The 288,358-nt window shown below is 32.3% G+C and overlaps 1 protein-coding gene and 1 long non-coding RNA gene across 3 annotated transcripts; both read right to left on the bottom strand.

Annotated features, from left to right (window-relative positions):
* Positions 1–19,600: 19,600 nt before the first annotated feature.
* LOC126735611 (uncharacterized) lies at positions 19,601–26,097 on the bottom strand. The gene is made up of 3 exons (XR_007660474.1): positions 26,083–26,097; positions 25,572–25,782; positions 19,601–20,036 (listed from the first exon to the last, which is right to left on the bottom strand). It is a non-coding gene; the product is annotated as an uncharacterized LOC126735611 (long non-coding RNA).
* Positions 26,098–89,840: 63,743 nt separating this feature from the next.
* LOC126735609 (runt-related transcription factor 3) lies at positions 89,841–253,537 on the bottom strand. Of its 2 annotated transcripts, none has more exons than XM_050439670.1 (5): positions 252,837–253,537; positions 175,282–175,395; positions 109,103–109,222; positions 90,639–90,848; positions 89,841–90,578 (listed from the first exon to the last, which is right to left on the bottom strand). In XM_050439670.1, exons 1-5 carry the CDS (start codon positions 253,228–253,230, stop codon positions 89,941–89,943), a joined length of 1,476 nt encoding a protein of 491 aa, XP_050295627.1. In that variant the 5' UTR covers positions 253,231–253,537; the 3' UTR covers positions 89,841–89,940. The 2 variants fall into 2 exon arrangements, with proteins under 2 accessions (XP_050295627.1, XP_050295628.1); XM_050439671.1 differs by having other exon boundaries at positions 109,103–109,207; positions 252,837–253,531.
* Between the last annotated feature and the right edge of the window lie 34,821 nt (positions 253,538–288,358).

Here is a 288,358-nt window from a genome sequence, read left to right as displayed (position 1 = left end):
TTTAAGGGTATCATTGCACGAGGGTAGTAAAGCAGGTGGCGTTTATAAATACATATTTAGTAAGGTTTACCCACACCACTCTCGTGGGCTAGCTGGAGGCAATTTTAAACCCCGGATACCCCTATTTTGCCAGGAGCCATCCTTAACTTAATCAAATAATTTAATAATAAATAGCAACCATTAAAAATTTTTTTTTTCTGTAATAACTTAGGTTTCCGTAGTTTTGCTGGAAATCGAGATAAATTTTATCCTTAAAAACTATTTCCGGCTTCAGAACGCTTATTATTTTTTCATTTAATTTTTTCTTTGTTCAATGGGTTTCATCTTACTATTATTTTTTTGGTTTAAAAAAGTATCGACTCTAGCCTAATAGCCTTACCAGAGTGTAAAGCTATTTGCTTAGATTTCCTTACATATTATTCTTGTACATAAAGATCAGAGCGTTGATTCAATAATAGTTCTATTATTCAGTCAACGGTCAGAGGGTCTATTTTGTTTTAAGTGTATGCCATTATCGATTTTTCTTATAACTTGTATAAGAACTTATTTTTATTACAACTTTATAGTAACTTATTTTACCATCTCATAATATTTATATTAAGTTAAATTTTTTAAATTGGATTTTTTTATTGGCAACAATCAAAATAAAACGTGATTATAGAGCCGTAGGCGATTGTGATATCAAATTCTCTTGAATAGGCTTTAGGCGTGGTTGGGTTGAGATGAGTTGGGATTAGGGTAGTTCTGGGTTTAAAAAATACAAGCCCCTTACACTTTTAAATTTTACGTATCAAATGCCGGATAGTTATTATTTTTAATATATTTTTTAAAATATATATACTTAAAAAACAATTAGTGCGTGTTAAAATAAAAAAAAATTTATATTATCATATTGTTAGAGCGGAAAATGGTACAGTGCACCGCATTAACTCAGAGATGGATATTCATTCAATTAAAAATTGACGTGATTAACAGGTACATTTAAAAATTAAAATTGGTCATTTGGTTTACTGTACTTTTATATAAGTATATGGCTACATATATTATTTATAATTTCATGCGTGTTTACGCTTTTTGTTTATAACGATAAAATGGTAGAATTTGTATTTTTTTTTTCATTTTGTTTTTATAATTGTTTCTTTGGTAAAAACTTGTCTTAGGTATTAAAAATGGGAATGAGAGCGACTCATTCATCATTCATCTGTGGTTCTTAACCTCTAACCATTTACTTTTTTTATGTTAAATAATTTTTATTTGTATATTATTTTTATATATTAATTTTTTATTTTTTATTAATTTTTCTCTTTTTGGTATAAAAAGGTATATTATAGTGTCTGTTATAGTGAGGTGTTATATATTTTATAGGTAAATGAGAATTGCACATTTAAACGTAAGATCATTGCATACAGGGTTCAATGAATTTAGATTCCTAATAGAACATCAAAATGTAGACATTATCTTTTTATCTAAAACATGGCTCTCCAATACCGATAACTCATTGTTGTTTCAAATTCCGGGATACCAATTTTTTAAGAAGAATCGTCAGGGTAGAGGCGGGGGCGTGGCGGCTTATGTAAGAGACAAGTATAAAGTTAATATTGTTTCATTTGACTTTAATATTAATGCTCAATTGGAACTTCTTTTCTTAAAAATAAAAATCAAAAATAAAAATTATGCTTTTGGTGGTTTTTATAAGCCCCCTACTCTTAACTTTAATAGCCTAATTTCTGATTTTGATAATATATTTTCTTTTATATACCCATGTGTTGACGAAGTTTTCTGTTTAGGAGATTTTAATATTAATCTTTTAAATTTTAATAATCCCCTTACATCATTATTTGAAAATTATAATCTCACTCAAATAACTGAAGACCCAACCAGAGTCTCAGCTACTTGCAGCACTCTTCTTGATGCAATATTTGTGTCTAATGTGTCTCTGATACATAATAAAGAGGTCATTTGCGCAGACAACGTCTCAGATCACAACTTGGTTTTCTGTGAACTAAATTTAAACAGGGTACCCATAGTTCCTAAACTAATTGAGTACAGGTGCTTTAAAAATTTTAATAACCAACTTTTTTTACAGGATTTATATTTCCTACCATGGGATAGCATTTTATATCAAAATAATATCGATAGTAAGCTAGTAATTTTTAATAATTTAATTCAAACACTTTTTAATAAACATGCTCCTTTTAAAAAAGCAAGAATTACTAAACCTAAAGCTCCTTGGCTAACATCTGAGGTACTTCTTTTCCAAAAACAACGCAATGAGGCATTAAGGAAATTCAAGGCAACAAGGGATATACAAGATTGGGAGAATTATAAATTTCTGAGAAATCATACTCTGGCTACAATTAGAAGAGAAAAAAAGAAGCACCTTAATCTGTTGAGTAACGAAAAAAATAAACGTCAGCTTTGGTCGTCATTAAAAAAGTTTAACATTTGTAGAGATAAAAATAATACCAATATTCCGGAACACCTGTCTGATCCAAATCAAATTAACATCTTTTTTTCTCAATTTCTTCAAAATTCTGCAAATTGTGATGAACAAGTTCAGTGTTATAATAATGGTGTATTTGATAATAGCCTGCATTTCACACTTAATCTTGCAACTGTTGAAGATGTAAGTAGAATTTTAAATAGTATTAAGTCTAATGCGACTGGTGTGGATCAGATTTCACCAAAAATGTTAAGGTATTGTAGCCCCTTTATTGATAAGTACATATGCCACATAATAAATTGTTGTATAGAAGCTCACTATTTCCCCGACCAATGGAAAATTTCGATTGGTAAACCCTTATCAAAAGTTGCTAGCCCAGAAAATTATAACGACTTGCGCGTTATAAGTATACTTCCAGTACTTTCAAAAATATTTGAAAAGATACTTTACCATCAGATGGTTTGTTATTTTATTGATAATGACATTATTCCGGCTACGCAATGTGGCTTTAGGGAGAACTTTGGTACCTCTGTAGCTCTACTAAACGTACTGAATGATATAATGGACGCTATTGATAAGCAACAGATTGCTGTTCTGGTGCTTTTAGATTTCTCTAAGGCGTTCGACACAATAAATCATGCCCTTTTACTAGCTAAGCTTAAATATTATGGCTTTTCAATGGAGTCTATACAGTTAATTGAGTCTTATTTGAATAATGGATTTCAGACAATATTTACAAATAATTCTTATTCTAATCAGGCTCACATTTTGTCTGGAGTGCCCCAGGGTTCTGACCTCTGCTTTTCCTTGTATATACAGCAGACATTCTTAAGTCCTTAAAAGTTTGTAAGGTGCAAGCGTTTGCTGATGATACGCAGATATATACAACTTTCAAACCTGATAATCTTAAAGAAGCGGAGATTGGTATAAACAATGACTTAAATATAATAAATCAATTATCTAAAAAACATAATTTAAAATTAAATTCCTCAAAGTCTTGTTTTATGGTTTTTGGAAATACAAATAAAAATACAAATATTAAAAGTGTAATAAATGTTCATGTGGAGGGCTCTAAGCTTTCGGTTGTTGAAACTGCCAAAAATTTAGGCATTGTGATGGACAGTAAGTTGAGATTCAGGGAGCATGTTAAAAAAATTGTTCAAAAATCGTTTGCAGCTTTAAAACTCTTATATAGTAATAGAAATATTCTTAATCTAAGTCTTAAACGCAGCCTATGTGAGGCCATGGTGCTCTCTAATTTTAACTACTGTGATTATGTTTATGGTTCTTGCTTAGATAATGATTGTAAAATGCGCATACAAAAAATTCAAAATGCCTGTATCAGATTGGTTTATGGCTTACGTAAATATAATCATATTTCGCAATATTATAAAACAATTAACTGGCTTAAAATGGACAATCGTAGAATTCTTAATTTTTCCACTTTTTTGATAAAAATCATTAGCAGCCCAAAGGCACCTGCGACTATAAGGAATAGATTGTTGTTTAGCAATGTACATGGGGTAAATGTTAGAGCTAGAAATAAGTTAACCATGCCGGTCCATAGGAGTGCTATGTTTCAGAGATCGTTTTCTTACAATGCTGTTCAGTGCTACAATAAAATACCTATAGAATTTGTTGACCTTCGTGCAGATAAATTTAGGAGGAAATATAAAATTTTTCTTATGAATATTCAAAACAATTCTCTTACTATTTAATATGTATCAAATTTGCTGTTTTTTATAGAAGAAAATTTTTTTGTGTTATATTATAATTGGGAATATTTCTTTAGCTATAACATATTGTTATAATGTTACTTCAAATATACCCTGATCTGGTTCAGTGGAGTAGCTATATAAAGCTAGACTGCGCCAGGTTCAGGTACTTTGTTTTTTTTTTCAACAAGTTTGTAATGAATTTGAATAATAAAAGACATTTATTATTATTATTATTATTATTATTATTATTATTATATTAGTAAAACGAATATTGAACACTAAGAAATTTACTTCCTTTATTTTACGTGTAAACCAGAATTTATCATTAACTTAATAACTGCCGACATTATCCTAGACCCTATAAAATTTTGTCAATTATGGCACCACTGTTAAATATTGACAAGCTATATTGGAGATTTATCGCCATGCATGTTTTGAAGAAGATGTTATTTAGGAAAAATATAATTCTTTTTAGACGAAATATGATTTATCCAAATTTTTTTGTTGTTTTAAAATGTTCTATAGACGTACCTTTTTACTGAACAAAAATTTCTTCCACAAATGCATCTAAAATTTCTTAAGTACCAAAATAGTTTTACATTATCTCAAAAACTAAACCTACAAATTGTAATATAAATAGGTTACTTAAAACCTAAAAAACAGCTACTTTTAGGGTTTAAGATATAAATTTTAAGTTTTATGTAACACCCTGTAAGAACTTACAGGGACAGATCAGATCTTACAGTGTGTTACATATAACGGCATCATCATCCAAAATGACATTAATATATATAGCTACTCCTTTGGGAGTAGCTTTCTAGCGCTACTCTTTTCCTAAGTCCGCGTCGAAAATGAATGCTCTCCAGTCCGATTCAGATCCAATCAGATCTCTCGAGTCTGATTTAGTCATTCTGTTTTACCACTTAACTGTGGTGCATGAGAAATTGTAAAATCTATAATAAGGGAATATTATTACTACAATAATTATTAAAATGTAAATTAGCATATCCACCTTTATTGTCACAACGTATTTTAGACACCTTAACATTATGTAGGGCCTCAGCCTCGCTTATAAAATCTTTTAGATACTCAGATGCCTCATTCTTATATCTAAGCAAATACACTTAACAAAAATGAGTAAAATCATCTAATACAGTTAGCACATAACGCTTACCGTTCTAAGTATTTGGTTCTGTAGGTCCATATCTATCAGTATGTAATATCTCCAGAGATCTTCTAGGTCTGTATCTAATTATAGGAAAAGGATTTCTTGTTTGCTTATCCTGCAATCACACTTTACAGACATTATCTAGTTCATACTCACTTTTCTTTAAGTCTATGCCAATTCATAAGTCAAACAATTTATTAAGGTTGCTAACACCCAAATGTTGAAAGTTTCTGTGCCACTCATTTATTTTGTTTTCACTTTGGTTCAAATTCACCACCCTTACTCCAGTCTCTCTCTTGTCAAAATGTCTATATTATTTTTCTTAATTATTACCTTTGCTTTAGTACAAAGAACTTCCCCATCTTTATCTTGAATTGCATTTACAGACAAGAGATTGTTCCTTAGGTCTGGTACAAGCAACACATAATTTAAAGTGCAGGTACTCTCTTTCACTATGCCTGTACCCTTAGTCATCATGTGCTCTCCTACTTGTGTGCTTAAGTTGGACCTCTGTTGACCTCTTCTAAAAATGCTTCCTCATCATTGACCATGTGAGATGTACACCCCAGAGTCCACAATAAAATGTTTACTGCTACTCTCATTTCCAGTATCAGCCAAAAATGCAACTTTTTTATTATGTGATGTATCTTTGTCCCTAAAATAACAATCTCTTTCTAAGCGATAAGTTTTCTTACAAATCCTACATTGCCCAATATTTTTCTTTCCTTTTGACCTAAAATAGCTTAAATTTTTACCTTGAAACTCTCCTCCAGTTTTATTACTATATAAACTGTCACATTATCTGGCAAAATGTCATGGTAAGCCACATTTAAAACATTTTATATTGGATGTAGGCATTTTAGCTTGCATTCCCTTTCGATACATCACTTATCCTTTTTCAAAGCTTTCAAAAGCAACTTGCATCTGAGCAGCCTTATTATTTTTATTCCTGGCCTCCTCGGTTAACTATCTGGCTGTTAACTTCTCTAAAGTTCTCTCTTCGGCACTGGCTGATTCCCATGATGTTAAGAAATACCTATATTCCTGAGGCAATGTTGACAACATTTTTGAAATAACCATGTTTTCATCGATCTTTTGATCCAATGATTTTAGTTTGTGTGCTAAGCTTTTAATTGTACTAATATTAACTCATATCTGACCTTTTTACGTATGAGAAGCTGTAAAACTGCTGGAGCAAAGAACATATCTGATCTGCACTATTTGTTTCAAATAGATTCTTAATTTTATCAAACATATCTTTAGACATTTTACAGTCCATAATGTGTGTAATGTACTTTTTGTCTATTATTGAAATTATTAATTTCTGAGCTCCAGCATTCTTTTTATTCCACTCCCTTTTCTTATCATCTTGAGTTTCATATGTTATCAGCTTTCATAATATGTAAAATCCTTTTTAACAATTTTATAAAGATCATATGCTTTAAATGTTAATAGAATCTAAAACATACAAATTTGGTAGGATTTTTCAATGTGATTTTCTTCTGTTGGAAATGAGTGAGCCATTTTTACAGCTTATCGGCTAAGCTAACACTAACCTGGTTTTCCGATACTGCTTTTAGTTCTTATTTTCTGGAACTTTTTGGTTGCATACAATACAAGCAGCAAGACGTGTTTTACAATCCAATCAATTTATAATCATAATCTTCAAAATTTTAGCACTACATGATGACAAAACAATAGGTCTGTAATTTTCCGGCAATGACGGATCTTTATTAGGCTTTAACAAACACACTATATTAAATTTTTGTCCAAGCAAAAGGAATTTTCTTTTCCCCCATCATAATTTTATTAGATATGTTTAGCAGAATTATTTTAGCTTTAATTGGTAAGTATTTAAACATAAAATATGATATATTATCATCCATACCTGGAGAAAAAGATTTTTTTTTATTTAATGCATTATTTAGTTCATTCATACTAAACAAAGGGATATTTTCATTCTCATTTAGGGGTAAGTTTGCAAAATTTGGTATAATTGATAATTTTAGATCATTGCATATTGCCTGATTAAATCTGTTATGTTTTGAGTTATTATTGAACTTTTTAATTTTTTGCCATACATAGTTTATGTTTAAATTTCGATTAAGGGATTTACAAAATTTTATAACTTTTTCTTTTTTCCTTAGTCTTAATTTTTTTCTAGTAATTGCTATAAGTTTTCGATTGTGGGATGTTCATTGAATTTTTTAATAGCTAGATTCCTATCTTTTATCTATAATGAGCACTCACTGTCCCACCAGGGATTTCCGTTTTTTATAATTTTTCCATACTGCTTTAAAGGTATAACCTGCTCAGCGACAAGGCTTATAGTATTTAAAAGTTCATCATAGCTTAAATTATAATGAAAATCCGATATATTAATCAAAATCTTATCGTGTTAAGCTCCCCAGCTTTTTTAAAATTTTTAATTTTATATAAACTGACAAAATTGTTATCCAATTTATTGCTACATATGTGTTTAAAGGAAAGACATTTAGGAAAATGGTCACTGTTACCACAGTCTTGAATGTAAATCACGAGGCTTTTACAGCCAGGGCTCCACTCACAATTGACAGATCTACAGCACTAGAAACAATACCCAATTGCAGTAAAGTTGGAGAGCCATCATTCATAATAATTAAATCACCATTGTTAAAAATAAAGTCATTAATTAATTTACCAACTTTATTGGGAGATGAGCATCACCCATAATGGGTGATCGTTGCGTGATGCGTTTATATCACCCATAATAATTAAATTTTTTAGATTGAGTGATATAAGTTTATTTAAAATGTCAATGCTCAAATTATTACCAGAGTTACAATAAATATTAATATATTGTATATCACCTATGTCTACATTTATGTATTGAATATTTTCAGATGAAAAAATCTTCAAGGTTTTAAATGCTATATTTCTTTTGACACATGTCTTCACACCCCCATAATCGTCATTTCGATTCTTTTTAACTAGATTGTATCCATCCAAGCTAAAAAATTTATCTGGCTTTAACCAAGTTTCATTAATAAATATTAAGTCTGGATCTTCCCTATAAACAAAATTTATTAAATTGTCGTTGTTAGAAAAAATGCTTCTTATATTCCACTGAATGATTTTAAAATTATTTGGAACTATCATTATTAGTATAAGATCTAATTAATATTAAAATTCCTCTGATTGTGAGTCAGGATCAAGATCCATGTCATAGTTGAAACTGTCAATAAATAAAATGTCTAATGGTTTTTTTATTTCTTTCAGATGTATTTTGAAATGTATTTATAATGCTGTTGATCTCATTGGAATGTAGAAAACTTTTTCGAATATTAAATCTTTACATGGCACTATTGCTAGGCGATTGTAAACTACTATGGGATTTATTTTGCTGCATGTATTGGAGGAAATTTTGTGAATTATCAAGTGAATTATTGTCCTTTTGGGGTCTTGAATTAGGATAAAGTAGATTTCTATTATAAGCTTTTTGGTCATAGACTTTGTGAATAATTATTTCTTTCTTAATGGTGTCACTTTTAAACTGCTGTACACGTCTTTGAGAAGGTTGAATAGAATTTTCTTTAAATTCAGATTGAATTGGGGATTTATTGTTTTTTAACTTAGGAAAGTCATTATGTCGGTAAACAAATTCATCCTGAGGAATATAAGATTTCTTTACCGCATTTCACTTGCATCAAAAAAGGTTAAATTTTCAAGGGTCATAAGATCATATTCTGGAAACTTTTTGTCTGTGGATTTATGGTCATTTTTACAAAATAAACATCGAGTCAAACAAGATATAATTATGTTATGCTTCATCTTGATCCTTTAATTCTGAACAATCAATACAATGTTCTTTACCTTTACAATTGTTTCTAGTACGTCCAAAGCGGGGCAGCGGAAACATTATGTAACTGGAGAAATATATAAAGATACTGGCTTTTCCAGTTTATAGAAATGGATATATTTGGGCAAATCTTAACCCTCAAATGTAAAAAGAACTGTGCCTGTTAGTTCATAAGAGAATTATTTTTGATAACCCTACGATTAAGCCTTTTGGCATCTAAAATTTTAATACTGTCTGTTCTACAAATTTCCAATAATTCTTTATCTTTAATTTCAAGATATGTTTGTCTAACTAATCTCTTGTAAGTAACAAAATTAAAGGGAATAAAGATTTTATAACCCTTATCCAGATCTATTATTTGTAGTAAGTTATTAGCAGCAGAGGCGCTAATAAATTCAACAGATATTCTATTAAGACCTTTATTCTTTATTCTCTTAACATCAGTAAGATTTAAACTAAAGATTTCACGAACTATTTTTATTTTGTTAAATTTACCGATGTTAAAACCCAGCCTTTCCGTTGTTTCAATGTAAACTATAAATGGACCTCTATCACAATTAGCATAAAAAACTAGTTGTTTGGCAAGCTTTTGTAAATTGTTACCATTGTTAGCAGAATGTTCTACGTCTTTATCATAATTATTTATATCAGTGGATGAGCATGTTGAAGCATGGGGGGGCCGCTCCCCCACTGTATCACTCATGTCTGCTCAAAAAGCAAAGGAATGCTATAAACATGCACAGGACAGAAGCCAGAAAAAAAAGGCTAAAATCAAGTCAAGAAAGACAATTTTTTAAGCAAAAAGCAAAAAGAATTCAGGCTCAACTTACTTAGTTATCTCAATTAACAAACACAAAGATTTTTAGCAGGAAGCAGTAACTAGCACAGCCTCTAGAAAAATTTGATGCATTTAGTAGCAAAGTCAAACATCGAATAAAACATAAGGTTAATATTCTTCGAAAACTTAATCTAGGTTAAAGTCAGTAATCAACACTTTTGACAAGACAGTCTACAAGCTAATACATTCACTACAATCGAACGTTGCCAAGATTACGTTAAACTTTAAAATAACCAACCTTAAAATTATTATCTCTAACAATAATCCTGCCAAAATTTAATATCTTTCAGTTTTTTATTAATTATATTATGTAACAGGGTGGAGTTTTTGTAATGCCCCAAAATGGTAGTGTCATTAGCAAAACCTGCACACGATCCATATTTTAGTACACCGGATAGATCTTTTATATAGAGAAGAAATAAAAAAAGAGGGCCCAACACTGCAGTCTGAGGAAGACCAGAATTTATATCCAAGAAGCCAGATATAGAGTTTTGAAAATTTACAGACTGAACTTGACGCAATTGAACCAAATTTTCCTAAAAGTTGAATTTCCTTAATAATCTATTGTAGCATATACGACAAAAAGCTTTAGAGATGTCACAAAATACCATAGACGCATGTTACCTTAACCTATGTTAAAGTTTAAATGTAATTTTTTCAGTACATCAAAAATCGATTGTCCCTTCAAAGAATTTAAAACATTTACTTATATATTTTCTCATAACTTTTATTTTTTTAGCCTTATGATAAAGGTAAATGATAATAATTTTGCCCAACCATGACTGACCTGAAACATTACTATAAACCCCTAGGGTAAGATCCCTCTTTTAACTTAGAATAAACTACCAGTTATCATTGTGTGGTCCTCTTTTTTTTTCGCCACTGATCTGCAGGTATTTATTTCAAAGGCAGGGAAGAAGCTCCAATAAAAATTTAATAATCGACCACATGCGTAAACCGCAAGATTCCCACCCAATAAGACGCAGTTTCAGACCGCAGTCCCGCCCTTTTTAACCACAAACCAACCACAGTCCTAGATAATTCCTGCGACCTCAATTTTCCGACGTTTATAGGCGTCTTAATGCCCTGCGGCTCGACGCGACTGAAGCCTATCGGTTTTGTTACGGCAGCTTGACGAGTCATTACTTTCAAAGATCCATAGCATATTGCCCATATATTTAAAACGAAATATACGTATCTATTATATTATATGTATAACAGCAATGCAAGTGCCAAATGTATGTTGTTTTCCTTAAGAAAGCAACAACATTTCTCAAAAATTGATCATTTAAAAGTTTGTTCTAAATTGTTTTAATAATATAAATAAATTAATGTCATTTTGGTAAATATATCTAAAGCTGACACCGTGGCGCGCTCTGTCTAAGAAAGTGGCAATCGTTTTAAAGATTTTCTAAGAAAAGCGTCTAAGAAACCCGAAAGAAACGTCGGAAGTTTTAAAAAGACGGTGGAAAAGAGGGAAGGGTCAAAAAGGGCGCGCGGCGTCTTAAGAAACTGGGGTTTTGGTAGAGTTTTCCACAATAAGAGGGCGTTACAGTATATAAAACAGGCTATTTTATATTTTAAAAATTTAAAAAAGAATTAGTCTTTATTTTAACCTAATCTCTTAGTAAACCTTAGTATGCAATTATTTAAAACAACAAAAAAGTGGAGTTTATTTCATAATTTGTGGGATGTACTTCAGGAGGTGAAAGGGTATCTCAATTAAATAAAAAAGTTAGACCTAATATTTTTTTCTTTATGATTTATTAAGCAATATAGAAAATAAAACTTAATTTAAATAAAAATTTTTCGTTACTAGTTGCCTTTGTTTAATTCTACTCGTCAGTGGTCAAGTTTTAATAATACACATTTTAATAATACAATACAATACAGGTCAAAATAAGATAAATTAACCCATATGTTTTAATCCGATTCTCAACCGTTTCTGAAATAATCAGTTCTAAAGTTTTTTTGTAATATTTTTTATTTTAAAAGTAACACCAACAAATACTAGTAAAAAAACAAAATTCCACTAATTTAAAATGTTTTCAAAAATATTCCCACCAACTTCAAGGCAAGCTGCAGCACGTTTGTTAAGCGCTCGTGTTGCACGTTTAATTGCTTGGGAATTGTTTTTATTTGAAGCATTCAAAATTTGATTGTCGAGTTCTTCTTCAGTTTCTACTGGTGTTCCGTACACTAGAGCTTTCATCTACCCCCAGAGGCAATAATTCAGTGGATTTAAGTCTGGTGACCTGGATGGCCAAACTTGAGGTCCTCCTCTGCCAATTCAACGATCGCAGGAAAACGATTGTCTAAAAAATTACGCATTCAGCGACTAAAATGAGACGGCGCTCCATCGTGTTGAAAATATATTCGGTGTCGAACAATTAGCGCAACATCATCCAACATGTATATTAATTATGGTCTTCCAAAAAGCGTATAGATTTTCCAGGATATTTATGCTCATCCATTACAAAAGAACCAAAAACAACTGGTCGTTCAGCATTCCACACCACACGTTAACACTGAATCGATGTTGAAAGTTTTGTTCAAACGTGGCATGAGGATTTCCATGTGACCACCGATGTTCAATGTGTCGGTTATTAATTCCATTGCGGGTACAATAAGCTTCATTGCTAAATAAAATGTATTTATGTAGGCCTCGATTTTGTTGGATCTATTCGAAAAATTGAACCCTTAAGCCATGATCACCCGATATCGAACTGGTTAAATATGGAAAGCCTTAAAACCGTTTTTCCTAAGTATATTCCAAACGTTTCAACACCTGGGTTCCCTTCAGCCATATCCAGAACATTTTCTTCATTTTCCAGATTTAGTCCCGCCTCTCGTTCAGAATTAATTCTTATATGGTTGAATGTGTGAGGCATTACATTATGGAAACTTTGGTCTTTTCAAATTGAAACGCTCGGAATCAATCAAACTGACAACCATGTTTGTCAAAACTACCAGTCAGTTAAAATAGGTATTACCAAATAATAACAAAATGATAACTGCAACGTAAGTTAGAAATACACAGAACGTAATTATTTCAAAAATTTACAAAAAAAACTTTAAAGCCGATTATTTCAGAAGCCGTTAAGAATCGGATTAAAATATATAGGTTAATTTATCTTATTTTAACCTTCTGAATATGTTCCCAAAATATTTCCCTTTTCACCCGAAACAAAAATTAATTTCGACCATCAACTTTATTTTTTTAAATAAAAGCACCTTTTTTATTTCATTTTTGAATTTCGACATGTTTGAATTTGACAAACTTTATTTAACAAGAAATGAAATTCAAAATTTTATACCAAATAATCTATTGAATCCAACCGAAATTCATAAATTTATTAATAGTATCAATGCCCTTCCGGATACAGTAAGTAAAGAAGCAATCGATTACTATAAAAATAATTCAGCTTGTAATGAAGTGTAAACATTTCAGCTTCGTGAATATTCTAATTTAAGTAAAACAATCACTTCAATAGAATCCAATGCAGTGGGAATTGATGGTATCTTAATTAAGGACATTAAACTTTGTTCTCGATTTTGCTTAAATTCGTTATTACACATAATTGATGAGTGCATACTTAAGCAAAAATATCTAAATTTATGGAAAAAAGCAATAATTAAATATAGTGCAAAAAACTCTAAAGAATTATGTACCTAAAGAATTGAGACTCATTTAAGACCAGTCAGTAGGGGAGACCGGGTCACAGTGGCCACCCGGGCACAGTGGTCACTCTTAAATAACTTTTGTTCCTTTGGCTTGTATGTTATGCCACCTAGGATGTAGCGTGCAAACTACCATTCCAACAATCTCTCTTCCTTTGATGTTCGTCCTATTTACGATTTTTGTGTTAGTGTCAGTTTTTGTTTTAAAGAGTGCACGTGAAAAGTTAAGGTACGTTTTATTTTTTGCATAAGTTCTTGTCATATTATTTTTTCGTAAAGAAACCCAGTTAATTTTAAGACGGGTACATTAAGGTTAGGTTTGACTAGCAATATTTTTTGGTAGAACATATATTTTAGGTTAGTTTGGGACATAGTGGCCAGGTTGAAAATGGGGCACAGTGGTCACTACTAATTTATGATAATTCGAGTGACCACTGTACCCCAGTTAATGAGGAACTGGGAATGAGCAATAAAACTGTTGCTCGTATCTAGAAAAAATATGGATACAAATGTTTCAAGTATTTAAAAACTCAGGAAATATTTCCTGAAGACCAGTGGCGAAGAATGGAATTTTGTGAAACCATGATGGAAAAGGCAAATAAAAATGAATATTTTTAAAAAAATATTTTGTTTTCTGATTAACCTTCTTTTCCATTACATGGCAAAGATAATCCTTCCATTGTTCGTTATTGGTCTCAGGAAAACGAGCACAGAAGTTTTCAGTTTCGTACCCAGTATCCTAAGAAAATGAATGTTTGGGCAGGTATTTTGGGCGACAATGTTATAGGGAAATTTTTTATTGATGACACTTTAAACGCCCAAAAGTACCTTGAGTTGCTGCAAAACCAAGTTCTTCCTGCCATTCAAATCCTACCTGATGTAGACATGGGATCGGTTTATTTTTAGCAAGATGGCTGTCCTGCTCATAACGCAACTAGGGTAAAAGAATTTTTAACAAATATTTTTCCTAACCGCCTTATTAGTGGGACTGGCGATATTAAATGGCCTCCTAGATCTCCAGATTTGTCTCCAAATGACTTTTATCTGTGGGGTTACCTTAAGCAGACCATTTATAAGCATGAATTTAGTAGGCTAACAAATTTAGAGGAATTGCGAAATAAAATTGTCGAAGGTGCCAACTCCATTTTAGCTGAACCTCTTTTGGAGGTGCGAAATAGCTTTTACGATAGGTTAAGTTTTTGTTTAGCGAAAGAAGGCGGTTTATTAGAGCCTTTTATTTAAAAAAATGATATGTTGAATAGAAGTCCATATTTTGTAGGAGAATGCGTATATAAAGTTAACAAATAGGGGAAGTCTTTATCTCCAAGAAAAATGCATGTGGGACACTTAGGTAAATGTATTATGCATTTCGGCTGTGTAAACAGCCATCATCAGATACAGAACATTACAAAAAACATATACGTTCACCAAATAAACCAAAAAAAAAAAAAAAGTTTTTTTACTTTACAAAAAACATATACGTTCACCAAATAAAGTTTTTTTTTTGGTTTATTTGGTGAACGTATATGTTTTTTGTAATGGTTTGTATCTGATGATGGCTGTTTACACAGCCGAAATGCGTAATACATTTACCTAAGTGTCCCACATGCATTTTTCTTGGAGATAAAGACTTCCCCTATTTGTTATCTTTAAATGATATGTTGTTTAGTTTGTTTATTAGAGTTTTATTTCTGATTTTTTATTATATTTTTATCAGAGTTGATATTTTATTTTTTATTAGAATAACGCTTTAATTTTCATTATGCAAAACACAGCATATTAAATATTTTAAGATTACAATTCTATGCGGGTCTTACACATTGTCATGTCTGTAAAACCCGCATTGGAATAAATATATAGTTATTGTTATATGTAGTTGTTTTACCATAAAAATATTGCAAAAATTACATATCCAGAATTACTTTTGATACTTTCAGATCAAATTGCAAATTAGCTTAAATAAAAATAATGTAAAGCTAAAATAGGTAAATTCTCAACTTGCAACTGCAAACAGTAACAACCTTAATAGGTAGGCCTAGGTACGAGATATATTGTACCTACAATGTGTAAATTTCTATTATAACGGTCTTCATTAAAAAAATTAAATCAAATCAAATATTATATTTCGAATATTTTGTATAAAATAAATTTATAAGAAAAAAGCGCAAAACACCTATCGATACATTTTGGATACATGTATAAATGCGACAAATTACCTAAAAAAAACCATTATTCAGTTAGATTTATGATATTTAAAATTTTTTTTTCTTAAAATTTTATATTTTGCATTCTTTTTTGTATCATAAATTGTTTGGTTTATTACGCCTTAAGTCGCTTTTTGTGAATTTTCCATTATCGTTTTATTTATTTATTTATTCAATGGGTTAATTGCCTCTCTATGTTATAGGCAAATGATCCATTTATAACTTAATCTATGCTAACCTAACCTACAACAAAAATGTCAAAAAGTATAAATATAAAATTTTGTTTTTTCCAACACTGGTAGGACCATTGAATAAGTCAGGATCAGAGGTAGACTGAACTTGACAAATTCTAGGATAATAGAGGATGTTCCAAAAGAGGCAAAAATGAGGAGACGAAATAAAAGAACCGTATTTCAAATGTGAGCACATAAGGGAGCAACATAGCAAATAAATAGATTTTATATTTCGAAAGTCACCAGTCTTTTAAAGAATCTCAACACACAAAGGGCTAAAAACTTCTTCAGAAATATGAGGGATAAGACTCAAGCAATTATTAAGTATACTTCTTAGGTTTCTAATATGAGAAACTGACTCTATAAGATAATTGTTTATGAAATAGGAGTTCAGCATTCCTGCGTTTACTAAAGTAAATTGAGTAGCACTGCATTTCTTGACATTTAAATGTATATAGTATATGTAATATATATAGTAGCATAAAACAATGAGTCTGTCCAAATCTGACTGAAGCTCAAAGCAATCATCTGCGGATTTAACTTAAAAATAAAGTTTTATTTTGCAATAAGAAGGAACAAAATACTTAACAAGATGATATATAATTAAAACATAATTTGAACAACTGAGGCCCCAAGTATGATCCTTAGGGCACACTAGATACAAGTAGAATTTAAAGAGAATACGTCAAAAAACCATGCCTTCAAAGATCTTCGGAATAGTACTTAAACATCTAATAGGCCTGCAATTGGTCACCTAAGAGTAATCTCCTGTTTTATAAATAGGTGATATATAACTAGTCTACCAGTAGCTTGGAAAGGCTCCTAATGTAGAGATTGATAAAATGTAAAGAATAGGAGGCGTGCTAATAAAAAGCTGAACTGTTTGAAAGTATGTGAAATGCTTACCATCAGGACATGGCTCCTTACTTATTTTCAACCGAGAAAGTCTAATGTGTATGTTAGATATAGAAATAGTTATGCTTGTTAAGCCTTCGGTATATTTTAAAAGAGTATTCAGCAAGAAAAGCAACTATTTTTTGTCCAGAAGATTCAGTGACTCTAAAAAAACTTTGAAACGAGTTTACTTTCAGCCTTTTTCAGAGCTTGCAAACTTCCAAAAATTTTTTTGTTAAAAGGTACTGGTAAGCTGATAAGTCACTGTAGCTCTGCCTCTTGATGTTCTTATTTCCTGCTTTTGCTTAAGAAATATAATTAACATATAAATGTGAAGTAACAAGTGCCTTATGTAGTATCCTTATAGTACCTAATGACTGAAGTTCATTGGAAAACCAAATAGAAAAACTTCTTTGATGAGTATTTTTTTAATTATACAAAACGGTCTATGCATAAGTGTACCAGCTCATAAAAAAACATTTAGCATATAATTAAGAAATTTTCTCAAAAATAGATCATACCCAATCTCCCCACCTAAGTATATCACAAGGTATCGCATTTATTTATCGGGAAGTTCAAGTTCAACAGAGAATTTGTTTCATTTAATATATGGTTGACTTGAAACAAGCTGTGTAGAAAATACATATTTTTCAGCACTTCTAAGGTTTCAACATCATTTGGTGGAGCAGGAGCTTTTGTTATCTCAACAGAGGCAAATTCAATTAAATAATTTTTAATATTCTTTTCTAATTATGTTTTACCTTCATGAAACCAATTTTAAAAGAAAAATTTCTAAAAAAAAGAATAAAGTAACAGTCTAATGTTTAATATTTTTTAAAAGCCTATTCAAAAAACTATTAATGAAATGTAAAGTTTTCTTTCTTGTTAAACTAAATTTAGAGTTTTTATTGTTGTTTATGTAATGAAAAAAATATATCAAAGACTCATACAATCAAGTAACATACTTCCAATCATTAAAAATTAGGAAATATTATTTTTACTCTCGTTGCTTTGATTTTCCATAATTTACGATATACAGTGCTTTCATTTCAAAACGATCCACCCTAAATAACTTTCTAAAAAAAAAAAAAAAAACACGTCAAATTAGATATACAGGGGGACGTTTAATTATGCATTTACTGAAGTTCTGTCAATCACCTCCTCACCTCTAGCTAACCTCACTTTAATATGTCAAATGCGAACCCCCTCGTGTGATACATCATAGTAAGGAGCGTAAAAATTCCCTATTTAACGGTACCAAAAAAAATTAAATCGGTAAATGTGTAAGCAAATAGTTAGCGAAAATGTCTAGAAATAATGAATATTTTATTTACGCCTTACTTTGGTATGTCATTTTAAAGCAGGCCTGCTGAAGCTGGATACAGACACCTTAAAGTAAGGATCTTTAAAGGCTGATTTTTTCGACCTTTCCACATTTACTTTTAATCACACAAATACAGTCCACTTTAAATCTCTCACTAAATTGTCTAAATCCACCTTGTGCTTAGCTAAAAAGATAAGTAACAACTTAGCAAAAGAGAAAAAAAGAAAAAGTTCTTTTTTTTACCAGACCAACCACATATTCATAAAATAAACACAGCAATAAAAATAAACATTGTATGTATATACGTCAGGATTTTATGAATATACATAGTATTTACATATAATATATGTTTGCTATGTGGGTAATTTCAGTCCAAAGTCCAATTCTAAAATTCTCCTACAAGTTACCTCTAAAAACTACAACCGACTAGATTTTCTTGAGGACATTTATATCTTCAACGAGCTCATAAAAAATCCCTCTTATTTAAATATACAAGTAAACCTTAATAGACCGTAAGTTTCATTACATAGGATACTCCACAATTAAAAAAAAAATTATTATAAGCATTGGCAAATTTTCTAATTTAAAGGTTTGCTTTTACATCGTTAAAGGATAAAAATTTCCTTATCCGAACGAAAATTCACTGTTGTAGTCTAATATGTGCCACCAATTTAGAACCAAGTCGCACTACCGCACATCATTTACGATAATGACATCTAGACCGATCTGTCGCTACTACCACTCTGATAGGTTCGCATAATATAAATTTTATAGTGAAGTTAACTGTAGGTTAATCTAATTTGACATAGTATTTCCCGCCAATGAAGAAACCACAATAAAATGTACACAAAACACAAAGGAATCAACGTGCAAGGAAGAACTAACGTGCTCCGCTTTTTAAATACTGTTCGTCCTGTTTAGAGTTCTGTATAGTCTTAAGTGTGTCTAAATGTTATGTTTAATCTTAATACTATCAAATGGGTTCCCACTAAGGAAAACTTCTGGGCTTAACTGACAAGTGAGTATATTCCATTCGTTCACCTTTAACTATAATGTTTTTTACGCATATAACACCTCAACTCATTCCAGTTAGCATTGATGATGGCTCATACGCCGAAAGCGTCCTGCTAAGCTTTTAAAAACAAATTGTTCTGAATACATCTAGTTTGATTATATTGTAGAAATTTATTACTTGTTACAATTAGGCTTAGGATTTTTTATTTAAAATTTACTATGTGTTTTACAATAAAACAGATATAAATGTTTGGTCTTTCAACTTTATTTGGTAACTATAATATCCAGCTTAAACATCAGAATAATTCATATTAAAAAAAGGAAATTAAACAGCAACTTCCTCTAGAGCCCTTATTAAAGTCTTGAGGTGGCTGAAGCATACTTCACACGCAGAGTCTTCCTCGTTCGTAAATATTGGCTTGTTGTCAATTTCGATGGCGCGGTCCTCCTCGTTGGTGAAAATTGGTTTGTTGTTAATCTCAATACGGGGATCTTCTTCATTGGTAAAAATTGGTTTGTTGCCAATACCAATTACAGTGTCTTCTTCATTGGTAAAAATTGGTTTGTTGCCAATATCAATTACAGTGTCTTCTTCATTGGTAAAAATTGGCTTGTTTCCGATGAAAATAGGATCCTCTTCATTAGTAAGTATTGGTCGTCTACTGATCTCGACGGCAAGAGCTATAAAATACGAATAAAAAGTTATTTTCTTTATAAATAGTATTTGAAATTAAACACAGAATTTTCTAGGAAAGTCTTGAAAAACAATCTGAATTTTGATTTTTCATGAAATGAGATAAATATATGAAAACCCTTACTCAAAAACAGGCAATTTGGAAAAACAGGAAACGGATTTATGTTTTCTGACAAAGAATAATAATTTATTATAAATCTATATGAGTTATACTAAGCTGAAAAAAGATTTTGAATTATAACCTTTCATATAATGAAATAGAAATTTAAAAAATTAAAGTTAGTGTTTTAAAATATCTCGTTTTTAGAAAAAAAAATTATATGCAAGGTGTTTAGGTTTTAGGTTCTATAGTGCTCTTTATTTTAAAGATGCTAATATCGTAAGCCAAACAAATGTCAAGAATAAAATTAAAAAATTTTGGTTAGTGGTAAAACTGTTTTGTAATTTAGGAAATATACCTAGAAAAGTAACTCAAACTTGCATTTAACATTAGATCAGTTAAAAATGTGACGAACAAAATACCAAAATTTGCACAAATCAATTCTCTTATATACATATCCCCTATATATTTTTATCAACTTTTTTTTTACATGACAGAAGTCTTGTTTTCCTTTTTTTGTCTAACAATACTAAAAACTAATCCATACTAAAAACCACTTTATGAAGGAACAAAAGCTGAAAAATTCACTTTGTTAAAATGCAGACAAAAATTTTTAAATTACGGACACTGCAACAAAGTCATCTCAATCTGCTCGGACAGCAGAGCTAGCTACCCTTAAGGCTATTATAGCTGATAAGGTGAGCTCCGTGAACTGATATTAATGTGTATAAAAGTCCTAGAGGTCTGCAGTCCTTCTTCAACAGGTTTAGCTTTTCTAAGTGGCACTTCATTGAATGTTTAATAAGGAGGCAGACCCTGTTGAATGTGAAAATGTCACAAATAGTCTGTACGAAAACATCTTATCATGATGTAGCTTGGTCCTATTCACCAGGCGATTACTATGCCAAAAGGGATGCGAAAATCAACTAATCACGCATCTTTTACCTGGACATTAACACTTAAAGGGGCGATCTCTACACAATCAATCTTACAAGCAAAAATCAATCACGATCTTTTAAGCAAATACCTTTCTTTCAGAATGGAAAAAATCGAAGCTAGTATTAATTGAAAAAATCCCAAAAAAGATAATAATGATTCTCCAAAATTTTATTCAGTCAATCTTATTGACTGAGTTATCATAAAGAAAGTCTATGAAAAGATACTAAATACACAACTTCTAGATGAAATAAGACAAAAATGACACGGTTTTCACCCTAATTAATATGGGTTTACAAAGAGAAGATCCCCAACATATGCAATGGAGAGGATAATGGAGGCTGCAAGAAGAACGCCATAGGAAGCCATATGCTGTCATGCTGGTGGATGTTAAAAATGCTTTCACTGCACATCATGGGAGATCTAATTATGGCATATAAGTGATTACATGATAATCGTCCTGTAGATCGCCCCCAGGGATTGGTAATAGAGCCGAGCTTGTGGCATGTGTACTATATGACCTAAATAGAAATCTCTATACCAGAAGGTATGAAACTGATATGCTATGGCAATGATCTGGCTATAATTGGAACTAAAGAAAATTACTAAGGCTTAATGGAAAGAGCAGAAGGAATTCTCAGCCTGGTTTCACATTGGATGCAAGAACGTGAATTGAATTTATAATGTTATTTAAAACTCCATGCGTCAACTTGTAGTAAAACCAAAAACTGTAACTGTGTCAAAATTAATATAGTCAATAAGATAAAATATTTGGATATAATTATAATTTAAAATGGAATGAATATGCTGTTTTTTTGACTTCTAAAATTAGAAAAGTATTTTACAAATTTATTCAGCTTAGAGATATATTTAACAGAAAATGTATGCTTATATTGTACAATTCATTAATTGAATCAATATTGAGATACGGGATTGTTGTTTGGGGAGGCTTATATGATGCAAATCAGAAAGTTCTATCAACTTGTCAAAATAGTATTTTAAAAATTTTATCGAAGAAACCTCGTAGATACTCTACGTTGTTCTTGTATGAAGAGTTAAATGTCCTTAACATTAGAAATTTGTATATATTATCTTGTTTGTTGTGATTTCCTTAAATAAATAACAGTTTTTCTCTCGTGTCACATAGTTATTTCACAAGAATGAATTTACAAGAAAATCTTTGCACACCCAAGTTTAGTAATTAATTTTGTTGTAGATTTATTACATGTTTTCTGCCTAAAATATATAACATGCTGCCATTTTCTATTAAAAGGCAGGTTATGAAAGGTGATTCCAAGACTAGAACACCAATAAAATTATTCATTCTGCAAAACAAAACAACATTTGTAAATGTTTTTTGTATTTGAATCTCAACATGTTTTATATATTTGTTCTTTTTAATATTACATTATTTAATGTCCACTTTTTCATTTCACTGTTGGCACCTCTGTCTGGCCAAGTTTGTCCATCTTGCCATGCGCGTCATTTCGTAAACAGAGAGTGAATCGGTGCACACAAATTGATTATCAATTTAGGCTCGATCACTTTCCTCAAAACAAAAAAAATAAGCAGGTATATAGGTATTTATTTTGATTTATTTAGCTTTAAATATTGAGCAAAATATTGTTTATTATTATACTTATTAGTTATAGTTATAATTATAAAGTTTTGAGGTATTATTGTATTGTAATTTATAACTTATATGTAATATATTTTGATTTGAATTTGAATTTGATTTAAAATACGGAGACAATTCTTCTAAGTCGTAGGTAGAAAATCGGGAAAATAAGGTTTAAATTGAAAGGGATAAAAATAAACTATTTTGGATTTCATCTAGATCATGACCTTACAATGACGAAACACGTAAAGGGTGTCTCAAAACTTAGAACTAGGATGTACTATCTTACCTCATATGATCAGCATTTTCCAAAAGACGAGTACTAGCATATGCATGTAAGAACACCGTAATGTATAGAGCACTCATGAAATGGAGCAGCTATGATAGAAATTAATAAAACAGGCTCCAAAGTACTTACAAGCTAAAGAATAATGGATGGAAGAGTTTGTTCTGCATACTGAAGAGCTTTATTGGAGGCCATATTCGTTACAGCGGGCCTAGTACCTAGACATTTCCTTGCAAAGGAAAGAGATTTTTTCGTAAAAAAATAGTTACAGATGAAAGGAGAAAAGTTAAGAGAGAAGTTATTTGAAAAAAAAAGTATAAGTTTGAGGTAGTTTTAGTGGGGATGCTATTCTGCTAAAGTAACCGAGACCCACACTGCCTTTTAGTATGAATCAGCCAAAGCGAGAAACGCGCATCGTTCGTATAAAAAAACGTATTGAGAGAGTGCAGTTCGTATTGAAAGTAGGAATAAACTGCAGAGAACATCATTAGAAAGTGCCTAGTTCTCAAGTGCACTAGGAACTAATATCAACCAAATAGAATTTCTTAGACCATAGCGCCCCAATGATTTATCAAGACAGTCCAGGGCATCAGGGGTCGAAAAAGACCTATATTTGCATTGTTCCATAAAATATAAAAATGGAAATATAGGTCTTCTTATTATTTAAATTGAATTTCTATGCCCAAAAAATTTAAATTGAAATAACATTTTAACTGTCACTATTAGTTAAATACGTTGTTCTTGGTTTTGGGGTTCTTTGTATAATATAAATGTACGTATGATTATTTGAGAAACTGTCTGATTCAAATTTATCAAGAATGTTATGAACTATATGTTATTACTTTTAAGTGCAATAGGGATCATTCGGGAAATACTTATATTGTTTTTATTGAGTTATTTATTAATGGTAAACACTCCTTTGCGGAAGATTACAAGAAAAATAATAATATGATGCATTTCAATTCTCAATTGAAATCTATATATTTTTTTAATTTAGTGATTTTTTAATATAATTATATGTAGTGGTAATTTAAAAATGAAAAAACTTATTGCAGCTTAACTATAGTCGGAAAATAAAACTGATAACATAGACTCTTAGCCATTGTAAGCATTATTTTGATAGACTTATTAAAAAAAGAACAAATTGAAAAAAACAATGTCTTAAAAATAATTGTTATACTTGAATGAACTATATCAATATGAAACATGAAACAGTATGACCATACAGGGCCAGCATATTTCATTCCAGTAAATAATACCAGCAATAAGTAGTACCGTATCATGGTAATAGAGTAAAGTGTAAAGCTTCACCAAATAAAGAGATTAAGCCAAGATTAGCAAACAATAATATTTAATATTTTTTCACAAATATCGTTGAAAAATCATTCACTAATAATTAGAATGAAGAGCACCTTAGTGAGATTCCTATAGCATATTGGATGAAAAAACTAGGAATAAATAATATTTATCTTTATACAGTGAAGTCCATCAAATATATGACTCCGTGGCCAGTTAATAGTAATATTTACAAAACTATTAGCCTAAAGTTTGGTCAGCAGAATCATGTGATTTACTCCGTCGCATTTTTCCAAAAAGTCTATATTTATTTATTTATTTATCAAAAACAAATAGCATGTTAACAGGCCGAAACCCAAAGGAACATACATCGACAATTTACAAAGTGTTTCAGGTGTACTTAACTAATACAAAATTAAAAAATATTACAAGAGCAGAAATACAATAAAGTGTTAAGTTTCTAATTTTGTGTTCTTGTTTATTAGAACAAGGATCTCTGATTCTCTTCTTAAACATAGAAAGAGAGCGGCAAAATAAATCTGCAGAAAAATTTTTGGAAAATTGGAATTATATAAGGAAAGCATACGACTTAACGGCGAATTCCTTGCTACATTAGTTCTATACAAACAGACTGGAAACAAATGAGAATTTCGAAAATTTCGCTAAGGTATATGGAAAGGTATATAGATATATGTATATAGACATCATTCACATGGAAATTCCTCCCAAAAGCTTCACTAGATAATCTGATTAAGAATTGATTTTCTCTTTAAATTTCCACGAAAATTACTTAGTAGCATACAAAAGGCTAAACAGTGACTGCACTGACTGCATGAAAATACATTAATAGTTGCACAAAGTTAAAAACCCCATATTTTAAAGAGAAACTAATCAAATTAAACACTGGCATACTATTAGGCCCCGCAAAGTTCTTAGACTGCAAATTTAAATTTCCAACTAAAAAAAACTTAATTGTATTACAATATGCACTTGAAAGGTACTAAGCAACAATAAATTAATAGTAGTATGTCTTTTCTCACTAGTTGTTTACTCTAAAAATATATATTTTCGAATAGCATATTTTGTCTTTCTTATACTGGTATCATATTATACCTAATAATTTAGGGTGAACTAACTAATTACTTTCAGTAAACTAAATGTCATATTAAGTAGTCACTATACAAATTCCCTTTTGTACTCTTTATTTGCTTTTTTTTTTAAATGTTAAGTGAGTGCCTAGTATAACTGAATAAATAATCATAATAATTAACTAAAGGTATACTTACTTGATGCAACAAAAAGAGCAAATACAACGGTGTATTTCAACATGTTTGTGTAGTGTTTGTTCTTTCGATGACAATGAACAGAAGCAAGTGATATCGATATTGATATTGAACAACCTTTTTATAATGCCCCTAATAAAAATATTCTTACGTCAGTGGTTTTATTATGGGCTCGATAGAAATGACCAGGATTAGGTACTTCCTACCAATATATCTACGATAAAAAAATTAAATACATTATTAAATTTAATCCATAAAAATATGTAATAATAACAATAATATCGGTATGAGAAGCTCGTTTATCGGGGTTAACTAGGAGATCATCGATTATTATCGATTGAAGCAATAAAATATTAAATTGGGGTTAGATTATATTATAGTTAAATATAAAGTGGCAGTTTACGAATTATAATCCTTTTTATGGCATAGCGTAAAATTATGTTTTTTTTTTTAAGTTTAATTAACTTTTATTAGCATAGCTAAACTATTTCATTTAGTTAGTACTAGTATTTACCGTAATTATAAAATATGATCACACACGAGATTAAATAAATATGTTAATCAAAGTTTTTGTAATGCTCTGTTAGGTCACTGGCATCGAATCCGACAAGTTTCTTTTTTTGGTCATACTTTTAAACTCTTGTATACATGACATCACTAAATCCTTTATTTTTTTGCTTATCTGACGTTGTTCGTAGTACTCCAAGCAGTTAACACGTATGATAGGCGATCCATAGTTTTTCGCGTGTTTCAAAGGGTTAAAGTACAGCTTTTGATTAATAATGTATATCAAAAGAAGTCTTTTAAAATTTTGCATCTTTCAAGCTTTAAAATCACGATTGCCATAAATCAGTAAAATTCAATTTTTATTTCTCTAATTTGTATAATAAGTATAACATAAATATAGTGCACGTACGTGATTATTACAGTGTTTACGTTAACGGGTTTTCTATTGTAAACAGTATTTGTCTGAACTAACTTATATTTATTTCATATAGGGGGTGATTTTGAATTTGTGATTAATGTAATAATGACTGGAAGAAGTACTACGGATGACGGTGATCCAGGAAGTAATTGTGCTAAATGTAATTTAGTATTTGATGACATTAAGTCGATAATACAATATACCAGGTGTTCTAAGTATTATCATGGAAAGTGTGTTAATGTTGACATACGCGGTTCTCATTTGAGAAAATCGACATGGAAATGTGAATCGTGTGATCTCTCTGCATTTAGTGATGGTGCATACAAAACAAAGCGCGCTAGGACAAGAAGTCGAACAGATGATATTGTTATTGATTTAGATGATGTAGAAGATGATCTTATGGCCACCTTGCAGCTCTTAGTCAGTAAAACTAACGAGTTAAATCAAAAACGATCTCCTCTTAAACGAAAACCAGAATTTGGAACATGAAATTGCCAGCCTGAAGGAATGTAAGCCGTCAACAGCCCCATCAACTGTGAACTTCAAGTTGTCATATGCTGCAGCAATAGGCACCAAAAATGACAGCAAAGTTTTGGTTGTAAAGCAAAAGTATCCGGAGAAAGACGTAAAGCAAGTGAAGGAGGATTTGAGAAAGAAAGTCAATCCTACTGTTATGGGAGCTGGTTTATCGCTAGGTAAAGCAACTAAAAGTGGCGGCGTTATCATTAAGTGTGGCAATAAGAGCTAACTTTGATTCAGTCGCAGATACAAAACAACATGGGTGACAACTACAGTGTTGAGGTACCAAAACTTTTAGAGCACAGGATTAAGGTGGTAGGGATTAATGAGTCCGAGTACAACTTATCAGATAATGAAATTTCGACCCTAAATAAAGAGTCAAAATAATGTTCCAGAATCTCCAAACCGAAAAAATCAAATTGTGAGAAAAAGTAAAATCGTAAGCAAAAAGTTCAATATGATCTTGGAAGTTGATGCTACCACGTATGCAGTGTTTATTGAAATAAAGTTTGAAAATGAGATTATTACACAGGGGGATGATATTGCTCATAGATTTAATAATTATTTCGTGAATAGTATTGATCTTATTCTTGCAAATATTTCACCAGAAGCAAATGGTCAAACATATTTCATTGAACCGCCTACAGTCCAGAATAGCTTGACGCAATTTAATAAAGTTTCGATGACTAAAATGAAGGAAATACTTAAAAATCTAAAAAACGTTGGTGATGGAGAGAGTGGCATCTCTAAGCAGGTTCTTTGCGATATTGCTTATGTTGTGGGTGATCGTCTTTTGGATATTAATAATACATCCTTAAGTACTGGGGTTTTTCCGCAAGTCTGGAAACTCTCTACTGTTGTTTCTGTTCCAAAAGTACAAAACACTAAATTGTGTAATGAATTTCGGCCAATTAACACCGTACCTATTTATAAGAAGCTCCTTGAAGTATGTGTTTAGGAACAGCTACTCGAACATTGTAATATAAATAAAATAGTTGTACATAACCAATCGGGGTTCCGTAAGAATCATTCATTAATATAGTTGATAATTTTCTCAGGGCCCTTGACTCTGATAATCTAGTACTTGCTGTGTTTTTGAATTTTAAGAGAGCGTTTGAAACCGTGAGTAGAGAAATATTAATTAGGAAATTAGAACGGTTAGGCCTTAAACATAATGTATTGAAGTGGTTTCAATATTATCTAAGTGGTAGAGTTCAGCGAGTCATGTACAAAAATAGTTCATCTAAAAGTGTTAATGTAAAGCATGGTGTGCCGCAGGGAACAGTCTTGGGCTCTTTGCTATTTTTATTGTATGTCAACGATATGGTGGAGGTAGTGCGGGGGTGTAATGTGGTGTTGTTTGCAGACGATACAATGTTATATGTGGTGGGTAAAGACATTCATCAACTGCAACAGGTCATGAACGTTGAACTCACTTATTCATCTGGCTTTGTAGAAATAAACTAAGTTTAAATGCAAGTAAATCCAAGTTTTGTATATTTGGCAAGAGATCTAGATTAAGTTCGATAGACATGGGCAATATACAGATTTCTGTGAATGGGGAAAGTGTTTTGTATGCCAAAGAAATTAAATATTTGGGAAGAAATTAACAATTTTCCATGCTCATGCAGATTATGTAATGAGAAAATTAAAAAAAAAAGTTGGATTTATCACAAGAATCAGAAAAAAATTTTTAATGTACATCAAATTAAAACTTTACAACGCCATTGCTCTTCCTCATTTACAGTTCTGTTCAACATTATTGTTTAACTTGTCACAGTATAGAATTGACCAAACGGAAAGAATTCAAAATAAGGCTATGAGACTGATTCTAAATTGTAATCGCTACACGCCTGTTGTCTCTATGTTGGGTGTCCTAGATATGTTGTCTGTACATCAAAGAATTTTATATAACGTCTATTTATTTATTTTTAAATTTAAACATCAGATGCTCCCCGATTATATTTGTAATAAATTAAGAGTTTTTGAAGATATACATAACTATAATACGAGAAATCGTATAGACTTCATACTGGTCGACAGATGTAACACAACCCAAATGCATAATTCAGTTCTGTACAAAGGTTTAATTCTATTTAACAACTTGCCTGCTAACATAAAAAATTGTATTACTTTGAATTGATCAGAGGGCTCTTGAGAACATTTATTATGAATAAGTAATATTGTGCTTGTTATTTTATTATATTATTTTAATTATGTAGTTTATTAAGTTTTACTATAGTATGCATTGTTTCCGCTCTAATCATCATCTTCATTGTGGGTTTATCTGTTGACTGGGTATTTTTGGGCCAACCGGGATACTGGTTACAGCTTCTTGGAACTACCGAAGAATTTCTAAGTGTTACACGGGGGGAGCAATGTGTCTGGTCAGCAAGGTCAACTGAATTGAACTGAACTTGAATGTAGCTTTTGCTAAATAAAGATATTATTTATTTATTTATTGATGTAAGATGCTAAATTTATCTAGTTAAAAATAATGTAGACCCTTTTACTAGGTCGTAATAAAATGTAGTAACTCAAAAACCAAAAGTAAGCTAACAAGTTATTTACAAGCTCAACAAGCTCACCTAAGCTTCTCCCCTTATGTGCCTGTGTACGGTGTTTATGATGAGGCAATAGTAATTTAAAATATGAGTCTATTAAAATAAAAAGTTTAAGCCGTTACGAAATGTGGCATCAAGCATAAAACTTAAGCGAAGTGAATTTGCCCTCCCTAAGGCGCTGTCATAGAGCGTAAACCCCTTCCTAATCCTGATTAACTCATACGTGTTATGTCGGTATTTCTCTTATCCCCGGCCCAGGTTGTTCTAGGTATATGCGATATATTTTACCCCCCTTTAAGTTTAATTCCTTATATTGATGTTTATGTTTGCTCTTCTAGGATGCTTTTATGCGAAAACTTGACGCTAAGGGATTATATCTCCTAGAGTGTTTCAAATGAGTTAAAGTACTTTTAGAGTAATAACTTAAAACAAGGAACTTAATTTTTTCACTATTTCTTTAAAAAGTTATGTTTATAGATGCTACGATCTATACATCTGTTTTACAGTACTAAATAATAAAGAGTTTTTAATTTGATTAAAAATGGTTTCGAAATTCCGATTTTTAACACTGTAGGGACACACTCTAGGGACGATTAAATAGAACAATAATTCCGGATATATAACCTAAGTTTAGTATTTTACATGGAATAGCCTCTATCGTTAAGTCTTAATAAAAATTTCTATTTTTGATTATTAAAATAACATATAACGTTAGGAAATCACTAAAGTTTTAAGAATTATTTGTTTGATGACGTGATGAGATATTCAGGCGGCCTTAAAAAATGCCAAGGATCTAAATGCCCTGGAATGAAGTTGATCATAGGGAAGATTCTACAGTGGCTTACAAAAGTGTTTAATGTGATCTATGATTCAGACGTCACACAGTGTTTTGTACAATGGACAAAATTCAAAATTTACAGTACAGATTTTTTAAAAGTTTTATAGTGTTACGTTTAGGAAAATATCTATAAAGAACGATAAAAGTATTTTTTATTTTTTTTATTTATACATACACAAGAAAAAAATACGAAAAACAAGAAAAATATTTTTGTTTATATTAAGGCTTTTAGTTTTGAACTATTTTTATATATAATTATAAGTAATTGTTGTTTTAAGGTGATTTTTTTAGTTATTAGTAGAACTATAATCAACATTTTAAAATATAAGTGAAAATTTAATTAGCGGCAGTATGGAAAAAAAATTATAAAAACTCTAAATTTTTTTAAATTATTTTTATCAAAGTATTACAAACAAAACTGTGAAAAATTGTTTTGTAATTTTCTTCTTTTAAACTCTTCAAAATGTTTACAGTCGGAAAGTATATATCGCATTTTCCAGAAACATTCGTTTTTTTTTGTATTTTTTCAAAAACTTTATTAATTGCAAATAGATTTAATTAAATAAATGGTGTTATTATGGTAGCTAGCAAAAAAGGCTTGGCCTGCTTTCACCCAACCTAATAAAAACAATAAAAGTTACTATGTTTTAAAGAAATTATGCCTTAAATATACAACAAAGCCACCCTCTAACCACCTCACCCCCTTTTTTTTGAAGTACCAAGACTACAATATTTATTTAATTACTTTAAAGGCAGGCAGGCACGTATGTCATAAGTATACACATAAGTGCAACCTGAAAGATTTGATAAAATATTATTATTGCATATAATTAAATTTAATACAAGGTGAATTGAAAAAATTTAATACAGAGTGAATTACAATGAATGTAGGGTTATTTATGACATCCGACATGGAATATTAAGGCTAAACTACAGGGTAATTTTTTTTTTTAAATTAGCAATATAAGAAGCAGTTCCAGAACAATCTTTTAAAATTAGTTTCTAGATATACAGATTGTTTCAAAGTGCAGAAACATATTAAAGTTATGTTTTTTTAAATGGAATACCCTGTTTATTATTTGATTTTTAGGTTTTACGCAAAAATTAAAGAAGATTGACGTATCATACATCATATTTTATTAAGCTGTTTTTAAAACAAAAATGGTTTAAAATCAACTTTTTTTGACTTTAAGAGGCTGTAGTCCTGAATTTATTAAACTTAGAAAAAACGGTTTTTAGTTTCCTATATTATCTTTTCAAGACCTTAATAATGATGTATATTAAATTATTTTATTTGCCAAAATAGCTATCAAAAATTGTTGACATCTTAATTTAATAAAATTTAGATCGATAAAAAGGTTTTAGAAAATTAAAACAGCAAAGTGAAAACCGTTTTTTTAAATTAAATAGATTTAGAACTACAGCCTCTTAAAGTAAAAAAAAAGTCGATTTTCAACTGTTTTTGTTTTCATTTGAATTTAAAAACTTGGCAAGTTAAAGGAGAAGAAAATAAGAAAATTTTTGAATGCACAAAAAAACAAACACAACTCGATTTTCGAAATAAAATGGGATTAATTGTCGATAAGCCAAAACCTGGGTATAAATCCATAAATGATGGTAATACTGCCAGAACATTTCTTAATAATTTTGAACTTTTTTCTAAAATTACAGGTATTAATTTAAATCTAATTAAACAGTTTTCAATAATTTTAAGGGTTTTTTCAACAGGTTCAAAAAAATCAAAGCTAACGATTACTCAAACCTGCCAGAGTGCTTTCGATGTTGGTTTCGTGATTTCTAATATGCCTTTTTTTAAACCAAAAGAAAACTTTAATTGTAACATAACGGTCGATGACTTAAATAATTTTTTTCTCAAATATTGCCCCTAACACTGTCGCAAGCATTACTATTTCACAAATTCATACAGTACAGGTTTTATCAAGTCTAAATGCTTCGGGAAATTTATTCTTCTTTTCACTTGTATCTTTTATAGAGGTCAGAGATATAATAACAAATTTAAAAAATAGAGCAAGTCGCAAAATCTTCGGCTTAAATGTTAATCTTATAAAATCAATAAACAATGTGATAATTGGTCCCCTGATCAAACTAATAAAAATTATATACTAGTTTGATTAATTCGATTGAATATATATCTCCAAAATAACACTTTTCCATAAATACTAAAGTCAGCCAAAGTAATACCTATTTTTAAAAAGGGAGACCGTAGCAACCCGGAAAATTATCGGCCGATCTCACTACTACCAATTTTTTCAAAGATTTTGAAAAGTGCATTGCTACGCAGTTAGTAAGGTTTTTGGAGGAAAATTATTTATTCATACCCTGCCAGTTTGATTTTCGAAAAAATAGAAATACAATTATGGTAATCCTGGATCTTGTTGCTCTTGTCATGGATTCTTTTAATAACTGAAATTTTAGCACTGTCTTGTTCTGTTGCAAAATCTTTAGTTAGCTTAACCCATTAACGCCTAGCGTTACCGTATGGTCACAATTATTTACGCTTTCTGTAAATGATGCTGCGGCTCTATTTTTAGGCCGGTTGGAGAGATGGCGCTGTCAGTCTCTTAAAAATAGTTCAACTTAGCGTGTAATTTATTTAGGTGTTTTTGCTATTGCGTAAAAGTGCTATGGAGCCAAACTTTGTGTAAGTATATTGTTCGAGTTTTTTTATGAAACCGTTTCTAACTTTGTTAGCCAGTGAGAAGACATATCAAATAGTGTACTAGTTATTTTTTTGTCGAAATCTGAGTTATGCCATATTAGCTACAGATGTATATATCAGCCTGTTACCGTATGGTAACGCTAGGTGGTTACACTACCGAATTTTTTGTAAATTGTTTTTTTTTTGTTATAGGAGGGGTTTCTCACTTCAAGATGCCCTAGAGATTGCCTATAGTGATAATATAGACGAACTATTTATTGAACCACCCGATCCGGACGTTTTGACAGACGTAGACTCCGGGGATGAAGATGGTAGTGGATTTATTGACAATTTATCTGGCAGACAACTTAGAGGTCAAACCGAAGTAAAACTCCTGGACAACACCATAGTTGGTGGGTGCAGTTCTGATGATTTGTCGCAAAGTCTTGGATCACTTCGTGCTTCACCAAAACATAGGTCTCCTTCGCCATCACAAAACAAAGCACCTTCGATAACACAAATTACTGTTGATGTAGAGGACTTTGACTGGGTCCAAGGAGATTTGCAACCAAATCACCAAATTTTTCCAACATGTGACTTCAAGCCATATCAACATTTAAGTCCCGTGGAATTATTAGAATTGTTTATCCATGATGACATCATACAAATGATGATCGAGGAAACGTCCAGGTATGCTTTATTCAAAAACTGTCCGGACCCTAAAGTATCTGTAGGAGAAATGAAATGATACATTGGCATTTTTATTATTAGTGGGTATATTGATTTACCAGGAAAAAGGTTTTACTGGGACTCAAATAATGACATGAGAAATGAACTGGTTTACATGTCTAGGCGCAGGGACCGGTTTTTGCAAATTTCGCGTTTTATTCACTTCGCTGATAATTGTAAACCAGAGCTGTCTGATAAAGCGTGGAAAATGCGTCCACTAATGGACAAGATCAAGGAAAACTTTTTAGCTTATTTTGAGCCTGAAGAGCATCTATGTTACGACGAATCTATGATTCGATACTTCGGAAAACACAGCGGCAAGCAGTTTATTCGAGGTAAGCCAGTTCGTTTCGGCTATAAAATGTGGTGTATGAATACGGCTTCCGGTTACCTCATCAACTTTGAAATGTATCAGGGAAATAACCCGCGCCGCTCCCCTGAGTATGAATTATTATTCAGTAAAGCATCAGCGCCCATGGTGCAAATGCTAAAAGAAGTAGAAAGAGTAAAAGGTTTCAAACCATATAAACTCTATTTTGATAATTTATTTACAGGCGTAAAGCTCCTTAAATATTTACGAGATAAAGGGTATCAAGGTACTGGAACTGTGCGTGAAAATAGATTACCTAAGGGATGCTCTCTTACAGAAAAAAAGACCTTTGAAAAAAAACCGAAAGGTACTACCGAATCTATCCTTGATAAGGGAAATGGGATTTCATATGTTCGCTGGGCTGATAATGGAGTTGTCACTCTGGCGTCAACATGTTTTGGAGTACAACCAATTAAATCTGTGCGCCGATATTCAAGTGCCGAAAAAAAAGTAGTTCAAGTGCCTCGGCCGTTTGTGATTGGAACTTACAATTCTTATATGGGTGGCGTTGACCTTATGGACGAGAATATATCGAGATACCGCATTGGTATAAGGGGTAAAAAGTGGTGGTGGAGTATATTTACGTGGCTAATGGATGCGTGTGTGCAGAATGCTTGGTAACTCCACAAGAAATCTGGAGGAACTCTTCCGCAATTAGAGTTTAGAAAGGAAATAGCGAAATTTTATTTGAACTCTTTTGGAGTTCTACCAAAAGGTCCTGGTAAAGTTTCCACATCTTCAAGCTTAGTTTCCTTGAACAGGGTATCGGATGATATTCGGTATGATAAAAGGGATCATTTGGTTATTCGAGTTCCCCAAAGCAAACGGCGACGTTGTGCTGGAGAGGGCTGTTCCGCAGTGGGAAGAACAATATGCAAAAAATGCGACGTGGGTGCTTGTATTGACTGTTTTTCTTTATTTCATACAAAGTAGCTTTTCAATGAAAGTAGATTTTAGTCTAAAATAACAGTTTTTGTTTTTTACTTTAAAATAAATGACACTGAATAACTCTTTGTATTTTTTCACAAATTGTTATAACTAGGTAGTTAAAACGCCTAGTGTTACCGTATGGTCACATTTAATTTCGGCTACAGTATTACCAACAAAACTAAAAAATTGCTGTCAATCCTTGTATTGTATCCAAAAAACCTAAAAAATAATCATTTGATAATTCTCTGCCAAAAAAAATTAACCAGGCGTTAATGGATTAATTAAAACTTAGTTAAAAAGTATAGTTTAAGTCTTGATAGTATTAGGTCTCTGGCTTCATATTTGACAGATAAGGGGCAGGTTGTAAGTGTGAATGGCGTGTCATCAGCTCAAAGTAATATTACCATAGGGATTCTCCAAAGCTTAGTTTTGGGCCCTATACTTTTTTTAATGTATATAAATGACTTGCCTTGAATAGAGCGGACGGGTAATTCCATGCGTTTTGCTAATAACACAACTGTAGCATGTGCAGCTTACTCACTGGAGGGTACGGGGCTGGGTATGGATGCTATACAGGGTCAAGTGCAGGAATGGTTTAACAGGAACCGTCTACACTTAAACGCAGAAAAGACAAATAAGGTCTATTTCACCATGAGGCAGTCGGAGATGGCCAGCACTTCAACAGTTACATTTTTAGGAGTCCATCTGGAGCCTCTCCTTCAATAGCCTGCACACATTGACAATGTTGCGGGAAAACTTTGAAGTGTTGTATATGCTCTCCGCTGTCTTTCTACCTGCTCTTCACGTAAGGCTCTAAGAACAGCCTATTTTAGAACCTCATCCTGTTTCAACTACTCTCACGAGATGTGTGAGGCATGCTCCTCGTATAAAGAGATTAGTTGCTCTACAGAGAAAGGCTGTTTGAATCCTGGGTGGACTGAGTTTTAGGCATACTTACCCTACTATCTGTTTATATACTTATCACATATATATATAATCACAATATAGAGTCGCATGGAGAAGTTTACGGCTACAAAACGCGGAATGTGAATAGATAAAGTCCAGTTCAGAGATCTATTAGAATCTTTGATGTGTCGCGGATGCCGCAGTAACTAGTCCGTGCGCCTATGTCGTATTTATTGTCGTATGATATACATGTTTAAATGGCAAAATTTTATATTGTTTATCTATGAAATCATTTTAAATATATGTAAAACCCCATGTTTCATAGTATTTTTTATTTTTCTTTCGAAAATGTCAATTTTTAGAAAGAAAATAATATCACAAGAAAATTATATCAAAAAATTGACCGCGGACAGAAACCCAAGCATCTTACAAAATATTTTAAACACTTCCAGCACTCACAGACGTGTCACCTCTTTTTAGCCAGTCTATTAAACAAAGATAAAATACCTGCGTTTCGGCGATTCCTACTTCAGGCTGTGCAAGTGATTTTGTATCTCTCTCTATCCCACTGATTTTGAAGACTACGGGGCCGTACATAAATATATTTTTGGGCTGTTTTTATATTACATTCGTCGTATTTTTAAAGAGATCTTTAAGGATGGGTCTATCGCCTTTAAAATAGTTGTTGGATGGGTCAATCTCCTTTAATAGTTGGGAGGGGGGTCATGTCAGGGTATTATTATTTCATGAGTTTTGCCGGTTTTGCTTCTTAGACGTTTATGAATGCGGAGAATTTAGAATTTGGCCTGTATACGTTTAATTTTTTTATAGTTCTTACTGTGAGGAAGTGTGTTTTTTTTTATTTGTGTTTGTGGATTTGTTTCGGTATTATACCTAAAGACCTTAAAATGTTTAGACCCTGGGAAAATAGGCAGGAAAATTTGGCAAATGAAGAGGAAAGTGTTCGTGTGGGCTTATGGAGACCGTGGGTGCCCAAGAAAGACAATAACATTTGTGAGGAAAATAATAAGAGTGGTCTGGACAGTGATTTAGACTTACATAGTTCTGATAGTTCATTTTCTAGTGTTGAGGAAGCAAAAAGAAGCAAGGGAAGTAGAAGCTACAAGGAAAAATCAAGCAGTTTCAAAACGTAATTGTTTAAGTACAGACGCCAAACAAATTTATCTAAATGTCAATAACAATTTAAGGAATGATCCTCAGTTTACAAATGATTGTAGTGCTTTGCAAAAAAGGTTTTTAACAGGGGTTCCCTATAGTACAATATGCCTGTAAAAAAAGGGATTAAAGACAGAATAAAAAGGAAATATGCAGGACAATCAAAGGGACACGGATATTGCCAAATTGCTAAGGAAAGGTGTGTATTCGACATACAAAAACAATGAGGTTCTGACCATGAGATGATTAAGGACACCTTATCGGCGAGGAACAAACATTTCTCATTCTCAACCTTGCGGAGATATCTGATAAAAAAACTTGGAATTAAGCTTAAGATGGTTGTAGAGCTGCTGTAATCGAATTGTCAGCTGGTGTATAGAATATTTGAAGAAAATTGGAAAATTTTGGGAGGAAGAAAGATGCATATATTATTTATCCAAAACATGGTATGATACATTTATGATTGATGTATGATTTCCATTCTCTGGGAAAAAGTCGTTTTTGCCATAGTAAGAAAATCATATTTTTATTAATTAAACAAGTTTAAAATTTTGTTTTTTACAGCTTATTGCCCCTGTTTGTCCTTCAGTGACACAATAAAGACTACTTCTTCCACCATTCTCTGGGAAAAAACCCTTTTTGCTACGGTAAGAAAAACACTGTTTTTATTAAGAAAACGAGTCTAAAATTTTGTTTTTTACAGCTTACTGCCCCTGTTTGTCCTTCAATGATATAATAAAGACTGTTTCTTCCTCCATTCTCTGGAAAAAAGTCCCTTTTTTCCAGAGAATGGAGGTACGTGGGTGCATATAGTCAAATTTTATTAATCAAATGTATATATTCTTAAAAAAATGCTTAAAACATTTATTAATTTAATGGAATAATTAAATATCGCTTAGAATATTACTTTATGACTCTTTCCACATAAAATTTTGCGATTTAAACGAGCATGTCATGTGACAATACAAGCAACACCGGCACACGGACTATTCGCAGCACATCAAAGATTCTAATAGATCTCTGAACTGAACTATATATATCAACGCTTGACTAGGTGTCAGAGTGGTATAGGATTTTTGGCTATTAAGTTTTTTAATAAGCTACCTGGTAGAATTATAGAACTACCCTTTTTGCAATTTAAATAAAATTGAGAAATATTTTAATCGAAAACTCATTTTATTCAGTAGATGAATTTTTACATTTTCATTTTTTTTAAACATGGGTCTATATAGTGTATCTGTAGTTAAGGTTTTATTTTTTTTTAATTACATTTTGTAATTATAGTTTTAACGCAGTATTTATGATCACATAATGTATTTTTTATTTTATTGACTTCTGGAAATGTTTTGTATATTGGCACCAATAAATGAATTTGAATTTGAATTTTGAACTATATCTAGTTTTTATATTATTTTATTTATTTTTAATTGGTAGTAAATTACAAAACTTTACCAAAAAATAGTTTTTGCCCTTTTTTTTAATAGATACCGAGCTTGGAATATGATATCATTTCTAAAAGTAAAAACTTTTACAGCAAAAGAAAGTAGTTTAATTTTTTTTTTGTGGTATTAGGAATTTGATAATAAAGGACCACACTTGTGCCAAAAAAAGATTAGTGGTCGGAGTAAAAGTTGAGAAAATGTAAACGTGTAATAAAAAAATCTTTTGAAAATTTTTCGTTTCCTAAGATCTGCAAGCAAGCCATTCTTTAATAAATTATCACGAAAAAATTAAAACGATTTGAATTTCCATTAAAACATTTGCCAACTTAAAAACGGTCTCGATGCATCACGTCACTTGCCAGTGAGTTAATTAAAGTTTTATTGCTAATAATTATTATTATCATAATAATGGAAAAAATCAATGAAAGTACTAGTTTCTCTGAGAAAAGCATTTTAAACAAACACAAGAATATTTCGAACAAAAAAGCGAACAAATGATTTAGATCAGTTGACTTCAAGTCTCTATTATGAAAACAAAAATAATATTGGGCGCGAATCGATTTGAATACTCCAAGAAAAAAGAGTAAATAATACTTTTTATAATTCGAATTAGAAGAAACATTAACGTCAAACAATGGTTCGGTTCTCAAATAAAAAAATAATAATTTCATAACACTATAATAACACCTCACATACATTTTTTCAATTTTTGTTTATATAAAGCGGTTTATCCAAGGCCTTTAAAAATATCTAAAGTAATACCAATTTATAAAAAAGGTACGCCAGGAAATAGAAAAATTATTATAGGTTTGGTAAAAAAACAAAAACAAACAAGGAATTTGATTTTAGGCTGCAAAAGACAAAAATATCTAGCTGTATATTTTTCACTTAATTTTTTTTTTGTAAGGTATGTGTACATAGCTTGTGTTAATAGAATTATTTGACTTTTTTTAAATAATAATAATAATAATAATATTAATAATAATCTTTATTCAAGTATAAGTATTATACATATATAATAAAAAGGCAAGAGTGCATTTGAACATAATTTGTTTAGCTGATTTATACACTTATCCTTAAGGAAAATAAAAATTACCCTTCAGTAAAATAAAAAAAGATCCTAAAGCTAACAAATTCAAGAAGAATATTTATTTTATAATGTATAATAAGACTAGATGATGTGTGGATATAACATTGGATTATTGCCAGAATTAGCTATTAAATTAAGAAGATTGGGGCAAGGACGAGACATAGTTTTTAATATGCTTAGAGAAAGCTAAGATATAGCAGACTTATAGGGCAGAGGGAAGACTATTAAATACTTTAACCAGGTCATATGTAAAAGATCTCTCGAATTTTGCGGATTGATGTCTAGGTATGATGATCCCATTGAATCGCAAATTAATGGTATTAATATCTGTCCTGAATGTGTTTTTTTTAAACAAATATTGAGGAGGCTTTAACTTTATTATTTTATGATATAATACACCTCTATGAATAAACCTACCCGGTGGCCTCCAGTTTATGACTTGCTGGTTGTCTATGGCGAATACCATGAATAAATCTTGAACAATATTTTTAAACTCGTTCTATTTTCTCACAGTACTCTGCAGTTAAACAAGGTCAGAGAGAATCATTAAAACGCATAAAACTTTTTTAGTTTTTTTTGATTAATGAAAAATGTGGAGTTATATAAGGCACGTAGATTCCCTATACATTTTTGAATGGTCATAGAAATATGTTTTTCAAATCTTATTTCATTATCTTAAATAAGCCTCAAACTTTTGCATTCTATTTTCATAGGAACAATCTCATCGCCAATCTTTAAGATAACTCTTTTAGGCAGATGTTTAACGCCAATAGCCCTGCCAAAAAACATCACAAAAGATTTACTTGGTTTCAAAGTGGAGAGCATGGTCTTTAGAAATTTTTTATAGTGTGTTTAGATTTTCAGTTACAGAAAGACAAGCATGCCATCAACGAGGGCAAAAAGTAGTAATATATTTGAGTATCATCTGCATACTTTTGTATTTTGCAGTGTTTTAAAAATTTCGGAAATTTCGAAGTATATAAAATAAAAAGAATTGGTCCTAAAATTGACCCCTGAGGGACACCTGAATTAACGCGAAGATAATATAATTTATTGTAATTAAGCCATCAATCAACTTTTCAGGCTCCACATAGTCTACAATTTGATTCTTCAAGGCTCGTTTAATAACCCTAGACAATATTGGATGAATGAAAATGGGTCTTAAGTCATTAAAACCCTTTACAATATTCGTTTCCAGAATTGGCACAATATCAGCCCGTTTCCATTCAGAAGGAAATACAGAATTTGCTATACAATTATTTATTAGATGACAAATATATTTTAAAATAAAAAGACAGCAAAAAATTAAAAAATTTACATGTATTCCATCAGAACCAACAGCCCTAGTCTTGATTTGGGTTAAATATTTAGACACTTCAGTTTCTGAGAAAATGAAGTTTTAAATAGTTTCTATGAATTTCAGTAGAAATATTACTTGGGCGTATGTTATTTACGAAAAAATTATCAATGTCAATAGGATTAAATATCGTACTAGAAAAACTTTTTTTTTTTTGTTTTGAAAAAATATTGAAATTCTTTAGTGTTTTGCAAATTATTTTACTATTTCCATTATTAAGATGTTGCTCTAAAACGATTTTTTTCTCTCCATGTATAAGCTTAGTAATATAATTTCTAAGTTCTTTATATTCATTGTGTGATGTCTTTATATTCTTGTGTGAGTCTTATTCTTTTTAAATTTAAATCTTGTCTTATCTCGAAGTTTTATCATTCAATCTTACATTCTGCGTTATCCATGGAAATTTGTTTTTCTTTAATTTGAGGGTCTTTATAGTAGCCTATATGTCTATAAGCCAATGAATATTATCATTAAAAAATTTTACTTTGTCAATATCCAAATCGAAAATATTATGCCAGGGGATCGATTTTAAGGAATCATAAAGGCCTCATAGATTAATATTCTTTCAATCTCAATACGTGACTGATTTCACTTCCTCCTTCACAGTTTCCAGGCCGAAAATTGCATAAATCAATTCATGATCAAAAATATTGACGTCTAGCGTATCTGACCGTAAAATGCTCAATTCCTCCGTAATTATTATATGATCTATTAGTTTGGGGGATGTTTGAGTAATTCTCGTCGGTTCATCAGTAACTTGCTTTAGTCCCAAACAGTCAAGTAACTGAATGTACAAACCAACGCCATATTCTGCAGGATCAAATAGGTTAATATGGCTGTTACCCAAAAGAATCAATTGAACAGTTTGTGGGAGCAGATTTAGAAGCATTTTATCGATTTCAGGGATAAACCGCTTTACAGGAAAGTTAGGTGGACGATAGACACATCCTATGATTAAACTTTCACCTTTTAAATGTAATTTAACCCAAAGAAACTCAATACAGTCAGAATATTGCTCAAGCAGCAAATCATGTGACAATGAAGATTTTATATAGAGCCCGACACCTCCTCCATGAAATTCCATCTATGAAAATTATAATTTCCAATTTGAGTAAGTGCACTTAATATATGTGGCTTTAGATTTGTTTCTCCTACCCCAATTACATCATAATCCTTATCTAGAACATGGTCCCTAAATTCGAGGAAATGAGCTGTTAAAAACGCTATGTTTAAATGAGAAACCGTCAATTTTGTTGCATGCATGAAATTTATAAAATAAAAAAAAGAGAAAAAATAAATTTTACAAATAAATAAATTTTCCTTGATGGAAACGATAATTTTCCCTATTTCAAATACTGCTCCACTTACAACATAAAAAGGATATTATCAATTATATGTTTAGTTGTAAAATTTTAGCCCCTTAATTTTTTTTTTCTTTTATTTTTTTAAATTTATATGAAAGTATATCGACTTCTCAAAAAATCAAAAACAATAAAATATGAAGCCTAAAAATTTTAAATCAACTTTTTTAACGCTTTTAGTATTACAGGTGTATCGAAACTTACAGTTTATAATAAAGAAACGTACAATTTAACGTTGATATTCCAAAAGCTTTACTAGATATTGGTTTTAGATATTTTACTTTGAAGATTAATCCACCAGTGTTTTAGACTCAATATTTTGCACTTTTTTATTATTGTGATAAGAAAAACCATCTTTAGTCCAACAAGCATTTCCCATAATTTCACGAACTTTAGAAAATAGATTACGATTCGCGACCGTAAGAAGTTCAGTAATCAAAAACTGTTTTAGTTTCTTTTTCGCAAAAAATATTTAGTCTCGATTCTATCCATGCATAAACGCGACTAGAATCATGCAGTGAGATTCAGACAAGTCGGATTTTTCAATACCGATATTTAATTTGGTCAATATGAAATTTATCACCTCCTTGTATACATCTTCGGTCTGGTTTTCCTTTACGCCATGAATCATAAATGAGAAATTATTTCTGCGTATCTGCATGAAAGTAGATTTATCAAGAAAAAAATTTGTTTGTTTTTGAAGACTTTGTACATCATCCCTAAGAGACTGAAGTTCATCAATAAACATAGTTTTAAAATTTAGAAACTCCTCTTTAAGATTTGTAGTCGTTTTACCATCAGATACTCGGGGCCGACTAGTAGATATTTTGTTTTAGTTTTCAAATTCCGCCATTAACTAGTTTAACATATTGGTCAGTATGTAAATGCGCCCGTTTACTTCTTTGAGGGACTTAGCGATATTTGCTTGTTAAAATGGAAACCTAACTGTCACTAAATCAACTTGGTTCACACTAAATTTAAATCTATAACTATAAAACTTTACTGGAACTTTTTAAATTTTGAATGTTTTGAGGAGGCAATCGCTAACGCGTTTTTCTGCCGTGCAGCGACATCTCAATCCTATTAATGTATATAGAAAATTATCTGTCCTTGCAAATCGTCGGTCTTTGTATTGAAGATATATTTTAAATTCATCTGAGAAGCTGTACTTAATAACGCACAAAATAAACTTGGAAAGGAGAACTCATTACTGTACTTGTTATGCATTAAATGAATTAGAGATTTTCCTTCGTCAGAAGTAGAACATATATTTATTCTTGTTTCATAAAATCTCTTGGCCACCAGAAAATAATAATTCTTCAATCTTATCTTTTAGAAATTTATTCATTTGATAGATATTGATATCTCCTTAACTATAATTTACAGCATTATCCGATTTTTCCACTTCCATGCTTTAGCAATAATTATTTAGTTTATCTACTAAAATAGTATTAATTTGTTTTGAAGTAATAAATTCATATTATTCAAAATCAACCTTCCTAAAAAATATATCTATTAATATGTGATGATCATTATAACAATTCTGCTATGGGGTAAGAAATTTTCTATTCTCTTTTCTAAAAAATATTTTATAGCGAATTGTCAACACTTGAATACATTTTTAAAGATAAAAAAATTTGGTGACACAAATATTTAGCTACTTTAATAATAACTGCGGGTCTAATGGTTTCTGGCAAATAGGCATCTTAATTTTTTTTTCAGCTGAAGTATGTCAGTAGTGGAATTTACATTCTCTGCTACATTAACAATTTAACCACTGTATTGCATACCATACTTCTCTAATTTGCATAAATGTTATTCTAGCTAAAACCACTCTTTCATATAAGGTTGATACGTCTTTTAATTCTTCTAGAACTGGATCAACCATTTTGGAATTTCCAGACCAATACGAAGATCACAATTAGTCACCTTCATTGTATTTTTCTTAAATTTAAGCCCATACTTTATTTCCAAATTGTGACAATTCAATTTTCAGCAAGATAAAAGAAACTACAGTCGCAAGCAGCAATTATATATTATAGTTGTTCCCGCTCTTACAGGTTATTCAAATCTTGTTGGTAGCCTTGTTATTACAACTCTGTTTGGCGGACTTATGTTTTGTTTTCTCTAGTCTAATTGCCTTCCAATTTATTTATCTTCATTCATATTAAAATTTGCTAGTTACTATTGGCTTTCTCTTCTTTAATACTGGAAGGCCATCTTCTGTAATTTATTTTCTTCTGCCTGCTTATACTGCCACACTACCCTTCATAGTTTTCTTTTTACCTGTTTTACTGATACTAGTTATTTTTAAGTCCTAACATAAAATACTATTGCTATTCAACCAAATCGGGCAATTTGTTTATGATGACCAAGTTGTTGCAGGATTTTAAAATAGTAAATATTCTACAAATTATTATTTGTTACATCTCTAAGGCCTTCGGTTGTATTTCTTATGAAATCTTACCCTTAAAGGTACAAAATTATAGACTTAATTGAACTTAGTAAATCTAGGAATAATCGACAGGTAACCAGAGTTTCATAAGGTTATGTTTGTGCCATACATGAGGGCACATTTCTCAAGCAAAAAGCGTTTTAAAGTTAAACGAAGGGTAGTTCAGGTCATAGAAAGTCTCTATTTAAGGGCTGATAAAAATAAGAGTTTTGAAAATCTTAATATAAAAACTCTTATACTGTATGTATATACAAATAAAAATATTGATGAATATTATAGACAAAGTAATTGTCATGACCACCATACTCCGCTTAAAAAAACTATAAAAATGTAAGCTCGGTTCATGGTAAAATGAGAAGTCGATTAGGATTTTATTATGGATTAGTTCGAAACTCTGTCAGCATGAGATGTCGAATTTTAATAAAAATTGCTTTAATAAATGGCCGTTGTCAAAAGTAGTATTAAATAAAAAAAAAATTAAATCATGATAATTAGACAAAGGTTTTTAATAGTCAAGTGTTTATAAACCCAGCAAGATTTTATTGGATACGATTCACCGATGTTTCGCTGAGGGTAATCTGAGACCTCGAACCCCTCAAGCACTTTCTTTAAACCCTCAACATTGTAGGCTCATATTAAACTTTGTCCAAAATACATTGATTGGCTCGATGAGGATTGGAAACTTTTTCGATCAGATTTTATGGAATAATTTCCTTAATAAGGCACACAGACGTGGTTATAAATAAAATTAAAACAATAACTGCGGATGTGTCCTTCATTGGTATTCTATGGTATTCCGTCAGTATACAAGGGGTAATTAGATTTTCTTAAATTTGCTTATGCTTATATCTATATGATATTTTCCAGCTGTTATAATTAAATAAAATAAATATATTTCGGTTGGATTAAAATTGTCGGTTTAATAATATAGCAGCAGTCTTATTCAGATATTGTATCATTTTATTATTTATCATCAGAACTTATGATATTCAATAAAAACGTAAGTCTTTTCTTGGCCTAAAAAGAAGATTAGTGGTTTTATCAGTAAAAAAAGTACACTGTAATTTTTTTATTACTGATGATGGACCATTAACATAACGAAAGATGGAAATAATAATAAAATAAGTAATTAGTTTTATAAAATCGTTTTTTGTCGCTCACAGTTATGTATATTTGCTATGTAATTGTATATTTATATAAAATGATTTGGGTAGCTTTTAATTAACTGTTTGTCGATTGGCTCGTACTTCTTGTATACGAGAATATTCGCTTTTAACATGACTACACATCCGACTCGACTAATTTTCCCCCTGTAAACACCCGTTTGAAAATTAAAGCCAAAAAAGCTTTTTCGGAAACGTCAAAATTGTAGGCTAATAAAAACAAGAGCCGTTCGCAAAGGAACTCGCGGTTTCTTTGAAAGTTCTCGAGGCGTTTGAAGATGTATCGTGTTTCTATTTTCTTGTTTACTGCTTCGTCGGATAGAGGAAAATGAAAAGTTTTGGCTTTTCTGTTAATTCTTGTTTTCATTTAAAAATAAGATTTCTTGATTACATTAGAGAGAAGTGGCATAAATTTAGATGCAGGAATGCATCATCAGGAGGTCAATCATTAGTTTTGTTAAATTGACCCGAATTTATTAAACCTTATGATAGGTGAAATAATTTAATTAATTTAACCCTAATATTTTTTGGATCCCAGAACCGGGTCAAAATTGACCCTTTTTTTGTAAAACTTTTATTTGAAAATTATGGGAATCATAATAAAAGATGTTTCTATATTTTGCTTTACTTTTATTACAAAAATAAACAACTAAAACTTTTTATTCTAAATACATACAGATCGTGTTGTCGTGAGCTACGTATTACCCAAAATAATGGCAACACCGCTTGGTTGCGGCTTGCAGGCGGCGGAATTTTTCGTTTTTATTTTTTGAACCGGGAGTCAGCAGACCTCACTTTGCTGTGTTACTGCACGTTGCATTAATAATTTTTGAGCGTTATTTTCGTGTTTTTTTCACTATGGCTGTTTATACCCCTTCCGAAAGAGTTCAACTTATTAACTGGTTTTATGGAGGCAATTGAGGGCAGTACAATGTAGAGATTTGTTTTCAGTGACATTTGAGAATAGACGGTTTTAAATGTGGTTAGAAATTTTGAGACATCTTTTTGTCTTCAAGATTGTAAAAAATGCCACACAAAACGTCAAGAACCACCTGTTGAAGTGGTTTAGGATATAGAACGGCGGGAAGAAATGGTTTGCAGTACCCTAGAACTTGATTCGACACGGTCCACTAGAAGTGTTGGAGAGGAACTGGGAATGAGCACAAAAACTGTTGCTCGTATCTGGAAAAAATATGGGTCCAAATGTTTCAAGTATTCAAAGACTCAGGAAATATTTCCTGAAGACCAGTGGCGAAGAATGGAATTTTGTGAAACCATGATGGAAAAGGCAAATGAAAACGAATATTTTTTAAAAAATATTTTGTTTTCTGATGAATCTTATTTTCCATTACATGGCAAATACAATCCTTTCATTGTTCTTTATTGATCTTAGGAAAACGAGCACAGAAGTTTTCAGTTTCGTACCCAGTATCCTCAGAAATTGAATGTTTAAGCAGGTATTTTGGGTGACAATGTTATAGGGTCATTTTTTATTGATGGCCCTTTAAACGCCCAAAAGTACCTTGAGTTGCTGCAAAACCAAGTTCTTTCTGCCATTCAAATCGTACCTAATGTAGACCTGGGATCGGTTTATTTTCAGCAAGATGGCTGTTCTGCTCATAACGCGGCTAGGGTAAAAGAATTTTTAACAAATACTTTTCCTAACCGCCTTATTAGTGGGACTGGCGATATTAAATGGCCTCCTGGATCTCCAGATTTGTCTCCAAATGACTTTTATCTGTGGGGTTACCTTAAGCAGACCATTTACAAGCATGAATTTAGAGGAGTTGCGAAATAAAATTGTGGAAGGTGCCAATTCCATTTTACCTGAAACTCTTTTGGAGGTGCGAAATAGCTTTTAAGAGTTGATATTTTATTTTTTATTAGAATAACGCTTTAATTGTCATTATGCAAAACACAGCATAATATTAAACATTTTAAGATTACAATTCTATGCGGGTTTTACACATTGTCATGTCTGTAAAACCCGCATTAGAATAAATATTTTAAAAATGCCTGGATTTTCGCGTAATATTTTGGGACATTTTGTCGCCAAACGACGCAGCTCCCACAAAAGTCAGATGTTTACTAATCCCGTCGTCGGGCCGGCCGGGGCGGTGCTCTGTCGCAGGCACTCGAAAACACGATCTGTATACCCAAAAAACTTACAAAAAAGAATAACAAATTAAATATTTACTTTTATTTTTCTAAAAAATCACATTAGTCCTTATTCTCCACCCTCGTCTTTTAAACAATTTACACTTCTATTATTTATTTGCTTACTTTTATTATTGCTTTTTATATTTTCTAGTTTTATCAAGATATTGTAAATATATTTTAAAAATTATAATATATATTATTGTACTTGTATGTAGCAATATGCTAAATAAATAAACATTATCATTATCATTATCAATAGGAGCATACTTTAAAAATTTTAATTTCTGAGTGTGTGGGACAAACAAATTTTTGAGACTTGTCACATTTTGTGGAATATTTGTTATCATTTCCCCGGCACTAAAAACATCTACTTCTTTTTGCGCCCACCTGGGGAGTGGACTGCTTCTTTTTTACTGGAACTCCCGTAGTTTCAATAGCTTGACATGTAGCTGCGGAAAACCCTCTACCATCCTCATGCATTTTGTCTGCTCGCCGAACAATATTATCATGGGTCAACAAGTTACCTAGTTCTTCTAAAAAAAGTTTCCTTCTTATTTTCAAGTACCCATTAGAACTTTTCCAGTCTGGGTTTTTTGTAATCCAGATGAAAAAGACATTATATGAAGCGACATAAAGCCATTTAAAAAATAAACGTAGAGGCCATCTTCTTGTGCATCTTTTGGAAGAGTACTCACGTACAATTTTATTCAAGCAATCGACGCCACTTTTTATCTTATTATAGGAGGTTAATATATCAGGTTAAGATTTCAAATCCCCAATGCAATGTCATGTTAGTGATGCATTGAAAATAGCAGTACCACAAATTTTTTGGGTTTCGTAACATAGGACACTAAAGTAAGATTTCGTATGAAAAGAAACTGTGAAAAATACGTTGCACTTTCGCGAATATCCAGTAAGCACTTTGGTAGGTCTCTGCGAGTTTTGCGGACCGTCCCCACAATTGTTAGATCCTGAGACAAAAGATCTTCTGCTAAAGCGATATCGGTGAAAAAATTGTCAGTGGTTATATTTCGTCCGCTACGACACCAGTGGCTTGCTAAAAACTCGAGCTCCTTGATTCTTTTCTACTATTCCATTTATTTTTCCTAAATACACTTCAAAATTGGAGCAATAAAAATTTTCAGCATCACAAAGGCCATACTTTTGTGCCATACTTGCCCGGTTTACTTGGTATGTAAACTTTGAATGAGCAACGACCCCGGAAAGTTACCAATTGCTCATCAATAGTTCTAAAAGCTTAAGTATTGAAAGATTTCCCGCAATTCTTAGCAAATATCTCAGTGATCTCACGAATTGGGGCAAGTTTATCCTCCTTTTTTATCTCAGACCTTGTAGATAGATCATGGAAACGAAGGTGACGTAAAATGTCAGTGAACCTATTTCTGGACATAGTAGCCTGATAAATAGGCTGAATGCATTGTTTGTAGCCGACCATAAACTACGTACACTTTCTCTCGATTCTCGAAATCTACCACTAAAAATAAGGATTCCAAGGAAGGCGAGAAATTCTGTAGTGTCTATCTCAATCCATGATTCCATCTTGACTTCATGACTTTCATTACAGGTGTTTATAAAGTCTTTAGCTTCTTTGTTTGTGTATTTTATAATAATATCTAATAAATCATAAGAAAAGAACAGCTTAAAACAGTCAATGATAGAATTTATATCTTTGCTTTTATCTATGAGACCTTTATTTTCTTGAAAAATATTGCATGTTCTGGATTTTCCTGTTTTATCTGCAACAGTATACCAAGTGCGATTATCAACATCGTACGATTGTTTATTGCTCACCGTTTCGTCTTCTAATGGATCAGGTAAATGTATTTGTTCTTTTTCTAACTCTTGAAATGAAAGAGTGCCGTCATGTATCTTATCTGACAAATCACTAAATGCCTGTTCCAAAGGTATTTCAGTTTTGCACTCGTCATCTGAAGAATGCATTAATATTTCGTAGAGTTTATTGTCGGATAAACCCTTATTTTTAGACCACATGGCACTTTAATATTTATTATTGAAAAATAAAATAACCCTCTCACAGTAACGTTCGACTGTAAACTGAAGAACAAAGCAATGAATTGGAAATATACGCAACTTATCTTGTTCAGATCTGTACAAGAGGGAGTTTTAGCCTATTTATCCCAAAACTGGGTTGTCGGTGACCCATCCATCATTTTTTGAAGAAAAAATTCGTTTTTTCTTAAATTTTTACAAAATAAAGCATTGTTATAATAAAATTTGAGAATTCATGGACGCTCACTGAAAAAAAATCAAAGAAGCAAAAGGATTTTTAAGTTTCGGGTCATCGAAGACCCATATTCGGTACGGCGAGGGTTAAGTAAATAAAAATTATATATAAGAGGTATTTTATAAATCATATTGTTGATTATTGTCTAATATTTCTCTAAAAGTCGCAAGTTTAAATCTTATATCTTATATCTAGGATTTTCATTGGGGCTACTAGATATTTCTTACTTATATACCAGAGGTTAATGTTTCATGCATCCCTGATATATAAGTAAGAAACATGATACTATTTATACACTCTTAGTGATGTTTTTATAAGATAAGTCTTTAGTTGAGTTATGGCAGATAATAATTTTTTCATTGCTTTCATGTTCTCTTCTACTATGGAAGTATATCCAGTCACAGATACACTATTGTTTGGCAATCTAATCTGCTATGAGAGGCGTAGTTGTAAATAAAACATGCCTGATTTCATTCATAAAAGATCCAGTGGCGTGTGGAATTTTATATAATAAAATAATATTTGATCATAAAATTCTAAGAATACAAACTTAAATACTAAACCAAACCCTCCGCTTTAATGCTTTAATATTAGTTTTTCAGATACAACCAAATACCATGTGGAGTCATGTAAGAGCTATGTCCTTAGAATATTAAAAGGTCATTAATGTTCTTAGTTTATGTCCAATCGTGAGTGGAATTGTGGTGAAACAGAAAACAAAAGACCAATATAAATTTTCAAAAATTTATATTGTTTTCTTTTTCCTTTTGATTAAATCACATTTTACTTTCACTTACTATCTTTAAAAGTTCTTTATTAATAAAAAATTCTTCGCAATTAGCGAATGAATTAAAATATTTGACTTTACTACCCGAAAATTTTACTACCCCAAAGAGTCTCGTTTGACATCTCCAATCTATTACCAAGTATCCCCCCAGATGATTATGCATCGTTGGTGAGAGATCTACTTGGGAATGTGCCAGTATTCCGCAAATTCATATTGATAGTCTATGTCTTTTAGTTGAGTTAGTTCTACAACAAATTTTTTTCCAGTTTAATGGATCTTTTTACCAACAAAATACGGGCGTCTAATTTAGAACTGAAAATTAAGAAAAGCCCTCTTTTTCATATCTTCTTTATCAAAAAATACGTGGATGATGTTTTTACAATTTGTTAAGGGAATAAAGATGAGTTAAACACTTGTGTAACCTTTCTAAATGCCTTACACCCTTCAATAACGTTTACTTTTGAAATAGAGGAGAATGAGTCATAACCTTTTCTTGATTTTAATTTAAAACGCTTGAAAAATAAAATTAAATTTTCGATATATCGTGAATCCACAAGTACTGACAGCACCATCCCCTATAATTCCAACCAACCCCATAACTATAAACTTGCTTCGTTTCATTCGTATTATTCCAGAGTTTTCTCAGTCCCTCAAGAAAAGACAGACTTCATCTCTGAGTTAAAGGCCATTAAACAAATTGCAAATAACAATACTTTTCTACGGAAACTTATAAATAAAATTTATAACAAACATTTAAATAAATCACTTAACAAAAATTAAAGAAACCTAAAGAAACCAAGTATTACTCACTGCCCTTTTAGGCGATCCGATATCGCTTAAATTAAAAACAATTTTAGCTCTCACCTTATTAATACGAATTTAAAAACCTTAGATACTCTGAAATCCTTAATATTAAACCCAAAGGACAAAGTAGCTTCTGACCAAAAATCGGGTGTTTATCAACTAAACTGCTCCAGTGATAACTGTAGCGTTTCTTATATCGGCCAACCAGATAGAAAATTCTCCACTCGTGTAACGAAATATTGTAAAAAGATCGACAAGGCTAGAAAACGCAATCTTTGCCCTTCAAATATAAAATCTAATTTTGCTAAACACGTACATCTTAATAACCATAACTTTGATCTCCTTTTAGACACCATTTATTAACATTTTTGCCATAAAAGTAATAATCTAGATTTACTAAAAATTTTAGAGATAAATAGAGCTTTACAGAATAATGGTATTACATGTGTCAATGATCAAATAAATCATTCATCTACGCACTTTTCTAATTCATTGAATTTTAATGTTAAAGAGTTAAAAACATTTATAATTTATTTATAAGTATCATTTCCAGTACCGTTTCACCTATAGCCAACATATTAGAATCTAATTTTGCAAATTACAGGTACCATGGTATTTGTGTTCTTATTTACAAAACAATAGTAGTATTATTGACCTATTGTTAATTATGTAGTTTTAAGTTTTTGTAAATTCAAGTTTTGTCCCTTTCTTATGTATTTAAATGTATTTTAACCTTTTGACCTTGTCTGAGGCATTACAATTAATAAGATAAATTGACAGAACCCCCTAATTTGTGTGTGTAATTTTAACACCTTTTGTAATTTAATAACTTAACAATTAGTTTTAATCTATATCTTGTTTAGTTTCCTTCGTTCTTTTATAGTATCTCTTATAATCGATGTCAGAAACATGTTGGATTAATAGTTTTTTAAATAAATTTAGTGGAAGATGATCGAAATACTTTTAGTTACCCATTGATCTATTAATTCCACTACAAGAAGAGGTTACTTCTTTAACTTTAATTTATATTTAGTAGGAAGAACATATAATTATTAAAAACAAAAATAACTTTAAACATCATGTTGCAATCCTCAATTTTTTTGCTATATTTTTTATGGTTGTATAATACTAAATTCCACATTAAATTAGAGTCCAACTCAATTCGTCTTTTGTAATTGAGCTTTAGTCCAAATTTTTTTCGCAGTTTAGATACCCAGCTGATTAATTGGTAGTGCGGATTCATAAAGAAAATTTGGTAAAGCAATGTTGAATGCTCCCTCTATATTTAAAAAATCTATTTTTTTATCCTTCAATGACCTTCTGACGCTGGGCTTGAATAGAATTTCTAGTGAATTCAATTTCAAATATGCCACACATTTGATACACGTTCACTAAAACGAGTAAGTTAGGACGAAGTAAACGAGGAAGTTATTGAGATCATAAAAGAACTCAAAGGCGGACTTACAACACTATTCTCATTGACGTGGTTCATTTTAATGTGTCACTCTTTAGAGCTATTTGAATAATTATTTTTATACTTATGCTATGACCTTAAAAAAATTATTTACTTTAATTGAGAGAAAATTAATAGTTGAAAAAAATTTTGCAAGTCACGCATAACCAGCAAATTGTTAATTAAACAAGTAATACTCAATTAAATAAAGTCCTTATTATGAACTAATTAGTTAAGAAAACCTTATCCGAGAATAATTTATACATTTAAAAACTCTAATAAAGCAGATGTTTAAAATAGACGCGTTCTACGTTAACAAAAGTCTGTCTTACCGATTTCGTATCAAGAATTAGTATTCAGGGGCGCCAAAATAATGTTTAATATATAAGATTACAATTTTCGAACATCTTTTAATACTAGGACACAATGATTCTCTGATCTTCAGTGGCACTGATTCAGTAGCAAACCTGTGGCTGTTCATTTTGGTTCATCACCTTAAGCCATTTTACGACTGTGCTGATGAATTCATTTCCAACGCTTTAGCGTAGAATTTTCTCAAGTTCTAATTTCTAGGATCCCCCATTTTCTTTATATTTAAACGTGTTTAATGTCTTTATGATGATAAGCATGAGATACCATAACTGCTAACCAACGCATTACTGCACTATTCTGATAATACCCCGGTTATAAGTACATCGAATTGATCCTATATTAAAAGTATATTATAAAAGTACCTTTCTTAATTCACTCCTAAAGGGATTAATGAATGGACTCTTGAAGGTTTACCCCAGGTAATGTTTTTTTTTTCAAAATAAAGAGAGCCTTACATAATCATGTGGAATGGAGATCCACAAACGTCTGATAGTCCATCCAGGCTCTATATCATGGTATAATATTTATCGGAAGCTCATATGCAGAACTTTCTAGGTGTGAAAAACAGGGCATTCACAGTCAATTCAGAATCATTAGGGTACGTGCGTAAGACCATAAACCTTGCAGACCTCCAAACGACACTTCTAGCAGAACACTTGACAAACATCATGGACAAGTATACAGCAAACAAACCATCGCAATCTCAAAAAAAATATTGATCTTCATGATTATTAATAAAGTTTTTTTATAAATAAGAAAGGTAGCAGAAAAAAGAACTTACGGATGACCGATTGCCATAGCTAATAAAACCTGTTTTCATTGGCCACTTGTAAGAAAGAGATGACACCTGAGGAAGCGTAAGGTCAGCTTAAGAGTTTTAAAATTGTTGGATGACTCGCTCTACCCAAGGAGTCCCTCTCCTCTAGTGTAACTGACAGCTCTCACCGAGCGTACCGTGCGCCAGTCCCTTTTCGAAAAACGGAAGCAACATTAGGTAGCAGTTGTATTAGTAATAGCTAGACGACAGTTTTTGGTGGCCCAAAAGTCCTTGTCCTCCTCCCTAATCTCCCAAAGCAGGCAACCAGTCCTTTTAATGAAGGAAAACAGACCTTTCCAGTTAAGGTCCTTTAGTTCCTCTCACGGCAGGAAGAAAAAATCAATGGTTTCTCTCCTGATCCTAGCCCATCCTTTGCACAATCCAATAAAATGATTTGCTGTTTCTTCAGCCATGCCACAACTATGGCACAGCAAGCTAAGCAACATGCCTCAGATATGCAGATGTCGTTTAAGTCTATAGTGCTCTCTTAGGACTTCAGTCGTGTCTGCTATAATCCCTCTGTGCCAATACATCAGCCACGGTAACCTAGCTTTAGTTGTATTTGATAGCAGCACTTTAGACAGTGGCAACCGCTGTTCATTTTTCCATGTCCAGGATTTGGGAAATGTGTCTCCTACTTACTTCAAGGGAGAACTCAGGTTTGATCAGTGGAAGAAATCATTTAAGCCCGACGACATATTCCGTTTACTCATTGCCCTCCACTTCGCGGTGTTTCGGAACCCAACACACTCGGATTATTTTTCGCCATCCCTGCACTCTTAGTTCTTATGCTTGGTCCACTCTGGGTGCTTTGATGGCCTTTAAGACATCCTGGCTATCGGAGTAAATGATTATTTTTTATTTCCAGATCCTCTTCAAATTTTCCCCTTCTAGCCACCTCCAGAATGACGACGAACACCTGTGTGGACTATTTTTGGACCGTTTGTGTACCATATTCGCAAATTCTTCTGAGATCGTCCCTTTGTGTAAGGCCATTCTTCTATGCTTGCTATATCGACCTTAAAGAAACCTCTTAGTCGTACAGTGTTTTCTGGCTTCGCATTGAGAGGCAACAGAATTGGCATTTTTTTCTTTACCAGTTCTGTGATGGGTTTATACCCTGCTACCCCGGGTTGATAATGCCATACGGCGCTATCCTTTTATCCTTTATCCTTACTCTGAATCCACAGTAGGAGTGCCGGCAAATAAGGATATTCAGCGCTGCACCTGGTAGGGTTCTTATCGCACCTGTAATGATTAAGTAACTTTCAATGATCCCCTTTCAAAGGTTAATGGTAAATATTTGTTGATTGCCATTATTTTTAATAACTTGTCCACGATTAAAACACTTCCCATAAAGTATGGATTCATTCTTAATTGTTAGATAAATCAGTGTGAATAAATACGTTTTTTGAAAAATTTTGTTAAGGGATTGAGTGCATTTGTTCAATATCGTCCTATAAAGGATAAATTTTATTGCTCATAAACTTTACGAACAATACACATCTCTTAACCACTGAGCGTAACTCTAAACTCCTTGCAGTCCTTATGTCCGAGTTCGAAGCCTTTCTTTAAAGAATCAGAATTTTTAGAGCTTACCTTATGCAAGTAATCGTCTATACAGTGACCGCATAAATTCGATAAAAAATAGAGACATGATTTTTTTGAGAAAACGCTCGAAACCGTCGATTTTTATTTTAAGTTGCGCATTATTTTACATAATTTTTTTTATACAGGGTGGAACAAAAAAAAAGATATGACGCCATCGGTCAATTTTTTAAATGGAATGCTATATTTTTTATTGCATTTATGAAATATAGGCGAAAATTCAAGCAAGTTTTGTATAACATACCTTATCTCAAAACTCAACTGTTTCAGAAATATTTTACTGTTTCAGAAAGTACGTCTATTTACAAATTAATATAAAATGGAGGATAAAATGTTATAAACTGTGAAACCTCTTATTAATGTATCAAGTGTTTAAACTGATCCCCATTTACTTCTTGGCAGAAAGCAAGACGGTTTACAAACTCATGTAAGACACTATCAATTATTTCGGGTGATATACGTCTAATTTCATCATTCATCTAATGCGATTTTTTAAATCTTCAACATTGTTTGGCTTCTCAATATAAACTGTGCTTTTCAGGTACCCCCATAGAAAATAGTCACAGGGATTTAGGTCTGGTGACCTGGCCGGCCACTCTATTAGCCCTCTTCGTCCTATCCATCTTCCTGGGAACACTGTAATTCTAACCCCAAGTAATTACGGATATCCCGAAAGAAATGTGGCGGTGCGCCGTCTTGCTGAAACCACAAATTATCTATCGGGACAGCAGGGTCTTGTTCGTCTGGGTATAGGGCAGCCAAAGCAGGGATAAGATCTTCTTAAAGAAAATTCAAATAGCGTTGCCCTGTTAAGTTTTCTTCGAAAAAGTATGGCCCTATTACCTTATTTTCTACGATATCAGCACAAATATTAATAGATTTACGATACTGTGTATGAGCCTCAGTTGCCCAGTGTGGATTTGACACTGACCAGTACCAACAATTTTGCCGATTTACGACACCGTTTAAACAAAAAGTTGCTTCATCTAAAAACAAAACTCGCAACACAAAAGTTGCTTATTATTGCAAATGTTCATCATTTGCTCGCAAAATTGGTTTCTTCGATCAGGATCGTACTCATTTAATTCGTGTATTAGTCTAATTTTATAAGGGTGGTATTCACTTGCTTTTAAGATGCGTCTTACTGACGTTCCGGCTATATTATTAACAACTGAAATTTGTGAAGTTGCATTGTTTGGATTTTCTTTGACGGAGAGCAGAACGTTTAATTTTGTTTCTTCAGAAATTTTTGGACGACCTGATCTTGGCAAATCCCTAACATGACCTGTATACAAAAATTTATGTGAAATAATGCGCAACTTAAAATAAAAATTGACGGGTCTGAGCGTTTTCTCAAAAAATCAAGTCTCTAATTTTTATCGAATTTATGTGGAACTTTAGGCGATCACTGAAGTTTTATCACCTACATTGACAATATCAATCAATTCCATCCAATGACAATATCAATCAATTTATCAGGAATTGATACCAATAGGCATCAATTCCTGTAGCCTCCTAGTATAGTACAATTTTCAATTTTTCTAATTAGAATATTTACGTGTGAAACCGATAAAAAGTGTGTAAAAAATAGACATTTAAGAATTACTTGGCATATATCGCTCTTGTTTTGGTTCATATCTTATATAAAAATATAGAATTATCATTTTTGGGTTAAATTATTTCATGCATAATATATTTTAACCTAATAGCAGCATATAAAAATTTAATAGTGCCATCCCCTTTGGACTTGCTGTGCTTTGCACCTGCCACCACTAATTAGTAGACTGTAATGACCATAGAAACATGTGACGTTCACTAAATAGGCTCAATATCTAAAGTTTAACTTCGGCGCTAAATAAGGGATTGTTATGTGGTTTATACAGCGCCATAAGGGAATACCATCTCTTTATTTTTGCTTAAGGATTTAGTTTCTACATAGCTTTCCTCATTATCTTATGAAGCCTTATCGATTTTTGTCTTTATAATTAAAAAATATTGTATTTATATTCTATATTAGTGCATTATTATAATTGTTATGTTAATATTTATTTTATCAATATTTCCCGAAGCAATAATAGACTTATTAACAAATATTCATAAAAACATTAATGAATGAGGGGCAAGGTACTACCATGAAATAGCGGTATATAGATTATATAGATAGCATGGATAGTTTTATTAATATAATTAAATAGTAATGAAGATCAGTTGACGTTTATATAAATATGGATTAATTAAGATTACGAGACAGTTTTACCACTAACCAAAACTCATCAAAATATTTTCGGGAGAATAATAAAATTCTTTTGACTTTTAGATTAAGATTAGACTTAGATTAAGATCAAAACTCAAAAGACTTTTAATCATTTCTCCGGAAGATGCTAACATCGTTAGCGAAACACGTGTCGAGAGTAAAATAAAGAGTTTTGGTTAGTGATAAAACTGTCTCGTAACTGAAGTGTCACACTAATGGCTCCAACCATAAGATTATTATAAAATAATACCAAACAATTTAATAATGGTTTTCTTCGGTGAAAATTTCATCCTAAACAAAGGTTCTCACGGGCATGACTCTCAGTCATTGCCGAGTTTATTTGGAAGCTATAGACAAAGTCTATACATACTAAGTTGAAGTATATAGAATTTGCTATAGAAGTCCAAAAGTCGAAAAACACTTCATTCGAAAGTTAAGAAGCTAACTACATTAATCAATAGAACACTGGTTATAACACAACTTGAATCCTGATAGTTATGTTCTAGGCAAGACGGTTTTTTTAACATGATTTTGCGTAACTCGTATATACACAAAATTATCACCAACACGTGATATAATCCTCTTACGTCCAACATGATATATGCGCCACATGATTACATATAAGACTTAGAAACATATCGATTTTCTTTATGAAACCAAACAAAGGTAAAAACAACAAACCACGTTCTCACTTATTATATTTAATTTCTTATGCTACACGTGTTTTGCATCTTTTTACACCACAAAGCCTTATAAAAAATGATAAAACTTTTTACGTAGACTTACACCTACACAGATTACACCACAACTAACAACAAATCAGAAGCTAGGCTAGGTCAACAATACATATCCACCGTAGTAACAACAGTATAGGCACACGTATACTGTTGTTCTAACGGGTTTCATCCTCGAATGTGGGTTTTGTAAGCAATTCATGTAGTAGACTATTTTATTCTTAAATAATATGTTTTGAATTACTGTTTGGATATTTAGAGCCCCCAAGTAAACGTCGCAAAAGAGGATCCATGGAAGCTCTGAGATTTTTTGTTCAGAAATACGTAAACTACCTTTTCTCAAAGTCTGAGAAAATTTCTTCTAAAACGGAAGTTTTTTCTTCCTGTAGTGGTTCCCGAATGGAAGTTAAAATATCATATATCGTAAATAGGTTTTTATCTTAATTTGCACCAATTGAGTCACTATCTTCTACTTGGTGGATAGGCACTGGATCTGCTTTGATCTTGCGTAATCTCAAGCTATTTTGACGATTAGTAATAAATATAGGAATAGGAAGAACCAAGGCTGACAGGCTAGAAAATAACTCTTTCTTTTTTTGATTTTGTTCTCAAAGTCAGAATCACTACTTTAGTGTTATGAGCTATCACATGGGATGATCATTATCCGAGTCTGCTTAAAACGATCATTTGAAGACTCATTTGAGAGCGACATGCATAACAAATATTTTCCTAAAAGCAATTAATAATCTCAAAACCACCTCCTTAATAGTTGCTCTAATGCGGCCTCTATAGATTACATCTGGAGCTACGGTCAAACGCTTTATTTTGATCAGGTATCATATACCAACTTATCTCTAAATTATTAAAAAGATAATTTAGAATAATTAGACTAACAATTTGAGTAAATTTTATACCAATGAGCCCTGATCTAACATAGGTTATAAAAAAATCATGCAGGAAACTAATTGGGCATTTGACAGTCTTAAACTGTAGTAAATAAATATATTCCATAGTATAAGTCATATAAAAATATTGAACAGTTAAATTTACATACTTTAAATTAAATTAATTATCCTAATTAACTAAAGTGAAGTATTCTTTATAGCCTGGTGCTGGCAGTGATATTTATCGATACTTATAATAATTAACTAAATATAATTTAAAAAAAATATATACTAAGCAGTATTTTTACAAGTTTCAACTTGTGGCCTTTAGATATCTTAATAAAACACCATGTCAAAATTTTTAATTCATTGAAAATGGCCAGCTACAACTTCCATTCGAAAATATAAACATTGTATGAAATTCTCGGGCACATTATGTAGCATTTTGAATGTAACTTGCTGGCACTATTCGTTGCTGCAAATTGGTTAAAAAATATCGGTCAATTAATACAACCTCTTCTTTCAATCTACCTTCCCGAAATAGAGCGCTGGGAGATAAGAGCAGAAATTTTCCTAAAAAATATTAAATAAAGCTGGAACAACAGCAGCTTTAAATAACTGTAGATATATTTCACCTAGTAAATTTTCAGGTACAAAATATAACCCAGTTCCGTTAATATAATGCAGTTCCTCTAAATTGAAGCCCTAACATTAATTTTTTTAAATCAAAAGATAACACAAAGTGTCGGTCCCAAAAAATTCTTTTATTAGTCAAAGTGGTGACAAGTGTTTCGCTCCTAAGAGCATCATCAGACCTAAAAAATATTGTAAACAAAACTAAATAAAATCATCGGACATCATCAAAATACATCAGAGATCATCAGAAACTAAAATGAAATACTGGTAATTTAAGATAATTTTAAAAGGAGCTTATTCGTTATAATAATAAAGGTTTGGAACTTACTAGAACATCACAAAAAACATATAGGTTTAACAAATAAAAAATCAAAATCTATCATTATTGGAAATACAAACAACAATAAATAAAAGAATTAAAATGAAAAACATTGTACAATAAGAACATCTATGATTCATAATATAAAATTTAAACTTAGGACGATACAGATTTCTGCATATTAAAAGAATGTACTATAAGAAACTATTGTGTATTAACGTTACGTTAACGGTACATTTAATATTTTGTTAATTACAAATGTTAAAATGTTAAAAGATAAAAGTGTTAAAAACAATAAAGATAAAAGTTATTTTCTAGGCCTAATTGAATTAAAAAAAACTTATAGTTTGCTTATTAACGCATGTGCAGTCAAGGCAGTTTATGGTCCTATTTATTTCGAATAGTTCTCCAAGATTTTACAAGTCCAATTGTAACCCTTTCTCGTAAATATGCAGTGCAAGGTCCAGGATCAAAAATATGGCCAGACTCTAATAGGTGGTTCGCAAAAAGAAAATTGATATTGCTAATAAAAGTATTTTTATTTCGGGTGATAAGTCTCGTTGACTCTGACTTCAATCTTCCTTCCGTATTGGCTGACATAATAGATGCTACATAAGGGGTGGGAACAAGTTAACTTGTAAACTCCAGATCGGTGCGCTATCGGTATTTTATTTTTGGTGTTCACTAAATATCTTGCCAAGTTGTTTTTGTTTCACTACAAATATTAGGTTTAGTGTCGGATTCATTCGACTTGAGACACTGTGCAACACTAGAAGGGACATTGCCAAAGTAAGTAATAAATAGATCGATAAGATCCGAGGATGTTGGGTTCACCGAACAATGGTTTATTATGTTTTTTGAAAAAATGTTTGTTATATAGCTTCTTAATAACATTTATAGGATATCCAATGTTTGGAGCGACTTGTGAGATTATATTATATTCTTTTCTGACATTAATATTGTTTAAACAATCGATGAAAAAAACAATAAAAAGCGGCAAATTTTTGGCTAAAAGGATGGTTGGAGGTAAAGGGTTTTACTGTATCTGTGGCTGTAGGTTTACGATATATTTGAAATTAATAAAATCATAAAATCAACAAAATTTCCTAAATCGTCTTTCAATCCATTAAAAATTGGAAAATTGTCGTCTGCCTAGCGAATCCATGCTTTTATATATTGTTTGAATAAATTATGTGCCAAAATTTATTGTTCTAGTTTTTACATAAATAGTTCGACTAAAAAAGGTGACAAATTTGTGCCCATTATTAATTCAGTTTTTTGTTCGAAAAAATTTTTATCAAATTGAAAAATATTCTGAAGGAGTGAATTGTATTGGCTAAAGAACATAAGACCAAAATAAAATGACTGGGAAAATTAGTATTTGTATAAAGTAATTCTCTGAGTATTAAAATGCCGTCACTTGGATGTATGCCGTATGCTCGGGGACAAGTTAGTAACATCAAAAGAGATAAGACAGGATTGGGATGGTATCTGGATCGGAGACAAATGTTCAGTTAATAGATATTTTAGAAAAAGAATTGTTGAAGTTTAACGTAGAAGTTAAAATCAAAGATAACCAGGAAGAAAGTCTGGAAGCAGGAAAATTCATGTAGGCAACTACTGGATGAAGAGGGTAGTTAGCTTTGTGTATTTTCGATAGGCAGTAAAGAAGAGGAGTGGAGGGATTCATAGGAATGAATTTCCTTTCGGAGATGGAAAAGTAATCAAGAGTCAACAGCTTTTGTTTAAGAGTAAGCTTTAATAGGGCTATAAACTTATTCATAGGGTTGTTAGTTAGGTTGCAAAAATTATTGGAATTTAGGAACTGAGTAACCTTAGATAAATAATTTGGTTTGCTCGTTATAACAATAAAGTTTCCCTTGTCGTCTTTTGTTAAAACTAAAAAATCTTTGGCGACATACATTTAACTTAATGACCTACATGCATTTTCCTTGGAGATAAACACTTCCCCACTTAGAAATCTAAATATAAACATTCTCCTACAAAATCTGAACTTCTTTTTAACTATTAAAACTGTTAAGGTTTACTACGTTGACCGCTAGGCCACACCGTTCATGCGGTAGCTTAAAAGAGGGTTAGATAATGTTATTAAAAATGAGTTTCGGCTTAAAATTGAACACGTCGTTAAAGCAATTTCGCTTTTGTAATCTCTATGTTTTTCTAGAAGATCCGGCTTTTTGCTCTTCTGGCAGTCATGAACTACTGCCACGATAGGAAAAATGATGATCTGTTGACAATAAATGATTGACAAGCGCTGTCTTGGTCTCGACAGTATCGATATCTTTAAACTTATTCACCAGATCTAGATGTTCTGGTACCCTTGATAAAATTTTCCACCCAGACTGTCCCACATAAATTGCAGAACCCTTGACACAATGCAAACTATAAACTTCCAATTTTGAAAGCGGATCTGGCTTTTCCAATGGTATAACCAGATTTCTTTTTAAGGAATTAGAAGTTTTAAAAGCCATTAGAATGTTAAAAGGTTTAAAGAATTTCTCCCCCGGTTGGGAAATATCTCCAAAGTAAGCTAAACATCTAAAATTTTTTATTATTACGTTTCCTTTCTTCCTGATGCACTGATGTGGTATGAAAGTTTGTACATATTGAAAAACTTAAAGTATAGTTTTTTGCATCTTGATAGAGGGAAGTTATTGTTAAAGGGTGCATTAGAGAGAGGTAAATTAAATAATCTATAGATTAGAGAGTTAAAAGCAACAAACTTGTGTTGGCCAGGAGAAAAGGAATTAAATTAGATAATATTATCCATTTCTGCTGGTTTTCTGGACACTGCAAAAGTTATCCTATTATTATACCTAGACAGAAGTAAGCCCAAAAGTGACAAAGTCTTCTTACTTATTAACTTCTTTCTCCATAGTAAAAATTATATTACTGTGAACAGAGTTTTTAAAGACCAAATATCCCGCCAGATCACGTCATTTCCTCTCCAGACTAGAAAAAATAATCGACATCCTTTTGTATATAATTATAAATTTAAAAAATTTACTAATCATTATTTGATTTTCTAAATGGCTCATAAATACTTCGCTTAAGAAAGCTGAAAGGTAAGAGCCCACACCGAGTCCTACTGATTTCTTGCAAAATTCTCCATTAAATTTAAAAAAGTTTTGTTCCAAAACTAGCGATAAGAGCTTTAACTAACGTTTTACATTCTGATGCGGACATGCTAGGAAAGAGATTTTGTACGTCCAGGAAAATTAAAGTAACATTACCAGGTATATAAATAGTTTTTACAAAATTTGCAAATTCTTTTGAATTTTTAATCGAAAATTCATTTTGAAAACCTGTTAGTGTTCTGAGAGTAGCGTTTATATCAGGACGCACTGACCTAAGAAATCACTGGCCTCATAGGAATACCTTCTTTATGTATTTTTGGTAAGCCGTACAGTGAGGGAGTTTTAGGGTTCATAGGGTAGAGACTGCCAGCCAAGTACAAACTTTCGTACCACATTATGCATCAGGAAGAAAGGAAACGTAATAATACAAATTTCAGATATTTAACTTACTTTGGAGGTATTTCTCACCAGGTGGCGAAATTCCTTAAGTCTTTTAAAATCTCAATCACTTTTAAAGCTTCTAAATCCTGAAAAAGAAATCTGTTTAAACAATTGGAAAAGCCAGATCCGCTTTCGAAATGGGAAGTTTATAGTTTGTATTATGTCGATTGCTTTGCAATTTATGTGGGATAGTCTGGGAGGAAAATGTCAACAATGGTACAAAAACATCTAGGTCTGGTGAACAAGCTTAAAGACACCGACACCATCGAGACTAAGACAGCGCTTGCCAATCATTTATTGTCAACAGGTCATAATTTTTTCTATCCCAATAACGTGGCAGTGGTTCATGACTGCCAGAAGGGCAAAAAGCTGGATCTTCTAGGGAAGCTAGAGATTACAAAAGCGAAGAAGAGCCGGGACTTATTTTTAGTTACATTATCTAGTCCCCTCCTTTCTTTCAAGCTACCGCATAAACGGTGTGGCCTAGCGCTAAACGCAGTAAACCTAAACAATTTTGTTGTGAGGTTCGAATCTCGATAGTTCCTTTTTAGTTTTTTATTATTTTCTTGTTTTCGAGTTCTATATAATTGTTATGAACTTATATTTTACCGTTTAGTGTGTGGGTATAATTGACCCAGTCAGTGGTGTTTTAATCTTTTTAGGTATACTTTTTCGCTTTACTTTAAGTTCTTTTTATAATTTTATTTGGTTTCGTTTACAATATTTTTTAGGTCTGATGATGCTCTTAGAAGCGAAACACGTGTCTAATAAAATAACAAACACTTGGACTTATTTTATTTATTGACTGAGTATTTTGATTTATTTATCTCAAGGTCTCTTTGAGAATATGGACGGCTTCTTATAATTTATTTTTTTTGGTATATTGAGAGGCAGCTTGGAATATATAATTAAAAACAAAATAATATCGACAACTGAGTACATTCATAGTACCATTAAGGAAAAAGGAGCACTTAGTAGAAGAACAAACTATAGAAAAAAGGATTGTAGATCGCTAATGACTTTTTACTAATGATTGTAGATCTCTTAGCAAAATTGCAAACGTTATTATCATCTTTCTTTAGTAACTGAACTAGTTTGACTTCGTTAGGATGAAAACTTTATTTTTTATAACTCTTCTGGATCCATTTATGTGTAATCATTATTACCAAATCTTCCAAATAAGCCGAGATCATATTTCACAAAATATTTGCATTTCGCGTTAGTTTTCATTAAAGAAATAGCTTCTTTATAAGTTTAATTGTTTCATAAAAAGCACCCGTGGCGCCATCTAAAAGTCATACTAAAAACATGAGTTATGATTATTAGACCTAAATTAAGGGATATAAGGGGTAATGCTAATCCAAGAAACCATCATATTTACCCAAAAGTCAACCTGACCTGCACTGAGAGGTGATTTCAGTCTCCCTGAAAAATAACAGACGAGGGTGATCGAATATTGTAATATTGGAACCATACGACGCATAAAGAGAACTAAATCACTTTTAAATACCTCACTTCCTACCAACCCACAATGGACAGCATGGAAGGACGCATACGGCCTAACAAACTCCAAGCATGCTTGGAAAGGATCAACCACAGCATTTTGAATGGTAGCAACAAGACTGGAATGACAGCAGAGGGTGCTTAAAAATCCCAGAGAGAACCAGGCTAGGATCAAAGACGGCAAATGTAAATGTAAGAACCCTTTCATCGGACAAAACCTTCCCGAGCTAGAGGAGGACCTTGAAAATAAAATGGGATTTCGTGGGTTTCAGTGTAATTAGGACAGAGGAAGACAACAAATGATACTTAAGTCTGGACACATTTTCCGCTATGCAGGAGAAATACATAAATCCGAAGGCGGTGTAGGATTTATAATACACAGAAATTAAATCCCAGGAAATACAGATTGAAAGTATCAGAGTTTTGCAGACATTATGCAAGATATAACATGAAAATTATACAAGCCTACGCACCCACGTCAGCTTCCGAAGAAGATAAATTGGAGGTCTTTTACAATAACTTAAATGAAGCCTTAAACATACAGGGTGGCCATTTGAAAACGAAACAGAGACTATTTTGGGTCCCTCAGAACATTTGCGAAAAAATCCTCGGACCCGTCAATTTTTGATTCAAGAAGGAACCATTTTTTTGCTAGTTTCGCCCCACTGAGAGCAAAGCCCTAGCGGGGGTGACAAGGGCTCTCAAAATTTTAAATGGAACGGGAGGTCCAGTGATACCTTATTTTGAAGGTATTTTTATGTGGATTATAACTCTAAAGTTTTAAATCGTTACTATTTGCCTAGTCGATACAGGGGCTAATAAAAGTTACAAAAACATGTCAACATTTTTATGAAAAAAAAATGCTTGTAAATTCAGCAGTTAAATAAATACAAAAAATTTTGTTCTCCTACATTGTGAACCGTACTTTCTGTTTTCAATTTTTGGAAAATTTGAAAATTACTTCAATTTTCCAGTAAATAATTGAAAAAAATATTTCCAGTGCTTAAAAAAACTAAGCGTTTCAATTTTTTTCCGGAAAAGCAGCCCTGGAACCAATAAACAAAGACTGAAATTGCTTATAAAGTTTAAAAAATACTTTTGATGCGTGTAAAAACAAGGTAATAAATTAAAATCTGGAAAGGTTAAAAATGTACTTTTAGTGTCTGACAAACGAAAAAAAAAACAAAATAATTAAATTCTTTTTCTAAGAAAATAGCCATACAATTAAAAAAAATAAAATTATATAAAATAATTGAAAAAAGGCTTTCCTTACATGGAAATAATTTAAAGATTAGGTGTGATTCTTGATAAACTGAAAAAAACTACTTATTTCATAATTTTTATTTAAGGCATTTTACCATTTTCCAGAATAAAGCAATTACTTTTAAATTTTTTCCAGAAAAATAATAAATAGCCTCGAAATCAAAAATTATTTGTAGTCCCTGGAAAACGAAAAAAAAAAACCAAATAATGCTACATTTCTTTAGGATAACTCACTGATACATGTGAAACTAAAAAAAAATAATTGTTTTTTGAAAAACCGAAACATCAAATATACGAAAAGGAAAAATTATTGACTAAGTAAAAAAATGAACGATCTAGAAACAACGACCTCTAGAGCCTGGTTGAAAATGTTCAATCTATTATTCTGAAAAAATGAAGAATGAAAAATTATTTTCATTCCCAGAAAAGAATTAAAAATGACTCCAAGTGCCTGGAAAACAAAAATAAATAATAATAATGATATTTTGTTATTATTAATAATTTATTCAAAATTTACCATGAGTTTTGATTCTTTTGGAAATCGAAGAGTTTTTCTTATCCCACCTGCAAGTTTATTGGAATTTTATTCCTAATTGTCCTTTTTTTCTCAATTTGCCAGTTTTTTTAAATATTTGTTAATTTTTGAGCTTTTCAATTTTATTCTCCGGATTTCCATAGTTTCTTAAACCCATTTGAAACTTTCTTAGATTAACAAGACTTTTCTTTAAATTTCCTTGGAAATAAAAAATAATGACCCATCTTTTTCCTCTAAATTGCTCAATTATTATTTGATTTTCCTCGAATATAAAAAATCTCTTTGATAACCTTCATATTTAATATTTCAATTTTTTTTTAATAAAATGTTAGCCTAAGCTTCCCGAGATTCTCATTTCTTGACCCCTTCCACTAAATTTTCCATATTTCCATACATCCATCCTGCCAAAATAAACTTATAAAAAAAACACCAGTTTCATATCGATTTCACAAGGAAGTTATTAACCGTGTCTGGTATTAAGAGAAGCAGCATTCAGAAAATATTAAAAAAAAACAAGTTTCATCCGTACAAAATGCATCTCGTACAAGAACTAAACGAAGACGATTTTGATAGGCGAGTACAATTTTGTGAAACTATATCTGAACAAGCCGCCAATGATCCACACTTTCTATTTAATGTATGTTTTTCTGACGAATGCTCGTTTTTCCTAAACGGTACTGTGAATCGTCACAACTGTCGCTATTGGGCTGATTCAAATCCCAGAATATTTCGTGAGGTGCATACACAACATCCTGAAAAATTAAATGTTTGGGCTGGCATTTTTGGTATAAACATATCGTAGGCCCCCTTTTTTTACCTGGCAATTTAACAAGAGAGATGTATTTGGAGTTATTAGAAAATACAATTCATCCAGCATTAGTGGAGATACTAGAAAATAACAACGAGTACTTGGAAAATCGTCTAGTATTTCAGCAAGATGCGGGGCGCCACCGCACTATGCTGCAAGGGTTCGTCAATATTTTGACCAAACGTTTCCAGGACAATGGATTGGAAGAAGAGGAGCTATTGAAATACCTCCTCGTTCCCCGGACTTAAGCCCGTTAGATTTTTTTTATGGGGCCATTTAAAAACTAAAATTTATGCTAGTCAGCCAACATCGCTAGACCATTTGCGACAAAGAATAATATTGATGAATGTCGTCAAATCACCCCAGAAATTTTGCAAAATGTACGGGAAAGGTTTGAACAAAACCTATATTATTGTATGGAAGTCGAAAGCCAACATTTTGAATATTTACTTGATTGATTTTATCTTTAAGACCTTTATTTTAAATTATACTTTTTAACATTTTTTTGTAACTTTTATTAGCTCCTGTATCGACTAGGCAAATAGTAACGATTTAAAACTTAAAAATATGGATGGATTATGGATTAAAGGGTATAATCCACATAAAAATACTTTCAAAATAAGGTATCAATCAACCATTTCAAACTGACGAAAACTAACAAAAAAATGGTTCCCCCTTGAATCCAAAATTGACGGGTCCGAGGATTTTTTCGCATATGTTCTGAAGGACCCAAAATAGGCTCTGTTTCGTTTTCAAATGGCCACCCTGTATGTTCGACCCATTACACCTTACTAATAGGCGTTATTAAGGTCAAACTTAAAAGAAGACAAAACGAATCAGAAAATCTCTTATTCTTTATTAATTACTTATATTAATCTTTGAGGTAATTTCGGATATGGGGAGACAAACAAAGGAGGTACTTCTCAATTTTCTACAAGAAAATTATCTCTATTCTAGTGGTTAAATAAATAAACAACCACAACAGAAATGAAGATGAATTAGCCCAGATGGAAATACAAAAAACAGGATAAATTTTATTACCTCTAACAAAAAAGATATAGCGTAACAGCCTTAAATTACTTTTCCATAGGCAGTGACCACAAGATAGTCACATCAACATTAAAGAAGAACGAATAAAAAAGATAAGGAAGACAAATAACAACAAATGGAATCAATGGGCTAAAAGTCAGAGGTATCATTCGACCCTTATCCCAATTTTAATCTTTAAGGGTTGCTTTTATAAATAAAGGATAATTCCCCTTAAACCAAAAAAGCTAGCTGCGAGTCTTCTTAAATTCCTGTATGAAATAGCCAAAAAATCCAAAGTGGACATTTTTACTGCGCGACCCTGTATACAGACGCCAGCTAGAAACATGTTTCGTACATTTCTTAAATAAATAATTCTATTTAACGAGTGTAGTAGATAGCAGCAGTTTCCTAACAAACTTTCGCGACACTTTAGAAACATAAAAACTAAACACGATGTTTCAAAGCAGGCAGACGATATACCTTGAAAAATTCCTTTGTTTTGAACTTTCCTTTTACAGTTTTACCCTCCCTGCTTCTTTTCACCACAAGCGGTCAATTTCAGTAAAAGTTTGCCGGAGATGGAGAAATGCCTCGACCGGACTGTCTATATTTTTTTAGCTCTCCGGGTGAATTTTGTCGGAAATTCTTAGAATTGCTTAATTGTTAAAGCGCAAGTTTGAAAATTTAACCCTTTTGTTGTTTGTCAAAAGTATTTCCATTGAGGAGAAGATATATAGAAAAATAGGAATACCACAAATGCTACTTTTATTAAGAATATTAATCTCTGAATTATTTGGTTAAACCGGATATATTTTATTACAATTTGCTTTCTTTTAAATTTATAAGGTAGCTTAAAATTATTAGAGGCAGAATGGTAGTAGGCTCCTATAATAATGAGCCTTTATTTTTAACAGGCAACTTGCCCAATAACAGAAAACAATTTCAAAACAATTAAAAAATATAGTTTAAAGAAAAAAAAGACAAAACAAACCTAAAATAATAAAAGAGTGACCTCACCATTGGATACCTCCTTTTCCTACTCAATTTGTAAAGTAGCGTTGTCTCAAAAATATTATTCAAAACAGTGTAAAAGGGTTCGCAGCTAGGTTTATATCAGAACATTCATAGACGCGCGCCCAATTTGTGCTTGCGATATTATTGTACAATAAGGAAAAATTAACCTTTCTAAAATTAAAGGTTTTTGTAGCGCTCCTACAAACCCGAATTGTAATCCGCAATGGCGACTGACAACACTAACCGACAAATATATATTTTTAATCTTTTTTGCCAAGGTATAAACGCATGATAAATAGAAATTCAAAGTTAGCACTTGTTGTTTATATTTATGAATTTTGACAAAAATAATGAATTATAATATTTACAATGGTTCAAAAGATTCCGATCGCGTAGAACTTGGCTTTTCTGCCAATGTGTTAATGGAATCGCTCATCGTGCTCGTCACTTGCGGTTTCGATATTTTGTGGAAAGAAATAAAGATGTAATTGCAAAAAATGTATTTTTAAAGACATTTTGCATCCCATTTTTTTGGTAATATTTTAGTAGTGCTGTATGAGAATGGACGCAAAAATTAGATAGAGGATGAAATTTTGACACTAAGTTGTATGGGTTGAGAGAGTGCAAAACCAAAAATGCGAACAAAAATTCTAATGGGTTTTTTTTTTTAGGAGATGATTGGGGATGGTCTTGAATTGCGCTACCCCTTTGCACTTATAACTTTGACTTCATGATATAAAATGTTCAGAAAAATCAGAGCTACCTTTTCTTCCACGAAAGTTGAAAAATTTTTACCCGAAGAAATAACTCAAAAAAACTAGTTTCTAATATGCGCCTCTTAATTTTACAGCCCTTAAAATGCAATTTATCACCTCTTTACTGTAAAAGAAATGATAGCTTAGACTTTCTGCTTCCATTTGTTCTGAAGAGAAACATCGTACAGTCGATAATTTCTCCAAAAGAAGTTTTCAAAATTTTCATCCCCCATAAAAGTGGTAAAAAAGGTAAAATTTTTCTTTACCTTCTATTTATTCAACACTTTTTTTTTGATGTATAGTTTTCGAGTTATTTATTTTTTGGATTTTTTGATAATTTTTTTGGGAAAGTCAAACATTTTTTGCATAGTCGATATATATATTAATGTACGCGTCTTTTTGAAAACTATAACTTTGCTATTTGAACAAAATTCGTAGGATTTTTTCCAAGAAAGTTATTAATTTAAAATCAATTTTTCAAAACTTCACCCCCTTTTTACACCCTCTAAATCAGCTCAGATGAATTTGGCTTTGTGGAAGAAAAGGGAGCTCTGATTTTTCTAAACAATTTATCTCCTGGAGTCAAAGTTGTAAGTGCAAAGGGGTAGCGCCAATCCGAGACCATTCTCTAAAAAAAAACCCCTCAGAATTTGTGCTCGCATTTTGGGTTCTTGCACTCTCACAACCCATACAACTTATTGTCAAAATTTCATCCTTTATCTAATTTTTGCATCCATTTGACCATTTCTAATGACAGCACGACTGTACTATAAGCTCTTAACATCTTTACATATTGCGGAGATTTGTGATAGCCAAAAAAATTTTTGGTCACTTCTACGAAAGACAACTAGGCTTCTCTTACAAAGTCGTTTAATGCTACCAGAACTTCTGGATCATTTATGAGTTTTCTTTTTTCAGGTCTAACAAATATGCCTTCTTTTATCTTGACATCTCTAAGAGAAAGACTTTTTTTTAACTTTAACTGCCATATGTGTCATATCGGAGCACACGGCCTCTGTACAGGCCGCCGCGTGCGTCGTATCGACACACAGATATATGAAATGTTTCTCGCCTTGTGCGTGTGGAGCGCGTATATTTATCGAGCATTTATATGGGTGTTTCGAGAGCTCTGGCGTAGTAGAACTTTTACTGTAAATAGCCTATAGAAATAAAGAGTACTTTTTGGTTGGCGTATATTTTAATTTGAGTAGAAAATAAGCTACATATGAACAAATGAACAAATAAATCAAAACAAATGAACGAACTACAAAGTATAAAAACAAAATTATAAGAAAATCTTATGTAGTTTATAAAAGCATTCTTTGCACATATGCGGTTTTTCGGGATACCCGACGCATATATAACGTACTGCTTTGGCCATTTTCATAGCATAATTTCTTCCTTGCTCTCGACAAAAATTGTTGTAGCAACTCTTGCAGCGGCTTCGAATTATTCTGTTATTTTTCTCTGCAATTTCTAGCCTGTGAGCATTCAATGATGGTCTTGCTACAACTGCAGTATCATCAGGTTGCTCATAGTGTAGCAGCTGATTGCATATATTTTGCCTGAATTTTATTATTGATAAGTTCTTTCCATTGATTTTATTGTAAAGAAGAAGCGAGTTTACAACTGTTGTACCCAGTAAAACCTCCACTGCTACCTTTCGATACCATTTCAGCGCTTTTCGAACAGCTCAAGAATAACAAGCTCTTTGATCTGAGACATCTATGAACGACTTCCCTGCATTGTAATCAACCACAGCAATCGGTTTTTGGTGCTGCCCTATTTGAGTTCTCTCTATGCCATGTTTTGTGCTAAGCATAGGGACATCACGTTTGTCCTTCCACTTAAGAACGGTTATGCCATTGTCACTTTCCATACCAATGATATCGCCGCGATTTATGGAAGTTTTCGTGACATGCTTGGGGTTACAACTACAATTACTTTGTAAGGTTCCAATGAGGTGAGTTGAACGCGCTGCTAATTTTCTGGCCAACCCTACGCCGGTATACCAATTATCAGTAATCAGGGTCCTGCCAGCCTCAAGTAGATTACTCATTAGTCCTATAACCACTCTATCCGCTACTGGTACTCCATCGTTTTCGGATTCTTTGTCACAATAAATCTTCATATTATAGGTATAGCCGCCATTTGCACACAATTTGAATAACTTAATGCCAAATTTGTGCCTTTTTCCTTTTATATACTGACGAAATTTGAGCCGTCCCCTAAAAGGTACCATGGTTTCATCAATGCACACAGTTTCTTATGAAATAAGACACTCTTGATACTTGGTTGTCAAATATATAATCAGACTTTGAATTTTGTGTAATCGATCGCCGGGAGGGCATGCTTCGTTATCAGCAAAATGCCACATACGAAGTAAAAGTTCAAATCTGTTTCTTGGCATATATTTAGACGCAGGGCTGTTATACAGCTCAGAATGACTCCAATAACGAGAGAGTAAAGGCTTTTTATCTAGACCCATCCATAAAATAATTCCCAAAAAGACATGCATTTCAAAAAATTTTGGAAACATCCGTATCTACCCAGTCGTTCAGGCGTGAGTATTGGGTAATTGACTCATCAACAATTTTCTCGGTAATAATTTGTTGAGCATAACGATTTGTTTCACGCACCATAAGGTTAAAAAGTTCATCGTCGAGAAATGTCTTGAAAGTATTAAGTTCTGTTTTACCTCTAATGACCTCCATAATATTCGGAGGAATTCCATGGCCTCCAGCAAAATTAAATTTTTTTAAGTTTCGACCAGAAACCCTTCGCCAAGGGATATTATCCGCATCTACAAAACGGACTTTATCCTCAACTTCTTGATTTTTCTGGATTATGTGAGCAAGTGGAATATCTTTGCTACTTGAGCTTGATTCTTGAAATTCTGTAGGTCTGATTTGCACTTTGACCCTTGAAAATAAAAATGTATATATGTATAATAAACTTTACGTCTCGTAGTATTGCGCCATATAGCTCTTGACATGTAAATATAACTATGTATTATGGTTGGTACCTACTTTTTTTTGTGGTTTTTGATGTAGACGGTCCATTGCCTTCTTCCGAACTTGACGTGCTTGGTATATAGTTCTTATCAGCATCTGAATCATCGAAATCTTCAAACGAGCTGTTGCCTATAGACTCATCACTCATATTAAGGTTGTCTGCCCATTCTTGCATATGTTTTTCTTGTTTTTCATATCTAACCCAAGACATCCTTTTATTGAACTGCAATTATTAGTTTACAACACACCACAACTATTTACACAAAATATTTTCTAAAATATCCAAATTCCTCTCCGGAACAGCAAAATAACCTCAAAATGCACTAAATATCGCGCTAAATAAAGTTAGACAGGCAAAGACGCGTCTTTCCACGATTACTTACGACGAACCGCACAATCAGTAGAGAAACCAGAGCAAGTCATACATATGGCTATGTTAGTCAAAATGAATCACACGGCGTAAATAACATTTGGGCTATTCCTGCGCCGCGTGAGTCAATTTGTCACACAGAAAAAAAATACAAAAAATCATTTATGAAAATTGTTACAATGGATTCCCAATAGATGACCATTTGTTAAAATTTGAAGAAAAAAAAATTACGCAGAGGGTTTTTTGTCTGACTTACCTTGGCAGTGAAAGGGTTAAAATATTGAAACCCAGGATCATTATTGTCCATGGCTTTAACGAAGTTTTTTATTAATCCAAACTTTATATGAAAAGGTGGCAATGTTATTTTTTTAGGATCAACTTACGGAACATTTTTTACAATTTTCTGGCCAGGGATATTAGCGGCTTTTTTAAGCCAATACTCTTGAGTGTAATGTTTTGACTGATCCAAACTATCCCATTCACAGAAGAAACAGCATAATTTAGCTATATATCCAGTTTGGAGTCCTCAAATTAAAGCAACTACCTTTAAATCAACACAGATAGTCTACTGGAAGTCTTTGTAGTTAATTTTGTCTAAAACAAGCCTCATCATTTCATACGTTTTTTTTAATTAGCACTGTATCCTGTAGAAATAGATCGAAGTTTGTTACCAATATATAGAAGCACGGCTTTTAAACTAGTCTTAAAGGAGTCGATGAAAAGCCGCTATTCGGAAGAAACATGCTTATGGCCTAATTTCTCCAATAGGCAATTATCATCATTATAAAATACTAGTCATTTCTCTTCTGAAAAAAATCAAGAACAAAACTGACTGGCTCTTTATGTATGACGACTTCGGGTTCGACCACGTTCCACTATTAAAGTCGTAATTCTTAAAGTTCGGCCTTTTCTTTCGATAGATTCAGATCCCTGGATAGATCATTGAGTCGTTCTTGGCTCACTAGGACTGGAGCATTGCTAGTAGAAGGATCAGGAAACTCCGAATCAGAGGACGAATCTTCCTGTTCTTCCTTTCTTTTAAAGTTGTTTTTGATTAGATTCAATTATAAAAATACTTTTATTAAAATGCTCAATAATATGTTTTGATAGTGAAATTTGTATACTTAAATCTTGAATAATATTTTTCTGATTTTGTTGTAAATTAATTATAGCTTTATCAAATCTTTTACCATCTTCTGAATCTAAAGTTCCAAAAAGCCACTTTTGTGCTCATCCTACAATATTTAAAATATCTCTTTTAGCTCTTTGATGAGGTTTAAGATTATTTAGTTTATTTTTAATTATATTAATTAAATATTCTGTTCTAAAAAAGGTATTTATAGTTTCTTGATCTAAATCAGGAAGTTCTTCTGGATGTTGAAGTAATTCATTAATTATTACATCTACATCACCATATAAATTATTGTCTATTGAAGCAGTTTCTAATGCATTTAAATCTACTGGATTTCTTGAAAGAAAGTCAGCAGCAGTATTTGATTTTCCTTTTTTATATTTTATAAAATAATCAAACTCTTCCAATTTAAGACGCCACCGTACTAAGCGACTATTTGGTTCTTTTATCGAAAATATCCATTGAAAAAGCTTATGATCAGTTACTACTGTTAACTTATTACTAAACAAATAGGGTCTAAAGTATTTACATCCCCAAACTACTGCAAGCAATTTTTTTTCAATTGTTGAATAGTTGATTTCTGCGGGGTTTAAAGTTCGTGATGCATAACATACAGGATGTCCTTCTTGTGACAAAATAGCTCCAATAGCAAAATTTGAGGCTTCTGTTATGAGTTCAAATAGTTTTTCAAAATTTGGGTAAGCTAGGACTGGTTCAGATGTCAAAATATTTTTACAAGTTTGAAAACAATTTAAAAATTATTTAATATGAATAACTCGTTCATTTTTCTTTAAACAATTTGCATTTGGCTTGTTTAGTTTAGCTAAATCCTTAATGAATTTCCTATAATAACCTGAAATTCCTAAAAATGATTTTATTTGTTTTTGAGTTTTAGGAATTGAGAATTTTGTGGATCGCATCGATTTTCTTAGGGTTCGATTTGATATCCTGTTCATCCTTGTTTTGCATTTTGTAGAAATTCTCAAACACTATTTGCTTTTGCTCATCGTTTAGCTTAGTAAAACACTGCATTTTACATCTAGAAAATAACTTATTTATATACCTAGGCTATTCAATTTATAACTTTTCTTAAACTTACTTGCAAGCACCTCTGATTTGCCTGGCAGCAACCATCTTGCCTTTATAATCTTTATACGCAGTAGCACTGAGTCTAGCTTTTTTGATTAAATTTCTTTGATAATTATCATCATTTCTCACACCTCGGCGTCTTTTTCTAGGATTATCTGATTGAGATAGCTCCTCTTCACTTTCAGTGCTTCTATTTTCGTCCGAACTAGATATATTGCCACAAAAATGCGAATATATTACTCTTAAATCCACACAGTATCCAAGTCAGTAAATCACTAAAAAATTTTTCGACACACGAGGCTTGCATTTCGAAACAAAACAGAGCGCAAGGTGAAATACAGCACGACACACATTTTAGTATTTATTTCTTAACGAGGCTAAGTTAGTTTACTTAGGTTCTTTCTGCACTAAACCATTATTTTCTCACCCAGAAATGCAAGTATGGAATAATTGAATTTAGTCCTTTTCTCCACCAAACGCTAGGATTTAGCTCTAAATTTATTGTAGCATATTAAAAACAAAATGACCGAAAGGCCCTTTCAGAAATAATCGATTCAATTAGAAAAAGCTGAGGAGAAAAGAAGAACAACAGCAGCCAAGAAAGTTAAGACTATAAAAAGAAACTTAACAGATAAGAAGAAAGAAGACAACACTAAAAAAACGAGATCGGTAACAAAGAAAAAGAAGAGGTTGTCAGAAACAAGTAGTGAATCTGATATTAGCAAATCTGTTTGCGATGACGACGACCAAGATGATTCGGATCATTTTAATGATGTTAAACGTAAAGATAGTCCTAACGAAGTGTGTGGCATTTGTGGGGAGTTTGGTCGCAATAGGGAGCTATGGTACAGGTACGTTGGCTGTTCCACATGGAATCATGCAGCATATAGTGATGCTGATCGAGCTAAAGGTTATCTATGTGATTATTGCAGTATTAATTAAAAATATGTTTAATGGACTCAGATAAACTTTTATTTTGATTAAATGTTAATAAACACATTATAAAACGCTCTAAATTTGTCATTTTTTATTATCCAAGAATATTTGAAATTATGCGCACAACTCCCCACCGTCTGTGTACAATTACCCCATGGGGTGGGGAATTGTACGCTTTGCACTTTTTTTTGTTGTGGTCTTGGTTCTACAAAGCATAAACAAATATTTTTTTAACATAATAAAAGTATAATAGATGCTCTTAATTTTCTATAAGTATCAGTATATTAAGATCAATGGTATAGTCATGAAAGCACATCTTGTTTAGGTGCGCACAATTCCCCCACTCTCCCTTACCTGTGCCGCCATCTAAAAGTCATACTTTAAATCAAATTCTTTGGTAAAAAAATAGGCATCCAAAAAATATTGGCCAATTTAAAATAATGGCAAAAAAAACAAAATATTTTGTTAAAATTTATCAGGTGTTACTAAGTGTCCTAAAAAGTCAACTTCTTTTCTTAACAATTTACTTTTATCAAGTTGAATTTTTAAATGAGCATCTCTTAGTTTCTTAAATAAATGTTTTAAATTTTGGATGCGTTCTTAAAGCTTGTACTAAATATAATTAAATCATCAATATAAATCATGCATATCTTACGTAAATCTTTTAAAATTTCATCCATTGCACGTTGAAATGTGGCGGGTGCATTCTTCAATCCGAATGGCATCCTTATATATTAAAAATGACCGTTTTCTACTGTAAACGCTGTCTTGGGTATTTATTCTTTTGCCATTTCTATTTGGTGGAATCCGCTTGCATAATTCAATGTCATAAATTATTGAGATATTCCTAATTTATCCAGAATATCATTTATATTGGGAATAGGCCATCTATAGTCAATAGTTTTATCATTGATTTTTCTATAATTACTTACTAGTCTCCATTTCTGTTGATTAGTAGCATCTAATTTTTTGGGTATTATTTATATTGGAGAGCTCCAAGGACTGGATGACGGACGTATAATTCCTTTTTCTAGCATTTTGGCAATTTGCTTCTGTACTTCCTGTTTATGAATATGTGGATATCTATATGATTTGGTATGTACAGGTATCTCATCTGTCGTTTTTATTTCATGTCACCCTTGGAATAAAAACAAAATAAAACACAATATGTATTATAATTAATATTATATTTTTATTAGTACCTTTTACAATTTTACATAACCAATATCAACAAAGTATTTATTTATACACCTAAATTAGTTAAAGAGTTAACAACTCTTTTATAATTCCTATTTGTAAATGTAATTTTCAAAAAAGAAAAATATTAGTTTTTCACAATTCAGTATTGTTATAAATAATGTAAGAGTATGGCCAAACTTTATTAGAAATTATGTGGTAAGAAGATAATATTTAGGAAATATCTTTATATACACGTTTTTCAAATTATTTACAATTTTTATAAGTTATTTTGCTATTTATTGAATGTTTGTTAAGCCACATGTTTTGAACAAATATTATGACAAAATAAAATTGTTATAATTTTTTTATTTTAAAGGGTTCTAATTCTTCTGAAGAAAACAGTAAACAAAAATATTAACTTTTATTGGATCTTTGGACGGAGGTCATCTTAGAAACGATGCAAAATATGTGACTTACACTAACTTTCTTAACAGGCTTAAGTCTTTACATAAGATGCGCATTAAAAGCAATAAATGATAACAGTTTTAAAATAAACATAATTAAATAAAAATAATGTATTATATACATAAAAAAATAAAGTATAATTTTTGTTTTGAATAGTAGACAAAATACCAGGGCAATTTGTAGGCCATCCCTGAAAGCCTACGAGTCTTTCTAATTTTTTTTTGATGGTATATATACTATTTTATAGCGATTATACAGTAGCTTTTTGAATATTGGAACAATTTTATATAAATATCCGATCTATACCTACTCTGATTTAAAAATCTTTGGACATGTTGGTTGATTTTTATTTTAGTTAGTCAGTCGTGCGTTTCTTTAACAAAATCCTACATATTAATTTAGATCTCAGGAAAAAACTATTACACGTATATTAAGTTATTTTCAAATAACATGCTGTATGTTCAAAATTGCAGATTTTCCCGATATGACATAATAAACTAATAAAACATAAGTATATAAAATTATACAAATTACTTACTTATGATAGATGTTTAACATGTTGTTCATTTAGTCCAGGCAATTTTGCTCATAATCTGTTTAATATACTCGATTAATACTACATATACATGACTGACCAATTTCTTTTTTGAGTGCCGACTAACCCCTGCGTAACTTACGATAGAGAAGCATAGGCAAACCCTTGAGTTGAAAAGAAAACGAGAATGTTTACCGATTTTTCACATGCGACAACTAAAAGGGGAAATGTAGTAGAAAACTCGAGATGGATCGAACATTCCTGTCAGTTCTTTCTGTCTTCTCTACTTTTAAATGGTGTTGAGTTATTGACAGAATAGTATAATTGCAAATTGCACCCAAAAACCTAAGTTAGCCCGACCTGTATATCCAAATTTAATCTTTTCTTTAGGATCATATGATTTTATCTAGAACCAACTGAAATTTAATTCTATTATAGACTTTTCATGTTCGCTTGAGCAAAAATGAACCTAGCCGAGCCGAATGTGTGAAAATAGCCAATTTTTTATCGGACTTTAATTTGAACCTTATTTGAACATTTTTTGTAGTTACTAGTTTTTAAAATCCAGAGCTGATTTTTTAGAAACAGTTAAACGAAAAAATACTGTACCAAAATTTGTACAAAAGGAAAGGTTTGCCTCTCAAAATCGCCAAACGACAAAAATAAAAAGAATTCTAACAGAAGCTTTGTGTCAAATTAAATAAAAAGAATTCTTTGCCAAAAGGATCATGTGCAATATCTATTTGTGAGTCATTTCTAAAATTTTTAGTTCATGATCACGTTGAAAAGGCTAAAGCATTGAGGCTTTGTCTTTCAGGTACAAAGCCAGCATGCAGGCGTAAACATAATGCTTTATTGTATCTTGATTATGGTACTAAAGACAGGAAATCGCAGCCCTCAGACCTCCGAACTACAACCGCAGAAGCAGAATAGTCAAGACTCTACTGAAGAAATTGTATTTTGTGTTTCTTTTAATACAGATAATGTTGTATTCGTAGCGACGGCTGTCCTCCTATATAACTTCTGTTGTGTAATAAGCTTAATTTAGACATGCTAGTATAGGCTTCTAATTAGTGGCATAACTCAAAAGGCTTTTAAAGTAAAATTTGCAATATTTGCGTGAATAAGCCAAACAATTTTGAATTTTATTTAAGAAAGTTCAGAGAAATAGATCTAGAATTTTCTATCAATAAACAAATATTCTCTAGTGAGGAAAATGAATGTGAGGCTCATTTTTAGACAACTTTTCATAGAGATGTAGACGGCAGATTTACTGCGTCTATGCCGCCTAGAAAACCGCTAGAAAGTTTAGATGAATCAGAAGATAAGGCCTTTAAGAGATTTTTAAATGTAGAAAGAAAGTTTGAACCTAATCCATTTTTTAGGCAAAAATATGTCCAGTTTTTGAAAGAGTATGAGTCACTTCAATAAATGACTAAAGCTAGTGAAGAAGATTGTGATCTTCGATATTATATGCCACATCATAGAGTAATAAAAGAAGAAAATATCAATACGAATCTTAGAGTCGTGTTTGATTGTAGTTTGCCGGCAACATCTGGTACGTCTCTACAAATGGTAGGGCCTGTGTTGCAACCTGATTTATTAAGTATTTTGTTTAGTTTTTGTGAGTATCAATTTGTGGGATCTTCTGGTATTGCTAAGATCTATAGAGTCGTACTTCTTGAGCCAAAATAGGGACAGTTGCAAAGTATTTTCTGGTGCGAATCATCCAATGAGAAGGTTAAGATTTTTTGTTTGAAGGCCGTGACATACGGTCAGTCTGCTGCTAGCTTTTTAAAAGTCAGATGTTTAGTGTAATTAGCCCAAGATTATAAGGACAGTGTTCTTGATATTTCCAAAATTATTCAAACATCCTTATATGCGGGTGATTTTTTGTACTCCGTTGACTCTATAGAATAAGGGCAGTAAATACTGGTTGCTTTAGTGAGAGAAGGAAAGTGGCTTTTACACGAGCCTTAAATTTTAATATCTGTGACTAATGTGGATAAAAATTTTGGAATTTTGGAATTTGGTCAAGGCGAAAACACCAAAACTTTTGGGTTGAAGGGGTCGTGTCAATCTGCTTATTTGATATACAAAATAAAGATACAAGAAAGGTCACATAGAAATACAAAGCGTAGTGTTTTGAGTGAAATAGCTTCGATATTTTATCATTCAGGACTTCTCGCATCATGTGTTGTTGTTGCTACAGTTTTGCTACAATAATTGTGTCTTCAGGAATTATCGTGAAATAATAGCTGAAATCCACAGCACTTGGACGAATTTATCTTACATAAATGATCTTAAAGTTCCATGTCACGTTACTTGTGTAAAGCCTGAAAAATTAAAGTTGCATGGGTTCTCAAATGCGATTATAGTCATGGTGTATGTCAAGACCTAAGATCAATTGACTCACAGTCAGATTGTTCTGTGCCAAATAAAAGGTTAGTCCCTTAAAGCCTTTAACTACCCCTAGATTAGAATGGTAGCTCGCTTAGCTGAGAAAGTTCATAGGACTTTAAGATGTAATATTGAGAGGTGTATCATTTGGACGAATTTGTCAATAGTTCTGGGGTGGTTAAAGACCTCTTCTAATTTTCAAATACTTTCGTGAGTAGCAGGTGAGTGAAATTTAGCGCATAACTGAAAATAATTAATGGAGACATGATACTTCTAAAAACAACACATCTGATGTTTTATTAAGTGGCGTATTATTTTCTAATCAGATTTCAAAATTAGATATATGATGGATTGGTCCGTCGTTCTTGTACCAACCTGAAGAAAATTGGGCCACTTTCATTAAAAACCTTTCTGAGCTACGTTCAAATAAAAACATTTTTAACTTTGTATCGATTCATTTTCAAGAGCAGATATTTAATCAAAGAAGTTGAAGTTTTTTCTTTAAAGAAGTTTTTTTTTCGAGAGTGGAGGTAAGTTCAAACTAAAGAAGCTTCAAGTATGTATTTAGTATCAAGTGTCTATTTAGTATTTTATAAAAAAAGACCCAGGAATGAGTTTTCCGACATTAACTTACAATACCTTTATAAGGGCGCCTTATATGGGATTCTGGATCCAATAAGGTTTGAAAGCAAGGGATGGCCTCATCAAAAGAAAAACATTATTTAAAAAATTTTAGAATCTGCTTACAAAATTGCAATCGGTAGTCAAAATCATCTAATTATGTCTATATCAACTAGACTTTATAGAATTCTATTTTTTTACTCAAAATATTTTGGCCATTAAACTTTTTAATAAATTCCATTTCTTGGAAATTGTGCTAATGAATCAATCTGAGAATATCTTGCGCTTCTGGAATAATATTCCTTACAGTACTTTAAGATGTATTTGAGGATCTTCCCTTATAAGTTATAGTAACTGTGGTTCTGTCTGGTAAACCGTCATAACATACAAGATATTCACTTGTTTCATACTTTATTTTCTGGTGCTGATTAAGAAGCAAAAATTAGGGCTGTAGCCTATAAGGGGGGATCCTAGTTGGAAATAATTTCTGAATAATTTCCACAGGCGACTATATTTGTAAAAAACTATAGTATATTATTTAGAATTTTTATTTTAGACTTGTACGGAAGTGCAAGGGTCAGTGATTCATTACTGAAAAGTCCTGAAAATTCGACGTTTTATGAAAAACTGCAAATAGATTTTTTTTTTCAATTTTTAGAATTCTGATCTCGCCCAATTTTTTGTCTAACGAAGTTTCCAATCCTTCCATTTAAATATTTTAGGGTAAATAAATCCCCAAAAGGTGGTAAAGAAGCTTCTGCTTGAAATGGCTTAACACTTTTTTTGCAATTGGAATTAAAGCTATGTACTCGTTAGGTTAATATATTGGGCTGATTTTAAGTAGCGCTTTACTTGCCGCTCAATTATATAGGATTGATAAAATCCTCTTCATTCTGCATATTTCCTGTTATAGAAAATTTATGTCATATCGATCTAGTACTATGATACTTTTTTAGAGCATACAAATACAAAAAAAAATTCAAATCAAGATAATTACATTTAGACCTAACTTTTAATGTAGGATCTATGTAGCAAGCAAGCAAGATCTTTCTCATTGACTCCTCGATTGCCATTGATCTCATCCCAGACATAGCAAAAACCGTCGTCTAAATTTATGTTTCTTTTCATTTCAAAGAAGGCAAAATTTAAAACATTTAATTTAGACTTGTAGTAGAAAAGAGACACATTTCCTTTGACGCATGACAGAACCGCTTTTAAATCAAACACAGCAACACAAGTCGTCGATGCTTTTTGTATTATGACTTTTTTTAATAAAATAAGATTAACAAGTTAGAAGTATCGTTCTTCCGCATTACCGCTCAGTTAATTTTATAAGCTGTACAGGATGTCTCAAATTCGAGGGTGACCATTGGAATCTCGGAAACCGTAAAAAAAAATTATTCATATCATCAACTTCATTTTTTCCCATGAGCGCCATATTGGATTTTCTCATTTTTAAAAATTATTTTTAATTGCATTTAAAATGAGGTATCGCACTTGCATATCCAATTACTCCCTCTAGTACTTCCCATAAGAACTCCATGAGTGCAATGGGATTTCCAAATAAATTGATTTTATATAAACTGAAGCTATAAAATACACTGTATTTGATATAGTTTTTTTTTTAACTAATTCAATAAAAATGTCATCAAAAATCAATTGAACACAGGGTATTTCATAACTTTAGTTCATATATAAAACAGAGTTGATGATAATTTTTCAGATAAACTTGTTAACAAATCCCATTGATATAATTCCATTGAGTTCTTATGGAAAGTACAAAAAGGAGTAATCTGATATGCAAGTGCGATACCCAATTTTAAAGGCAATTAAAAATACTTTTTAAAAGTGAGAAAATCCAATATGGCGCCCATAAGAAAAAATAAAGTTGATGATGATCGAAAAAAAAAAACGAAACGTCGGATTATTTTTTTTTGCATCATATTGTAGAGCATAAAAAGTGGCAATAAAAAACTGTTTTTAGTTTTCCGATATCTCTTTAAATAAAGTCGGTAGAAGGTAAAACGATTTTGACAAATGTCGGTTTTTTTTGGATATCACGGAAGTATCCGGAATTTTAAAATTTTTTAAACGTCATTTTATTAAGCTCCAAATTGTGCAACTTTGCCTCCATTTAACCGACTCCGTAACTCTTACGGTTTCCAAAATCCCAGTGGTCACCTTCGAATTTGGGACACCCTGTACAACGGCACTGGTGCCATCTCAGGGTAATATTTTATTGAACATACAAGTTGTGACGATCTTTTACATAAATAATACGTTACCAAATGAATTGTTTCTATACTTATTCTATAAAGCGAAGTTTTTTGAGTTATGGCGTTTTTCTATATGTATATAGAGCGATACTCTTGGCAACTACAACTATAGGGGTGAGAGTAGGAGATTGACAAGTTGTGGAAAAGTCTCTCTTTTAAACCTTTAACTGCTCTGGACGAATTTATTCGCTATGCCGTAAACTGCTCTAGACGAGTAAACTCGCATCGCTAATAAAAATAGGATTGGACTGCTCCTGACGAATATATTTGCAGGCGTTGTTTTCGTACCGCATGCTGCCGCCGCGGGACGCGGGACTTAAAGCAAAGTATCCAAAGGATGGGGATATGATGTAACAGGTCTGGTGGCGTGATAATCTAGTGTAGTGTTCCGCTATTTACCAGTACGTTTGTTTGTTTATTTGGCATTTTCATCGGTTTTTCTAGGTTTTAGTTAGTGAGATAATTATGTCTAAAAACTATTTAACAGATAGGGAGTTGGAAGAGATATTAGGTCGGAGTAATAGTGAATATGACGAGATTGACGAGCTGATGAAGCTTGACGTAAGTACAGAAAAAAAGGTTTATTAATTTATATTTTGTAATTATGAGATGTACGCAATCTACTTGCTTCTACATTGATTTTTTATCTTCTAGAATAAAGATGATTGGCCAGACGATGACATTATTATAACGCCCGCTAAAGAAAATAATATTGAGGAGTTTTTTTCGAATAGAACAAACTTAGTGGAGTCAAGTGAAGATTCAGATAGCAGTAGTGATCAACCAGTGCAAGCTGCAGCGTTTCAAAGTGAGAGGAGCTTTTTATGGACAACTAAGGCTTTTGATCCAAAGGTACATGAATTTGACAGCACAAATTGTGGATGAAAAATCAAAGGTACGGAAAATTCAGCTCTAAAATATTTTGAATTTTTTTTTACTTAAGAGTTAGTGGAACAAATGGCGACCGAAACTAATAAATATTACGACTATTTATGATTGCAAGACCAATCTGAACATTCACGTATCAAGAGGTGGCGGCCAGTGGAATATAAGGAGATGTACTCTTACTTTGCTGTAGCATTACTAATGCCACATGTAAAGAAAAACAAATTAAACTCTTATTGGTCAAATGATGAATTTATCAAAACCCCAATTTTTAGCAGACTTATGAAAAGAGACAGATTTTTACTAATAACGAAATCACTTCACTTTACTGATAATAATGGTTCCTTACCTGAAGAAAAAGATTTCTTGCAGAAAGTAAGGTTAGTTGTCCACCATCTAAAAAATAAATTCAAAAAAGCATTTTGTCCATTCAAGAATATATGTATTAACGAAAGTTTCTTACTTTTTAGAGGTAGAGTTTTTTTTCGACAATATATCCCATCGAAAAAAATTTTACTCCCGGTTTGGAGTAAAATTTTTTTTATTATGCGACTGTGACACGGGTTATATACTTGATTTTATTGTCTACACTGGTGCCTCGACAAACGTAAAGGAATTTGATGGAGCTGATATTGGAAAATCTGGCAGCATAGTAATGACTTTACTTGAGCCTTACCTAAAAAAAGGTCACACCTTCGTGGATAACTGGTACACTAGCCCCAATTTGTTTGAGTCGTTGTATAAACGCAAGACAACCACTTGTGGTACTGTGAAGAAAAATAGGAAAAAAGTGCCAAAATTCACACTTATAGATCTACTGAAAACCTGCTTGCAGTAAGATGGCAATATAAAAGGGAAGTTAACATGTTGTCAAGTTGCCATAAACCTGACGTCGAGGAGATAAGAAAGACAGACCATCAAACAGGAAGAAGGATCATGAAACCCAGCTGCATTGTTGATTATAATCAACACATGGGTGCCGTCGATAAATCAGATATGCTCCTTTCTTCTGTAAAGTGCGTTTGCAAATCAATGAAATGGTACAAAAAGGTATTTTTCCACTTATTAGATTGCACGGTTTTGAATGCCTACCAAATATATAAATGCAAATGAAGATTTTCATCTAATGCTAATTAAACAAATTATCGCGAAATTTCACACACCAGTTTCCACTCGTACGGTAGGTCGCAGAGTTTTAGATGAAAACTCGGAATTACGTCTAACTGAAAGACACTTTGCAAATTTCATTCCATCCACTGCCCAAAAGAAGTCCACTACAAAACGATGCGTCGTTTATACAAAAAATAAAAAAAGACGCGAATCAAGATATATGTGCCCAACTTGTAATGTAGCACTTTGTATAGTTCCCTGTTTTGAAATATATCATACAAAAAAACACTTTTAGATCATGTAACCCATCCAAAATGTTTTTTTATGATACCATATTGAACGTGTATCACATTTATTAAAATAAACTAGCATTTAGAAAAGTATTTTGTATTTTTTTTCCTGTAAATACTAAAAAAAAATCATTTATGAATATGGTAAATTGGACCAAACTGCTCTTGACGAATATATTCGCAAGCCGCAAAAAAATGGTAATTTTGGGCGACCACTTCAATTTAGCACCGCGCAGTGAAAGGGTTAAACTGCTTTAGAATAATTTGTGGCAGATTGACTTTTGTTTGGGGGCTATTTGATAGGCTCATCCTACTAGAGTCTTTCGCAATTTGTTTTTCAACTGGAAAAAGATATACCTAAATATCTCAAAATATTACATAACTAAACAATAAAAGATTGCAGCAATAAAAAATTAACATTATTAAAAAAATAACAACAAATGGTATCAATTTAAGACGCAAAAATTATATTATTGAATGTTTTAAATGCACATAATAAAAGTATATTTTTCTTAGTTTCTGACTTAGAACATTGAAAGACTAGAAATAGTAAACAACAACTTTGTTGGAGTTCAACGTGTGCACGGGGGCAAAGAAGGTGTTTTGTTTACAAACATATTTGATTCTCTGTTGTCAAGTTTACACGCATTTTCAAAAGGGGAAATTGTAAGCTATATATCAATACATATCATATATTAAATATAAATTAAAAATAAAAAGTAAAATATGTTATTTTAAGCGCAAAAATACCATCAAAGCAAAAAAAAAATTATTAACATTCTTATTAAAACCGCTTCTAAAAAATTTGTAATGGCAACGCCGCAGACAAAAGCTGAGGTTATCTTGTGGAAACATCATCTTGACAAGCGACTCTGTATTTACATTCGATATTTGTGAAGTTCTGTGTTTTTTCTTTAGATTATGGTTAAAAAAGGTAAAAGGTTGAGTCATATAGTAAAAACTTGTGCCATTTGTGCCGCACTTTAAGAAAAAGACGATTTAAGTCGATCTTTTCACAAGTAAATACCGCTATTGTCATAACATCATATCAAGGGACAACCGTCGTCATAAACGTAGAATAATAAAAATTTATTAAGAAATTCATAATACATATAAAATATTTAATTTCCAGAAAAATGATTTTTATTGGCTGTACTTTAATGAAGTACGTTAAAAAATACATAAACGTTCATAAACGGTAATCTTTTTTATAATTTAAAGCATATTCTATTAATAATAAATATGTATCATGTAAATATTTTTTGACGACGTCACTGCTATAGATTACTGGTATCTGTGGAATCAACAATGCGATCGAGCGGTGTTGCGATGTTGTCGCCTTTTTCTCTAATATACATTATCTACATTTATTTAACTTTAAACGTTGACTGCTTTATACACTATCTTATCATATTTTATGAAAAAAAATGCTTCATATTTTATTGAAGAGGAATAATGTTGTTTTGCGCCTGTCAAAATTATAAAGGGTGTTTTTTTGCGATTTCTACATAAGCATTTGGCATCATTCCATCAGAGATGTTGCAAACAAACTGCCCATAGTTCCATGGCAATGCGAATTCTAGCCTTTTAATGTTCTAAAGTTTCTGAGCACGGAATTGTACGAAAATATAAGGTAATTTTTTATACCATAATTTGTTTATATAAAAGTTTTATATTTAGGTCGATAAATAAGTTTACTATTAAGACGTAGACTGGCCATACAGGGTAAATAATTTAATTCGTTTCTCAGACATCGGTACAAACCAATTTAACCTTATTATACACTTACTAAATGACAGTAAATTATAACGTAAGTATTTCAAACACAACGTTTGCAACAATATTTAAAAAACTATTTAGTACTGGTATAAATAAAGGTTAAATGATTGTAAAATATTTACTTCTGATGGTTTAAAAAATAAATTTTGTAAAAAAAAATTTAACAATAACATACTTTACACATATAATAAGAATAAACAGTCATATAAAAAACAACGCAACGTAAAAAATTAAAGCTAAATTCAGCATACTATTAAACAGCTTATTTTAATACGGTCTCCAAACTACAGCATCACCATTTTGTCCCGGTCCTCTAGGCCCATTACTGCTAAGCACCCTTGCGTGACTTTCATCTTGTCTTTGGGCAGCAGCAGCACAAGTGCCATTATTTAAGAGTAAATCGGTCGTTCCCCCATTCATTTGTCTTGGATTGGCACTAGTTGTGAGATGATCCATAACACTTTGTAAGTCGTTATGTGTTTGTGCTCCGTGTGAGTGTAATGAATGAAAATTGTGGGGTTGATGATTAGCTGCTGAATAAAGTTGCGAGTATAAAAGTCCTGGTAATACAGGATATATCGAGTTGTTACAAGTACTTGAAGAATAAGAGTTCTGCGACATATTTTGAGACAGATTAAAGTTGCTTGCGTTTGGGTTATTAAGGTGACCCACACCTAAAGAAGTCTGCGATGTTAAGAGATCATCTTGAACGGGACTTTCTGCTGCACTAGAATTATCTGATAAAGATCTTGGTCCAGAAATGCTAAAATCTGTGTTTGAACCGTATCTTGGTACTAAAAGGGTTGATGATGTATGCGAGGACGTTTGCGGATGATTAGTATGGTTTTGTGATGAAATCAAACCCAAATGTTGATCCAAATCCGTATTCGTGGTATCTGGAATTACTGAAAATACTAACTATAAATAGGTGGCCCTAATAGTTATAACATTATATAATTACTTACAAGTGCTAACAGTAGAACTACTGGTAAATCCATCTTGTGCGCTGGTCTGATCCGGAGTGGCTCCAGAAAAGCCCAACGCGGGAGTATTAAATTGTGTGGTTGTAGCAGCGCATGATCCCAATGTAGAAGGAGTAAAATAAGGAGAATAGGCCCCTGCTGCACCATAGCCCCAATGCGAGTTAGTCGTTGTTAAGCCGAATTGTGTCATATCTGCAAAAAATAGTTTTCGTTTAAACCAGCTAGAATTAGGCGAATAACATAACTCTTACAATTTAACAAAAGTAAATATGAGTTGATCAAATGAAGCATTAGTTGAAAAGGTAGTAAGTAGAAAGTAGATAAAAAAAATACAGAAAAAGATAAAATTTGCTTTTTTTTGTATTTTTATCTACTTATGTTATTTAACATATCAGATAGAATATTCATATGGATAACTAATTTTCTATTCAGGGGATATACATCGTACTTAAGGTAGGTTATGTTATAGTTATTACAAGCTCTTTTCACAAGGTGTAAATCATGCATTTTAACATTTTTACCATTGCAATTCGTTTTCCTTTTAATTAATTTATTTCGTTTTTGTTTGTATAGTTTTATTTTTAGGTAGTATGTGGGATTCTGGGCATTGGCTGAGGGGCGACTGTGGTAGAGGCCCATGGATTTCTTTTCTGTTTAACTATGGCTAACTTTAATGATGCTTCAAGCACCCACAACCATTTATTAGTAGCACACCTTAATATCCAAACCCTCAATACAGGGCTTGACGAATTAATAAACTATATTTACGATTTCAAATTTCAAATTTTAGCGTTATCGGAAACATGGCTCTCTTCTCTAAGTATTGTTCGAGTAGGTATAGAATTAGTGGCTATAACTTTCTTAGAAGGGATCGTCAAGGGGGTAGGGGAGGCGATGTTGCCATTTTTGTAAAATCTTATTGTTTATACAAGAGTAAAAATTATTGATGTTAACATTTTTCTGATACATGCGAATTCATTTGTGTGAGACTAAAAATTCATAAACAGAACATTTTATTTGTACCGTGAAACGGGGTTAAATTGATCATTTCGTTTGTAAATTTGCTCGTAACTTTTTTGATAACTGCGTATCGATATTAAAATTAATCATAAATGATTGTGTATGGATGCCGTGAAAGGATTTTGCAATCGTATCTGCTCTAAATTTAAAGTTGTTTAAAAAAATGCCAAAATAAGGTGTGATCAATTTCATACCAAAAGGGGGGTGACTTTGATCAGTGCCATATAATTGTATTCTTCTTATTATGCTTTAAAATACATTATGAACAATTTAACCCCCGCTTAAGTTCATCAATCCGTTTAAAAGTTACAGATAATTTTAGGTTTTGGGGTAAAATTGATCACTTAGGGAGAACTTGATCAGTCTTAAAATTCCACTAATTGGTTATTTTTTTAGATAAAATAAAAAAGAAACATTGCAGTTTTTTAATACTTTATTAAAAACACTTGTTTAAATATACAAAAACTTATAAAAGACATTCAAAAAATAAAGAAACAAATCTTCAATTAATAAATAGAAGCAGTAATGCGTATAGTAACGATTTACACCTCCTTAATATCTACTGCTTTTTTGAATTGATAAATGATTTGACCTTTGACGCATTCAGCGGCAGGTTCTGGCAAAATAGCAATTATATCTGCCAACTCTATGGAAAACTCGTCGCCTTCTTGTGGTTTAAAAACAGTTTTTCTTCCATCGACAGATTTTAGTCCCAGAACTTCGAATTCGTTTTCATTGAAATTTTTAACTGTAGCTATGTAACGATTGTATGTAACGACTTAAATCAACTCAAAGCATGATTCCTAATTGCTGTAGTATGGTAATTAAAAATTGTCTATTTATCGTTTCGAAGGCTCTCTTAAAATCTAAAAATACCGCTAAAACAAGATTATCACAGTCGATAGCTTTGAGAAAATCATCACAAATATTCTTGAATTTTTTTCAGGCAATTGAGGTTATTTTTTTTATTATGAAAGTTTTCTGGGAATTTAATAGTTATAAGAAATTGTTAAAATTTTCGAGGAAATTGAAACCAATTTTTATATAAAATAATACACCAATACTTTTTCAATAAATTTAATTATTTTTTTTCGGTATGATTAATTGTTTACCTGTTCCAGGTAATTAAAGCCAATTCTTAATTTATTTTATTTATTTTTTAGTTAAAAACAGAATCTTTTATATTTTTCCAGGCATTTTGTCTTAAAGAAGTGATTTCCGACTTTTTTTTTTTAAAAAGGCATATGTCATTCTTGGGAGGGAAATTGTGTAAAAAAAATGAAAAAATCTTACAGTAGTTTTTTTTTTTAAATTGGCCTAGAAAAAAAAATAAAAAAAAAACCAAAAAAAATTTTCCAGAAGAAATTTTAAAGAAATTAAAAAAAAAACCTTAATTAAATGGTAAATTAAATAATGCCTGAACTACGTTAATTATTTTACGTTTTTAAAAACAACTCAAAAAAATAATTAAAATAATTAAATGCTAAATTAAATAATGTCTGAACTACGTTAATTATTTTCCATTTTTGTAATATTACACCTGACTTCTGTCTGATGAAAATAATTATTTATTAGAAAATAATAATTTATTTAATAATAGAATTTTCAATCTTTTTACATCCTTCAGGCCCTAAGCAACCATTTTTTTAATGTTATTTTAAAACTTCAAGTCTTTAAGAACCGTAATAAAGGTTAATTAACAATTTTAGAACCTGAGAAATTCACGAATATTTCCTGGCAATTTATTGGCTCCAACTTTTCGTGTTTTTCACGTACTAAAGATACGTTTTTTTAACGTTCTTTTGATAGATTTAATTAACTTTTTGGGTCCGATCAATTGTCCAGTTATTCTAGACAATTCAAGCAATTTTTTCGTGTTTTTAAAGTATTAAAATTAATAAAATTTACCATTTTCCTAACGAAGTTAGTTCAATTTTATAGGACATAGCTACACTTTTTCGCATGCCCTCCAATACTTTAACCAATAAAAATGTCCCAATTTTGATCTCACTTTGACTCACTTCCAAATATTCAATTTCTTCGTTTTCCTGCAACTGGATAAATAGATCGTCGGCGGTCATGTCATCGTCGGAATTATCATTTGTTGAAGAGGCTATACTCTTCAACGTCGCTGTCTGAACTGTTGGAATCATTTTGGGCTGTCACACTTTTCCCTGGCTGAACATCAAGCTTTGTTTTCTTTTTATTTCGTCTTGTTGGAGCATTTGAAAATCTCTGTTGTTGTAAGTAATTTACCAACACGTTCCGCGCTTGGTCTTGATTAAAATCTTCTCTAGGCAGCTTATCTAATACTCAGTTTAAATTTAAAGGGACTATGCCACTTGCTTCAAAAGAAGAAATAAGATTTCGTTTAACCGCATGAGGTTTTTTTTTGGATAGTTTACAATCCATTGTCACCAAGGTTTTTTACAACAAATGTGGGAAATCCTTTTTGTAAATTGATGAATGTGTCGGATACGTATTTTACCATTTTAGCAAGACTTCTCTCTAGGCCATTTTAAATGGCCTGAAAAACCCTACGTCCAACGGCTGACATAAATGTGTCGCGTTCTTTGGCAGGCATACAAATCCAATGTTATGTTCTTCACATAGTCTAATAACTTCTTCTGTGAAATGTGAGGCTAAGTTATCGCCTATTAGAATTTTTCGCCCTTGCTGTCTTTTGGCATGTGGAAGAAACGCAGGCTTAAACCAGTCATTAATAGTTTCGGCGTCCATCCACCCATGGGACGTTCGGGACGGTTGTATCGTGATCCAGCTGCACAGCATTTATCTATGCAACAGGGTTCTAATTTTGGTCCTTGTTCAGTCCACTGCGCCCACATTTTTTCTGCTCGATAAATTACATATGGTGGCAAAAGAAATCCTGCTGCAGAAACATACATCATCAATGAGGTTGCAAATTTAGTAAAATTGCACACTCGTTCAGAGTATTTTACTCCACGGGAATATATTAATTTTTTGCGCCCAGGGTCGTCAAGCAAATTAGTTTCATCATAATTATATACGTTGCACGTTGGAATACCATTTAAAGTTGTTTTAAGGTTTTCAAAATATCCAGTTAATGTTTGCCTGGAAACATCAGCACGAGCCCTTTTAATATTAGCTGCAAGCCTTTGAGTTATTACATTGTTATGTCTTTTTAACAGTGAAAATACCCAATTGGTACCGGGTAAATTGTCCTTAAATTTTGCCACTGAACGACCTTGTTTGCGACATTTTGCAGCTTTGCGTAAACTCCACCCTTCATTTATGACCTTTTCAAACGCTTTTTCTATGGACTTTTGTTTTGACCGTAGTCTTTGTACCTTCGTGCCCCAACTTTTCTCTTATAAACTCTCGGCATTATGTTAATATTCTAAAACCAAAAATATTATTATTACTAAGACACTGTCCTTCCACCATTATTACTACTACTTACCAAAACACAATTAAAACATTTTTACGTGATAATTTATACGTGATTTGGCATAAATCGTTTAAAAATTTGATGTAAAACTTATGCAATGTGCAATAAATCTAAACACAATTTATTAAAATAACACTAATTTGCGAGCAAGTAATATAAATCATTTCATCATACCTTTTAAATTTTCAAAAACTTTAACAATTATGCTTTCCGGGATTTTACCAGTTACCAAGTGAATTTAATTTGGGGAAACTCCTTTTTATGAATCCCAGAGGACGCAAGTCAGATGAAGGGAAAATTCATTCATTATCCTTACTCTAACCCTTTATCATTTAGCTTAGATTATTTAAGTGATTTGAATCTTAAGTTAGTCAAGAGGTTGATTTATGATTATATTATTCATTTTGTTGTTACCTTGTGTAAGTTAAATATAGATTTTATTTGTTTAAGGTAGTTTTACTTGGCGGAGAAATTTTATTGTTTAGTATGATAGTTAATAAAATGATAGTTAAGTATGATAGTTAATAAAACTCGTCCACCTTTTATTCTAATATTTATTATTTTTTATTCTATTTTCAGTTCGCTTCGTAAGATCATAACACTTTTTTTATCTTTTAGTTAAGCTTAAGTTAGCTTAAGTAAAATGTTGCTTTCTAAAAATACTTGTGGTTTTCTACCAATATGAGTATACTAAAGGAAATACTAATTTTTACTACACAACCATATTTGAAATATAGAAGAGGGACTTTACATCTTAAAGAATGCAATTTTAAACATCACAGATTTTTTAAAATATCGTCCCTGGATTTTATACATATCCTGACATCTTAAATTTTAAAGTTAGAAAAGAAATTTATAGTGCTTATTTATTTAACTATAATAACTATTATAGATTTAGTTGTCCAACAAATAAGTTATAATCGCCCAGTAATAGAATAACACATTATTATATATTTGACAAACTTATCCGTTAGAGGCGATAAGGCCACGCAATAACACAACAAAATTTCACATACAGGTTGTAGTTAACACAATGCACTGTCCACGAGTTTAAAGTAGGCAGAGTATTAGTTTAATAGAACGCTTGCGAGATATCTTTTGAAGGTCAAGGAGTTGGATCGAAGAAATTTATTATTGTATTCATAATCTAAAGGTTATTGCAAGAACACAGGCACTATGCTAAGGGTAAGTTTTTGGTAACTTGAGATAGCCAATGTCATTTATATACAAAAACTATATCTAAACATTTCCCCCTGGATGTAAGAGAACTCAATTTATGAAACTTTTAATTTTTTTCATATGTAACATAAAGTAAACTTTAGATATATTAGATATATTATATATTAATAAATTTTCTCTTCCTTTAAGCCATCTATAATCTTATGATACATTGGATTGCAGACAACTAATAAATGTTTGAATATGCTCCTAATCGTACTATTGTAGGGAAGAATAAGAGAGGAATAATTATTAAGTCTAATTAATGTTCTTCATAAGACCCCCTAACATTTATTAAAATTAACAGGTAAAAATTTTAAATAATAACAATATCTGTTAAATGTTAGATGATAAGAAATATTAACATTTAAATAAAATTCAATAATTTGTGTGGCCGCATTTTGTTGCGAGGGACAACTAACTAATTTGTATTATTAGTATACGTTATACATGACGGTATTTTCCGAACAGATAAATACAAAATTGTCATTATTTCTAAAACTATTAATTTTTGGAATAGATATCTACATACAAACTTACTTTTATATTAAATTCTATATGGTAGAAGTTGTAAATGTATTTGCGAAGTATGTTGCCTATCCACAATATGTAGTCTTTAGTTAAGCTTGCGGACTATTTTAGAGCACTGTCAAAACACGACAATGGTACTCTTGCAGCGGACTATTGTTTTCCGGCTTTGTAAAATACAGAGCGTTAATCTGACTGTTTAGTTGCAACTATGAGTGTGTAAACAACCTTGGAACAAAACCCCAATGACTTTACTGGTATCTAAGTAGGTTAATCTTGTAAAAAGTGATCAGAGATGGAACTTCACTTGTACCCAATAAATTACTCAAAGGTGAAAAAAATTTGAATTAAACAAAGGTGAAACTGGTTATGTTCACTTATTTTATTAAGACAAATAGGAATGTCTCTCGATTAAAATAACCGTTTGCCTGTACCATCAGTAAACTCTAGTACAAGTAAGAAAACCCTTTTAAAGACCTTAAACAACTATTCCAGTTGCAATAAATTTTAAATATTTATGAGCCAAACTTATAAAAACCTATATTTGAATAGAAATGTAAAAACATTAAAAAAATCAAGAAAAACCACTATGAAAAATATTAATAAAAAAAAAGACATGCACACTTATGAAGTGATATACCCTTAATAGGAAATGGGGATACCAGCTTAGATAGGGAGGCAGCGCTGATGCGAGAAAGCGAGAAGGAGGACTAGCATGTAGAGAAATGTAGATAAACAAGCGAAACTAGTCGGAGATACGTAAAACTGTTTTTTTTTTGCAAGTACATATCAGAAAAAACAAAATCAATTATTATTTTGACCCAAAAGTATTTTTAATTTGACTTGTTTAAAAAATCTTTGGAGAGGTGATTCCACAGATGTTAATAGCTCCGCACGGAGCTATTTATATCCGCTCCGTGCGGAGCTATTTACATCTGTGGTAATTCCTTTAGTTCTTGAGAGAGACTGCTCCATATTTGAACAGCAACAAATTTAAAAGAACGCCTAAAAGCTGCTGATCTGTGGATAGGTACAATAAAATCGTTATTTCGAGGTGCATGAGAATGGACAAATTCTTGAAGCTGGTGTCTTAAATATGCCGGTTGTCCTCTTTTTATGATTCTGTATACAAACATATGCATGTGCAGTAGTCTTCTATTATTCATATTAAAAATGTAATTAGTGTTAAGATACGGTATTATGTGATTTCTATATGTAATGTTATATGCCAATCTCATCTAGAAATTTTGAACTTTTTAAATAGCCTTTTTGGTACTTACAGATAAGGAATCTCCATAAATTACGTTCCCATTATCGAACAAAGACATAATCAGACTTTCGCAACTTTTTATTTTATAAAGCTGCGTTAATCTTAGATATGCAGCTTTAATTTTGTTTTTATTATGAGATTCGAAACCCATGGATTGGTCGAAAATTATACCCAAGTTTTTCGCTTCTGATTCTATTGGGATCTGTGTATCATTTATTTGAATTGAAATGGTATTTTTTATATTTTCCCTCAATATATTATTTGCTGACATTATTAGAATTTTTGATTTAGTGGCATTCAACTTAAGGTTATGATTCTCTGCCCAATAATTTAGGTTTAAAAGTCTAAATTAAGTTTTTCTTGCACTGTATTTAAATTTTCGCAGCTCACAGAGATGTATATTTGAGAGTCATCAGCATTAGGTTGTAATCTCGAGTACTGTATTGTTTCCTGCATGTCTGACACATAATATATTGAAAAAAGCAGGGGTGAGAGTATCGACCCCTGGGGTACACCCCGATTACAGGGCATAAATGTGGAGACTTTGTTTTCAGAGACCTGATTAACGACCACACAACCCTGTTGATTATGTAGATAATCCTTTAAAAAATTTTGATACTTTTGATACCCTGAAGTGACACACCAAAAAACTTTAATTTTGCTAATAATAATTCGTTCGATTTACGGTATCGAAGGCTTTACTGAAGTCCAGTTGTATGTCCAGACGATTTTGTTCCTCGTTAATTCTTATGTCATTTAATATATTTACTAAAGCCGTCGAAGTGCTAAAATTTTTCCAGATTGGCAAACCATAATTATATTAGAAGATTCGATAAAACTAAATGTCTGGTTATAAATATGTTTCTCAATGACCTTAGATATAACTGGCAGTATACTTATTGGTCTTAAATCGGAAATTTCCTTTGGCTCTACTATCTTAGCTATAGGCTTTATGATTGCCTTTTTCCATATTAATGGATATTTTTGTCGTAAAATGCATTCGTTAATAATATTGTCCAATAGATTTAAGCAAAACGGCAGACATAATATTATATCTTTAATCGACAACCGGTCTATTCCTTTTGCGCTGGTTTTAATAGATGATATAATAAGTTATCTTTATCTATTAATTAAAACACTAACTGTTCATTGTTAAAATGATTATTTTTATAATATTCGATGGTACCTTGGTTCGTTGTATCTGGTAAACTGCTAACATTCTGAAAGAAGTTAGGAATGTCATCGGTATTACATAAATCAATTGGGAGGTTAGAATATGTTTTTTTTTTCGTTATCTTAAGTTTTTCAGCAACGGTCCAAAATTCTTTGCCTTTTTTGATAATTATTTGATTAAAAAATTTGGGTTTTTCACAAAGTATTGCGTGTTTTGTATAATTTCTTAATTGTCGATAATATTGCAGATCTGGGTTTGATTTTGATTTTTGAAATTTTTTATGCGTACGGTCTCTTAATTTTATTAAAAGTTTAATATTGTCGGTGATCCATGGGCAGAATGGCTTATTTTTCCTTATTTTACGGATTTAACGGGCATATGCTTGTCTAAAAGCGTGGTTATGTTTTTATTGAAAAAATTGATTGTTTTAGTCGAAACATTATATGTGGTTCTTGATTTCTAACGTTCTTATATTCAAAAATAGAAAAAATTAAATTATACACCCGGCTGTCTATTTCATGACTAAGAGATCCTTAACATCATAATACATCAAATCACATACTATATACGATAAGATAATAACACAGGCTTTCCGTTTTAAAAAAATAGTTTTTAGCGCTTATTTTGACTAGCCTGTTTTCAGTATTTTTTAATATATTTATCATAAATATTATGTGTATATAAGTGCAACGAAAAATCTGTAGTAATTTTAGGTAGGTAGAACTATTTTCAATCTTGTTGAGAAAATTTAAAAAAAAAATAAAAACAATTAGCTAAACCAAAACCATAATATAGTAAGAATACAGGGTGTTTCAGAACTAAGGATCAAACTTCTAGGGGTTGTTCAATGCAACAGTAGAATCCATTTGACTATAGGAACCCATGTCCGGAAATGTGTCACTACGCCACTACGGTTCAAAGATGCGTTTAAATTTAGAAAAAATATTAATTACCTAAATAGGATCTGATGCATTTATTTTTACCTTTTGTATATCATACCATCACAACAATTGTTCAAAATGTCTTCCTCCAACCTCAATACACCGATTTAAACGCCGCACATGATTTCCGCGGACTACACTAAAAATTTGATCCTCGTTTTGAATGATTTCAAATGCTGCTGTTATTCGTCCAATTAAGTCTAGCTTTGATTCTACTGGAGTTTCGTAGACTAAAGACTTTACATGTCCCATAAGAAAAAATCGAGCGACGTTAAATCGGATGATCTAGGAGGCCAAGAACCTGCTCCACCTCTGGCAAACCCACGGTGCCCAAATCGCTGAGCCAAATACTCGCGTACTTGTACAGCAAAGTGAGCCGGCACTCCATCATGCTGAAACCACATTTGCTGTCTAACGGTTAGTGGAACATTTTTAAGGAGTTCTGGGAGAACTGCCTCCAAGAAACGCAGATAAATAGGTCCTGTTAATCGTTCCGGTAGAAGCTATGGCCCAATTAAATAATCATCAACAATGCCTGCCCATACGTTGACAGACCAACGATTCTGATATTTTCTTGGAAAAATTGCGTAAGGATTTTCTTCCCAAACATGGCTATTCCTATTAATAAAAATACCGTCTCTTGTGAAAGAGGCTTCGTCGGTCCACAAAACATATCGTAAAAAAATTGAAAACTCTAGGATGTTAAGCGGCTACCTTGAACTTTCTGGAAGTGGTAAGGATGGAGTTGTTGCTCGTGTAGTACCCAGACAGAAGCGTTACCCGTATTCATATTCTTAGCGACGTCACGTGTGCTATTTGATGGTTCATCGGCAACTCGCTAAAGCACCTCTTCTTCAAATTCGACCGTTCTTACGGTTCGAGCAACACCAGTATCATGTATCTTTGTCTTAAACATGCCTGTCTCAGCGAGCCGCCGATGAACCGCAATAAACTTTTTGTATCCAGGATGCTGTCGTTCGGGATAACGTTCATAATACAACCGCGATGCTCTTGATTGGTAAAGTTTTCCATTAGCAATAAATATTTAAAAATTGTAAGCTATAAAATTTTTAAACATGACATTGAGAATTGACATTGATAAGCGTTGATTTTAAATAATTGTTGTTATGGTATCATGTACAAAAGGTAAAAATAAATGCAGCAGATCCTATTTAGGTAATTAATGTTTTTTATAAATTTTAACGTGTCTTAGGGCCGTAGTGGCGTAGTGACACATTTCCGGACATGGGTTCCTATACTCAAATGGATTTTTCTGTTGTACTGAACAACCTCCAGAAGTTTGATTGCATAGTTCTGAAACACCCTGTACAATAAACTTGATTTAACATATAATACAAATAAACAAATTACAATATTAAAATTAAAACTTTAACACTAAAACATGTTAAAAAAGGACACAGTTCATTTAAAATCTCTGCTAAAAAGTCTCCTATTTCATAGTAGCCTTTTGGAACAAGCAATCTTTTTACACTTTTTCGAAAGAGCTTTTTATTATGAATCTCTTTGGTATCTGTGAGAAGATGATTATACAGCTTTTTACCATCGGAAATGAAATATTTTTTTATTGATATACAATTCCGATAAAATTACATTATTGGCCCTTCTACTGCTATATTCATGTCTTTCTGTTACATTTCTATAGTTTTTGATATTTTTTGTGAATAAGACAAACGGATTCCAAAATGAATAAAGAAGGCAGAGTTAAGATTTTGTGTGAAATAAAAAGTTTTTTGCATGAATCCCTCGCTCCGATTTTGCAAATGTATCTGATAGCCCTTTTTTGTAACACAAAAACACTTTTGAACACAACATGCACTACAGAGACATAATCCATACCTTAGATTTAATTCATTTATTGCAAAATAAGTATTTTTGAAAACACTAAACTCAACCTCCTGGGACACCACCTTAAGAGCATAACAATTTGATGCTAGTTTATTGCTTAGTAGCCTAATATGGCTTTCAAATTTTAATTTATTGCCTATTTCCAAAAATTTATTTTCACTGAAATTATTTAAAGCGCTTGTGCCGAAAGATACTTTACTTAAACTGCATTTAAAATATATAATGGTAGTTTTGGCAATATAAAAATTACATATGAATCGTCAGTTGTCCTTTTGACGTAAAAACTGACCAGAACTATGCTTTTATTTTTTCCAGGATATTTTCTAACTAAATCAAATAGACAATGAGGCTACTTTTCGATGACACAGTCTTAGTCGAAAATATTATGACTTTATGATGGCTGCAATAGCTAGGCCAGATTGTCGAGGAGATGAACAACAGAAATTGTATAATATAGACGCAAAAGCACAAGAAATAATTGTTACAACGACCACTTACACATATACTTTCTTGTGAACATTCTTTAGATATGTGAAATAAATATACGTCAGTCTATGACAAAGAATCGGAGGTCAGTATTCATCTTCTTCAACAAAGTACATCATTTTTGGTGGCAAAAGGCCAGAAAAAATATGAAAAAACTAATTTGTGTATGTCAAAAAGTAGGTTATGTTAAATCTTGTTTTTCTAAAAAAAAGGATAAACCGGCGGATAAAAAAGAGGGTGCACAAACCTAAAAGAAATAAAGATGAGCAGACAAGTAAAATTAGGAAATGGGGATAAAAGGAGTTACAAATGTAATTTTGAGCATTTAATGGCAATAATTTGATTAAATCAACTTTATTGCATGTGTTATATGTGCCAGAGTTAAAATCTATTCTATTCTCAGCAGGATGTGCATTAGACAAAGAGTACGTTATGCATTCTATTAATAGAAAATGCGAATTTGTAGTTAAAAATGGTCGTAGCATTGCGTAAGAATAAGCTATAGAAAATGCATTTTTCACAATAAAATAATTTGAGAAGTTTTATAAATATTTTAGTTCCAGAAAGTACTTTGGATATGGATAGCTTTGAAGCTAGTTGTTCGAATGGAATATCTGAATGTTACACTGCTAAGATAATAGAAACTTTGAATACTTGGCATTGAAAATTAGTACGCTAAAATATGGAAAATATGTAAAAGATTAGTGTTTCATGAATGTGAATCCAGGGCTGTTTGAAACAGAACTATGTTTTAAATAGGACTGGACCAAGCGGTGGTATAAGAAATCTGTAGACATTAATATTTTCCAAAAGTTTGGGATATTCTTGGGTTACAGTAAAGATGCAAACGAATATAGAATCTATATATTAGAAAATTAGGTAGAAATTCTTTGAGAGATTATATTGTAGTAGAGAACCATAGAGTTAAATGGAGGAATAAAGAAGAGTGAAAAATGTGATATTCAAGATAAAGATGATATAAACCCAGAAATAAGGAATATGGCAAAAAATACCAGTGATAGTGAAATAGGCTTAGAAAGAGACGAAGAGACGAACAAGAAAGGCCAGACGAAAGTCTAAGTAACGAAATTTCAAAAAGAGTGAAAAAAACCAATCACTTGATAGAAAACAGGATAAGAGATACAATCTTAGAAGAATGACTAAGATGCCAATGAGATTTAAGGACTATGACATAGATGAACAAACTATTTTGATGACATGTATAGATGAAAATGAACCCCTGATATACGACAAGGCAATGACAAGTAGTGAGGCAAGAATGTGGGAAGAAGCAATAGCCTTAGAAATAAGTGCTTTAGAAGAAAACGATACATGGATTTATGTGACTGATGAAAGTGTAGGACAAGCCAAGGTTATAGAATATTAATAGATGTTTAACATATAGAGAAATAATAATGAAAATGTGTTTAAGTTTAATACAAGATTGGCTATTAAGGAGTTTCAAGGAAAAAGTATGTTTTTTAGTATTATTGATAGTCCAGTTGCAAAATAACAATCAATTAAGATATTCTAAGTGTTATATAATAATTTTACATCATCAGTTAGATACTATTTTACATCATTAGTTAGGTACATCAGTTAGATGTATGTAGTGCCTTTCTAAATGGAGAGATTAAAAATGATTTTTTGTAAAGCTGCCAAAAGCGTTTAGAGATATGGAAGGTAAAGTGTGTAAGCTAGAAAAAACCTTTACCTATATACTATCTAAAAGCCTCATGAAAACACTGGAATGATAAATTTCCTGAATAAATGTCAGAAATGTTGTTTTAAAGATCTGAATATGAATATTCTATATATGTTAAAACAACCGATAATAATAAAGTGTATATTTTAATTTGCGCGAATAATATACTTGTTGCAGGGACAAATAAAAAAGAAATTGGAAATGTAACAAACAGTAACTTTAAGATGAATAAGTTAAATACGATTAAGCAGTTTTTAGGAATGACTAGAACACAAAATTTATCTCAGGGTAAAATAATTATAAGTCAGACAAGATATTTGAAAAACGCACTTAATAAATTTGGGAATTGTCGAATTGTAAACCATCAAAGAGACCTATGAATAGTAATTTTTATCATTATTGTTTCAAAAGGGAAAAATCAAAAAGTTTAGAGATAGAAAAGAAGTATCCAGAAGGAATGGAAATTGGGCCACTAATGCATGCAATGCTGTGTTCGAGACCTGGTATATGTATTTCTACCAGTATACTAGCCGATATTAAAATTTGTGCAAGTTTTGCTTTATGGACTACCGTAAAGAAAATTGTAAAAATTTAATAATACGTTATTCAGATTCAGATTCGGCGGGTGATATAAAGTCTACTTCAGGATACATCTTTAAAGTATTTAACTGCAAACCTTCATGGGCTTCTTAAAAACGGTCAATTGTTAGTTTGTCTTCAACTGAAGCTAAATATATCAATGCGTGAGTAAGATTTGTTGGCTCAGATATTTGTTTAATGATTTGAAAGTTTTTGACAACTTTATTCAGGAATTAGTGCTCGTGGACTGTAAAGGTATGCAAGTATTCTGAATTTCATAAAACATTTAAGCATGTGGACATAAGATTTAATTTTGTGAGACAAAATTAAAAACAATGTGGTTATAATAAAATATATTAGTACACATGAGCAACAAGCCGATTTATTGACTAAACTTTTAGGTTTTATACAGTTTTAAAAATTTTGTAAAAATTTATGTTTAGAATAAAATAAAAGTTTTAAAAGGAAAAATATTAAAAAATAAAAAAAAAACTATTTATTTAGAGAAAAGAGATTTCTCGTTTAGGGAGGGCGTTATAAGTGTTGGTTAAGTAACGTAAATATTTTTCAATACAACAATTCGTATACTTTTATAAAAGGTAAAAAACACGAAATCTACAGCATCACAAATACATTTAATAAAATAACGAAGGTTACATGTTTCGCTCGACTAGAGCATCATCAGACCTAAACAATAATTAAAATTATATAACCCGAAAAAAGGAGAATTCAACAAAAACTTACCATAACATACACAAAACACCTAATATTTAAGTAAACAAAGATTACAATAAAGTGGCACTATCTATGTACAAAGAACTCAACTAAACAATCAAATCCTTTATACATTTCAGAAATCTAACCATCATTTAGGAGTCGGGAACTACTTGAGGTTATTAAAAACTAGGTGGCCATCAAAATCAAACCTTTCATTAACACAGGACAGATCTGGGCTTTTAAAAAGCTTTACTAATCTCCATTGTCTCCAACAAGTCTAGTTTTTTACTTTTGTTGCATTGATGCAGTATTTTTATATTTTGGCTGTCAGGAAAATCATGTTTGGAGTCGAGAAGGTGATTAGCAAAAGCTGATCTGGTCACTGTGATTTCGGTATTTTTAAATTTATTGTATTGGGCCTTGTGTTCACTAATCCTAGTAGAAATCTTCTCTTTGTGGTGGCACTCTTTACACCTAATCTCATAAACTCCTGGAGAAGATAGCGGGGGTAGTTTATCTTTAGTTTTAATTAGATGTCTATTTAAGGTATTATTGGTTTTAAAACTGGGGTTATGCCAAAGGGAGAAAAAAAGCGGGATAATTGTGACGAAATTGGTCCAAAATAAGTAAACGACCTAAAAGTTTTGATATTGTTTGTTTGTTGTCTGATAAAATTAAATGATAATTTATACTTGTTCACATACTGAAAATACATTTTATATATAGGTTTAAGAGGGAAAAAGTTACTGACTGCTAGTTGTTTAATGGTAAGGAATTCTTTTTTAAAAGCTTCACGAGAAAGTGGGATGTTAAAAAGTCTGTAAAATAAAGAATGGAAAGCAGCAAATTTATGTGAGGACGGTGATGTTGAATTATATTGTATAATATTATCTGTTGTTGCTTGTTTACGAAATATTTCAAAGGATATCTTATTTCTTTCCCTCTTAAGTAGTAAATCTAAGAATGGTAAGGTGTTGTTCTGTTCCCCTTCGATTGTGAACTCAATTTTAGAGTGAAGAGAGTTGACATAATTATGGAAATTTGTAAGCTCTACCTCACTTCCATTCCAAATCAAACATATATCATCCACATACCGTTTATAAAAGATGATATTATTTTTAAAATTACTGCTCATTATTTTTGTTTCTAAGTTGCTAAAAAATACTTCACTAAGAAATGGCGATAAACAAGAGCCCATTGCTAGACCTTCTTTTTGTTTGAAAAAAACGGTTGTTAAATTGGAAAAAATTTTGATCTAACACAGTAGAAAGAAGCAAAAGTAGATTTTCCACCAAAAGTGAATCAAGTTTCCCCCTGAGAAGATCTTTGACTAAGACCAGACAATCAGCGGGTGGAATGCTTGGAAATAAGTTTTTCACGTCTAGCGATATAAGCTGGGCTGTATCTGGAACGTGAACATTCTGAATGCTTTTGGCAAAATTCACTAAATTTGTTACAGAATATGGTGCTTTGAAGTTTGAGACATTTCTAAGAATGTTGTTAAGCCAAGATGATAACTGGTAACAAGGGGAGTCAACAAAGGAAACCACAGGTCTAATTGGCATGCTAGTTTTATGGACTTTTGGCAACCCATATAATAGAGGTGTTTTAGGGTTCATGGGATATAGTTTTTGTTTTGTGGAATTAAAATATTCTAAGGTTACCAAGGTCATGTCTTTTTTAAAAGCCCAGATCTGTCCTGTGTTAATGAAAGGTTTGATTTTGATGGCTACCTAGTTTTTAATAACCTCAAGTAGTTCCAGACTCCTAAATGATGGTTAGATTTCTGAAATGTATAAAGGATTTAATTGTTTAGTTGAGTTCTTTGTACATAGATAGTGCCACTTTATTGTAATCTTTGTTTACTTAAATATTATGTGTTTTGTGTATGTTATGGTAAGTTTTTGTTGAATTCTCCTTTTTTCGGGTTACATAATTTTAATTATTGTTTAGGTCTGATGATGCTCTAGTCGAGCGAAACATGTAATAATGGATGAGTTTTTCGAGTTAAACAATTCGTATTATAAATAACTTGAGCGTACAGCCATGGGTACCCTCTCACATGTTAGCAAAGCTGTTAATGAACCGTTTTGAGTTAAATACAAAAAATATATTTCATTACTTTTCACGAGATGGTTAGGATATATTAATAATGTGCTTGCCATATTCAACATAAGCAAATGCAATATTAATAATTTTGTAGAAAATCTAAGTAACTGTTTTCTATTCATTAAATTTACCTTCGAATAAAAAACAAAAATCAACTTCCATTTTTGGATACTTTTGTCATCAAAAATAATATATCGCTTAGTATTTGATAATTATAGAAAAGAAACACATACGTTTAGAGATATAAATACTCAATTATAACCATTGTTTTAACTAAAAATGGCGAAATCCATAAAATAGAGAGCTTGTTACATCGGTTGGCCTCGCATCCTTTAAGTAGTAATAGATTTATTATGGAGAAAGAAATAATTTAAACAACTGAAACAATCAATGGTTATGACAATAGGATGATTGAAAGCTGATTAAAAAACATTGGTTTAAAGCTAATCCTAAAAGCTCTACCACATTTCAAAAAGATGAAAATAAGCAAACTTTAGTTTCAATACTATATGAGATACTCTATCTTGACAAAAGGATTTAATAGGGTTTTTAAAGGTCTTAGACTGGTCTAAGAAAGTTTGGAAAGTTAAAAGGTTAGAAATATTTAAGGAAACCCAAAAGATAAAATGAAACCAATGAAAAGTCTAGGATCTATGAGATTAATTGTAAGGAATGTGATAGGAAATACATAGGGCAAACAAGAATCAATTAATATCAGATTTAAAGAAAATGTAAAAGTTTGGTTAAATATGTTTTACATACTGGCCAGTTTGTAGGAATAAACAACTTAAAATTTCTTAAACCAATTAATAACAATCAAAACTTAAACGTATACGAAAGTTTAGCAGGATTCAAAAATCAAAATACCATTATTAATAAGGGTCCAATCCCTTATAGACATTTTCTACTGTAGTAACTATTTAAACTATGTTCAGACTTGCTTTATTCGATTTTTCGCTCAATTAATTACATCTTGAGTATGTAAGGCGACTTATAAGTAGCGTTAGTTTAGTTTTAATCTTCTCCCGAAGATAAGATCATGAAACACGTGTCAAGAATAAAACAAACAATTTTGGTTATTAGTAAAACTGTTTTTTGATTTGAATAACGCAAAAACGTTACAACTAGAGGTCTATTAAAATATAATGTCATCAGAAAATATAAAGACTGTGTTACGTATACAAAAAATTAAAATTAAAAGTTGTGTATTTTAAATTATATCTAATCTATTAACATGTTTGAAAATGTTAAATAAATCATGAATAATATTACTGATTTACTAAAACCTTAAGTGTAGAAGAGAAGCTACCTTCATAAAAAAACACTACGGGCTAGCACTGTTTTCATGTGGTGCAAAATCAAACTTTCAACAAATCACAATAAAATATACTTTTTAGACTTACTATTGCAATTTCCTATTGGTGGCATCCGAAACCCAGATAAAGGGTCTGACGTTGCGAATGGAAAGGGTCTCTGCCCAAAGGCAAAATGGAACTGTTGTTGCTGTCCTAAAAAAGAAAGCACTATATTAAAACTGATGACTGTCCTTTTCTAAATTGAATTTTTTGATAGAAATAAATAGACAATTATTACTATATTTGTTAAAATTTTTCTAACAATATTAACGATTCTTTTTAACTTTTAACTATATATTTTAAATATTAAGACTTATAATAAAAATATTTTTTATAATAAGTCTAATTATTTAATTTAACGTCTAAAACTGATAATGCTAAATCGCACAGTTTAAGCTAAAAATTGTAGGTCCATGTAAGTTAAGAAAAAAGAAAACATTTTTTCATTGACTTCTAAAATTACTCTTCAGATACATAGGTTATAAAATTTATATTATATACGAATATTTTATACAATAGAATTAACATTATATTATATTAATATGTTTTATTTTTTATATTATAGTATTATACTGGGTGATTGATGTTTGATGATACCTTAGGCGTTTACGGAAAATTGAAATTTTTTTGAAAATTTGGCATCATGGGTTTTGGCTAATGATTTAAAATATTTTTAGCGAAGCAGCCCCTGCCGCTTATACCAAAAAGTAGTAGCAAATTTGTTATCTTAAATGGAATACTCTATATATTATTTTATTTTCCAATCCACTATTGCTTTATAATTGTTTTTGTATAAGGTGTTCTTATACCTATTTTTAGTGGTTTTCGAGAATTAATTTATTATTTTCTCAATTATATTACCAAAACATAGCTCTAAATAAATTTTTATTACTACGGCACTGGAATGCGCAGAAAATTGAAATTATGGGCGTGATTTACGAAAGTATTGTACATTAGTCTTCACTATAAAAATTTGTTCTACATTATACAGGGCTGGTCAAAATTAGTGATTTTACCGCTAACTTGAGAAAAATGCATTTTAAATAAAACATCCTGTATATTATAACTAAGGAAAAAAAAAAATCTTAAAGGAAATTGAAATCCCTTTCTAACGAGGTATTATGTTCCTATATTTAAGTAGTTTGTTTGTGAAATAAAAGCAAGTTTCTGCAAAAAATCGGAATATTTTGACATATTTTGCTGCACAGCTGAAATTTCTTATATAACACATTCTTTTCTTCTTCTCTTAGCAAGTATTTAGTTACTCAGACATTGCTAATGTTTTTTCTCCAAGAAAATAATCATTTTTTTTTCTTAAAGGCCTCACATTAACATGGATTTTTATTTGGAAATTTACTAAGCTGACTTTTACTTGCTGCGGGACCATCCATACTGTACCTTGTTTTAAAGCTAATCGTTTTTCTTTTGTAATTTCAAGGTACACTGAAGTTAAAGTTGAATTTAAATATAAGTTTTTCCACATTCAGTATCAGCTGCACCACTTTTATATCAACACAATTTTAACAGACTAATTCATTTATACCAACTTGAAAACCTAATAATCTAACAATACACTAACTGTGATGTGATATATCAGAACAATTTTAATTATATCTATAATAATTATATTTTTATCTCAAATAAAATCTCTTTTTACCATATGGATTAAATTCAAAAAGTATTTGTAGATAGAACAAATTATTACTGTAGTAATTTTAAAATTGATATTCACTTTAATACTTACTACATTTAAAACTTAAGTGGTTTCGTCTAAATCTTACAAATTACAATTCATATAAGTCACAAATGCATCTTTTTAGCACAAGTCTAAATGGCGTATATTGCTACTAATTCTTACTTATCATTAAGAAACGAAGGACATTCTAATCGTTAACTGTTATTTCACCAACGTATGCATCAAAGATTTTTAGTAAATCGCCTAACGTTTTTAAAACTGGGTACCGTTTCTGCGTTATAGTAACCAAGGAAAGTAAATAAAATACATGTTCTAGTGAACTAGAAATCATAATTAGCATATAATTTTATTAAAAGCAAATATGTTAAAGGCCTTGGAAATAAAAATGTGGTTATGTTAACGATTAACTTTAAAATAGGTAAAATATACTTAAAAAGTAAAGACAGTAATTCTTAATTAAAAAAACACCAAGTCCAACACCACAATTTTTTAAAATTACTTCGGTTGTAGAAAAAGGAAAGCGAACATGTATTTTGCGCTTTAAAATACAATTACTGAATATTATTCTTTATGCACTAATCTAGTCTTGACATTTTCAAAATGCATTTTACTATTTTCTCAACATCGCAGCTTCATCTTAGTAACCAACATTAGTTTAGAAGAAAAAACATGGTTAGGAATACTTGTCATAAAGGTTGGGGAAACTAAAACTATCATGTTTTTGTTACGGGGTGAGTCACCTCTTAAACGCCCTTCAGTCCAACTATAAATTAAAGGCTACATTGAGAAAACTTTTATTGTACAAGAAATATTTTTCCACCTAATGTAGGACTAGTAACAAAACATGCAATAATTAATAAAGTGGATTTCTTATTAAATTATTATGTCTTTTAATTGATTGACCCGCTCACACATTCACAAGAACACATTCTTTGATCAATTCAAAATAAATATTTTTTTTTAAGTTCAATTTTTCTATAGCAATTAATAATGCTATAGAGAAATGGAAATGTTTAAATAATTAATAGGAGTTTTTATGATATCAATTTTGTAAAAAAAAAATATTTTATTTAAAAATTCTGCATTATATCGAATTGGAATGTGTCGAAGGCGTGATATAAATGTGTTTAAATATTTAAGTATATTGCGTTATGGAATGTAATAAAAAATGAAGTGCAAAATATTTTGTCAGTAGGTACAAATAATAAAATAAAAGTCCAAAACCATCCAATTGGAAACTTAATTCCATCAAATTAATATTTTGTGTACTAAATGTAAATCAGACATGGCTGATACAGTTTGGCTAAAAAAGTTCGGATGGTTTTTATTTGCGGTTCTAAAAGAAAAAACTTCTAAAGAATTTAACAAAATACACTTTAAAAGAAATGTAAGTATATCAGAAAATTGATTCCCAAATTTAAAGCAAAATGATCAGTAGCAACAAAGAAAAGGGTTTAAAGGCAAATCCTAATTGATGAAGCGGCACAGGTAGAAATGTTAGGTCATTTTGCCACGAATCATTTTATCATTTGTCAAGTACTTATATTGTTTCACTGACGAATGATTTTTTTTAAGTCATTGCTTTAAAAAATCTAACTGTAGATAACATATAAATATATACAGTGCTTTCATTTCAAAATAAACCACCTTTTATAAATTCTTAAAAAAAACATAATCAATTTAGATATACAGGGGGACGTTTAATTTTATATTTGACAAAGTTCTGCCAATCACCTCTAGCTAATCTCACTTTCATATATCAAATGAGATCCCGCGTCGTGTGACACATCATTGTAAGCAGCATTAAAATGTCTATTTAACAGTGCCAAACAAAAATTAAATCGGTTAACGTACCGGCGAAGAGTGACCAAAAATATCTGGGAATAATAGGTATTTTATCGATCTAAAGCTTTTGTATTTCAAATGGTTGCCTCATAGTGTCACACAATATTTTAAATGACAAACAATTTTCCATCTTATTCTGCCAAAAAGATTGATCGCAACTTGAAGCAATTTACCATTAAAAATGTAAAGTAATAAGCAGTTCATTGAGTCCAATTTTTTTTTAAATATGCATCTATTATTTGCCAGAAAATAACTAATAATTTATTATAAAATTCTTCCTAAAATTTTTTGCAGTAGAACATTAGGCGGATTTATTTTACTAATATTTTTGGCAGCACTTAATAGGATTTAAAAGATTGAATTACTCGCGAATGCAGAGATATTAGCGGACGAACACTTGCCAATATTCGTGAGGAATTACAAAACAGACTTTATTATTGTCTCGCGAATACCGGAGCACATTTTGAGCTCAAATTAATTCTTTGAACTCATTAAATTGTTATTTTTAACACCTTTACGGTTTATAGACTTCCATTTCTTGTATACCATTATGTGGTAGATTGTATGCCCTTTAAAATGATGTATCACACTTAGGGTAGCAATTTGGCATATGGTATGACGTCGATATAATATTTATTATTACCAGACATATCAGCTAATTATTCACTGGTAGGTCAACAGATTTAAATTTTTTTAGCACTATTGAATGGATATTTGGATGCTGCTTACAATGATGTGTCACACGATTCTTATTTGGCATATCAAAGTGAGGTTAGCTGGAGGTGGGAAGGTCATTGACAGAAATTTGTCAAATATAAAATTAAACTTCCCCCTGTATATCTAAATTAACATGTTTTTTTTTTAAGTTATTAAGGATGATTCGTTTTGAAGTGAAAGCACTATATATAATAAACAGTTACAATTCTTAAACACAGTTTCAGCACATCTCACATTCCTTAGCACCAATACATAAGGTATATTAAGAAGGCCGCTACAATATAGCCCAATATTATGGCCTTAAGGACTTTTAATAAAAAGTTATATTTTCAAGGTCTTCGTTAACACTATAAAAGCGTTGGTTGTTACTAAATGTTTAACAGTTATTTTAAATAAATTAATAGCTGACAGAGTTTTTATTTCTTTGGAAAGTTTGTTATATAGTTGCAACGCCATTAATTCTGGCCCGCTTTGACACCTTCTCAGCCTAAAATAAGGAGCCATATATTACCATATAGTGTAATGACCCCTAGTCATTACACTATATGTGATAATTCTCATTCATCAGTTCATAGCATCTTTCAAGAGGTCAAGGGTGATGCTCTTTCCCCATCGGAAGCCGAAAAGAAGTCTCTTCCCTCAAAAAACGGAACCATCCGTGCAGGCATTTGTCTCTCAAATACATTTGAGATCACAGGAAGTGAGGATATCGGTTTATAATTCATGACAAGATTACTATCCCTCTTTTTATGTTTTGTTGTAGTTTTTCTGTGCTTTCCATCATTTCACTTAAACAAAGTGATACCTGATATTAAACGGTAATCAGTTTTGTTTTAACCATGGTTTGGATTTTGAGAAATTATTTGCCAAGTTTTCTATATTTCGTGTTATGTACCTTTTTTATAAGTTGTTTTCCCATTTTATATTTATGTATTTTCTACTTTCTTGAGTCTGTTTGACCTGTTAGCCTGGTTATTTTAAAATAAACAAAGGTAGGTCCGCTCAGGTAACAGCCTCAATTTCTTAATGACACTTTTCCAAGTCAGTGAATTGGACGATGAGGTTAATTATAATAGCTAGCTCCGGAAAGTCCCCCGATCTAATAGCCCCAAACTTTCTTTCTGGGACAACTTGAGCCAAGGTCCTTTTCCTTAAAATATAACCTTCCTCAGTAGATCTTTGATAACCCATTGTTAGAGAATGCCGATTCAGACTTCCGAACAAATGTTTAAGAATAGGCTGGTGATAATTGAATTTCCTGCTCTCTTATAAAACACGTCCTTCAATTTTTGGTGACACCGATTACATATCTTGTTAATCTATCATTTCAGGAGGGCTCATTTCCTTCTGCTGTAAAGAACTCTATTGTTGTCCCTATCTATAAAGATAGGATCTTCGAAATCCGATAATCCGAATTTGTATCAGTCTATGGAAATAAATATTTGAGTATTGAGTATTGATTGAAAAAACTCGTCCATTATCTCAAAGAGACCTACGTAACTAGAGAAAAAATGAAAACTCTAAGTCTCAGTCTCAAAATATCTTTTTATTTATTAATCAGGTAACATGTTTCGCTAATAAAGCATAATCAGACCTACAATAAGCAGAAAAACACACGTAAATACAATAAAACCTTACACTAAAACAAAATCAAATATTAAAAATTAGTTAAAATTACCTTATAGCTAGATGACCTGCTAAGTACTGACAAATAAAATTTAAATCTGAGAATACCTACATATTTTATAATGAAAACAATAACACGGCACAAAAATTCAACAAAAAATGTAAAACGTGACAGGTGTAGTATACCCACGCTCTAAAGTCGATCTCGGTGAAACACCAGACCGTTATCCACTCGGCCAGCCCTGCTTATGAATATTAGAGTCAAAGGCATATATGCGTATTGTGAGCAGAAACAAGAGGTTAGATAAGATTATTAAAGATAAGTCCTGTCTCAAAGGTGAAAACATCATTAACGCAAGTCAAAATTGGACTCCTTTTGGCTTTGGTGATTTCCATTTTCTCCAAGATATCCAACTTTCTACCCTTAGGGCACTCGTGAACAATGGAAACATTTTCAGGGACAAAAAAACTATGACCCATTGATAATAAATGGTTAGCAAATGCTGACTTAGTTTCTGTGGTGTCGGTGTCCCTGAACTTATTAACAAGGCTTAGGTGTTCCTGTACTCTTGTGGATACTCTCCTTTCTGATTGTCCCACATAAACAGCAGGGCAATCCTTACAAGTAATACAATATACACCCGATTTAGACAGAAGGTCACTTTTATCCAGCGTCTTTACTAGGTTCTTTCTTAGTGAGTTAGTCGTTTTGAAAGCTATGGAAAGGTTGAAAAGCTTAAAAAATTTTGCAAGTTGTTGAGAAATGCCGCCGAAATAACTAAGGCATCTAAAATTATTATTGTTGGTGATGTTGTTTGGTGGGTGGACGATGTGATAGGACAGTTTATATTTATTATAAAATTTGTAATATAATTTGTTCAAGCTGTAAAGTGAGAAATTATTGTTTACAGCAATTATATTTATAATATGTTCTTTTTGAAAAGCGTTTTTGGACAGAGGTAATTTAAATAAACGGTAGAACATTGAATTAAAGGCTGCGTATTTGTGTTGATAAAGGGAATTGGAGTTAAATTGGATTATATTATCTGTTGCAGAAGGTTTGCGATATACTTCAAAAGAAATACTGTTATTATTTCGGTATAAAAGAAGATCAAAAAGGGTAATTTTCCGTTTATCTCTCTTTCTAGCGTAAAAGAGATCTGATTATGAAGGGAGTTAATAAATGACAAAAAATCCAATAGCTCATTCTCGTCACCAACCCACAACACGCACACATCGTCCACGTACCTTTTATAAGCTCTCAAAAAAGCCCGCAAAACGACTTTTCATGATTTTCTCCTCCAAGTGACTCACGAAGACCTCGCTCAAAAATAGTGAAAGACAAGAACCCACGGCGAGACCAGATTTTTGCCTAAAGAATTGATCAATAGATTTGAAGAAATTTTGTTCCAAAACTAATAATAAAAGGTGGAATAGATTATCCACCACCAGTTTTTTGGCAAAGTACTATTATTGTTTAGCAGGATCTCAACCAATTTTAAACAATCTGAGGAGGGTATGCTAGGGAACAAGTTCTTTACATCTAAGAAATGCAAAATGGCATTGTTTGGAACATCTATTTGCTTTAGATATATGGCAAATTCAATTGAGTTTTTAATGGAGAATTCATTTCGAAAACCAGTTACTTCTCTTAAAGTATTGTTAAGCCAAGAGGATAATTTGTAGCAAGAAGAGCTTACGAAGAAAACTACTGGTCTTATCGGGTTTCCCTCCTTATGAATCTTAGGTAAGCCATAGAGCACAGGAGTACGTGGGTTCATAGGGTATAGGTTTAGTGGTGTTAAAGTATCCTAGAGTTATAAGACATCGATCTAGAGAATTCTTTAGTTTTGAGAAAAAACTAATCGTTGGATTCCTAGTAATAGCTACGAAGTTGTCAGTCGATAGAAAGTCTTGGAGGAAAAAAATCATGAAAAGTCGTTTTGCGGGGTTTTTGAGAGCTTATAAAAGGTACGTGGATGATGTGTGCGTGTTGTGGGTTGGTGACGAGAATGATTTATTGGATTTTTTGTCATTTATTAACTCCCTTCATAATCAGATCTCTTTTACGCTGGAAAGAGAGACAAACGGAAAATTTTACAGTATTTCTTTTGAAGTATATCGCAAACCTTCTGCAACAGATAATATAATCCATTTTAACTCCAATTCCCCTTATCAACACAAATACGCAGCCTTTAATTCAATGTTCTACCTTTTATTTAAATTACCTCTGTCCAAAAACGCTTTTTAAAAAGAACATAATATTATAAAAATTATTGCTGTAAACAATAATTTCTCACATTACAGCTTGAACAAATTATATTACAAATTTTATTATAAATATAAACTGTCCTATTACATCGTCCACCCACCGAACAACATCACCAACAATAATAATTTTAGATGTCTAGATGTCCTTCTACAAATTTAAACTTATTTTTAAACGATCTGAAAACACAAGGATTTATAGGAAAGCAAAATATGTGCAATATATTTATTGGGGATATTAACATTAATATTTTGGAGGAAACTGATATGAATGTAACTAAGTATTTAACTGTTATGTTGCAAAATGGATATATGTCGTGCATAAATCAAGCAACAAGAGAAACCCACAATTCTAAAAGAGCACTCGATCATATATTTTTAAAAATAGATCAGTTTGATTTAAGAAAAAACTCTATCTTACCATTAATCTTTAAAACTAATCTAACTGACCATTATCCTATTGGGCTATCTATTAAAAATGTAACAAAAAATATTGCCCAGTTTAATAGCATGCAACGGAAAGCAAATATAAATTACACAAATTTAGAAAATGATCTGGCTAAAGAAATATGGGAAGAAGTGTTTACAAACAACAATATAGAAGAGTCATATACCTGTTTTAAAAATAAAATTTTATATTTTCTAAGGAAACACACGTATATTATAACACTAAATAGCAAAACAAGAAAACGTAAGCCTTGGGTAACCCAGGGTATTATTAATTCTATAAAACAGAGAGATAGCATGAAAAAATCTTTAAACATGAACCATAATATTGCCGATAAAATAAAATATAAAAAATTTAGGAATAATTTAACTAAGGTGGCAAAAAATAATTATTATAAGCTAAAAATAGATGAATCCAAAAATGACTACAAAAAAACATGGAAATTTATTAATGAGATTACCAACCGTCAAAAAAAAGCGCCTCAAAATAATTTTTAAATAAAAGTAAATAATGACATAATACCAGATGAAGTAACAATTAGTAATACTCCTAATGAGTTTTTTACAAATGTAGGTTCAAAAATTCAAAAAAAATATCAATAAAAATTCATCGAGTTTTAAAGAAAAAATTAAAATTAATCCTAACTCCATGTTTCTTTTTCCAGTTAATACAAATGAACTTATAATGCACATTAAAACATTAAAAAATAACTCAGCACCAGGGGAAGATAAAATTTCAACTAATTTAATTAAAAGAATACATGTTCATATTTTAAAATCTTTAGTTTACTTAATAAATTTGTCATTTTCAACGTTTAACTTACCCTCTGATTGGAAAGTCTCTCTGGTATCTCCTATATTTAAATCAGATAATCGTGATGAAACTACTAATTATAGACCCATTTCTCTCATAAATAACTTTGCTAAGATATTTGAAAAATGTTTAAAGTCAAGAATAATGAATTTCCTGGAAAAGAATAATCTTTTATATCAAAAGCAATATGGTTTTCGAGATAAAAAAAATACGGAGAAAGCCGTATTTGATTTAGTTAATAATATTAACATTAATCTACAAAACAGAAAAAAAAGTTTAGCAGTTTTTATGGATCTTTCGAAAGCCTTCGATACTGTTTCACATGAAATTCTCTTTAACCGTTTAGAAAAAATTGGTATTCGAAACGAGCCTCTTAACTTATTAAAAAATTATTTATCAGATAGAAAACAATTTGTTAAGATTAATAACACAATGAGCTCTCCTAAATACATTAAAACCGGAGTTCCACAAGGGACAGTGCTGGGACCAGTACTCTTCCTTGTGTATATTAATAGTATAAGAAGCTTATTGGACGACTGCGAAGTTATTTCGTACGCAGATGATACTGCATTATTGTTTTCTGATAATTCTTGGAAGAGAGTCTTTAAAAAAGCCGAAATTGGCCTTAGTAAAATGTATGAGTGGCTCAACAATAGTCTTTTAAGTTTAAACTTTAATAAAACTTATTATATGAGTTTTTCCGCAACGTCAGTAGATCAACCACCGCCCACAGAGATTGTTATTCATAATAATGACTGCTTATCGCATAATAATGCATGTAATTGTATCAAAATAAAAAAAGTTGAAAAAATCAAATATCTGGGGGTTATACTGGATCAGTATCTTAAATGGGGGGAACATATTGCATTCGTTAATAAAAAAATTAGGAATATTTTCTATAAATTGTATCAGGTACGTGAAATCCTAAATGTAAAAATGTTAAAAACTTTATATAACGCACTAATAGAATCCAATTTAAGGTACTGTATTATTATATAGGGTTGCGCGTATAACAATACTATAAAGAAGTTGTTAATCACTCAGAATTCTGCACTAAAAATAATATTTAAAAGACCATATAGATTTTCAAATGGTGAACTATATAATAATCTAAATTTACTAAGTGTCAGAAATATTTATATCCATTCCACTTTAAACTATGTCCATACTACATTATCACCAATTAATAGTGATTCTATCAACTATCTCACAAGAGCAACAAAAGAGATAAATATGTTTATTCCATTTAAACGTACAAATGTGACCCAAAGATTTGTAACCTATTATGGACCAGTTCTTTTTAACACACTGCCTGCTGAATTGAAAAAATATTATAATTATCCAAAAATTTTCAAAGCCAAAACCAAACAATTTTTATTGAAAAATCAAACATTTTTTGAAACGCTGTTTTGAGTTTGTGGATATTGGGTTATTTTAGTGCATGTTAGTCGTAATTTTTACTACCTTTTTGTTCTCTCGCCTGTTTTCCGCCTGCATAGCGACCGGGCTGTTGCCATTCTTAACCTCTTAATATCTGTGCCATTTTTGGAAGAGGAAATCTGCACACAAGGTACGTCATTAGATGGCCTTAGGCCGATTCCTCTTCTTGGATTTTTGCATTAGGTATGTAGGTATTTAACGTTATTTTTCTTCTCTCATGAAATAGGGTTGTTATCTATTTTTATTTGTACCTATTTACCTGTGTAACAATAACACTTTTGTATATAACTTTACGTAATATATTTGAATTTGAATTTGCCTTAGTTATTTCGGCGGCATTTCTCAACAACTTGCAAAATTTTTTAAGCCTTTCAACCTTTCCATAGCTTTCAAAACGACTAACTTACTAAGAAAGAACCTAGTAAAGACGCTGGATAAAAGTGACCCTCTATCTAAATCGGGTGTATATTGTATTAATTGTAGGGATTGCCCTGCAATTTATGTGGGACAATCAGAAAGGAGAGTATCCACAAGAGTACAGGAACACCTAAGCCTTGTTACTAAGTTCAGGGACACCGACACCACAGAAACTAAGTCAGCATTTGCTAACCATTTATTATCAGCGGGTCATAGTTTTTCCGTCCCTGAAAATGTTTTCATTGTTCACGAGTGCCCTAAGGGTAGAAAGTTGGATCTCTTGGAGAAAATGGAAATCACCAAAGCCAAAAAGAGTCCAATTTTGACATGCGTTAATGGTGTTTTCACCTTTGAGCCAGGACTTATCTTTAATAATCTTATCTAACCTCGTGTTTCTGCTCACGATACGCATATATGCCTTTGACTCTAATATTCATAAACAGGGCTGGCCGAGTGGTTAACGGTCTGGTGTTTCACCGAGCTCGACTTTAGAGCATGGGTTCAAATACTTCACCTGTCACGTTTTTTCCTTTTTATATTTTTTATATTTTTTGTTAAATTTTTGTGCCGTGTTATTGTTTTCATTATAAAATATGTGAATATTCTCAGATTTAAATTTTATTTTTCAGTACTTAACAGGTCATCTAGCTATAAGGTCATTTTAACTAATTTTTAATATTTGATTTTGTTTTAGTGTAAGGTTTTATTGTAGTTACGTGTGTTTTTCTGCTTATTGTAGGTCTGATGATGCTTTATTAGCGAAACATATTACCTGATTAATACATAAAAAGATATTTTGAGACTGAGACTTCGTTTTCATTTTTTTTTGAGTGTTGATTATTGAAAGAATATTATAATAGAATTTTAAAATGGGTACTTTAAAATAGGTCTCATTATTAAAATTTTAAGAAATAAGAAAAAAATTGCTGGGAAATATTTCTTGAGCAGATTAATACTTTTTAATGAGAACTTTGACATAGAATTATGACAAAGAATTTCAAAATTTGACACCTAGGGGTGACCTTTATGACAGTTATTCCAAACTGCGTTTCTCCAACTCTTCTATTTTGCTGGATATTCGCATTAAAACTTTTAGATTTAGACTTTGTCTGCGTCACAAAAAAAATATATATTTTTGTAAAAAAAATGCAATTTTCCTCTACACTCAAAGATATTTATTAATTAATTACAATTAAAAGAAAAACCTAAAACCAAAAAATAACTGTAGGGTCGACATGCATTAAAAACATTTGTATAGGAGTTGCCAATCTATTAACTGCATAAATTAAATTCATTAAGAAATTTAAAACGAATGATAACGCTCTTATTGAGTTTCTTTGTGGAGACATATTTGGACCACCTACGTGTAAGACAAATGATTTTATACATTTAGAAACGCCAAAAAATATAATTTATGTTATTGTTTGAAGCTTGTCGGCACGGCGTATTGCACTTAGACACACACAAAAAGATCAGTTTAATGCCCAATAAAACACAAGTTTTATGGATGCAATGTGGAACCAAGATAAATACATCATTTTATTGTTTGAATATCGTGTTCAAAAGATTGCCGAAACTTTTTTTTTAAATAGGCTTACAATATGTATAAGATGTCCCGTTTGAGTTTGAGATAGGCGGCTTATTGATATAAGTTATTGTGATAATGGATTATATGCGATAAACCTTACTTTTTTAACAAAAATCTAAACAACAGACATATTAAATATGGATAAAATGAAAAAGCACAGGTGTTTAATATTAAGAAACATTGTATAGGTTAATAATAAGGGACAATTTGCGCCGGACAATGCCGACTAAGAGAGAACAGAAACGAAAGAAAACTGCACCCACTAGACCAAGCACCATTACCAGAAGTGATAATAAATAAAGAGATTCAAAATGAAGACCAGAATAATGAACATAATGATAAAGAGCATTAGAAACTTAGAACAGAGTTTAGAAGGGCAATGGCAGAGTATGAAGGCACAAACCCCTCAACAAGACCAGCTCTTTCTAGAGTTAACTCTTCTCGCAAATTGGCCATACTTCTTAATGCTGCTAACTTAATTATACCTGATTACACTCTTATAGTTATCACGCTTGAATAGCTTTATCTAATAATCTACTGTGCGGCTACTGCTGTTATTAAAATCCTGGAATTAAAAATAATAAATAACCAGAAAAGCGTTACACGTTATGAAAGATCAACACCAAGGAAATAATGCGTCAGACCCAACAAGATACACAGCAGGATCCAGAAAACTGTACTCCGGAACAATGCCTAGATACCCTTAAACAAATGTTATTTATTTTTTCAGACCGCTTAAAAAGGTATAATTCTAGTAATAAAAAGAAACAATATAATTTACTTTTTGAAGCAATTTTAACGAGAATGAAGCGCTCAGTGAAGCAATTTTAACGAAAGCTTAGCGACACTTCTCTAATAAATCCTGCCATTACCATTTATCCCACTAAAGAAAACATCGAGGGGTTCTGAGGCATTCAATTAGCAACACCTAGTATATGCAACCTCGACGCCTAGGCTGACTGAAGAACGATCAAAATGTCAAACATATAATCCTATCACATTTTTATCATTTTCAGTTGATGAAGTGACTAACGTCATAAAAAAAACTACATAACTGGAAAGCTTTAGGCCCAGATCATGTCCAAAATTACTGGATTAAGAAATTGTGGTTAACGTAATAACTGACCGACCTTCTAAACGACGTGCTTATTTAACCAATTTTTTAACAGAAAGTACCACTTACCTCTTGTCCAAGGACTACCAAAACACTCAAGATCCGGCTAAATATCGGCCAATAACATGCTTACCCAAACTCTATAAACTAATTACATCTTGCATTACAGAATGTTTTTACAGACCTTGGGACCGAAATAGCATCACAGCGGCTCAACAGACAGGATGTACAAAAGGTCTAAGAGGTGTAAAGAATAGCTAATTATTGACTCCGCAGTTTGCAATCAGGCATTTAACAAGAGAAACCTTTTCACCGCATACGTGGACTACCAAAAAGCTTTTGAAGCAGTTCCACATAAATGGCTTATTATTAATATACTTAAGTAATACAAAATAGATATAACCACATAATTTTCTTCTTAAAAATTCACTATGGTGAATATCAATAAATCTACAAGTGCCTAACGGTTACTGCATTGAAACTTATATGATTCCTATTCGTAAGGGTATATTCCAGGGTTGTTCCTTAAGTCCACTTTGGTTGTGCCTTGCTATAAACCTACTCTCTAGCCAACTTGATTCAACTATGTACGGATTTGGCCTAAACAAGAAAAATAGAGAATTAACAAGAGTAAATCATCTACTTTATATGGATAATTTAAAAATTCTTGCGGCAACACGAAATCAACTAGAACAGATGCTTAAAATAGTGGAAAAATTATTTGGTAATGTAGGAATGACCTTTGGACTGAATAAGTGGCGAACTGTGAACATTATTAAGAGTAAACTACAACCAGGTGACTTTCAGATAGAAAACTGTCAGATAGCTAATACTATGAACGAAGAAGAATCCTACAAAGAAGCAGGCGCAAAGAAAAAATCATAGAACTATAAATAATGAGCTGACTACTTAGTTCACTATGAACGTGACGACTCTTTAAAACAAGTTTTAATAGCAGAAACTTATTTAAAGCTATTAACACATATGGAGTCAGTTTATTAACTTACTTTTTTGGTATTATAGGATGTACTAAAACGGACATCGAAAACTTGCAAAGAAAGGCTAGAATACTCCTTTTTGGTTGGGAGCGTTCTAGCCTTTAAGCCAATAAGCTTCATTCGCACAGTGCCGTAGAACGAAATACGCTACCTCGATATATGGGAGGGAGAGGAATGGCGGACATAGAGAAGCAACTGACTGAGCATATTAGTAACTTGCGTTTTTTTTTTCTTAAGAAAGCCTGAAACACCAAACATTTATGTATGTGAAGCAGACGACTCAACACCGCTTAAACTTCAGGAGCTTAAGCAACCCATACACCATAGGACCGAGCAGGAAAAAATGCAAGCTTGGATGGGAAAACCATTACATAGAAGACATGTTTAGGAGATTAAATAAGAGTATATCGAGATAGCGGCGTCGAACTACTGGTTGACTTCGGGCCAGCTGTTTCTCGAGACTGAATTGTTTCTTGTGGCTATCCAAGTTCAAGTAATACCAACAAGAAATTATTTAAAGTTTATCGTAGGTGACCCCACGGTGCAAAGTGACAGATGTAGGTAACACAACGGAGTTATTTTAGCATGTCACCAGTAAAAGTCACACTTTTGCAACGACGGAAAATAAAAAAAGGCATGGCCTAGTTGCAAAGATATTGCATCGAGAGCTCGCAAAAAAACTGAACCTCTTATCAGCAGCTAAAGTACTATATTATAACTACAGGGTGCGGCACAAAGAGCGAATGTTTTTAGGACAGGTAGCGATTGGCCATTAGGGAAGGGAGGGGTGTGCGTCAGATTACATTCGGTGCCTTGACTCAAAGCATTTTAATTCAATTCAGAATCGGTTTGATAGATCCTTATTAAAAAGTCCCTAAGAAAATGGAGTTACCGTTTTAATAAGGTCTGAACGTTACGTTAATATGATAAACACCTTCTTTGGGAGTACCTCAAGTCCTGCATTTATGAAAAATCCTCGTACATTAGATGAATTAAAAGATGCAATCTGCCAGGAAATTAGTGAAATCAATAGAGATTTATTGCAAAAAGTCGAGGCTAGTTTCCGCGAACGCCTTCAAAAATACGTCGATGGAAACGGTCACCATATGCCTGATATTCTTTTCCACAACTGAAAATCCATCCGGGTACCATTAAATGCTATGTCTTTGTGTATGTTGGTCTAACAATTAATTTTTTCCTAAAGCAAAAACTAATGATTTTATGAATATTTCAAAAACATCCTTCCTATTCCTCTGCCGCACCCTGTATAAGCCGGAACCAGTTTTTGAAAATGAGCAACACAAATTGTAATGGGATCGGACTCTACTCACAGACCAACGAGTAAGTAACAATATGCCTGACCTGATACTAATTGGTGAAATTTTCAGAAAGACCACCCTTATTGATGTAGCGATTCCTAATAATAACAACCTAAGAGCGAAACATAATGAAAAGATTATTTAGTACAGGGATCTAGAACACCAGATACGAAGACAATGGGATATGAGAGAAGTGCGAGAAATTCCATTTATTATGTAAACAATAGGATAAATACCAAAGAGCTTGATCGAAAACATATAACTGCTTAAGCTTAAGAAAAGCATCTATAAGCTAATGCAGAAGTCGATCCTATTATCCACGTCTTGAATCGTCAGAGAGTTTATTGGAAACCCAGATAACGTCACGTAGTTTTAAAAAATATATTATGTAATTTAAGTCTAAGTTTATTATTTGTTAAGAAAGGTAAAAAACCAAACTTGATAACACAGAAAGGACTCCATCGGAGCTGCATCCTTCTGATATCTGAGATAAGTGAATGATCCCTCCTCTACCATGGGGAGTACGAATGCACAGACACAACCAAATTTGCAATATAGTACATTAAAAACTTGTGAGCAAAAACGGTCTGCTTAATACCTATACACCATATTCTAAATATAAACCACAGCCAGTTTTAGAAAATGATTGTTTTAGAATGTATTACAATCAGTCTATTATTACTGATTGTATGGTGATAAATAACCGATCTGATATTGTGGTAATAAACAAAATGGATATTAGATTATTTCTGATTGGCACTACTCATCCAAATAATAATAACTTAATTAAATGAATAAAAATATCAGGAAAAACAGACTAATTATGTAGATCTTGCCGCAAAAATTGAACAAGTGTGACATATGAGTAGAATTCCAGAAAACTCTCCACGAAAACATATTTAAACTCGGATTACATAAGAACATTTTTATCTAGAAATCCAGAAGGCAGTAGTTCTTAATACGTACCGCATAAGTAGGAAATTTCTTACAGTTTGATAATCGATCCTATACCCTTTGATTAAACGGCTATTGACTTACAACCTCAGCAAAAAGTGAAATAGAAATATTACAAAATATAAAAACCTAACTACAGAACTTAATTAAATCTAGCACTTAAACAAATTTTCTGTAATTCCACTGAAAACAATATAGACAAAGTTCTTCAAAAACATTCAGGATATCGGATTATCACCGACGATCACAGTACATATGCAGAAAGCAGTAATACTCCAAATCTGTCATATAATCTGAAAATTCCTGAATGGTGTGCGATACCAAAAAATCACCGGCGACAGCACAAAAATAAAATTAAAATAATAATAATAAAGTCTTTATTTCTATTGTTTAATGAGCTAGATTTACAAATTATTATATATCTTAAGCATAATTGTACTATATTATAAAAAAGGCGAAGTTCAGCTTCCTGTTCATCTACCTACCTGCTTTTACCTATCATTGTAAATAGAAAAATGATTAGACCTAAGATATAAATAATATACCTTAATTATACTAAAGACTTATTGTATGAAACTTCTTGACTTATTGATTTTTATACAAATTATTTGTAACAAAGAATCACACAAAATAAATAATTATATATTATCAATAGAGCATATAGTTATACAATTTAATAAAAGAGTACAAAGAATGGACTAATTTTTAAAATAGAAACTAGAAAGTTGTAAAGGTTAGAAATATTATAAGAAAAACTCCCTTCATAAATATATGTCAGATGTAGAGAAAGTGTTAACTACCCAATAAATAAAATGTTAATCTTGTATAAAAAGATAAAAAGCACAGTAAAAAGCACAGTACTGGTTTATATTTAAGCCATTTTGTTGCAGTTTTTTAAAAATCCCTGCATATTTACGAATTATATAGACGTACCGCAAATAGGAATTTTGTACTTTTTGTATACACATTGAAGCGACTTACGAGATTGATTTTTTTTATTTTTATATTTGATGCTATGACGGATAATAATGGATTCACAGCCGGCCCTTGTGGAAATAGGCCGTAAACTGTAAGATATTCCATTAATCCTAATACGCTGACTTCTTTCTGTCAAATATGCAATAGCATTTCTTTTTAATTCTACATAAGAAAATATTTTTATTAATAAGCTATAATCTGTAAAACCGAAGGTTTCGCTGTAATCTAGCTGCTGTAAGTGTTAAAATTGTAATTTTTTTTATGTCGGTGGCCCCTAAAATATTATTTAATATATGTTTTTTTTTTAATTCGATATACAAAGTATGCTGAAATTAATTTAGGTATATGTAACCTGACATCAAAATAATCCATTTGGACTTATATGACTTGTAAAGTAAAATGTTATTGGTTTTCGTTCTACAGGGAAAATTTAAAAAAATTTAAGATTCGTCACATCTTACAACATTGACTAATTAAAATGGTCCTGTGTGTCATCTTTATTCTAAGCAAATCTTAAACATCTAAGAATAATGTGTTCATACGAAATTAAATTTGAAATATTCGTTTCATGTGGAAAAAGGTCTACTTACTCAGATTTGTATACATTCTTTTTTGGCTGAGATGCTGTGTTATTATTTTTACTCGCAAATGTACACAAGATTATTCTTACGTAATATAGCACATTTTCTTTCTTTCAACTATAGAGGGTCAGCCTCTAGAAACCGCATCGATGGATTCTAGGATTAATCCGGTTAACATCAATTCTGGTTTTATCGGAAGTAAGTATTAACTTTGTTATTATTAATAAAACACTATATACCGGGTGATACAGGAAAAAGGGAACACTTAATAACTTTTTCACTTTTCAAGATAATCAAATAAAATTATAATAAAAGAAGAATAAGAATATTATAATTTAAATAATTAAAGAAGTTCAAAAAAGTTGTGTGACACACACATCTTACTTTATACGTATGTATATGCCTAAAGGAAATATTATATATTTCAACGAATTCCGTAATTTAATTGTTTCTTCCCTTTCTCGTGTGTATTAATTAACATCTCTGTGAAATCTGTCGGATACAGACGGTCGAGACGTCCTGCCTGTGCTCTTAGCATCAGGGCCAAACGGGAAATTGTCCTGCTAAAATGTTTAGGTGACAGAGCCGTTTCCTTCGACAACAGCTGGACATTTTCCTGACGGCTATTAAGCAGGCTATTAATGGGGGCGCATTAATTGAACTTTCTAGTTCTTAATACAAGGTTTCAGCATGTATTTTTTTTTTATAAAAATATGTGCTAGATCTCGCATCATCACAAGATTTTTCTTAAATTTATCACAGATTTAATTGATAAATAAAAATTGATCTCCGCACTTGGACCAATAAAGCCCTACTACATGCCAAGTCAAATTAAGCCAAACGTGTCTTTATTGTATTTAATAATGTTTTGTTATGTACCGGGTGGCCAAATAAGCGAGGTAAGGGGCTGTATCTCAGGACCTGTACATCTGGCAACAATCGAATTTTTTTTATTATTATAAAAGTGACCATGAGAAAATTCTGGAAATTATTTTTAGGTTCCCTATTTCACCGCAAGAGGGCGCAACTAAAAATTAAATAAAAGATACGTCTTTTTCTCCGAAAACTTTAATATTTATTTAGGCGGCAAGAATAAAAAAAACTTTTAAAAAGAATTGTATGAAAACGTCAAATATTTATTAGACGGCCATTTTAAATCTATTTTCAATTTTCTTTGCTCGATTTTTTGTAAAATGCCTTTGACAAATAATGAAGCTGTGGATTTGATTAAGGTTTTCCTTGAGTGCTTTCAAAATGCAGCAATAGCTGAAAGACAGTATGCCCTTCGATATCCACATCGTCGCCATTATGGCAGAAGAATTTTTCCACGGTTGGTACAGCGACTACACGATACTGGGAGTTTTAGTCGACCCAAATTTAGAAGGCGTCGCTCTACTGGAAAAACTGAAGAAAACATTATTAATGTGTTGGCCTACGTAGAGTTTAATAGGCATATAGGAACTCGTGCGTTATGTTAAGATTTGGGAATAGCTCGAACTACTGTTCAAAATATACTTAAAGACCACAGGTAATACATCTTTTTATTATAATTTTCTTTTCGAATATAGGCATTTCTTTTTATTTTAAGACTACACCCTTTCCATATTATCCTACACCAAGCTCTAAACGAACATAATTTTGAGCACCAAATTGATTTTTGCCAATGGATACTAGCAATGATTCGTGAAAACAGGGAATTTTTGTCACAGATTCTGTAAATCAATGAAGCCACTTTTTGTAGCGATGGGAAAGTCAACAGGCATAATATGCATTATTAGTCGGTTGAAAATCCTCGTTGGATGCGAGAAGTCCAGCATCAAGGCCGCTGGAGTGTGGTGTGGCATTATCGGAATGAAAATTATTGGTCCTTCTTTTTTTTGATAGCACATTAACCGGTAATGTTTTTTTGCATTTTTTTACAAATTCCTTGCCTATTTTAATGGAAGTTTTGACATTGGAGGTAAGACGGACCATGTATTTCCAATTGGACGGGTGCCCAGCACATTTTTCCCGTTTGGTGCGGCATCATATAAATAATTACTTTCAAGGGCACTGAATCGGAAGCAAGGATAAAGGCTCCCCGTCTTTATCCTTGGCCGGCTAGGTCACCCGATTTAACATGCCTAGACTTTTACTTATGGGGTCGTTTAAAAGATATTGTGTACCAAACTCCACCTACAACAATACAGGTTATGGAAAACAGAATCCGTGGTGCAATAAATGAAATATCAGCTGCTGAAATCGAAACAGCAGTTTTATACACCCAAAGAATATTGGAAGCATCTTTGGAATGTGATGGAAAACAGTTTGAACACCTATCGAGGCATTAAATACCAAATATATTTGGGTTTAAAATCGGTCCTTGTCAGGACCATAATTTAAATATAAAAAGTAATTCGATAATAAAATTATTCGCCTTCAGAACGTCACAGAAACTTCCATTATTCTGTGATATATAGGTATTATTAATTTATAATTTATCAATCAATTATAACTTTAATAATTTATTAATTATGACAACATCATGGTATCCTAGTTGTGGTAATACTAATTAGAGATTTTTAGGCGGGAGACTAGATGGCAGTACGTAAGTTTAGGCTCGGTGCGTAAAAAAACTATAATTCGCTATAACTCTAAAACGAGCAAAGATATCACCGTGCGGTTTTCACAGTACTTTTGCAAATTTTATTTACTTTTTAAATAGGATGTCAAAAATACACCATTTAATTTGAATTTTTGGAGTAAAATGAAAAAAACTGGAATTATTCCAAATTGCGTCTTCTGGCGGTTTTATTTTGAATTGCTCAAATCGAATAAGTGCTTTAGAATTTACACCGATTTTAATAATTCTAATTTCAATAGCTTCCCCCACCCCTACTATCGTTCGTACGTCAATAATTCATAAACCGAAATTATAGCAAATTATCTAAGCTTACTAAAAATAATATCAAAAGTATACGTTAATATTTAATTTATCGTAGAAAAAGACGTTTCTTTTATTTAATTTTTAGTTGAGCCCTCTTGCGGTAAAATACGGAACTTAAAAATAATTTCCAGAATTTTCTCATGGCTACTTTAATAATAATAATAAAAAAAATTACATTGTTGCCAGATGTACAGGTCCTGAGACACAGCCGCTTACCTCGCTTATTTGGCCACCCGGTACAAGTCCATAAATTTACATTTTATAGCAACTATTTATATTAAGGAAGATTTTGTGCATAATAAATGACACTATCAAATTACCTACACAGAATATTTAAATGCGTCATTATTTAAAAGGAGATCAAATTTACACGCAAAAATTAATAAAACAACAGACGTTTATTGACTTAAAGCTAGGTGCTTAGCTAGTATTATGCTGCTATAAGGAGGACTCCTCTTGTAGAGGTTCCACTACAGGAGTAAAAAGGTCTAAATCAATTTGTTACGATCAGAGAAAATAGTTGACGCGATAGTGAGTATCCAAAATAGCACAAGCTTCAACTCAACTACCAATCAAGCCAGGTACATTAATTCAATTTAATTCAATAACCGTTTGTTCATCATAAAAACAAAATTACTTAAAATTACTGTGCTAAATACGGCAGAAAATGAGAAAATCAGTTATAAAATAAGTAAAAGTGCATACAAAGACTGTAATGAGAGATCAAACAAGACAAGACGCGGACCTAAACCAAAACTTACGCTTGACTGGAAAAAAGTCGGCCTCTATTCTACTCTCTATATGATATGGCTTAAAATCTAATAATTAAATTTGCTATTATCTAACTTATAATTAGGTTATATTAATTATAAAACTTTTATAACAATGTTAATTTAAAATCTTATTGAAAAAAAAAGAGAAAAAAAATCTAATTGTAAATTCAAATATCATAAAAAAACCTATAAAACATAGACAAGAAGTAAAATTAACTATGACGTTTATGGTATTAAAATCAGCCAAAAATCCTAAAAGACAACCTAAGCAAGTATGTTTAAATTATTGGTTTCTAACCAAATTAGAATTACTCTGTTACTCTGGTTAATCTTGATTATTAGGTCACGTGGGATAAGTTTTTCTACCGACATAGTCATAACATCTTTTTTTTGATCTATTCTTCTATATATTCGGAGAATTCTAATATGGTTGTTTTGATTTACTCTGGCATTTATTATACTATTAGGTAATTTAAGAACACTTTTTCCTTTATAAGTTGTAAGAGTGAGGCTTTGTAAAAGATGTCTCTTATGCTGAGGAGATTGAAGTGTTCCTATAACGTATTAGTAGGAAATCTAATATTAGGATGATACATTAGTTTGATTATTCTTTTATGGGCAATAATTAGTCATGTATTTGAGTTAAGATAAGGCCCTCCTTATGCAGTTATTCCATATAAAAGATGTGACTGTATTAGTGCAAAGTACATGGATCTTTGAATATGTAGGTCTGCGATCTTCGACAATTTATTAAAAAGGTAAAAGAGTGAACGTAGCTTTTTAGTTAGGGTTTGTATATGGATATCCCAACGTAAGTGTCTATCTACAGGGTGTTTGACGGAGGGTTAGCCAAACTTGGCGGGCATATAGATAGGCTCAGATAGAAGATATTTTCTTAATAAACATCTGTTCTAAAAGTCTCGGGTTTTTTTATATTATTGATTTTGTGTTATTTTTAGGATTTTCAAAAAATTATGAGCCGCATCGATTCTTTGAATGGTCAAATGAGGAGATCGTGGAACATGCTATGGAATTGTTGTTGTGATAACAACAATATGTGCTACATAATGTTGTTGTCATTTGACATTTGTCGTGGTAACTCTGTAATTTTGTAGCATATAATATCTGTAACTTTTTAGCTTTCTTACGTACCCAAGTCGTTAATTTAGTATTGTATCGTTTCTGCAGTTGTTATTGTTATTGTTAATACTGTTGTTATTGTTGCTGTTCATTGAGTTTTTATATTGTTTTTGTGACTTTTCTTATTTTTGTATCATTATCGCCACAATGGCTGCATACACTACCGAAGAATACGCCGATATTGTTTTTGCCGATATTATTTATGAGGAGCAATACCCCAATAGGCGTGTGCCCCACCACAACACTTTTGCTAACACTTTTCGTCGATTAAGGGAAACAGGCAATCTAAATTTTTAAGAACCGAAGATCAATCGGAGGCAGTATGATGTTGCTGTAGATGAAAAAGTAATTCGCGCATTCAATGAGGATCCCACCATTAGTACAAGGAAAGTAGCTACAGATCTGAACATTTCCACATGGAAAGCATGGTCAGTTGTTAAAGCAGAAAGAAGGCATTCTTTCCATTACACCCCAGTGCAAGGTAATTTCATATTACATCAACAACTTAATTTCGCAATTTTTACTGGCGTCGTGATACTCTATTCTAGGTCTTCTACAAGCCGACTATGAGTGACGGGTAAAATTTTGCCGCTTTTTGCTTCACGCAGACGTTGAAAATGGACACTTTTTAAAAAGCATCTTATGGACAGATGAATCAAGATTTACACGTGCGGTGCATTTGACCAGAACCAAGTCTTTCTAAACAAGATTCAGTGTTAATGTTTGGAGACACCTCATCGGTTCACACTACTTGCCGAGAAACCTCAACGGGGACAATTACTTACATTTTTTACAAAATGATCTCCCACAATTATTGGCTGATATACCCATATTTAATGAAGACTTCGTCTTCAATTGTCTTCCAGAATGACGGGTGTCCTGCACACTATCGAAACGCCGTTAGAGAATTTGTGGACAATACTTTTCCCAATTCGTGGATCGGAAGAGCATGTCCCATCGCATGACCTCCACGGTCCTCTAATTTAACCCCTCTCGATTTTTACGTATAGGGCCGTTCGAACTCGAAGAACTCGTGTACGAGGAGGAAATTGACAATCTAGACCACTTAATTCAAAGAATCAATGCCGCTTTTCTAACCGTTAGAGAAGAGATGCGACTTACGACAGTAGAATTGCGACGGCAATGTAGGGCATGTATAAGAGCCAGGGGAGTGCAGTTTCAAGAAAATTTGTAATTTTGAAATAAATACATAAAATTTAAAAAATATTTTTTTTTCTTTATTTTCCTTTAAAGTTATGAATTGTGGTAAGTTAGTCGGCTTTGTGTTACACATCGTATATCATTGAAAAGTGTATTAACTGGAGATGTTTTTAAAACTACCTGAAAATCTTGATAGATTTTAGTTTTTTTTTGCGTCAAGTTACCTTTCATAACTTTTTTGCTACTTGTATTAACTTTTTGAGCTCAAAACGAATTATTTCGGTATTATTTGTACTTAATATTAACTTTTTTAGATTCATTACAGACTAAATATAAATGTAAAAAAAAACGTGAAAATTATGCTGAAAAAATTTTAAGATGTCAAAAGGCATAATTTTTTGAAAATCCTAAAAATAACACAAAATCAATAATATAAAAAAACCCGAGACTTTTAGAACACAAGTTTATTAACAAAACATCTTCTATCTGAGCCTATCTTTATGCCCGCCAAGTTTGGCTAACCCTCCGCCAAACACCCTGTATAATGATCCCCAGAAATTTTTATAGACCAACTTGAGTTGTGTCTAAAAGAAAGGTTTACATTAATTACTGTAGTTTCAGGTAAGTTGGTTACATTAATTGAAAATGGAACATAAGCACTTTTTTCCAAATTCACTATAAGTAGATTAAGATCCAACCCATGTAGAATTTTTTGAAGATTCATGATAATTTTGTTTTTAACTTTATTCTATGAGCCTCCATCAACAAAGAGCATAATATCATTTGCGAATAAAACAATTTTACCCGAGTATTCCTGCTGTAAAAGAGAGTCAGATAAAGAGTAAATAGTATAGGCCAACTGTTTCCTGGGGTATTCTAAAATTAAGTTCTCTGTACGAACTTGTAATTTAATTAATGTGCACTTCCTTGTTCCTTTGATGAAGATAACTCTCCAGGAGAAACAGTGCCGGTCCCCGAATACACATATCTTCCAGACAAAAGCAGGCTGTGATAAACCGTTTCAATTCAGATCATCAATAATATTACCTATCTCAGAATACGAAAAGATAAAAGAATTATCTGAAGAGACCAGTATAAAACCAAAATGAAAATGTTAAAAGAAATTATACTCTCCTAAAATACTATCATAGTATTGACTTTATTTCTCATAAGACTTAACTCGCAAACCAATAATAACCAATAATGTCTCTAATAGACTGTATCGCAATGGGTAGTTTAATTTAAAATAAACCCCTGGGGGTTGTTATAAAATTGATGATAACAAAACAAATTATAATCGAAATTTCATCCAGTCAAAAGAGAAAGACCTCAAATTATTCTTTTCCAAAAAAAAATTAAATCCAATGAAAACCAACATAGAATTTCCGCCAGTATAGGAAATAACACAACAAAGTCATATTAAAACTACGCCTAAGACATGGGAAGAAAACTGTTTTTGAACCAGGCAATGATCATCATAAGTCCAATTCAGTCCAACACGTCACCACCGTCATGAAAAAAAAACTACGTTTTGTTTATAGTCACAAAGAAAACAATAGAGCAATAAATGCATTTTAATAAAAATAAAAGAATACTGAAGAAGGCTGTTCAAATTTGGACACTTATAGGTTACCTTGGTTGCTTACTGTACTATTTTTTTATGAAACGAAAGATGCCATTGTCAAAAATGTAACAGCTGTCATAGTGTTTAATCTAGGGAGTAATTTAGTGATTCATTAATCACGAAAATTAAAAAATGGTTTTGATGGCGTTTTTTTCGTAAAACACTTTTCTTTCGTTAATCGTTTGTAATAGTTTCTTTAATCTGTTTCATTGTAATAACTTGGGATTTTTAAATAAAAAATATACTTATAATTTTTAAATCCCTGTATATTTCTAAATTGAAAATCTAAATCAAAAATGTCTAAATAGGACACACTTTTCGTAAAAATACCTATAATTTTAATTGTAAGCAATGGTAATTTATCGCTATTTAAACAATACCGCATTGTTTTTAATTTTGACTAAAAGTAGCATCCTTAGAAAGTAGTGTAGAGGAAGTTAGCAGGTTTAGGACCAAGAAATCAAAAACTTCCTTTTTTAAAAAGATGGCGACGTTTCGACGTTTATTTACGTCTTTTTCAGGACTGTTTACTCTGAAGAAGCTTTTTTGTCGAATCAAGAAGGCCACCTGCGCATTATGGGCCTGCAGGCGAGCTTCCGCCAATACCTGCGGTCTGGCTCCTAAGATCCTCTACTCGATCTACTCACGAATTGTGAGACTCCTTCTTACATACGGGGTATCGTTTGGTGGCCAGAGAGCGAAAATTCATGCTCAACTGGACAAAGGCCAACGTCTTGCATGGCTCAGTATAACGGGTTCCATACGAACTAGAGCGCTTGAAACTCTGATAAGCCTTGCGCTTCTGGATCTGTTTGTGCAATTCGAGGCAATGAGGACTGCGCACAATGCCCTCTCCTTCTGATGAACAGTGACTGCATGGCTCCAGTGACAGTGGATTGCAAGGGATTCGTGACGCACATTGTAGGCAGAGAGGAGTGGCACCATTCCAACAGGCATGCATTGCTAAACAGGGAGACTCCAAATAAATAACAGTGCTAGATCAAGGCTTTTTGGTGGGATCTTACATACCAGTAGGGCATACTAGCTGGGGAAGCATGCCACTGTCTTCCAGGCCGAAGTATTTGCTGTATTGAAATGCAGACAGAAAATCCCATGATGCGGACACCGCAATACAGTCGTACCAATATGCCTGGATATCAGAGCTACCATTACGGCCGTTAAGGTAAAAAGTAAGCTCGTACTAGAGTGGGTCAGCTCAGGGTTCAGCTTGTTTGGGTACCTGATTACCCAGGCCATGCTGGTAACGAGGAAGCGGACTCCCTTACCAGAGTGGGATCTGCGAATGCGCCGATGGGGCTAAAACCTATAATCGGTATCGCCAAATGCGTAGCGGTCGCTTCAATGAAGGGTCTGCTAAACAAGTGGACTAACCGAAGATGGACTGAGTCTCCTGGTATGAGAGCGCACATAGGTGGACCCTCTGCCTGCCTTACCAAAAATCTAATACGCCTAAAAAGACGCGAAATTCGGCTAGTGACAGGTCTTTTAACCGGACATTGGCACTTAAGAAGCCATCTTCATACCATCCGGATTGTCCGCAATGCCAGTAGTGCTAGGAGGAGGATGAAACTGTAGACCACATAGTAGGGGAGTGCTTAGCACTTATGCGCACCAGGTTCAAATACTTCAATAACACCTTCAGTGCACCGAGCGACTAAGTTCTTTAGACCAGAGAGCCTTATTTTTTTAAGGCAATTAAGCTCTGGTAACCCCCGTTGAGGCATGACGGGTCCTTTAGGAGACCTATATGCACAACTACCTCTGACAGCCCACTGTTTTAAAAATTTTAATTGTAATATTCCAATAAAATCAAATCGAGAAAGCTGGCTGGCATAATAAATAGCCCTCGCCCCTTGTCTCAATCTACCAGTAAACTTTTCGTTTAAAGATGTACGCGTAATTGGAGAGCTGAGATATCGGATTTTATCCAAACCAAGGGAAGTATTAATAATGAGAATGCAGAATCCTATATTTTAAAGCACAACATTTAAAAAAGATATATTTTACACCCAAGTACATAAAAAACTTATTTTTTGCAACTTTAATTTTACCCTTGTAGTCGTAACGATGTGTCACAATAAAATTCATTACAGAGAATTTTTATTATTAATTTTTTTTTTAAGTTTTTTCGTTCGACTGTTTTAGCAAAAAATATAATCAAGTACCCTAAAAAGTGAAAATAGAAAGATCATATGGTTTAGTTTTTTAAAAAACTGCTTTTACTTGCGTCAAATTACTATACTCTTCTTAAAAACCTAAATATGGAGAAATCATTATCCCTGTCAATGTTTAAATAAAATAAAAACTATACTTAACATCCATGCGTCTTATCTGCAGCCACTTTTCCCAGGTCAGAATTCTCGTCACTCATACGATATATATGAAACCACTTTCTCTCAGTTTCTAAGGTTTACAAAAATTGAATTTTATGGTCTTAAAGTATCTGTCATTTGTAAGCAAACTTCTTTTTGTCAATGACAGCGGAATGGCTCTTAGAGTAGATATATCTAGAATAGTTTTTATGATACCAGTAATAAGTCTTAATAAAATACTCTATGTGAAGAAAAATACAAAAATATGTAAATTTCGATTTAAATTTGCTCATATTTTAATATAATAATCACATTATTTCCACTCGTTTGACTAATCACAACCTAACTAAAGGTAATCTTAAAAGAAGCCATACTAAGCACTATCCGAAAAAAAAATTCAGAATACCGATTAAAATTTAACAAAAACCCATAAAAAATTTCAAGTAATTTCGGATTCGAACTTCATAGCAATGTTAAATATATTCGAGCCTGTACCTCCCCTAACTGCTGCTAGTATGCAGTAATTATTTTACATGTTTCATTATCGCAGAAATTGTAATTTTAAATTTGTTTACTTCGGCGAATGAGCACGTTTATAAAACGGATCCCGGACCGATGCGATGTGGGGAGACCATTCTGCATTTGACATTTTATTTGTAACGGTGAACAACGATGGAAATGGAAAGTCTATCAAAAATGAATTCGCGACCAGAAATTGGTTTTGTTTTACGGCGATTCATTTAATAATTATAGAAAAATTCATTTTTTTTTAAAATCTGAGGCCTAATCAAAAAAGTTAAAAGTAGGAGGGTCTATTTACTTCTAGATGCACAATCAACTGATGACGCATTTAAAGCTTACACTATATTTGACATAAGGTCTTTGTGTTTTTCTCGAGTTAAGGAACTATATTATTAATAAATGAGAAAAAATCAGACTCGATATTCTGCATAATTTCGGAGAAGCTTAATAATTAGGTACTGTTCTATTATATAAAGGCACTATATATAAAGGGCAATTTGTATATCAAATTAGATTGGACATTACTAAAATTAAGTTTATTGGGAGTCTGCAATACACATCTGAGAAACTAATGAAATTTGAATGCCTTTTGTAGCATAGGGTGTATAATTTTCTGCACAATATTTTAAGGTACCTCTAAATAGGATTCCAGAAGTTCCGAGGATAAAAATCCAGACTAAAAACTAAAAATTAATTTTAATCTTATTTGATCATCATGCTCCTGTCTCTTGTAACCAAGCCTAAGGCTCCATGGATAAACGAAAATTTAATAATATTCATGAGATAAAGAGATAAGGCCTTACAAACATGTAAAAGTTCAAAACACCATTTGGACTGGGTAACATACAAAAATTCAAAAATTTTAACTTTAGCAGCAAAAAGAAAAGAAAAGAGGAAGTACTTGGACCGATGAGTGGTGATTAAAAAAAAACTGCGACAGCCTTAAAAAACTTGAATGTTTGTACGAACAAAAATTGCAAATTACCACAAAATTTGGCAAATCTCAATAACATCAATAAATACTTTGCCACATACCTACAAAATCAATCGAACTGCATAAATAAAATTAACTTTTATTGAAATAATTCTTACGACAATAATTAAAAATTTAATTTCAAAGTATTAGATACATCGACAGTTCATCAGTTCAGATAGAAGATAGTTCAGCTTTAGGATTAGATAAAGTATCACCACTAATGCTGAAATATTGCAGTCATTACATACAGGGTGTTTCAAAATTCGCTGCAAATATTTTAAGAGCATATTGGTGGAGTTAAAATAAGTTTTTTTCTTCCTATAAACGTGTATTCTAAAATGCTTGTCCTCAGAGCTACAGCCCGCTAAATTATTGCTCAAAGAAAATCGATTATTTGGAACACAGTAAAATCTTTTAAATATTTGAAAGTCTTTAGTTTTTTTGAGTGCTTTTGACATTTTCCGTTCTTAAACATGATGTAAATCCAGATTCCGGAGGGCTTACCCTTATTATGACCTATATCTTACGTTTCCGATAAGAATTTTGAAAATCTAGAACATTATCTTGTTGGCAATTAAAAAATCAAAAACTAATGTTTTTTGGCATTTTCGTTACCAATTGATTTGACAAAAATTAAAGCAGTCATGGCTCACTTCGTTTTTTTTAATTTGATAGTTTAATCGAGTTTAATAATTCTTATCTTTCGTTTATCAGCGATTTCCTTAAAAACGGCTAAATGTATCGAAAATATGCAAGAAACCAATATTTTAGATTTTTTTATGGCTAACTAGATGGTGGTACTAGATTTTTAATTTTCTTATCGGAAACATAAGATAGGGGCCATCACAAGGGTAAATACTCCTTAATCCTTCCCTAAGATTGAACTTACATTATTTTTGCGGCGGAAAATGAAAAAAGCCCCCAAAAAACGGGGACTTTTCCTGAAAAATTTGCCGCATAACTCCAGTACAAATAACTGATTTTCATCAATCAAATTTCAGGTGCTAGGTATATCATAAATTGTTGTATAGATATTGGTTATTCTCGATGAATGGAAAATTGCTGTAGGAAAACCGCTGCCGAAAACATCAAATCCCAGTGGTTTAAATGAATTTCGCATTATAAGTATCCTTACGGCCTTAAAAAAATTCTTGAAAGAATTCTTTATGAGCAAATGTATGAGCTATTGCATGAACGATAACATTATTCCTAACACTTAATGTGGTTTAGCTTTAATAAATGTACTGGATAAAATATTTAGAGCACAAGATAAAAAAATTAATAGAATTTTGGTATAAGATTTTTCGAAGGTATTTGACACAGTGAATCACTAACTGTCGGTGACCAATTTACACTAATATGGATTTAACAACGAATCTCCTATTCTTATGAAATCATATTTATCCATCAAATTTCAATTAATATGCTGTAATAGTATTTTTTCCTGAGAACAACTATAGCATCTGGCATTCTTCAGGGGTCGATTTTGAGTCCCTTAATGTTCTATATTTAACTTCGGACTTACTAAAATTATTTAACTGTTGTAAGATTCAGCCAGATCTATATGTGCTTTGATACGGAACATTTTAAAGAAATAGAGTTATGCATTAATGAAGATCTTAAACTTTTATGTCAATTTTCAAGGATCACCATTTAAAGCTTAGTCTGGAAAAATTTAATGTTATGGTTTTTGGTAAAAAAAAAGTCAGTTTTTGAAGAATAATTTAAATATAATTATAAATTATTCGAAATTAACATTTATCGACAGTACTTAAAACCTTAGGATTAATATTGATACTCAACTAAGATTTCAAGAACATTTAAGAAAACTTAAATAAAAATCATTCTTTTCTTTGAAAATTGTATACACCAATAATAATAATAAAAATAATATTAATAATAATAATAATAAATCGTCTTTCATTAGATACCACAAAATACATAAGTTAGTGGTATAAAACATTATTTTAATATTTTATTGGTATAGGTGCAAGCAGTGGCAAAGTCTAGCTGCAGTAGCTATTCATACTTAATCACTGAAGCACCATAGATGGCTTATTTACTAATACACTATTAACAAAAGAAAATTAAGATTTATACTTAAAAGAGATAAAACAAAAATACATTGTGTTTGGCTAGCAAAATTAAAGTAATGACCCAAAAGTACCCAAAATAATTTAAAAAAAAACTAATAATGTCTAAATATTACAAGTTTTAGACAAAAGATAATATTATCATTTTTAAACAATAATAATAATCATTGTAACACATAAAAAATTTAACAGAATAATAATTTAATAACTGATGCACTCACCTTTCATAATTCCTGGTTTATAATAAAAACTTTAAACGCTTTTTTAAACTTGTTATATGTTAAAAATCTTAAACTGTCAGGTAGCCTATTATATAATTTAATACTGTTATATACAAAGCTTCGTTTAAATAAGGCCGTCCGATGACGAGGAATAGTAAATGAACTTAAAATGCGTAGGACTTGTGAATGTACGAAAGTTCTTAAAACAAATTTATCTTTTAATGAATAAAAAGCATTAGAGCATGTCATTAATTTGTGAAGAAAGTTACCTACATGAAGAGCTCTATAATCTTCCATCCTTAACCATCCCAACTCCTCAATTTTAGCACTAATACGATCATACTTTCTTAAGCCAAATATAGGTCTAGCGCAAGTATTTTGAACTTTCTGGATTCTATACTTTGTGTTGATATCCAAGCATTGTCAATAGATAAAATCACAGTAATTAAAATTTGACAACACTAGTGATTCACATATATTCTTTCGAAGTTGTTGGCTTAAAATATGTCTGCTGGAATATAAAAGTTTTAACGAAAGGTAGGCCTTTTATGTAATCTTAGAAACATGCATTTTAAATCTTATATCAGTGTCCATCTACATACCCAAATTCCTTGCAGTTTTAACAACAGGAATTACTACACCATTAATATTTACATCTAAATGCTCTCTAATAAAATCAGTTCTCGTTTTAGGGCCAAATATTAGTAATAAAGATTTTGAGGCATTCAATTTTAAATTATGTTGTGCTGAGAGTTCACTTACAATTTTTAGATCTTCATTAATTAATATATTTGCCAATAAAACATCAACAGAAATAAAATTAAAATAAAGTTGTGTATCGTCAGCATAGGCTTGGCGTTTACAATGTTTTATTGACTGTAAAATACTAGAAGTATATATACCAAAAACACTAAAGGACCCAATACGCTACCCTGAGGAACACCAGATAAAATAGAGATAGAATCAGACACCCTATCATTGCACGAGACACACTGAAACCTGTCTTTTAGGTAGGAAGATATTAAATTAATCAGCGAATAATGAAAGCCGTAATATTTTAATTTAGCTATTAATAGGCAAATATTAAGTAAATCTCTAAAAAAAGCTTATGTGAAACTCTCGCGTTCTTGAATTTTACATACTGTGACTATGTTTATGGTTTCTCTTTAGATTTGGAGAGCAAGAATCGCATACAAAAGGTGCATAATGTGGTTTATCTGTGGTTTGCGCAAATTTGATCATATTTCACACATATGAAGGCTGGCTTAGGTGGTTGAAGATAAATGATTGTATAATTTTGCATTTTTCCTGTTTCTTATTAAAAATGCTAAGTAATCCGTCTTCTCCCGATTCAAAAACGCTAAGTAGTTCGAAATACCATTCACGATGTTAATACTGGAAATGTAGAAAAGTTAACTATGCCGCTGCATACCACTGCAATTTTTCGATTGATTTCGAACGATCCTTTTCATACAAGGCTGTAAAGTAATTTAATTCAATACTGGAGGGTTAACTTACTTTAAGCCTTTAGAATTTTAAGTGAAAGTACAGAATTTACTTATTTCATCAAAGTACCCTTAAGACCTTAAAATTATTGGCTCTTTTCTATGTATAAATATGAGTATATATTTTATATATACATATATATCAGTATCATTTATATATACATATATTCAGTACCGAATTTTGTTTTTTAATATGTTTTCTGTGTAATAAAAGTAACAATCAACTAAATGTAGTAATTTAGGTAAAATTTGTATATTTCTTATTTTAATTGAGCTAATAGATAAATCTAAAAATGTTATAATAGCATTTTTGTCTGGTTCGCCTTCTATCTTTGCCATACTTAAACTGCATTAAAGCAGAGATAAGCTATTGGATAGGAACATTTATTCATAATGTAAATTTCTGTTTAAAATAAAAGTCGTTATTTATATATTTATTTAAGAAATCAATAACACAGTTGACTTTCTATAAAAAATAAAACACGATTATTACCATATATCCCTAAGAAGTTTCGCAAGATCTAATAATATTTGATTATAAAATCACTTTCACAACAAATATTAATAGACTTATTACTATTGTATTTCTTAAAGATAGTTGTACCAGTCTAATGTATTTTATATAATTCTATATAAAGTACTGTATGATAAGTAATACGAAATTGGTAAGTTGACAAAAATCTATTTTATTATTTATCTGAAATTTCATGTTTTGATGCATAACATAAATGCATACGATGACTACGCGTACAATTTTTAATTAAAGTAGAATATTTTTGTATTCAAACTTTTGGAAAAATTTAGTTAATAAAATACACAAAACAAAGCCTTTTTTTGTTCTTTTCTTACATATTTTATAGAGATTTGTCATTTGTCGCTTTTCAAAAATTTCAATCAGGGATAATAATAGAAATTTGAAAAATTTTCATAAATATTTTATAAAGAGATAATTGAAGGGAAAGAAAAGAACTATTGGCATTCAAAGAGTAATTGGTGTGATCATTTATTTAAAAAGATTTTACTGTAAAGAATTTTTATAACAAAAGAAAACAACACAAAGTCTTAGTCTCAAAAAATTTAATAAATGGTTATGCGTAAAATGGTGACAGGTGTTTCGCTCCTAAAAGCATCATCAGACCTGAAAAATAATGCCAACAAAACCAATTAATTACAATAAAGACCTTAAAGTTAAACGAATAAGTATACCTTAAAAAGATACAATTAACTGGCTCACATTATACACACACACTGAATGGTAAAATATAAATCTGTCATACCACAAAATTATAAAAAACAATAACATAGAATTCGAATATAAAAAAATTAACATTATATTTTGTCGTAAAACTCAAAATTATTTATAAGCCATAAAAAAAAAATTATAGTTACAAAGTTTTTTAAATTTATCAGTTTATTCAAAATTTAAACAAAAACTAATTTTTGATCAGACTGCCATGGTAAATATGCATTTTTTCATTTTTTTAAATATATGAGGAAAAATTAGGATTGATTTATTAGAAGGTGACCTATTAGGTGACAATATCTGCCAAAATGACGAAAAACTTTAAAATGAAAATGATGAAAAACTGTGATATATTAAAACAAATGTTTTGGCACCTAACACTTAATACAAGCTATAATGAGAAACCACTTAATGTTAATGACACCTTTATGATAAAGAAAATTAATTCACTTGCGAGATTATTTTCAACGGGATTCCATGACAACTTTATCCTAATTAACAGATGGATACAGAAAAAATCAATACTGGGTTAAAAACGTTTTCTTTTTTAAAAAATTAAATAAATAAGTGGTAAGAAAGTAATAATAATGGTATTTCAAACTTTATTAATAATAAAATTAATATAGAAGGTTGGAGCAAAAGTTGGTTTTAAAAAAATCGGACGAAACAAAAACTTTTTAGCATAATTGCCGTTAGTAATATCCATTTTCGTTAGATAACTTGTGAGATTTTCATACAGAATACGCTAAAACTTAATTTATCAAATTAGGTTATCATACACAACTGTATTTTGAAGAAGCTTTATTGCTATTACAACACCCTTAGTTCAAAACCATGAAAAGAAAGTTCTGAAGCACTAAAATGATTTTAGTACAACTTAAGTATTACTAAAATTGCATTCTAAATATCTTTTTCTAAGGTATCTTATAAAAATACTAAATGCTGACTCCAATAAATTAAATATTTATAAGATAGAGTAAAGCGAAGGGTTAAAATTTCCTTCAATTTGCAAGGCAGACACGTGGAACTAGGAACGAATAATTAGAATTACTGAATTAAATAGTTTGATTAATTAATTATAGTATTAGCACCGATGTTAGCTGCCTCACACACCTTTTCTCTCCCAAGCTGATTCGCAATTACCATAAATTGTAGGCTGTTAATAGGGTTATTTAGGGAGTTTTAATAAATGAATCGCATTATTTTATTGTCAGGTTAAGTTAAAAATGTTCTGAATCAATGTTGTCGATAAATATAAAAAGTTGAAACATTTTGAACATAACTGCACAGTATTGCAAACACATGAACTCAAATATTTTAAGCACATTTGATGACACTAAAGTTTGAGACAAAAACAAAGGTGATACTTGCCAATTCGTGTTTCTACTTTTTGGCTTTTTCAGGGCAGGGCAAATAAAAAACCAACGAAAAAAAAAACAAAAGAGCAAACTTATATTTTACTTAATGTTTATTTTATTTTAGTTGATGCTTACGGGTTCAATATTTAATCTGTCAATAAATAAAATACAATTTTAACTTACTCGACTGACTTAATTTGTGTTAATTTTGGTAGTTATTAGTATATAGTAGTGTGTTATATAGATATTGACATTATTTCCTTAAAGTAGGCCAACTTTAATTATTCAATTTTAATAGGTTTTTAAAAGTTTTGTTACTACCCCCACTAAATCCTAATACACTAAATTTCCAAAAACAAAACGGAATTTTGGCATGTATGAAATAAGGGAACTAAAAAAACTCAGAAAGTAATGGAAAATCAGCTGGATAAGTCACTAATATTGAGATACAATAATCGTAAAAGAAATAATAACACATTATCTCGCCTAATATGGTAGTATGAACTGTCAAATAATTTCAGCTCTTTAAATCTCCTAAATTAAATCAAAAAATTGAAAAAACTATGTAAAGTAAGGTCATACCACAGCTCGATCAGATTCGATCATTGGTAGTCGTACGAGACGGTTGAGTCTTCGCTCGTCGGCTCTGATGGTTGATAAGTTTTGTTTTGACTTTGATTTGTCTTTCTGTTCTTGACCTTACCAGACGCGACGCGAAGTTTTGCTATACGTGTGCTATAAATAGTTTTGATTTGCTTCCTGTATAAACATTAGTTTTGATTTCCGATTAAATTAGTACCTGTTAACCTAAACTTGACCTTAAAATCACAATTTATTGAACTTTAACTCTACAATATCAAGTTTTCGCAGTGCGTGTGATTTGATAATAAACATTTCCGGTCACCTGCTTTACAAATAGCTTTCGTTCACGGAACAATATTTTTATTTAAATATTTGGACACTTTTTGAAATCAATCTTAAGAAATTATGGCTGACTTTAAGTGTGATTCCTGTCAAAAGACCATCTTGGAGAAAGAAAAATATAAGCTTCGCTGTAGCGGGGAATGTCGGCGAAATTTTTACACGTCCTGTACCGGTTTGGATAAGGCCACAACAAAGGTACTGTATAATCAAAAGTACCATAACATTAGATTCTTCTGCAATGTTTGTGACTCTCCTACTTTAAAATATCTTCACGACAAGGTTTCACAGTTACAAAAAGCGCAGATTCCTTTAGACATTGTTGATGCTTTGGGTTCACTCTACCCTGTCATTACAGAACTATATGACTATGACTATCTTGAGTCAAAATGATCCCAAATGGAAGGTTTTGTTCGAGAAAATGGATGACATTCACAACTTGCTTGCCAATAGTAGATCTGAAAAATGGTCAAGAGTCAATATTTCACTCAATCAGGGATATGAAACAAGAGCTCTTAACCTGTCTTCACTTCTTTTGGGAAATCACGACGAATCCGTCAAGATCCAGATTCATGATTCCCCCAAACAAGAACTTACCAAGGAAATGGAAGATTATCATTATTTCATTATATCATTATACATATTATTAATCAAATTGCCCTTAAAATGGAAAAGTTGACAGTTAAGGAAAAAGAAATCCCTAAATACATTCCAACAATAGTAAAAAGATCCATTTCCATTTCTATACAGACCGATCAGTAACAAGAAGTTTCGCCCCCTACAAAAAGAATAACGGTTTCACCTCAGAAAACCATAACTAGGGAAGAATGGCATTACTTAATCGTCTCTAATATTTCTCCTGACTATACAGTAAACCGGCTCGCTCACTACGTTAAAGATAAGCTCCAGACTAATGCTTTAATTCAATGTTTGCCTTTCACGCAAAATGAAGACAGTGTGAACTCCAGCTTTAAAGTAGGTGTCCAAAACAAGGATCTTTTTAGCCAGTTAAAAGAGACGAACGTATGGCCGGCTGGTGCTGTAGTGGATGGACGAAGGATGGGTCCATTACCACCGTTAAATTCTTCACCGGCAGCTAATAAAACCTTAACTCCCAAACCTGTCTCAAATCAGCTCAATATGCTTCAAATTGGTTCAGATAAAGATGCGATAGATGCATCTAAGTCATTTGGGCAAGAAAATGTCAGCTTCAAACTTGTGGAGAAGGCCAACGATGATAATGGACTGCATAATATGGACCCGATGACTCCTCCAGTAGTGCGACTATCCCAAAAATCTGATGCGGAAAATGGACGGTACCTGTTAACTAGACTGAGAGACCCCACCATCTTAAAAACTCTTAGGCTCTACTTGGCATACCTCTATGACCAGCCTTCCAACGTCTGTCTCGAAGGCCACACCAAGACCAGTGTCAAGCTAATGCTAGCTTCAGAGGGCCTACCTACTAACATAGACTCCCTTCGACGCTTGTATATCCGTTTCCACGACGTCTATGGAATTGGTGCAGCCGAAGTGGAAGAAGACCTCTCCGCTTTTAGATCCTTTTTTTTTTCATTTTAGTATTATTATGAAAATGTAAATATCCACGTTAATTATTTTCCTAGTTTTTGTACTATTTTTATTAGTATTCTCTAGTTAAAGTTGATTCGTAGGATTTCTTTAGGGTTCTACTTACGTTTGGTTTATTATTTTTATCTATAGTGTTTAGTTTTTAAGTAATTCATCTTGTTCGAGAGCCCCATTTTGGCTCCAATTTAGGTTATTTAGGTTATATTATTTTTAAATTATATTATGGTTAAATCCCCGTAGTTCTAATTTTCTAGAATTTGTATACTTGCTTGCCTCGACTGTCAGTATTCTCCTAAAATTATTGGTCTCTTTCGGCAAAAACAATGAAGATAATTCTAAATATTTCGAAACTGTTCCATCGGGTTTTAAAAAGGACGCGCTTCGTGACAATTTCATTCTGTTTTAATTGTTTAGTCAGTTTTTACCTTGGAAACAATTAAACGACAGTCAAGACGAGTTAGGTTAGTGTTTTTTGACGTTGACAATAAAAGTGTGTTCCCGAATTTTGTTACAGTATCTTAGAGCAATTTTCTTAATATTTTACTAGAACCGAACCAAACTGAACAGCCTCCGAAGACTGATTTTCCTATTAATTACGTATGTCTAAAGTGACTTTAATAGCTTCCATAGAGGTGTTACTTGATTTAACTCTTCCGCATCTCTATCACCAAGGTGAGTTTTGAATAACATAATAAAAGAAACCACAAGCGAGCCGGCTTGTGATACGACCTTCATACAGACCCCATCTGCTAGGTAAATAAAACCCGCCCGAAAACTACCCACGCAGACAAACAGGCAGAAGGGTAGATAAGAAAAGTGAAAGTTACCATTAGTCTTCGTTCGCTATTCGGTGTAAAACCACAGCTGTGTTAGATTATTTTTGAAACGTCTCGGAATATTATATTTTGGTTTTGAAGGAACTTTTGTTTTTTTATTGATTAGATTTTACGATCTTACAGTGCAGCGGCGGGATATAACTCATAATATCTGAAGAGACTGGTGATTTTTACGGTTTATACCGCGCACTTTTGTATTAGGACAATTTCTACGTATTGTTAAGTTTAGTGTAAATAGTTAGTGTATATAGTTAGTTATTTATACTCACTAAAAGTGACCATGGGAAAACGAAGATATAATAAACGTAGTTCTACATCTAGCGATGAAAGTTCTTCGGATTATTCTCGATCGGAAAGATCACCTTCAAGAACAAGGGGCTCTAAAAGGGAGTTTAAAGGTAGCAGCAGATACCAAAAAGAACGGTATACGTCTAGATCTAAGAGAATGTCGATCGAGTGTGTCTCTAATAGAGAACCCGAGTCAAACACACCCCCACAAACCCGCAAAGATTCGGACCAAGCTACGTCTATCGTAGTTCCTACAGAAACACGCAGTGAATCCAACAATGATAAAAAGAGGATAGAAGCGCTGGAAAACTTAGTATTAGAACTGCTAGATAAAAATAAGTCCAGAACAGCAGCGCCAATGCCTAGAGGGGATGTAATTCCGGAACTAAATCCTGGAAAATTTGGTATGAGTGCTACCAAGTGGCTTCATAAAATTGAACAGTTGGCAGAAATCAATAAATGGGATAAAGCTACCATGGTCTATTTAATGCAATCCAGACTTAGAGGTTTAGCTCAGACATGGTATTTTAATTTAGAAAATTATGACCATAGTTGGGAACAGTGGAAAATTTTAATAGAAAATGCTTTCCCAGATCATTTTGATTTTCCTTTCACACTTAAAGCCCTAGTTCAAAGAAATAAGCTTTCCACAGAGAACTGGACTGAGTATTATTTCTAAAAAAATTAACTTTTAAGAAAATGTGGAATTACAAATAAAAATGCTGTTGCCATGATAATTGATGGTATTGAAAACACAACCATTCAAGCTGGAGCTAAAGCAGGAAGGTACGGCACCCCAGAAGACCTTTATAAAGATTATCTATCTACTCTACCTACGGAGTCTCCAAAATCAAGACCTGTACTCAAAAATATAGTTGCGGAGAACTCAAAGAATTCTCTTACAAAAAAAGAGAAAAAGTGCTACAATTGTAAAGAAACCGGGCATTTTCAAATGCAGTGTCCAAAACCCAAAAAGGAATGTTCATTTTGTAGACGTTTGGGACATACATTGGCCGAATGCAGACGAAATAAACCGAGTGGCTCCAAAAAGAGTATGGTAGGAGAGCTTCGAAAAGGGGTAAGTCCAGATTGCCTAAACGTAACTTGTTATATTAATGGAAGTCAATTAAAAGGCTTTATTGATACGGGTTGTGAAATCGTTACCCTAAGGGAATCCGATGCTATAAGTATTGGAATAAAATGGTACCCATCAAATATAATTATTAATGGTTATGGTGGGGCACAAGTAGCTGTAATTGGTCAAACCACGGCGGAATTAAAGGTAGATTTATTTAAAGCACAAATCCAAATTTTGATTGTTCCAAATTTACTTCAAAGTATGGCAGTTTTAATAGGGCAAACATTTTTAAATGCTGCTGATGCCGTAGTTTTAATGAGAAATAATGAACTAAGAATTTTTGATAAGCATATGTCATTATTCCCTCAGCTAGATGAACTTCCAACTAAGGTGCAACTTAGATCTAAAATCACTACTACAATTTCCCCAAATCATATCGGGTTGATAGTTTGTACTACAGCCGACTCATATAGCGGAGATATTTTTGTAGATTTAAGACAATCACATAAACCAAATGCTGAATATATTATTCCACGTTGTGTTACTTCGACCTCTAATGACATAATCGTACCTTTGCTTAACATATCCGAGCACTCAATTTGTTTTAACGTGAAACAGTTGGTTGTACGCGGATTAGCCTGTATTCCTGACGTAGGAAAAGGGGAGCTTGAGGTATCGATTAATGTTTTAAATAAAACTCAATTTCCGGCTTTTTCACTAAAAGATATAGAAAATCAAGTTAATTTGGATATAGGTCAGAAAAATGTTAAGATTTTGCTAAATACCATAAATAAATTTAGGGATTGTTTTGCGCAAAATGTTAACGAGTTAGGATGTATAAGTGGGACTGAAATGAATATTACTTTAAAAGATAATACACCTGTAGTTTATAAACCTTATCGCCTTGCATTTAAGGAACGAGAAAAAGTTCAAGACATGGTGGATGAACTGTTAAACGCAGGTGTTATCCAGGAGTCACATTCCCCATATGCCAGCCCTATTGTCTTAATTAAAAAGAAAAATGGTGAGACAAGAATGTGTGTAGACTATAGGACACTTAATTCTAAAACAGTAAAAGAAAGTTTTCCCATGATTCCATCGGATCAACACTTAGAGATTTTAGCTAATATGACTTACTTTACCACATTAGACATGGCAAGTGGTTACCACCAAATTCAAGTTTCTGAAGACTCCAGAAGCAAAACTGCATTCATAACTCCTGATGGGCACTACGAATATCTGCGAATGCCATTTGGATTAGTTAACGCCCCAGCGGTATTCCAGCGTACTGTCAATAAAATGCTAAAGACAATGAAAAATACAACCGCTTTAGCCTATCTGGATGATATTCTATTGCCTAGTGTTGATTTTAAATCTGGCTTGGAGTCTCTCCAAGAAATTTTAACCACCTTCAGGAACTTTGGAGCTACCTTAAAATTATCCAAGTGTCACTTTTTCAAAACGAATATTGACTACCTTGGCCATGAGCTTAGCTCAGAAGGAATCCGTCCAGGAGCAGTAAAAACTAAAGCAGTAGAGCAGTTTCCAACACCTCGCAATGTACATGAGGTTCGACAATTCCTTGGGCTTGCGAGTTATTTTCGAAAATAGGTCAAAGACTTTGCTCAAGTTGCAAGTCCATTGTCTGGATTAACAAGAAAAGATGTTACCTTTAACTGGAATGTGGAACAGGAAGAAGCATTCCAATGTATTAAAAAACACCTTAGCAATAGACCCATTTTAGCTCTTTATGATCCCAAGCTACCAACCGAAGTGCATACAGATGCTTCCACTCGTGGTCTAGGTGGTATACTACTACAATGGCAGTCAACGGGAGTCCTAAAATCTGTTATGTATTACAGCAGGCAAACCACTAAAGAAGAGCATAAGTACCATTCGTATAAGTTGGAAACTCTCGCAGTAGTATGCTCCCTGCAAAGATTTAGAGTATATATTTTAGGAATCCCATTTAAACTAGTGACAGATTGTATTGCATTACGTACTGCAATGACAAAAAGAGATATCATTCCACGAATTGCAAGATGGTGGTTGGTAACGCAAGAGTATGATTTTACTGTGGAATACCGCCCTGGGACAAGAATGTCACATGTTGATGCCCTCAGCCGTAATCCGGTTGAGCAAGAAGACGAAGCACCTATACCTGTTGTTGAAATTATGGAAATTAATATTCTAGAGGATGACTGGATTTTATCAGTACCTACAGGATAACAAATGCAAGAATATCACAGATATTTTACGAAATCCTCTTGCAGACATTGATGATAAGTCCTTGACAACCAATTATGTCCAAAAAGAATGAGCGCTTGTATAGAAATACTGACTATGGTCCTAAGTGGTATGTACCGAAAAGGGCCCAAAGGACAATAGTTGGGTATTATCATGATAAACGAGGCCATCCAGCATTAACCAAAACTCTAAAGGCAGTAAATGAAAATTATTGGTTCCCAAGAATGCGCAAGTATATTGACAGATATATTAAAGCATGTCTAGAATGTCAATATAACAAAACGCCTACTGGTAAACAAGAAGGATTCTTACAACCCATTCCTAAGAAATCATGTCCTATGAACACTATTCATATCGATCATCTTGGTCCCTTTGTGAAGAGTACTCGAGGTAATTTATACCAGATAGTAGCAGTGGATGCTTTCACAAAGTACGTTTGGAGCAAAGCAGTTTCATCAACTAAGACGGGTCCATTGTTAAAGTTTTGTTATGAAGTGTTTGGTACTTTTGGTACGCCAAAACGTATCATATGTGACCGAGGCACGTGCTTTACAAGCAAAGCTTTCCAAGATTACATGAAGAAGCTTGGAATTAAGGTGGTGCATAACGCAACTGCAACACCAAGAGCCAACGGGCAGGTTGAACGATACAACCGGACGATCCTGGCTTCCCTGTCGACAACGGTCGACGACGAGAGGAAGTGGGATACTAATATTGAGTCCATACGTTTCGGAATCAATGCCTCCGTACATAGTGTTACGGAAAAGAGTCCCCACGAGCTTCTTTTCGGATATCAACCTCGAGGTATGGATGACGCATTCATAACTCAGGAGATCAGTCTAAACGAAACAGACTGTAATAACGTAAATGATGTCCGAGAAGAGGCTAAAGAACGAATCTTGGCTGCACAAGCCAAACAAAAATTACGTTATGATGCTAAACGAAAAGGCAAGCATAACTATAGCACAGGTGACTATGTGGTTTTACGTAAACAGATAGCATCTAATGAGGGAAAAAGTAAGAAGCTTCTTCCTAAATACAGTGGTCCATACGTAGTGACCAAGGTGCTTGATTTTGATCGCTATGTCATTGAAGATCTTCCGGGCGCACGACGAGCTCAAAAAAGATATCATGGCATAGCATCAATTGATAAGTTAAAACCCTATGTCCCTGATCACGAAAGTAACTCGTCAGGTTCCGAAGACGTTGACGAACTTGATGAGTAGATCATAAAACGATATATCTTGTTTATTCAAAGTATTTTACCAAATAGAATTAATTTAGAGATTTAAAGTTTCAATAATTATTTCGAATAAACAACATATGTCGACGTTTTAATCTCATTCTGGTTCTAACATTATTCTGTTTCCTTTCACAGGAATAGTGTTTTCCGAGGACGAAAAATAGGTAGCATGGCCGACTAAAAGAAACCACAAGCGAGCCGGCTTGTGATACGACCTTCATACAGACCCCATCTGCTAGGTAAATAAAACCCGCCCGAAAACTACCCACGCAGACAAACAGGCAGAAGGGTAGATAAGAAAAGTGAAAGTTACCATTAGTCTTCGTTCGCTATTCGGTGTAAAACCACAGCTGTGTTAGATTATTTTTGAAACGTCTCGGAATATTATATTTTGGTTTTGAAGGAACTTTTGTTTTTTTATTGATTAGATTTTACGATCTTACAATAAGTAGGTTGTATCGTGGTATCAAATGGCAACAATTGGGCTGCAAATAATATCAGAATAAAATTAAGCTAAATGCGCAAAATGGGCAACCACAGTAGGTACTTTGGAAATCTTTTCTGTCATAACATAATTTGATCTGCTAATATGAAGGAATGAAGAAACATGTAGACTAGCAAAACGATACTAAAGCTATATAGCATAACTTAAAGAGGATAAAAGTACGAAAATACTAGATGAATTTTAATTATCTAAATGATACAAAATTCGAATAAGTCCATCAAAATTCTTAATAACTGAAATTTTAATTTTTACCAAATTTTTAACTTTAACTATAAGTTTTTTTTTTATTATTACTTATAAGGCTCTCTATCATTATTTGATATTTTATTAAAATGGTCATAAGCAAAAGCGCTACAAGTATTAAAAATGAGCTTGTTTTTTGTACTTATTACTATATAGTTCTTGCATCTTATTATGGTGATTATATCTAAAGAAACACACTTATTGGGTTCCGATAATCCAATTCGAAGTTAATAATATTTAAATAAATTCATATTTAACCTTCTTGTGATTCTTTATTTTAGCAGATAAGATTAAATGATTTAAAAAAAAACGACATTTTCTGTTAGTATCTCTTACTTTGGTAAAATTTTTAAATACAAAAGATAAAGAATAAAAACGCAAAAACGATAATACTTTAATTACTCTTTATTCGTAAGACTTTCGGTACATTTAATAATAAATAGTTTAAAGCAACGATATTTACTGAATTAAGGCCCATTTAGAACCTAAACAAAATGCAGTGCTATTTTTAGGTGCGTCAATATCTTAAGATATCAAATTAACTTAAAGATAAATATCTCAAAATAAAGCCATTATGTCGTAGAACTAGAAATATATTGAGCTTAAGAATGCATTAAGGGGCTATTTAAATGTCGTAAAATAAGGGAATTTAGCGTGTAGCCATAGGATTGGTATTATGTAAAAATATTTTGATCAATTAACAAAAATTATTATACTTATACTTTTTTAAATGATTTACTGTTTTTATTTGTAGTATTGTTTGTAGGCAAATAGTAAGAGTAATTTGAACTAAATTAATTAAAATTTTCTTTTAAGGAGTTTTTTTTTAATAATGTCTAAAAAAATTGTTGTTATAAATACCGCCACAAAATTGATAAAAAGATGAATAAATTGTCTCTTTATTTCCCAACATCACCTATCTAGGACGGATACAGAAGATGTGATACCCGTTAAGCAGGAATTTTAGGGAGAATCGCTAATGTGTAGTTGGCAACATCGTTATACTGCAAATAATTAATATTTTAAAAATAATTTGGAAATCATGATATTGCCACCTCTATCTAGATCGGGCAGCATCTTGATTATTTTATTGGTGCAGCTTATACTAATATCTATTAAGTTCCTACATCACACAGTAAATGTTGTAGTACGTTCACTGTGCTCGGTGGTTCAATTATACGTGGTGATTCAAAAAGTATGCCGTGAATTAGTAATACAGCAAAAAATCGCTAATTTCTTTTGTAACTCTCACGAGATGTGTTTTTAAATAGATTATTTTTAAAAAAATTGTAATTTTCTCTTTTATCTTTTCCTACCATATAAAATGATTTTATTACATTTTTACTTAGATAAACAGTTTAGTATAGAGTACTATAAAAAATGCAAGTCATTTTTAATAGTAATAATAATAATTTCAAAAATACACTTCCATATAAATGGTAAGTATTTACCAACTGATAAAATATCTGGTCATAAAGGAATTGCTTTGCAATAAACGTAGTATACTACTATAATAAATGAAATAAAGTATGGTTTTAAAATTACGGCCAAGAGAAAGGTTAATTGTGTTTTCTCTCAACTTTTATAAATTGATAATATAAAGCTTTAAGTCAACAATAAATACAATAACAGCTGAACATTACTTAAAAATTCTCCAGTGACATCCATAAAATTTAGTATTAATGAATGAAACTCTAAAATTCGAGAAGGGTGCCATAGAGACAAAGAGGTTTAGCTCCAAAACGGTGACATATTAGAGGTTATGGAGAATGACGAGTACTTAAGATTTCAACCAGCTAGATTAATCAAAGACAAACAAGCTTAAACTAAGATTAGGGACTACTTTATTGTATTTAGGCAATTAACACCTAGCCTATAGCAGGATTGCTCGTATTGATCCATTCATTTGGCATTTTCAAATCGACGGAAATGGATTTGGAAAAAATTTAAGCACGCATCCTTATGACGAAATATAGGTAGGTGTCATCATCCAAAATCAATAATACTTCAGATGACGTTGACAAGAAGAGAGTGTGGTCAAGGTCTAGTTGATGCTAACAACCTACATTCCCATAAGGTAAGTAACTTTCAAAATTTTTTCTACCCGAAAAGTTGAAATTTAAGTCTTCAGAATACCACTGCGAAGGTAGATAAAAACTACATTCCTCTTAATATCGCCTATACTGAAGCAATGTTCGAAGTGAAATCAGGTACTACGAAGAAGGAATAATGTGTTCAAAAAGAGTTATATGAGATTAAGTAGTCCAAAGCCAAATATCGTAATGGACAAATACAAAAAGTGCCACCAAGAGTCAGAAACTATCCAGCATAAACAAGTACAGCTTTGGCCAACAAGACAACAGATCCATTATCTTAATCGACATAATTAGATATGCAACACAATCCATCAAAAGTTAGCCAACAAGTATGGACTTACTGATACTTAAACTCTACTATGACAGACATATTATGAATACTATAAGGATAATAATATTAAAAGTAATAAGAAAAATACAAAAAGCATCCCGCAAATACCTGCGAAGAAAGACTTGTATTAAGTAGAATCGAGAAGAAGGGAAATTATTAACATTCACACACTATACACATAATAACTTCAAATGCTAGAAAATTGGCAGAACTTTCCACAAACTAAAGTGTTCTTTCTGGCCATTCAGAATCAAGTCAAAAGTAAAGAAGTTGTAATTAAAAACAGATCCGTAACAGATGCTTAATGTAGAAAATTTCACATTCAACAAGAATAGATTAAACAAATTACAGGAGAATGCAAAATGCTAGCCGGTACACTGTATGAAATAACATAGCAGCAAAAATTATTCATTCGGAAAATTACCACCAACATAAACTTAGTACTCAACAAATAGATTTATAATATCACTATACACCTGAGAATATAGTAGAAAATCAGTACCATAAAATATAATATGATGGTACAATCTCGACAGATAAAACAATAAAATTTTCAATTATGATAAACTACCTGATTGACAATGCTCATGAAAATATATATATTACAATAAAATATAATGAATTACTTATTTTATTGAGTATATGAGAAAACACTATCTTACACGCTCAAAAAATGAAGAGAAGAATAATATAGACGTATTCACGTATTTAAAAGAAACATGAACTCAACTCTATAATGATACCGTTTTATATAGTTAATTTAATTTAAGTTTAATAAGTTTTAAATACAATAATTTACTTGAGATATAATAGATTTTTTATATACCTAGGAGTTGAGGTTTAATCTACTAATCCTTGAGCTCGTCGAGCTAAGTAACTCATTATGAATTCGTCACAATACTGATTTTACTTACAATAAAATATAGCGAAAAATATAACCCCCTACCTATAGAAATTAAACGCATTTAAAACTAGGACCATATAAGAATTATCATATTTATAATATCAGCAACAGGAATTAACATACGTCATCTATATTAAACGTCTTCTGAGACTTAAATTTAGATACATATATTTAATATCAATTTCTAAAAGCAGTTATCCTTAAAATTTGCAAGATTTTTTAGAATTTAACTTCTGGCCGTTAAAACCAAAAAGCAAATGGATTTTTCCGAGAAGAAAAAAGATAAAAATGATAATATGAATAATGAACGAGTACAAATTTAGGTTAATATCGGACCATAAATATTATTAATCTATCTTGATTCAATGTTGGGAGTTCTGCTAATCAATATTCTAAATAAAAAAGTGTATTGGTACATGCCACATATTACCCAAATTGGTAGATATAATCTCTTACATTCTTGTTTAAGGAATTTAGAAATACTCATTTTAAATGCGGCCTGTTATGCACTATTGTAAAATCACGCTACATTGTAACTAAATGAGCTTTAGAATATATAAATTTTCAGAGTCGAAATTATGAGGGAATATATATCTTGAACATGTGGATTAGGTACTTCAATGCAAAACTTATTTTTGTACAAGTAATTAACATTAATGATTAAAGAGTAGATACGCCTATCATCCATTTAAGTCTGAATTAACTGAATGTGATATTTGTCAGTGGCAAACAAACAAGGACACTCTCCGCCTAATTAGAATAAAAAAAGACAAATTATTCGCAAATAATTTTTTTCCAAATTCATACAGTAAGCAGATGTCTGTTGAAATGATATATCAATTTTAAATGTGCAAAAAGCAGCTTAATGCACATAGTAACGTTTTCTAACCAAATTCTTATATCACTATATTAAATTTAACTTAAAATTCATCGACTAACTGTAACAGTCGTTCTGCCCAAAAGGATAAAAAGTTCAGTGTAAATATTTGGGGAATTAAAATTGAGCCATGTGATACACTAGAAGTTAGTTCCTTCGTGGCAGAAATTCTATAACGCATTTTTATCTTTTGACATAGAACTTGTAGATAGCTTGCCACCAGATTGCGATAACTCTCTTTAATCCCTGTAAGTGTTATCAAATATTTAAAAAAAGAGTGTGATTTATTGAATCAAAAATTTTTGAATGGTCCGAAAGCACTAAAAATATAATTTATCATATTGAAATATACACATCAAAATGGTCTAAGGAACACTTATAAATTTTTATATATTTATATTTTTATACGGAATAAATGCTACCTTTAATATTAAGATACCAACGAAGTAAGATAAATATTTGGCTACAAAAAATCATGCTAGAACAGCGTTTTTTGCTACTTGCGCATTTTGTCGAAATAACGCAGATTATAATTTTTAAATTCTAACGCAATATCGCATTTTCTGTGGTTCCAACCTAACAATTATGATTTAGTTTTTATTCAATAAAAATGGAAAGACGACATTTAACTCGAAAGGAAATGCTAAGAGCAGTTGGAATGCTTGAGGCAGGAACAAGTCAAAAAAACGTTGCAAGAGCTTTGGATACATCTCCCAGTGTAATTTACCGTTTGTGGACATGATATAGAGAGACAAATGATGTTAGAGAACGGCATCAAGGCCCGTCGCGAGTTACCACACCTGCCCAAGACCGTTTTATAACTTTGCAAGCTCAAAAAAATCCCACGGTAACAGCCTCTGTTTTGCTTCAGCAGCTTTCACGAGTGCATAACGTCGAGGTTTCTGGTCAAACTATTAAAAACCGTTTGCATGAGAGAGGACTTCATGCCAGAAGACCCCTAAGGATTCCTCGGTTAACTTTAGGAAATCGAGGTGCAAGATTAACGTGGTGCCAAGAACATGTTAATTGGAATCAAGAAAGATGGTCCACAGTTCTTTTTACGGATGAGTCTCGATTTTCATTTTATCCTGATTCTGGTAGAATTCGTGTCTGGAGAGAGAAAGGAAATGAAAGTCGTTTGCGTCATGCCATGAAAGTAGTAAGGCAACGTGGTAGATCACTAATGTTTTGGGGTGGCATTAGACTTGACGGAAGAACGAACCTCATTTTTGCGGAAAATACAATGACTGGAATAAGTTATAGGGATAATATACTACTGCCTGTAATTATTGGTCCATATTTACTCGAAATGGGCCCAAATTCGTTGTTGTAACAAGATAATGCCTCACCACATCGAGCACGGCTTGTACGAATCGCTATTGAGGAAAATCAAATCAATCTTCTACCCTGGCTCTCTACCTCACCGGACCTTAATCCAATTGAGCATGTTTGGGATTGGTTAAAAAGGCAACTTCCTCAACGATTTGACTTTTTTCAAAGCGTTCTGGAGCATCGTCTTGCTGTGACACATGTTTGGGAGGAGTTGCCCCAAGAATGAATTAATAATTTAATTTTAAGTATGCCTAGGCGATGCCAAAGTGTTTTTAATAATAGAGGTAAACCATCTGGCTACTAGTTCAATTTGTATTTGGTAAATTTTTATTTTTATAATTTTTTTTATTAAACGGTTATAAATGGGATTTTGTTCTTTATTTTTATTTCTACCCTAAATTATGAGTAAATTATAATCTACAAAAAAAAGTTAATAATTATATTGTTATTTTATTCGAATAATGTAAAAAAATTGCAATAATTAACTTTTTACCAATCTTCTCAAAAATATTAACATATTTGTATGTGTTCCCTAGACCATTTTGATGTGTGTATATTGTCTGTTACCTTAAAAAGGATAAGCATAAGCTCTTTGTAGAGCTTACTATTATCGATTTCTGTAATTGAGAGATGGTCCTATTTTGTCAAATTGTTTTTAAGTTTTTATTATATATTGTAACATTTAAATTGACCAAATAAAGTTTTTTATTTAATTTGATCTTTTAGAAAAGGTTGAATTATATAATAAGTTTGAATTATATATAACTTACTATAACCTGGCCGAAATCCGTAGTGAAATATCGGCAGCAGATTATATTGCCAAACATATTCTCTTATCTACTGATTAAGTATCCCTTTTATAGTATTTTAGATATGGTGGGGAAAATACTAACTTAATGTCTTTAAGCTTCAAAGGATTGTTAATCTCGGGTAGAGAAATAACAACTGAAAACTTTTAACTGCCTGAAAGAGATATTGTCTCCATAGCAACGTTTACGTTACAAAGTGAACAAAAAAAAAAAAATTTTTCAATTCTTATAAAGTCACTTCCGATAGCCTTGAATTTCGTAAGATATAGAGCCCTTAGAATCTCCGTAGTAGATAGTCTAAAATTAAAAACTAGCAAAGCTGATTAAATATGATTCCTATTAAAAATGCTTATTAAATTAGAGTTAGCATTAGCTTATAAAATATTAACAAGCTATTTGCTAATTTTTTCCGTTATATTTTTCATAAATGCTGAGAGCACCTAAAATCCAGTTCTTCCTATAATCGTTTGATGTAACTTATTTATGATTGTATGCGTTCTATTCTCTTCTATTTATCAAAGGAATATGCGCTTAAAGTATGTGTTAACTTATGAGGTAACAGTTATGTTCTATGTATTCATATTATAGTGAAAAATTTATTTTTAAATATTGCGTTATTTTCCATAATTTAAACAGTTTAAATACAAACTCTATAATTGCTAGGCAATGATACTGCAATTAATACCAAAGCTAGTGAAAATGCTTAAAAATGTTAAATTTCAAAAATTGCAAAAATAGATACTATATTACTAATAATCCAAATAATGTCTGGTTTCTTTTTAATGAAAAAGATAATATGATAAATATAAAAAGATAGATTTATCGGAAATTCATGGCAGAGTAACTGAAAAACCTGAAGAAGCCAATAAACAGAAACACGTGTTGACAGGTACTTTTTTTGTTCTTTTACTTCCCGACTTACGGTAGCGAGTAACGTAAGAAAAAAAACAGAAGTAAAAGCACATGGGGTCCATCCTTGAATGTCGGGAATAATAAAGTTAAAGACTCAATAATATAGCAAGATAGTTTATTATATACATGTTCGGCGGTTGAAAAATTTCGAATATGATTTTTGCGTAATGTGTAAGAAGAAGACGGAGTAAAGCGAGAACAAACTTGGCTCCACCCTGGGCGGCTATCGCGTCGTCGTTGCGCTTATCAGTCCGGTTAAAGTTCGGTTGCAATTCCTCGCATACTATGTACGTGTTAGCCGATCATGTTAACAATTTATTTCAACCTTTGGTACAGAGACGGAAACAGTAATAAAATAAAAATGGTTTTCACTGTTGATCAAAAGATTAATATCATTAAATGGTATTGTCATGTTGATAGTGCAGAAGAAGTTGTCGGCCGTTTTGTATTTGCATATCCTGATCAGCAAGTCCCTACTGCTAAAACAATTTATAATATCTGGCATAAGTTTGAGCAGTCAGGTTGTGTAAATCGGTGTGCAAAATGTTCTAGTGGCGATTAGGAACCTCGTCGAACACCTGACGCTGGGATTGAAAAGGAGGTCAAGGTGTGTGCTTTTGTGGAAATAAGTGAACCTTGTTCTAGCTCCCAAATTTCTGAAGAACTTAATATTCCAAGTCGTACAGTGCGTGATATTTTGAAAAGAAATAAGTACAAAGCCTATAAAATTAAATCGCCCAAGAAATTTTTCCAGAAGATCAAATAAAAACGCTTAGAGTTTTGTGAAACCTTAAGAGAAAAAAATTGATCAAAATGACGACTTCACAAGTAATATTTTATTTACAGATGAGTCATCTTTTTCTCTTCTAGGTCGACATAATTCTTCAGTCGTGAGATATTGGTCTCGGGAAAATCTACATTTCAGTGTACCATTACGAACTCAATACCCGCAAAAGGTATATGTTTGGGCTGGTATTTTAGCCAATCACATTGTAGGGCCTTTTTTATTGATGGTACCTTAAACTCTGAGAGATATTTACTTTTATTGGAACAAAATATTATACCCGCTGTATGAAACTTGGATGTTAATTTTGAGGAAATTTGGTTTCAACAAGACGGATGTCCCGCTCACAACGCTAGACAAGTGCAGGACTATTTAAAAAACACTTTTTTCCTGAACAGCTTAATTTCACAAGAGGTAGCATACCATGGCCTCCGCGATCTCCAGATCTGACGCCTTGCGACTACTTTTTATAGGGCTATTTGACGGAAATTCTTTACCAACACCGACATGAAAGTGCCGTTAATTTGGACGAGTTGCGACTTAGAATTATTAATATTTCTAGGTCCATTACACCTGAAATGTTAGCCATTATACGTAGAGAATTTTACGATAGGTTGTGATACTGTGAAGACCAACAAGGAGCTGTATTTGAACACCTTTTTAAATAATCCATTTAATTAGAATTATTATTTTGTTTAAGAGTATATTTTAGAATATTGTATTTAGTTTTCACCAAAGGTTTTTAAGATTTGAGCATATTAAAGTTGTTAATTTGACTTGCGATTATGAGCACGTTAAAAAACAACATAAATTTTTATTGATTCGAGGCTAACCTACCCATCTCCAAGCGCTTGCTAAACATCACTGCGAGCCATAAAGTAATTAAAAGTATAACCACTTTAAGCTACATTTTGAACTATTTTTTGTTGAGAAAAAAAACAAAAGGACACATCCAATGGACGCCAAAATAAAAAGGAATAAGCAATGGCGACGTCTGCCGCGACGATCGATGATGCGAAGGTGGCAAGGAACGAAAGAAAATCGATAATCTAATGACAATTATGACAGAAGTTGGCCCTCGATGCGGTCTAACCGAACTAAATTTGTTAGGTTAAGTTTTAGAACTTGATGATCAGGTTAGGCTACATTTCAAACACTCTTTTAATATTCATTTCTCTATGCTGCGAGCAAGCCGAAATTAAATTCACATTGCGAGCGGTACGGAGAATCGGCGTCGCTGTCGGTGGGAGGTTACCGATACAGTCGTTCTCTGTCTACTCTCTATCTATTAGGTCTAATACGTCATTAAAACTCAATCGGTCAGGCTGGTCATACACGTAACGGTTTACCGTAGCGTGTATGTCTGCCTTTGCAGGCAAAGGTACACAGGCGAAGCGACCTGAAGAGAAAGTAGAAGAATAGTAGAAGAAAGAGAGTAGAAAGAAAGAGAATAGAAAGTAGAAGAAAGAGAGAGTAGAAGAATGAAAAATCGATTCTTTCGACCTGTGCAATTGTGCTTTTCGGAGCGTGTGTGCCACTTATTAGGGTAGCTGTCAATCTTTCATAGGCGGAAATTGCAGCTCTCATAACTGTATTGTTCTTTTGTATCAAAGGGGTTACCATTGACAATAATTTTTGGTAGACTTCCTCGCTCATCCGCAAATAATTACGGTAATCCATTGGTTCGGAACTTAATTCTTGTAGTAATTTTGTGTGGGTGTCATTCCTTTGCAAAAGCCAGTCTTTACACCAGGTTTTGCGTTTTTATTTTTGTTTTTGAAAACATATAGTCGTCATTACTAAATTGACTAAAGCGATCGCGTCGTCTTCTTGATTGATCGCCAACTCAAACTAAACTGAACCCCTCCGCTTTTTACCGTAACGTGTATGTACTCTTTTACCTGCGCAGGCATACCTGCAGAGTAACCTGCGCAGGCCTACCGTACAGGTAAACCGTTACGTGTATGGCCGGTCTAAGATTCAACTGGCCAAACGTGTATATTAACCAAATTGATATTAATAATTTTCGCAAGAATTGTGTAGTTATTATGATAAAAATAAAAAGGCGCATTATTTTACAATAAACAGAAGATACCGTAAATATAAGCAATATTTCCAAATCAGTGAATAGAAAATGGACCCATACAATGATCTGCCAGTCCAGTTTATAATTTCCTGGACGGCTCTTGAGGATATTACATTTCAAAATACCAATTCATTATGCTACGAGATATAAATAAATTAATTAGAGCGCTATATTGTTCTAAAAAAATCATGCAAAATTCTCGCTTTGTTCATTCAAAACTGCGAATAGTTGGCCCAAAACGCACTAGTGTGCTTTCAATTTAAACGGTATATTATGGAACGAAAAACAAGTCAGTATGTTTTGTGTTTTTGTGTTCAAATAGTTGATGACGACCTCAAAATTTAAATTTTTGTTTTTAGATATCTTTAAAAGATTTTGTCACTTTATAGATAGTTAATTAGCACTAAAATATGTTACTTTCCTTCTATTTAATCGATGTTATATATTTCGTAGGGTTAAAATACTAAAAGGGCATCCTGTACATCATTCATTAATAAATTTGTTCAACATAGCTTGTATAAAAAAAAATTCTCACTTATTCTCGCCCTTGTTTTGGAATAACCTATATACGAGTATAATATCCAGGCCGCCATTTTAAAAAAAGTTATGCATAAAAACATAAATGAAGGTCACTGGATCTGAAAGGGAAAACTAGAATATTATTCTGTTTTTATTTTTGTAACATAATGACACCTAAGCGTCATGCTTTAAAACATGAATTAAGGTATTTCCAAAAAGGAAATTAACTTAACTAAACTAATAGTTGTCGAAAAAAAAACCCTATAACGTGTGAGAAGTTAAAAATTTTAGACTCGTAGAGCTTTGCCCCTCACCTAAAGGTCTGTAACAAATCTCTTGTGTAGATTTTTGTTGATTCTAAAATTGTATTATAGAATTTAATTAAGGATAAAAATATAATTATACTGTTGTAACAAAGTTACAAAATAATATAAAAGTAAGGTCAACTATATATTTCGATACAAAAGTATTTTTGAATTGTTAATTTTTATAAAAATTTGCGGTACCTACGTGATATACCTTTCCAAAGTTGCAAGCCCTAAAATTAACCATGTTATTTAATATTAAAATTGTCTTTTATTACTTTTCCAACAAAAAAACTACTTTTACACGTAGTCCATACAGTCTGCGTCTAAGCACTCACCCCTTTAAGCCCCTCAATTTCACTATAAGATCTGAATCATACACACAAGGCAGATAATATTAAGGAAACCACAAAGCTTGTACGCAAGATGGGAAACTTCGACAAACTTTGCTCGCTAAAGCTAAGCTCGAGTATTAGCAACATTCAACTTTGAATGTTCCTTTATTAGATATAAGTAGAAAATGGATGTAATTTAGACTTGAAATATTATGAAACGACGATCGTAAAGTTGGCTGTGTGAAAAGGGAATAAACTTTTTATACTTTGTATTCAAATTTGAGTTCTTCACTTTATAATTAATTATTAATAGATACGACTAATAATGATATTGCTAAAGTAAGAAAAATCTCTACACGCATTAAAGAACACGTAGCGCTTTTTGAAAAATTTAAAAATAACAATGTCAGTGATACCAAATCAGCGTTTGCGAACCATTTGCTGGCATCTACTCATAATTTTTTTCCGGGGGTGGGAGCTGAAATGCTTCATGAATGCCCTAAAGGTAAGAAGCTTGACCTTCTGGAGAAAATGGAAATTACTAAATAGAGTCCTGTTCTCCTGTGTGTGAATGACGTGTTTACTTTTGAACCTAATTTAATTTTTAATAATTTAGTTTAGCTAAGTATCGTTTAACATTTTCCTTGTAGTCACTTTCTTCAATTTACATTGGCTAACGTGTTAAGTTGTTTTGGCATTAGGTCCGTATAGCCGATAGGTTTTAGACTTGTACTTCTAACCTTGTTGTACCGGGTTCGATTCTCGTTGAGTCTATGTTGTTGCGTTCCACTTTTTAATTTTTTATTTTTTGCTTTGTACAATTATAACCTTAAAATTATTGTTTATTTATGTACTGTGAAGTGTGTGGATGGCTTCTAAAGGTATTTTATTGTTTTATGTAAGTTTTTAGTTTTGTTTAAGTAATATTTTTATTTTAGGCCTGATGATACTCTAACTAGAGCGAAACACGTGTAGCCCATTTCATTACATGTTATGAGACCGTGACTTTGCCTTTTTTCTTTGTTTTTCGTCAATATTGCTAAAGGTTAACGTTGTATTCCGCTATATTATTTTATTTCGTAAGTGTCTATGGTTGCAAGTAAAGGTAATCGTCTTTAAAAGATTGTATATAATTATTTAATTTTTGTTGTTCTTTGGAATTCCAATTTTAGTTCGATATATAATAATAATAATAATAATAATAATAATAATAATAATAATAATAATAATAATAATAATAAAAATAATAATAATGGGTGCCACTAGTAATCAACTGGATCAGATGCTGAACATCGTGGAGGAATTCTCTGCTGATATCGGAATGAGGTTTGGGCTAGATAAGTATCGTATTAACAACATTGTACGAGGAAAGATGCAGCCGGGATCCTTCGAGATGCAGGATGGCCAAACTATAGATGCCATGGAAGAGGGTGATACATACAAATACCTGGGAATGGTGCAGGCAGCGCGAATAGACCATCGAACAATGAAAGATAAACTCACTGCTGAGTTTACAACAAGAGTAAAGCACATAGTGAAAACGAGCCTCAACAGTAAGAATCTATTTAAGGCGTTGAATACGTATGCCTGTACAGCACTAACATATTCCTTTGGAATTCTGGGATGGAGCAAGACGGACATCCAGAACTTGCAACGGAAGGCACGAACATTATTGTCTAAGGCTCAAAAACACCACCCTCGAAGTGCCACAGAAAGAACTACGCTACCAAGACATCAGGGAGGTAGAGGATTGGCAGACATTGGCAAACAGTTGGACCGACAAATTTCAGTTCTAAGAAATTTCTTTCATGAAAAGGCTAGATCGTCCGCTCTGCACCATGCTATATACGAGGTCGATGACTCTTCACCTCTGAAACTGAAGAATCGCGAAATCGAAAGTCACCACGTCACTGATGAAGAAAAACATCGATCATGGGCACAAAAACCACTGCACGGGAGACATGTCAACGAGGTTAGCCAGGGACATGTCGACACCAACGCGTCGAACTACTGGTTAACTTCGGGATAACTGTTTCCCGAAACGGAAGGTTTCCTCTTGGCCATACAAGACCAAGTTATTCCAACTAGAAACTACTTGAAGTGCATTATTTCGGATCTTTCAGTACAGAGTGACAAATGTCGATATGGATGCCGAAGTGACAGAATCTATCCAACACATAATGGGAGGATGTCAAACGTTTGCCCAAACTGAGTATAGGCACATCATGACTGCGTGGGAAAAATACTGCACCAAGAACTTGCAGTTAAACTGAAGCTCTTGAGGACGGACAAAGTTCCATATTACAATTCTACTCCAGAGCCAGTTTTTGAAAATGGCGAGTATAAATTGTACTGGGACTGAACTGTTCTCACCGATCAAAGAACTGTCAACAATAGACCAGATCTTATCCTGGTGGATAAGCAACTAAGAAAAACCACGCTGATTGACGTTGCTATACCTAATAACAATAACCTCCAAGGAAAATACAACGAAAAAATCATCAAATATCGAGATCTTGAAGGGCAAATCAGACGGCAATGGGAGATGGAGCATGTTCAAACAATTCCGATAATAATCTCGTCAACTGGACTTATACCAAAAACCCTTGTAGAGAACCTCAAACAACTGGGACTAAGTGAGCACCACTACAAAAACATGCAAAAAGCGGTGCTAATGGGGACAGCACGGGTCGTCAGAAAGTTCATGGGTACAGAAGACCGAATACCATCCAGGGCCCGATAACCTGGAAAGGGTCCCCTAAGAGCTTAATCCTTTTGATATCTTAGATATCTGGGATAAGTGAATGTTCCGCGTAAAACGGGAGTGTGATTGCCGCAAGGCAAAAATCTATAATAGTAATAATAATAATAATAATAATAATAATAATAATAATAATAGTAATAATAATAATAATAATAATAATAATAATCTCCCTGTGGGGGGCCGGGGTAGAATAGCCTCCTGGTACGTTCTGTCTGTCGTAAAAGGCGACTAAAAGAACAACCTGAACCACCAGGGTTAAATGGTGGTACACTGCTGGTGGCACGCTGGACATGACAGTATGCGGACCGTCGGTGGCAGGGAGTTAAGGAGGCGGCAACCTGTCATTCAAGAAACTAGATCTCCTCCTCTTCAACAACAAAACGATCAGGAGGGCCCAACACCATCACGAGCCCCCCTCGCTGAAGGTGCTGCGCAGGAAATTCAGCCAGCGCTCACCCAGGCGGGACTATAAAGACAGCGCATGAAATGGACATCTGCCATGAATGGAACCGTCATGCGCAGCTTTTATAAAGTGACCAACCTGAGACGAGAAATGATCGGCTACAGACAACCTTTACATGCCGAATTTAGGAGAATCTATCCACATCTCCAAGTTACCGAACAGAGAGTAGCAGACCAGTATCGGGTAATAATGCGTAATCACCTAATTCCAGAGACAAGACTCAATACCATTAAAGAAGAAATACAAGTGCAAATTAACAACGAACAAGACCCCGCTAACAATGAACCAGCTGAGGAGCAACCTGTAATAGAAAACGTATTAAATAACACACAGGAACCTAACACTACCGAAAACACCCAAGAGGACAATTCTGAGCTATATCACGAACTATCTGCAGAAATGGCACGTGCGATGCTAGAATTTGAGGGAACCAACCCACTGATAAGACCCAAACTTCCAAGAGTAAACTCTTCAAAAAAACTAAGTCAATGGAAGTAAATAATACAGCTCAACAATGCCTGGATACTCTAAAACAGAAACTTTCCTTATTGTCAGGGCGCCTACGAAGATACAAGACCAGTAATAACCGAAAACGTGACGATCTTCGTTTTAAAAAGGCCGAAAAACAATTTTATAGAGAGCTAAATTCAAAATCAGATCACCCAGATAAGCAATACCCCACGAAAGAACAAATTCAATATTTTTGGGCCAAACAACTTGCAACTCAAACAACATGCAATATCAACGCAAGCTGGGTTACTGAAGAGAAACAAAACAGTAATAAATATAACCAGATGGAACATCGACCAATCACTATCGAGGAAGTCAACCAGATTATCCAAAAACTGCATAATTGGAAATCACCTGGCCCAGATGGAGTTCATAACTTTTGGCTAAAGAAACTACGGAGTGTACATCCTAAACTCTCAGAATGAATTAACCACGTTATTCTTAACCCACAGGAAATGCCAGCGTTCCTAACGCAAGGAGTAACCTATCTACTGCCTAAAGACCAGAACAACACACAAGATCCGTCTAAGTACCGACCGATAACGTGCCTACCTACTTTGTATAAAATGATCACTTCATGTTTAACACAGCGCATTTATCAACACTGTGAGGAAAACAACATCATAGCCGCACAACAAAAAGGATGCGCTAAAGGGTCTATGGGCTGTAAAGAACAACTTATTATCGACTCTGTCATCAACAACCAGGCATATCACAACAAGAGAAATATTTTTACTGCCTACGTCGACTATAAGAAAGCCTTCGACTCAGTACCACACGAATGGCTTATAAACATATTAAAAGTGTATAAAGTTGATGGTAATACTTTGTCTTTTCTAAAGAGCACTATGACAAGTTGGAGAACAACGATCCAGCTCGAAGTACAGGGTAAAAGCGCAGTAAGTACAAACAACATTCCAATTCGAACAGGAATCTTCCAAGGGGACTGACTGAGCCCATTATGGTTTTGCTTTGCTATGAATCCTCTTTCGAACCATCTTAACTCTACCAACTATGGGTTTAGCATCCGAGATAATAACACCGAGATTGCAAAGTTAAATCACTTACTGTATATGGATGATTTAAAAATAATGGTTGCAACTAGGAACCAGCTAAACCAAATGCTGCATATAGTAGAAGAGTTCTCCAACGACATCGGAATGCAATTTGGACTAGATAAATGCCTTACTCTCAATAAAATCCGAGGAAAAATTCAGCCAGGAGAATATCAGATGCAGAATGTTCAGAGCATCGAGGCCTTGGGCGAACACGAAATTTACAAATACTTGGGGATGAAACGATCACAAACGACTGAACAACAAACAATCAAATGCAAACTGACTAACGAGTTTGTGAAAAGGGTAAGACAAGTCTTGAGAACCAATCTCAACAGCAAAAATATGTTTAAGGCACTTAACTCCTACGCATGATCAGCTCTTAGTTATTCTTTTGAGGTAATTAATTGAAGTAGGACAGACGTAGAAAGGCTACAAAGAAAAGTGAGGACCCTACTTACTAAAACGCACAACCACCACCCTCGAAGTGCCACTGAAAGAACAATGCTTCCCCGCCACCTTGGAGGAAGAGGATTAATAGATCTGGGTAAACAACTTAAAAAACAAATCACTAACTTTAAGATCCTATTTTTACAGGAAAGGAGAAAATTCCACGCTGCATCGCGCAATAAATCAAATAGACGATTCCACTCCTCTACAACTTAAGAGTGAGGAAGTGCGCAGCTACCATCATACGGACCAGGAAAAACTCCGCATCTGGATGGAGAAGCCCCTTCATGGGCGGCATCCTAATGAGATCAGCCAAAATCATGTCGACACTGCTTCGTCGAACTATTGGTTGGTATCAGGCAAGATGTTTTCAGAAACCGAGGGCTTTCTACTCGCCATCCAAGATCAGGTTATACCAACAAGAAATTATCTCAAGCACATCATCAGAGATCGGTCCGTACAAAACGACAAATGCCGGTATGGATGCCAAACATCAGAGACAATCCAGCACATAATAGGAGGATGTCAGGCCTTTGCAGCGACAGAATACAAAAAACGACAGGACTCAGTTGGGAAAATTTTACATCAAGAGCTGGCAATGTTGAAACTTATTACAACAGAGAAGGTTCCGTATTATAAATATACTCCAGAACCCGTAGTGGAAAATGACCGATATAAGTTATATTGGGACCGCAGTGTACTTACCGATCAACATGTAAGGCATAATAGACAAGATCCTATTTTAATAGATAAATTTTCCAGGAAAACAACTCTAATTGACGTAGCCACACCGAACAATAATAATCTGCAAGAGAAACACACTGAGAAAATCGCCAAATACAGAGATCTAGAAATTCAAATCGGAAGGCAATGGAGAATGGATAATGTTAGACCATCCCAATTGTTATATCGACAACGGGTGTAATACCAAAATGTCTACTGGAATACCTTAAACAAGTAGGAACTGGCGAACATCTATATAAGCACATGCAAAAGGCAGTACTACTGGCAACTGCTCGCAGCACCAGAAAAATTCCTAGGAGATAACTCTACATTTCAGGTCACTTAAGGGCACCGAAAAGGCCCCACAGACAATCCTTTTGATATCGGAGGTATCTGGGATAAGTAAATGATCCCCCCCCTCCCCCTTAGAGGGAGCGCGAGCCTTAACTGGCTGTAAATGATAATAATAATAATAATATTTTTATTTCATAAAAATAATTTAATATTACAATAATATTAATACACTGTATACAAAAAAAAAAAACAAAATTCCATGGAATAAAAGACAATTTTAGCTTCCATTCTTGATACAAAGAAAGGGCTGTTGAAGCCTTGAATTGACAATCTTAAGCGCAATTTTACTTCAAACCTACCGGACAGCTTAAAAAATCCGGAAGCAATTAATCAGAATCAAGAATCGGTGCGTCAGGTGTCTACACCAGTTACAGCGGACACCATTCGGGAATATCTGGGTGGCAAAGTCACGGATCAAAGGTTCGATCTAGAACAGGTGGATACTGGTGGCGTATCTGAAGCTATTTCGAAAATAAAATCGAATGCCAGTGGCATTGATAGTTTGTCATTAGAGATGGTTAAGTTTTGCTGTCCCAGTGTCAACTCACCGGTGTTAACTCACATTTTTAATACTTGCATCGAGAAAGGTGAATTTCCCTCTCTATGGAAAAAGGCAATAGTGTTGCCACTGCCTAAGATCTCTAACCCGAATGATTGTTCTGATTTATGACCAATCAGCCTACTGTCTATGTTGTCCAAGATTTGAAAAGATTATATACAAGCAGGTGATTAAATACATTGATAAAAATAATTTGCTTTCGGAATCGCAGTCAGGATTTTGTCATGATTTTAGTACTGCCTCAGCTCTTCTTGGAGACTTGGATGATATTATTGATGCTTAGGATAAGGGCGAGACAACAGCTTTAGTTTTATTAGATTTCAGCAAGGCCTTCCCTTCGACACTCTTCACCATAATTTGCTTTTGGCGAAGCTCTTTTCTTATAGTTTCTTACCGAAAGCTGTGTGTTTTTTCAGTAATTACCTGGTGAATAGATTACAGATAACAAGGGTGGGTAACTCATTCTCTGCGCCAGCCCATTTAACATGAGGTGTTCCCCAAGGATCCATTTTAGGCCCATTACTTTTTATACTTTATATAAATGACCTAAAAAATAAAATTCGAAATTGTCGTATGGCTCAATACTGTGACGATACACAAATTTATATACAGTTTACCAAGGATAATGTTTTTGAATCCATGGAATCATTGGGTCGGTGCTTGGATGCAGTACATAATTATTCAAAACAAAATGGTTTAAAATTAAACCCTAAAAAATCGGCTGTAATCTATATTGACCCGTTAGCATCATGGCGTCATATGAACTCTGATCTTATGATAGATGATGAAAACATTTCGAATTTAAAAGAACATAAAAACTTAGGTATTGTTTTTGACACAAATTTAAGATTTAAAACGCAGGTATCTAAAGTAGTTCAAAGAGCATATATGTCTCTGAGAAACTTGTACAAAAGTAAGGCTTTCTTAATTGTTACTCTAAAGGTAGCAACTTTGTGAAGCTCTCATCTTGTCGCATTGTAATTATTCTAATTTTGTATATGGACCATGTCTTGATGTACCCAGTAGGTACAAGCTGCAAAAAATACAAAATTCTTGCATTCGCTTTGTTTATGGGTTAAGAAGACGGGATCACGTAACTTGTAAGCTGAAAGAATTAAACTGGCTCAATGTGCAAAATAGAGAAAAACTTCATTATTGTTGTTTCTTGTTTAAACTTTTAAGAAACAATTATGTAGCCTACTTACGTAATAAACTTAAAACAGGAATCTCTGGACATAACCAAACAGCACGCACGGTTTTAAAATTTGATATACCCCGTTACAGCACTGCAATTTTTCAAAGGTCATTTTCTTTCTGTGCATCAAAGCTAATAAATACATATAATATTAGTGACTGTGTTAACAAGTCTTTTCAAAGCTTCAAAAATAGATTAAAAACAGTATTGGTTAAAAGTCAATAATAAAATAGAGTACTTATGAGTGTGTTCAACTTAGGAACAATTTTAATTTTATTTCATCAATTTATTTGTTTTTAGATAGTTCTTCTCCTTTTGTTTTATTTATATTGCTATTATTGTAGAATATCATTAATTTTTTTTTAATATTTGTATTGTTAAGTCAAGTCAGTCATGAGCTAGGTGAGTTTTTTTTTAAGTCTAAATTTTAGGTTAGTTAAATATTTTCTATATGTTTTATTTGCTTTTCTAAGTAGTTATAATAATATTGTAATTTTTATGTGTACTCGGTTAAGTTAACAGCATTCGCTGCCCTTCGCCGAGTATAAAACAAAAGGCCTAATTTATTTATTTATTTTAATTGAAGTCAGATTGGTACTACATACTTTAAAGAATCGAGAAAAATCTGTAACGATAACTATAAGAACTGATGTCCGATGGGCTTTAAGACTGCCTTAAAAGTACTTTCAAACACCAGGATTCGTTAAAGCTCATATAAAACTGAGACCCTAACAAAGTAAAACCTATGTACCAGGAAAGAAAAAGTAATGAAGAAGCGGATGACCTTGCTAAAAGAGGATTTACCACTCTCTTTATAGGACCAGACACTACATTGGGGTACCAAAGAGTGTAACACTTAAAGAAATACAAACTTGTGTTAAGAGACAAAACCAAATTCACTGACCATAAATGCGCCTGTTAAACAGAGACAACGTGTTTATGAAATTTTAATCAATGAACGAGCTGCCAAAAACATAAAATGAGGTATAATTTAATTATGGGACACCTAAAGAGGATTGGTGTGAATAACAACTTTGCAAAAAGGAACCAGAAACCGTCTGGTACATAACTTGTACTTCTATGGCACATCTAGAAGAACTAAAATCACAAATCAAGCACCTATCTTGCAATGTAATATAATGTTGCGCAATTCAGAGTCATTTACTATTGTTTTGCAAAATATAATTTGTCTTGACAGCGCAGTAATAAAATAATATAAAAAATGATCGTACTCACTTGTTTTAGACCTAGGCTCCCTGGGTCCATCCACAGTTACTTTAATTGCTTTGTTGTAGGTGGCAACCTGAGGAGGACTCGTTGATACCATTATCGTTAGAGTGAAGCTCTTTCCTGTAATAAAATACAATCATTAGTTCTGGTTTAATTCTTATTCCTATGTATAGGTCTATTACGGAAAATAGACTTAATGTTCTGAAATGTTTGGTACATGGTATCTCTTGGGATTTCATAAACAATAAAAATATCCAGGTAGATATAACATTTAAAATGTTTCTTAACTTTATTAAAAAAATTATTAAATTGTGTAGATCTAGCTTTTCCAGAGAAAAAATATCACCACTATAAAGATGTTTCATGGTTTAATGAGGACTTAAAACAAATGCGTGATACGTTACAATTTTATGGAGAATTAACTAGAAATTATAATACCCTTGGTCTAGCACTCTTAAGTGAAAATTATGCAAAATTTTATCGCAATGAATTAAACAATGCAAAAAAACAAGCAAATGATAATTATATTAAGAGCAATAACTTTTACTCTAGCGTCATTTGAAAAATTGTTAAAAATAATTCTAATTTGGGAAAAAAATTAAAAAAGTAGATAGTAAGCTCACATCTAACAATCTAAATAATTTTTTTTACTAATATATCCCAAGAACTTATTGAAAAATTGCCTACATCAAATAAAAACCGATTAGATTATATAAAATATTATTACAATTCAATTAAAAATAAATTAAATAAACATAATTTATTTATTTATTTATGGTACCTTATTTGTTTTACTGAGTTGTGTAATATTGTGACATTTTATATAAATAAACTTATTATTATTATTATTATTATTATTATTATTATTATTATTATTATTATTATTATTATTATTATTATTATTATTATTCTGTTTTAGCTCGCTGATAGCGGTGTTGTCAGTTTTATCGGCCTGAAGGCAAGATGAATTTTGCTATGGTAGATTAGGAACTTTCGAACAATGTTGCATGTATTCAGTATAACAGATTTCTGTATAGAGATAATCGTCCAGGAGAAAAGACCCAGTGCGTTAAGGTTTTTGTTAGTGTGTTAAAGGGACAATTCCAGTGGATAAAATAACTAGAGGGAGTATATATACATTATCTTGCCTCCATTGTTGTTTTATCTCGTGAGCTAGATCTGCGTATTTAGCAAGTTTAGTGTGTCTCGTTTCTAGGACATTATTGATATTTGGCACTGCTATGTCAATTAGAAAGGTTTTCTTTTGGGCTTTGTTTATTAATATTATATCTGGTCTGTTTGAGGTCAGCGTTCTATCGGTCAAAACAGTTCTGTCCCAGTAGAAGCGAAAGTTGTCTTTTGCAAGTACATGTTCTGGTTTGTACTGGTAATAGGGGCAAGTTTCGCCAATTAGATGATAAAGTTTTGCCAATTCTTGATGAATAATTTTTGCCACACATTTATGTCGGTGCAGATATTCGGTAGCTGATAGAGATGTGCATCCTGATGTTATATGTTGAATTGTCTCCGGCACGCGCAGGCATTTTCTACATCGATCATCGATTACTTTCTCATCTTTAGCAATGTACTTAAGGTAGCAATCACTTATTATTATTATTATCATTATTATTATTATTATTATTATTTATTTTTTATTATATATTTATTTTATTGACTTAATAATAAGCCTACTAACTCAATTAATTAATCATAGTATTGCAAAGTATTGCAATACAATGATTGTTGAAGTATGTATAATACAATGAAGTTGTTCCTATTCAAAAAGGGTCCAACAGACACAGTAAACCATTAAACACCAATATCAATAGTGCTAATTTTCTCTAAAGTATTCAAAAAACTTGCTAAGGTTAGAATCACAAATTATTTTAAAAATAATCAGCTCTTAAGTCGATTTCAATGTCTCTCTCAATAACAACAGCCGTAAATGAATTAATAAAATTTATGACCATAGGTTATAATAATGGTGAATATTTTTATTAAGAAACTAAAATTGTACAAATTGGATAAAACCAGAATTAACTTATTAATCTCTTATTTAAACGGCAGGAAACGACTCACATATTTTAATAATAAAAAATCTGAGTTATTGGAAAATGAAATCGGTGTTCCGCAGAGGTCAGTGCTGGGATTGTGATTCTTTATAATTTAAATAGACGATCTGGAGAGCTATAACCCTAGTTCTGATCCAGATCAAAGTTTTATAATTTTTGCGGGTGATACTTCTAAGAGGACCCTATCAAAAACACACATTGTGGATGCTATGGAGAAGACACAATCATTAGTCACTAAATGGTTTAATTATAACCAAATGGCATTAAATGAGACTAAAACAAAAAAACTTTATTTTTCAATGAGAGATTTGGAAGGTCTAAATAATTCTGAATGTGTTCGTTTTCTTGGATTGCATATAGATAGTAGGCTAACTTGGACCAATCACATAGAAATGCTTTTTGGACAGCTGGCCTCATATGTGTATGCTCTACGTGGCCTGGTATATGTTGTTTTTGATCATGTTCTTTTAACCGTCTATTATGCTTTCGTGCTATACTAGCCTGGGAGAATTAATAATAATAATAATAATAATAAATGCCTTTATATTACGAAAATAGTTACAAAAGTTATTATCCAAAAATGCGGCGAGATCTAGCCTGGGGCTACTCTATCTAACCGCACTGCTAACTTAACATACGAAAGCATAACAATGTAAATAATAAATAAATTGAATAAGTTTTAAACATTATGAAAAACATACAGAAAAAAAAGAAAAAAAGAGAAGCCTAAAATTATAAGAAACCTAAAATAGAATTTTGCTTATATCACATGACGTAATTAATTATTAAAATAATTATAATTATATCTAGTTTATAAAAGAAAAAAGTAATTAGTGATATAACTTAAAATTAAATGAAATATATATTTTTTATATTTTAGTTATTAGTTCGCAGTGTTAGAAAAGTAAGATTTGACAGCTTTTCGAAATAAGACAGCCGAGGTTTTAGCTTTAAGGTTATTTGGCAATGAATTATATACCTTAACCGCACTATAACTGAAAGACCCTTGGAATTTGGAAGTTCTATGATTTGGTATCAAAAGGTTTGCAGAGTGGCGCATTTCACGGCCATGTATGCTGTTATGACTGGATAATTTGTCATATAGATATTGGGGAAGTTTATTATGGAGTACCTTATAAACAAGAACAGCCATATTGATTTTATAACGTTCATCTAAATTCAACCAGCCAGAGGCAAGAAATAACGGGGTGACGTGATCAAATTTTCTTCTATCGTAGCAAAACTTTAGGCAAGCATTTTGTAGCTTTTGTAGGCTTAACTTGTCCTTTTGAGCAAGAGCTGGCCAGAAGAGTACACTACCATAGCTAATTAAAGAGAGAACCAACGAATCACTTAATTTGAGTTTAACATCAGAAGATAAAATATCCTTATGCATGTATAGAATTCTCAATTTATAATAGGCTTTTTGTAAAATACTGGAAATATGTTTTACAAAATTAAGCTGATTATCAAGAAGAATGCCTAGGTTTCTTTCGCAGTCAGATGGTTGTATAATATTTCCATCGATAATAACATTTAAATTCAAATGATAAGATTTAGGCATTCCAAAAAGTAATAGTTTAGATTTAGTACCGTTGAGAGCCAGCCCATGAAAATTAGACACCTGTACAATTTGATTTAAATCGGTATTAATGCGTGCTAAGCCAGTATTCAGTTCATTTATCGGAAAAGCTGAGTAGAGTTGGACGTCATCTGCATATTGGTGAGACTTGCAGTTATGCAGGAATTCAGAAAAATCACAAGTATAAATCGAAAATAGTAGTGGCCCCAAAATGCTGCCTTGAGGAACTCCCTGATTAATATTTAAATATTCTGAAAAGGTGGAATTTAATCGCACTCTTTGCTTTCTATTACTTAAGTAATCACAAAGTAGACTCAGCGCCGACTCGTGTAATCCAAAATATTTTAGTTTGGTAAGAAGAAGAGAGTGATCCAGAGTATCAAACGCTTTGCTATAGTCCAGCAGCACTAATGCAGTAACCTCTCTATTATCCAAAGCACTAAAAATATCATCACATACATGCAATAGTGCTGTCATGGTACCATGCTGCGATCGAAACCCTGACTGAGTACTAGGAATTATGGAATTAAGTCTAAAAAAATCATTTAATTGCATATACATGGCCTTTTCCAATATTTTAGAAAGGGTTGGCAATATACTTATAGGTCGATAATGAGAAAATTCCGTAGGGGTATTATTTTTTGGGATGGGCAGTAAATCAGCATTCTTCCATTCAGATGGAAATTTTGATAATACAAGTGCTTTATTAATTATAAAAGTTATATAGGGTGTTAAATAAGGAACTAAAAGTGAAATCATTTTAATGCCCATGCCATCAGAACCAGTTGCAGTAGTTTTTATACTACAAATTATTTTTTCAACTTGCTTTTCAGAAACTTCTTTAAAATGAAACAGTTTCTTAACATTAGGGTGTACTTTATTGGTATACTTAGTTTTAAGGCCATTATTAGTGCATACCGTATTTACCTTGGGAATGCTATTAATAAAAAAAGAATTAAGTCCATCAGGTGCGTTTCGAGAATCGCTAATAATTATGGAAGGAGAAACTTTAGATGTTATGTTAAGAGAATTCAATGTTTTCCAAAAACAAGTAGGGTTAGATTTAAATTGTTCATTCAAGTAGGCTTTCTTTTCGCTACGTACTGCACCGGTTACAAAATTCCTAATTTGTTTGTATTCATTAAGCGCAGCATCAGTTTTTAGTTTTTTATACTTCGTGAGGGCTTTTTGTCTAAGTTTCATCATAAATCGTATATTGTCAGTAATCCACGGAGCTTTTCTTTTAGTGAACTTGGAGGTTTTAAAGGGCGCATAAATATCAAATACATCAATTACGTTTTTTTGGAAAAAAGTTACCATTTCATCAATATCAGTAAAGTTAAATATATTTTGCCAGTTAATTTTTAAAATGTCATTAAGAAAATCTACGAAAACAAAATTTGAATAGTCCCTGTAAGTACGTAAAGACTTTAGTGTACGGGTTTTTTCAAGGTTCAACTTACTTAATACTAAACAATGATCGGATATGTCATCCATATTAATAACCTGCACATCCGTGATTAAGCCAGGAGCCGAAGTAACAAGAACATCAATTAACTTGGCTCCAATGTTTGAAATTCGAGTTGGAGACTGAACCACTTGGGTTAAATTATATTTATTTAAAAGACTGTTAACACAAATATACCCAGGGCTGCCAGTATCCAACATATCTACATTCAAATCTCCCCCAAAAACTACATTATCAGAATGAGTTAAAAAACTAACTATAGAATTTTCCAAATCGTCCAAACAAGAACCAAGATTAATAGATGGTGGTCGGTAAAGTGAACCAAAGATTATAACTTTGCCATTAATTTTTGCGCGGAACCATATTTGCTCTAAAGCACTAATTTGTGGTGGGGCGTCTAAAACTTCAAATTTTAAAGAACTACGTATATAAAAAGCGACACCACCGCCACGTCCATTTCTATCTTTACGAATAATATTATAATTAGAAAGATTAATACCACCGTTTTTAATCGAATCGTTTAACCAAGTTTCGGATAGTCCAATTATATCATATTCCTCGGCCTCCACAAACTCGTAAAAGCTGTCAAACTGTGAACAAAGTGAACGTACATTAAAGTGAGAAAAATAATAATTATTTTTGTTGCATGCTTCAGACATATATACATTTTAGAAGCATTAAAGTTTTCTCCGCCAACTACGATACAGTAAAATAACCAGTATGCTATATATGTAATAATATAGTATTCTTTAAAAAAAAAAAACCGAACAATCCATATAATATGTATATCTTGTAAATAAATACAAAAATCACCTAATTAAAAAAAAAACAACTTTGCGAAAAAAACTAAATTATATACATTCTTTAAGTTTGAAAAGCCAAGTAGTTTTATATATAGAGATATACCGTAACTATTCTAACGATAACCTTATTTTACATCGTCAATTTTATTAATACATATTTTTTGTGAAGTTGCCGGGTTCCAGCGAAATATCTTACCAGATGTGGACCAGACGTTATTGTGACCATATTTTCGTTTAGCTTCCAGAAGCAAATGGTATCTACGAGACGTTAAATCTTCAAACAAGGATACGGGATGATTTTTCAGCATTTTCTTCTGCATAAAAATCTGGTTCCTTTTAATATTGCTAATAAAACCGGCTATAATTGGGGAAGGGTGATCATCGTTGCCTTTAGGAAGACGAAAGACATAATTGAAATCATCAATGCTACATGAGACGCCTAAATTTTCTTGAAAGAATTTCGATAGATCAACACCCAGGTCTTCATTCGCCAACTCTCTAAAGCCGCAAATTCTTAGGGAATTTCGTTTTGAAGCTTGCTCCAGATCATCCAAACGAGTTTTGACGTTATCGATTTCTTTACTGTTGTTTGTTACCGAATCTTCCATCTTCTTAATCGCATCACAGAGCCTGTTTAACTTAGTCTCCAAGGCTCCAATTTTAGTATCAAATTTTTCTTCAATTTTTTTCAAAAAACTAGCACAAACCTTGGAAATCAGTTTTTCGATTTGATCTTCTTCCAGGCGATTAGCGCTTCCGTTACGGGTTGTAGTACCACCTCCCATAATACAAGTACTCTCTAATATTAACCAGCAGTCAAATCTCAAATGATTGGTACTTTAATTTATCAGATTATAAAGACCAAACCAATTATGTTCAAAACGACTTACTCAGATCATGGTTAACACACTACTTCACCAACTTATAATAAAATTACTAATTATTAGTGAGTATGTTCTACATATATAGCAAAAGTATGCGGAGCTGAAAATGTACTTCTACTCGGACGTAAACATCGCAACGTATATGTTCTCCACATATAAAAAGAATTTTTTGTACAAAACGAAAAGCTGTGAGAGTGATGGGTCGATTGCATTACCGAGAAGATTGTAAAAACATGTACATAACTCTTAAAATTTTAAATGTACCTAGTATTTATATATTACACAGTTTGGTACAAGTTAAACAACATACTAGCGATTACTCCACACACGAAAATATACATGATTATTTTACTAGATTTAGAGTATATATACAGATATTTATAGAATACACAAGGTTAAGTATGAGGTTTCCTTCTATGGTCCCAAACTCTATAATGCTCTCCCTGCTGCAATATGTTACCTACCAAGCAATATAAATTTACTATAAAACAATATCTATTAAAAACATGTTTTTACTCAATACAAGAATTTCTAAATGGTGATTTCTCAGATATATAATTGTAATTAAAACTTTTAGATTCCAAGAAATAGTCCATCTTTTCTCAAAAGACCGGCTTACATTAAATAGAAATGAAATACACTTTAAGTCACAGGTCTCCAATTTATTAAATTAATGTCAGAGGATTACACGTGTTTCGTCCATACTAGGCATCATCAGATCCACTTGTGTATTCACTATATAATTTCAATATGTAGTAACTAGTCTCCGTCCGATTTTACCGATTTGAACTTAATTTCTACCCTAGACTGGTATCATATAGTGTTGTTCTCTGTTTCTTTTTTGTTCTTTTTATTAGTAAATGCATTAGTGGATCCGATGATGCCTAGTATGGGCGAAACACGTGTAATCCTCTGACTTTAATTAAATAAATTTAAAACCTATGACTTAGAGTTTATTTCATAAATATTTAAAACTTTTAGGCTTTAAATCCTTTGATTATTAATAATATTAAGAAGTGTAAAGATTTTCTCTTCGACGTACAGTATTGTGTAAAAAGAAAGCAACATTGAACTTTCCTGTTATATATCTTTTAGTATCTATTTTATAAGTAAGGTTTATATATTATTTACAAGAATAGTTAGAGCCTGTTTATATTTTCATATTATCATATTTTGTGTAGCACTTCTTCTCCTTTATAACATCTGCACATTGTCTTGGCATGGAGTCAATTAATTTCATAATATTCTTATTGTTCACTTCTTTCCAAGCCTTTTCCACTATTTCAAAGAAAATATTTGTATTAAAGCATGTTAGGTGCCTGTTTTTGGTGTCATTGTAATGCCATAAATTCTCTATAGGGTTTAGGTCTGGCGATTGAGATGGCCAGACCATTACATTTATTTTTTCATCGGATTAACAAATTGAGAAGTATGTTTTGGATCGTTGTCATGCTGAAATATGGCTGTTACTGGCATGACTTCATCCATATATGGCACTAAATGTGTTTGCAGAATGTCTTTGTACATGAAACGATCCATTTTGCCCACTATTCTTACTATAATTCCCATGCCACGAGCCGAGAAACATCCCCATACAAGAATATTTCCCCCTCCATGTTTAACTGTAGGGCAAATGTACTTTTTGCTAAATCTTTGTTCACTGGGGCGTCTGACGTACATCACTCCATCAGTCCTGAATAAAGTATATTTAGATTCATCACTAAATACGACTTTCTTCCAATCAGCTACAGACCAGTGGACATGAGATTGGGCAAAGTGAAAACGAGCCTTGACGTTCTTCTTTGAGAGTAACGATTTTTTGGCGGGGCGACGAGCAGGTAAGTTGGCATCAAGTACTCTTCTCCTTACGGTACTGGAACTGAGTTTTACTCCTCCACCCTCTTTTAATTTTTCCAAAATTTAGGAAGAAGACAAAAAAGGATTTTCTTTGGAAATTCGTAGCAGCTGCCTATCTATCCTCAAATTTGTTTTTCTGGGTCTACCAGGAATGGGCGCCGGTGCAGCTATTCCACTAAGGCGAAATTTTTTGCAAACTCTGGATACGATTGACCTGTGAAGCCGTAAGCTTCTTGCAATGTCACTCTGCCTAACACCATTTTCGTAATGATCCACAATATTTTTTCTTACATCACCAGAGACGGTTTTTGAGCGACCGATTTTAAGTTAATTCTGAGATCCAAAAATAACAACTTTACAGCAGGTAAATCGATATTTAACAGATAAAATAAATGCGAAACAAGAATGTTGCTATATATATGCACATTGTCTAAATAAGCAAAGATGAAGTTCCTTACTCTGCATTGGCATTCTTATCATATCTCGGTATATTTATAAATAATATAGAGGTGTGTACTTAAAAGTAAAGAAATAATATGGAATAAATAAAAGAGCAAATAATATTTTTGAAAACAACGCTTGTTGCTATATTTATGCACAATACTGTATGTGAGCACCCCTGTGCTCACTAAATTGTTGTAAATGTTTATTCCTTTAATACATTTATATTATTTAAATTTTTTTTAATATTACAGGTACATAATTTGCAGACTATGTTAGGTAAGTATACCTAAATTTAGAAAACTCTTTCACAGTCTTCCCTGTAGTCCTTTCCATCGACTATCCTCATACATCTTCTTTGCAATCTAGAAATTGTATCACTGAATATTGTGTGATTCCAAGCTAAAATTGGAAATTAGGAAATTATAACATAGGTTATTTTAACTTTGACAATAGCGTACATTAAAAAACATTTTCCACAAACTTGGAACATATAACAAAAATTTTTTTTGATATATGTACCAAGTAAGCTCCAGAACATAATTCTTGAGCAAGTTGCTCAGTATGTTTTTCCAGTTTTTCCAAGATTTCTTAGGGTCAAGATTGACTTCCAGATATCTAACTGTCTCAAGATTAAAAATCTGATTCTCTCAAAATTGGATATCTATAGGTTTTAGAAAAAAATATTTTTTTTGTATTTTTTATTTGTTACGACTTAAATAGTTTTTTCTATTTTAGGACTCTCTGAATTTCTCTGCTAGTTAAATTAGCTAATTAAATTTCCTGAAGATAATTAATTAATAATCCCATGGTAAGATCCATCCATATACCATTAGAGCTATGGTAATTAGATCTGACTTATTATCTTTCTATATTTACATACTATTTCCTCTCCGAGATAAGATTATACTATATTTTTACTAAGTAAATCAAAACCGTACATGCTCGGTTTGTGTAGAAGTAACCTAAGTAAGTTGCAGTCAAACGCTTTTGCTAAATCACGAAATAGAACACTTGTGTATTCTCTTTTTTTGGTGCATTCTCATAGGAGAACATGGATTGATGCATACTTGGCCAAACCTCTTTCCTCCATGCATTCTCAAAGTGTTCCTGTTTAATTTTCATCTTCATGGGTGCATAGATTTCTGGACGTTTTGATACCTGCTCTTCACATTTAACTTCTGCAAAATTTGATTGAAGAAAAGACTACAGTAAAACATAAATTATATAAATGTCAGTACGGCTTTGTTAGTGACAAATGCACCATTACAAATTTTTGCATCCTCTTAGAACAAAGTTCTCAGACATAAAGTCAAAGCACCAGTATCAGGAAGAAGTAATGTGGTTAAAATGGTCAAATAAATATGTCTCAACTTCAAAAGTCCTTCAGGGTAGTAAACTAAGGAGAACATGAACTGTTGCATGTTCTCTTATGTGAGTCTCGGATAGAATGTTACATCAAGGAACTTAAGTAAAGTGATAAGCGCCATTTTTTATTATTATTTTAATTATCTTGAATTATATCAACAAGATTATTTATTGGATGGTATTGAATAGTATTAGTGGTATCATCAACAAATAATAGTGACTTGATGTGGGATTAGAGTTTTGCAGATAATAATTATAGGGTGTCCCAATAAGAAAGATCATTTTAATGGTGAAATAAAAATCATTAATTTATTTTAAACTCAGTGATATTTATATTTTAATTAAAGCTAATACACTGCAATAATATACTTGCAAATAGCCGCCTAGACTTTGGTGACACTCTTATTCATTGTGAGAAATTTACAAATGCATTTTCGCTTAATTGTAGTCCAATTTCACTAATAATACGTTTAACTTAGTTCTTCAATTATGAAATTGTTGACCAAAGGGGGGACAAAAGTAAACTCAAAGTCCAAGTCTCATAAATCAGCGTCTATTAAAGGTTACGCGTTTCGCCGCATTAGGGCATCATCAGACCTAAATAAAATTATCAAAATTAAATGATACGGAACAGAACGCTAATTAACACAAAAGAGAGACCTATCGAAATACAAAAACCAAACACTGACTCACACTAACATAAATAAAAAAATATAAAATAAAATAGGTTTACACCATCGTGTATTGACTAAAATATGGAATTCAAAACGCCAAATATCACATCCAGTACATATTATACATATTATCTTAAAAGGAATGAAAAAAAAATACAATTATGAAAGGACAAAAAAAATATATAAAAAAAGATTTTTTCAAAAAATGTTTTGATTTAATAGGGATTGAACCAGACACCATTGGATCCGAAGCATATACCTTGTCGCCAAACCGGGGTAATGATGTAGTATGCCACTAATTACATTAGATGAGACAAGATTAAAATTTTATTGGAGATTATTGAAAATGAGATTAGGTTCGAATTAAAATATATCATTGACACAATTTAATATTGGGCTTCTCTTAGCTCTTGTAATCTCCAGCTTTTCGAGGAGATCTAGTTTTTTACCTTTTCCACACTCATGTAATATAGTTACATCATCCGACACCGAAAAGTTATGACCAGTCGATAAAAGATGATTTGCAAAGGCTGACTTTGTTTCTTTAATATCGATGTTTTTACAATTGTTAAAAAAGACTCATATGTTCTTTCACGCTAGTGGAAATTCTTCTACCAGACTGACCAACATACACAGCGGAACACTCACCACAATTCAAAGAATACACCCCAGATTTTAAAGTTTGCTCCATTTTATCCTTTGTACTTATCAAGTGTTTTTTCAAAGTGTTTTTTAAAAGCTATTGAAAGATTAAGATTATTTTTAAAGAGTTTTGCAAGTCGGAGAGATATTGAACCAAAAAATGTTAAAGATCTGAATTTGTTAAGATTTAAAGACTTGGAGTGTAAGATGTGGTAGGAGAATTTATATTTATTCATGTATACGAAAAAAAGTTTATTTATGGTAGAAAGTGGAAAACCGTTATTAACTGCAAGCTGCTTTATTATGTTAAATTCTTTATAAAAAGATTTCTTGGATAGAGGAAGGGTGAACATCCTATATAACAAAGAGTTAAATGAAGCAAACTTGTGGATATGTGGTGAGTTAGAAGTTAATTGTATGATGTTGTCAGTTGTTGATGGTTTCCTGTATATATCGAATTCGATTTTATTATTATTCCTGATTAACAAAAGATCTAAGAAAGGTAAACTTTTGTTCTGCTTCTTTTCTAAGGTAAATGAAATTCTACTATGTAGACCATCATATACTTAAGTCTCTTTGAGATTAATGGATGATTATTTTGAATTATGGAATTATTGTTGAATTATTAGCGTTTAAGAGAAATTTTAAAAAACTTCAAAGAAAGAAATCACAAGGCGTTAAATCGCACGAACTTTCGGGCTAGTTCAGGTCTTCATTACGTAAAATGACTCGCCCGAAAAACTGTAGTGTGACATGTCGCATATTGGACCGTACGTTTCAATTACTCTTCCTGTTCAAAATCCGCACCAAACAGTAATACTTAATGGATGCATTTTCAGTAATTTTGCTCATTAGCAAAACCATTAAGGTAGAATAGAATTTTCTTCTACATACATTTATTGCTTTTGCAATACCTAAGAACAAAATGTTCGGCGTATCGCATGCTCCAATGTCTTTAACTCTTAAGTCAATTGAATCTTATAAGCATGAAAATAAAGATTTTTTATAAGTTTGATAAATGCTCTTTACAATGTGCAACTGCTGTGCATGATGACGAATAAATTTTCCGGATTATCGATAATACCTTTACACACTTTTAGTTGTCACTGACTTGACTGGTGTTTTTAGGTTCACGGCAGAACCATTTTACCTAAATTTGTCAAGTAGTCTTCACGTCTGAACAGTCGTGTGATTTGTTACATAATGTCGACCAAAAATATCATGCAATTTACGAACTGTTTCCGTGAAACCTTCTCCATATTTTTAGCGTATTTTAACAATAATAATTTGTTGTTTTACCTTATATCCTTTCACGGCTACTAATTGCAAATCGTTTTCATTATTCTTTTTGATTTCTTTACCTATTACAAGAAAAAATGCCGCGGCATTCAAAATGTGTTTTATATTGGAACACCCTTTATACAAAAGGTAAAGTAGAGGTCCCAAATTTGAACTTTAAAGTAATATTATTAAAAAAACAAGCTAGTGATCTTAAGGTATAAGTTTATGAAATAAGTGCAATGGTTAGTAAATCCGCAAAAGAGCACCTTTTATGACAAAGTATTAGGTAAGACAGGATAGAACGCTTAATTTAAATCATAATATCAAGGATACCTATGTATTTAAACTATTTTCCATGATCTCCTAAAAAACTTTTATAAGATGATCGACAGCAAGTGGACATGCTACTTAAAAAGCCATATTGGTTCTGAAAGAATAAGTTGGAAACAATAGGTAAGAAGGATATAGGGCGTTAGTTTGTAAGCAAATCAATATATCCGTTAGTTTTCTTACAAATTGGAATAACTTTGGCTTGGTTAAAAACATTAGAAAAAATTGACTAGCGGATATAGAAATTAGTGAAAAGGAATCTAATTAATTAGAATTTATGACGATGACAAATTTAAAACTTATTTTTCAATAAATTTGCTTGTAAAACTACTGCTTGTTCTCGCAATTTATGATTCATACTAAGTAACCAGATAGTATAAGCTTAAACATTACTATTACCCAAAAATTCTAGAAAGCAAAATTAGACAAATCCTTTGAACTCAAGTTTTACCTATAATTTACCTGAATAAAACACCAATAAGATAAACGGGTTCGAATAAAATAAAATATTAATCAATTTTAAATATTAGTACACTTTTGTTATTAAAAAATAATAATAAAAAAATAAATTTAGATTTAAAAATAGAGATCTACAATAATTTTAAGAAGATTCTGTAAAAAAAAATTAAAACAACATGATATGGTGCATTTATCACAAAATTGGAAGTAATTATGAAAATACAACTCTAAAAATCAATTAGCTACCACAGTCATACGCGGTTACCTTTTTTATATTCTAACACAAAATTAAACATATAATTAAAAGCAATTTATATTGTCATTACGAATAATCACTGGATCTCTGAGCGGCAGAATTTTGATAAAAGCCTTTTTGCCTTTGAACATTTGAAACCAAAATTGTTTTGTGCCATGCAAAACTGCGGTAGGTTTAATAATGTTAATGTGTTTTTTACATAAGGCCCCTGAATTATTTGGTTTTCCAAAAACAGGACAAATTGCAAATATTAATTGATTATAATGAATTATTAAGCAAATGTTAATTTTGATAACTTGGATTTTAGGATATTGGTAATTTTATAAAACTGAAATATTAATAATAATAGTATATTATTATATATGTTTAGCAAACATTCTTCACTTGCTTATAAAGACAACTATTAGAGATGCAGCAGAAATAATAAGGAAAAAGTCACAGCATCTGGACGATCCTACAGGATTTTTAACGTCTCCGTGCATCAAGGAAACTTCGAAAGAAATCAGGAGAATTGCCAGAAAATTAAAGATCAATACTGTTTTCACTTCGATGACAACCAGCTTTAGTATCGAAGACTAAGCCAGCATGCCTACTGAACACCAAAAACTACGTACACCAAATCCCCCTGGACTCCTAGTGTCCGGACATTGTAAGATCCAATGCACTTCACGGACGGACTAAATACTGCTCGGCAGTTGCAGTCTTCAGCATTTGAGCAGTCTTCTGGACAGCGACGTATTAGACACCGGTCTGTTAAGACTGCCAGGTACCCCCTGACAAATCGAAGGTATGCGAACCATGCAAGCCTTTTTGGCGCGGCAACCATGTTGAAACTACACTCCGCGGCTCTAGACTGGGTGACGACAATCTCCCCAGTAGCGGCGCTGGCGGCTACCAGACTAGAACGCACTCTACTTCTATTATGCTTGAGTGTAATTCAAATTTTTTTACTTTTTGGTATTTCCTCTCGGTTAATCTGACTACCGTTCTAGATTTTTCTTCTCTATCACTGTGCTATCTTCTTCTTTTCTTTTTTGGGATGGGGCTTCTAGGGCATTGGGACTTCTAGGACAAGATAGGGTGGAAGCTATCATGCCGAGGTCTGCATGGCACCTAAGCTCTTAAATCAGGTGTCTCCAACGATGATTTCTCGACTGAAAATCAGGCAAAATTCCGTAGCATTCAAACCTTGTTGTGGCTTGCGAAGCTCTGTTAGAATCAACCAACTTTCCCTAGCTTCTCGTGGAACTTTTTCTGGAGAAACGACAAGAAAAAATTAAAGATCCTAACGTGGCGGGCAATATAGCATCCGTACTACTGGTACCCAAAGGAACACCTGCAGAGGGCGTTATGAACTCTGCAATGGACCTAGTGGTAACCGCCGAGAATAAGGGAGAGAACTCCTCCACTCGGGCAACCAAGGTTGAGAATCAGCGAGGAGTAGTGGGACGCTCCCCGGGGGCTGACACCGCCGGAAGTCTTAAGGGGGGTGAGCGTGGCGTCTCTGGGAAATGTTAGAACTCCATCTTGAGTGTTCGGGTCAAACCTGGACCTTTGCTATCGACGACACATCTATGGAGACGGTCAATGTACTTCAGACCGTTTGCGTTTTCGTCCAAGGACTAAGGCGTCCCAAGAGCGAAAAGCTGAGGACCTGGGCAATAAGATGCGTATCACGGCCTTAGCTAAAACCTCTACACATGTCATCTACATGGAATGTTAGCTGCAAGCTAAAAAAAATTTCTTGAGGTAGCAGCAATTGCCCGCAGCAAAGAGCAAACACATACCGGGCAAAATGGTGTTCAAAAAGAGTACAAGGGGTGGAGAGGTAGAAGGCAATGACAACCTCCCTCTAAAGCAACCACCTCATTTACCGCACAAAGGTGGGACCTAAAGGGCCCAGTCCAGGTAACAGATAAACTATTTTAAAACAATGGCTGCACCACGCTTTAAAGTACTACAAGCCAGTCTGCAGCATGCTAGGGCTGCAAGTACTGTCCTGGCAAAAATTTTCAATGAGGCGAATATCGATATCGCCCAAATCCAAGAACCATGGGACTCCAATAAAGATCGAGTCTCTGGACTGGTCTGACTGGTAAAGTAATCAAATCACCCCTTGGCAAAAATTCCAAGGGTCTGTGGACTTATCAGGAATTACAATAATCATTTTACTCCCTCAGACCTCTGCGACACCATAGCGGCCCACGTCTTCTTTCCGGGTGGCGCGAAGGCAATCATATGTTCTGCATACTTCCCGGGCGATGCAGCAAAACAAATTCCCCCACAGGTGGTGCAAAATCGGATTGCATACTGCCAACAGAAAAACGTGCAGTTTATCCTGGAATGTGATGCAAAGTCTGACCAAATAGCCTGGGGAAGCACAAACATCATAGGGGTGAGTCTCTTTTCTATTATATACTTGGAAAGAGAATAACAATTATTAAGACAGGCCAAGAGCCAACCTTTATCACTAAAAACAGAAAAATGGTACTAGATTTGACTATTAGTTGAAACTGTATCAGCAGCAAGATCAGGAACTGGGTGGTGTCATCGGAGCCATCATGCTACAGATACATACGGTTTGACAGTTTGACATTGCTATGGGTAACAGACCAATAGTTAAGTACAGAAACGTGAGAAGTACTGACTGGGGCGGATACAAATCGACTCCACAGAAGAACTTACTATCCTGTGACAAAACTATAAAGAATCATAATCAGCTAAATTTCGTTGCTGATAAAGTGTTTAAAGCTATTGTACCAGCATATCATGAAAACTGTTCATTGAACGTGAAGCGGGACAATCGCGACACACCTTGGTGGAACAACAATCTTAACAAAATGCGGTCTGAAATACGTAAACTCTTCAACCGTGACAAAACCAGAAAACAACTGGGAGCCATATGGTAGGTCGTTAACCATCTACAATAAAGCTACCCGTAAAGCTAATACGCATTCATGGAGAAGGTTCTTTGAGGACGTCAATGAAACACCTTGCAGTGCAAGGATCTACAAAGTACTCTCAAGCGAACATGAACAGGAGCTGGGGTCGATGAAACGCCCGGATGGAACTTTCAAACAAATAAGTCAAAAGATACTTGAAATCCTAGCACAGCCACACTTCCCCGGATCCGAATTCCTTTATCACGTTGAGCTGGACTTACTTCTACCCCACCTGTTAGCCCTACTTACAGGCAGTCTAGTATGGAGGTACATTCCAACGTGCTGAAAAATCACCAACGTACGTACGTAACATACATACCAAAATCTAAGCGATCAATTGCTGAGGTATCTTCGCTCAGGCCAGTAAACCTGACATCCTTTCTGTTGAAGATCCTGGAGAAGGTAATTGATAGACACATCAGAGATATTGTCTTAAGAAACGCCCACCCAATATAAATTAATACATTTAGCTCTCAACAATCTTGTAACGAGCATCAGTAACTCGCTGAAATAAAAGGAAGTGGCAGTGGCGGCCTTCTTAGATATAGAGGTCTTCAACAACGCACTGCCACTCTTACTCTATAAATCGACAGCAGCAAGAGGAGTCAGCCCTCTTATCTGCAACTGGATCAAAGCCATGCTAAGTGACAGAAGAATAACGATCACCTTACAGAGCGATCGTATGAACTTCACGGCCGCGCGAGGTTGCCCGCAAGGGTACTTTTTCCCCGTCCGGTGGTCGCTACTCGTTGATGGCCTATTGGCCATAATTTGACTGTGGGAGGTCGAAGTCCAAGTTTGCGCAGATGATCTAGTTATCCTGTTAAAAGGAAAAAATGAGAAAGCAATTTCAATAGCACAACAAGAAGTGCTGAACATCATTCTAAAATGGTGCGAAAGGGAAGAAATATCATTCATTAGAACGAGGAATATAACCGAACTCAAAACGCCGATCCTGAAAGGTTGAAACCATTCCAATTTGCGAGCGACGGAGGGGAAATATCTTTGAGTAATTTTAAAAAGATGCATAATTAGGTATGCGTAGGATGCACTTACATCTTGACAAAACAATCAAGAAAGCAAAACTTTTCCCCAAAAAGTCCCTATGGAACTGTCACAGGCTATGCGGTAAAACCTGAGGAATGAACCCAAAATAGATGCAGTGGTTATACACACAGGTCATTATAATAGAGCAAACAAAGTGAATATATCAGATATCTTGAGATTCAAAAACCCGCCATTGTAGATAAGGGTCAATAGAGGCTTCAACATCGATCCTTAAAGTACACCAAAATTTATTAAGCACATTCTGTTCATAGTGTGAAATAACGAGGCATTTACAATACACTTCTGTAACAAAAACCTATTCAAATTAGTCTTGCAGTGTTTAAAGCGATTTATATTATTTTGATCAAAGCCATTGTTGTTATTATTTTAATTTATTGTATTTTTATAATAAATTCATAATGTCATCGTCTAACATCCTTTCAAACAACAGCACAGGTTTGTAACCCTACAAATACTCAATAACATAATCGTCTTTTTTTGAATAGCATCTGTAATATTACGAGCGATACAATAATGGCTGGAGAATATTTCTTTCCACTAAAGTGTCTTTTGCTCTTTTAATCTGATTCAAAAATCTTTCATCATTACTATCACTCTATATCGCTGCGATCAGAGATATCAGATCTGTCCTGTAGTATAAATATTTTTTGATAGACCTATAATAGAGAGCATTTTTCTTTCTTTTTTTTTCTCACTAACTATGACAGCTAATAAGATTAAATAGCTAAATAGGCCAAGCACATACCATGGTATTCTTGTTTTGAGTCAAAATATAACAAAATTAACATTAGTTTTCACACCATCGTTAAAATTATGTTTTGCATAGATTATTTTATTATTTTTACAATAATACACATCAGAATATCCAATAAAGCTTTCATTAGATAAATTATTAGGCTTTGAGGTTCTTGCCTGAAAATGACAAAATTTTACACAATATTAAATTGCAAAACACGTAAAAGATTAACTTCCAGTAGGTTTAAGGAGAGTATAATACCACTTCTAGCAGTGTATTCGTTGGTGTATTGACAGGTGCAAGAAATTACAGAAATCACTTATATACTTAAAACTTTTATATTTTTTAAGAAAATTTTTAGTATTTCAATGTTTTTAAATAATATAATTGATTGAAATTTTAGATACTGATAAAAAGAATATACTCTAAAATGTTAGCGATAACGCATTTAAACATCCAGTATGAGAAAGTTCTCTACTCAAATGAAAAACCGAAAACCGTATTGATTAACAGTCGAGTCAGACCGCTTAATGTACATGCAGATATTTAAAGCCTCCGGCCTCGGTTTAAATTTTCCCCGAATTGTGTTTGTAGTGTTTATTTGCAAACACTGTATAGCGTGTTTTGATTTTTAAATGTTATGGATGAAACAACACAAACTTTTAAATAGTAACTTATTTATCCGATTAAACAACTATTTATAATTACGCAAAGACATATGAGAGGGTTAAATACATTATAATTTAATGTGGCATATTTAAAAAGGTTTGCGGTAGATCCTATACTTTTTCTCTATGGTTGATATAAATATTACTTTTGTTCCTCTCCATGTACCGGGAATGTGTCCTGATAATTGGTCGAAGCTTTTTTATTGGAGAGCAAGAGAAATTCCATTTATTTCTAGCGACTTTAACGGTTGAGAAGCTCAATTGAAGCTTTCAGTTGTAAATATATTTATTACTACTTTTTTTGAATTTTCTGTGTATAGTTCAGGAACCACTTCGGTCTTACTCGAATTATTAATAAAGGCACTGTCCGCTTTTCTTTAGTTATAATAAATAATACTTCAATTTAGTGTCTGACAACCATGTAAACGAAAGTTATAAGCCAGATTACACGTATTTCACCCAACTGGGCTTCATCAAATCTATTTTGATTCCCCCATTTGGGACACTTTTTGATAAAAGGGCGCAAAGTATTTAAGGGTCCGGGTCTTTTTTAACACACACCATATATTGGTTGGTTATATAGATTGGTGAATGAATCACTCTATATATAAAGTTCCAACAGGCCAGATGTTGCAACGCCGCCGCCGCGACATCGACAGTACACTGGTGTTCGAGGTTCGATCTTTAGTAGCTCTCACCCACCGGTATAAAGGTTGAATGTGGCGGGGCGGAATAGTCCACCGGCCACCAAGATGGCCGATTGATTCTGATTGACTAATTTTTGACGTACATCAAATGTGAGAATTTAACTGTCGTATTTGACAATTATCTTTTTTAGGTTTTCTTTGGGTGGAAAACAAGCCAAGCCTCATGATTTTCTTCCAATTTAAAGTTTTTAAATAATTATTTGTAGTTTTTTTGAGTCATGGGTTGATAAATTACTTTACAAATGTGCCAACATCGAATCATCGTGCAATTACATAGAGTAGGAGATAGGTAAATTTCAATTATGGCATACCTAAGTGTTTTCCAATAATGTTGAGGAGAATCTTGGATGTATTTGTTGATAAATACAATTTTTCTATTATTTATCATAAGTGCAGTTATTTCCGTTGTGCATTATGTGAACTCGGCTTCAATGTCAAAATGTAATCGTGTCATATATCATTGATCTGTCTTGTCAGGAGTTATCACTTGTCATGTCATGTTTTTATGTTTATCATGCTTTTCTAATCGTTAGTTAATAATTTTCCAATTATAAAATAAATCCTCTAAAATCAAATAGTGTTTTGTGTTAAAATCCAATTAGAATCACGGAGCTCTAAAGGTTATGGGCCCAGAGCAGTGCTGAATTGGATATTTTTGGGAAACACAGGAAAGATTTAAAGGTTAGTCGTGTCTAAGTGCCGGTGGAAATTTATTTTGGAAAAGCGGGAAATATGTCAGGAAATACGATAACTGTGAGTCTGAAACCCTTCGAGGGTAATGGTTTTGGTAACTGGGAATTCAGAGTCAAACTTCTCCTTGAACAGAATGAAGTCCTGGAAGTTCTAACTCAAGTGCCTCCGACAGAGGATACTGCGTTACAGGCATGGAAGAAGAGTGACTCGAAAGCCAGAAATATCCTTGTACAGTGTATAAGTGACAATATTATAGAAATGATTCGCAATAAGTCAACGGCAAAGGATATTATGGACACTTTGAGTGGGACATACGCAAAGAGTGGCGTAGCCTCACAAGTACAGCTTCATAGAAAGCTGAGGAACATGAAGTACCAGGCAGGTTAATCCATTAACAATTATATTGTGGTATTTGAAAGAACAGTAACCGATCTGAAGAATGCTGAAGGTAAAATTGATGACACAGAAATTATAAGTCAACTTTTAGCATGCATCTCAGAGCATAAATACCAGAGTGTTGTGACTGCAATTGACATTTTATTTTCACAACAAAGTTCTCATGTAACACTCGATTTTGTGAAAAGTAAATTGTTGGCAGAGGAAGAACGACATAAGGGAAATCTTACTTCATCAACCGAAAGCAGCCTTTCAGCTTTTTATGGCAATAACCAGAAGAAATCTTTTAAGAAGAAGTTTTGTTTCAAGTGCTGTCTATGTGGAAAAGTTGGACTTAAGAAAGCAGATTATTTTAAAAACAAGATGGAAAATCAAAAGGTAAACATTGCTGAAGAGGAAAGTCAACCTGAGGTAAGCTTTGTTACTTATTTTCCTAATGAAAAAGCAGCCAAATTGGGTAGCCAAAGTCCTTATAAATTTGTAGTTGATTCAGGCTGTACAAACCATTTGATTGTAGAATCATTAGGGCAATTTTTAGAAAATAAAAACCGAGTAAATTATACAATTAAAGTTGCAAAAGCTGGGGAATATGTTAAGGCAAATTGAGAAGGCACATTACACCTAATTTCAGAGAATGGGAAGAAAATAAAACTTGAAGATGTTTTTGTTTGTGAAAATTTGTCTCATAATTTGTTATCTGTAAAGAAGATGAAATCAAGAGGTTTAAAAATAGTATTCCAAAATAGGGAGGTGTCTATTAGCAAAAATGAGGATGTTATTATAAAAGGTTTCTTGGAGGGAAACTTGTACATATTAAATCTAATTATTAATCAGGAATTTAATAATTTAGCAAATTTCACCTCAGTTCACAATGACAAAGACTTGTGGCACAAAAGGATGGGACATTCTTCAAAATTCCCATCAAGTGGAATATGTGATGTTTGCATGGAAGGCAAGTAAACCAGGAAGCCATTTAAGAATTTACAGAAAGAGAGAAAGGCCCAGAATATTTTGGAATGTGTGTCAAGTGATGTTTGCGGTCCTCTGAATCCACCTTCACATAATGGTAAGAAATATTTTATTTCCTTCACTGATCATTATTCTTATTTTGCAGTTTTATATTTTATGCAAAATAAAAGCGAAACATTCTTGAAATTTAGGGAGTATATTTCGATGGTCGAAAATCAATTCAAGAAATTACCTGAACGCTTCAGATGCGATAACGGAGGAGAATATGTTTCACATGAAATGAAAAACTTTTGCAAGCAAAAAGGCATAAGAATTGAGTATACGGTGCCAAGAACACCAGAACAAAATGGTGTAGCAGAAAGGTATAACAGAACTGTATTAGATATCTTGCCTTATCTAATACAGTTCTGTTATACCGTCTTGTTTTTCAGACTAATATGGATAAAATCTTTTGGGAGGAAGCTATATCCACAGCAGCATTCCTGCATAATAGAACACCAACTTCTACACTAGCAGATAATAAGTTGCCAGCAGAAATTTGGTTTGGAAAGAAGCCAGATCTGTCTAAAATCAAAGTATTTGGATGTTTAGTACATGTTCATCTTCCCTCTGAAAATCGTTGCAACAAGTTTGACAAAAAAAGTCAGAAAATGTATCTTATGGGATATACAAATAATGGATATCGTCTCTGGAATCCAGAAGAAGAAAAAGTTGTGGTTGCAAGAAATGTTGTCTTCGATGAAACAAGAATGCTTGGAGTTTCGAACCAAGAAGAAAGAGTTACAATTAAGTATTATGGTTAGTGAGTGACTCGGAACACAGTTCAAACGAAGAAACTGAAATGAAAGAAAATAACCAAGAAGATGAAAGCCATAATGGAAGACCAAAGCGAACCAAACAAATTCCAACCCGTCGTAAGGACTATCAGCTTGACGAAGAGGATGAAGGGATGATGGCAGCATTATTTTTAATTTTGGACTCTCCACAAACTTTCGAGGATGCCATGTCACAAGGATGGAAGGAGGCCATAGAATGTGAATTGAGTGCAATTAACAAAAATAACACCTGGGAACTAATTAAAAGACCAAGCAATGTGAAAGTCATTGATTCAAAGTGGGTTTTTAGGGAAAAGGACTTTTTTTAAGGAAAAGTGATGGGACTGTTATGAAAAAGGCTAGACTGGTTGCGAGAGGATACCAACAGGGACAGTTGAACTTTGATGTGTACTCTCCTGTAGCTACGATGACATCTATTCGTGTACTTCTTTCCCTAAGTGTGCAAAAAGACATGTACATTAACCAACTGGACTTCAAATGTGCATTTTCAAATGGGGAATTGCCAGAACCAGTATACATGGAGATAACCGAAGGCGTGAAAACAGACTATGCTTCAAGTGAGTATGTTTGTATACATAAAAAATCTTTGTATGGGCTGAGAGAAGCACCTAAGTGTTGGTATGAAAAACTTTCATAAAGAAACATCTTTAGAAAGTTTTATCAAAATTTAATATGCAAAACTGTAAAGCAGCGAATATTCCAATTCAAACAAAGTTAAATTTAAGTTTTTATATTAATAAAAATAAAAATTTAGCATATAGGGAGTTAATTGGATTCTTAATGTATGTTATGTTAGGTACAAGACCGGATCTTAGTTACGCTATTTATTGCTTTAGTCGTTATCAAAACTGTTTCAATAATGAACATTGGAAATATTTAAAAAATGTTCTAAGATACTTGAACGGTACAGAAAAATTCGGTATTTTGTATAAAAAATCAAATCGATCAGACCAAATTATAAATGCTTATGTTGATGCTGATTATGCAAATAAATCAAATGACAGAAAAAGCATTAGTGGATATGGAATTCAAATTTTTAATAATTTTGTGTTTTGGACGTCCAATAAGCAAGCAACTGTTTCTCTAAGTAGTTCAGAAGCAGAGTACATAGCAATATCGGACTGTACTGCAGAATGTATTTATATTGGTCAACTTCTGTCAGAATTACTCCATATTAATCCGTTTCCTGACATTTTTGAGGATAATCAATCCTGTATTAAAATGTCAAATACATTGGAAACTAAGCACACAAAACATATAGATGTTAAACATCACTTTGTTCGTGAGTGTGTTAGTGAAAATAAGAGTAAGCTATTTTATCTATGTACATCTAAACAAATAGCGGATATACTTACAAAATCTTTAAGCGCACCCAAATTTAGTTATTTTAGAAATCTATTAAACGTTTGTGCCAAGGATTAAATATATAAAATTTGTAAATACATAATATAAGAAAATGTTAATTTTTAATGTTTTAGGAATGTAGGGGGTGTGTTGATAAAAACAATTCTTCTATTATTTATCATAAGTGCAGTTATTTCCGTTGTGCATTATGTGAACTCGGCTTTAATGTCAAAATGTAATCGTGTCATGTATCATTGATCTGTCTTGTCAGGAGTTATCACTTGTCATGTCATGTGTTTATGTTAAGCATGATCTTTTCTAATCGTTAGTTAATAATTTTCCAATTATAAAATAAATCCTCTAAAATCAAATAGTGTTTTGTGTTAAAATCCAATTAGAATCACGGAGCTCTACAGTATTATCATTTTTCAGGATACAATTTTAGATTCAATACTATTTTGGACATATTATATTCAATTAAATTTTTTTTACAATTCAGTTTTAGTTCTTGGACCTCCACTGGGAAAATGTCTAATATTTCCCTTTCTTTGTCTTCATCTAGATTAAGATATTCATGCAAATATACTTTATGCACTAGTTTGTATATTAGGAGTTGCCCAGACAGTCACAGAAATCATAGATTTTTTTTTTAATATCCATTAAATCCATCCTTACAAAAATTTTGAAGGAAGATCTGTTATGTAAGTCTGAATAAAAATGTCACCTTTACTCAATTATCGAGTTTGCTCCAAACACTTTTCCGGTTCTGATTTTAACAACCCCGATAATCCTGTGCGACTTAGATAGAATGCTGGAGTAGAAATGATATTCAGTTGATTCAGATTATCTATTCAGTTAATTCACATCAGTTTAAAGAAAATGATGACATCCAGATTGACATATTATCCTTTTCAAAAACTGTCAATTTCAAAGGATAATTCAGTTTAACCCAATGAGAATATAATATTGAATCACAATATAATGCCTTAATTTGTTTTATTATATCATGTTTCATACTTACTGGAGACAACCTCACTGACTTGTGACATCTTTACCCGATTGTGACCAACCAAAAATCAAAAGTTGTATTTTGTTTTTATTTGCTTATACTAAAAAAAAATAAAAAAAGGAAAAAACATGCCTATTAACTTGTACATAGATATTTGTGTTGTATCTAGTCATTATTAATTAATTTAAACACAATGAGAAGCCAGATTTATTTCAAGAAATAGGTTTAGTTCTTGTTATTAGAGTTTAGATTTTGTTGCCAATATGTGGATATATATTATTTTGTTATAATTGTATAGATGGTTAAAAAATATATATGTTTAATTTATTATTTAGATATGTTTGTAACATGTTTCTCATAATATTTTTAACTCTTATGAAAGCAAAAAAAGCAGGTAATTTTTTCTGAAAATCCAGAAATTATTAGGATTTTCAGTTAAAATAAGCTTTATACATGCCACCATTCCATTTTTTACATAAAAGGTCTAATTAATACCATACTTACAGTTTACAGTATTAAATTTAGAATATATTATAACTATTCTTATGCATTTTAAAACCATTTGTTAAATTTATTTTAATTCATCTTAAAATAAAATATTTAAAAGAGCTTAGTATTGTTTTTTTTCATTTCAAATATGTTCCCATATTATCCTATCGTCACAATTTACAATTCTTGGTAAATATCTATATTTAAATATTTTAAATGTCGTAGATAAGCAATATCATTAGAACTAAATTTAAATCAAATAATATTTTAGTTGATGTGTTAATTCTTAAATAAAGTGATGAGGGATGTCTCTAAATATATCTCTCATTACTTGTCAGCTAACGCATCAACTTCTATAATTCTGTAAATTACTTCAAATTGAAATATCGCGCAATCGATCAGCTTTAAATTTCCCGCCACATGCCACCCAAGATGGTTGCCCCCGTCCTTGTCAACAGCGTCAATGGAATTTTTGTCTGTTCATTAGGCAACACGCATTTCTCTATATCTGTGGTCTGTGCCCTCACCGACGTCAGATGTCTTGGGCTATATCTCTTGTTGCAAAATTTAAAAAAATATTACGGGGCATTGGTATAATATTTTCCTAATGCAGAAGTTACATTTGTAAAACCGGCATAGATTGGTAATTAATTTTTTTTATGCTGTGCCTTGCATACTGAAAATTAAAGCGTTGTTCTTATTAAAATAACATATAAATCCTTATAAATATAGAACGAAAATGATATAAAAAACAGAAAATAAAACTCTTAATATTAAACAAGTTATTCTTTAAATAAAAGGCTCAAAAAGACCTCCTTTTTTACCTAAACAAAAGCTTAGCCTATCGTAAAAGCTGTTTCGTACTTCTAAAAGAGTTTGAGGTAAAATGGAATTGGCAGATTCAATAATCTTGTTTTTCAACTCCTCTAAATTCGTTGCCCTATTAATATATTTGACCTATTATTCTGATTAAGAAAACTTCACAAATAAAAGTTATTTGATGATAAATCTGGAGATCTTGGAGGTCATTTAATCAAATAAGCAAATAAAATTCTCAATTTCATTTGCCTTTTCGATCATGATGTCACAAAATGCAATTCTTCGCCATTAGTCTTCAGAAAACACCTCATGAGTTTTGGAATATTTATAACATCTGTATCCATGTTTTTTCCATATACTCATCACAGTTTTATGGTGCATACCCAGTTTCTCTCCAACGCTTCTGCTCGATTGTGTTGAATCCAAAACTAAAGCTTTAAAAAAACATTTTTTCCCGCTGCTCTATCTCTCGGACTCTTTCAATAGGTAGTTCTTGAGCTTTGATGTGACAATTTCCACATTCTTGGAGGCAAAAAGATATCTTACAAATTGACACTAAATTTAAAATCGTTTTAGCACAAGGAAGCGGTCTATGTTATAAAATTTACTGAGAATAAATCCTGCCTTATGCTGCTGAATTGCCTCCATAAAACCATTTAAACACTTTTTAACAACTTTTTCGGAAGGGGTATAAACAGCCATATGATAAATATTTAAATAGCGCTTTAAGACTCAACTCACTCAACTCACTTTAACACGTTGAGTGCCGCCATTAAAAAAAAAATGGTCCCGGAGGCCGTTACATTTTTTATATGTAATAGTGCTTAGAATTACATAATAGTTAAAATATAATTTTAAAAATAATGTTTTTTTATTTAAAAGTTTGTACTTTTTGGATTTATTTTCATAGTGACACATTGGTCTAACGAGGCCTGGAAATAATTTAAAGGTTCAGGCGGCCGCATAAGTCCAATATATCACCACGGTCGGTTATGTCCGTATCCCCACCGCACGCCAACAAGGAACGTGACATGCAATAGCCCAAACAATATTGAGCGGAATGTAATCAAAAGATATGCGTAAAACGTGTTTGGTCCGCTATACTGGCCTTTAGAAGCGTGCAACGGATCGTTAGGAAATCCAATAATTCAGTTCAATTTAGTATTTGTAGTGGATAGCGGTTTTTGTTTCACGTGTAGTAACTAGTAATGTCGTACGAAGAAAAGCAAAAGCGGCTAGATGCTTTATGACAGGAAATGTTGTCAGATAAAGAAGATGATGCCTTTCAAAATGATGCATTTTCCGACGAATATCAACTATCAAGTTCCTCTGAGGAATCAGATGATAGTGAAATAGATTCGCCTCCCAGAAAAATAAAGCGCCAAATGAAAAAAATACAAGTTGATTCCCCTCGTGGGGCCACGACACCACAAGTTGATCCCTGTCCATCTCGTGAGGGTACAAGCACACAAATTGACTCATTTAGTGAGGCCATAGAAAATGTTATACGATCATTGCCTCCAATTGACTCCGATGAAGAAGAAAATGATTCACCTGGAAGTGGCCAAATTACGGATATAAATTGGGTACCAGCGACTGGCCAGTTTTTGAAACCAATCAACTTTACAGAAAATCACTCGGGATTTGTTCCAGACATGTACGATAACTATCAAAAGACGCCGTATGAATTTTATAAAATGTTTGTTACTGATGACATTTTGGAACTTATTGTAAGTATTTTTGAATTTAGTTTTTATTTGTATTATGTTACGCAATATTTTGTAGGTAACTGAAACTAATTTGTATGCTTCCCAGTCTCAACAAAAAATGCTTATCCAAAAGCAGTGTGCATACATGGAAACCAACAAATCACGAAGAAATTGAAAAGTTTCTTGGTGTAGTGATGTGGATGGGTTTCTGTCCGTTTGTAACACAACAGTCCTACTGGAGGAAGAAGAAAATCTACAAAAACCTTTTGCCAGAAATAATTTCAAGGAATAGGTTTCAACTTCTTCTGAAAATGCTACATTTTAGCAACAATGAGGTTATAACCGAAGATAGGTTGCGAAAGCTAAATCCCTTACTAAAAGAAATCCGTGAAATTTTCCAGCGAGTCATTGTGCCCTCCGAATATGTCTGCATCGATGAAACCCTTGTGCGATTCCGAGGGCGATTGTCCTTTTTACAATATATTAGCAACAAAAAATACAAGTTTGGTATCAAACTTTTTAAACTATGCCTTAGTGGTGGTTATACTTACGATTTCAAAGTATATTGTGGAAAATCAAAAGATAAAAATGCTAGTGTACCAACCAAAATTGTTCTAGATTTAATGGATAATCTCTTAGATAAAGGAAGAACTTTATGCACCGATAACTATTGTACGTCAGTAAGCTTGGCTTTGGCTCTTTTGAATTGCAAAACTCATCTGTTAGAAACATTTGAGGGCAAATCGAAAATTCAACCTAAAAAATGTCACACAAAAGAAGTTACAGGTAGGAGAAACCGTGGCTGGAGAATGTAGACAAGGAGTGATTATTTAAAAGTGGAGAGATCGGCGAGATGTACTTGCACTGAGCACTAGACACGGAAGTGAAATGTTGGACGTCAAAAGAAGAGGAAAATATGTGAAGAAGCCTAAAATTATTGTCGAGTATTGTCTGGTTGTCTGGTCGACAGTTATTTTTGTTAACGCTTGGCAATACCGCATCCCTTCCATATCACGACGTCACCATGCGCGAGGAGAGCGCCGCGCGAGGTAGAAGTGGGAACGACGGACTCTCTCGTTTTGACTTTCTGACGACGCAAGCAATGGCGTCATACTATTTAATTTAATAATTTATACTGTACTTATTACTGTGTTTGGCAAATAAATGTTGTTTTTTAATTAACGTGAAATGCAAATAATCTGAACGCCACAAACTACATTGTATGGTCCTTCGTCGCTGGATTTGACTCCTGAACGGAATTTTACTGCATTTTAACATCCGTACGGGACTTTCAACGAGGCTTTTACCGCATTTATTTGTGGCTTGAACTGGAAGAAACGCCGACCGCCGACCCAATCGACACAAGTTTGGATATTTTGCCCTTTTTGACGACGGAAACAACAAGACCGTCTTCTCAGGGAACACCGATTGGTTTTGCTTATTTCACTACAGGTTAGTGCGTTCCTTTCTCACTTTCTTTCCTTTACTTTTACAGGCCTCTGTTTGATTTATTTGTTTATTTTTTTTAATAAACTTAAACTGCTTTGTATTTGTGTTACTTTATGGTGGTTACTTTGATGGTACTTTACATTGATTTACAAACGATTTCGTAATATTTGATGCTACTTTGGTGACAAAATTAATACCTTTAACTGACATTTGTTTACGTTGCAATATATTACACATTTTGCTGGTATACTATACCTATTTACACTAATTTCTTTTGGTATTTCACACTCCCTTTGATGGTGATTTCTACTATTTACATTTTATCAAATTTTGACATTTAATATACCTACTTTATTAGATATTTTACACATTTTTGGTGTTACTTACGTAGGTTTGATAACTTTACATGCATTTTAATTAAGTGTTCTGAGAAACCTATTTAATTGCATTGTTTTATTACTTTGCCTCTATTTTGAACAATTTCTTTGAAACTACTTATATATTTGTATTATTAACTATTCGAGATGGCTGACGCAAGAAATAAAAGAAAGGCTACTAAAGCTGCTCTTACACGGTTTGAAAACTATTTTCAAGCTATTAAGTCAAACATAAATCTTTCTCAAACTGATTTGGTGGAACTCAAAATGCGTGCGCAAAAGGCTGATCAATTGTTGGAAGATTTTAACGCTGCTCAGTTAAAGATTGCCGCTACGGAGACTGATATTGATTTTGATGAACATGACAGTGAGTCTGAACAATTTGAAAATAAATTCTACCGCATAACATCTGAAGCGAGCAAATTTTTAATTGACCAGATGCAGCCGCAGGTTTTAACTCCAAACGTGGAAACTAATTTAGCATCTAATTCTAATGACGATTTAGCCAACATTAGACTGCCTCCAATAAACCTTCCAACGTTTGACGGTTCATATGACCAATGGTTGTTTTTTAGAGACACTTTCAATTCTTTAATACATAGCAATTTCAAACTGACACCAGCCAAAAAATTTCATTACTTGCGCCTCTCTCTAAAGGGTGTGGCAGCTGAAACTATCTCATCACTTGAAATCTCTGACAACCAATTATGATGTAGCCTGGAACATCTTAAATGAGAGATTCGAAAACAAACAGATTTTAGTCAGCAACCATGTAACGGCTATTTTTAATTTGCCATCTTTATCACGTGAATCTGGACGTGGACTTAGAGTCATACTTGACGGCTTACAGAAGCACATGGGCGCCTTGACGGTTTTAAAGATGCCCACAGAACATTGGGATGCCTTAATCTGTCATATTGTGACAGGTAAATTTGACAATGTGACTAGAAGAGCTTGGGATTCCAAAACCTTTATTAAAGAACTCCCTACTTACAAGGAACTTATAGATTTTTTAAAAGACAGATGCCGAATTTTAGAGTCTTTTGAAAACAGCTCTTTAAGAAACGCTTCAAACAAAATCGAAAGGCCTCGCCAATCACACCCCAACTTTCACAAAAATACTTCTCAATCCTTTGTCGCCACTAACAGTAATAAAAAATGCACTTTTTGTCAAAAAGAACATCTCATCTATACATGTCCTCAGTTTTTACAAATTTCTGCTATTGAAAAATTAAATAATGCTAAACAAATGAAGTTATGTATTAACTGCCTTTCTATAGGCCACGCAACTAAAAACTGTAGGTCGTCTGGATGTAGAAAATGTGGAAAATTCCACCATACCCTTCTACATTTCAACAGAACCGATTCTGGGACTGTACAAACCAATAATAATAACACATCTACCTCTTCTTATTCCAACAGCACTGAGACTGACTTGAAAGACGTAGCCACAACCTCTTTGTCTACACATGTGATGCACACTCCTCTTATATACTCACCGTGTAGTTTAGTGGTAAATGAAAAACTTAATTTAAACACTGTATTATTATCCACTGCTATCATCAAAGTTTTTGACACTACAGATAAGTCACACTTGTGTAGAGTACTCCTAGACAGTGGAAGCCAATCCAATTTCATTTCAGAAAGACTTTGCAACTTGTTACAACTTCCTATTGAAAATATTAAACATTCTATCACTGGTATCAGTCCGAAAATTGAAACCATAAATTCTAGAGTTTTTGCTAAAGTCCAATCCAATTTTTCTAACTTTGAGGCGAACATATCGTGTCTTGTACTTAAATCTATAACTGGAAATATTCCAGCTATATCCTTTGACTCCAGTTTATTGCATATTCCCAAAAATATTGCATTGGCTGACCCCGATTTCAGCTCTGCAAAACCTATTGACTTACTGCTCGGAGCAGACATTTTCTGGGAACTGATCCATATTGGTCAAATAAAATTGGGTCGAGGACTTCCAATTTTGCAAAAGACACATTTTGGATGGATTATTTCTAGGCGAACATATCGTGTCTTGTACTTAAATCTATAACTGGAAATATTCCAGCTATATCCTTTGACTCCAGTTTATTGCATATTCCCAAAAATATTGCATTGGCTGACCCCGATTTCAGCTCTGCAAAACCTATTGACTTACTGCTCGGAGCAGACATTTTCTGGGAACTGATCCATATTGGTCAAATAAAATTGGGTCGAGGACTTCCAATTTTGCAAAAGACACATTTTGGATGGATTATTTCTAGTCCTTTACAAACTAATCTTAGTTCAAGCCTTTGCTCAAAGACACAGTGCTTTTTTACAACTTCAATTGACAATCAGCTAACTAAATTTTGGGAGGTAGAGGAATTTCCTAAAACTAAATACTTATCACCAGAGGAAACCTTTTGCGAAAAACATTTCTCTCAGCACACTTCTAGAGCCTCTGATGGTAAATTTGTAGTACATCTTCCACTTAAGGACTCCATTGATCGTCTTGGGGACTCGAAGTTGACAGCTACAAGTCGTTTTTTAAATCTTGAAGGGAAACTGAATAAAAGCCCTGATTTAAAACGTACTTATCAAGATTTTATAACAGAATATGAAAAACTCGGTCACATGACCCTATCTAAGATTCAAATTGATGATTCTGGATATTTTTTACCGCATCACTGTGTGCTTAAATTAAGCTCCACTACAACTTAACTACGGGTCGTTTTCGATGCTTCCTGTAAATCTGACTCAGGTTTTTCTTTAAACGATTTACTTATGGTCGGACCTAATGTCCAAAACAGTCTTTTTTCAATTCTCTTACGGTATCGTATACATCCTGTAGTTCTCAGTGGTGACATTGAAAAAATGTATCGACAGGTCTATGTAGCCCCTGAATATCGTAAACTTCAGAGAATTCTTTGGCGTGCTAATATTAATGAGCCGATTTTAACTTACGATTTGTCCACCGTTACATACGGTACAGCCTCTGCTGCATTTCTGGCTACTAGATCTTTGCAGGAAGTAGGTAAAATACATGCTAAAGACTGTCCAAAGATTTCTAACATAATACAGCGTGATTTTTACGTTGATGACCTTTTAACCGGCGCACAAACAGTCGATGAACTTAGACAAATTAAAGAAGACATCCATGATCTTCTTATGAAGTATGGATTTCCACTTAGAAAATGGGCTTCAAATGAGCCAACCTTAACTTCTGATTCCTCAATACATTCGATTTCTTTTGATACAGATATTCCTTCTAAAACCTTGGGCCTTTTATGGAATCACATTTCTGACACGCTAGAATATAAAATAGGTCCTATTGAATCTAGCACTCGCGTAACAAAACGTACAATTTTATCATCAATTTCCCAGATTTTTGACCCTCTTGGTCTACTTTCTCCTGTCACAATCTCGGCAAAAATCATCTTGCAACAGCTGTGGAAGCTTAAAATATCATGGGATGAATCGATTCCAATGGATCTTTTCACAATCTGGTCATCTTACAGGACACAACTTGTGGAATTGAATAATCTTAAAATACCAAGACTAACTCTTTGCGGTAATCCTATTGAGCTGCAATTACATGGCTTCTCTGATGCTGCGGAGCCAGGTTATGGTGCCTGCGTGTACCTTTGTTCAAAGGATTCGTTAGGCAATTTTCCGTCTAAACTACTCTGTGCAAAAACTAGAGTCTCTCCACTTAAAGAATTGACTATTCCTAGGCTCGAGCTTTGTGCAGCATTACTCTTAGCAGAACTAGCTAAAACTGTGTTAGCTTCAATACCCTCTACTTTGGACTCTAAGCACTACTGGTGTGACTCTACAATAGTACTTGCCTGGATTAGATCATCTCCTCATCGTCTAAAGACATTTATTGCTAATCGAATAGCTCAAATTCAATCCATAACTAATATTGATGAATGGAGATATATTAGAACCGCAGACAATCCAGCTGATCTACTTACTAGAGGAATTCCACCTTTAAGCTTGTTAAATTCGACTTTATGGTTTCATGGACCTCCTTGGCTGACTGAAGATGAGTGGCCAACCGACATAGTAGATTTATTAAATATCGATACTCCTGAATTACGAAATGTCACTTCTTTTCATGTGTCCATCGAAAAACATACCAATAATGACTTACTTACTTTAATTGACAAATTTTCGAATCTAACTAAACTGGTTCGTACTTTTGCCTTTGTGCTACGCTTTAAAAACATCCTTAAATTAAAATCTAAATCTGACTTTTTTAATAGAGAGCTTTCAACTCTGGAAATTGAGAATTCTTTGAATACACTTGTCAGCTTGGTACAAGCTTCGACATTTTCTGAAGAATTTAAAGCACTAAAGAATAATAATAAGGTCTCTAATAAATTCAAACTCCTTACCTTGAATCCCTTCTTTGACCACACTCTTAATCTTATTCGAGTTGGGGGTCGTTTGCAACAATCTAATTATGAATATCAAAAGAAACACCCTATAGTTTTACCCCCTAAACATAGACTTTCACTTTTGATCGCACATTCTGAACATATTAAGCTACTTCATGCTGGTCCACAACTTACATTGGCATCACTTCGTGAAAGCTTCTGGCCAATCAATGGCAGGAACTTAATTAAAAAGGTTTACCATGACTGTTTAACTTGTTTTCGCTTTGTTGCAAAATCGACAAAGTACCTTATGGGTAATTTACCCAAGACACGAATTACACCCTCTAGACCCTTTTCTTTGTCCGGTGTTGACTACGCAGGGCCCTTCTCCCTTAGGGATCGCAAAGGACGTAATTTTAGAACTAACAAGGCATACATAGCATTGTTTGTGTGTTTTGCTACCAAGGCTATTCACCTAGAGCTAGTAAGTGATCTTACTAGCGAATGTTTCTTAGCCGCTTTGTACAGATTCATGTCACGAAGAGGCAAGTGCATACAAATTTATTCTGATCAAGGGACAACATTCGTGGGTGCATTAAATGAATTAAATTCGTTTCTCAAAGAACACTCTTCTACTATTTCGGATAAATTAGCAAATCAAGGTATACAATGGAATTTTATACCGCCTCGCGCTCCACACTTTGGTGGGCTTTGGGAGTCCAGCGTTAAATCGGTAAAGTATCATCTTAAGCGTGTAGTTGGTAGTTTATCATTAACTTTTGAAGATTTTTCTACAATAATTACTCAAATAGAAGCCTGTTTAAACACCAGACCCTTATGTCCTCTTTCTGATAATCCGAATGATCCAAATCCTCTCACTCCTGCGCACTTTCTTATTGGTGAACCATTGACGACGTGCCCACAAGTTGATCTACTGGGAGTAGCAGAGAACAGACTATCAAAATACCAACATAGGCAACAAATGGTGCAACATTTTTGGTCTCGTTGGGTCAAGGAATGCATTGCAGAACTCCAGATACGTACGAAATGGAAGCAGAATTACCCGCAGCTCCTGAAACTAGGCGTTCTTGTGCTCATCATGGAGGATGGATTACCACCATTAAAATGGCGAACTGGCCGAGTGGTACAAATATTTCCTGGCGGAGATGGTATTGTCCGAACAGTATTAGTGAGGACTGCTGCTGGCGAGTATAAGCGTCCAGTTACGAAGATTGCTGTCCTGCCTATTTATTATTTTTAAAGCCTGGAGGCTTTCAAGGGGGGCGATATGTCTGGTTGTCTGGTCAGTTATTTTTGTTAATGCTTGGCAATACCGCATCCCTTCCATATCACGACGTCACCATGCGCGAGGAGAGCGCCGCGCGAGGTAGAAGTGGGAACGACGGACTCTCTCGTTTTGACTTTCTGACGACGCAAGCAATGGCGTCATACTATTTAATTTAATAATTTATACTGTACTTATTACTGTGTTTGGCAAATAAATGTTGTTTTTTAATTAACGTGAAATGCAAATAATCTGAACGCCACACACTACAAGTATAATAAATATAAGGCGTACATTGATATATCCGACCAGATGAAATCCTACAACTGCAGCCTAAGAAAAAGTCTGAAATGGTATAGAAAGCTAGCTATTGAAATTTTAACTGGTACAGCATTAGTAAATGCGTTTGTTTCTTACCAAGAAATTGCCCAAAATAAAATGTCAATAACAACGTTTAGAGAAGAAGTTGTCGAAGGTTTGTTAAAATTAGATTCGCAAAACCCAACACTAGAACGTAATGAAGGTAATAAAGAACAACACCGCCTTGAAGATGTAGGACGAAGTAAGAGACGTCGATGTGTAGTTTGCTACAGTAAAATGACCCAAGAGCTTGGAAGAAAAGTCGCTGCTTCAAAAACTACACAAAGTTGCTTCAGATGTACGTCATGCGAGAAATTTTACTGCCTAGATTGTTTTTTTGAAGTTCATGAAGTTACAAAATCCACTTAATTTTTTTTTATGTAATAAGTTTTTTTTCCTGAAAAATATTACCTCTCATTTTTTTTTATATTTTGTATTTCGCTTTTGAAATAATAAAGCTTATTTGTAAGAATCTAAGATGGTTTTATTTCCAAAAAAGAGAACAAATAAAAACAAAATTTAAAAAATCGTAACTACTGACCCAATTGTCCCATGGTGCCACGTCGGCTTCACTATTCACTGGCCAAACATATTTTCAGGATCCAAAGGCCGCCTACTCAAAGATTCCATGCATTTAAATACACTTTGTGAAGCCAGCCGGGCACCACGCGGCAAAAATTACACATCGATAGTATGAGACCACCGTGGCTTCACGCGGCCACATACTCCCAAAGCTTTATGAAGCCATATTGGTCTCATACGGCACTCAACGTGTTAACAGTGCAGTATGCAATTATACAGCAAAATGAGCTCTGCTGATTGTGCCGTGCCGAAAATAGCAAATCAGACGATCGGAATCTGCCGCACCGCTTATCAACAAGATATTAAGCGAGAAGCAGTGCTGCCATTTATAATGCGTATGTGTAGCCTTCTATTCGCCAACCTGTATATATATATTCGTAAATAACATACAAGTAAATTAAGAACGCGGTATATGAAATCAGAACGTAGACCGAATAACGATAAATGTCAGATGAAACTTGAGATTTTGTGCTTATTTATGTGTTACTGTGGTATCCAACAATAAAGTGGTAAGTATAACTATATAATAAATATATAATAAATATAATAAGTAAGTAAAGTGGTGGTGTATGTGCTTTCGCATTACAAATAGAGTAATTTTTCTCAAATACACATTGTTTCCTAAAAGTAAAAACAGGGTAGGTTTTCCTCTATAAACATCCGTCATAAAATTATCCACGCTACTTATTAGTCATAAATAAATATATTTACTGCTGTTATAAAGAATTGTGCCTTTGTATATTAGAATGTCACAAGGTTAAATATAGCACGTCCGGCCTACACTTAAAACTAAAAATACGGCCTAAAACCAAAAGTTAGTTCATTAAAAAAGTAGCTTCGAAAAAAGGCAAATAAAATTAATTTAATCCGCCACGTTTTCACCGAGTTTTATTCCGACGAAAATCCGAAAAAACCATAACACAAACGGAAAAGTGGAAAATGAAAAGTAAACGTTTTTCTCGTCTCGTTCGGTTCGCCGGCCGCGGCCGAATCGTCCGTCGACGGGACGAAGGCAAACTTTTTATTTTTAAATTAAATCCTATCAGTTTTGAAAAGCGGCCGGGCTTTAACTTATGACATGAAACGAAAGGGGATTTTATCCAGTCCGCAGGGCTGTTCATTTTTGAAGAGGAGTTAGCAGTTAGAGTGATGACGGCTTTTCGTGTTTGATTGAGGCTATTTTAAAACTTTGTTGATATATTCTGTATTCTTGTGTAGGTTTTAAGGTTTATTTCGTGTAAATAAAAGTATTTTTAAAGCCATCAGCAGTATTTATTTTTTTTACATTTATTAGCCAACGAAGTTTAAAATATAGAGAATTGAGTTAAAGTGTATTTAATTTTTTTGAGTATCTAAACGACATTTTTTAGTATGTTTAAATTTTTTGGTAGCTTTAAGTATCCATGCGTAATTATATAAAATTGTTTATGTTAGTCAATCAAGGTGTTTGCGATGGATTTTAAGCTCACGTTTGTTATAAGTTTGCAATTACCTTGCTCATCTTGATTTTTATAATTTTCATGAATTGTTATCCTAAGATTATTATAAATAGTTGTTAATTTCTGTAAATAAAGGAGTATTTAGTTTTTCACCCAGTAGTCTTTCATTTCTCAACCTACTATGGCCAAGTCACCTTGTCTTAAATCTATAGTGAGACTGCTATAGGGTAGTAGGAAAAAAAAAGGATTAGGAAAAAGCCCTAGATCTTTCGAGCAGTCAAGTCAAGTCAGAAATAACCGCCAAAAAGGGCCGTCACCATCTTCAAATCAAAGCAGTCATAGCAGTCGAGCAAATCAAAGCAGTCAAGTCAGTCAAAGCGGACAAGTTAGTCAAGCCAATCAAGCCAAAACAGCCGCGTCCATCATCGAGAAAGCAATGGAAGAAGCAAATAAAATTATCCTTCGCCAGCAGGAGCTAGCGGGAGAATTAGAGCAACTTCTGGTCCAGGTAAAGAAAAATTGACATGCAAAAAAGACAGCAACAACGCGAAACCAACAGAGAGATGAAATATGAAATATATATGAAAACATGCAAAAAAGCAGAAGAGGAGAAGAAGACAGAAGAAGGCGAAGCAATGCTAAAAAGAAAAGAACTAGTGATGCAAGAATTTGAATTCCTGATTGAAGAAATTTAAAATGAACTTCGTAGGAATAAATCTACAACTCGATATAAATTTTTAAAAGAAGACGCCAGAAATCAATGGGGGCTCATTCAGCAACTTCACAACGAGATCCTCTGCAAAGGCACCACCAGCAAAGATTACTTAGCAGCCCACCGTCTAGTCAAAAGGTCTTACGATGAGATTATGGAGCAGGTGGATAAAAAAATCAAGGAGGGGCAGGATGTATTAAACAACACACCCATTCCAATAATGAACATTCCGACATTTAGCGGATTGTACGAAGAGTGGCCTACGTTCGACGATCTATTTACAAGAGTTATCCATCAAAACAACAAGTTATCAAATGCACAGAAGCTCCAGCACCTCAAGTCCTCAGTCGAGGAGAAGCACAAAACACTATTGGACATTAGACACCATAAGGCATTTACTCGCAACAGATGGAAACTACGATGTCGCATGGAATCTATTGAAACAGCGATATCAAAACAAACGACTTATTGTGTCAAAGTTGGTGGACAAGATCTTTGAGTTCCCGACAATTATGTACGAGTCAGTACATAAACTTAAACAATTGTATGTCACCACTGAATGCTTAGAAGGCATTAAAAATCTAGGCTTAAGCAAGGAATGTTGAAACAATGAATTACTCACCTCAAGACCAAATAACTACCAAAATAACAGCGTTAGGAGAAGTTATGAACCTAGCTACAGAAGTCAAAATGGAAGAGCACATAAATCGCTTTCAAAGAAAAATAAGCCACAGCATGGAAATTGTCAGTAAGATAAAAGGATACAAGCGCCTAGCAGACAGCAATGAAGTCAAGAAAAAAGGCTAGATAATAATAAGTTACCATCTAAAATAACATTAGAAAATACTTTTATAATTCAAAAGTTCATTGACATTGAATATTATATTTCTAACAACAAAATAACATACTTTTTAAGAATCCCAGTTATGCAAGCTTTTGATTTTAAATATTATCATTTATATTCTGTACCAATATTTAATGGAAGTCAATTTAAGGCGCTTGTTCCGCGTAATAAATTTTTGCTAAAAAATAAGCTTTACCATGCATTTACGAGCGAGTCCTGCAAGAAAGCTACCCCTCAAAACTATATCTGTCAAAGGCTTAGCCTCGAAGAAAATGGAGTCAATGAACCTTGCGAGATCCGAGTACTGGACAACGAAAACACCTCCACATGCCAAAAAAACCAAGTTCTTGTCACGAGATCCAGAGTCCTACCTATTGATGAAACTATCCAATTGATTGGAGTCTTTCCCGAACCCGAGGTTATTAACCTTAATTGTACTCATCACATTGAGTCTATTCGTTTGCAAGGCAGTTTTCTTTTCAATGTTCCACGAAGTTATGAAATGCAGACCAGTCAAGGACGTTTCGTGATTAATCAACCAATATTTAATAGCCAATCAATGATCCTGCCAACAATCGAAGAACCAACGGTCCATGATAAATCAAGCTTTCAAGTTCACCTAGAAGACATCAAACTAAACGAACTTCATGCAGTCAAGTTTCAAGTTTTGCAGAATCCACCCTTCAATCCCTTGGCAGAACAGTCGATTATTGAACCCCCAAATTTATGGACAATATTTATTTATTCTTTAATTGCTATTGCAGTTAGCTATTGTTGTTATAAAAGGTTCCAGTCAGACAGATCAACCTAGGAGATGTTCCACTTCAACTTTAGCCCGTTAAGTTGAAGCTTCGGGGGGAGGAGTTATGTGACGAGCCACCCTGTAAACTACACAGAAGCCAAGATGCTGACCCTGCAGCTTTCCCGAAACAAAACCATAGTGTCCGCCATTTTTCAGTTAGTCAATTGTAGCCCGTTATTCATGTAGCATATACTTATTGTAATTTTAATTAATAAATTGTTTTTAAAAAGGAAGTTCGGGAGTTCAAGAATTTAAGTCACGTCCTCATTTAATCAATATTTTTGATACTGTCTACTTGAATTATACTAAAATTGACCGACCTGTTGCCTGATTTTATAGGTATTGCCGGTAAAATCAAAAGGTAGTCGAACCAGTTCACAAGGGTAGGTAATATAATGCTGTTGATTTGATAAAAGGTGATTGCGAAGTTGAAAACAAATCTATCAGATAGTAAAAGCTAATATTAAAAAGACCATAAAGTAAACCACGATTTCCTAATAAAAATTGCCATTAAGTTGGCAAAATTAAAAACAGATAGTAGCACAAACATTTTTTGGCCATTTTTTCATTTATGAAAGATTTATGAAAAAACATATTATTATTCCTATTCAACTATCGATTTTCGAATCTATATAATGAATTTAGTAGTCTCTTAATTAAGGTTCGTATTTCTCTTTGTCGTATTCTCGTGTCGTATTCTTTGACACCTTCAATACTCTGATCTAGTAAAGGGACTAGCAGATCCTCTTCTGTCAGGTTCAACCACTTTGTCCAAGTGTCCCTATAAATTTTATCTCTCTTTTTTAGTTCCAAGGTTTTTTAGGCTAGTCTCCGCCTGACTGTCAAATACTATTAGCTGATATTATGACTGACCATTACTATACAGTATACCAAAAATTAGTACGGGTTGAAGTTTTAAATCCCTAAACGGTTGAAGCTTCACCAAAACCAGAGCTCATCTACGTTGCTATGATATAGTAAAAATCACCTAGATTAAGACCTGGATCAATTAGAGGCTGTGATTCTATGAAAAATCTTTGAACTAAGTGGATAATGAGATTTGACATGCAATAGTACAAGATCTGCTCACAAGAATGTTACTTAATATACCATAAGATGAGATTAGCAGAAGCCGTCAATTTAAAAAGCACTTTAAAACAAAAATATTGGCAAGACTGTAAAAAAAGTTCTCAAGTACAAGATATAAGTCGAATATTTTCTACTTTTTCTCGTCCCAGATGCATCTTGCATAATCGAAATTTTCTGCACATTCGTCAAATTATTGTTAGCGTGCTGTCTTCTGGCCAATGAAATATGGTTGCTACATCTGGCACCCCACTCCAATTCCCGATACTTCAAAGCCACATGCTGTTTTCGTTCGGGTCCCATTTAGCCTTCCATCTTGCCCTGTAAAATTACCTTCGGTATGACACCAGGTACGTCTAGGTATACCTTCCGGGTTTTAACTATGTTCAGATCTCTCCCTATGCCTGCTCTTTACAGTACTTCCTTAATTATAATGTTTAATGTATGAGATCTTATAATAGTCTGCGAAGAGTCTACATCTCGAAGGTTTCAATGCGATTGAGTGATCTTACTTTGATTGATCATTTTTCTGCCCCGTTTAATAGGCAACACATGGCATTTTATCACGCTTAGTCGGAGGTCTAGGGCAAGCATTGCCATAGAAAGATATCCTAAAGTCGCCGATATACCGTTTTGGCATCTACGATGAATTATTCTGAGAAAAGCCTTAAGTGAATCGCTCATGGGGGTAACAAGTCTAAAGTCCTTACACGATCATTAAACCGCCCATTTATGCAAGGTTTCCATGTCTTCTCCGTTATCGTGAAAAAGGATTGATGTATATTTTAATCATATCTGCTTAATTCTTTTTGATTTACCATAATTTCTAAGTGATGTTATCGGTTTATTTTTGTTAGTGCCAATTACCTGTTTTAGTTTTTTTATGGAAATTAAAACTTTTATGGAGTTTGTGAACTTATTCAGTGTTTTCACATTGATTTATAATCCAATACCATTAACCGTTTTTTATTTCATTTCTTATGATTTAGTATTACTCATATTTATCAGTTTGGGTTTTCACTTATTTTCTCAGTTCCATCAAGTCCAGTATTTCTTCTATCATCTTGTCAGGGTTATAATCTTGTTCTTTTATTAGGGCCAAAAATAATTTTTGTGGCCACATTTATGTCTTAGTTTTAAGCCTTTTCCATATTTTTCCAGGATCGTCTTCGCAAACACGATTGCTTGTCAGAGAGAGTTTTGTAAGTTTTCTCTTGTGTCTGATTCAGTGAAACTTTGTATCTTAGGTTTTAGCTGTATTTTTTCTTATTTAATAGTTTCAGTCTAGTTAGAAATCTCGCTCTATCATTGCAAAGTTTTTACTTTGATAGGCTGTGATCCAAGCCAATGTGCTTGATACGATAGCATATCAAGGTTCTTGATATGGTTTATACTGTTCTGGCACCTCGGAATCATCAGTTTGTAATCTGTTTGATTCCCCACTCTGTCTCCTGGTGATTTCTACGTGTAGAGGCGTCGTGGATGAAGTTTATAGAATGTGTTTTTGACATCAAGCATTTTGACTCATTAAGTATATATCATATTTTAACTAACTATAAGGAAAAGTGTTATTTCTATCCTTTGGGAGTTATTACCGTTTATATTTTTTAACATCTAATAAATCTATAATTTTTTACAAAAAACTTTCGTTTGTAGAGATTTCGAAACATAATAAAATGATTAAGTTTTTCATTATTAATATCTGGCAAAAAATTATTAAAATTCCTTAGGAGTTACAGAATATACGGGCATTATATCGATTAAAAAATAGCAGGGCGCGTATTATAAATAGGTGGCTGGAAAACGACATATGCTACGTTCTCGATTTTGGCTGTTGAATATGACCTGACCCTAGCTCCACATACAATATTTTTGCGGCGTTTACTGGTTTGAATAAGGCAAAAATTTGTTTAATTATAACAATGTACCTAATTACACATTTTTATTAATATTTTCCTAAAAACGATTAAGGGAAAAAGCTTAATTTTGGTATCCAATACTTATTACATACTTTACAGATATGTCGTCTTTTATAATATTATGACCTACAAGGATGACACTAAACTCGTCTGTGAAAGGAACGACTTGAATTTTCTTTTTCCGAACATATGTGACTTACTTTAGACTTCTTTATCATTTTTCAGTAAAAAAGGAAGTTTTATTAATAATTTTGTTATTAATTAAAAACGAATTTCACTCTTTCTTTTGCTTTATAATAAAGAATGCAATTTAGTTTCTGCCAATTACAATAATTTATTATATTAATAAATTTTCTTCTGTTAAATTTGAGAAGTCACTAGCAATATGGAATACTATGCATATTGAACAAAAAAGTATCTCCTCTGCCTCCTGTTTAGACGATGAGGTAATGACGAATCCTACAACCTTGCCTAGTAAGGAGCAGAATTAGACCTACAATTAGAAAGGGAGCTGAGAAACCTATACTTAAAACGAAATGCGGCTTCATAGGCAAAATCCTTAAAGTAGAATTCATGACCAATCTATAAAAACTTGCAGGTTATAGATGGATAAGGAGGTAGTAGGTACGCTAAGTTAAAAAAGGGCCAAGAAGACTACAAATGTCGAATAGACGGCAAGCTTGTTTTGTTTCAGATATTTTTACTAGATATAGCGAATACTCAATATACTGGGTATTACACATTATAAAACGCATAGACATAATAGCCTATCCAAGTGATAAAATAAACATAAGGTAGGCATGACAAATATTCTAACATTCTATTAAACAGTAAGCTTTATGCATGATGCATTTTACTTACTCATCCACGAACCACTAGTCTACGAATGAATAATCTTAAAAAAAAATACTCACGTTTTAAGATTTACAGCAAGAAATAAAAAACAGTTTCATTTGTTTTTTTAAAGTATATCAATCAAAATACTGACTGCACCACAGTTAAAAAAAAGAACAAAGCTTAGAGATGCCGATGGCATCGGGAAAGCGGTGTGTTTGAGGTGCAGTAAAGCCTCAATAATGAGGTTAAATACATCGAGAGGGAGTGTATTTTTCACCGAAAGCTGCCACCATGTATAACGACCCTACATTTACATTGGCTACGCCCGCCTGTGAGCGCGGATAAAGGGTAAAAATAGAAAAGCGACTGAATTTTTCGGTTTTGACGGTAAACCGAACCCCTTTTTTTGAGATTCAACTTTTTGTTAATATTTCTATAGAATGCCATGGGGATTAATACTATGTTACAAGTGTTATTTTAGGCATTTTTTAAAAAACTTAAAATTATTTCGAAATAAGCCAGATATCTATTCAGTTATAATGTGGTTGAGAATATTCATAAGTTCTGAAACTTACCATTAAAAAATTATATTAGCTAGATAATTAATATAGGTTAATTTAACAAATTTTTAGATAAGCTTTATTTATTAGTATAAATTAGGTAATATAGCATCTTATTTAATGCAAAATTGTCTGGTAGATTATACAAGAAATAATATAAAATTGAAGTCGATAAATATGAATAGTACCACTAGACTTAAGGCATAATTGTAGAGGAAAGAAAAGTCGTAAATTGTCTACAGAGCTTATCTGTTACAAAAAAAGTAGTGTAAAGAGTATATAATTCGAAAAAATTCTCTCTTTGGTCGTTGAACTATCCGTATTAAATATATCAAGAGAAAAACATGAATGTTTGTTATTCATATTTTATATTTGTAGACTAGGGATATAGAATCTCCAGCATAAGTGGACATCTCTACTCTACTTAGTAGTCCTAGGACTATGAAGGGCTTTAGTGCAAACGACTATTGAATGTCACTAAATTACAAAGTGACAATCAGTGCCTAATATTTTGAAATATAAAGGATGAAAAACTCAAGATTTAAATTTCGCGCCACGTTTGATATTCATAATGTTACCTGATTATGACTTGGCAGATGGAAGCTAGTAAGCATTGAACACTGTTCGGTTGAAAAAATGTTCCAAAATTAATCTACTGCGCAAAGAACAAACAAAAAATTCGAAAGTACGGGTTTGGTTAGTAACGTAAAACACATGATACGAGCTCGTAGAGGTTGGTCAGAATAAAACATCATGGCAGTTCGTGAGAGTACTATACTACTGTACTCCTCAGCGAATTCGCACTAAAGATTTACGGCTGCACGCCTACAACATCCAACTGACAAAAACTTTTGCCATCAGACCATGAACAGCAAATATATTTCAACAATTGGAGCAACCTGTTGATTTTACAAACAAAATAATTTTTAGTGATAAGGTCATTTTTACCTCCATACTTGGTTTCGTTAATCCTCAAAACTATTGCAGTTGGGGCTAATATATACTAAAGTATCCACCAATGCTTCACCAGAAAGCAATGCATCTACAGCGTGTCACTATATTCTGGTCCTTTTATTCTGGAGGATTAATTGAAATTGTAATGCAGTAACGGTAAATGGCGAATGATATCGTGGTATCATAACGCAGTTTCTTGTGCCTTATTTGGCAGCTATTGATCTTTACGACATGTGGTTTCAGCAGGACGATGCCACATGTCATACCGCCCGTAAAACTTTGACGATCATGGACGAGTTTTCTCCTAGTTATTTCCCGATTTGGTGATCAGAATGGTCTTGCGAAGTAACGCCTTTAGACTTCTGGCTGTGGGGTTATCTGAAGTCACATGTTTATGCCAAAAGTTTATAGTTACAGGCTAACTATCAAAGCATTAAAATTCAAAATAATATGCTGTATCAACGCATTACCACCACATGTATATTGTAATAAAGTTATTGAAAATTTCGTCAAAAGGGTAAGTATATACCAGTAAAGCCGAGGAGGCCATTTACAAGATTTTTTTTCATACATGATTCTCAAATGTATATATACTTTGTTAGAGAAAACCATGTTTAATTAAATTCTTACGTTCTTATTAAAACACCTTTAGCTGATATTTTTGACCGTTTGTAGATCTTTGAATCGTCTTAAACCTTCAAAACTGAAGTAAATCTTTACCCTTGGTTATAACCAGATAAGCCTTAATATCATCTGCAAAAAGCAGGCATTTCATTACATTATTTTTGAAAATTTCGTTGCTAAGAATAATGTTAGATACCTTAAAAGCAGAAACAAATTAGTGTTAAGTTTTTTTGGCAAATACTTGGGCAAATAAATGGCCTCCAAAAAATATATCTACAAAAGAATAATTTAATAAGAGTTTTAATGTGAATGTTTTGTCCTTATTTAATAAATTGGACCTTGTAAGAAGAAAAAACATTTGACAAAATTATGCGTCTTGTCATAAAAAGGTTACAAGTGAAGATATCAAAAGGCAAAAAATTGAACGATTTGGAGAGTGAGTTTATTACATTTTCAAAACCTGACCTAAAATTAATTTAGTGTTACCGGCTATAAGAAAAAACGTAGCAGAGGTATAGTTGCCTTCACCAATATTCTATTTTACGATTTATTGATGCAAGGTACCACAATCGGCACATTTAATGACAAACAAAATCACAAAATAAATTATCCTTGACGGCAATTTTTATCATCGACTTATAATATTGAGTTAAGATATTAAAAACAGATAAACTTGATGAAAGAGTTTGATTCAGTCACTATTTACGAGAAGTAAAAATTTTTATTGCGGAGGGTCAGGAATAAAACAGAAACCTGTTTACCTAAATGTCGACGTTTCGACTTATATTAAGTCATCCTCAGGACACTGAAATGGATTCAAGTAATTACAGAGATAAAACAAAGTAATTTCAAGTACATAAAACACACTATTAAAATAAATGTTCTTTAAGTTACAAAAATTGAAACAACAAAAAACAAAAACCACGACACAGTTAAAATTACATTCAGGTATATTCCGTTAAAAAAAATTTTTATAAAAAAAAAAAGTATAAAATTAATTTTTTTTTTTTTTTTTTTATATACATTACACTTTTTACCTAAGTCTAGGTTTCTTAAGTTATAATTAAAACACATTTATAATAGAAGCGTAGAAATATTTTAACATGGGTTTAATTTGTAGGTGTTATTGTGGGCAAACTAGAATCAACAATAAGCCAAGAAACAAATGTTTTTATTCTTCCGAGCGTTTATTTATTTAATTTTTATGATTCAATGTTATGTTGATAAGTTAAGGATTAGTAGATAAGGAAGATGTATGTATCTATACGTTTAAAACCAGAAACTTAATTTGTTAATACACTGTGTGATCTAAATTTGGGACATACACTCTTTGACAAAAATAAATTTTATGTTTTAGTTTTATCTTTTTGGTAGTAAATTAATTAAATTATAGTAACTTGTATTTAGATCATCGGTGTCTTGTTTTTTATTAATGCTTTCTTTATACTTTTTTATTTCTGACCCCACCCAACAACCCTCCGCAATATTGAAGATATTGGGTGACAAACACGAAATTGAAAGTAAAAATTCTTTATTGTTGTTAATATACATATATTACTTCATTTTTGATATAAATGACTAACGTTAAAGCGAAAAGAAATTATTTGTAAAAATGTCTCATAGTTATATATAATAAAACTAACAGAAATAAAAGAAACTATTGGAAGTTGGTCTTCGAAACTCCTACTTTTAATTCAAAGATAGGTTTTACTCTTCTATTGGCCACTACTCATTATCTCCAGTAGTGGCCAATAGATACATGAAGTGGTTCCAGGATCACGCTATAAGGACAGCTTAAGCCAAAAACAAAGTGTGGCCTCGATATGTTCATCTCATTACTAAAGACAAAAGCGGTACAGAGCTAGCAAACTTTTTGAAGCACATTAGTAAGATTAGGACAAGCATTAAGTTCACGACAAAGTTGAAAACTGCGTGTGCACTTCCCTTCTTAGGTGTTCTTGTCAAAAAAAAACAATGAACACCTGAGGACATCAGTTGATCATAAACCAACACAAACAGGACAACATTTACACTACAACATTAATAATCCTGGTTCAATAAAGGTGAAATCATTAAAACTATGTATAGAAGGGCAGCCACAATATACAAGAACAATGTTAACCTCAACAAGGAAATAGAAAACATTACCAATGAATCATGTGTTGTTATTTTCAACATCTAACCAATCTAATCTTAATATTTCCAACATCTGATCTAGTACATTTCACACATGACCGGACGTCACATACGTCTATTATATAACTCAGTAGAATAGTTGTTACTGTTAATATACACTTGATAAGGGTTAGAGATTCCAACTAAACCGCTGTACTAAATTATAAATATTCCAAACGTTGTAGTAAATTTAAAATAAAGATAATAAAAATTAGACTGAACTCTGAAATAACTTGTCATGTCATAAGTTCTCTGCTTTTACATGTACTTGGATAAACTTTCTGCTAAATCGGGAGAACGTTATAAAACTAAATAAAGATAAAAAGTTTCTTTCATACATGAATATGGAGTAAAACAGGTTCTGATCTAGTTTTGCCAATATTGCCCTTGGATTTCAGCGATATAATATAAAAGTTAACTGAAAACGGTTAAAATTGCTCAAGAAAAACGAAGCCCAGTAATATTTTCGGTATATGATCATTATGTTACACTTTTTACTCGAAGTAAAATAACCAGTTCCGAGTAATTATTAATTAGATATACTTGCTAGATTTCACCCTTGGTGGATTTTACCCTTGTACCTTATTTTAGTATTTACACAAAAAAAAATTACAACCATGCATAAGTTACTCAACTTAGAAACTTTCCAGAGTTTGTATAAGTTTTCCAACGTAAAGTAGTTAGCTTACTACGCATGCCACGCCCAATATTATTAAATCAGATGCTGATACATTTATATTGTAATACCTTATATTTTGGCATTAAGATCCTTTAATTATTTTTTTTATTACATCATATTTTAAATACAGACCTAGATACAAAGTTATTTTAAGATACATATTTAACTTTGTATCTAGGCCTGTATTTAAAATATGATTTTTACTTTAAAATTAAACTTTAATATGATTAAAAATAAGTTGTGTGTCAGGTCTAGTACTTTCGGTTTTGAAAGAAAAATGTAGCATCTACAGTGAGAGAGCATAGGCTACCTCTGCAATATAGCCTTCACGTAAGTCAATATAGTTCTAAAAAAACTATCATCTAGGTTAAGTAATAAACTTAAATTAGTTAGCGTTTAGGTTTTGGAAAAAACTGTATCAGGTGCTGCATTTTCCTCCAAAACCGAAGAGATAGAACTGATTATACAAATTGGTTGTTTGCACCTGTTCGTGATCCCTTATATTTTTTTTTATGTCTTTCCTATGGGTCTCGGGTTGCCCTACGATGAAGAAGCCAAATAGCAGAACTACGTGTCGACAGGTACGACCTTTCTTACTTCTGTTTCCCGTCTTATGAAATCTTCCAACAAACTTATTCTTAAACTTTTTATAATTTAACTTTCTATGCTAATCTTCTTTCTGTATGCTTTAAACTCCTATCTTATAATATTGATGTAACTATGTTATAAATCAATTTTTTTGTGTTGTTTTAGTGACCCAGTCTATTTTTTTCAATTTTTAAGGGCTTAGTTGGTTAGTTTGGTTTAGTTTATACTTTACAATTATTGCTAAGTACACTGTTACTTACGCATTAACAGCTGCATGTTCCTCAACAGCAAATGAACCAAATACAATCATATAAAATCACTATGTTCTGTTTGTTACAATTAACGAAGTGCTTTGATGTTTCTGTTTGCCCTAAAGAAGGCCTAACATAGGCCGAAATGTTGGCAATTAAAGAAAAAATTTGAAAAGCTTGGATTTTTTTTTGACCATTAATCTTTTTAATAGGAATAAAATTTGTATTTCGGCATAAGGAATTTTTCAAACTTTTCTCTCTTCTTCACATTTTACTCATTTCTTGATAGTTGTTATATGGCACAAAAATCACGCTTTTTATGTTTTCTTCGGTAGTAAAAAAAGACTGTTTAAATTCACATCTTCTTACTCATTGGAATTGTCTAAAATTCAAAAAATTCCCATTTGTAAAAAATATAGTTTAACATATAACGTTACATAAATATATTTGATAATCAAAAATAGTTACATTGTAATTAGTGTAACAGTTAAATAGGGTAACAATGAATATACTCTTCTATACTGATTGAATTTTAAAGTAAGTGCCAACACCAAAATAGAAAAAAAGGACGTTGAGCGTATTTTCAAAAAAAAATAGTTTATTAGAGCTAGCAAACTTTTTGGAGCACATTAGTAAGATTAGGACAAGCATTAGGTTCACGATAAGCACTTTCCTTCTAAGATGTTCTTGTAAAAAATAACAATGGACACCTAAGGACATCAGAATAGTGAAAAACGACGTTGAGCGTATTTTCACAAAAAAAAATTGTTTATTTATATATTTATCAAATAATCCATATAGTGCATCTGTAATTTAGAAAAAGTAAAAAATTAACAAAAAAAGACTGTAACATGATAATATTAATATTAATCAAGGAATAAATGTTAAATAATGCAATAAAGCCGGCCTCATAAGCATGGTAAACCGTCGGCGGCAGCGAGAAACTAAATTTTCACCGATAATGGCACAGGACATTATTATGCCTCTAAAACATTGATCCGCAAAATGCACTTGAAGCCCTCCGACCCCGGTGCAAAATGGCGTTCGCCGGTATCAAAACTATCATGCAATATCAGAAAATGTAATTATGCGTCACTTTTAGCAGTAATTCGAACGCCAAATTGATGTACTACTACTACAGAATTTCGTTAAAATAGGGTTCGTCTATACTCGAGTAATTTAACATGTGTATAAGGTCGAACCGCAGTTATGTGCAATGTCAAAATCTTTTTTTTTTTAATGTTTTAGGCAAGTTTTTTCTTAAAATTATATGAAGGATGTCTGAAATAGTGTATGTCAGATACCTGACTAACACATTTTAAATCCTCCATACAGATATAAGAACTCTTATAACAAAGTTCGGATGAGGATTATATACAGGGTGTCTTTAAAAGGTCTGTATAAATCCTAAGACGTATTCCTGAGGTCAAAATAAGCCGATTTAAAGCAACTTACCTCAGTCCAAAGTTGCTCGTTTCTTAGTTATAGGGTGCTTAATTTAAAAAATAAAAATCAATGTTATTTAATGTTTTTAATTTTGTGACATACCACTTTGAAAATTGGTACCTAGGGATTCTTTGGTCTGAGAAACACGGAAAATGGAAAGAAAAAAGCATTGTTTGATTTGGTACGATAAGTGTTTTAGTGAGAATTTGCTAGTACATAAATAAATAAGGTGTTTCAAGCTTGTAAGTAAAAATTAAATTTCTAATTTGTTAAAATGGGTCAAAGATACAGTTCGCAGAATGACGGATATGTTTTTAATTTTTGGGTATTGTGAAGGAAATGGCCGGGAAAGTATTAGGGTATATGGACAAAGATTTCCAAATCCACGTATATTAAACATCTGCTGCTATTTAGAGACGTCTTCGCGGAACCGGTAGTCTTACTTCTGTAACTGCCAATTATGGACGGCACCGTATGATAAGGACTCTTCAGATGGAGGAAAACATTTTTGGAAATAATCCATGAATACTCTACATAAGGCATCAGACCCTTAGGTTTAAAAGTAGGAGCATCTAAGGACTGTGGTTCGAAGAACGTTGAAAGAAGAGCAACTTTATTCATACCACATCCAAAAGGAACAAGACCTTTTGTTTACGGATTTTGAACAACGTTTGGGCTTCTGTTAATTTGTCAATGAAAACAAACAATAAAATTTTAATTTTGCTAAGCAAATTTTGTTTACAGATGATGCATGCTTTACGAGATGTGGTGCAACAAGTTTTCTTATTGACTATGTTTAGGCGGATGAGAATCCTAATGCCACTAAAGAAACTTATTTCCAACACGAGTTTAGGGTCAATGTGTTGGCGGGAATTATTGGCAATTTTATAATCAGTCCTGTACTTTTACCACCAAGGCTAACTGGTGTGAATTATTTAGAACATACAGGGTGTTCATTTGAAAACTTCCCACCACGGATTTATCGAAAACCACTGTTTAAAAAAAAACGCCGAAATACGTCAAAAGGTTTGTCAAGGGGAACAACTTTCTAACCTAAAATTACTTCACCCTCTTTCACCCTATGCCCCCCAGGGTCATCCCCTTAAAAATTTTTAATGGCAAGGGGGTATCGAGTAATAGCTTGTTTAAAACGTCTTTTGAAGTCTTTTATTTTGACGTTTGATTTTTTTTAATCAAAACCAAATATCCAAAGAAAAAAATCCAAAAGAAAATACAGAAGAAAATTTAAGAGAGAAGCTAAAAAGGATTAGGGAAAAATATAAAAACGGAAATCCTCTATGTTGTGGGCATATGAGAAAAGCGCAAAGGAATTCAGCATAAACCAGCACCTGAACAAATCCATTCCAACTATAATACCGAGTTGTGAAGAAAACGTTGCTTGACTCTGGACTTGTTTTGAGTCTAAAAGAAGTGTTTTTAGAAGTAAGTTCAAAAGAAGAATTTTAGGGTTTTAGGAATTGATCACAAACTAAGTTGTTTTCGAGACAATTAAAATATGTTATCTTTATTTAATATAAATTAAAAAATCTGTTTTAGTGAAAAAGTTAAAAAGTTTTTTAACAAATTTTTAAAATGTAATAAAATATCCTAAACGTACTTAAAAATCGAATAAAATTTGAATATTTCTAACGATTTATGTAGAAATTATTATACAGTGTGTCCCAAAATTGAAGCACATATTATACTGTTATCATATTAATATGTTATAATGGTTTACATATTATAATTTTTTCAAAAATAGTATTTATTGCGTATTTTTAAAGAGCATACTGACTTGCAAAATTTCAGGTTTTTTATGACTAACGATTTCCTAAATAATTAAAATACCTTGTTTTCAAGAAAACCAAAATTTACTCAAATTTTTTTCGTTTTACAAGTTTTGAAGATGTAGCCTATTTACTATCTGGTAATGCCCTAAACGTCTTTAAAATTCATTTTGACCGTTTCTTATAACTTTTGAAAAAATTAATCAACACTCATGCCTTATTCTGCTTTTCAACTCCTTAATCTTTGCGGGCTTGGACATCTAAACTTTGGATTTTTAATATTCTCATAGGAAAAAATCTAAAGGAGTTAGATCGGGAGATCTTGGTGGCCATTTAAAAGGCCTTTTTTACTGATCTATATGCCTGGAAATATAGTATCCATATATTTTTAAACAGGACGTGCAAATGGGGAGGCGTTGAAACCAGATGTTCCTATTTATCATGTCAGCTTCTATTTGATCAGGAAACAGAGCAGCTAGAATTGGAATTCGTTCTTTTTATAAAAACCGTAAATATCTTGCTTCATTTAGCTTTTTTTTTTAAAGAAAATTGGGCCTATAACTTACGGGCCTACAATTCCTGTCCAAACATTTACTTCCTTACTGGGTGTTGAGTGTGGCCTCGTCGAATTACTTTTCCGTTTAGCATAAACAATGACTCATCAAAAAAGAGAATATTTTCTGTTTTAACAGTTTTATTCTGTAGTAGTTCCACAAATTGTTTGCAAACTTTCTCTATTCTGTTTCTTCTATCTACATCCTCTTCACTGAGGAGAATTTTTTGTTTAAAGAAATGGAATTTCTGTGTCTTTTGAAACCCTTAGCACAGATTACTGATTACTGATTGATTTGGTCATTTGCTACTACATATACAATAGAATAAGACAAGTCAGAAGAAAGAAGCTGATAATCCTAACTAACTTATTTAAAGGAGCAAAACTATTAAAAAAAAATCTAATTACACATATACATATAAACTTAGAAACTATAATAACTACAAAAGTACTAACAAACAGTACAAATGAAGTACAGACACTTGACTAGGCAGAAGTGACTTTCAGCATGTTGCTAAATTCGTTGATATCATAGACGACAGAACTTATAATAAGCCATTTTAGTCTATTTTTAAATACATTAAAGTTATCTATTCATTTTAACGAAGCAGGCAGTTGATTAAATAAGCTAATTCCTTTATAAAACAGGGTCTTTTTAAAATAAACAAAGTTAAATTTTGGCAGATAAAGAGCATCCTTACAGCTATCATTACATTTATTAAAATTACTTACTTTGGAAAATGTTCTTGATTTTTAAATATCTACAACAATAATTTAAATATATAAAATCCGGGCATTGTTAAAATATTATTTTTTTTAAATGTTTTACGGCAGCTTTCATTATATCGCGTCAATACTAGAACTAGATAACTTTGAAATGATAGTTTTGAGTAAATGCAGTTTAAAGTTTTTACTATTTAGCCTCTGCTATTTAAGGTTTAGAAGTATATATTATCATTCTATTTTTTACTATGTTTGTTAAGAATTATTAAAAGAATTATTTTATTGATACAACTTTGGATAAAAAATAAAAATAATGTTTTTTTTTTAGAAAAATTATAGTTATCTACTTTTAGCAGTAAAAAAACGGCAAATTTTGGAGTTAATTAAGAATCTATTCTTTCTAGCAATTTATTTGGATTAATAAAGAATAAAAGTCAAACAAAAAATAAACAAAATTTAATATTCTTACAAATAAAACTGAACAGCTTTCTTATAACAGCTAAATTGGGTTCTTAAAAACATAAATAACTTAAAATAGGTAATAAATAATCACCATTTTCTAATTTTCTTCTTTACTTTCTGATAGCACATCTTTTTTTTTCCCATCATGGGGCAAATTTGTGTAAAATGACCTATATGTCTTCCTTAATGCTGGTGGTTTTGTTTTAAACAACGAAACAAGGTCTTGATATTTGGCCTCTGAGATTGAAATCGGACTTTTGTATAAACATTGCAGTGATAGAGCATTTTGTAAAGAATTACGTCTAGCTATTTTGTTACAATCTATAACTCTAAAATTACCATCAAAAGTTTCTTTAAACTTCATTATAAAAGGTTCAGATTTATCAAAATGTATCTAACACATTTTTTGCCAATTTACTAAGTGTCCATCGTTATCTGTTTTTCGAAAACACATATTCTGTTCCACAAATTTTTTATAGTCGAAAAAATCTTTAAATTCAAGGTCGTGGATAATGTAGGGTTTATCACCCTTTCCCCTGGTACTTCGAGCTATATATTTCCAATCTTCTGGCCAATATGCCTTCCCAACCCTTTTAAACTCTTTACTAATGGCCGCATGTATAGAATCGCACTCCATCTCGCTGTGTCCAACAACTAAAAATTTTAAGTCAATTGTACTAAGGTTTTCTATTTGCTGTACTGCTAGTAAGCACATAGATGCCATAAACTCATTTAAATTCTGCCCTCCACATCTATCGCTAAAGAAAACTACACTTTTAGTTGTTATTGGTAAAGATTTAAGGTACATAAAAACGCAACTAGCAATTTCGCAACTGCCTCTTTTGCCTTGAACTTCAGACCACATGAAGCCATCTCCCTGCTTGCTAGCGACGTTATAAATAGTAAAATTGTATGTTGCTAGTCTTTTATAAAAAAGGGCATTGTTAGTCGGATCTGACGGCACAAGTAAAACTTGTTGCAAATCAAAATTAGCGCAAACAATTTTCTGATTTGAATTTGAAGCATCTGTTTTATCTGTTGCTTTATCATTTCTGGCTTGATCTTTAGTTTGAATATGAGCATCGTAAGCTTCTTTCAAAAGTATTTTCTGATCTCCAGGAGCTTCATGAAAAGACATACACATTCTGCATTGATCCTTTCTTGGACGATGGAACCCCAAATTATAGTTCTCATTAAAACACTTTCTGTAAATTGCTTCAGAGGCTGTTTTCAGATTTCTCTCTTTGCACCATTTTACATACAATGAATATAGGATCGTTATATTTAAAGATGAACATAAATATTGCCTTTTTGTACCAGATCTGCAAAATGTGATGGAACTGATGGAAAACTTTTGACATGACTTTTTATATTTTGAATTACAAGCTCAGATGTTATTTTTTTAATGTGTTTTCCACTTTTATCTATACTTGTAATATTTTTGGTGGTCCGTTTTTTTAAAGCTATATCGACAACCTCTTTTTTGATTCCCAAGGTATTAATAAACATAGTTTTACAAACTTTTACCTTTATTGAGCGTATAGGAAGAAAAAATATTATCGAAGCTGCTCTTTTTGATTTTTTGCCTTTTGTCTTAATTTTTGTTTGTTCTTTTGTGGTATTGCTTTGAATAAAATCACGCTGTCGAGAGTAGTTTGCCAGTTCCCAGTATCCATTAAATATTATAAGTCCTTCTTCATCGGAAATCTTGAAAGTACAATTTTGCTAACATTTTTCTGAGCATGGTGGATTCATTGTCTTAGCTGGAATTATTTTGTTTCGAGAAGAAGTGTACTCTTGACCGCGAGCTGTCTTTTTTTTGGATATATTTCTTTTCCACTGGTTGGCTCTCAAAACTTGTTTTCTGGATTTGATAGTAGTTTCTGGAAATTGTTGCATATCTTCTAGATACGCACTTTCAGAAGAAATACGACTTCTTAAATTACTTAGGGGTAAATTATCTTCCAAGTCAGAAGACGAAGATACTTCAGGAAGAAGCTCAGCCAAAAACTGCACTCTGGAACTCATACTAAATTAATTTATAAACAAATAAAACCGTAAAAATTTTTGTTGCAAACACAAGTAATGTAAACAAAACTGCAAATCACGTGTTTTATGTTAGTTATCTACCTAGTTCTAGCACAAAAATGTTTAGAAGTGAATTTGAAATCATTTGTGCAACAACTAGATAACTTTAGATACCTTGTTGTTGAAATAAATAAAAGCCTGATTTGGAGATATCTATTTTTAAACAGGCTTATTAGAATCTGTAATGTAGGGATTTAAGTTATCTACTTTGGAAAAATAAAAGATTACAAAAAAATACAACTAGATGGCGCTGCTATCTAAAAACGGCCAAATTTCAAGTTACCTAGTTGTAGTATTGTGGTAGCGAATTATTTCAAACCAAAAATCAGTCTCATACATTTTTTCTGGAATACAAATACCCTTTGTGCCTCTGATCTATTACCCCAAACAGCAACATTTGAGGTCAAGAGAGGATACACACTCAATAGACCCTTCATTGATAGATGTCTTTTAAGGGTAAACAATGTAGTTTGCGGCATATCTCGTCAATTTGAGAAAGAAAACATAGGTGTTGGTCTATTATACATCCCAAAAACTTAACTGATGATTCGCAGACAATTGAAACAGTATCCAAATCTACAGAAAAACTCTGAGCTTCCAACACATTCCTTGAGAAACGTATGCATATAGTTTTGTCCAAATTTATTATAAGATGATTTCCCTCAAACTAACCGTTAAACTTTTTTATAATAGAGCAGACTTTAAATTCGATTTCCTCCATACTTTCTCTTGTAAATACAATAGTAATATCGTGAGAAGAAACTGAAGACTGACTCATTTCCAATTTGCGCGCTACTTTTAGTGGAAATGTTAGAATTTTCTTCAACAGAAAAAAACGTATTAATTTTGGGATTTTGATTAAGCACAGATTTACGACAAATAGTTGTTCTTCTAACGTGGTCATTTGCCCTATTTCAATTTTGCTTTCATTAACTTGCGATATCAGTGATAAATCAGAATTTATATTTCTAAATAAGTTCATAACCTACTTTTGAGTTCTTGTTCTATCTGCGTATCTAATCACCAGTATTTCACATTAATATTTGGTAAAAGCAAGTAGCCTAAAATTTTTAAATAAAAAATAATAAAATACATATCTTGGAAACTACAAGCCACAAAAAATTTAATATTTGCAGTTTTATATAAGTCGATATGCTATTTAAAAATATGCAATAAAAAATTAGGATCACTATAAAAAAAAATGGTCGACGACGTCATATCTTATTTTTGGGACAAACTGTATAACTTTATTTCCAACAAAAAAGAGCGCAACTAAACATACTACTTGACAAGTCCAAGGATTTTTTTGAAAAGGAACAAGCATATGAACAACTAAATTTATTCCAAGTTACAGACTCACACTGTATACATCTTTAGTAAACTGCGGACATCTTTAGTAACTGCGTTTTCCTTTATGTTAAAATACGATAAAGATAATAGAAACAAATGCCATAATACAATATACTCCAGCAGTAGACAATTAGCTAGTACTAAAGTGTATTAACTAAATGAACTGGTGCAAAAAGCTATATAGTTTGTTTGGTTGCTTGACCAGTCAGTTAACGCTCTTAGGAAGAAGGCAGACTTCTTTGCTTGACTGTGATTTGTTACATTATCGGCAAGCCCTAAACCCCCAATAAATATACCATGTTGGTATCAGGAGAAGGCAGCATTTATAAACCACATTATCGGGATGTATTCAACACTTCCTTCCACTGACCAGCACTAAATTCAAATATCAGTCCAATTATTACTGTTTGCACAGCAAGAATATTAATTTTATTAATTTACTTATTAATTTTGTATTTATATAAAAATGTTATACTATTTTCACTGAAGTGAAGATTAAACTTTTTAAACAGGAGTGCCTTTTTAGCTTTTCGAAGGCTATTGGCCTTTGCTAACGCACCGGTGGACTCATTGAGTTTATTAGACTATTTATGTGCGAAATAGCTGATTTACAGTTGCTCACTGAACCTCAATTCAGTTTAACTAGATATTTATTATTTTATTGATTACATATCCTCAAGGCACTACAATTGTCTTTTACTAATAGTTATCCTAATGTATGCTGAAGTATTGGTGCTACGGAAATTAATAGGGCTTTAATGTAAAACATGTCTTTTCACATAACTGATGACTTTAATTGACAATATTTTTCACACTGTTTTATTAAATAAATATATTAATTTTTTTAGTGTATTTTTTAAGTTTTTGAAAGAAAACCTTAAAAAGGGAATAATGAATAAAAACAAAATTAAAATGTTATTTATTTTTATTTTAATAAATTAGTTTTTATAATTTTTTTTCTATATAGAAAAAAAATAATGTTTTTACAAGAACAATTTAGTTCTGAAACACTTTTACAAATAGAAGGCATGTTTATTTATTTATTTATTTATAATCTTTTAAGGATACAAACGGGTAAACCTACAACAGTATCCACATCAAAACGTATACTAAGTTAACTAAAAACTAAGAAATACTAACTAAAAAAACCAAAAAAATTCATCAAGAAAATTTTACTTACTTTGGAACTTATATACACATATAAAAAATAAATGTTTTCTTAAACTTAAATATCTAAATCTCTGACAGAAGGGCGCTTTTAATTATTTGCTTCAGTTTTATTTCAGACAGGTTAAAAAAATCCAAATTAAATCAGAATATAAAACATTGGCCTCGCGCATCATCCTTATTATAGGAGAATTTTGGGCATGCAAAGTGTGTCTAAATGGGACCTTGAACAAATGGTTTGCCCTAAATGCTCCCGGCGCAATATTAAATGAGATTTTGCTTAACAAATGAGGAGACTCTACTTTACCTGCTAATATTTTATAAAGAAACATAATATCAGATAAAATCCTTTGATCCTGAAGAGTTAAAATATTATAATGATTTCTCACAGATGCTATGCTGTATGTGGTAAGCTGAAGCTGGTTCCCATATTTGAATAAAAATGACTTCAAAATCCTTTTTTGTACCCTTTCGATTGCGTCTTTATAAATTTGATAATAAGGACTCTAGATTATTAAAGCAAAATTAAGCTTGCTATATACATAAACATTATAAATTTTTAAGTATGTATTTGGATTTGAAAATAAGTTAGATTGTCTATTTATGAAGCCCAACATTTTAAAACTCTTTGAAATTATTAAATCTATATGTTTTTCAAATGTAAGTTTATTTTCAAGTGTCAACCCCAGATCTCTAACCTTGTTTTCTCTATTTAAGGCACTGTTACTAATTCTGTAATTGTATTGAATTGGATTTTTATTTCTAGTGAAACTGATAACATTACATTTATTTGAATTTATAAAAAAGTTATTTTTAAGACAGTATTTATGAAATTGATCTAAGTCCTTTTGCAGTAATTCACAATCGTGCGGAGTTTTAATTTATTTGTAAATTTTTAAGTCATCGGCGAATCCAAGAACCATAAAGTTTGAAAAACAAAGTTTTACATTATCAAGATAAATAAAAAAGAGCAGAGGTCCTAGATGGGATCCTTGCGGTACCCCAGAGGTAACTTTTATATTCATAGATTCAACCTCATTTACCAATACAGAAAAAGTACGGCCTCTTAAATAGGATTCGCACCAGTCCAGAAAAATGCCATCCACACCGACTCTTTTTAATTTATATTTCATTACTAAAATCGGTGTAGATAGCATCCACCTGAACTCCGCTATACATGTTTTCTTTAATGTATTCCGTATATTCAAGAAGGTTAGATTCAATGGATTTATTTGGTAGAAATCCATATTGTTCAGTAATTAGTAAACGTTTGACAACATTAAAAATATATTTATACATTATTGTTTCAAAAACCTTGGCAAAAATACAAAGCGCACTTATTGGTCGGTAATTGTTAATTACGTTTTTTTCATTGTTTTTAAATATTGATTAAAATTTAAGGTCAGGGGAGGGGCGAGACCCATTGCACAACTCTTAACAAAAAAGGATGAAAAATTATCTGGGCTTGCGCCCTTTTTGGGATCAAGTGTTTTTAACGCTTCGAGAGTTTTAGATTCAGAAAGATAAATAGAATGTAAAAAATTGTTATTAGTATTCAAATCATCGCTATTATAGTATACCAAAGAGCTGGGTCTAACAAAAACACTCTCAAAAAACTCCGCAAACATGTTAGACATATGTTGATTGTTCGAGGACTCCCTATCCATATATTTCATTTTAGCTGGGATACCTGAGCCTTTTTTATTTATAGAAACCATTTTCCAGAATTTTTTACTATCATGCGGAATATCACTTTCTAAGGATTGTACATAATTCCTTAAATCTTGTTCTATAAGTTTTTTAGATCTACTCCGCAAAAGCCTAAAAGTACTGTAGTCAGAAATATTATTGTAAATTTTCCATTTTTGTAGAATTTATTTTTTTCTTTTACAACCTTTATTGTGGCCTGTGTAAAGTAAACCGGAAAACTTGCATTTTTCCGCACGATAGGTACCTTCCCTTCAACAATTTCATTTAAAATATTATAAAAAGTGTTTAAATTATGATTTAAGGAATTATTAAAAATATTTGGCCAAGGATTGTTTTTTAATACATTATTTATCTCTACATAATCTGCCTGGTTAAAGTTAAAGTAAGAAAGTGATTTATGTTTTAAAATTTTTATATTGTTAACCTGAAAGTTAAATTCAATGGCTGGATGCTTAGGGTCCTCCACAATCAAGGGGCTATCACAATGCAACAAATTTGAAACACGTTCTTTATTACATAATATTAGATCTAATGTATTATTACAATAATTTTTTAGGTAATTAAATTGTATTAGACCTGCAAATGAAAGATTTTCGATGATATTGAAGTATTCCGAATTGAACCCTTCATATTACCGCAAACCAAAATTACATTATTTTTATTTATTCGTTGATTTAATGATTCTAATTTAGTTGAAAAATATGAATAAGCATTAATGTCCTTAGGAGGGAGGTAAACACAACAAACAAAAACGCAAACATTCCCCACACTAAAATTAAGCTACACATCCTCAGCTTCACTGAAAAATGGTACACGGCGACTGCTCCCAAATCTTTTTTAACCGCTATTAGCACACCACCCCTATCCTTTTTTAAAGAAGCACTAGATTCGCGATCTCGGCGGAAAACATTATATTTATCTAGATCTATAAATTCGAAATCGGATATTATTTCCGTTAAGGTCATTCCAAGTCTCATTTATACAAATTATATCGTAGTTTAATGATTCGATGCTAATCTTAAGATTTAACAATTTAGTCCTAAGACCTTGGGTATTTTAAAAATAAATACTAAGTACCATGACGAGAAAAAAATGTATATAAACGAATAATATTAATTGATATTGATTGTAATAAAAATGGAAACTTTTATTGCCAAGAGATCAATTATTAATTAACTGATCCAATACTGAGGAGTCTTTGACATATATAATTTTGGATTTATCATTTTTGCGTAGAAGAATGTTTCCATTTTTGGGCCAGACAAACCTAAATTGGTGCTCCCTGGCAAACACCCTTGTATTCTTCAATAAAAGCTTTTTTATCGAAGTGAGATTTTCATTAACAAACACAGGTTTTACCTTACCAGGCAGCAACAAACCTGGCTGAGACCTGTCCAGGGTAGAGCGGATTTTATTCTTCACCGCACCCTAAAAGTTATCTTTATCAAAACGAGATAGAAACCTAGCCATGATACAAAATTATATGCTACTATATATTATATTAGGTATGATACCAAATACAAGGCGCAATTCAAAGCAAGTGCCGGGTGCACTTTTATTGATTTTTCCTTCGTATTTTCCACAACTCAAAGGCATTTTAGATTAGTTGAAGACAAATCACTCGAGATTCAGAAATACTTATATTAGTTTTAGTCAAATAAACCTTCCTTTACTTCAAAATACAGACCGAAAGATGGAATGACATCGGAACGCGGTCGCTTCGCACCGACCGACCCATGGAACTTAAGGCATGTGAAATAATCTTAAATTTCATTACTACCAAAATACCTAAATTTCATAAATTGTACAAAATAAATTTAAGATAACAGATTTTAGCTTCTTGCTTTTTATTAATTTTATGTTAGAGTTAAAATTATATATAAATTACCTTAAAAATAATTTCCTATAATCTGTTTAACTCAGCTATTTACATAAATCCCAGCAACAAAATGACAAACAGCATAAATAGTCGTATGCAAACAGAAAATGAGGGAGAAATTTACCAAAGATTACCTTTATACCTTTTATAATCCGACAGGTCCAGACGGATTTTCACGGTGTCTGTATAATTTTCCCAAATCTGATTCTTGCGCATTTTTAAGCAAGCTCCGCCCAAGTGGGCGCTGCTTTTCTTACGTACACTTTTCCCACGGTTTTCTTACTTTTTCTTAGGACTGGCGTTTAAGTCTTTGGAAAACGTAAGACGTGAAGGGTTTTTACGCCCTTTTTACATTAAGTTAAAATGTAGACGTTAAAGAGGATACTTAAATAATATACAAAAAAATCGTAGTTTATATTTACACTCATGTAAGCCGGGAACAAAAAAGTGCAAATTATTTAACTTTTTAAGTCATTTTAAAATATATTTCTAAAGATCTATCTCATCTTATATTAAACCTATGTAAAAATACGCCGCAATTTGTTATTAAAAGCAAAAGATAATTCATGTTCTAACGAAATCGATACGTCTGATAATTAAAGGAGAAACACGTGGAAAATTATTAAGTTCATTAACTTTTTATACTAACAATATTTAACACTTTTTTCTGGGCTTAGCGATGAGTACTTTTTTCCTTCTAAAAGATTTGCTACCTTAAGCTAATTTTAAACCCCACTTAAAATACAAATTTAGACAAATACACATTTAAGTTATGCATATGCATAACTTAATTATATATTGTGCTCGACTGTATTTATTAACGGTTGTCATTATTTTAATTATTCATGACATTTTCCTAATCCGATTTAAGGTTTGGGTAATTTGACATTGTGGTATATGTGTAAGTATATGAATACTTCAAAAGTTCTTGTTATTTACTATGCCTATTTTTAATTCTTATAGGATTGAGAATGACGACAGTTTTCCAGCTGGGTAAACATCACAGAAATTAAATGTATATTTAAGGAGGATAAAAGCGATCTTAACAATTTCTTTTTTATTTCAATAATCATTAAAAAAGTACAGAGGGGCTTTACAGGGTGGGAAAGAACATGGTCAGATTTAAAAAATATGATAAGTTTGTTTTCCATTAGACTTATAATATTAACTTTTTTAGAATATACGGAGCTTTGAACTACCAATAATACGTTTGACGAAAAATCAAAAAATTTATTTAATTTTACTTTAAAACTTAGCGGATTAGTCAAAATAAACTCTTTTAAAAGAATTTGCCCTTTTTGTTTATTTGCAAATAGTTTGGGCTTATTTTAGTGAGTAAACAATTCTCCGATACGTGCTTCACATTTAGGTAGGCCAGATACTTGTTTTGTGCGTCATTGAAGTGTTTGGAAATTGTAAAACCTTCTAAATTTGTCAGAGAGAGTGTGCTCAGTTGCAAAGAGAGTAGAAATTATTGAGTTTTTTTTAAAAACATTGAATGAGGAAATCGAGTCGCAGAACTATTTAACCAACGGCATACTGACAAATAAGTTTTGAATAAATAGTTTGCGAATTAGTAGCACAATTTCGTGAAATAGGTTCTGTTGACAGCAAAGAGAGGCAGCTTATAAATTCTGTACTAAATAAATCTCCAGAGATAGCAACGTTGAGGCAAATTGCGATGGATAGTAAACTAAGTATAACAGAGTTGGCAACTGCTATGAGCATGCTCAAGTACCCAACGAGATTCGGTTAGTGGAACAGTTATATGATGACGATTTTGATTGTCGCTTGCAATTTGGACAAATGATGACATATTTGATTGTAATTTTCTATTCAATACATTCTTTTTGGAGTGTAGCTTATCCTTATTCCGAAGATGCTAACATCGTTAGCGCAGCACGTGTCGAGAGTAAAAAAAAAGAGTTTTGATTAGTGGTAAAACTGTCTCGTAATTAAAGAGACTACTACTCACAAATGCTTGTGTTAAAAACAAGTTTAATGATATAAAATAATAAAAAAAAAACAATTACTACTAAAAAATATCTTGACATAACATAAATTAAATAATTTAATGAGTAAAACAAAGCAGGTTGCAAATTATGATAAAGGGGCTTTAAACTATTGCCTTACCGAGTTCATGTTTATTTAAAAAAATTATAATTGCGCCAAAAAAAAAGATGAGAAGTTCAAAGACAGGATAGGATTTCTCCTGTCTTAATTATAATAACTAAAAGAAAAATAATGTTTACAAATAACTTCAAAAAATCGTTAAAATATTTTATAATATAACAAAACAATTTAAGCAATTTACTCTAACAAAGAAAAATTTATTTTTATAAGAAATAGCTGGAAATTATGAAACTATAAAATAAAACAAAAATAAATCGTGTAAAGAAAACTGCTAAAACCGACATAGACGTAAAATTTGACGATTTGAGAATAGGTACACAATGTAATTTTCCAAATACAAACCCCACACAAGTAGCAAAAACAATACAATAATTAAAAATGAAAAATGACCCGGATCAGATGGATTAACAGCGATCTTTAAAGATATTGCTGAGCATATAAAAAACCGTTGATATGTTTTATCAAATCAATAAATGATGGACAATTTGCCGCACCTTAAACAAGCTATTGTAAATCCTTTATTTAAATCTGCTGAAAAAACTAATGTTACAAACAATAGACCTATATTTCTTATTAGCAATTTGTCAAAAGTTATTAATAAAATTAAAAGGAACACAGTTTTAGACCACTTTATTTTGTCCTAATACTAATACACTTCAGAAAGGGGAGATCTATTGAGGACGCAGTGATGAAATTTACTTTGAAAATGGATTAGGATTCTCTCAAAAATTCTGTTCCGTTCATCTGCGTTTCCGTTGATCTCGTTAAAGCATTTGATACGGTTTCATATCCGTTATTTTTGAAAAAGCTTGAATATATTGAACTTTTTAGAAAAAGAAGTTGATCTTTTTAAAAAGCTTTGTAACTGGGAAAGTTAAATAGTTTGATATAGTAATCCCTTGGAGTTAACGTGTGGCGTTGCCCAAGAAATAGTTCTTGGACCCCTTTTGTTTATATTGAACATTATAATAAAAAATATGAGATGTGCACGATGGGGCTTTTGCTGATAATGCGGGTTTTTATTTTAAAAAGAAAATTTAGGAACAGTTAAAAATTTAGGTGGAAGTTATCTTAGTATACTTGTTTAAACATGAATATAATTCCAGACACTATAGAAATACAAAAATTGTACCCAAATAAAATATTTTGGAGTAGTAGTTGATAGCCATCTTAAATGGTATCACTATACTGAATATGTGTCGAAGAAACTAAGATCTCCTATATTTACATTCTATGTATTAGAAAACCTTTTAATATTAAACGATTAAAAACTGTCCCCTGTCCTTGTGCACTCGCACCTTAATTATAAAATACTGGTTTGGGAAGAGGTTACTTCGTTGAAAACTGTCAATGTTTTGCAAAAATGGATTCTTAAAGTAATTTTTAAAAGGGGCAGGTTTTAATTTATACAATATTATTCTGCGAAATTTTTGATATTATAGAACTTTACTTTTAAAAAATTACAAATAATACTTTCCTTAATGACATACCATTTTAAATCACAAAACAATCTAGACCAACTATGAATAATAGACATACAGAATAACATAGGACCAACCAAGTGTCGGTTAAGCCTAGAGTTACCGGTTATTTACGTATTTGTCGTTTACTGTTTATAAAAGAATATCTAGTCTCATACAGCAGATGTCTACAATATATTATTTTAAACGTAAGTATATAAGATATAATGAGATATCAAGGAATGAATTCTATTGCTTAATTAATATAAATAACTGAAACATTTTCCTTTCCACTTTAAGTATTGAATCTCAAGACTTAAAATAAACTAAAATTTGTATTAATTTAATTATTTATTAAGCCAATTGTATTGATTTACTGTTTATATGCTTATAACTCAGTAGTTGCATAGGGAGTGTACATTCTCCACGCGCGAGGTACCTTTTGGTGGGTGTGAATCTTTGTGCTTATTGTTGAATTGGGTTACAATATGTTTAGTCGTTTAACATTTGCGTTCTTTTGTCATACACGACTGTAGCTATTATAATTTACGGAAGTCGTAACGAAAAGACAATTACAGATACCAACAATATAGCAGAACTATCAAGGCAACACTGCGAAAACGGCAAACCTGCCAAAATAATAAAAGCTTTGGGCGAGATCGGTGCAATCTACAAACTCTGTGTTCAAATCTGACAAACTGGGGTATGGCCAAAAGAACAGTGTGAATCGGTATGCATGGTGCTACACAAGAAAGGCTCTCCTATAGACTATAATCACTATGGAACAACAGCACTTATATCACATACAAGCAAAATTCTGCTTCGTATCATAAACAAACGCTAAAAACCATTTTTAGTTCCACAGATTTCCGACGAACAGACAAGCTCCATGACGAGAAAGGAAACAAGGGAATAAATCCAAGATATAAGGCAAATCCAAAAAAAAAGCATATGAATTCAATGTAAATACCTGTTTGTGTTTGTCGACTACAGCAAGGCATTCGATTGTTTAAAATGAAAGAATTTATGGCTTATCTTGAAAACATTGGAGTACCAACACAGATAATTATTTTGATCAAACATTTATATGATAAGAATTGCGGGAAGGTAAAATTCAACAACACGTTATCTTTTTAGCCATACGTTACCCATACTCTTTAATACGGAGAGTATAACATGATAAAAAATTCTGCAAAGCTGGCCAGAACGTTTAACCATAGGAGGAAAATAAATTATTAACCTGAAATATGCGAATGATACCCTAATACCAGCTCGTTGGAAAGAGGTACTTACGAAAAAAAAAGAGAAAGTTAGATACGATCAACACAGAGTATAGTCTGTCGTTAAACAAAAGAAGACGAAAATAATAAGCCCTAACCTTTCCAATGCTAAACACATCGATGGTTTAAAAGTAATTAGGAAATTTTACTATTTAAAATCAAACAAAGGCAGCTATTATGGAGAAATCAAATGCAGACTAACCATGGCACCTAACTCAATATTAAAAGAAAATCCAATATGGAATTTAAACATTATTTATATAGGTTTTTATAATTTTAATATGTAGTAACTAGTCTCCGTCCGAGTTTACCAATTTTAACTTCATTTCTATCCTTGACTTGTATCATGTAGTGTTGTTCTCTGCTTCTTTTTTCGTTCTTTTTATTAGTGAATACACAAGTCGATCTGATGATACCTAGTATGGGCTAAACACGTGTAATCCTTTGACTTTAATTTAATAAGTTTGAGACTTATGATTTAGAGTTTATTTTATTACTATTTAATGTAAGCGGTCTCTTTGAGAAAAGATGGACTATTTTTTGGAAGATATTATTTTACTAAAGCTTTTGCAATTATTTAATGCTGTTTTATCCGGTGAAGTCATTTTTAATAAAGGGTTCTTACAAATATTTTTATATGGGCCATTTTGACTAATATTATCAACTTGTATTCTGTTTTGTATATAACAGTAATTATGTTTCCTTTGCCAATTTATAAATAGAAACAATCTTTTTCTCTCAGTCGTTTAATAATATTAGCACTTTATGTGTTTTTCGATTTGGTAAGATTTCTTGAGATTCCGTTGCAAAATCGAATAAATTAGCGTTTCTCTGGAGGATTTATTTTTGTTTTCATTATTTGATCTATAGATGCTTGTCTTGGACAGAAATTTATTTTTAAGAGTATTTGAGGTATTGAGAACTTATGCACAAAATTTAAGAGGTGTAAATTTATCGGTTTCCCGTATTAAGCCAATTAAATTCAATAATTTTGTGAGTAATATGGTCATGCTGCCTGATTCGATACATAAAGCGATAGCATGCGCTCTGTACCCTTTGTATTTTCTATTTACCGAGATCTGTAAAGCATGGACGGTATATAAAGTCGCTATAGTTAAAATGTGAGAGCACTAATGCATTACATAGATTTTTAAAGAATGTTCCGATTATTGTATCATCATTTTAGTATGCTTTTTCTTGTTATATTCTGCACATGCACACCAAACCTAAGATTAATCTACAATCACTTATTTTTAATTATACAAGTGAGTTTTAATAAAATTTTTTCTTATTTTACTTTTAATGTATAATAGTTAAATTTTGTCAGAATTTAAGTTTATGTTAAGCGGATAATTCTTTAATAATTTAAAGATCATCAGAGTTTATCCTATTAGCCACTTCTGCGATTTGTTACAATCAAAAGAGACATAGATTTGTTTGTCATCCGCTTATGCTTGCGGTTGACAGTATTTAGAACCAAGAATTATATTAAGAATTATGGTGCAAATGATAACGAGAAGGAGAGATACAAGAGCTCCTTGTAGTACAACCCAACCCAACCCAACCCAATATAATATCTAACGTTCTTACTGTTTGATTAAAAATGAATTCACTAACTGGACAAAGTCCGCGTCGAAACCATAATATTTTAGGTTAGCTAATAGGAGTAGGTGATCCAGAGTATCAAAGGCCTTGCACAAGTCAAGAAGTACCAAGTAGCCTTGAAAATATTTTAAGAAACCCAAGAGATATAATGAATACTAATGAAAAATCCGGAATATATTGATTAATTTAAACGGTTGTGATAAGAAGTCCATAGGGCAAATGATAAGATTAATTAATGTCAGATTTAAGAACGTGTAGCTCATGTGAACTATGGAGAAATTGAAAAGTTTGTGTTTTGAGTTTAAATTTAAATTTATTAACGTTATGCAATCGAAATTTATCTGAAAGTGAGTTCAGAAGCTTTATTGCGTTATAGGCAAAGGAGCTAGTATAAGATGTTGTACGACAACGAGGTATAAAATACTTTGTCTTTTGTCTATTGTTTACGGAATATACATATGAGGCGACGTGTTAGATTAAGATATTGCGGAAGATATTATAATTGTGATCCTGATTAGCTAAAAGTTTATGGGTTTCATACGAAGCTTGTTTTCCATACGAAGCCATTTTAAGTCAATAATTTGATTAGGTAAATAATCTTGTTTTTTTGGTTAAAATCAAACGAGCACATGCATTCTGCATGACCTGAATCTTATTTCTTTGAAGCACATCAAGGCAAGTATAGTTTGCCAAAAGTACAAAATTTAAAGACTAAAAGGACAAGCGAATCAAATTTCGAAGTTTCAAATTTTAAAAGTGCCTATTAATAAAAAAGGATTTTGAACCTAGAAAATGCCCTCTACCTTAACTGCTCTACGTGTTCACTAAAACGTTGCTGTAAATCAACACAAACAGCAAGAATACGAGCGAGATCGACAAATTGTAGCTTACTATTGTGTATGTAGATGTTCATGTTTGATTTAATGAGCTCAACTACATTTTAGCTGACTTCCAAAAATCCAAAATATTTAAGCTTCGATACTAAAAGATAATGGTTAATCGTATTAAAGACTTTTGAGTAATCAAGCAGTGCACGTAGTGTAACGTGTCCCTGATCTGCGCTTTCAAAAATATCATTAATTACTTTAGCAAGCGCTGTAGTTGTACTAAACCTACCCTTAAATCCATATCGAGTATTAAGTATTATTTTGTTATTTAAAAAATAATCATGAATTTGTTTATACAGAACTTTTTAAAAATTTTTAGAATCTGCTAGTAAAATACTTATGATACGCATGTCAGAAAAATCAGAATTAAGTTCAACAACTTTAGCAAGTGGAATTCCAGTAGCGCTCTTTCATGCAAGACTGTTTTTAAAACAACAATTTATTATGTGGTCTAAGAAAATATCAATAGATTACACTAAGCATCCTAAAAGAAATATCATCATTACCCATGCAATCTTTTTTTAGCTTGTGCAAAATTGTATTAATTAATTTTCTTAGTCTCTGTTAGCAAGGAGAATGTATTACTTATACTAGAATTATAAAAATTTATTTGATTATTACAGTTGTTATTTACAATTTGGAATAGTTGGGCAAAATAAGTGTTAATAGCATCAGAGTTAGAAAGGTGATCAAGGGGTAAATCCTTTTTTGTTGAATCTTAGGTATGGATATTTAAATTACGTAAGTTATTTAAGTGTAGACCATGGCTTACGATTATTATTTTGGGAAGCAATAAAATTGAAATAATTTTGCTTAAATAAAATCTGTATTGTTGTGACGAATTCATAATGAGTTACTTATTATATTGGGTATTACGTCACTTATAGCAAAAATCAATTTAGAAATTTTTTATCTCACACGCTCAACAATTATTGAAAAGAAGAAGAAAATAGACTTATTCACGTATTTAAAAGAAATATGAACTTAAATCTGTAACGATACCGTTCGATATATTTAATTTAATTTAAGTTCAATAAGTTTTAAATACAATAATTTACTTGAGGTATAATAGATTTTTTTATATACCTAGGAGCTGAGGTTCAATCTATTAATCTCTGAGCTCGTTTCTTCTTTTCAATATCCTACCTAACTTTGTTATGAATATTATAATTAAAAAACGATAAAATACAACAAGAAGACCTACTTTTTTTTAAAAAATACCTAATTTGAACCAACGTTTCGGTAGTTATATCTACTACCGTTATCAAGGTAATTAAAGTAAAATTAAATTAAATTAAAAATAAAATATACTTATCTTTCAAATTTTTAGTAATCCAGTCTCATCAAAATTTCTTCCTAATTCGAAAATACTTTATATACTTTTTTATATGATTTGACGGTTTATTAATAGTTTGACAAACTATTTTGAAAGATAACAAAATTTTCAAAGGTTACTTTTTTAAAAATTAAAGGGGTGTGATCTTAATGTAAATTAATCATAGAAAATACATGAATATCAAATATTTTAAATCATTAATTAATTTTGAGAATACCCTGATCTACCTCTCTCTTTAGCAAAGGAATCCATGTATTATGAAAATCAACCGAACAAGTAGCTAAGCATTTATCTTCATTTAACATTATAAATGCACTTTCCTTTAGCTTACGTAATTTTGAAATTGGTTCCTTTGCTAAAATTGAGGAAGCATTCCAGTCTATTCTGTGGTTATTGTCGAATGCATGTTGTGTAATTTTTGATTTTTGAAATTCATTGTTTTTTATGTAAGATTTATGTTCATTAATTCTTTTTGGTAATGGTCTACAGGTTTCACCTATGTAAAATTTACCACAAATACAAGGAATTTTATAGATTACATTTTTATTAAATTCATTTTCATTGAAAGGTTTAGTTTTTGTTAATAAGTATCGTAATGTGTTTTGTGATTTAAAAATAGTTCTTATATTAAATTTTTTAGCAATTCTTTTTATCTTATCAGAAAAACCTGGAATAAATGGTAAAATAAGATTTAATTTTATTTAATTTTACTTTAATTACCTTGATAACGGTAGTAGATATAACTACCGAAACGTTGGTTCAAATTAGGTATTTTTTAAAAAAAAAGTAGGTCTTCTTGTTGTATTTTATCGTTTTTTAATTATAATATTCATAACAAAGTTAGGTAGGATATTGAAAAGAAGAAACGAGCTCAGAGATTAATAGATTGAACCTCAGCTCCTAGGTATATAAAAAAATCTATTATACCTCAAGTAAATTATTGTATTTAAAACTTATTGAACTTAAATTAAATTAAATATATCGAACGGTATCGTTACAGATTTAAGTTCATATTTCTTTTAAATACGTGAATAAGTCTATTTTCTTCTTCTTTTCAATAATTGTTGAGCGTGTGAGATAAAAAATTTCTAAATTGATTTTTGCTATAAGTGACGTAATACCCAATATAATAAGTAACTCATAATTTTGCTTCTCCCGTCTAATTATGGTAACTGCTGGATTTATAAAGTTTTTATAATTATTCCCGGTATTGAGTACTTCTAGAAGCTTTACACCTTTCTAGAGCTCTATCTTTAACTCTAATCAACATCCCAGACTAGAAGTAAGTCATTCAGCTTTTGGTTTTGTGATTTTACGTGTTTTTATATTTTATAATTAGTTAAAATTTTAGGTATATATTTTAAATTATTACTTCTAATTTAAATTGAATATTTATTTAGCAGGCTTGTTTCAATACTCTATTTTTTCAAGACCAATAAAATATTAATATTAGGATTTTGGTGAAGTACTTAGAAGAAGTTTTAATGATATAAATTTGAGAAAATTTCGCGATGGTTTGCTTTCAAGCAATTGCTTTCAAGAAGATTGGTCGAAAGTTTATGAGTGCCCGGATGCCAGTAGGATATATGACATATTTTTCAAGATTTTCTTTCGGTATTTTGATGCCAGTTTACCATTAAAAAAGCAGCACCTGGGTTCTATCTAGAAGGGCTTATTGGGTGACTCCCGAAATCAGACTGTCACAAAGTATAATAGATCTTTATAAAAGAACAGGAAAAAAAATACCCAACATTTTTTAAATAATTATCGTAAAGCAGTCTTAATGACAATATAATCCAGAATTCTTAAAATAAGTCTAAAAGTATGTGAGGTCTCATAAATAAAGGATTGCTGTCTAGTACGAGTAAAGATAGAGTAAGAGGTTCTTTACTCGTACACACGAAAATAAAATTGTTAAAAATCCTAATTTAGTGGCTGAAATATTTGGGAATAACTTTGGACAAGTGAATACCAACAAAGTTTTAAGCAAAGGTATAGATCATCAACCCAAAAATGTGCATTCTGATGTTTTCCCTATGAAATTAAATAAAAGTATACAAGACACTATGTACCTAAGTCCTTGTACACTCGAAGAAGCTAAAGGTGCGTCTCCCACCTAAATATTCAACGGGAATTGAGGAAATATCGGCAACTACATTAAAAATAGTTTTTGACATAATATGTTGGCTCAAATCTTGAATGCATGTTTCGAGCAAGCGGTGTTTCCTGATGCGTTAAAAAAAGCCAAAGTTATCCGGATCTATAAAAGCAAAGGCGATTAACAGGACTGCAATAATTACAGACCTGTTTCTCTTTTATCTGTGTTCTCAAAAATATTAGAAAGAGTAATCAATATATGATAGGCTACTTCACTTTTTGCAACAAAAAAATGAGGTTTTTTCTCCGAATCAGTTTGGTTTTTTACCTAAAAGGTCGATAATAAATGCAATATTTCGTTTTGTGAACAAGATAATGGAACAAATTGACTTAGGCCACCTTGCAAGTTACGTTTTTTTTTGATTTGTGAAACGCCTTTGACATGACAGATCATAACCTATTTTTGACCAAAATTGGGGAATATGGGTTGAGAGGTTCAGTTAATAACCTCATCGGGTCTTATTTAAGTAATAGAGGGCAGGACATATGTGTTCCTAATAAAAACGGAAATACTCGAGGGGTTACTTTTTCGCAAATGTTTGATATTTCCTTAGGTGTTCCTCAGGAATCTTTATTAGGGGCTGTTTTATTTCTGGTGTTTGTAAATAAGTTAAGTGCAGTAATAACCTCTAATTCAGCTTTTCAGTTTGCTGATGATACGTCTATAAGAATATATTATTGTCGAAAATAAATCCATTCTGGCAAAGAAAACAAATATTGCCTACAGACATCATGATAGGTCGCTTTATGCATCCTTATAGGGTAAGAGTATCCCTCAGGTTCCAGATAGTAAGTTTCTGGGAGTGTTAATTGATCGGAAACTTTCCTAAAGAGGGGAAATTGAAACGTTAACCGGAAAAATTCACAGAGCTTGTTATGTAATAAGGTATTTAAGAGATCAGTTTTGTTTGGAGTCTTTATTATCGTACTATTATGCATACAGTGCCGGCCAAAAGTGGAGAAACTTTTAATATTTTTATTTTTTTCTTATTAAAACTAATTCGAAGTAATTGTAAATAATGTTTATGGTTATATCTAGTAGTGACGAAAATAATTAGAAAAAAAAATTGAAAACAAATAATTTATTACAAAATATGCAAACAAAATTTATTTTCTCTAAGGACAAAAATGGAGAAACTTTTTATTTTTATGACATAATTATGTTATAATACAAAATGTGCATAAAAGCACACTAATACTTTGTGGCATAACCGTTATTATTCTCCACAACTTCACTACACCGTCTTGGCATAGATTCAAGAAGATTGTGTATAATATCTCCGGAAATTTCACTCCATACATCTTTTAGGACTTGGAATAATTCGTCTTTATTTCGGAACTTATTTGGATTTTTTTGTCGAACTTTTTTGTCTAGGTGCTCCTACAAGTTCCCGATGGAATTTAAATCTGGAATTTGAGCTGGCCACTTTAGAACTTGAATTTGTTGAGAGGTTAGGAAATTTTTAACAATTTTAGAAGTGTGCTTGGGGTCGTTATCATGCTGGAATTTCCAAATTAACGGCAAATTATCCTCGGCGTAGGGAAGCATATTATTCCTTAAGATGTTTATATAATATTGGCTATTCATGATCCCATCTATTCTCACCAGTGGACTAACACCATGCCCGGAAACACATTACCGCCTCCATGTTTGTGGGAATAGTGTACTTTGGGTTGAATTTTTCATTCTCGGGACGTCTAACCCATCTCATACCATCTGACCCAAATAAATTGACCTTACTTTCATCTGACCACAAAATGTTTTTCCATTGATTATAGGTCCAATGTAAGTGTTCTTTTGCGAATCTTAAACGAATTTGTCTATTTTTCGTTGAAATGAAAGGTTTTTTTATCGAACTTCTGGCTTTTAAGTTGGCGTCACATAAACGTCATCGAATAGATCGAATTGAAAGGGAAATGCTGGAATATGCCTTTTTTATCTTCGGCGGAGAAAAATGGATTTCTTATAGAACATCGTCTAATTAGCTTGTCAGTTGCAGATGTTGTTTTTTTGGGTCTACCTGGCTTAGAGATGCTGGCAGTAGTGCCTCTAGTTTGCCACAATTTAATTTGTTTACAAATGATACTTTTATGAAGATCAAGTTCTCTAGCGATTGTTACTTGTTTCACACCCACATTGTGCTTCTCAATTATAAGTTTTTTTATTTGTTCAGATAAATTTATACCTCGAGGCATTTTAATACTAAATAGGCTTCTTGACAATCGAAAATGAACTGCTTCAAACGAGACCTATTTAATTTAAAATATTTAATACAAAAAGTTTCTCTATTTATGTCCTCAAGTAAAAAAAACATTGTTTACTATTTACATTCCTGTGATAAATATTCAAACTGTTTTGGTATGAATTTATGGCTTGGGCTAAGATAAACATTTATAATACAGGGTGTCACAAAAATTTTGAATAGATTATTAAATTAGAAAATAAATTAAAAGTTTCTCTACTTTTGGCCGGCACTGTATGTACAATCAATTATTCAGTACAGTTTAATAATTTTGTACAACTCAGCTTGTTCAGATAAGGTCATATTAGCTCAAAAAAGGATGTATACTAGGACTGAAAATTACCGAATCTTAAAGATCACACTTTCAAAAACTTAAAATAATGACAGTGCCATGCTTGTACATTCTAAATATTTGCATGATAGCAAGAAATTATGTAACGTCCTTTCATAAAAATTGAGATGTCTATAATGTTATTACGATAAGGCAATGCAATCGTCTTAGAATTCCCTCACACCGAACGGCAATGTTTAAAAGGTGTCTCTACTATAATTACATTGAGGTGTATAATGCTTTACCTTATAGTTTTAAAAATTTGTCAAGTGATAAAGTATTTAAATCTAGACTTTAAAATTATTGTGTGAAAAGCCCTTTTATTCACTTGATGAATTTTATAACCACATATCTCAGACATTTAAAGTCACGCCTGCTTTAAATTAGCTGTTGGAGTCAATTATTATTATGACTCTTTGTATGTATTGTATTTTTTGTGTATTTATTTGATTAACTTATGCAGATGGATAGTTGTAATAGTATTATATGTGATGTTTTCATTGAAACTGATGACAATTAAACTTTAATACTATTATTATTATAACATCACGTCAACGTTAAATAAATGAACTTACCCCTTCCACTCCTTCCTACGAACCTAAGATCATTAAACTTCGCCACTTGATTCTTCATAACAGCTGTACTGTTTCTTAATTCCGCACAATAATTTTCATCGTTTCCGGCTTTCACTGTTACGACAGTACCATCACCAATGTCACCAAGTGCCACCACTTTAAACGCCACGGGCAGTGTCTTATTTGATCTCCAATGTGGTGGCAAAACCGTACAAACAAACAGAGGACTACCAGTTCGTACCAACTCACCGGGATGTTCCGACAGAAAGTCATTTAAGGTCCTTTCTGCCAGAATATCCGAGGTCATCTTGGTATAGGTATCATTGATTAATGAGGAGGAATCCGGCGAGGCGGCGGACGCGGTATTGGGCGTTTGAGTGTTTGTTAAATGCATGATAATTTGTTGATTTATGTTTTGAATATTTTCAAAAAACACCACAAAAACACCATAATTTCAATCAAATTAAGATGCTCATCGCGTGTCCGGTTCAAAGCATGCCGCGACACGCTATACCGTAGGGCGCGTAAATCTCGTTGCCTCGGCAACACATATCAACAGTTTTTCTGAATGAAAACTTTTTTAGGGGTGGGGGAGTTATCCCCCGCGCCCCATGCACACACACATCATAACCCTGCAATGTCAGGTGAGCGCGGCATGTTTTAATTTCGCGTATTTAGTCCAAATTCTCGAACTTTATTTGGATTTTCGTAAATAGTTTTTTTTGCCTAATTTGTAATTATGAGTTCAGCAATTCTGTTTTTACACGTCAAAGTAATGATTTTATTTTTGTTGTTGTTTGAAAACTGAAAATGTCACTTTCTAGACACTAATAAACATTAACGAACGTTTTTTCAGCACCATGAAGAAGTTGTTATCAGAATTTCATGTTTTTAATTGTTGATAAATTTGGAAACTAAAAAAATTTAAGCTATAGTGAGCACCTCAAACAATATTTTTCATAATATTAATGAAAAAAAGGAAACGGTAAACACAGTTTTTATTTTAAACACTGTCACTTAAGTACTTAATGAATTCACACCAGACAATAAATTCATTAAAAGTGTAGTCTAAAAGTTCCCGGAACATTTTCTAACCGCTTCAACTTTAAATCTTGCGCCTTTATATAAGTGTAAACGTCGCGGCTGTAAATTGACAAGACGCGTATGTGTAAACCGAGAATCCAAAAATACGTTCTGGGATCTAGCAGTGGTTACAGCAAGACACAGCACTAAAGTCTTGTGCCGGCCACGTTTTACTCTAGCGGTAGCGCGCCTGATAACCCTTTAGTTATCAGGGGAACTCTGTCTGAAAGAGAGCCATATGCCGTTCCGAAAGTAAAAGTGAGACAGAAACTCATTAGATTAAAACAGAAGCTAACATAAAGGGGTACAACAGGATAGATAGAGAGGCAAGTGCAGTGTATCGTGTGCGGCGAGAGAGAGACCATCTTGTTTGCGGTTTTGGCGGGTTGGGCCTAGTCAGAAGAGAAAGGACGGAAATATACAAATTGGTGCTAGTGGGATAGAGCCGTAGCCCGCTGGCATCGGCAGCGGTTTTTCGGCCACAGATTGGTGGTACACGCAGGCGTCACATTAGAAGGATAGAAATATAGTGGTGAGCCGCCTGATGTATACATACGTACACTGTGTGCGGATCCTGCCGATTTCCGACTGTTTATCCAGAAGTCTTTAAAACTGGATTCCGCAAAATTTAGAAAAAATGCTATTAAAGTTTTTTCTGGATAATATTTTTTCGACTTCTAAAAAAATCGGATTTAATTTCGAGGGATTGAGTTCACTTTACTTTCCGCTTAACAGTTTTTGCACTAGTAAATGAGTATTGATTTGATGCAAAATTTTTTAGATGTTTGTCTGATCCTCGGTTAATTTTATTATTAATTTTTGTTAGAATTAATAATTAAAATTTAATAATTTTAGCAAAAATGAAGAATATGTTAAAAGGAACAATAACAATTTAATAGTACTTCATAACTGTTTAGTATTTTATTTTGTTGCATAAGGCAATTTCGGAGCAAGAAAATAATACATTATAAGTAACTGATAATCTGGACTAAGTTATTTAAAACAGCTTTATACTTTTAATTAACCTCATAAGTACTTACGAAAAGAACAAACAAAGTGCAGACGTTGATTAGGTAGGAGTGACTTTCAATATATTGCTAAATAAATAAACTTCTTTATAAATAGAGATTTTCTTTTTTAAATTTAAAGTTAACAAAGTTAAACCTAAGCATATAGAGAGCATCCTTGCATCTAACATTATATTTGAGGCCGTTATTTGCAAAACTTTCTCTTTGCTATTTGATTTACTTTTCAGGAGCAACAAAAAATATTTTACCTTTCATGTAAATTATATTTTCGGATTGTTATATTTTTTAACCAATACAAAATATTAATTAATAATAAGTAATAATGATCGTAAATTTGAATCTCTTACAGTTTTAAAAAAAAATATTTTTTTTTCGCAAGGAGAGAGTTTTGCAAATAAAATAATGACAGAAAGTCATTAAAATTTTTTTTTTAAATGAAAAGTTTATTAATTAAACAAGAAATAACTTGTTACTTGTTATAAAAAAAGTTTTTCAAATAACAACATTAAGTTTCAAGTATCTTCTTATTCAAAAAACCAAGAAATAAAAGGAAAAAAATTAAATAATAATAATAATAATAATAATAATAATAATAATAATAATAATAATAGACAGTTTATATTTCCTCATAAGATATTACATATGCTCACTCATAGATATTAATAAGTTTACAATATAAATACAAAGAAAAATAAATCCATCAGTGTATATTAATTCAACATGTAACTGTAAAGAGGAAATAAAGGTCATGTTTCAGCTACCCTCAGAAGAAGGAGCTGTTAAGACCTTGAATATTACACTTATAATTTAAAAAAAAATATCGCGAACCGCATTATAAACTGTACGAGTAGCATGCATACCCTACATTCATAACTAACCGAAAAGAAAAGAAATCTAAATTATCCTAGCTTACTTATTATTTACTAATAGGAGGCAGGAAAGGAGGAACGAGGGGTACAGGTATATTAACTATATTTCTGTTGTAGACTCTTATAGTAGAGAAAAATATACATATAAAAATTTATATTTCCAAACGCGCGCCAGATCCAAACACGGAATCCCGACACAAAAGAGAGCAAAGCAAAACAGGGCGACTGATTTACCAGAGATGTCAGTATTAAAAAGAAATAACATAAATTATTTCAATGCATTAAATATTATTTTGTTTAGATGAAAGAACCATTTTTATTGATTTTTTAAAAGCCGATGTAGATTTAGGAAAATCCCAAATTTTGTATTTATTAATTTTGGACACAATATTGTAAGAAAATGACTTTTTAAAGATTTCTTTTTTATGTAAAGGTATAGACAAAAGGTCATGTCTGCGAATATTTATATTGTGAACGTCAGTGCGGTATCTGAGCTTATTATAGAGATATGGTGGTGCTTTAAATTTTATTATTTTATAAAAAAAACATATGGAGTGCAACTCTCGGCGATTTAACATATTAAGCCATTTAAGATCGACTAATTTATGTGATACCCTTTCCCTACGTCTAATTCCACAAATAAACCTTATGCATGAGTTCTGTAATTTTTGAATTCTTGCAGAGTTAGCGCAGTCTAAAAATGGTCCATATACTGTATTTGCATAATTAAAATGGGATAGAATTAATGAGTCGCATAAAATTTTTTTTGTTTCTTTTGACAAATAAGATCTATGCTTGTAAAGTTTTTTTAGCATTGAAAATCCTTTCTTAAGACAACTTGTAATGTGATCTGTGAAATTTAGCTTGACATTTATGATTAGGCCTAGAGTTTTAGTTGAGACATGAAAAGGGATAAGTTCTCCATTAAGAATTAGCTGGACATGATCCAAAACCGCCCTTCTGCTATTATCACCACAAAATAACATTGCCACGCTCTTGGCTGGATTCAATTTAAGAGAATGATTTGTCGAGACTCTATTTACTAGAGCAAGGTCAGCATTCAAACAAAAATTAGCTCTTTCAATATTACTAGCATTAAATGACAAATATAATTGTGTGTCGTCGGCGTAGAGATGATATTTACAGAATTGCAATTTATCCATAAAAGCCGACGTAAAAATGCTATACAACAAAGGACCCAGAATGCTACCCTGTGGGACGCCAGACCTTACTATTGCCACCCTAGACTTATCTTCTCCAATTAAAACTCGTTGTATTCTATCACTTAAAAAAAATAAAATTAATTTAGTAGCTGTAGTATTAAAACCGAAATAATATAAATTTTAATCAAAAGTTCGATTTAGCATATCAAATGCTTTAGAGTAATCAAGCTGTATTAAAATCATTGCATCACCCCTGTCCAAACTGGCGACAACCTCATCAGTGACGTCAGTAAGAGCGGTAACACAGCTAAATCCCTTTCGAAATCCCGACTGTTTTTGTAATATAATATTCTTATCAGTAACATAGGCGGTAATTTGTTTTTCCATTACTTTTTCCAAGATTTTTGAAAGGGCTGGTAAAATTTAAATTGATCTAAGTTCGCCATAATTTAAGGGATTATTTTTTTTAGGAAGTGGCAAAATAAAAGCAGATTTCCAAGATTTTGGAAAGTACGAGTTTAACAAACAACTATTTATAATATGGGTAATAAATGGTATTATAAATGGACAAAAAAGAATTATTAATGTTGTGTTTAAATTATCAGGCCCAAACGCCTTAGATTTAAGTTTAATAATTAAATTTGTTACTAAATTTTCATCCACTGGTGTAAAAGAAAATAATGGTGGAAACTTCTGATTAGATTTATAGAAATTGAAGGTTTCTTTTGTCGGAGAAGTAATATTAGAAGTTAAATGACTGAACCAGTCGTTAAGTTCATCGACTTTTTTTAGATGTTCGGGAATTTGTCTAGATTTGTAATTTATTATATTCAGTTTATAAAGCTCCTTCCATTTGTCTCGAGTAGTGCAGTTTTGAAATTTGTTATTTAAATAAGCCTTTTTTTCATTACGTACGGCGGTGGTGGTAAAATTTCTTATCTGCTTATAATAGTTCCAATGTTCCAAATTTCTTGTTTTTCGAAAGCGCATTAAAGCCCGATTTCTGTGTTGCTTCATTATTTTTATATTATCAGTAATCAGACATGGACAGTAAGGTCTATTTTTACAAGTTTTAACAGTAAGATGTGCGTGAATATCTAGTATATTAAGCATATGATTAGTAAGTATAGACACCTTTTCATCAATATCTTCAGTATCATAAATTTGATGCCAGGGTGCACCTTCTAGATCAATCTGAAAATTATCAAAGTTAATTCGTGTCAAAGGTCTGTAAGAAAACATATTGTTTTCCTTATTTAATTTATTTAGTTGTAGATTACGGTATGTTAAAAAATGATCCGATATATGTATATTTATAATACCATAGTCAACTAAATTATCCGAATTATAGCATATTAGATCGAGGAGAGTTAACGAACCATTAGAGACTCTCGTTGGTTCAGAAATATACTGTTTTAAATCAAAAGTATCAAGAATCCCATTTAAGTCATTAACCCTACTCGACTCCAACTTAAGCATGTCTACGGTAAAGTCCCCAAAACATAAAATTTTATCACATAATGTGTTAAGATTTATTAAAGTGTCCTCAAACATTGACAAAAATTCACTATAATTTCCCCTTGGCGGCCTATAAATAACTCCAACTATAATTATTTCATCTCAATCTTTACTTTAACCCATAAATGCTCGATTGCATCAGCACACTCGCGATATATAATTGAGTAATTTAATGTGTTGTGGATATATAAACCAACCCCACCACCCCTAGTGTATCGATCTTGCATTTCAAAGTTGTAGTTTTCAATGAAAGTAGCCTGATCGTCAATGCCCTGAAACAACCAGCTCTCCGTTATGCCAATAACACCGTAGTCCTGGCCCGCCACATGATTCTTAAGCATATCAAAGTTATTAAGAAGTGATCTGACATTAACATGAGCACACAACATAAATTCAACAAATTATAATATAAGTTATAAGGGAGTGGTAAGAAAAGGATCGGATGGGATATATAATATTAAAACAAAGGAAAGCCTCCTAGGAGAAAAAAATAATTTAAAACCACTGTAGTGTAGTAAACGTTAATCCTACTTAAGTGCATCAAAACCAAACACTGACCAATCACATTAAACTAAACAATATCCAAATAATTTCTAGCCAAATTTATATTTTTCACAATTGTAGTTATTTTAATTAAGGCTTTTATATAAAACATTAAATTTATGTTTATTTAGTTAAATACAAAAATAAGTTTGTAGTAACAGAAAAAAAGAAGAAAAATTTTGTTATTTGCTAACATTACAAAATGAGAAAAAAATCCTAAGGGTTTAGTAATAGAGCAATAAATGACAGATAAATCAATAGGTGATTTTTTTTTGAAATAACAAACGAAGGTAGATTAATAAAACTTATTTACTTAATAAAACCCTGTTTATGGTTAATTTATATCAACTTACTTAACTGCTATCAGCTAAGCATAATACGCAATGCTACCATTATCAATAAAAATTTACAAAACTCAGGTATTAACTACTTCTGCGAATGAACCCAATAGAAAAAAAAACATAAAAATAAAAAAAGATATAATATATGAATAAAACATAAAAGTCACCTACCTGCATATTCACTTATTGTTATTAGGTCTCCTTCGTCATCAGCCCTATGTACTTCACCACCAGCCTTCACATACACAACTCCAAAATGACACCATGCACTTTTGTCCCCAAACTTAGAAACTGCCGCACTTAGAAGTGTCAGTCTTGCCTTAGTTAAATCTTCTTTCACTACAACTCCCGAGTTTTTTAAACATTTTCGCTGTTTTAAGATTTGCAGCCGTTTGTTAATATCGCGGAATGAGACTAGTACTGCCGGCGGCTGTTCCTCTCGCGATCGATTTTTGGCAAAAACTCGGTAGGAATTTTTTATGTCGGACGGAGCAATGTTTATATTCATTTTTTTGGTAAAAAAATTAAAAACTTGCGTGTTAATATTTTCGCCTTCTGTGTACTAAAGTCCAAATATTCGGATGTTTTTATTGCGAGAAAACTGTTCCTGGTCATCGAGTGCCTTGCGCAGGCGATTGTTTTCTTTGTTTATTTTGGAGACTTCGTCATTAAGGGTAGAAATATTTTTTTTAATTTCTTTAAATTTGTCATTAAACATATCTCGAACAGTTTCAACGACCGTTCGAGAGATAGTCTTTCGAAAATCGTCGCTAAGCTTCTCGTTTAATATTTCTGTAATTAAACACCTTAGTTGATCCAGTTCCGCCTTCTTGAACACCATCTTGACAGATGTCAGTTTAGGACGTTTATTACTTTTAGTTTAAATTGCTTTTTCTATGTTATTATGGCACTATTGGAGCAAACTGTAATAGCACTCACTGCTGCTCAACATTAGTCATTCACAGAACATGTAGAACCCTTATGTTTATTACTACAAACTGACAAATTTAGTAAAAAATTCACGGCCAGTGTTTGCGGGTACGCTACTCTATCAGCGCCATCTCACTTCCAATTATTTATTTATTTATTTATTTATTTATTTACACCACTCCACAGAATAAATTCCAATTAATGAGTGGGAAAATTACAACAATAAATTACAAAACATAGGTATCTTAAGAAAATTAAAAAGAATACAATATTATCAATAATTACAAGCAAATGGTATTAAAAGAAATATAGACAAAGTAAATTAAAAGTAAAACATCTAGGAAAAGTCCACTCTTTTAATTTCCGACAAACTGCAATTAAAGATGTCACACTGATCCAGAACAGAGTCATGTATGTTACATGCTCTGCGCAGAGGAGAAAATTTACAAATGTTGGTTCTAGGTCTTGATAGGTAAAAAGTTGATGTATTCCTTGCTGATATGCGAGGCACGTGAAAATTTAGTTGCTGCAATAGATCTGGTGAATCAATAATATTATTTAGCAACTTAAATAAAAATTGCAAATCAGCGGATTTTCGCCGATCCTCCAGCAAAGCAAACGAAAATCTTTCCAATAAACGCTGATGTGGGAAACCAATTTCTGGGTACACTCCGTCACTCTTGTACCAAAGATATTTGAGAAATTTTCGTTGAATATTTTCAAGTTCATGAATATGATTTGTATAATATGGTGACCAAACTTGGGATGCATATTCCAATATTGATCTGACATAAGAAAAGTACAGGATTTTTAGACTAAGAACATTATTAAAATTTTGCGAGTTCCTGATGATACATCCCAACATTCTATAACTGCGCTTGACAATATCTAAAATATGCGGTTGAAAAGAGAAAGAGCTGTCAAAGATCACCCCTAAATCTCTAAATTCAGTTGATCTAGGCAGAATAACATCATCTATGGTATAGTTGTAAGTAATGAAGTTTTCCTTTAAGCCAAATGAGACAACATTACATTTAGCCGCATTAAGGGGTAGATTATTATTTTTACACCATGTATTCAAAAGACTTAAATTATTTTGTAGCTGCTCACAATCCAAAATAGAGTCAATTCTAATATATAGTTTTTTGTCATCTGCGTACAGCAGGCTATTAACATCAAGTTGGTCAGATATTGTATTAATGAATGAGTTGAAAAGAAGTGGTCCCAGAATTGAGCCGATTGACTCCGGAAGTGGCAACTATCTGCACCGAACTACGACCAAAACATTCCACGTGTTGTGGTCGCTCGGTAAGATAGGACTGTAAAAGATTTGACAAAGAAGAAGAAAATCCATAATATAGGTCGAAATTATTAATGAGAATGTTGTGGTCTAGTCGGTCAAATGCTTTTGAAAAGTCTGTATAAATAACATCGACTTGAGAGTTTGCATTTATTGATTCGGTGATATATTCTGTAAGAGAAATCAAATTTGTAGTGGTAGATCTACCTTTCATGAATCCATGTTGTCGAGTATTTATAAGACTCCCCATTTTAGGATATAAAGCAGAATGAAGTGCGCGCTCAAAACATTTGGAGAAGTTATTTATTATTGTGATAGGCCGGTAATTTTCAACCATGTTTTTGTCATTCTTTTTATGTATGGGAACAATTTTAGACGACTTCCAAAGATCAGGAAAACATTCTTGTTTAAGGGCCAAATTAAAAAGAATTGTTAATGGTTTTGCAAAAACATGTCTACAGTCTGATAAAAGAAATGCGGGTATTTTGTCAGGTCCAACTATCGGTGTGGGTTTTATAGTTTTTAAAGCACTTAATACCTCGTTTCCAGTAAATCTAGTTATGGTTATGCACTCCGGGTACGGTGTCTGAATATTATTAGAGTTAGAGGCTTGAGGTGAACTAAAAGTCGTGTATGAGCTCCGAAAGAAAGCTGCAAATGCATCAGTAATACTCTGCGGATCCGATAACAAAGTTCCTTGTTGATCAAACATATTTTGGGGCAGGGAGTTATTTTTTTGTGAACTCCGAATTAACTTCCAAAAGTTATTAGGCTGCGAGTTTAAATCATTCTCAAGTCTCGCACAGTATTGTTTGTATGACAGCTCAACATTTCTTTTTATTTTAGAACGCAATTCTCGAAAATTTATTAAATCTTGTTGAAAATGAAAACGTCTAAATTTTATCCAAAATTTATGTTTTTGTTTTATGTCTCTTACTATTTCAAAAGAAAACCAGGGAGAGTAGGTACGAGCTCTTTTTGCAGTTTTCGGAACATACATATCAAGACAAGAATAAATCTTCAGATAGAAAATGTTCATAGCAGTATTAACATTTTTAACCGCTTCCAAATCACTCCAATCAACTCTAAGAAAACTGTCATATAACAATCTGAGGTCAGCTTTTTTAAAGTTATAAAAAATATTATCTATTTTACAGTTATTAAACTTTTTTTCAGGGGTATAATTGAACCTTATAAATAACGAAGGATGGATAGCTTCCTCGTCAACCAAGAAGTCGTAGCATCGCTCCACAGTACAGAATTGAGGCTCTGATGTAATGACCAGATCCAATAATTTACCTTGAGAATTATTAATAAAATTTACCTGATTCCAGTCAAAAAAGTTTAAAGTATAAATAATCTGGTTTAATCTGTTGGATGATAATGAATTTTCCGAATAATTAATATACTCAGGTATATTAAAGTCTCCTAGCAAAATTATTTTTGAGTTGAAAAGATAGGTTAAAGAAGATAAGTATTCAAAAATATTTTCATATATATCAGCATTAAGTCCGGGTGGTATGTATATTAAAATAACATATACATAAGAGTGCTCAAATATAATTTTTATACCTATGATTTCAATAATATTTTTAAGGTTATAAGAAAGCGCCAAGTTTAACTTTACCACCGAAAATGACTGCTTTACTGCTAATGCCACCCCCCCGCCGATTATAATAATTTTAGTGTCGGTTTCGTTTTCATACAAATATTGGTCACCATCACTCTTGTTATCGTACTTGCAGTAGTTTGCTTTAGGATATTTTTGTAGAAGCCTAACTCTGGTAGTTTTCTCCAGTCTTCACCATAATGCTTAACCAGTAAACTAATAATAGAAGCTTTATCGCCTTTAAGTTTGTTGCTTAGTGGTACTTCACCTGACTCTAGGGATGAAAACGAACAATTTTTTTTACAAACACTTTTATGTGTTCCTGTGTTATTCAAGTAATTAATCTCGCCTTGAATTAAAACTGTTTGTGCCTTTTTATGAAAAATAAATCGTTTTGCGTTGCTAAATTTGAAATGTCAGGCTCCAGGAAGTTTTACGATTTTTTTTGCTTCAGTTTTCCAGTCTTGTACGGTCCAGTCAACACCTATTTTTCTAACTGTAGCATGTTTACTTATTATAGCGTTGTAATGACTGGATTCTACAATAACTGGTATTTTTTTTACTTCCTTTTTTATTAATCCGAAAACTCTATCTGGGGGATAAAAGAGTGCCCTACAATTGGAAATGTGAGTTCAATATGTTTAATATTTTCTGGAGATTCTTTAAGAAGTCAGTAGGCTAACATTATCATCATAGTTGTGTTCTTGTTTTGTCCGCCGCACCCATCAGCGAACAAGTTAATTTTTGTGACAGAAGGCTCAAATATTTTGGGGTTTAATGCATGCCTAACTGCCGAGGCTATTGTGTTCGCATTTTTTTGAGTATCAATTTCTGTCCATAAATACGCGTTCACGTTCGCAGGTGTTAACTTGGTGTTAGACGTTCCAGACACTATAGTAAAATTGTTGTAATTTATTTGCTGGCTGAAATATGCGGCTTGGTCTGGTAATCGAGGCAGGGCCAAGTTTTTCTGGCAGTCAAAGGAAAAATACACTGTGTTTGGTTTTGGATGTTTCAAGAGACGGAAGAACGCCTTTGCCTTCAATAAATGAACGCGATTCTCTGTTGTTAACTTATATCTTTTTTAAGCTGTCGTTGTCAATTTTAGTTGCTCTTTAAACGGTAGGCACGTTGAACAGCAATCTGTAAGTGGAGTTCCAAACGCAATATTGTAATTTGCATGCACGAATTTTCTAAAATAACTGATTCTTATCTGCAAATCCTCAGGAACGCGTTATTGATAGTAAGTATAAAGCTTTTTAAAATTTAAATCGTATGATAAATAGACACGCACACTAGTCTTGCTCCTACAATAGTGAGATTCTGCACATGTTAAAGATTCTATAAAGTTTTTTTATATGTTTACGTTTTTCATCGTTCTTGCGACCTACTCTGTCCCCTCCTCTTCGTTCTTTCGGGAGCTCTCCATTTTTGACAAAATTACGAAGTGTTCTTTGCACTCGGCTTCCACTAAAATTCGTAATGCCTAAAAACGCATTTTGCACACTCTTATCAATTTTCTATCTTTCAAACGAACATTGTATTGAATCGAGACTTGAGCGTGATTGGATTTTCCTCTCTTCGGTTTATGTGCTTTGCAACAGTTCAGTATGAGATTATTCTGATCTATTTTAGATCTAGATTCATACATGTATCCATGGAATTGTTTAATTTTATTCATTGTTAAAGTTCTGCAAAAATACGGTTGTCCGGGATTACCATCGTGACCACAAGTTGGAAAGTTTGGAAGCACGTGTGGTGTATGTCTGGAAATAATATAATTTCAGCTAATTAGTTACTATTAAACCGATTGAGGGCCTTTTTTAAGCCATACCTATCCCTTTTTTTAACAGCCCTAGCGTAGTTTTCCGGTTGTCGCTCTTTCTTGCGTGCTTTTCTTCTTGGAGAAGGTAAAATCTTATAATCATTATTTAACGCATCCATAGCAGCAAATCGCACCAAAAATCAATTGATATTACACGTCAATACACAACGAAATTGCTATTAGAACTAAAAATATATTCGATTCACTCTATGTAAACAAAGCATGGCGTTAGTCACTTAGGCACAAGAATAGCGTGCTTATTGGTTGACGAGCAAATAAGCAGTTTTGCAAATGAACTGTGAAAGCAAAGAAAGAGTTTTGCAAATAACCTGCAAATTTGTACTAACTTTTATATGAGAAAGAGGCAGTTATGAAAGATTTTAACGATAGTAATACGTTCCTTATTTAAAACCTGTTGAACTTGGCAAAAAAAGTGAATTTTGATTATTTTGTCGATTAGAGACTTTTGCAAATAACGGCCTCATTTATTAAAATCATCTATTTTGGAGAAACGTTTTTAATTTTTGTATATGTGCAACAACAATTTAAAAATGTAGGTTCGGGACGGTCTTAAAGTATTATATTTTTTAAATTTTAAGTTCTAAGGCAGCTCTTATAATATTTGAAATCACAAATCAGTCTTATAAATCTTTTTTGAAATACAAATATCCTTTGGGCCTCTGATCTATATTTCCAAACAGCAATACATGAGGTTAAGAAAGGCTATATTATTCCTTAATATACAGGGTGTTATTAAAGTATGTATACAAGTTTCAATTATCGAATCCCTGGTCCGCAGCGCCTTTGTTTTCAAGCTAAAGCATATCAAACTTCAACTTTAAAACTTTTTTATTTGGCCTCAAAATACAAAGTTATAGTTACAACAGAATAATAATTAAAAAAAAAATATGACAAATAAAGACCACCTCGCCATTATATAACCGATCCACAAGACTCGTTTGAATACAAGCTTGTGTGAAGTAGCCCTGCTTTCTATAATACTTTACAAGTAATATAGAGGCATAGTTCAAATATAAAATATTAGAACCAGGTTAACATATAAATAAAGTTACATATAAAAATAAGTTACAAAGAAAACTTATACATCCTAAAGGTACGAGGCGCAAAAGGGCGAAGAAATACAGAAAGAAGTGTGCAAAAATGAAGAAAAGAACACCGAAAACCAGGCAAAAACAAAGTAATGAAATGTAAATTTCAATCGTTAGTAAAAACTCAAGATATGAATAAGGCAGGCAAACATTAACAACAACCAAAAATAAATGTAAAAAATAATTTAAATTATGAGGAGCTTTTTTAAACCACTAAAGCATATGCAATACAAATATATCAACATGCTTAAAATAAATAAGTTTAAATTATCTCTTTGGCACCTCCAGAAGACGCGATTTAATAAAGTCCTTGTTTAGGCGACATTTGTTTGACATCATGTGGAAGACTATTTCACATCTGTATTGCAAAATAGCTAAAAGATTTTTGGAAATTGACTGATTAATGTAATCGAATATTAAAATCAGCTTTATTTCTAGTAGAGTGAGTATGGTCACGAGCACTAAAAAGTGCCCCTAGATATGGTGGATCTCACTTTTTATTACTCAATATATAAACAAAAAATATGATATTTGCGTTTATTAAACATTGATAAAATCGAATTATTATTTAAATGTAGGGTAATGTAATTTCTGAAAGCTATATCAAGTCAAAAACGCATGCAAGTATTTTGTAATTTTTGAATAGATTTAGAGTTACCTAATGTACAAATACTGGGAGAGTTGTGATCAACGATATCTCCATAGTCGAAAATTGATAAAACAGAAAATTGCATAGATAATATTTAGTTTTTGATGGCAAATAGTTTTTGAAGTAATTTATTTTCCTTAAACGCATATATGCTATACCAAGTTTTTGTTTAATCTGAGTTTGAAATGAGGGCATTATCCAAAAACATTCCCAAATTTTTCGCTTCATTAACTACTGGCAGAGAGGTGTCATTTATTTGATTATTAATAGTGTCAGATAATTCTGTTGCTTGATTTTTATTATTAACAAAAAGAATAATCGATGATTTGTTTGCATTAAGTCTTAAGTTATGATTTTGCGCATACTGAATAATCATGTAATTTCCTTATTAAAAGTTTGTTGAAATATAGGAATATCACTCCAAAAAAAAGAAAGTTATATTAGCGTATTGCTGTATTTTGGCTTGTGTAAGGACACTGTGCATATCTACTTCAAAAACAGAAAAAAGGAGTGGCCTCAATATGGATCCCTGTGGTACGCATTCATAGGTAAAAAGTTGGATTTGATAGTATTGCCAAATTCTGTTTTAAAACAAACACAGTGCGCTTGGTTTTTAAGATACGATTTAAAAAAACACATTGCATACTTAGATAACCTGAAGAATGTTAGTTTGGCTAAAAGCATTTCATAATTAATAGTACCAAAAGCCTTACTAAAATCTTAAAGTCCAATGCATGTTATTTATTTTTTATCCAGATTAGTTCTAATATCATTGATGAATTTTACTAGAGATGTAGTAGTACTGACATTGTTTCGAAAACCATACTGACAAGCAGGAATTATGCTCATTGATTTAAAAAAAATGGTTAATTGATTAGATATGTGTTTTTCTAATATTTTTGAAACTGCAGGTAAAATACTAATTAGTCTCAGATCCTTAAAATTTACAGGATTGAATATCTTAGGTAACGGTATAATATTAATTTGCTTACTTCCATATACAGGGTGGCCATTTGAAAATGAAACAGAGCCTATTTTGGGTCCCTCAAAACATTTGCGAAAAAATCCTCGGACTCGTCAATTTTTGATTCAAGGGGGAAACATTTTTTTGCTAGTTTCGCCCCCCTGAGGGCAAAGCCCTAGCGGGGGTGACAAGGGCCCCCAAAATTTTAAATAGAACGGGGGGGTCGAGTGATACCTTATTTTGAAGGTATTTTTATGTGGATTATAACCCTAAAGTTTTAAATCGTTACTATTTGCCTAGTCGATACAGGGGCTAATAAAAGTTACAAAAAAATTTTAAAAAGTATAATTTTAAATAAAGGGCTTAAAGATAAAATCTATCAAGTAAATGTTCAAAATGTTGGCTTCCATAGAATAATACAGATTTTGTTCAAACCTTTCCCGTACATTTTGCAAAATTTCTGGGGTGATTTGACGACATTCATCAATTGAAGGGTGGAAAAGCTAGAGAGCCTAAGTGCCAAAAACATAATTTTACAGAAGAGCGTGTTTTAATTTGTGGTACTTAGGTCGCCTAGCTTTGACGTGCTGAGAAGGTTTTAAATTGGAGGGCCTAAGTACCGTGTTATTATTATTGGGTATTTTAAACAACGGATTGTGAACAAAACTAAAAAACTTTATTTCTCGAAAATTTTAGTTAAAAAATAACATTCTGTATTAATACAAAGAAAAGAACCAAAACTTAAAATAAATGAACAAATTAAACTAGTTTGGAAGACATCTGTAGAATTCCTTATATTCTTCTTTACCAAGATACGGTACCATCTCCAATAAATTTTTCCTTTTATCTTGGTTTATTACTACTCCTTTAGGTTTTTCCAGGAATGTTGCTTCTTTTAAGTGTTGAAATGTCTTTCCTTTTTTAAATATTTTAATTTTATACCAGTTTTCGCATGCGCCATTTGACGTTTTCATTTCAATATATCCTTCCCGTAAAAGACTGTCAGAAATTCTAATTCCTGTGGCTTTAGAAATGTTCATATTTTTGGTATTTACAAGTGTATCAGTTGTTTGCTGAATTTCAAAAAAGTGCCTGACTGAATCCATATCTATGACTTCAAATGGGTTATGTTATCTCGCCGTTTTTACAATATCGTGTAATTCTGAGGGGATAAAAGCTTTTGAATTTCGTTTTCTTTTCTCTATTACAGCGAAATCTCGATCACAGCTGAGAAAGCTGTGTCCACTGATAATTTGTGAGTAATTTCTTTAAATTGGCCATGAGCTACAAGCCAAATTAGCAAAAACAGCATCATGCGATTTTAATTCTGGCTAGTACAGTTATCTGACCAGATGATTAACCGTTCCTTGTAGCAGAAAGTATTAGGTTCGTTGAGTACTGTAAGAAGACAGGAGGCAATTTCGTCACCACCTCTGGAAGCTGTGGCCTTATGCCACATACACATGTAGGCCTTATTAATATTGCTAATGTTTACTGCCAAGTTATAACACGAAAGCTGTCTTTTATAAAACATGTCACTATGGGTTAATGTTGGAACGAACATAACCTGTTGCAAGTCTATAGAAATGACAGTAAACTGACTAGATGGCAAGGTTGAATTAGAAACATTATTATGCATATCTGCAAGAGCAGCTTTGTATTTGCTATGATGCAAAGCTAATTTCGTTTTGGCCTCAGAACTTTCGGAGTTATTCAAATTAATAGAACATGCCAAAAAATCGCACGTCTTGCATGTGTCGATCCTTGGTCGATGAAACGACAGATTGGGGAACTTTGTCTTAAATATTCGACTATAATATTTGTATGTAACCACGGAATTTGGATATTTATCTTTGAGTGCATGAAAAAGCCGGAATTGAGTTTATATGATTTATAACAGATAACTCATCCCTTTCAGTAAACTTTAGGTTTTTTAATCCCCTTTTTTCTTTAAAGATGTATTCCCCATTTTGCTTTCTTAAAACAAGATTGTGTACTCTCTTGTCGGACAAAGCGAATGTGTTACAAAATATTTTTTACATACGTGAAGTAATTTTCCTGCTTTATCTGGAATCTGGTAATAAACTGAATATTGCCTTCGACTCGCAGCTGGCATGTCATAGTGGTCATGACGCCTTCTTTGAATTTCGGCTATTTGTATGATTCCCATTAGGTAGGTTCCTTGGTTTTTTTCATCAAGTGAATAGAAATCTTGGTGAAGCTTTAACCTTTGTTCAAAGGAAAGCACGCGGCAACTGTACTTACATTTACAAGTTACCTACAAAAAAACAACCTTAAGTATCCAATGAAATGTATTAATCAATTATTTTAAGATCATTTAAATCAACAAAAACAATACAATACAAAGAATTAATAATTTGGTCAATAAAATTAAGCCATTTAAAGTTAACTAAAAAGTTTTTGTGCGAATTACTCTCTTATAAACAAAAATGCTCAATCATTTTATACCAAAAGCATCTACACCATGTTGTACCTACCTATGAAGTTAAGAGGCGTGGTTTTTAACCAAGCAACATGCTGGTCGTAAAACGTTATTGATATTTCCGCGTTAAATTATTATTGGAAGCAATTCGACATAACCATAAACTTACCATTTCCGCTGGCAATGATTTTGCAGGCCGCAATCTGCCACTTTTAGTTTGATATTCCTTTCCACTGACTCTTCTTTTATTCCTGTCATTTTTCTTATTTATTTTAACCTCCATTTGCACGTTTTCTTCAATGGCAATAAAAATTTAACGCAAACACGTTCGAAGCAGAAGGTAAACTGACAAATAAATAATAAGGAACAATGCGACAGGCGCCGCTGTTGGCACTTAGGCCCACAAGCTCGACCTGCCTTTCTGGAGATAGGTCCTACGTTTATGTCATGCGTGTTTAATGGCGCTTTCAATGGTTATATGGACTTAGGTCGCTTATAGGACATCCATCCCAGTAAATAGGTCTGTTTTTTGCAAAAATGTTAATACTAAAATTTTTGGCACTTAGGCTCTCTAGCTTTTCCACCCTTCAATTATTCTTTGTCGCAAATGGTCTAGCGATGTTGGCTGACTAGCATAAATTTTAGTTTTTAAATGGCCCCATAAAAAAAATCTAACGGGCTTAAGCCCGGGGACTGAGGAGGCCATTCAATAGCTCCTCTTCTTCCAATCCATTGTCCTGGAAACGTTTGGTCGAAATATTGATGAACCCTTGCACCATAGTGGGGTGGCGCCCCATCTTGCTGAAATACTATTTCCAAGTACTCGACGATTTTCCAAGTACTCGTTGTTATTTTCTAATATCTCCACTAACGCTGGATGAATTGTGTTTTCTAATAACTCCAGGTACATCTCTCCTGTTAAATTGCCAGGTAAAAAAATGGGGCCTACGATATGTTTACCAAAAATGCCAGCCCAAACATTTAATTTTTCAGGATGTTGTGTATGCACCTCACGAAATATTTTGAGATTTGAATCAGCCCAATAGCGACAGTTGTGACGATTCACAGTAACGTTTAGGAAAAAGGAGCATTCGTCAGAAAAACATACATTAAATAGAAAGTGTGGATCATTGGCGGCTTGTTCAGATATAGTTTCACAAAATTGTACTCGCCTATCAAAATCGTCTTCGTTTAGACCTTGTACGAGATGCATTTTGTACGGATGAGACTTGTTTTTTTTTAATATCTTAAAAGGACCAGACACGGTTGATAACTTCCTTGTGCTCAGTGTAGGATCTTGCATAATATGGCCTAAAATAGCTACTTCTGAAGCTTCATTTACCACTGGATTATCCATTTCGTGCTTTTTATTAGCCATAGACCCAGTTTCCCTAAATTTTTGAACCAATTCCAATATGTACTTGCGATGGACCTGTCGATTAGAGTGTTGTAGTGTGTTAAAGAGCTAGGCAGTTCTATTAGCATTTTCATTGTTCGCAAAGAAAAGAGAAATTATTTCTACTCTTTCAGCAAGTGAATAAACCATTATCACACTCAATGTTGTAACTAACTAACTTTAAAGAGTTATTTGTTTGACACACTATGATCTGAGAGCAGTAATTGACAACCACTATTAAACTTCAAAATGTTGCTATAATAACATCTCAACGATAACCAAGAGTTCCCATGCAGAATTGGCATAGTTACCTACGGGTATTAAAAAAAACAAAAGAAAGTACGGTTTACAATGTAGGAGAACAAATTTTTTTGTATTTATTTAACTGCTAAAATTACAAGCATTTTTTTTCATAAAAAATGTTGACATGTTCTTGTAACTTTTACTAGCCCCTATATCGACTAGGCAAATAGTTACGATTTAAAACTTTAGGGTTATAATCCATATAAAAATACCTTCAAAATAAGGTATCACTCGACCCCCCGTTCCATTTAAAATTTTGGGGGCCCTTGTCGCCCCCGCTAGGGCTTTGCCCTCATGGGGGCGAAACTAGCAAAAAAATGGTTCTCCCTTAAATCAAAAATTGACGGGTCCGAGGATTTTTTCGCAAATGTTCTGAGGGACCCAAAATAGGCTCTGTTTCGTTTGCAAATGGCCACCCTGTATCTAGATATACGTTTTCTTAAATATAAGTATTAATTATATTTAAAAGAGGCTTTTTACAAAATAGAAAACAAAGTTTAATATCACGTACAGAAATTCCATATTCACCGGCTGCATTTGTTTTTATAAAATTTACAATTTTTAACAGACTTGTTTTGTCTAATAATGATATAAAAAAATTATTTGTCACTTTGTAATATATATTTTGTCTGTAAAATTCAATTTTATCATGGGAGTAAATATCAGCTCCATTGTTACAATTCGAAAAATAGTTATCAATTTTAGTTACATCAGCCAAGTGAGGAGGAACAACCGGTTTTGAGTAATGTTAAGTATTTTTGCGGTTGCCCAGAAATCCTTCCCTTTTTTTAAACCGACTGAATTGAAATATGCAATTTTTTCCCGCACAATGGTGTATTTGGTATAATTTCGTAGTTCTCGATAAAATTGTAAACGTGAGTCTTTTTTATCTTTCAGATAATTATTATAAGCTTTATCTCGCAATTTCATTAAAAATTAATATTAGGAGTATTCCATGGTCTATTTTCTCTTTCATTTTTTTTCACGTATTTTTGTCCGAATAATAGGAGCATGCTTATTGATTAAACTTAAAATTTTCGAGTTAAATAATTCTAATTTTTTACTAACATCTCTCACGTGATCAATATCTTCCCATGGCAAACGATATGCATCCAATTTAAGGGTCTTATAATGGAGATCCTTACACTTTCTATATTCCAAATACCTTTCCTCTACTTCAACAATTAGATCAAAAATACTGTGAACTAGGCAGTGATCAGACAAATATTCTAAGATTAGTATTGCTTTAGTGCTTTTGGGAAAAAAGTTACTATTTGATATAATTACATCTAGAAGAATGTTGGTTTGAGCATTAATATTTATTCGAGTGGCACATATCAGCACTAAAAGAAATTATATAATTTGCTAATATTCTATATTTTCTATTGTTGTCGTTTCTTTCCAAAAATACAGGATATTACTATTTTCATCCACTTTCATATGGAGTGACGTCAACTTGTATAAAAATACAATATCAATCATAGGTTATCTGTCTACTTGCTTTGGAGACCAGCTGACAGTGATAGAATTGCTATAAGTAAAATTCAGCTGTCAATTAGCAGTGATTCATTACTCCATCATTAATAAGTTTACTAACCATGAAATGACCGACATGCACTTTATTTATGGATTAGCAAATGGAAATGCGGAAGAAGCACGAAGAATTTACCAGGACAGATATCCTAACAGAGTAATTCCATGTGCAAAAACATTTAGAAAACTACATGCAAGATTATGTGAAACTGGGAGTTTTAATAAAAATATGGGTGGTGGAAGACCAGAAACTATAACAACGCCTGAACTGGAAGAAGCTATACTTGATGCGATAGAAGAAGATCCTTCCAATAGTATCAGGAAGATTGCACTGCAGCTTGAAGTCAGTTCAAAAACCGTTTGGAAAGTTCTAAAAACAAACCTGCCTCGGGATTTTCATCCAAGATTAATGTTTTGCAGGTGGTTGATTCATACGATGGCACACAATAATAATTTCCTACCAAATATTTTATTTACGGACGAGGCAAATTTTTCAAGAGATGCTATTATGAACTTCCACAATGATCATTTTTGGACCGACGAAAATCCCCACGTTATTAGAGAAACTCATTTTCAGCAACAATTTTCGCTGAACGTTTGGATAGGAATTATTGGTGACTACCTACTAATTGGCCCATGTTTTTTACCGGCAAGATTAACAGGTGAATCCTACACGGATTTCTTGCAACACCATTTACCCACTTTATTAGAAGAAGTACCCCTACAAGTAAGAGTCAACATGTGGTTTATGCACGACGGGGCTCCAGCTCATTTCAGTGTTCTTGCTCGTCAGCATCTCGACGTCATCTACCCTAATTGCTGGATTGGACGTGCAGGACCTCAGGCCGGCTCACAGTCCCCTGTATTACTAAGTATGGGGCCATCTGAAGGCTCTTGTTTATAAAACTCCTGTTCTAGATGTGAATGACTTGAGGAATCGGATAATTGTCAATTGCAATATCATAAAGGATACTCCAGGTATTTTTGAGCGTGTCTGACACTCAATGACAAATCGTTTGCAATCGTGTATTTTGTCAGGGGCATTTTGCTCATTGAATTTAAGGTCAAAATTGTTTATCGAATTAATTGGTTTTTATTTCATGTTGTCGTCCATGGATAAATTTTAGAATGAGTTAAAGATACTTTAATTTTTTTTTCGAAAACAAAGCCAGATATGAAGATAATATAAGATACGAAAAAGTTGTATTTTTAGTTGCTTAAATACAAAAATAAATAAAAAGCTGCAAAACAATTAATTATTGACCTTGTTTTTTTCTCAACAATAAGCATGTGGTGACACGCCACTGGACCTAATAATTTCAATCTAGTTACAGCTAAATAAGCGTCTTATAACTTCAAATAACTGCACCAAATTTCAACCAAATCGGTTTAAGGATAGTTATAGTATTTTTAAAATACCGTTATTTTTTTGAACCTTCATCGCCCTGTATCTCAGAAACAAAGCAACTCCCGACATACGTTCATAGGAACTTTTTTTCATAAACCGACCTAACGATTCACCCTGTATAGTTTAGTACCATAGTTAGGAAATACCCTGTAGAATAATAACAATACGTATTCAGAGTAAGAAATTTATTTATTTATTTATTTATTTACAGTCAAGGCTTTCTAACAGACAGGCACAGCTGTCCAATAATAAGAAAGCACGTTATATCACAAATACAAATTAGTAAACAAGTTCTATATAATAATAATTACAACTACAGAGAATTAATTCTTAAAATTACATCACAATCTAAAAAGAATTACTTATGTAGTTTAATTAGGAAGCCGTCTTAGGTGTCGTTTAAAGGCATCAAAGCTCAAAAAAAATAAGTCAATATTAGGATGGTTTAACTCCAAACTATTATACATACGGGTACATCTAATAATTGGAGAATTCGATAAGTAATTAGAAAAATACCTGGACACTACAAAAGTTTGTCTATTACGAAGGATGTAAGGATTGATGTTCAAATTGAGTTTTTCTAAAACAGATGAAGAATCAATAAAGTTGTTTACAGCCTTGTATATAAATATTAAATCAAAATTTCTTCTTTGGACCTCCAACGATTGCATATTATAAAATTTTAAATTATCATCATAACTAAAGAAATGCCGTCGTCTGTTAAACCTATAATTTAAAGTGTTAACAAATTTGCGCTGCACACTCTCTAGTCGGCCAATATAATTGGCGTACATTGGATTCCAAACTGTTGTTGCGTATTCCAGTACAGGTCTTACTATACTATTGAATAAAATTGTTAAGGAATTTATGTTGCTAAATCCTTTTGTTGCTCGAAAAACAAATCCAAGATTTTTAAGAGCCTTTTGTACAATATTTTCAAGATGCTTTTCAAACAAAAGCCTAGGATCCAATGTCACCCCAAGATCCTTAATATAATCCAAATATTTAAGCTTAACATTATTTAGGTAAAGATCACATTTAACTTGCAGAGGAACAGGCCTTTTAGAGAACAAAATACAATTACATTTATCCAAATTGACAAAAAGTCTATTCAAAGTACAGTAATTCATAAAATTAGATAAATCGTACTGTAAAGTAAAGTAATCAGCAGCCGAATTAATAGTTTTTGAGATTTTAAGATCATCTGCATATAAAGCATAGCTACTATGTGAAAAACATTGCTCTATATCATATAGGAAAATGATAAACAGCAGAGGACCCAAGTGTGACCCCTGAGGCACACCTGAAGTCACATCTGTACTCTTCGATTTTTGGCCATTTACAACAACATACTGAGATCTTTTACTTAAGTAACTTTTAAAAATTTCAAACAAAGCCCCATGTACCCCGAAATTCTCAAGCTTTATTAAAAGAGTTGGGTGGTGGACCTTATCGAAAGCTTTAGAGAAATCGGTGTACACTGTACAAGTCTCAGAACCTCGCTCCATATTCTCAGATATGAGTTGAACGTAAGGCACAAGGTTAGTCAGTGCCGATCTTTTTTTAAAAAAGCCGTGTTGGTTTAAGTCAATCTATCCCCTAACAATAAAAAATAATTGATCCAAAATAAGAGACTCAAACAGTTTCCCAAAATGGCTCAAGAGAGAAATCGGTCTATAGTTATTGATAGCGCTTTTATCTCCTGATTTAAAAATAGGCACAATTTGGGCCACTTTCCAAAGCTTAGGGTATTTACTAGTTGAAATACATTGATTATACAATAAATATAGAGGCTCACAAAGATTAGGACATGATTTCAGAAATATTGAGGGAAATCCGTCTGGTCCAGGACACTTTTTGGGATCCATAGAGCATAATGCTTCTCTAATATCGTCTTCTCGAACATGGTCAACAGTAAAACATTCTTTTGATTGGACAACATCAATTAATGATGGAGTATTAGATGGTTCAAAAACACTGCTAAAAAACTTTGAGAAAAGTTCACAAATGTCAGAGTTATTCGTAGCATATTGATCATTAAAGGTCATTTTTAACAGCAAATTTTTTGTATTCCTTTTATTATTAATAAACGACCAAAAGTACTTTGTGTCATGCTTAATATTTTCCTCTGTTTTAGTAATGTAAACTTTATAGTCTTTACTAATATTTAGTTTTACAGTTTTACGTAAATTTGAGAAAATATCGTAATCAGATTGTAGCTTGTATTTTTTCCAGTCTCTGTGCGCCTGCACTTTATTCTTTATTAAATTAATAGTGTGCTTAGAAAACCATAAAGGATATTGGCGCTTTTTAATTTTTATTTTTGATATTTCAGAATTCACAATATTACTCAGTTCTGCGTAAAAACATTCGATGTTGTTATCTACATCACGAGATAAAAATAAATCCTTCCACTGAAGAGAACGAATTTTCTCATTATTAACTGCATAATTTGCCCTAATGAAATTTACCTTTTGATAAGAATTACACACGACTTTTTTTTCATAATTTAACTTAATATTTACCTCCAACGACATATGATGACTGTCCTCAGGCACTAATGGGTAATTACATTTAAGTACCTCGGTTATTAAAGAATTAGTACCTACAACTAAATCTAAAATTCTATTCCTTGAATTCAAAATATAATTAAATTGTTTTAAACCATTAAGGAAGTAAAAATCAGTAAAGCATTTGCTACATGGGTCAGTGGCGTTATCAGAATTTAGTTTGTTATTACGCGACCATGATAAATTAGACAAGTTAAAATCACCTAGCAATAAAACTTTCCCATTAATTTTGTTACTTAGTACAGACTCTACTTTTGACATGAAATGTTTATAGTTATTCGAAGATGCGTGAGGGGGGACATAGACCGTACAAATTAACAATTTATTACCTCCATTTAAGACGACACTGACCCATATATCTTCAATTATATTATTGGTGTTACATAATCTTGGTATGAGTTCGGCACAATGAATATCGCGCACAGCTAGCATTACTCCGCCACCATCACTTTTTTCACTCACTAGAGCACTACGGTCCAATCTAAAAACATTGTAGCCAGGAGGAAACAACTCCGAGCTCAGCACATCAGGCTTCAGCCAGAATTCAGTTATTCATACACAGTCAAATTGAGCAGCACACATAGATTGGTAAAAATCAACAGTTTTTGTTCTAAGTCCTCTGGTATTTTGGTAACAAATTGAAAATTCAGTGCATACAGACATTTAAATAGAGATTATACATAGGAGATAGACTAAAGTATTTAAACATAAGAAGAAAAGGGATTAAGTACTCAAAGACGACAAAACTTGTTCATTGGAGACATGAAAAGCCCTACTATTATCCTCTTTTTTAATGAAGATTATTTATAATTTTTTGAATTTAATCTTCGAATCCTTAATCCAGCAATATGTATAGTTTGACATTTTGCAAAACTCCCGAGCCCTTTTGTGCAGCTGCTTGAAGTATGGAGAGAGATGTTCGTTGACAAACAACCTAGTTTCCTGCTCAAATCCCAAGTCAGAAGCCTTCAAACCACGGTTTCGACCTAACTTAACTGCACTTAAAAATTCGTTTCTCTTCGACACGGAGAAAAACTTTACTATGACGTTTTTAGGATAATTATTGCTGGTATCCGACCCCTTGTTAAAACGAGCAACTCTATGAGAAGCGGCTATATCATCATCATGAATTATGGTTCCAACAATGGAGCCTATTTTTTTTACCATTGATACTATATTCTCATTCCTTTTTTCTTAGAGGCCGCAGAGTTCAATATTATTTTTACGACTCTCTTGTTGTAGCACTTCGATTTCCGTTCTTAAGTGCAAAGACTCTTTACGAATTTCGGAAATTTTCTGCTGCATTTCATTTATCGTTTTAGATAATTTTTTTACGTTCTCCATTTGGCTTATTCATTCATTGATATTATCTGCCATTATTCATTGATATTATCTGCCTAGCGCTTTCGGACATAGGCTATCATTAGTGCTATGACTTCGTTAAGAGGCGACTCTACGAAAACGAACATACAGGAAAACTGGAGACCATCGTACTACAAATGGCACTCTTATTAAAAAAAAAACTCTACACTTAACAAGACGTACTTCGCCACCTGTGCAATAACTTAATCTTGGCAAAGCCTACTGAACAACAAGATACAAATAAGGATATTATTATTATCCTATACATTAAAATTATAATAGGAAAGTTTGTTGGAAAACTTTTTAAATAGTCTATTTTTCTCCCTCTCAATACCATTTTCCGAACATGAAGAGGAGTTCTTCATTGCAGCGACGGTTTTGGTAACAATTTTTGGAGGCTTTGGGAGTATGGTTACTATTAATTTGTTGTTTTCCCGGATTTACGTCAGGTCTTGGCGGAGACGGCTTATAGGGAAGCTGATGGATAGTTTTTTGTTTGTCATACTTGGTATGAGGTTCCGGAGTTGCGGCACCACTATTATTTCTAAATAGATACTTTTTGCTTATAAAGAACACTGTAAAGGTAACTTCACCTGCTTTTAACAAATCAGCCATGTCAAAAATATCCTCATTCATCATTAATTTATTTTTTATTATTTTAGCCGAAAAACACTTATTTTTTGCTATTTTAAAGAATTTATAGAAAACTTTTTGTTTTTGTTGTTGAGGCGTTAAATCATTGGAAATAGCTAGACCAGTCCCCTTAAGTTTATAAGCGTTTTTCAGATATTTCTGCTTACCCGAGAAACGCAGAAATTTCATAATAATCCGTCTTGCAACCTAGTTTTTTAGCCTACTCTGTATAGGTTATCAAGATCCTGTGGATTAATTTTAATGTGCAATTTTGTAGTAAATAATCGTAGAGTACTTTCGTTTAAAGAATCATCTGCATTTTTCTGTAGCCCAAATCTCGAGCTCCTGTATTCTTTCTTGAAAAATATTGAAATCTACTTTGATTGCTTCTACATCAATTTTATTATTATCATTTTGCAATTTTTGCAATAAATCAAAAATTTGTTGGTTCGTTATCGGTGACATTGCATCGACCGACATTGCTCATTATCGGTGACTATTAACTAGAGAAGATGGTTTCATTGCAATGAAAAGGCAGACTTGCTGGCTCAGATATTCGCAGCAAACTCTACTGTAGGCCCACAAGGCAAAACATCACCGGCTTTACCAACAAAGGCTTCTTCGATGCCAGAGATAGTTTTTCGTCACAGAAATCTTAAAAAAGTTTTTAAAGGCTTAAACACTACGCGGTATTCCAGTAGGCCACCAGCCCTAAGCTTATAACAAAATAATGCGGTCGTGGTGATACCACCATTGTGCGAACTCTCATTCTTTCATAGAGAAGAAGTCTGTTCCCCGGTGACTGAAAACTTGCATGGATTGAGCCGATACTCAAAAAAGAAAAAAAGACAATGGCCATCAATTACCGTCCATTTGCTTTCCGCTAAAAAGAGGTAATAAAGAAACTTGTCAACTAGCAAATTTTGAAATACCTAGGGTGCTAAAATATCATTAGCTACCGTCAGTATGGTTTTCGAAAACATAGGTCTACTAGCGATCTAATATTACGCATGTTAGGGCTGAGGCTGACGAGAAATATGGAGAACCCCGTGCAATAGCTCTGGATATTTCAAAGGCATTCAATAGGCGTTGACGGCATGCAGAGAAGAACAAAACACCTCGCAGAGCTTTCAAATTAACGTTGGTGTCCCTTAGGGATGCATCTTGTCCCCTACCCTCCTCCTGTTTAAGACTTTTAATCCAATTTACAGCTTTGCTAATGACACTTGAAATGCTGAACAAGCAATTAATTAAAATCTATGATTACTTTGCGACTTTTAAAAAGAAAACAAAAATCTTCAGTAGACACGCAAATTTTAATAATTTGAATACGTAAAATAATTAATTTAGATCGCATTATACCCAAAAGAAAAAAAATTTAAACACCAGAAACAAAATAAGTCATGAGTTCATCCAAACCAACCTGAGATTCGACTAGCATCTTTTCTCGCTTTAAAAGCGCACTTTACCAACACTTTACCATCAACAATCCAGCATGCATTTTTAAAGTGATCTTGAGCAGATTTTAAAATTCTTAGTGAACTAAAACTTAATAACTCGGCAATAAAAATTTTAGGATCAGTAGAAGCAGAGTTTGATCTGGTGCGCTTTTTCGCTCCGGCACCCAAAACTTCCTGCCTAAATTGTTTAAGATCTGGCGTAAACATGGCGACGATTTTTTCAACTCGTACATTAAGTTTCTGGATATCAATGGACCGGGACTTGACAGGACCTTCTTTTTGCATTTTACCCATTGTTTACAGCTGGCGGAATACTTTCCTACACAACAAGTTAACTTTTAAAGACAGTAACTCACTTAAAAACTTAATAAATTAGAGAGCAATGGGAAAAACGTTCGTTTAATTTACTAGCGTCATCTCACCATTTTCACTTATTAATTTATTTATTTAATTTCCATCTACGTTTGTCTTAAATATCCTATCATTATAATTTATGTTAAATAAAAGGCGTACTATAATCGGCAAAAAAGTTAAAATAAATCTCTACATCATGAGTCACTAACTTTGAACCTAGATCTGATAACACATGATCAATTATGCTTTGATTATTTTCTGTTACTCTTGTTGCATTATTATTTGATATTGTATTTTTTGTTTTAAAGGTATTTATTGTTATAGGTCTTTATAACTAGTAACTAATATACCATCCTCTAATAAATTAAAATTAAATTTTCTAAAGTAACAGCAACAAGTTTCTTATAAATTCAATGTTACTTATGAGGACAAAAAAAGAAAGAAAAAGCCCTTAAGTCGAGATATTGGCAAAAAGATAAAATATACCTCTATCCACTAACTCTATACAACGATAGAGACAAAGCGAAGGGAATTTTTAATTGATCGTAACGCTAGAATGAGTCTGCTGGCCAGTAGCCTGATAAATTATTAGAAAACAAAACAACAAGCGAGGAGAAAGGCGCTCATGGGATTCCAAAGCCAACGATGGAGCAGCTTCGAAGCTGATTTTGCGGGCCCAGTAAAATAGGGGTCTTAGAATTAATATACGCCCAGGGCGAGGAATGCTGTAGATTTAATTTAAGTGGTCCGAGTGGCTCTTATGGACACCGGGACGGTATTTGTATGAAAGGGATTAATCACGGCATTTTACAAAACCTTCATTAAAAAGGGTAAAATAGCACAGAGAGGGTATGAAATTAGTTAATGGCACTTTTATTATTATCATGGAAATATTGCTCTACCTCAACTTCTTCCAGTTAATGACATTTATTTAAGACCAACTTTAACGACTTTGAAATTTTTATTTAAATATTTATATTTTCAATATTACGGTAAAATTAATTTGGCTAAATAACAGCTATGCTTTAATTTAATTGTTTTTGAAAATATTGTTTACAATTCAACAAAAAACTGGAATAAATTTTTTTTTATTTACGGTCTAACACTAATTTACAAAATGTAACAAGTATAGAAATTTTCTACTATACCGTGAACATTAAAGGTGCATTCACAATCAATCCGCGAGCCAAGTTCGACGTCAAGTGTGAATTGGGCATACTAACAGCCGTTCACAATAGATTTATAAATTTAAGGTCGGAACATATAGCACATGCGCTGTAGTTTTTTCTTCAGTGTGATTCACCGAGTCTGATTTTTATTATTTTTTGTTAATATATTTGTCGGGTTGCGTGTGCTTGTATTTTTATTGTATACTCACGTAATAAAAAAAATTAGTTTCGTAATCAGCAGGTAGAATTTAATGTTGAGTTTTTGCTTCAATCCGTTTTGAATTATAGGCCTCTTTATGATAAGGTTTGTAATAGGATATAGGTCCCTTATACCAAAAGAAAAACTGTGGGGCTTCTGTTGCAGGGTCTTTGCATACTACAAGTGAATTTGTACTTACAACTTGATAATACCTTCATAATTTAGATGACGCATTGGAATATCTACCAGATCTAAGGACAGATACTCAGATCATCAATCCTAATCAAGAAAGTAATATAGAGAGAAGCGAGAGACCAAATTTAACTACCAGAAAAAAAGCCAAAACTGGAAGTTTCTTCAAAAGAGTCAATTGAGCAGTTTCATAATGTCCTGCTAGATGTTACAATTGACATAAAAAATATTAGAGCAAACACAGATATCCACCAAATACTGGTGTCTTAATGGAGGAACTATAAATGAATGTCATCAATTTAAAAGATTACTCAGGGAAGTGGACTACTTTATTATATTTATTACGAGTATACTAAATATCCTTGATAGCTTTTTTGTGTGTTACATTTTTGGATTTCATCGTAAGTCATCATTTATTCTTCGTTATATGTATGTTTGAGTGTTATTATATTTTTTAGTTATTTTTGCTTAGAAAACTTAATATAATCAAGTACCTATATTTATAAATAAGATTGATCAGGGGATTAGGCGGCTTCGGCACTTTCACTGCATCCATGAAAATTAGTTCTTCTTTTAACAGCAAAAGTGCTAAGGTAATATGCAGCAAATATAACGCATTTAATTCTTTTTCCATAGTTTGTTTTGTTAGCGTCAAACTTAGTTCACTACTCACGAAACAAAACAACAGGATAATTCTCAAAAATAAATCAAAACAAACATAAAATAATAAAAAGGTAATAATTATACATATCATAACTCGGCACGACATAAAACAACTTTGCCCACTTCAGCACAAACCTACTTAGCATGCGTGTCCAAGTGTCGCTCCACCCACGAATTGATTGTGAATGCATTTTAACGTCATGAAGATTTTCTGTTAATATCCTATAGGATGTGAAGAGAATAAGAGAGTGAGAGAATAAAAGAAGTTTAAAATAGACATAGACATAGAGCTGAAATCGGCAAAAAATAAGTATTTTTTTGTTAGGCTGAAATACTAAAGGTTATTTTTTTCAGTAAATAGGAGCAGTTAATCACATAGATACTGCCCACAAAAATGTAACATTAGAGGTGAAGTTTGCTTATTCCAATATACCGCAGCGCATTAGGACTTTGAGTAAAGATCCTCTTAATTTTTATGAGGGATTTAACTGTATCTCATTTGCTTCATTCACCCTATAAAATTTGGAAAATAATAGATAGTACCGGGTATTATAAATACTTTAATTTATAACACTACATGGAATTTACTACAAAAACGCTTGTTTTAACCTAATCTAATTAAACATCAAATATAACAAAAAACTTGGAGAAGATTTTTGCGTATTTTCACTTTTCGTATGGGTTAATGAAAAACAGAGAGATGAGAGAGATACCTTACAGAGACTAACTAGCGAGGCACAGTTTTTGAAGGTTCACCACTTATATAGTCTGGCAAGTGGATCTGAAACAGCGGCAGGAATGTGGGCCAAAATATTCGACGTTGCCACGTTTAACCTCAAAACGTAATTGTGCGGGACTTACTTTCTAATAATATGCAATATAAGATTTTTTACAATCACAAGATATAGTGGATAAAATGTTAAGAATTATAATCTAAATAGTTATTCCATTTTGGCTTTAATACGCAATTGTTTTACCATTAAATATGGTACAATTAAATGTTTGTCCAAAAAATGGATCATGTTTAGTAAATCTGGCAACATTACGTTCCAACTCTACATTCCTACTTCTACTCTCCTACTTCTTGTATAATAGGGGTCAGCCATTATGAACCTGAAAGCTTGTGATTGGTTTCCCTCGCCGCACGTGTTTTTGTTATGAATGATTTCGACAGTTCATTGGACAGCGTCTTTGTCACCTGTTTACAGTGCTTGCTGCCGTTTCAAAACATTGATTACTATTGAAGGGTAGACAGCGTAGGTTTTGTCATTGATTTTTGGATTCCGTTTATTTTATATGTTATTTATTATTTTGTTTTATTTGTGGCTATTAATTAAAAAAACTGATATTAGTGTTGTGTATACCTATAAGTAGGTAGTGTAATTTTCGTAGGTTTGGAGTTTCACTGTTTTATTACTTACATGAAATACCTAATATTTAATTTTTTAGTTTGTTTTATTATTGTCTACATATATACGAATAATAACATTTATTATAATGAATAAATTCACTGAGGGTAAAGTTCTTCATAGTCGAACGAGGGAAGTGATAGCAAACGTTTACAGGTAAGTTATAATAATTTATTTTAAAAAAAGTGAAATACATTCTGCCTCTTAAAAAAACAGTAGTTTATATTATATTTTATTGCTTTTTGTATACCAACTATGCATTCAAAATGTTGTTATTAGGATTTGGGATGAAGAAGCTGCAAATAATTCGATGAAATTGCCTCTTAAGCGTAAGCTTGATCGCGTTTCCCTTTATACCGGAGTCTCCGTATCATCTGTGAGAAAAATTCACAAGGAAGATGAAGAAAGGCGGCAAAATAACCCTGATGAAATGTTAGCCAGTCCAGGGAAAAAACGGCCACGGAAAACTGTCGTCGAAAAAGATGACAGTTTTCATTTTCAAATAGTTAGGCATTGTATCACCACATTTTACCTGGAATATAAAGTGGGTGGTTCCGACAACTAGAAAGTTGTTAAGAAAATTAAAAGAAGAGGTAAATTTTTCTTATTCCAGGGAAACGCTTCGGCTTTTATTAAAGTCAAATGGCTTTTTTTGGCGTAAGTGTCAAAATAAGAGGAAAATCTTAATGGAGAGGCCCAATATTCTTTTCTGGAGATACAAATATCTTCGCGAAATACGAAAATATCGTGAAGAAGGCCGAAACATTATTTACTTGGACGAAACTTGGGTGGATAACGATTTGACGTTCAAGAAATGTTGGCAGAGCGATACGGTTACTGGTGGTTAAAAAAAAATTAGTTCAACGGGTAAGCATACAATACAAAACAGTGTGTATAAGTTCCAGTCATATATTTTTTCACGGACAAGGACCCATTAAATTTGAGAAATATATATATTTTAAATGATATTTTAGGTCGGCTAATAATTGTTTATGCAGGTTCCGACAAGGGTTTTGTGGAAAATGCCTGTTTAATATTTAAAGCCGGATTGGCCACAGGTGATTACCATGGCCAAATGAATAGGGAAAATTTTACTAGATGGCTCACGGTAAAACTTCTCCCAAATATACCTGCCAATTCGGTAATAGTGTTAGACAATGCTTCTTATCATTCGGTGCAGGAGGATAAGACCCCAACAAAATTCTCTTTAAAAAGAGATATAATCGCCTGGTTAACTAGAAAGGTAGCTATAACAACTTAATTAAGCCTTTTGAACTAATAAATTTTAAATTTTAAATATGTAAATGTACGTACAGTACATTATATACATATACTATAAGTCACGATGCAAGTGCCAGAAAATTTGATCTTTTCGATTTGGTTTTACGCCACAAACCACCTGGTGACCAAAAAAATTATATAGTAGATCGGATTATAAGGTCCCATGGGCATACTTCATTAAAAACACCGCCTTATTTATGCGAGTTAAACCCAATTGAATTAGCTTGGGCAAGACTCAAATTTTTAATAAGAAGTCGGAATACTACTGGCAATTTTAACATTACAACCTTAAAGGAGGTTACTGAGGATGTTATATCCTCGATTTCCGAAAATGATTGGTAGAAATTTTGCCAGCACGTCAGAACTGCGGAGGATAAATTCTGGGAAACTGACAAAATCATGGAAGAAATCGAGCCCCTTGTCATCACAATAGAAAATGAGGGCAGTGACACTAATGGCAGTAGTAGTGAATACGATAGTGAATACGAGGCTGAAGGTAAAGAAAACAAGCTCGCCTATTTTACCAGTGAAAATAAAAACATGTTTAAGTGAGACTTAAAAAAAACATTAATATAAATAACAGTAAACGAAAAAGAGGAAAGAGAGGTAATTTTTCTCAAATTACCTAATTTTTTCGGAGATACCAAAAAGAGTGAAAATTTCGCATAAAAAAACATAAAAATTCCCGTTCCTAGTTTAACCGAACTTTTATCAAACGCTTATGCTGTTCGTTTTTTATAATCTATACCAGGTGGCTCATTTTAGTCGACGTTTGACTTTTGTTTTATTTTTTTTAATGACCTTCAAAATACACGTATTATTGCAGTGACGTGGCCCCCTGTGACCTTAGCAGCTTTTGTTTAAACTTTGTTTTTAAATTCGGCTTAGCAACAGAGATATTTGCGTGCGACCCTGTATACAAGGTGTTCCACAATCAACGTCACAGGCTATAACTTTTTTATTTTTAAGTATATTTTTTTTTTATATATTTTTAATAGCTATAGGAACACTACCCAAAATTAATTAAAAAAACTACCCCCGACAAATTCATTTTTGGGGGATGTATTTTTAGGTAATTTTGGGTAGTGGTCCTATAGCTATTAATTTTTTTTTTGAATTTTTATAGTTAAAAATAAAAAAGTTATAGCCTGTGACGTTGATTGTGGGACACCCTGTATATCAGAAAAAAAGAACTTATTTCTAAAACCATAAAACATACAAATGAATAATTAATTAAGAAAATTTATTTTGATAAATTTTAAAATTATTTTCCTTAAATCGAATTTAAATAGTTTCACATAATACCACACGCCACTGTCCATTTTATGAATAAAGTCGGGCATGTTGTCTCCACTTCTGCATTCCCCTTACCTCAGGCCGAAGTGTTTCAGATCCGTCTGCCACACTGTTGTATGTCATTTAAGTTAAACTTGATGCTATGTTTTTCACATTCACGCGATTAAAAGCCAACAATCCATTAAAAATGTTTTAAGGTACATACATATTCACTGGTTGTCCTGAGTAGGAACACGTTTTAAGGTACGTATTTACTGGGCGCGGCCAGCTGCAACAATTAGATTGGATTAAAGTTTATGTTTGTATGAAAGAGAGGGTATCTTCAACATTATTTAAATTAATATTTTGTTACTTATTACAACACTTTGTAAGTCCTTTTAATATAAACAGTGTAATCTTGTCAACAAAATATCTCTATAGTTTAGGTATATAAATTAGGGAGTTAAAATATAAATTTATTGTAAAAGTAACAAAAAAAAATATAAAAAAAATTAAGCACAAAGAGGAAAAAAAAAATATATATATATATATATATATACAACAAAACAAAACCTAAAAGCAAATTTCCATAAACATAAAAAAATATGCATATTTAATGCATTTTTTTAGACATATTTTTATTGCTTTTTTTTTTATTTAAGCAAATTTGCGCAACGTCTGTATGATGGAAATTCGAATTATTCAAAAGAAATTACGATCAATATGAACCTCCAAAGACAGAATTTTCAACTGACCAAACAGTCTTATAAGTTTGGAGTGAGATGAAAATCGATGGTTGTGATGTCGTAGCTGAATATCGTACCAAAGATCAAGATCACAAAGATCCTCCTTTCAAACATCAAGCTTGGTGCGATAAGCACGTTCGTGAAGTCTAGTATTTGTTACAAGTTGTGAAGCTGATTCCTGCTACAGCCAGCCAC

The sequence above is a fragment of the Anthonomus grandis genome, chromosome 4, assembly GCF_022605725.1.
Source record: "Anthonomus grandis grandis chromosome 4, icAntGran1.3, whole genome shotgun sequence".
Classification (NCBI taxonomy): Eukaryota; Metazoa; Arthropoda; class Insecta; order Coleoptera; family Curculionidae; genus Anthonomus; species Anthonomus grandis.
The sequence above is the reverse complement of the archived record's forward strand: the minus strand, read 5'-3'. Positions and strand labels throughout refer to the sequence as shown.

Excerpts from the sequence above, each read along its gene's own strand:
- LOC126735609 (XM_050439670.1), bottom strand. The coding sequence starts at position 253,230 with ATGCATTTAACAAACACTCAAACGCCCAATACCGCGTCCGCCGCCTCG. Across the intron at positions 175,396-252,836 it reads CGTAGGAAGGAGTGGAAGGG|GAAAGAGCTTCACTCTAACG; the intron begins GTAAGTTCATTT and ends ATTTTATTACAG. Across the intron at positions 90,849-109,102 it reads ACCAATAGGAAATTGCAATA|ATATGACACAATTCGGCTTA; the intron begins GTAAGTCTAAAA and ends TATTTTTTGCAG.